At 41.5% G+C, this 288,358-nt stretch overlaps 2 protein-coding genes and 1 long non-coding RNA gene across 7 annotated transcripts in view; 1 reads left to right on the forward strand and 2 right to left on the reverse strand.

Moving 5' to 3' along the window:
* The window catches only part of usp6nl (USP6 N-terminal like), a 252,354-nt gene extending 221,207 nt beyond the window's left edge, over positions 1 to 31,147 (reverse strand). The window contains exons 1-2 of one of the 3 annotated variants that reach the window (XM_060842684.1): positions 30,892 to 31,147; positions 27,409 to 27,489 (exon numbers count right to left, since the gene is read on the reverse strand). In XM_060842684.1, the coding sequence (XP_060698667.1) occupies positions 27,409 to 27,412 (4 nt within the window). In that variant the 5' untranslated portion in view covers positions 27,413 to 27,489; positions 30,892 to 31,147. Of the gene's footprint in view, positions 1 to 27,408; positions 27,490 to 30,048; positions 30,219 to 30,484; positions 30,537 to 30,891 lie in introns of those variants that run through there. The other 2 variants (XM_060842686.1, XM_060842685.1) reach the window with 2 other exon arrangements.
* An 18,908-nt stretch (positions 31,148 to 50,055) lies between these two features.
* Positions 50,056 to 52,277, reverse strand: LOC132826850 (uncharacterized). Its single transcript, XR_009645926.1, has 2 exons — positions 52,110 to 52,277; positions 50,056 to 50,595 (listed from the first exon to the last, which is right to left on the reverse strand). It is a non-coding gene; the product is annotated as an uncharacterized LOC132826850 (long non-coding RNA).
* Positions 52,278 to 54,599: 2,322 nt separating this feature from the next.
* net1 (neuroepithelial cell transforming 1) lies at positions 54,600 to 210,747 on the forward strand. 3 transcript variants are annotated; one of them, XM_060842688.1, is made up of 12 exons: positions 54,600 to 54,841; positions 97,116 to 97,179; positions 129,121 to 129,183; positions 202,108 to 202,215; positions 203,564 to 203,734; positions 204,305 to 204,367; positions 205,112 to 205,208; positions 205,542 to 205,618; positions 206,159 to 206,416; positions 208,395 to 208,565; positions 208,742 to 208,928; positions 209,330 to 210,747. In XM_060842688.1, exons 1-12 carry the CDS (start codon positions 54,615 to 54,617, stop codon positions 209,761 to 209,763), a joined length of 1,920 nt encoding a protein of 639 aa, XP_060698671.1. In that variant the 5' UTR covers positions 54,600 to 54,614; the 3' UTR covers positions 209,764 to 210,747. The 3 variants fall into 3 exon arrangements, with proteins under 3 accessions (XP_060698671.1, XP_060698672.1, XP_060698673.1); XM_060842689.1 differs by having other exon boundaries at positions 129,124 to 129,183; XM_060842690.1 differs by lacking the exons at positions 54,600 to 54,841; positions 97,116 to 97,179; positions 129,121 to 129,183 and adding an exon at positions 192,157 to 192,379.
* The last annotated feature ends 77,611 nt before the right edge of the window (positions 210,748 to 288,358 follow it).

Below are 288,358 nucleotides of genomic sequence, written 5' to 3' on the forward strand. Positions count from 1 at the left end.
GATTAATGTGGATTTCACCAGCTTCCACATTTCTTTCTTCCACCGTATCCCAGATCCAACCTTCCAACTTGGCACATTGCATATAAAATGCAAAACAGACAGCTGCTGCATAAGTTTGATCATTTTTAAAGATTTCTTCCATATTTTGATTTCTTGCTTCATGACCAATTTAACATATGTCAGAAAGGATTTATGGCATTTCTGAAATCTTTATCCATGCTTTGGATGAAATTTAACCTATCATGGGGTCGAACACTGCCATGGTTGCAGTGCTGGAATTGCAATTTTGAAATGACAAGTTTCAATCTCTACACTGAATTGTCAAGTGTCTTGTCAAGCGAGGTTGTTCAATATATCATGCTATTTTTCTGCTGGAACTAAAAAATAAATTCATAAAACACTGCCAGGCTGCTATAAAATGTTCTCCAGATAAAAGAAATCTGCTACCTTAACCCATTTTGGCATATGCGGCGCCAATCAATGTCATGCAATTCATTCTTATTGCTCTCCAAATTATTTTGTTCAATTACTTGAAATCAAGTAAAAAGAAAGCCAATATGCAAACACAGGAATTAATTATGATAGCAAAAAGAATATTGGCCTTTACTGAAAGTGAGAAAATAGTGTAAGGGAACATTAAATTAGCAAAATCTTGCCAGATACTACAACTGTTCACAGCATAGTGAGACTGTACCCAGAATGCTGCATATAGTTTTCATCTCCTTTAGAAAGGACAGAATTGCATTAAAAGCAGTACAAAGGTGGTTTTGCAGGCTGGAGTGGAATGGCAGGCGTGTCTTATGAGGATACGTTGAGCAGCCTGGATGCATACCTAGTGGAATTCAAAAAAGTGAGGTGGTGATCTCATTGAAGCATAAAAAAGTGCTTGGCAAAATAGAATCCAAGAGAATGTTCTGCGTCATGGGAGATAACTTCGGGAAAACTGTTTCAATCCAAGCAATCTCCCATTTAAAGAGAGGCATGAGATGGAATCCTTTCTTTCAGAGGATAATTATTCTACCTGAAAAGCAGTGATTATTTTCAGGATCAGGTTCAATAGACTTTTGGTTTACAAAAAAGTGTCAAGGCTTATGGAAAGGTGAGAAAGAGAGGCCAGCAAGAATGTGAAGTTCAAGAAATAATCAAATCAGCTATGACCTTATTAAATGGCAAAGGCTCAATGACATGAATAGCCAATTGTTCTTGTTCCTTATTTTATTTTAATATTCCTTCACAGGAAGTAGGCCTCACTGGCTAGGCCAGCATTTATTGGCCATCCCTAATTTCCTAGAGGGCAATTAAGAGTCAAGTATGTTGTTGTGGATCTGGAGTCACACGTAGGCCAGGCCAGGCAAAGATGACAGGTTTTCTTCCTTGAATGGAGGTAAGTGAACCAGTTGGGTTTTCCTCACAGTCAGTCAATGGTTTCATTGTCATTGTTAGACTATTAATTTCAGATTTAACTGATTTTCATTGTCACATTTCTCTCAATTACCAATTAAATAGATTACATGTACTATTTTCCCCAGGTGTTCAAGTGAACATGGTTGCCCTAATTATAATAGGTTTAGACTATCGCTGGCGTGATAAAACAATTCCTTTTATTCAAATTAATGCAACTAACATTAGATATTTTCTGACATTTCAGAGAATTTAGCCTCTTACTACAAAAATTTAATATTCATCATCTGTGACAAAATAAATCCCAAAATGTGACAATACTCTAAGTCTGAGTGTTTCTTTGTGCTTCTATGTAATTGTCCTTTGTGCTGAAATACACAGAAAATCTTAGCAGAAGCATCAAGATCAAATGAAATTTTCATTGGTACAAATAGCATAACACTTCACCTTTACACTTAACTCATGTGTGGATTAAAATGAAATGTCATACGTTGAAGTGCCATCTTAGTGCCATTATTGAGGCACTGCCACGGATCATCAACACTCAGTCACCTAAACTTCAAAGAAGTGTCAGAGAAAATTGTTGACAGAACTAACCCGAAATGAGAGTACACCAGCAACAACTGAGCACTCAAAACATTCACCAAAAGGAAATAAGGAACCTCTATTTCCCATTATTACTACTTTATAGTTTTCAACTCAGATGTCTTCTTTGGGTAAATATGCAAAAGAAAGCTTGCATAAAAAACTACATTTAATAAACTGTATATGCATAGTGAACCATCAAATATGAAAAACTAAGTTCTTCAAAGCTAAATGTTCAAAATAGATCAGATGTTTATGAGAGACTTGCAAAGCAGTACAGGTATCTAGTTCACAGTAAATTTCAGTTATTTGTTAAACGTAGAACCCCAACTCCCAACTAGATATCATTATGGAGGTGTTAATGTCATAATGAAAGATCTGGTTGTCAACTTTTAATTTAACTAATAAATATCTGTTACTCAACTGCTGATAAAAAAAGTCACTGATAATCATGATCCGCAATGAAACATAGGTCCTGTGAACATACTTGCAATTTAGCCCTGAATTGGTGACTTATCATTCACAGTTAAATCATTAACAACTAAACTTGGAGCATTCGTACCCTTGACAGAACATCAGTATTCAAGGTACAGAAGGGAACTATGGTTTAATAGTGAATATTTTGAGGGAAAAAAAAATCACTGAAGGGTTTTAGGGGCCTCTGAATGCACGTTACTATTCAGCTGCCATCCCAACAGCATAGCAGGTTTTGTTTCTTATGAAATGTAGAACATAGAATTCTGGAGTCATAGAGTGTACAGCATGATGTACAGCAGGGAAACAGATCCTTAGGTCCAACTCGTCCATACCGACCAGATATCCTAACCTAGTCTAGTCCCATTTGCCAGCATTTGGCCTATCTTCCTCTGTATCCTTCCTATTCATGAACCCATAATAAAGTGTATACAATAGCCATTATGCAGTGAACCATAATGCATTTCAAACTTTCCCTGTATCCAAGTTCAGAACTCTCATTTTTCCGCAATGTCCTCTCCAACTTCATTATATCCATGTGATCCAACTCCTGCTCACTCAACCTTATTTCTGCAATCATTCAACTTCCCTTTCTACTCTCCATGTCAACTGATATTAATTATTCTGTCACTTCAGGTACTGCTCCCCCTCTCTTTGTTATGTGCTATCATTATTCTCCTTAAAATAACCAACCATTAGCCCTCGTAGGCTTATAATTAGCAGCCAGGAATAGTTCCCTTCATTTCTCTGAAGCCCTTGAACATGCTGTCATCTCCCAAATCCTTGCCTATGTTTTCTGGAACCACAGTATTTTTATTCATGAACAGGACGTGGACATGACTGGCTAGGCCAGTATTTTATTACCGATCCTTACTGGCCTTGACAAAAAGATATTAAGCCACCTTCCTAAACTACTGTCGTCATAAAGGTGGCGGTTTGTTTGGGTTGGAAAGAATAGGTACACCCACAGTGCTGTAACAAAGTAGATTCCAGGATTTTGACCCAACAATAATACAGGATTAGTGATAAAGAATGATAAGTAGCAGGAAGGAACTTGCAGGTGGTGTTGTTGCCATGTTTTGTGCGGCCCTTATCCTTTTAGGTGGTAGAGATTACATGTTTGGAAGGTGTTGTTGAGGTGGCCTGGCCAATTCATTTTGAATTGTGTAGGTGGTAAACCTAGCTACCACTGTGCATTGGTAATGGAGGGACGGAATGCCAAGGTGGTGGACGGGATGCCAAACTGTGTCTCAAATGACGTCAGTTGAGCGTGCGGTGTTGAAAAAGCACAGCAGGTCAGGCATCATCCAAATTGCCGTTTTGGACATAAACCTTTCATCAGGAATGAGGCTTGTGGGCTGGGGGTGCTGAGAGATAAATGGATGGGGGTGGGGAAGGTAGCTGAGAATGGGGGAAGTGAGAGTGAGAGAGTGGTGGTGGTGGTGGTGGTGGGAGGGTGGGGAGGCGCGGATCCATCATCTGGAGTACTCACTTTCTCCTGGTATCTCAAATGATGTTGAGTTTGAGTGTTGTTGAAGACGCACTCATCCAGGTAGTCTATCACTGTATTGAGTTGTGCTTTGTTGACAGTTGACATCCTTAGAGAAGTAAGGAGGCAAGCTGCTTGAAAAGTCTAACAATGATCATGAAATCACTGTCCAGTCAGGAAAACCCATTTGATTCACTAAAGTCCTAAATGGGACAGACTTTGTGCAGGAGACTACAGATGCTGGAGATCAGAGTCAAGGGGGTGGTGCTGGAAAGGCACAGCAGGTCAAACAGCATCAGAGAAGCAGGAGAATCAACGTTTTGGGCATAAGTCCATCAGACTTTGTGCAGTTCTAGTAATTCAAGTCTGAGTATCCAGGTGGTGTTGTGGGCTATCAGAATTGTACACCAACATAGTCTGCAATCTCGTCACCTGGCATCTCTCACATTCCCATTCAAGCAAAGTGATCAGCCCTGGATTAGTGAAGAGCACAGGAGGACATGCCAGGAGCAACACTTGGGATAACTTTTTACAAAAAAAAGGTGTCAACCTGTTAAAATCTATAAAACCGGACTACTCGCATGCCAAGCTGCATAAACAGCAAGTAAAAAGTTAGGGCTAAGCAATTCTTACAACCAACAGATTAGATGTAATGCTCTACAGTCCTGTCACATCCAGCTGTGAATGGTGCTGTGGAATCAAACAACTCAATGGAGGAGGCAGATCCACAAAACTCCCCATCCTCAATGATGGGACAGCTCAGACATCACTAGAAAAGATAAAGTTGAAGGATTCTCAACAGAGATACAGTATAGTTGTACCTCCTTCATCTTTATTTCAGGCCCTGGAGGGAGAGAGGACGATCTCCCATGCACACAGAGACAGGAGTTCATGGTCTTCTCTGGAAGAGCAGTTTCTTAATGAATTATACAGTCATTTTACAGGGAGGAGCATCCAGATATGGCAACATATATTGTAATGGTCACCCAATTAATATCAGCGAGCATCAGCGTTATAGATTAAGCCATCTGCTGTTACACAATGAATGTTCCTAACCATAATTGGCTTCACATAATGAATACTTTTCACCTGGTTAAACTGACCTTACACACTGAATGCTTCCAATATGGTTAAATGGCTGTACATAACAAATGCTTTTCCACCTTGTTAACCCATTACCCTTGCCTCCAGCACCCAATTGTTAACTGCATGTTCTTATCTGATCGGAGTCATGCTCAGTTGAACCACTTGTTTCACAAAACTCAAAAAAAAACACTCAACTCTTTCCCTACCTGCTCATACCCGATACACATTCTCATCCACCTGGATTCTCATCCAGCCAGCACGCCAAGGTTCGAATCCAACCTGCTCCAGAGTTTGATCAGAACAAATCTGAATAGGTTATTTAAAAAATGTCAATCTACTAAATCTCCTCTGAACTAATCCCAATGTATTTACATCTTTCCTGAAGTAAGGAGACCCATTCTGCACACAGTATTTGGGAGGTGGTCTTAACCTGTACAACTGAAGGATAATATTCTTCAGTGTTCAACTTCTTTTGTAATGCAGGATAGCATGCCATTCACCTTCTTGATTATATACTACATCTGCATATTAACGGTCTGTGAATCATGAACATCCAAATCCCTCTGCACCTCAAAATTCTAAAGTAATTTACGTTTTAAGGTAACACCGGTGATTTATTATTCTTCCTGTCAAAAATCAACAATTTCATTGACATCAACATTTCCCTAATACTATCCCACTTTCCAAATTTTGGCCTACTCACTCAAACGGTGTCTCCTTCACAGCATACTATCCTATGTTGATGTCACTGACATTTAATTACCATACTTTCATTCCTCCCATCTAAATTATTGATATAAAACTGTATAATGCTAAGGCCCCAACACAGACCTCTGCAGGATTCCACTTATCACAACCTGCCAACTAGACAGTCTTACTTATCCACAAAAAGAACAAACTGCAGATGCTGAAAAATCAAACAAAAAACAGAAATTGCTGTAAAAACTCAGCAGATCTGACAGCATCTGTGGAGGGAAATCAGAGTTAACATTTTGGGTCCAATGACCCTTCAAGATAGTTCTGAAGAAAGGTCACTGGACCTGAAACATTAACTGACTTCCCTCCACAGATGCTGTCAGACCTGCTGAATTTTCCAGCAATTTCTCTTTTCTCCCGGCCCCCACTCCATTCATCCATATTTGGTTTTCTGCCAGCAAGCCAATCATCTATCCATGTTCATGCGTTACACCCTATATCATGAACTTTTGACTCCTGCAATATCTTTATGTAGCACCTTATCAAATGTCTTACAGAAACCAAACTTCCATTCATTAAAAACCATGTAAACAGTTTAATGCAGTTGTACAAATTATACTTATTCTAAAAATCTGAGAAAAATCTATTCATTCACTGTACTCTTCAAGAGGGGGGGGAAAAATGGCAACAGCTTTGAAAAATCATAATAAATCACTTCATCCAAAATAATCGCTTTTCCTCCTCCATTCAATTTCATTCCTAAAATTCCACATACTTTTCAGCAGTCATGACGCAATTGGAGATGTGGAACTCGACCTCACCATTGTTCACAAAGCCCCTTTTTCTCTCACTGTGCGAGTTGATGACAAAAAAAGTGCTGTTTATTGCGACCCCTATAACTTTTAAAGTGGCTGTATGCTACTGTTCAAGACCAAATTTAAATCTTGAACAATTGGGTTTACAACAAATGTCTTTAAAAACATACATAGCAAACACTTAGCAAGACAATTGCACAAGATCAGCACAATATTGGGCTGGCATTAAAAATAAAATGCGCAGCAAAGGAGGAACTGGATGTGCAGTTCCCCAAATGCCAGCTCCACCTCTTTAGGTGGAACTCTGACCAATTAGGATGATTGATATCACATGGTTGCACAATAACTCAGACATCTTGGAATGCATAATAACCTCTGAATCCTGTTTCCTTGTGAAGCAACTGAAATCTGAATAGTGCTTTCCCATTGTATGTGGTGAACTTACATTTTGTGGGTTCGCTTACTGCCAATTCCTTAAGCAAAATTATATTTCTTGCAATACACAGTACTCTAGATGAACAATTCTCATTTTCAAACATCAGCTTTTTCTAAGTTTGCAGAGTGGCTATTCAGTTAATCATGAATAGTGCCAATTTGTGACTCTCACAGCACCTATTAAAGCACATATACAAATGAATAAACGTCAAGCTTTTGCAACTGGCATTACTAAAAAAAGAAATTATTGCACTGACACCTATATTCAACCTTTATAACTCCAGACTAAATAAATTCTCACCTGAAGCACTATTCTCCTAAAAAAACGATGGGCTCATTTGACACAGAGCAATGTAGAATTTACAAATTGAAGTTTACAAAAAAAGTGGAAGCATCCAAAAAAAACCTTGCAATTGCTGGCAAAGACAAACTGCACTAATGAAAACATATAGTGGGCATGTTTTCACTTTGATCAAAGCAAAGCAATGATTTACATTATTAAAATGAAAACAAATAATTGAGCTAAAATGTTATTGCTTCGCAATTCTCAAAAAATTTTCTAACATTTTCCAGAAAGCAAACTCATAAATAATCTTTTCAGACAGCATGAATGGCTAAATTAGAAGCATTTGCCCAACTTTTAGGGCAATGAATCAATCATTATTCCATATTTAGGCTTGGTTCTTCAACTTTTGATCCCAGTTGATATTACTAAGTAAATCAAATCCCAGACTGAAACACAGCCTGAGAGATTATACTTAGTTTTATTTTGTTTTTACCAAGTTGGTCTCTCACTGAAATACAAGCACACCGAGTGATGGAGTTGAACAGCATGGAAACAGTTCGGTCCAATTCATCCATGCCAACCATCCCAAAACTGATCCAGTTCCATTTGCCAGCATTTGCCTCATATCTCTCTAAACACTTCCTATTCTTGCACCCATCCAGATGCTTTTTAAATGTTGTAATTGTACCAGTTTCCACCACTTCCTGTGGCAGTTCATTCTATACACACACCACCCTTTGAATGAAAAAGTTGTCCCTTAGGATCCTTTTGAATCTTTCCCCTCCCACCTTAAAACTATGCGCTATAGTTTGGACTCCCTTACCGTAGGAAAAAGACCTTGGTTATTCACCCTATCCATGTCCCTCATCATTTTATAAACCTCTAAAAGGCCACCATGTCAGGGGAAAAAAAAAACAGCTTATTCAACCTCTCCATGTAGCTCAAATCCTCCAGTCCTGGCAACATCCTTTAAAATCTTTTCTGAACCCTTTCAAGTTTCACAACATCTTTCCTATTCTGGAAGACCAGAACTGAATGCAGTATTCCACAAATGTCCTGTACAGCCACAATACAACATCCCAACTCCTATACTCAATGCACTGATCAACAATGACAAGCATGCCAAACACTACCCTGTCTACTTGCAACTCCACTTTTAAGGAACAGTGAATCTACACCCCAAAGTCTCATTTGTTCAGCAACACACTCCAGGACCTTACCATTAACTGTACAGTAAAAGTAGTGTCCTGGTTTGCTTTACCAAAATGCTTCACCTCACGTTTATCTAAATTAAACTCCATCTCCCAACTCTCAGCCCATTAGTGCATCTGATCAAGATCCCATCATACTCAAATAACCTCCTTCACTGTCCACTGCGCCACCAATTTTGGTGCCATCTGCAAACTTACTGACCATACTTCTTATATAAATGATTCGGATGTGAATATAGATGAAAAGCAATGGATGTAGCACCAATACTAGTAGAATACCTCCAGTCCAAAAAACAAGCCTCCACCACCCGGTCTCCTACTTTCAAGCCTATTTTGTATCCAGTTAGCTAGCTCTCCCTGGATTCCATGTGATGTAACTGTGGTCACCAGTCTACCATGCAGAACCTTATCCAACACCTTGCTGAAATCCACACAGACAATGTCTACTGCTCTGCCTTCAATCTTCTTTGTCAATTCTTTAAAAATCTCAAATCAAGTTCCCGAGACACAATTCCCCATGCACAAAGTCACGTTGATTCCCCCTGATCAGCCCTTGCCTTTGAAAACACATGTAAATCCTGTCCCTCAGAACGCACCCCCCCCCCCCCCCCAAACAACTTTCCCACTACTGACCTCAAGCTCTGGTCTGAAAGTTCCTTGGCTTTTCCTTACCACCTTTCTTAAATAATGGCATCACATTAGCCATCTCCAAGCTTTCCAGCACCTCACTTGTGGGTTTAAATGATGCAAATATATCAGCAATAAACCTAGCAATTTCTTCCCTAGCTTCACACAAAGTCCCGAGATACACCTGATCAGGTACCGGGTATTTATCCACCTCTATATATCACAATGTTGCGGATTTTGTTTTAGCAATACAGAGAAGCATAATCAGCTTAAAAAGCAAGATATAAAAGGAAATAATTTAGGTTACGCTAGATGATACAATTCAACAATTTTCAAAACATAATAGAAATATGATCCCATTAATCTTAAAATTAATGGTCCCAAAATTAAGAAACAGCTTTTGGACATCACCCAAAACTCACTAGCGCTGCCTAAGTTGCTCTCGAAATAAAATCACCATGGGAATGTGTATAGGGTATAAGCAGGTAGGGAAAGAGGTATGTTTTGAGTTTTGTGAAACATGAGGTCCAGCTAAGCATGACTTTGAGCAGACAAGAACTTGCAGTTAACAATGGGGTGCTGGAGGCAAGGGTAATGGTTAACAAGGTGGAAATGCAAAGCATTCATTATTTAAGATCAGTTTAACAAAGTGGAAAACATTCAGCCAGTTATGGTTAGGAACATTCATTGCGTAATAGTAGATGGCTTAATCTTTACTATTGACACTCGCTGATTGTAATGGTCACCCAATTAATATGTAGGTTGCCTTATCTGGATGCTCCTCCCTGTAAGATGACTATATAATTCTTCAAGTCACTGCTCTTCCAGAGAAGTCTGGGAATCCATGTCCCTGCGCATACAGACGATCGTTCTCTCTCCTTCCGGAGCCCAGAATAAAGATGAAGGAGATAAAATTATACTGCCTCTGAGCATTGTGCTTCAACTGAGGGGGGAAAAAACAAATGGGATAACAACCATGGATACAGAAATACCTACTAGTTAGCTTCTGATTTCAGACAACCAGAAAGTCCACCTGTAACTACCAACCAAAAATAAATCTCCTATTTATCAACCTCTCAGAAACAGAACTAGAAATAATATCACATACCACAACAAATCAAGACACAAATAGCAAGTGAGACAAAACACCAATGCTTCACTGGAGGTTCACTGATGCCACTTAACATGAAGACAAAAAGATCGGAGAACAAACCCACTCAGTGACCAAACCGACAGTCTATTAAATCTGAGTTTATATCACAAAGACAAATTATTCAATGCAATATATTTAAAAAATGAAAAATGTCAAGTTCAAGAGTCCACATATTGTGCAGAAATATGTATAGTAATGTTTACATTGTGAAGCAAGGAGAAATAAAATTTGGATTTAATTTGATCAAAATTGAATCAGATTCACAGTGAAGAAAAACAGTAGTTAACAATGGAGCTTTAAATGTAAAAAAAAAAGTGGAAATCAATACGTTGGAGACATCAACATCATGACTATATCGTCAAGCAGGAATTATTGCTTACAAAGTATCTAAAACATTCAACTCACTGCTTTTCAATTGCACCCAATTAGATTACTTAGTGTGGAAACAGGCCCTTTAGCCCAACAAGTCCACACCAACCCACCGAAGCGCAACCCACCTAGACCCATTCCCCTACATATTACCTCTTCACCTAACACTACAGGCAATTTAGCATGGCCAATTCACCTAACCTGCACATTTTTGGACAGTGGGAGGAAACCGGAGCACCCGGAGAAAACCCACGCAGATACGGGGAGAATGTGTGAAGTTTGTACAGTTGCCTAATAGTCTATAATTCATGTAAAAATAAGTATAATTGAATTTAACAATGCATTTTTGGTGATGGAATTATAACTGGTCTATGAGCAAATAAATAAGAAGTTTAAGACTACAGCAGTGCCTCGATTTACGAACTTAATCTGTTCTTGGACCCGGTTCGCAAACCAAAAAGTTTGCGAACAGAATCAATTTTTCCCATTATTCAGATAGCGTAAGAACGCTTGGACTTAGCAACGAACGCTGTTCACAGCGCAAGAGCCAAAGACGAACCAAATGAGGTCACGCGGGGCCAGAGAGCTTTCGCGTTCAACAAGTGCATAGCAAAGCAGAACAATGAAACCACGTGGTCGCACACAGGCTTTTTTGCATTCGTACCTTCGTTCGTACCTTGAATTTCGTACGTACATTGAAGCAAACTTTTATGTACAATCCTGTTCGCAAACCGATTTGTTCGTGAACGGGGTCGTTTGTATGTCGAGGCACTACTGTAATCAATTTTAACATTTTTCAGAACAGGCAGCACAGTCCAATTGTGAACCCCAGTATACATGGAGCTCACAGCTCTCCTTTAGTCCACACCTCGTGTTTCCAGATTGATGTCCAGTCCTTTACCCAAATAAACAATGAGGACCAAGGACAGCCTCTACTATAAAATAGTCCCACATTTTTAAATATACAAACACCCAAGTCTATATAGCCCAGGTATAAAACTTTCTACTCTCTTCAATGCAGTTCTGCAATTTTCCACAAGTTTCAGCGAAAAGTTGGAATATTCTTCCAATGCAGTTGGATTAACTAAAAAATTTTACCATTGCAAATTAAATAAGATCCTAGTTGATGTCAACAGTCAAGTCAGATGACAAATTAAAGCAAGCTTATTAGATCCTAAATTTTGCTTCCTTCAAAAAGAAAATTTAGACACAAGAGCAAGCCTTATCACAAACAATAAAATACTTATTAAACAGGTTTAAAAAAAATAATTTTACATCACACACAAATATTAAGAAAAGATTCAATTCACACTCTTCCTTTTATCCTAGCATTATCCTTATAAGCACCCAAAACCTCAGGTAAGAGTTATCACTATCTCTACATTAAAGCGCAGGAGAAACTCATGAAATTAATGAAGAAAGATTATTTGCACATTTACTGAGGAAATGTAAAACTGAATTCAGTCTTAAACTCCACTAAACATGTGAATGTCAATTTGATTTCAAAGCACTATTAGTCTTAAAACATTTCAGAGTCTGGTCAGCTAAACAAAGTTTTCTTTCTCCAATTTTTTTTTAAGAACAAATTAAAATTCCTGACAATTGTTCACAAAAAAATTGTGAAATCAACAACCAAGATCCAGAGTACCAAAAGCTCATTAAATTTACTCTCTGGATTTTTTTGAACAGCTGAAATGTCATCTGCCAAAATAGATTCGAAAAGTTGCTTATACCTGAAAAACATATGGTGTATGCTTAACACTAATGCACTTTTGTTTCTCAGGGAAGACTGACTACAAATGACACAGCAAGATATGAATTATACTAAAGGCTACTGATAAAGAGAATGCTGCAACAAAAGTAATAACAGAAACATCTAGAGAAAAACTCAACAGGTCTGAGTGCATCTGTGGAAAGTGAAACAGACGGAATGTTTCAAGTCCTGTCAAGGGAAACGGTTTTGTTTGTTTCAGATTTCCAGCATCTGCAATTCTTTGCTTTATTTTAATGCAACAGAAGTGCTCCCACACAGAACCAGACAATGTTTGCATTTTTTATTAAAAGAAGTGGAGGCATTTTTGCATAATTAAGGAGTAATTAAATTTTTTCTAAGAGCAGGCTGAAAAAGAGTCTATTATTGCTTATTTCAAATGTTGAGTACAGGAGGTCAAAAGATTCCCACAACTTGAAATGAACTTGAAACTGTATAGTGTCGCGAGTGTGGTGCTGGAAAAGTTCAGCGGAGCAGGAGTCAGGCAGCATTCAATGAGCAGGATGGTTTTCTTCAACCATTAATTTCACTTTATCAAATTCATGGTCTATTTTTCTGCACTTCAATACTTTGAAAAATGGAGTATTGTCATGATCCATTTGCCACTATATCAATTAACTTAATCACTACATGGTAAGTAGAGTGACAGAGTTCCAAAGAAACCATTCAGCCCATCAAGTCTGTGCTATCTACACTAACTCCACTTTCTAACATTTGGCTCTGAACATTAGATTTGAATATTATGACATTTAAAAGTGCATGGAGAAGCACTTTAAAAGACTTCTATCTACATTGATGGAAATGTTATAAGAAAGGTGGGAACTTCGAGTAGCAGGATACCACAGAGTGACACTAATATAAGCAAAATACAACTGAAATGGAACACGTATTCCTTGAAAATATTGGATTTGAAACACAAAATGGTGATGAGAAACTATTAAATGCCTCCTGTGCAACACCTTATCAAAAGGCCTTCTGGAAGTCCAGATAGATAACATCCATTGGCTCTCCTTAGTCTAACCTGCTTGTTAACTCCTCAAAAGAATTCTAAGAGATTTGTCAGGCATGACCTTCCATGATGAAACCATGCTGACTTTGCCCTAATTTACCATTCACTTCCAAGTATTCAGAAATTTCATCCTTCACAATGGACTTCAAAATCTTGCCAATGACAGAGGTCAGACAAATTGGCCTATAATTTCCTGCCTTTTGCCTTGCTCCCTTCTTAAACAGTGGTGGTGGTGGTGATGGGCGGGGGGGGGGGGGAGCGGAGTACATTAGCAATTTTCCAGTTGTCTGGGACCCACCCTGACTCCCGCTATACCTGAAAAGATCACTAAAATTATATTAAATCATTACATGACTACCTGAGTCACAAGATGACTAGCAGAGAGTAAAGGAGATGAGATACAAGCTCAAAGATTGATGTAAGAGAAAATGGCATTTGTTTCATCAAGTACCTGGCACCAGGGAAGCTATAATTATTGGGATCTTTACTGGGACTGTGCCAGTACCAGTTACATAACCAGGGCAATAGGGAGAGCTTTAAATTAAATAGTTGGAGCAGGAGATCAAATTATCAGATCATCCCAAATTCAAGTAGAGAAGTAAGAGAACAAAGTAACACTAAGGGAAACCTTTACCAAAGTATGACTGAAAAAGGGTAGCATTCACAAATCAAAAAGTGTAACAACAGATAAGTTTTTGAACTAGAGGCCTGTGACTAACAATGTGCCCAAGGGATTGGTGCTCGGTCAACAGCTTTTTATCAGCCATATAAATGATTTGGACATGAACATAGGAGCTATGGTTAGTAAATTTACAGATGACACCAAAATTGATGGCATATTGGACATCGAAGAAGATTACCTCAGAGTACAATGTGACATTGGTCAGATGGGCAAATGGATTAGGGAGTGGCAGATGAAGTATAACCCAGATAAACGCGAGGTATTGCATCTTGGTAGAGCAAATCAGGGCAGGATTGATACAGTTAGTGGTAAAGTCCTGGGAAATGTTGCCGAACAAAGGGATCTTGGGAGTTCAGGTTCATAGTCTCTTGAAATTGGACTCGCAGGTAGACAGATTAGTGAAGCGGTTTGGTACACTTGCCTTTATTGATCATTGTCACATACAGGAGCTGGGAGCTTATGTTGCAGCTGAGCCGAACATTGTTTAGGCCATTTTTGGAACGCTGCATTCAATTCTGGTCTCCTTGCTATAGGAAGCATGTTGTGAAACTTGAAAGGGCTCAGTAAAGATTTACAAGAATGTCGCCAGAGTTGGAGGGTTTGAGATATAGGGATAGGCTGAAAGGGCTGGGGCTATTTCCTCTGGAGCATCAGACGTTGAGAGGTGACCTTATAGAGGTTTATAAAATCATAAGGGGTATGGATAGGGGGAATAGTCACGGTCTTGTTCCTAGGGTTTGGGGGGGGGGGGGGGGGGGGGGGGGGGGGAATGCATAGGTTTAAAAGGTAAGAGGGAAGGGATTTTAAAAAAGGAACTTAAGGGGCAACCTTTTCCCTCGCAGAGGGTGATGCATTTATGGAATGAACTGCCAGAGGAAGTGGCGGAGGCTGACACAATTACAACATGTAAAACATCATCTGGATGGGTATATGAATGGGAAGGGTTTGGATAAATATGGGCCAAACGTTAGAAATGGGACTAGATATAGGATACCTCATTCGTGTTGAGCAGTTGGAGTGAAAGGTCTGTTTCTGTGCTGTACATGTCCATAACTGCATAAAATTTTAAAAACAACAGACCGAAAGGCTTTGATTTTGAAAGCACATACCATCTGCAGCAGATTAATTGACAATGCAAATGAAAATAAATATGATCTGATAGCTATTAAAATAACAGCTTCAAGAAGATAAAGATAGGACATGAATATTCAAGATCATAATGACATTTTAGAAATACAATACATCAGGGCAAGGTTGAGAAACATTGAGGAGCTGCTCAGTTAATTAAGGATGACTTAATCGAGAGGTTGGAGTACAAAACTTAAGGAATTCTTCCAGGGATCATACAAATCTTTGGGAAACAACACCTGTACAGCTAGACAATTTTGGTCCCTGCACCCCGGAAGAATACATTTACCTCACGAGGAAATACTTCATCATTAGACGGATTCTTAAGATTAGAAGGACAATGGACCCAATTCCGTACAATTTTGAATAGTGAGACTGTGTATCATGAAAGTTTGTTTCCCCTAGATGGGTTGTCAAGAACAAAACGAACCAAAACATCAGGATAGAACATACACAAGAACTAGGAGCAGGAAGTGGCAAATCAACATCTTGAGCCTGCTCCACTCAATACGACCATGGCTAATCATATAGGATAGGAGGATGCTGAGTGCTAAATGATTCAGAGGACTGTGAATCTTTGGAATACTTTACGTCAGAGGATTGTTGATACTCAGTTGTAGAGTATATTCAAGCCTGTGACTGAACTTTGCAGACCAACAAAATCAAGGAATATAGGATCAGACAGGTAAATGGTGTAGAGATTAAGGATCAAACATAATCTTGTGAAATAATAGATTAGACTAGAATGGCTGTAAGGTCAACCCTTGCTCCAATTTCTTACTGTTCAGGTAATGATATGGAAAACTAAGTCACCACAAAAACCAATGGATTAGTGACCCACACAGCTTTGTGGCCGAGAACAGGTGAGGGAGGAGGAGGAGTATGACTATGACTGAGGTTGCTTTCCTGAGAGTAGAGGGGACATGATTGAGATGTGTAACATTCTGTGGGGCATAGATAGAGACTGGAAGAAACATTTCCCCTTCATCTCCCAGACCATCCAGGACCTCATCACCTCAGGGGATCTCCCATCCACCGCCTCCAACCTCATAGTCCCACAACCCCGCACCGCCCGTTTCTACCTCCTGCCCAAAATCCACAAACCTGCCTGCCCCGGCCGACCCATTGTCTCAGCCTGCTCCTGCCCCACCGAACTCATCTCCCAATACCTCGATACGGTCCTGTCCCCTTTAGTCCAAGAACTCCCCACCTACGTTCGGGACACCACCCACGCCCTCCACCTCCTCCAGGATTTTCGCTTCCCCGGTCCCCAACGCCTTATTTTCACTATGGACATCCAGTCCCTGTACACCTCCATCCCCCATCACGAAGGACTCAAAGCCCTCCGCTTCTTCCTTTCCCGCCGCACCAACCAGTACCCTTCCACTGACACCCTCCTTCGACTGACTGAACTGGTCCTCACCCTAAATAACTTCTCTTTTCAATCCTCCCACTTCCTCCAAACTAAAGGAGTTGCCATGGGCACCCGCATGGGCCCCAGCTATGCCTGCCTCTTCGTAGGATATGTGGAACAGTCCATCTTCCGCAACTACACTGGCACCACCCCCCACCTTTTCCTCCGCTACATCGATGACTGTATCGGCGCTGCCTCGTGCTCCCACGAGGAGGTTGAACAGTTCATCAACTTTACTAACACCTTCCATCCCGACCTGAAATTCACCTGGACTGTCTCAGACTCCTCCCTCCCCTTCCTAGACCTTTCCATTTCTATCTCGGGCGACCGACTCAACACAGACATCTATTATAAACCGACTGACTCCTACAGCTACCTGGACTACACCTCCTCCCACCCTGCCCCCTGTAAAAACGCCATCCCATATTCCCAATTCCTTCGTCTCCGCCACATCTGCTCCCAGGAGGACCAATTCCAACACCGCACAGCCCAGATGGCCTCCTTCAAGGACTGCAGATTCCCCCAGACGTGATCGACGATGCCCTCCACCGCATCTCCTCCACTTCCCGCTCCTCCGCCCTTGAGCCCCGCTCCTCCAACCGCCACCAAGACAGAACCCCACTGGTTCTCACCTACCACCCCACCAACCTGCGCATACAACGTATCATCCGCCGCCAATTCCGCCACCTCCAAACGGACCCCACCACCAAGGATATATTTCCCTCCCCTCCCCTATCAGCGTTCCACAAGGACCACTCCCTTCGTGACTCCCTTGTCAGATCCACACCCCCCACCAACCCAACCTCCACCCCCGGCACCTTCCCCTGCAACCGCAGGAAATGTAAAACTTGCGCCCACACCTCCACACTCACTTCCCTCCAAGGCCCCAAGGGATCCTTCCATATCCGCCACAAGTTCACCTGTACCTCCACACACATCATCTATTGCATCCGCTGCACCCGATGTGGCCTCCTCTATATTGGTGAGACAGGCCGCTTACTTGCGGAACGCTTCAGAGAACACCTCTGGGCCGCCCGAACCAACCAACCCAATCACCCCGTGGCTCAACACTTTAACTCCCCCCTCCCACTCCACCGAGGACATGCAGGTCCTTGGACTCCTCCACCGGCAGAACACAACTACACGACGGCTGGAGGAGGAGCGCCTCATCTTCCGCCTGGGAACCCTCCAACCACAAGGTATGAATTCAGATTTCTCCAGCTTCCTCATTTCCCCTCCCCCCACCTTGTCTCAGTCGGTTCCCTCAACTCAGCACCGCCCTCCTAACCTGCAATCCTCTTCCTGACCTCTCCGCCCCCACCCCACTCCGGCCTATCACCCTCACCTTGACCTCCTTCCACCTATCCCACCTCCATCGCCCCTCCCCCTAGTCCCTCCTCCCTACCTTTTATCTCAGCCTGCTTGGCTCTCTCTCTCTTATTCCTGATGAAGGGCTTATGCTCGAAACGTCGAATTCTCTATTCCTGAGATGCTGCCTAACCTGCTGTGCTTTGACCAGCAACACATTTGCAGCTTTTACCCTTGATGGATGAATCAATGACCAGGGAAATAGATTTAAGTTAAGAAACACTAAGTTTAGAGCAGACATGGAGGAAAACCTTTCCAAGAGAAAGCGATGGGAATCTGGAGCTCATTGCCTATAGGGGTGGTAGAGGCAAACACCCTCATAACATTAAACATTTAGGTATACACTTGGGGATGCTAAGGCATACAAAGCCAGTCAGTCCAATTTCTCTTAGTTAAAACTCTCAACCCATGCAACATCCTGGTAAATCTCCTCTCTAGTGTTATCACATCCCTCTGATGATGTGGATTTCAGAATTGCATACAATACTCTTGCAGTGACCCAGCAAACCTCTTTTCAAGTTCCAGTATAACCACACCGGTCTTAAACCATATGCCTTCTTAAATGGCCTTACTTAAGGGACCAGTATACATGCCCACCAAAGTCCTTCTATCCTCAGTGCTTTGCAGAATCCTCCGATTCATTATGTATTCCCTTGCCTAGTTTGTCCTGCCCAAGTGCATCACTCACAATTATCCAGACGGAATTAAATTTTATTCCTTATTTCAATTTATTTCAGATATTTCACTGCCACACTCCCAGGTGTCAGCAAATGCAGCCATAAAAAAAGCTTTTCAAACATGCCATGCACAAATCTTCACCAGTGTAAATTTTGTTCTGTTTCATTTTTTATGGGTCAGCATAAAAACAAACACAGCAGCTTTCCAAAGCACAAAGAGTTCCAGAAAAGCAAAACTGCTGACTGATGCAATGTTGCAGTACAGACACACTGCAACATTACCATATACATTATTGAACAATGCACTTCACAAATGACTTTATAGTTTCAACAGCACAACAACCAGTGTTATGTGAGGTATATAATTTATTCAAGTCTACACAAATATTCAATTCTTCTGGTGAACAAAATAAACCATCCAGCTCTTCAAGAAAGTTCATAACATTAACTGCAAATTATAGACATTATAGAATTCCAGACAGCTACTACTGTGACAAATGAAAAAATATTTTATAATTTTTAATATGGCGTGAAGTTTGTTAATTTGCTGTGGCAGTTTAGGAAGAAAGTACCAGTTCCAAACTCAATTAGCCACCATTCTGAAGTATTAAAACTGTAGATGCTCAAAACCAGAATTAAAATCTGAAGTTGCGGGAGAAACTCAGCAGGTCTGGCAGTATCTGTAGAGAGATTCTCCCCAGTTCTTTCCTGTGAACAGCAAATGCAAGACTCAAGATTTCTTTGACCACTGTCAAAAATACCATCTACGTGCATGGTGTTTCTCCAAAAATAAAGCTGACGGTGCCATCTTACTTCATTAACAGTAGCATCCGAAGCTAGTGTGAAAGGCTTATCATAATTCGGAGCTGCTGAAACCACTGTAGTTAACGGACCATGTTTATCACATGGTCTGCTTTTACACACTTCCCATTGTTAGCCACTAATAATCCCATTAGCAACCATTCATTCTCCTTGGCTGACCCATTTTCCCAATCCTTTGTCTGCCCAACTCTTCTTTCTCTTTGGGTCTTATCTCCACCTATCATTTACTCCTTACCCCCAGCTTTTTCCTAGCTACCATCAGTTCTCACAAAGGAGTCATTGGACCCAAAACGCTAACTCTGATTTCTGTCCACAGATGCTGCCAGACCTGCTGAGATTTTGCAGCAATTTCTGTTTGTTTGTTGTTGCTGTTAATGACAAAATTCTAATGCCCCAAATGAAAATTTAAATACTCACTTTTTATAATGGTGAAGTTGGAAATTGCATCTGGGTATGTTTGAATTGCAAGCATTTTGGACCTTTAAGCGCAATATTGGAGATACAAAATTTTCAATGAAAAATAAGGAGAATTTTCTCCTGATATTGAGCAAAGTCTATAGCCAGTAAATGAACTATTGCTTTAAATATTACAACATACAATCATGCAATGGTACAACTGGTACTTTTACATTTAGAAAAAAAGATTTTGTTCTGAAAAAAAAATCAGCAGACACATTTGAAAAGAAGATTGTAACAACACTTTTGTTCAGGAGATAGGGTTAAAAAGAAACAAACGTCAGAGCAGCTTTGGGTTGGTCTTGAAATATTTCTTTTCATATTGCAAAAACACCTCGTCTTCAGGTATTGTTCAAGCTGGCATCAACTAATGCACAATCTTGACACAATTTTACCAAAGCTCAGCTTACACCAGTTAATTTAAAGTCATAGAAATCTATAATACAGAAAAAGACCTTTGGTCCATCACGTCCATACACTAGTCAAACCACCACTTAACTAATTCCAATTTCCACCAATTGTCCCATAGCCTTGTATCATTGGCATCAGAACTGCACATATAATAATGAAAAGTATCTAAAAGGGTTTCTGTCTCTACCACCCTCACAGGCAGGGAGTTGCCAGATTCCCACCAAGAAAAAAGATTTTCCTCATCTCCTGTAAACCTGTTGCCTCTTAAATGTATGCCCCCGGTCATTGATCCCTCCATCAAAAAAACTTTCTTCCTGTCTACTCTAGCTATGCTCCACGGAATGTTATCCATCCCAATTATATCCCTACTCAATCTTCTCTGTTCTGAGGGAAACAATCCCAGCCTATCTAATCTCTCGTCATAACTTTCCAGCCACGGCAATATCTTGGTAAATCTCCTCTGCACCCTCTCCAGTACAATTGCATTCCCCCTATAAATGGATTTCAGAACTGCATTCAATACTCTAAATGTGGTAGAAGTAGCCTCTTTCCAGCATAAACTCTCTGCTCTTAAAGCTCTATGCTCCGACTAATAAATGGGAGTCTACCATATGCCATCTTAACCACTTTATCTGCCTGTCATTACAGCTGAAGGGACTAGACTCAAGCAATTTTCCAATGACATGTTCCTTATTATAACACCTAACAGCAGAGCATATAGGAGTACATATCATCAAGTCAAGTCAGCATGGCTTCATGTAGGGGAAATCATTTCTGACAAACATGTTATAGCTCTGAAGAGATAGAAAGCAGTTGAGATAAAGAGAAACTATTAGGTGTAACATGTTTAGATTTCAAAAAGGTATTGATAAGGTAGCATATACAAGGCTAATGAATAAGAACCCATGGTGTCAGGGGTAGTATAGTAGCAATGATAGAAAATTAGCTGACTAAAAGACAAAGAATTGGCATAATGAGACAATTTCAGGATGGCAACCTATAACTAGTGTAGTGCCAGAAAGACCAGTGCCGTGGCCTTCATTAATTACAGAATATTTTAATGACTTGGATGACAAAAGTGAATACACTATGACCAAACTGAATGACACAAATAGGTGGGAAGGCAAGTAGTGGGGAGAGAGACAGGTTACAGGAATGGGTAAAAGCTTGGCAGGTGAAATATATAGTGTGGAAAAATGAGGTCATATTTTGACAAGCAGACTAGAAGAGCTGAGTATTATTTAAATGGAGGAAAGAAAGACTACAGAAAACACACAGGGATTTATGGGTCCTGGCACATGAATTCATAGAAATTCAGCAATTAAGCAATAAGGCACACAGACTGTTGGCCTCTATTGAAGGGAACACAATATCAAAATAGGGAGGTTTTGTTAAAACCAGGTCAAAGTCAGACCACAACTGAAATACTTTGTGATGCTTTCATCCCCTTGTCCAGGAAAAGAGACACTGGCACTGGAGGTAGTTCAGAAAAACCTCATTAGAAAATTCCTACATTTCAAGAAACAAATGAGGAGTAGTAGTTTGGGCTTGTACTCATTGGAGTTTAGAAGATTGAGAGGCAAACTTATTGAAACATTCAGGATTCTTAGAAGACATGACTGGGTAGGTGTGGAGAAATTGTTTCACCCTTGTGGGAATCTAGGACCAGACATCATAATCTCATTTAAGACAGAGTTGAGAAGGAACTGTTTATTCTCAAAAGGTGGTCAGTCAATCTCTGGAATTCTTTACTGTAGAGGGCTATTGAAGCTGAGTTGTTAATACGTTCAAGGCTGAGATTTTTAATCAATAAAGGAATCAAGTGTTGTGGGGAAAGGACAGGAAAGTGGAATTCAGGACTATCGTATCAGTCGTGATCTCACTGAATAGCAGAACAGATTCAGATGGGAGGTATGGCCTACTTCAGTTCCAATCTCTGGTAGTCTTTAACCCCTTTATTTTAAAAACAACAAAACAGAGGACTTGTCTGCTCTGAAATCAAAAAAAGATCATTGTGCATGAATTAGAAGGGAAATAGAATCTCCCTAACATCCTAAGCAGTACTTATTAACCAATAACAATAATGCCAACCACTAAGTCATATAGCTTACAATTTGAGCATAAATCGGTGCACAAATCCAATCACATATTCTAAGTAGCCACTTCATTGCCAAAGTGCATCAGGATAGCCCTGCGAGCTTAAACCTGTTATGCAAGTTATTTTCTTTCCTCACCAGGCTATGGATTACTGCATTATTTGAAGTTGCATTTGAAGCTAAACAATTTATAATAATCCATAAACCAACTCACTTATGATCTTAAAGAATATTACAGATGAAATGGCTAAAGATAGTTGGATTGAGAACAACATGGAATTATTTCTCCTGGGAAAGCAATGATTGGTCTCTACCAATCACACCCAGCTTCCTTTATTAAGTCATGACAGTAGCCCCTCAACCATTTCACATCTCATCTCAATTCTGCAAGCTCATCTTATTAGCTGTCCTTAATGACTGCCTTGACCTCAAGTGCCTATGTCATAATTACAAATTGCAATTTTAAAATCACCAATTCATCTGTTTTACTGCTGTTGATTGAGGGGTAATTGTTGGCCAGAGGGCACTGATGAACAAGGGACTTTTTTCAATGATGGCATGGGAGTCTTTATGTCCAGGTCAACATTTAGTGCCTCTTCCAAAACACCACAATTCCAACAATGCATTATTCCCTGGTATTGCACAACTATAAGCAGAGATGTTGTGCTCAGGTCTTGAAAGAAGGCTCGAACCCATGACCTTGGAAAACCAGGTGGTATATATCTATAACTCAAAAAAAAACACAAAAACCAAAATCTAAATATGCATCCATGCAGTTTACTATTTTCTTTATTACATATCATGACCAAAGTTTATGTTGTGCTTCCTCTCAAAACCAATTCAAGGCGCCCTAGTGAAAATTTTCCAGCTCCCACAAAGTAATGGAACATAAACGGAGAATGGAGCAATTGACTTCAAATGAAATATTTCAAAATTGATTTATTCACAGAAAAACCAGGGAAAAAAACCTCAAAACAGAATACTAATAATGCTGACACATTGAAGTTTATATCTTAGAGTCATAGAGATGTACAGCATGGAAACACACCATTTGGTCCAACCCATCCATGCCGACCAGATATCCCAACCCAATCTAGTCCTACCTGCCAGCACCTGGGCCATATCCCTCCAAACCCTTCCTATTCATATACCCATCCAAATGCCTCTTAAATGTTGCAATTGGACCAGCCTTCACCACTTCCTTTGGCAGCTCATTCTATACACGTACCACCCTCTGCATGAAAATGTTGCCCCATAGGTCTCTTATTTATCTTTCCCATCTCACCTTAAACCTATGCCCTCTAGTTCTGGATTGTTTCTACACTAAAGTTTAATCTTCACAATTTTTTTTAAATCTGGAGTACTGAACTGATTTTCTGTACTTGCTTTCAAATGAATGTTTACAACAAAACAATGAACTGTTGTAATTACAATTCATATGGTGGTATTGAAAATATCACTACAACTCCTACACAAGAGAAACTGTTAATAACTCCTCATTCCAGCATTTTTTAAAATTCTTTTTCTCTCACTAAGAACAAACAAACATTGGACACTTATAAATGAGAGGTTACAGAGAATCTCAGCCCATTAAAAGTTCACAACATGTAGCATAAAGTTACATAAAACATTAAGTGTTGCAAGCTCCTAAAATCTGAAATGTTTAGTATCAGGATGAAACATTATTGCAAGAATCATGCACTTTGTATCCAATTTGGAGACATTACAATGGCGAAAACACGACAGAAGGATATAATAATTTGCTAACAAGTGTTTTGGTCTTCCTGAGGGCCTGAGATGTTCACGATAATTCCAAATTAATCATCATCTCGATTCTAAATTCATCTCATCTGGTACATATTCGCATCAAGTGTGTCAAATTTATTTAACTTGGTTTTCAGAAATCAACGCAGCTTAAAAGAATAATCGTAATGGCACAATCATACCGTATTTGTCTTTCAGCTGTCCAAAGCCACTGAATGGAATTCTTTATGAACACGTTTTCCCCTACCATTTGAAAAATGATCAGTAGAAGCAACTATATAATTTGATAAGGGCAAAAATTATTTTGAACAAACAGGAACGAACTACCTGTGATTACTGTAAATTCAACATGGACTTATCACTCATTTGTCATACATAAAACACAAGTAAATGCTAGAAACTAGAGCTTTACTAAGTAAAATATAGCACCAAGTGGAGTTCACAAAGTGCCCTTTGTCCAATGTACTCAAAAAAATCTTGTTGACTGGCCAACTATGGAATGAAAATAATTTAGGGGTAGAGGGAAGGGAGGCAGGCAAATCACAGCATTTCAATGGAACAGTAAGAGTTAGGTTGCCAACCAGTATAGTGAGAATATTCAGCTAAAAGGAAGTTAATTTATTACATATTTTAAATCCTAAAAAACTAAGTACATGGTGCCCAACATTACCCTTCGGAACAAACCCAAACATCCACACTAATTTTAGTATAAGTTGCATATATAATAATATATCACCAACGCACTAAAGCTTATAAAAAATCTTTATAGAAGTGATTATGATACTGATATTTAACACCAAGCCACATGAAGGATGTCAGGAGGCAGCTAAAAGCTTGGACAATTATGCGATTTTTACATGGTTCAACTTGATGCTACATCAGATACCATAAGAAAGCCTGGCTTGACAGATCATCTGTTTACTTTTTGCACTTGAGTACTGGTGGTTCATCACTGAAATATATTCACAAAAGGTTTTTGTTCTTCAACAACAAAACATAAGATCAATACACAAAGTAGGAAAAAAGCAATATATCTACGACAATTAGAGAAATCTTAACAAACTGCAAAACAAAGTTTCAACTTGTTCAGCAACAGTACCCTTTTAAATACTCACTTCCAATTTCATTCCTACCTTGACATTTTTATTTAACTAGCTCCTGAGTTTCTTTTCCTTAGACAGTAAGAGAAAATTTTAGGATTCCTTTCCCAAAATTCTGATGGTTTAAAATGTTACTAGTTCTAACAAATTGAAGAATTCTATCCAAACTCAGCTGGTTTGAGAACTTCACAATATTTAAAACATTTTGCTACAATGACAGCTGGTACAATTACAACATTTAAAAAGGACATCTGGATAGGTATATGAATGGGATGGGTTTAGAGGTATATGGGCCAAAAGCTGGCAAATGGGACAGGACTAATTTAGAATATCTCGTTGGCATGAACAAGTTGGACCAAAGTGTCTGTTCCCATGCTGTACATCTCGATGACTGATTTCTCTGCTAAGAGACATTTTTCTCCCTTGTGCACTGAACTCTTGGTTCTTCTGAACAGCGACTTTAAACCTTTGGTTCTTACGTTAAAACTAAAGGAAAAGTTTTTTTGGTCTGTTACCAACTTAGCAATATAAACATTCCTTCCAATAACATGACAGGGTTTCTACCAGACACATGAATGCAGTAACATGCTTTCTTAGAATTGATGCACTTAAGTCGCTGTTCCGAATGACTTTTGAGAGGTTTATTTTTAAAAAGTTACCTTCACAGAACTGACCCACATCCACCTGCCTCTATTTTAAATAGAAATTCCAGATTATGTAGTGAATAAAACACATTTTCTTTCACAAAAGGAACAACTATAAGGGGAAAGTAAAGGAAGTCGAATGGTGGCGTTTGCTGAGAGAAATCCAGAAATTAGAGTTTAGGAAACTCCAAGCACAATACCAATGACAAATAATTATATCAGGAATGTTCACTGTTCCAAAATTAAAGGCTTGCAGTGTTTGAATGGACTGCATTGCTAGAAAAGTTGGGGATAAAAGGACTTTAAAACAAAACCAGGAGTGTGTAGGTCAAAAGTTATGTTTGCAAAGTATCTTGGTGCAAGTGAAGGTATAGGCACCAACATTTTGGATATGGTGAACTTTATGTGCAGTGGAAAGTTGGAATCCTACCAGAAAAGCATCAGAATGGTGAACAAGTCTACAGGTTAACAAAAACATATATGAAGACTTCAGGAGATGGTGAGCAAAGAAAGGATGGAGTCATGCAATGTTTTATTCGTCTTTTAGCAGATACATGGTTGGAAGTTCATCTCAGTTCAATTACAACATAAAGGCTTTAGTAGTGTGGTTCAGTCTCAGATAGTTGCCAGGGAAAGGAAACTAGCTAGTGGCTAGGGAACAGACAACATAAATACAGAACAACCTCAATTATTTGAACGAGATGGGCAGGGTGTATTTTGTTCAGATAATTGATAACATTTTTACAAGACTTAGTTCGGATAACCAAAGTTGTTCTGTATACTGAACAGAAGGAAAAAAAAAGTGACTGCTGGAAACAGCAAGCTTCCCTCATGGTATAGCAAAAGATTACTGCAGATGCAGAAATCTGTACTAAAGACAACAAATGCTGGAGATCACAAAAGGTCAGACAGCATCCATGTGATCTCCAACATTTATTGTTTCCAACCTCCTTTATGGTTTTTAGTTTAAAGCCAGTTTTGCCACACTTGCAAACAGCAGTCAGATTTGAAATGTAACTTGAACATAGTCCTGCAGAAATACTGGTGCCTTCATTTCACATTATGCCAACATAAATACCAATGGATAAAGAAATCAAATATACCATTCTTCAAATCTGTTCCATCTCCTTTTCAAATCTTTCACTGGTCAGTTGCAGATTAATGCATACATTCAATATTAACCAAACACCGATCTCAAATAACTGGGCAATACTGATTTTGGATTGTAATGTCAGTTACTTAAACTAAATGGAAAGATCAACTGCTTTCATCCTTCATTGATATTTTACAAAAGAAAGAAAGAGTTACAGTCTTTTTAAAAGGTTCTTTATCTTGAATATTCACATCTATCTTAATTTGCAGTTTCTAGAGCTCTTAAATGACCAACTTTACATTCAGTAATACCAACTCAATTTGAAGTTTAACAAATATTTACTCACTCATAATGGCGTTTTCTTCTGCATCTGATAGATATATGGTGCTGATCTGCAATTATCTATCCCGAGAGAGGAGCTCATGCCCTATATTTTAAAAAAGTTTGGAGTCAATTATTGTAGTCCCGAAACAGTTCTAAACATCTATGCCCCAAAATTTGTATGCCCTTGGAGAGGGGTGTGAGTGGGGTTAAAACAAATCAAGATAGTCAGCAAGGTTGCAAGCCAGTTTCTGTGTTGAAACACAAGAACAAGATTATATTAGATTGTCAATAGTCGCTTATATGCAGCCATATGACAACGTCGATTTCGCTGCACTTTGGATGCTGCCTGAACTGCTGTGCTCTTCCAAGCACCACTAATCCAGAATCTGGTTTCCAGCATCTGCAGTCATTGTTTTTACCAATTTGGTCTGCTCACTGAGCATTAGGCCAAATTTATGCTTGATAACCATCTTTCCAATCCCTCCACAGAACAGCTTATAGCTTTACTGAGACTGCTAATCAGGTCAAAAACCATCATGTTATGTGCAAGCCCTGACCCGGATGAAAGGGAAACTGAATGCCCAAACATTTTGGCCAAAATCAGTGCATCATTCCTCTCTACACACAACGGCAGAGAAATAAATAAATGACAAACTTCTGACAGACACTAGCAAAAAGTTTTTCACCTTGCACTCAAGACATTCATAAGAAATACCAAAATAAAAGGAAAAACATTCATATTAAGAGAGGAGACTGCTGATTGATTGGCAAATGGATTCTGACTGGTAGAGGTATTGCCATAGAAAATGCACCAGTTAATAATGGCCAAGAGTTAACTGCCCAATTTTGGTTTAGTTTTGAACAAGGCAAGTTGACCTTGATGTCTCAGCACCTTGTTTTGACCAATAAACAAGAGAATGGCTGTCATCTCTATTTTGTCAGTTTGAAACAGGTACAGTTTATACACGAGTTTTTAATCTAAAAATAACATGGGCTCTGTGTATTACTATTTACACTGTCCAAGCATTCAATCTGGATGTTTGAAAACTTGACAGTCAGATATTAAACTTTCATCATCTTAGCAATAAACTATATATGCATGAGAAACCTTGCTCTTCTTTAAATTGTCCAAAACAATTTAAGTGGAGGTTCGGAGGTTTTAAGCTTTTCAAGTCCTTAAGTCTAACAATAACAAGACTACATCTCAATGATTTTAATAACTAAATTGTTGACAGTAGGATATTAAAATAATTCTGTAAAGTGGCAATCACATTATTTTTTTGAAAAAGGAAATCAAGTTTATTAGTGAACAAGACTGTCATCAATACTGGCATATTTCAAAGTACTGTGGTTCTGATCACATATTCTCCATCACATTGCCAGTTTCCAATACTGCCACAGCTCATTCATTGCAGAGATCTCACCCGTGCCTTTGCTCTCTCTAGACTGAAGTATTCCAATGCTCTCATAGCTAACCAGCCTATATGGACTATCCAAAATACTGTCACCCATATCCTCAGCTACTTCAAAACCTGCTCATCCATAAGGAATAGGCATGTTAAGTTACACAGATTCCAGATTCAGTAATATTTTCATAAGTCCAATTCTGAATTTTTAAATTTTAATTCCTTTGTTTTCAAATCCTTCCATGATCTTGTCCCTTGCTAGCTCTATAAATTATTCCACTATTAGCCTCCTCTCCCAAAGAAATCTCAGCAGATCTCTAATCCTGGCCTCCTGCGCATCCCCAGGGTCAGTGCTTCTAATTGGTAGTTAGACCTTCAGCTGTCTTGGCTGAGAGAATCTCTTCTGGCTCTATACACTCTCTTCCATATTGAAAGGGGTTTCTTGGTGCATCTTACATGATCAAAACATCTTCTGAGATGTACATAAAACAAAGAACTATGGATGCTGAAGACCTGAAACAAAACCAGAAATTGCTAGCAAAACTAAGCAGGTCTGCCAGCATCTGTGGGGAGGAAGCAAAATTAATGTTTCACATCTGGTGTCTCTTCATCAGAAAACTTCTGAAATTTGCCTTTTTTAAAAATTAACAATACTGTCCTATATATTGGAACATTTACTACAATAATGACATAACATAAATAAATCACTTTTGTAAACTAAAATATTACCAAAGTTAGAACTGGTTTCTTACAAAAATTCAGTACACCACTTCAAAAGATTGAATGAAGCAAAAAGAGGTATTTTAAAAAACGCAATTAAAATCAATGCACGCACACTAGAAAATTACTTATTGTCTCAAATTGAATGCCCTATATCATTTTAAGCTATTAAACACAAAATGCTTTTAAGTAGTACGAGAAAATTGTCAAAGCACAATTCAAATGTTTCTTGATGCTTCTACTTTAACCAAAAAACTTTCCAATATCTATGTTCCTTCGACTGAAGTGTGGACATATGCAAGTTACACCCTTTACTAATGTATCTGGGAAACAACAATCCTTCAAGTTAATATCAAAACAATCTTCAGTTTTACGCTATGTATCTTCCGATAACAAAATGTGCAGACTTTGTTAATTAAATTGCCGACGAAACCATTGTAATTTTTGGTCTCGTGTTAAGCTCGCAATCAGGTGAAAAACTTTCAAAAAAAAACCTCAAGAAAACGTTTAAAGAGCCATGTTTTGATTCTCCCTACTTTCTTGGGAAATCTCGCAAAGCAGGTTCCCGCCTGGCAGGAGTGGCAGAGACGGCTTCAGCCTCAGGTTCTCTTTCGAGAGAAGACGCAAAAATTCCCAACAAACAAAAATAAAACCGCTTAACTTTCAGGAGACTTCCAGAAGAGGGGAGAGATTTTATCTCGGAACCAGTTAAGAAACGACTGCTTAGAAAAAAAATCGAGCCCACGGTTTTACAAACCCACTTCCATTAATTTACATGGATTTACGAAACATAATAATTGTGTGGGGGAGGTGGGGAGAAGAACAACACAAATCAATCAACTTTTGCAGAACTTCATATCTTGATAAAGCACGCGAAGCTGTCAGCCGAGAATAAAAGTAAGTCAGTTTAGATCCTTGCGTGGCGGGGTGGAAAAGAAAATCAAATAAATAAAAGGCACAACTCTCACTGACCAATTGTTTCTCCCTCATTGGGATTAATAACGCGGGCCAACCAAACATTGCTGCAGGGGAGCGGAAATGACCACCGTCAATGATTGACATGGGTCACCGACCAATCGGACAAGCCAGAGGACGGGAGCCCGCGTCCCACGACCAATGGCTGGAGGAGAGGGTGGGGCATGGATGATTAGCAAGGTTGGTTGCAGGAGGCCGCCCTGACGGACGCTCCGCTAGGCCGCGGTAGTGAGGCGCTGCGCACCGCATTAGAAATGCGGCTCTCTTTCTTCTCATCCTTTATTCAAACGCGCAAACATCGTACTTTACTTTTTATTTAAGTAATAAAGTTAATATGATTAACTGGATGGTAACCCACTCTCTCCCAAAGAAAAGAAAACTTTTCGAAAATATAAACGATTTACCTTTTTTCCAGGTTTGAAGGAAGGATTCGACGCTGCATTGTGTTAAGTAGTAACTTCCATGTTCCTTCTTCTCGCTCGCTCTCTGGTTCGAGTTGTGAGTTTAAATCCCTCCTTCGCGGGGAATGGGACGTTTCGTTGACCGAGCCCTCGAGGCCACTTTTCAAACAGGGGGAACTATGGAAACGGCTCGCGCCTGCCAACGGATCCCGCTGCGGCAACGACTCTGAACACTGCCCGGGAATCACTTCCGGGACATTGAGCAGACCCACCTGGGTCATGGAATGGAGGAATAAGCACCTGGAGCCTGATCATCGAGCTCCATTGCCCCAACTCGTTTCATTCCTCCTGCATGCACTCCTTTTAAAAGCGAACAACGGGGGATGGATGTATAAACTAGCACCTTCTCCCACTTGCAATTTTAAGTAGCGTAGCGAAAGGATTGTCGGTGCTTTTTATTGCCTTGTTTGTGGGAACTTGCTGTGTGCAAGTTGGCTTTTAGTTACTACATTACAACCGCGATTTTATTGTACTGTAAAGCTTTTTGAGACCTCCGATGAAAGTGCAATTTTTTTTCTAGCACTTTTTTCAATCAATTTGTTCTGTTGTCTTATGTCATATCTTTTGAGAAGGTTCTTGTAGCTCAGAGCCAGATATACCATTGTACTACGAACCCTCAAATAGCTGCCATAACAGGATTTGAACCAATTTTCTTACATTATATAATTGTTATGAAGCAACTTGTTGCTGGGTTAACAGATGTAACAATTTGGATGGGAATTGACTCCTTCTGGCTCTTATTTATTCGTTTGATTTACTTTTACATTTCTTAAACATACAGTATTTCAGATACATGATGTTCTCTCCTCCTGGGTAGCCCTCCCCCCCCCCCCCCAAAATGTTACTTTTGAAGACCTGTTCTCATTAAATTCACAGCATGTTTGAACACTGCAGTGTTTCACAAACTGCAAGTGTGATGAATAATCAATGAGGCTGGTTGTCGATACTATTGATTAATGGAGGAATGCTTACTCTCACTGAGAAGTTTCATGTCGACCTGAAAGCAGACAGTGCCTCTTACAATACTGTAACGTAGTCAGGTTCAGACCTTGTGGTGAGTTCACACCTTCTGATTCAGAAGAAAGCATGCTGCCACTGGAGCCAAACTACTAGATTATTGTTTGATTGTGCAGCTGACTCATCTCAATTCTCAGTCAATGGCACATTGTTCAGCAACTCACAAAATCATTTCACAAGACAAGCAGATCGGTAATAATTTCTAAGATACACATTATCTTTGACAAAGAAAATTATATCTTCTGGTTCATTTTAAATATGAATGAGTGCTAAACCAAATGTAGCAACGTTTGCAAGTTAATGATTGTGTTCAACATGTTTACATTTGCTGGATTGTATAAAACAGACGTAGTGACTTCTGGTGAGTGTTTCAGTTCTGATTCTTCCTCAACAGTCCCTTGGGATTGAGGCTGACCTGGTTTAATAGGTTCTAGAATGGTAGATGAGTCCAATGCACAACTTGCAGGTTCCAGTAAGTGGGGTAGGTGGTGGTTTGAAGGGTTAGATGAATGAGGTGTTTAGTGATTTATGCATACCCTGTGAAGCCTGAAGTTTCCTCTGCAAGTTCCTGATGAAGTGTCGCATTGTGTTCAGTGCGTTCCAAGATGAGTCTTCTCCATTATGGTTGACTGCAGGTCAGTCTTTTAATTTTATGACTGAAGATACTTAAAGATGAACAGAGAATGAGATGGTGAAATAAAATTGGACATGCTGCTGTTTTACTTCTGATACCAGAACACGTTTATTTCCATTGCCAGAAGAAAATATAGTTTCAAATTATATTCATTTTCATAATCAACCAAATAGTTGGAGGCAGTAATACTCAAATGAACACATGAACTATATTTTACCAATAACTTCCATAAATAGTGAACCTATATATTAATCTCCAAACATAGACTGGCACGGCCATTGTGTTAAAGGTTTAGATTTGTTAAGTGAATACAAGACAATTTTCTGATTCAGTATGTGGATGTACTAACGAGAGAAGGTGCAAAACTTGACCTACTCTGGAAATAAGGCAGGGCAGGTGACTGAGGTGTCAGTGGGGGAGCACTTTGGGGACAGTGACCATAATTCTATTCGTTTTAAAATAGTGATGGAAAAGGATAGACCAAATCTAAAAGTTGAAGCTCTAAGTTGGAGAAAGGCCAATTTGATGGTGTTAGGCAAGAACTTTTAAAAACTGATTGGGGGCAGATGTTCGCAGGTAAAGGGACAGCTGGAAAATGGGAAGCCTTCAGAAATGAGATAGCAAGAATCCAGAGGGTGAAAGGAAAGGCTAGTAGGTATAGGGAATGCAGGATGACTAAAGAAATTGAAGGTTTGGTTAAGAAAAAGGAAGCAAGCATATGTAAGGTATAGACAGGATAGATTGAGCGAATCCTTAGAAGAGTATAAAGAAAGTAGGAGTATACTTAAGAGGAAATCAGGAGGGCAAAAAGGGGACATGAGATAGCTTTGACAAATAGAATTAAGGAGAATCCAGGGGGAACTAGCCATTTGGACACCGAACTGGCTCAAAGGTAGAGGGCAGTGGTGGAGGGTTGTTTTTCAGACTGGAGGCCTGTGGCTGGTGGAGTGCCGCAGGAATCAATGCTGGGACCTCTGCTTTATGTCATTTGCAAAGATGATTTGGATGCGAGCATGGGAGGTACAGTTGGTGGGTTTGCAGATGACATCAAAATTGGAGGTGTAGTGGACAACGAAGAGGGTTACCTCAGATTACAACAGGACCTCGACAAGATGGACCAGTGGGCTGGGAGATAGCAGATGGAGTTTGGTTCAGATGGATGCAGGGTGCTGCATTTTGGGAAAGCAAATCTTAGCAGGACTTATACACTTAATGGTAAGGTCCTCGGGAGTGTTGCTGAACAAAGAGACCTTGGAGTGCAGATTCATAGCTCCTTGAAAGTAGAGTCGCAGGTAGATCGATGGTGAAGAAGGCGTTTGGTATGCTTTTTTTATTGGTCAGAGTATTGAGTACAGGAGTTGGGAGGTTGTGTTGCGGCCGTACAGGACATTAGTTAGGCTGCTGTTGGAGTATTACATGCAATTCTGGTCTCCTTCCTATCAGAAAGATGTTGTGAAACTTGGGAGGGTTCAGTGGAGATTTACAGGGATGATGCCAGGGTTGGAGGATTTGAGCTGTAGGGAGAAGCTGAACAGGCTGGGGCTGTTTTCCCTGGAGCGTCAGAGGCTGAGAGGTGATCTTTATAGAGGTTTACAAAATTATGAGGGGCACGGATAGGGTAAATAGGCAAAGTCTTTTCCCTGGGGTTGGGGAGTCCAGAACTAGAGGGCATAGGCTTAGGGTGAGAGGGGAAAGATATAAAAGAGACCTAAGGGGCAATTCTTTCACACAAAGAGTGTTACGGGTATGGAATGAGCTGCCAGAGGAAGTGGTGGAGGCTGGTACAATTGCAACATTTAAGAGGCATTTGGATGGGTAATTGAATAGGAAGGGTTTGGAGGGAAATGGGCCAGGTGCTGGCAGGTGGGACTAGATTGGGTTGGGATATCTGGTCGGCATGGACTGGTTGGACCGAAGGGTCTGTTTCATGCTGTACATCTCTATGACTCTCAGGAATTAGATTTTCCCAGCTATAGCTGAGGTGAAATCATAAAAGATTATCCTGGCACCTTGACCATTTATTGCCATTTTATGTTCTTTTCATAAAGGAGATGCAGTCTTGCACTTGTAGCATCAATTGGCATGGAATAGACCCTTTGGTCCAACTTGTCCACACCAACCAGACATCCCAATCTGACCTAGTCCCTTTTGTGAGGAATTAGCCTATTTTTCTCTGAACCCTTCCTATTCATCTACCTATCCAGATGGCTTTTAAATGTTGTAATTGTACATACATCCACCACTTACTCTGACAGCTAATTCCATACATGCACCACTATCTGCATGAAAACGTAACCCCTCAGGAACTTTTAAATCTTTCCCCTCTCATCTTAAACCTATGTCCTCTAGTTTAGACTTGCCCACCCTAGAAAAAGGACCTTGGCTATTCACCATCATGATTTTATAAACCTCTAAGATCACCCCTCACTCTCCAACGCTCCAGGGTAAAAGCTCCAGCCTTTCAGCTTTTTCCTACAACTCAAACCCTCCAAAACAACAATATCCTTATAAATCATTTTTTCGTCCTTTCAAGTTTAACAACATCCTTCCTACATACAAGCAACCAGAATTGTACACAGTATTCTAAAAATAGCTCACCAATGTCCCGTTCAGCCGCAATTCCTATTCTCTATGTTCTGACCAATGAAGGCAAGCATTCCAAATGCCTTCTTCACCAACTTGTTGACCTGTGACCCTGCTTTCAAGGAACTGTGCACCTGCATCCCTCGGTCCTTTTGTTTGGCGATGTTTCCCAAGGCCCAACTATTAACTGTATATGTGTTCAGTTTTTCATGATTATGAGTCGCTCTGAATGAGGACACATTTGTATCTCTATTTTCTATATGTGGTGTGAGTAGTGTAATATTTACACTGTAGATATTTTGAGATATAGAATCACAGAAACCTTACAGTGTTGAAGCAGACTATTCAGCCCATCAAGCCCACATTCCACCCAGACCTACACCCTTTCCCTATCCCTGTAATCCTGTATTTACCACAGCTAATCCAACTAGCCTACACCGCTGGACTATAGGGTGTAATGTTTCCTCAATACCTCCTTTAACAAACTCAACTGGAAAATCAGAACCTCACAAAAGGAGGGGACCTCAGAATAATCCATTGAAGACTGGCTTTAAGATAATTATCAAAATTCTCAGTACCTTTCTTTGTTTAATATGAACTGCATAGAATAGACAGGATCCATGTATTATTCTTTTTGCTGAAATCAGCTAAGACTGCACTTGAGAGAAGCTACGAAGAGCCATGAGGTACGAATTCTTTTAAATGTGGGTTCAGTAAATGAGAGGAGAAATACATTTTAAAAAGCCTGGGATAGGGTTTCTGATCTTTATGAAATGAGTGTATAAAATTTCTCCAGACACAAACAGAATGAACATAGAGTCGCAAATTAGACTGAGACGCAGGAGCAGAAGTGGACTATTTGGCCCAAGTCAACTCTGCTGTTAAATTAGATCATGGCTGATCTGATAACCTTCCACTCCATTTTCCTGTCTTATCACCATAACCCTTGATCCCCTTACATGTCATGATGGATCAGTGGTGAACACTGCTGCCTTGGACTGGCAGGGACCTAGGTTCAATCCCACCCTTGGGTGGTTGTCAGTGTTGAGTTTGCACATTCTCCCTATGTCTGTGTGGTTTTCTTCCAGGTGTGTAACTTTCAGCCAATTCAATAATATATAGAGAGAGTACTGATCCCTGTGGTACTCCAATAGTTGTAGGTTAGCATTCTGAAAACACCCTCCTTATCCCAACTCTTTGTCTTCTACTTATTAGCCAGTTCATGTTAATACATTACCCCCAATAACATGGTCTGTTATTAAGTAGCCTTACATGTGATACCTTATTGACTTTTTTAATAATCTAAATATGTTACATCTATTGGTTTCCCCTTATCTGTCATGCCTGTTATCTGCTCAAAGTACTTGTCAGGTATAATTTCCTCTTCATGAAGCCATGCTGACTTTGCTTGATAATATGATGCTTGTCTAAATCTTCTGCTATTCTTTATAGTGGACATTTTCCCAATAATAGATATTAGGCTAAGCCTATAGATACCTCTTATTTGTCTCCCTCCATTTTTGATTCAGGGTATTACGTTAGCAGTTTTCCTATCTTCTGGGACTTCTTCAATAATATAAGGATGTGTGGAAGATTACTACCTGTTACAACACAAGAGGCAAAGAACTGTCCCAGCGATCCCTATTTAAATTAAAAATTAACAACTTTATTCTTTAAGTCCAACAGAGAATATTAAAACCAACAACTATTTACAACTTCTTTCTCTTAAACCTATCTTTTACCTCCCACTCTAAAATACTAGTCTGATAAAAAATCCCGATTAAGATTTACAAAAAAAATTCAACTTCCAAAACCAGTCAGCTGTTGAATCTTTGTGAATTCCTCTGCCATCTTTTCGATGTTCTCCTGCGCAAATGTCTTATAGACAGGTATCTTTCAGAGAGCTGTTCTGCTGGTAGTCTGTACTTGTTGGTGACTTGGCAGTTCTCCCCCTGACTGTTGAAAATGTTCGGTTTTATACCCCCAAACATCAATTGCTTCATTGGTTTTAATATTGCCAAAATACTAAATTTGATCGGATTTGGTATCTTGGGCATAATTAAACCGATTGGCTGAATTTGAATTTGTTTTTATATCATGGCAACCCAGCTGCTGCTATTTGTTTTGACTAAGTGTTACATTGTTACCTTGTTCAGAACTCTCTGTGCCTCTCTATGTCCATGCCAGCTTCCAGTCTCGTTTAAAGGTACCGTACAGCTCTACACCTTCATAACATGTCAATGCATCCACATCCATCTTTTATCGCTACTTTCTTCAATATCCTATAGTCACTGTTCCTTCAGGGAATTTTTATTCTGAGATCATTTCTTAAATCTGCCTCATTACATGTTACCAAGTCCAAAATATTCTGATTTCTGTTTGCATAGGACTGATTCAATCATGAAAAACAAGAGTTAAAAATCACACAACACCAAGTTATAGTCCAACAGGTTTATTTGAAAGCATTAGCTTTCAGACCGCTGCTCCTTCTTCAGGTTGGCTCCTCCAAATCACGAGAACAGAAAATGACAATTTATAGAAATATGAACCAATAATGTTAAGAATATAAATAGAACAAAGGTTAATACAGCACAGGAACAGGTCATTTGACCCTGCAACCCTACGCCAACACATTTTTTTCCCTTCCATACCAAAACCGTCTCCACTTACAGGATTTATACCCCGCTATTCCCTTCCTATTTGTTCAGGTGCTTCTTGAATGCTGCTATTCTCTGGCAGTGCTTTCCAGGCATTCACCATTCTTTGTGTTAAAAGTTTGCCTTGCACATCTCTTTGAAACTCTTCTTCCCCTCCATCTGCATCTTTTTACCCCTCCACTCTGTGAAGAGGTTTCATACTTTCCATTCTACCCATGCCATTCACAATCTTATAAACTTCTATTTGTTTGCATTTTGAAGATTAATTTTATTAAACATCTGTGCACGTTAACTTTACAGTCTTGTCCAAAACCATGCAAATTCCAGTATTTCTGATAGTTGAGTGGTTTTGAACGTAATTTCTTGGCCTTTGCTGATCTATGAGCTGCATGTGATCAAAAAGTTGGCAGCCTATCACATTTCTGGTAATGATTTGTAAGTGGAAAATCTACATGAAAGACTGATTTTTAGACACTACGCCTGATGCATTAAATCACTCTGAAATCAAGTGTTAAGATATAGATTTACACTTACTTTATACTCATTGAATCTTTGGTATCAGCCAAGCCAATATGGGGGAGAAGCATGTTTGAGGGAGTATTGAAAGAACAAAGAAAAGGAGATAAGAAACAACATTATCACTTCCTAGTGGTCCCTTCAAGAAGAACTTTTACATTTGGCAGAGTTCTGGGAACAGCTTGCACTCATTGGGAAATAGTGTTACAGAGTTGATGGACCTCAAATTAAACCAATGGCTTATGATTTATATTTGGTAAAAACATTGACTGCAGATACTGGAAACCAGATTCTGGATTAGTGGTGCTGGAAGAGCACAGCAATTCAGGCAGCATCCGAGGAGCAGTAAAATCGACGTTTCGGGCAAAAGTCCTTTATCAGGAATAAAGGCAGAGAGCCTGAAGGGTGGAGAGATAAGCTAGAGGAGGGTGGGGGTGGGGAGAAAGTAACATAGAGTACAATAAGTGAGTGGATAGGTGGAAAAGGAGCTAGGCAGGTCGGACAAGTCTGGACAAGTCATGGGGACAGTGCTGAGCTGGAAGTTTGGAACTAGGGTGAGGTGGGGGAAGGGGAAATGAGGAAACTGTTGAAGTCCACATTGATGTCCTGGGGTTGAAGAGTTCTGAGGCAGAAGATGAGGCGTTCTTCCTCCAGGCGTCTGGTGGTGAGGGAGCGGCAGTGAAGGAGGCCCAGGACCTCCATGTCCTCGGCAGAGTGGGAGGGGAGTTGAAATGTTGGGCCACAGGGTGGTGTGGTTGATTGGTGCTGGTGTCCCGGAGATGTTCCCTAAAGCGCTCTGCTAGGAGGCGTCCTGTCTCCCCGACGTAGGGGAGACTGCATCGGGAGCAACGGATACAATAAATGATATTGGTGGATGTGCAGGTGAAACTTTGATGGATGTGGAAGGCTCCTTTAGGGCCTTGGATGGTGGTGAGGGAGGAGGTGTGGGTGCAGGTTTTGCAAGTCCTGCGGTGGCAGGGGAAGGTGCCAGGATGGGATTTTACTGCTCCTCGGATGCTGCCTGAACTGCTGTGCTCTTCCAGCACCACTAATCCAGAATATGATTTATATTTGTTTGTGCTACATCAGACATTAACTTTTCAAAACATTATTCAGTAACTTATGCAGTATTTTTAATCTGTTGAATAAACTTTGAAATTGTGCATTATATTTTCAGTAGAAAAATGAAATTAATTAGGACAATAATGTAGCCATTCCTGTAAAAGAACTAGTCTCCTTCGAAAAAGATGACATTGTGCTTGTTTGTCAAAGTTGTTGCTCATGAGTGTTTTTGGTGTATGGAGCTGTAACCCTAATTGGACAAAAACTACTTCAACTTGGTTCAATTTAAAGCTCACACGTTAGAGGTGGAAGGCTGTGAGATCAAGCCACATCCGAAAGACTCTGGAAAATAACTTTGATTGACATTGGAGTATACCACCACTGAAGGACTGATGTATTGTCAGAGATTGAATTCTTTGGATGAGATCATAAACCAAAGCTCCATCTGTCAGTTCAGTAAACGGTGATGTGTAAAATATCTCAGAATTGTTTAGAAATTGTCAGATGATGCCTTCAACCCTACTAAAACATAATTTTTCTCACTGCTTGTGAAACCTGCCTTTGCGTTTCACTTATTCAATAACAATGGTTACATTTCAAAAGTAATTCAGCAGTTAAGTGTTTTGTGAATCTAACAGAAAAAGTGGCATCACAAGTAGACAGCGTGGTGAAGAATGTATTTGGCACACTTGCCTTCATCAGTCAGAGTACTGCATTTGAAAAGCATACTTGACCTGATCCTCACCAATCTGCCAGCTGCAGAAGCATCCGCTCATGATAGTATCAGTAAGACCAAACAGTCCTTGTGGAGACAAAGTCCCATCTTCATATTGAAAGTAACCTCCATTGTGTTCTGTGGCACTACTGCCATGCTAAACGGGACAGACTTTGGGCAACTAAAGACTGGGTATCCAGAAGGCCCTGTGGGCTATCAACAGCAGCAGAATTGTACTCCTGCACAATGTGTAGCCTCGTGGCCTGGCATAAAACCCCACTCAACAATTACCATCAAACCAGGGGATGAACGCAGGTTCAATGGAGAGTGCAGGAGGACATACTAGGAGCAGCATCAGGCATACCTGAAGATGAGGTGTCAACCTGGTGAAGCCACCAGTAGGACTACTTGCATGCCAAAAAGCAATAAGCAGCAAGTGTTAGAGCTAAGCAATCCCACAACCAACAAATCAGATCTAAGCTCTGCAGTCCTGCCATATCCAGTTGCAAATGTTAGTGGACAATTAAACAAATCTCCAGAGGAGGGGCTTTCACAAATATCCCCATCTTCAAGGATGAAAGAGCCCAGCACATCAGTGCAAAAGATAAGGCTGAAGCATTTGCAGCAATCTACAGCCAGAAGTGCTGAGTGGAAGATCCATCTCGGCTTCTTCCAGTGTTTCCCAGAAGTACAAATACAAATCTTCAGCCAATTTGATTCACTTCACATGATATCAAGAACCAGTTGGAGACACTGGATACTGCAAAGGCTACGAACCCTGAAAATATTCCAGCAATAGTACTGAAGACTTTTGCTCCAGAACTTGCCATTCCTCTAGCCAAACTGTATAATACAATTACAACACTAACATCTACCTGACAATGTCTTAAATTGCCAAGTTATGTCCTGCACATAAAAAGCAGGACAATTCTAACTGGCCATTTGCCACCCCATCACTCTCTTCTCGACCATCAGTAAAATGATGCAAAGTGTCATCAACAGTGCTGTCAAGCAACTCCCGCTCAGTGACATCCAGTTTGGGTTGCGCCAGGGCCACTCAGCTCCTGACCTCATTACAGCCCTGGTCCAAACATGGACAAAAGAGTTGAATTCCAGAGGTGAGGTGGGAGTGACAGCCCTTGACATCGAAGTTGCATCAACCAAGTGTGGCATCATGGAGCCCTAGCAAAACTAGAATCAATAAGTATCGGGGGGAACTACTCTCCAGTAGTTGGAGTCATACCTGACACAAAGGAAGATGGTCATGGTTATTGGAGGTCCATCATCCCAGCTCCAGGACATGTCTGCAAGGGTTCGTCAGGGTAGAGTCCTAGACCCAACCATCTTCAACTGCTACATCAGCGACCTTCCTTCCATAGGTGAAGGGGTAAATGTAGGGGAATGGGTCAGGGTGGGCCGCTCTTCGGAGGGTCGGTGTGGACTTGTTGGGCCGAAGGGCCTGTTTCCACACTGTAAGTAATCTAATCTAATCTAAATAAGGTCAAAAGTGGGATGTTTGCTCATGATTGCACAATGTTCAGCACCATTTATGACTCCTCAGATACCAAAGCAGTTCATGTTCAAAGGCAACAAGATCTGGACAATATCTGGGCTTGGGCAGACAAGTGGCAATTAATGTGTGCCACACAAATGTCAGGCTATGACCATTACCAAGAAGGGACAGTCTAATCACTGCCCCTTGACATTCAATGGTGTTACCATCACTCAATCGCTCACTATCAACATCCTGGTGATTATCATTGCGCTCACCACATAACACATTGGCTACAAGTGCAGTTCAGAGGCTAGGAATACTGCAGTGAGGAACTCACCTCCTGACTCCCCAAGGCCTCTCCACCTACAAGGCATAAGTCAGGAGTGTGATGGAATACTCCCTACTTGTCTGGATGATTACAACCCCAACAACACTCAAGAAGCTTGACATGACCCAGGACAAAGTAGTCTGCTTGAATGGCATTACACCCAAAAGCATCCATTCCCTCCACCACTAACACTCAATAGCAGCAATGTGTGCCATCTACAAAATGGACTGTAGAAATTCACCAAAGATCCTCAGACATCACCTTCCAAACCCATGCCCATTTCCATCTAGAAGGACAACGCAGCAGACAAAGAACACCATCACCTTCAAGTTCCTTCCAAGCTACTCACCATCTTGATTTGGAAAAATATCACTGTTCCTTCATTGTCACTGGGTCAAACTTCTGGAATTCTCTCCCTAATGGCATTGTGAGTCAACCCACAGCAGGTAGCGTGCAGCAGTTCAAGAAGGCAGCTCACCACCACCTCTTTAAGGGCAACTAGTGACAGGCAATAAATGTTGGCACAGCCAGCAATGCCCACATCCCACAAATGAATAAATTTTTTAAAAATTCTGGTCACCCTACTATAGGAAGGATATTATTAACCTGGAAAGGATGTAAAAAATATTTACAAGGATGCTGTAAGCCTTCAGGGTTTGAAATACGAGAGGTGAATAGGCTGGTACTTTTCTCCATGGAGCTTTGGAGGCTGAGGGGTGACCTTGTAGAGCTTTATAAAATCATGAATACCTAAAGTCTTTTCCCCAGGATTAGTGTTCTCCAAAACTAGAAAGCATAGGTTTACAGTGACAGGGGAAAAATTTAAAAGAGACATAAGGGTGAACTTTTTCATACAGGGAGTTGTGCATATATGGAACAAGCTCCCAGAGGAAGTAGTAGAGGCAGGTACAAGTACAACATTTAAAAGACATTTGTGCAGGTTCATGGTTGGGAAAGATTTAGAGGGATATAGATCAAACACAGGCAAATGGGACTAGTTCAGTTTAGGAAACCTGGTCAGCTGACTATAAACAGGTGACAGGTAATAAATAAATGAAACTTATTTTCTCCATAGATTGGTCCATATTTTAGGGAATATCATGGTGGTTGAATTTAGAAGCAACTAAAGATAATAAAAATGAGCCATTGTTTTGGGCACTGATCAGGATGACATGCCTCATCAACTCTACAATGAATGGATAAACACATGTTTGATTTCATAAAACACACACTGCTTTTTAAAAATTGTGAAGCTGAAATTTACTAACTTTGCCAATCTGTGGACTGATGAAAGCTTGAGAAATAGCCGGAATAAAAATCTTCACCTGAAGAAGAGATATACTGGACTCAAAATGTTAACTGTTTCTCCCTCCATAGACCTGCTGGGTTTCTCCAGCACTTTCTGTTTTTATTTCAGACTTCCAACAAATGCAGTAGTTGCTTTTATTTGGTTTGGTTGATCCTCCCAAGACCTCTTCCTTACTGTTACATACTATTACATGATGGCCAACTGTCCTATAAACCAGTCAAGTAGCAGTTTGATATTGTTATAGTCAAATAATCATCTCTATCAGTAAATATTTCCAGTTTATTCAACAAATATCCTGATCAATCCTGATAAATAGATCTATCAGAGTGAACCCTTGATGTAAAGTTGAATGGCAACATGTCTGAACATCCTTAAATTTGGTCCTGACACCCAGTCAGACCCAAAGACTTCAAGTCAAAGAAAGCCAAGGAAACTTTCTGACAATCATCACCTCTGACCCTCACAAATGAATCTATCCAGATTCATCCATTGTCAGGCATCACAAAGAAAAAGGGACTTCACGGAGACGTCAATGATTGTTACCATAAATGGATGAATAGTAATAACCACTGGTTGATTCTTGACAGACTTAGTTCCAGCATCTGCAATATGTTATGTTCAGGAAGCAATTCATCCTATGTCATGACAGCTCCCTAAAAAGGCATAACAGTTTTATTGAGCAAACACATAGAGCATGAGCTCAGAGTTGGTCATATTTCTTAATAAAGGGCAGTACATGTCAAGTCCATCCAGTTGAAAGAAACAAGTGACATTGAGAGTAGTCACTGTTCTGTCAAAGAATTTGGCTATTTCCCACTCAGAGGGCCCTATGGACAAGATTTTTGTCTTTTCATTTGTTTGAACACATGAATCGCTCATCAAAATATTGAGAGATGCGAATACGGATAAATTTAGTACTGACAGTGACTGACAAAATTGCAGTCAAGCTGGTTATTGTCATCTTATATAACTGGGAGGATGTAGCAGAATTAAAGCAAATAAATGACAATAAACTACATGAGTTGCATTTGGTACTTGCTACTCATTAACTTGAACAACTGTAACTGCATGATTGACATTTGGATAATGAGTCCGGCAGCATCCAAGGAATAGGAAATTCGACGTCTCGGGCATAAGCCCCTCATCAGGAACGTCGAATATCCTATTATGCCCGAAACGTCGAATTTCCGATTCCTTGGATGCTGCTGGACCTGCTGTGCTTTAACCAGCAACACATTTTCAACTGTGATCTCCAGCATCTGCAGACCTCATTTTCTACCCATTTGGATAATGAGTATGAGCACATTGTTTAAACAATGTTTTCAAGGTTAAATTCTCAGAGTTGGAGATTTTTGCATTCAGTTTAGTTCTGATCTAGAAGCTGTTGAAGGTTGGCATTTGCTTGACTGAAATTTGGATTCTTTCATTTTTTTTTTGGCTCTTCATATTAGCACAGGGCAGACTTATAGGTTACCTTTTAAAAATAAATTTATTAACAATTTGTACATGTTAAGGCCACACTGCAGCATGCTGAGAGCTGTAAAAGTTGCAAATTACCAGCAGAGTACGACTACATAACTACTGAGGTCACAGTTACATCACACATTACCTCAGTCTCATCAGAGTCATTAAACATTATCTTTACATCTCCTGCAAGCACTTTCTCAGTTTCAAGTATTAACACCAGAAGTAACAAGATTATTGACTGAAAAGTTATCTCTAAGACCGTAATACGTAGGAGCAGAAGCAGTCCATTCAGCCCACTGAACCTGCTCTGTCATTCAATTAGATCATGATTGTTCTGAAAATGCTTGGCACAACATTCTTGCCTTTCCCCATAATTCTTGATTTCCTTCCCATTTAAGAATCTATCTCGGCACTGCATATACTTAACGGCCCAATCTCTACAGTTCTCTGCATTGAAGAATTCCATAAAATTCACTAACTTCTAAGAAGAAATTCCTCCTCATTTCTGTCATAAAAGGCTGAGCATTTATTGTGAGATTCCCAAGGAAATGAATGTATTTACAAGTCCACCACCTTTCCTAACAAAAAAACAACCACACGGAGTCCATTGTTCATGGAATCTCACAATTCTTCTCATCTGGTCATTCAGAATGATGTTTGAGGGTAATGGCCTGATGGCTTGCTGAACTGTACTTTTAGCAGTTAAAATGAAAGTAGATTCAGTAACAGTATCCCAAAACTCATAGTACTGAAAGAACTGATTGCCAGTGGGCTGCCACAGGAAGAGTTCAAGTAAAGATTCACTTCTTTGAAAGGTTTGTGAAAGGACTGCAAGTGATTAATGAAAATCTTTTCAGAGATTTATACTTGAACTGGCTAGAAAATACATCATCAGAAACTGTGGACAAAAAGACAAAATTAGGAAATTTCAACATTGTTGTCATTTATGACAATATGTCTGGTCACTAGACAAAGAATATTCTAAGCTCTAATAAAAAAAGTGGAACATTATCCTCATGCTTTAGTATGGCTGAAGGACCTTCCTGAAAAGGTAGAGTTTATTATTCTCTGTCATCTTGTACAAAGTTATCAGACTTTGTCTGTTGCTGCTTGAAAGATCATTGTGAAGCTCAAAGTACTGGAACTTCCATCTCTGAAAATCTGCCGAGGTTTGAGGCTGGATAAGAATGTTATCAACAGTGGGATTTACCAAGTTTGGGAGGTATTGACCGAGAGTTGTTGCTGCTTCAAATGCAGATTGAAGCGATTCTGTACTGGTTGAAATATGCCATTGATAACTCCCATCATTATGCCTTGAATGTTCAACAGTATCGAAGGGGTGTGGAAATGATAGTAACTGCTTAACTGGCATGCTACTTCAGAGTGTGTTTCAATTTACCTCACTTCGAGTAAATCTTCAAATCTTAGCCTTGTAGTTCCTCAACAGTGCTTAGTGGCTGTTCAGATTTCTGAGAAAAACACCATCTATCCAAAACTGATATCTCTCTGCTGCCATGTTTTCAAGTGAGTCATATTCTTCAGTTCTAAATAATGGCTCAGGACAAGCTTGGGTTACATTTAATCAACATTTATTAACAACCTGTGCATGAAGTTAAAGCTACAGAGCAGTATGCTCTGAGTTGTACGAGTTCCAAATTCCTATCGGAGTACTATCACATAACTATTGAGTTGACAGTTACACCACAGCTTACATCAGAGGCTCACCTACAGAATTATATAATGGGATGGTGTGGGAGGAGACCATTTGATCCACCATGTCTGCACCAGTACTGTTATCTAGTGCCAATCTCTTGCCTTTTCCCCATTTCCCTGTCCACCACTTTAATGCAAATAATCATCAGATATCCTATTGAATGCCTCAACTGAACCTGCACCAGCATATTTCTAGGCACTGCATTCCATATACTAACCATTCGCTGTATGAATTCGTTTTTTTTCTCACACCATCCTTGTTTTGTTTGCATATCACCACCTACACATTAAGCCTCATCTCTACACTGCTTTTGCTTTTTTTAAAAAAAAAATGTTTCTTTTACTTTTGGCAACTCTTCACAAATATTTAAAGACTAAGAACCTGAAAGGTCAATAATTAAGCAAGATTTTCATCTGGTTTTCTGATTTTAACAATAAGACACAGTTTTTATTTTCAGACAATAATATCAGGGAGCAAAATTCAAAAGAGAGTATTTGGTCTTGTGTGGACCTTGAGAGTTAGTTTTTCTTTGGCAAATTCCTGACAGCTATTTCCTTTCTTCTGAGCATCTCCTTAAAATCTCTGCTAGCCAAAATGTTTTATATGTTATTTCTATTTTTACTTGTTTTGGATAAAATATTTACATAATTTCTCTAAGTACTGCAGAGCACCTGTCGTACATGATGTTCTTCCTTATTTTTCACTGTCAGCAGAATAAGTATCCTCAAATTATGCACCAAGTTCCAAGTCAATGCAATCTCTCTCAAGGCAGGTTTGAACAGTGATTAGTTCATGATGCTCTCTGATTTTGGTCACACTGAAATTACAACCCAGAAGCCTTTGCTCAACTGACATTTCATTATAATTGATAATGCCTCAATAAGCTACTGATGCTAAATTAGGATTCCTGTAATTTAAAATTGATCATGGTGGCTACATATCTTGGCTACATATCTTCATACGGTATTCTTACCAAATGTTCACTTTGCTAATTCACAATTTTGAGTCCATGTCTTAATCCATCTAATCCAAGTGAAAATCACCCTGATCGTTTCTATACGATAAGTTTTACCTAATTCTACTATTTAATCAGAGCAAGCACCAAAAAGTCCATATCAAAATACTCAACATTTTTCAATGATAATAACTGAGCTTTGTTATAATTTTTTCATTTCTAAAGGACTATTGTTTGTTAAACTGTATCCCTTTTTAAATGTAGATTAAGAATCATTTTACTATTTGGTGTATTAAGATTGAATAAATACAGATATGTTCTCTTTTATTAACAGTGAAATTGGAGCTTGGAAAAAAAAATTCAAGAATGTACTGCTATAAATAATGCATCACTCCTAACGCAATAGCTTGTGTCTCAAGTTAGAATTATTCAATTAAGTATTATTTGCATAAATAGAACAGAAACACAATAGGATGACACAGGCCATTCTGTTGCAGGTTAGTGAACGCATTAGTCATTGTGGGCGGCATGGTGGCACAGTGGTTAGCACTGCTGCCTCACAGCGCCTGTAGACCCGGGTTCAATTCCCGACTCAGGCGACTGACTGTGTGGAGTTTGCACGTTCTCCCTGTGTCTGCGTGGGTTTCCTCCAGTTGCTCCGGTTTCCTCCCACAGTCCCAAAGATGTGCGGGTCAGGTGAATTGGCCAAGCTAAATTGCCCGTAGTGTTAGGTAAGGGGTAAATGTAGGGGTATGGGTGGGTTGCGCTTCGGCGGGTCGGTGTGGACTTGTTGGGCCGAAGGGCCTGTTTCCACACTGTAAGTCTAATCTAATCTAATCTAATCTAATCTAATCTAAATGTTCTACGGTTTCCCTTTTCTTCAGTCATAGGCTGTGGGCATGTTGGTTAGGTCAGCAAATATTACCAATACCTAATTGCCCTTGAGATGGAAGGAACAAGCTGCCTTCCTAAACCACCGCAGTCAACGGTCTATCTACAGTGTTGTTATGGAGAAAGTTCCAGAATTATGACCCTGTGATAGTAAAAGAACAATGTATACTTCCATATAAGGATGGTGTATGACATGGAGGGCAACTTGCAGGAAACCATGTTCCTATGTATCTGATGCCCTTGTCCTTCCAGGTGGTAGAGGTCACAGATTTGGAAAGTGTTGTCAAAGGAACCTTGGTAAGTTGCTGTCATAAATCTTGTGGATGGTACACATTGTTGCTATAAAGCATCAGTCATAAAAAGAATAAATATTAAAGGGGTTATATTTGAGTGTGTTGCTTCTACCTGGATGTTGGTTGAGCTTTTTGAGTGTTGATCACGCTACAATTATCGAGGCAAGTGGAGATTATTCCATCCCACTCCCGAGCTTTGTAGTTGGTGGACAAGCTTTGGAGGAGTCATGAAGTGACTCACTGCTACAGAATTCCCAGTCTCTGACCTGCTCTTGTAGCCACAGCATCTATATTGCTGGAGCAGTTCAGTTTCTAGTCAGTGGTAACCCACAGCATGTTGGTTTCATGTTGGAGTTGGTTAATACCTTGCACATGTTTGGCATGGATGCTTTTTGCCACTTATCAACCAAAGCCTGAAAGTTACTGCATTTGGACATTGACTGCTTCATTATCCAAGGAAGTGCAAATTGATGAACATTGTACAAACATCAGCAAATGTCTGCACTTTTGATCTTATGATATAGAAAAGTCCACTGCCATTCACAACTGAATGTGGTAGGACTGAAGAAATTAGATCTGTTGGTTCCAGTACTACTAAGCTTTGTTGAGCACATACTGCTTACACTGCTTGGCACACAAGTAGACCTGTATTGTAATTTCACTCGGTTGACATCTCATTTACCTGGTGATACTTCTGGCATGCGCTCTTGCAGTCTTCATTGAGCGACGGCTGATCTGCTAGTTTGATGGTAATAGTAGATTGGGAGGTATGCCGGGCATGAGGTTACAGACTGTAGTTGAATATAATTGCCTTGTTGCTGATTGAAACATCTGTTATACTTAGTGGAATAGGAACAGCCTTGTTCAAGAGTCACTGAATATGCAGATTATAGCAAGTAATTATGACAAATGGTATGCTGGCCTTTATTACAACAGAATTTGAGAACTGAGTTAAAAATGCATAGAATCCCTACAGTGATGAAGTCGGCCAATCAGCACATCAAGTCCACATCAACCATCCAAAGAGCATCGCACTGAAACCCACCTCTCTACACTATCCCTGTACTTCCCATGGCTAATCCACCTAACCTGCACAAACCTGGCAATTTAGCATGGCCAATCCATGCAACCTGCACATCTTTGGATTGTAGGATGAAATTGGAACACCTAGAGGAAATCTACACAGGCACAGGGTGAATGTGCAAATTCCACATGGACTGTCACCTGAAGCTAGAATCAACCCTGGGTCCCTGCTTTTGTGAGGCAGTAGTGCTAACCATTGAGTTACCATGTCGCCCCATGTAATAACTCTTACTTTAATTAAATAAAGCATTTGATGAGACCACATCTGGAGTATCATGTTCAGTTTTGGTCTCCTTACATCCGGAAAAATATACTTGCCACAGGGAGAATGCAACACATATTCAGCAAACTAATTCCTGGGATGGAGGGACTGTCCTATGAAGAAAGATTGAATAAACTAGCATTTATTTTCTGGAATTTAGAAGAATAGAGGTGACCTCAATCAAGCATACAGACTTCTTATAAGAGTTGACACGATAGTTTGGGTAGAATGTTTCCACTGATGGACAAGACTATAATCAGGAGGGAAAGCCCCAGAATAAGAGATAGATTGGATAAGACTGAGATAAGGAGGAATTTCTTCACGCAGAATGTGGTGACTCTTCATAATTCTCTATACTTGAGGACTGTGGAGACTCAATTATTGGGTATGTTCAAGGTAGAGATTGATAGATTTTGGATGTCAGCTTGCTCACTGAGCTGGAAGGCTCGTTTTCAGACGTTTAGTCACCATACTAGGTAACATCTTCAGTGAGCCTCCGGATGAAGCACTGGTGGTATAGCCCATTTTCTATTTATGTATTTGGGTTTCCTTTGGTCGGTTATGTCATTTTCTGTGGTGAAATCATTTCCTGTTACTTTTCTCAGGGAGTGGTAAATGGAATCTAAGTCAATGTTTTGTTGATAGAGTTCCGGTTGGATCCACCTCCTGAGAAAAAGAACAAGAAATGATGTTCATTTTGTGTGTTTAATTAATAATAGTGTCACTCTTTATAACTTAATATTACACTCCCTTATCAGTCTAGACCTTTAGAAAATAAAATATAATTATATTTGTACAATGACATTTTCACACTGATTTTAATGTACACTATTGCTTACTGTAATATCTTCACAGACTTAAACAGAGTATGGAGACTCTAGGACAGGAGTAAACTGACTGTGTTTAACCAAGGAAGTTAAGGGTAGTACAAAATTGAAAGAAAAGATGTACAATGTGACAAAATCATGACAAAAATTTGTGGTAACCTAGAGGATTGGGAAGGTATTAAAAGCCATCAAAAGACAACTGAAAAAAAGGTGAACAATAACTATAGGGCAAACTAGCAAGTAATATGAAAGTGGAGAGGAAAATCTTCTTTAAATTAAAGGAAGCATAAGATCAAAGTGGACATCGGCCATTTAGAGATTGAGGCAAGGGAAATCGTCATGGGAAACTAGGAAGTGGCAGAAATGTTGAATACTTACAAAAAGTTCCCATGTTGCAAATGGATTCAGTTACTGAATCCATTTGTAAATCAATGTGTATGCATGTTGGAACAGAATGCAGGATAACATAAAGTCAGCATTTATAAATACAGAAAATATTCATCCATTGGATCTTTAAAATTACGCCCATGTATAGGATTGCATTCATAATCATGACTGATCATAAGTCAGATGTAGTTTCCCTGTACTTTGCATCAGTCTTCATGTTTGAAGATTCTAAAAGTCGGGAGGCAAGGAATTAAACACAATAACTGTCAAAAGAAAAAAAAAATTCAGAAAACCAGTGCTGCCAAAGGCCAAAAGGTCTCCTGGATCTGATGAGTTTCATCTGAGCAAGTAGCTTCAGTGATAGTGGATGTACTGGAAGTAATCTTCCAAGAATACTTAATAAGTTTCAGAGGACTGAAAAACTGCCAATCCAACACCCTTACAAAAAGAGCAGAAGACAAAAACTAGTAACTATAGGCTAGTTAGCTTAATAATGTTAGTGGGAAGATATTGGAGTCTATCATAAAGGATGTAAAGGAAGACCATTTTGAAGTACATAATACAATTAAGCAGAGTCAGCTTCATAAACAGGAAACCATGCCTGTCAAGTTTATTAGAATTCTTTGAGGTGGCAATAAGATAAAGAGGAAGCTTTATATAGTTGGATTCCTAAAAGGCATTCAATATGGTACTGCATATAAGGGTACCTAATAAGAACTAGTGGTGTTAGGGGTAAATATATTAGCATGGATAGAGGATTAGCTAACAAATAGAATGCAGAGAGATAAGGTAAAGGTGGTATAGCCTGCTTTCTATTTATGTGTTTGGGTTTCAACTTTAAAGAGTTACTGTGCAAATATTTTATAAAAACAGAATTTGCTAGAGAAACTCATCCACATTTTGGTTCCAGTGCTCCTTCTGATTTCCAGCTTCTATATTCTTCGTTTTTTTTGTTCTGCTACTTACCAATCACACCAGGGAGGCCAGTTGAAAGGATCAGTGATTCTGAAAAGTCCTCACTCCCCAGTTCTGCTTCAAACTTATGGACATTTCCACAGAATTTCAGTTAGGGATTTTGTTGGCCTGAAGTGGTGACAGGGCATCTCCTGAAGAACCTGGTAGAGCTTTCAGACACCAGCTAAGAAGATATCCAAGAAAATCACTACCTCAGACATTACACAAATCTGAGTTGTTCAAAAAAGAATGTGTTTTAACTGGAACAGAGAACTGTATAGTAGAGTGGGCCCATCGTCCCGCGATATTGTGCCGAACATGACACCAAATTATAGTAATCCTTTCTGCCTACCCTTGGTCCATATCCCTCATTTCCTTGCATATTCATGTGCTTTTCTAAAAGTCCCTTAAACCTTTTGACGTTTATCATACCTACCTCTGTCACCACCCCAAGCAGTGTGCTCCAGATTCTTACTATTTAAAAAGAACTTGCCCCCGCATCTCCTTTGAATTTCCCCCCACCTTAAATATATAATTGCAATATGTACAATTGAAGTTATCTATAGAAACAAATAAAATTAGTGAATCTAACAATAATGTGCAGGAAAATAATTACACATAAAATAGTATGTTCGCCGAGCTGGGAGTTTTTCTTGCAAACGTTTCGTCCCCTTTCTAGGTGACATCTTCAGTGCTTGGGAGCCTCCTGTGAAGCGCTTCTGTGCTGATTCCTCCGGCATTTATACTGGTTTGAATCTGCCGCTTCCGGTTGGCAGTAGCTGTCCGCTGCAGCGGCCGGTATATAGGGTCTAGGTCGATGTGTCTGTTGATCAAATTCGTGGATGAGTGCCATGCTTCTAGGAATTCCCTGGCTGTTCTCTGTTTGGCTTGCCCTATAATAGTGGTGTTGTCCCAATCAAATTCATGTTGTTTGTCATCTGAGTGTATGGCTACTAGGGATAGCTGGTCATGTCGTTTCGTGGCCAGTTGGTGTTCATGGATGCGGGTTGTTAGCTGTCTTCCTGCTTGTCAGATGTAGTGTTTGTGCAGTCCTTGCATGGGATTTTGTAAACCACGTTGGTTTTGCTCATGCTGAGTATCGGGTCCTTTGTCCTGGTGAGTTGTTGTCTGAGAGTGGCTGTTGGTTTGTGTGCTGTTATGAGTCCTAGTGGTCGCAGCAGTCTGGCTGTCAGTTCAGAAATGCTCCTGATGTATGGGAGTGTAGCCAGTCCTTTGGGTTGTGACAACGAAATGAGGACATGCCACAACCCAAAGGACTGGTCACACTCCCATACATCAAGAGCATTTCTGAACTGACAGCCAGACTGCTGCGACCACTAGGACTCATAACAGCACACAAACCAACAGCCACTCTCAGACAACTCACCAGGACAAAGGACCCGATACTCAGCATGAGCAAAACCAACGTGGTTTACAAAATCCCATGCAAGGACTGCACAAAACACTACATAGGACAAACAGGAAGACAGCTAACAACCCGCATCCATGAACACCAACTGGCCACGAAACGACACGACCAGCTATCCCTAATAGCCATACACTCAGATGACAAACAACATGAATTTGATTGGGACAACACCACTATTATAGGGCAAGCCAAACAGAGAACAGCCAGGGAATTCCTAGAAGCATGGCACTCATCCACGAATTTGATCAACAGACACATCGACCTAGACCCTATATACCGGCCGCTGCAGCGGACAGCTACTGCCAACCGGAAGCGGCAGATTCAAACCAGTATAAATGCCGGAGGAATCAGCACAGAAGCGCTTCACAGGAGGCTCCCAAGCACTGAAGATGTCACCTAGAAAGGGGACGAAACGTTTGCAAGAAAAACTACCAGCTCGGCGAACAGAACCACAACAACGAGCACCCGAGCTCAAATCTTCTCACAAAATTTGAACATAAAATAGTAGGAACTTAAAAGACTTTGCTACTTATAAACTTTGCGTTCAGCGTATGATAAGTTCAGGGAATATAATTCGTTGATACACGTGTTTAATAAATCAATATGTTCTTGCCTTTCTTTCACACTGGAGTAGAGTATTTTGCTGATAAGCGCCTTCTCAGCTCGAGTGAGGCTTCAGATTGGACATGGATCAGGAAGGCCCCGGCGTTGCCCCAGCGACGAGGTGGCCGCTGATTGGTGCATTCGAGCGGCGGCAGTTTCAAACGCAGGGGGCGGTTAAGGCCCAAGGCCGGAGAGACCGGGGGATCAGGGAGTGATCGGGGAGAGGAAGGGGGATCGGGGAGAGGAAGGGGGATCGGGGAGAGGAGGGGGGATCGGGGAGAGGAGGGGGGATCGGGGAGAGGAGGGGGGATCAGAGAGTGATCGGGGAGAGGAGGGGGGATCAGAGAGTGATCGGGGAGAGGAGGGGGGATCGGGGAGAGGAGGGGGGATCAGGGAGTGATCGGGGAGAGGAGGGAGTGATCGGGGGGAGGGAAGATCAGGGAGTGATCGGGGGGAGACACCGAGGGATCAAGGGGAGTGATCGGATGGAGAAACCAGGGGAATCAGAGAGTGATCGAGGGGCATTTGGGAGAGACCGGGGACAGCGAGGCCCGTGGAGTCCTGGGGCTGGTGACAGCAGCCTCACACCCAGAATCATGAGTCAGGCCCAGCCGCTGGTGAAGGAAAACAGGCGGCTCTCCAACAAGAGGAAATCCTCAGCAGCATCCAGCAGCAGCAGCAGCACCCCAGAGCCAGCGGATAGCAGCAGGCGGTGAGTGAGTGGAAGCTGGGTCAGGAGTCTGGAGCCGGGCTGTACACATTCTTCACCGATTCCCATCCCCTTTCGGTGTAATGACAATAATGCTAATCTTTCCATACAAGTACACCTTGATTGAATACAAAGCAGAAGCAATTAAATCAACAACTCAATTTGGTCATAACTTTGCTTAATATATGATTGATAACTTCCCTGTACTCGTGTGCTTTCGTACTTGAGTGCAAGAGACAATAAAATCTAAATAATATAAATTCTTAATATAAACGTTATCTTAACTTAGCTGAATAAATTTTCATTTTACACATTTATTCTTTTAAAGCCCGTTACCTGTTTGGATATTTTGACAATTTTCAAGTTAATTGGACAACCTTTATTTTTGGAAAGTGTTTTCTTCTTGTTTGAGTACGTCACGATGTGGGAGCTTAGTTACTGAAATAAATGCTTCTCAGTCAATTTTTCATTGAAGCTGAAGTTGCTTGTCCGCATGGCACTTTTTTTTATTGATTCTAATTTTTGGTTGAATTTGATTCATTGTAATGCATCAAGGACGCACTTTGTTATTGTCGAATTAATGTTCTGGGAAACGTTAGCATAAGTCTTCCAAGTTATGCCTTATTACATGCCATCGTTTGTACCACATTGCTGTTGTCCATGCCTAAAATGAATTTGTTAGTTATCATAACTTTATATTCACACTCTCCCTACAGTATATATACTCCCATAAAATTATCAGTAGTGATTGTGAAAAATCATGTACATAATAATGTGATAGCCTTGTGATTTCAATATCAATAATTTACATGGTGTCTTTAATGTCATGAAGCAATCAAAAATACTTTGTAGAAGCATTATGAGTAAACATTTGACACCAAGCCACATAAGGAGATATTAGGCCAAGTAGAGTCATGCAGATGTACAACATGCAAACAGAGCCTCCTATCCAACTTGTCCATGCCAGCCAGATACTTTAAGTTAATCTAGTCCCATTTGCCTGCATTTGGCCATATCCCTCTAATCCATTCCTATTCATATACCCACCCAGGTGTCTTTTAAATGCTGTAATTGTACCGGCGCCCAACACCTCCCTCTGGCAGCTCATTTCAATACCCACCACCCTCTGTGTGAAAAAGTTGCCCCTTCAATCCCTTTTAAATCTTTTATGTCTCAACATAAATCTGCGCCCTCTAGTTTTGGACTCCCCTACCCTGGGGAAAAGACCTTGACTATTCATCCTATCCATGTCCCTCATGATGCTACAAACTCCCTAAAAGATCACCCCTCAGCCTCTGATGCTTCAGGGAAAATAGCTCCAGTCTATTCTGCCTCTCCCGGTAGCTCAAACTCTCCAACTAAGGCAACATCCTTGTAATTCTTTTCTGAACTCTTTCAAGTTTACAACATCTTTCCTAAAGCAGGGAGACCAGAATTAAATGCAGTATTTCAAAAGTGGCCTAATAAATGTCCTGCACAGCCACAACATGACTTCTCAACTCCTATACCCAATGCACTGACCAGTAAAGGCTCACATAACAAATGCTTTCTTCGCTATCCTGTCTACTTGCAAGTTCAGCTTCAAGGAACTATGAACCTGCACCCCCGGGTCTCATTTTTCAGCAACACTCCCCAGGGCCTTACCATTAAGTGTACAAGTCCTGCACTGATTTACCTTACCAAAATGCAGCACCTCACATATACCTAAATTAAACACTATCTGTCCATCCCTGACCCATTTGTCCATCTGATCAAAGTCCCATTGTACTTTGAGGTAACCTTCTTGGCTGTCCACTGCACCACCAATTTTGGTGCCATTTGCAAACTTACTAACCATACCTCCTATATTCAAATCTAAATCATTTATTTGCATTAAGAAGGAACAGATCCAGCACTGATCCTTGCAGCACACTGCTGGTAACAGGCATCCAGTCCAAAAAGCAATCTTCCACCACCACTCTCTCTCTCTCCTACCTTCAAGCCAATTTTGTGTCCAAATGGCTGGTTCTCCCTGTAGTTCATGTGATTTAATCTTGCTAACAAGTCTACCATGCAAAACCTTGTTGAACGCCTTACTGAAAACCATATGGACAATGTCCACTGCTCTGCCTTCTTCGATCTTTTTCATCACTTCTTCCAAAAACTCAATCAAGTGAGACACAATATCCCATGCACAAAGTCATGTTAACTATCCCTAATCAGTCTCTGCCTTTCCAAATACAGTACATGTAAAATCCTGTTCCTCAGAATCCCCTCCTACAACTTACCCACCACTGACATCAGGCTGACCAATCTATGGTTCCCTAGCTTTTCCTTACCACCTTTCTTAAATATTGGAATTTCCAGGCTTCCGGCACCTCACCCGTGGCTATCCATGATACTAATATGCTGAATACTATGGCCATTTTAAGTCAGTGTTTTTTCCCTTTTGTGAAAACCCCATTGTAGTTTGTGGAATCTCCAGGTATTAAAATGAGATAAAATTTGCAAATTAGCAGTCCTTTTTTTCAGTCACTATCATTACTGTCCCGTAGGGTCAAGTGGACTCTTCAGTTTGGTTATAATTACATACTAAAAAGAATTTTACAATTTTTTAAAAGAATCTTGGAGTTTGCCATGATAGATGGTGAAATTTGAATTCAGTTTTAAAAAGTGGGAATAAGAATCTAGTGATTGAATTGAATTTATTGTCATGTGTACCAAGGCACAGTGAAAAGCTTTGTCTTGCAAGCAATACAGGCAGATCACAGAGTTAAGTAGCATAGATAGAAAATAATAGGTAAACAGCGGCAGAAACAAAAACATAGGTACAGGCGAATGTTAAGAGTTGTGAGTCCATTCAGTATTCTAACTCTTTCAAAACCAGCTGGTGAGTGTGTTCAGGCTTCTATACCTTCTCCCCAATGGGAGAGGTTGTAGAAAAGCATTGCTGGGGGGTTGGGAATAGATCTTTGAGAATGCTGGCAGCATTTCCTTGACAGCGGGCTGGTAGATGGATTCTATAGATGGGAGGTTGGCCTTTGTGATTGTCCAGGCTGAGTTCACCACTCTCTGTAACCATCTCTGATCTTGAATGCCATACTAGGTAACGATACGTCCAGACAGAATGCTTTCGATGGCACACCTATAAAAGTTGACAAGGGTATTCGCCGTCATGCCAAATTTCCTCAGCTGCCTGAGGAATTAGAAACATTGTTGTGCCTTTGTAACCAGTTCATCCACATTAAGATCCCAAGAAAGCTTGTTGTGGATGACCATTCCCAGGAACTTGACACTCTCCACTCATTCCACCTCTGTGCTGTTAATATGTAGGGGGGCATGAGTAACATCCCGCCGAAAGTCAAAAATGAGTTCCTTGGTTTTGCCAGTATTGAGAGCTAGGTTGTTCTCAATGCACCATGTTTCCAGATCTTCCACTTCCCATTTGTAGTCTGTTTCGTCGCCATCTGAGATTCGACTGACGATGGTGGTGTCATCAACGAACGTGTGAATGGCATTAGTCTGGTATTTGGCAATGCAGTCATGGGTATACAGTAGTACAGTAGGGGGTTGAGTATGCACCCCTAGGGGGTTTCAGTGTTGAGTGTTAGTGAGGATGAAATATTGTCCCCAATCTTCACTGATTGTGGCCTGTGGGTCAGGAAACTGAGGATCCATTTGCAGAGAGTGGAGCTTAGTCGGAGATCACTAAGTTTGGTAATCAGTCTCGAGGGGGTAATAGTGTTGAAGGCTGAACTGTGGTCCATGAGTAAGCTTCTTATGTAGCTGTTCTTGGTGTCAAGATGTTCTAGGGAGGAGTGAAGGGCAAGTGATTTGGCATCTGACATGGATCTGTTGGTCCGATAGGCAAATTGGAGTGGGTCAAGGGTAATGGGGAGGCTGGAGTTGATTAATGCCATGACCAGCCTTTCAAAGCACTTCTTGACCACCAAAGTTAGGGCCACTGGGCGATAGTCGTTGAAACATGCTGCATAAGCCTTCTTACTCACAGGGATCATATTGGGCCTCTTGAAACAGGCAGGGACAGTTTCAGGTAGAGGTTGAAAATGTCCGAGAAGACCTCTGCCAGTTGATCTACACGTGCTTTGAGTGCACGGACTGGTACTCCATCTGGTGCCATCGCTTTCCTTGGATTCACACGAAGGAAAGCTGATCTGACCTCTGATGAAGTGACTGTTGGGATAGGTTCATAATGATAATGAAACCATTGCTGATTGTCATGAAAAAAACCATCTGGTTCACTAAAGTCCTTTAGGAAAGGAAATCTCTATCTTTACTCAGTCTACATGTGATTCCAGATCTACAGCAATGGCATTGACTCTCATCTGTTCTCTGGGCAATTAGGGATGGGCAATGAATACTGACCTGGCCAGTGACGTTTACATCCCGTGAACAAATTTTGTATTTATTCACTCAAAGCTTGATTCTCTATTTGAATACTGTCTCCTCCTGCTGCTTGGCTTCTCTTTATTTGTATTTTAATACTCTTGGTGTAAACAAATTGAACGAAATGGAAAAGAACTCAGAGAGCCCATAGCCATATTCATTACAATACAAGCAACTAATTAATTTTTCGACACCTTTTTGCTATGTTACCTTTAAACTAAAGTTTACCAGAATTGGATATGAACAGCTACCAAGCCCCAGAAATTAAAGTTCAGTGAAATTATCAAAGAAAGCTAAATAAACAGCAATGACTTATACTTAAGTGGTGCCTTAATCATAATACTATAGAATGTCCTTCAGATGTGTTATGAAACAAAATATGATCCTTAGTCAAGTAACGATGACTCAAAAGATGTTCAAAGACATTTTAAGGAGTGTCTTAAAGGAGAAAAGTGAGGTTGAGAGCTGGAGAAGCTGATGGAAGGAATTCTAGAACTTGAGGACGAACACACTTTCAGAGGTGGTGGTGACAAAATTAAGGATGAACTGTTTCAGTGACAGTATTCTTCAATAAAAAGTTGAGGTTTTGTTACTTCAGACACAGTTGCGCAATGCTGCCTCATGTCATACATTAGCCATAAGTTGGTATGCTAATTGAGATGTATCAAAATTTGAAAAGCAGGAAAATATGGATTAAGTCATACACAGCAAAACCGGTAAACTGGGCAACAAAATTTACATTGCATATTATCAATGTCACTGTTGCAGGCAAATTTGTTTTTGGAAATCAAAAATGTTGACTGGTCTCTTGTTTATATACAAGCATTGAGCTTGCATTCTGGCCAAACGATATATTAAGCAACAGAACCTGATGTATTCACAACAAGACTGATATGCCAAACTGATGCCCTAGAGTGCTTTGGTTCACAAGGCCTCAACTCAGATAAACCTTAAGTGGTGCAAATAGATTATTTTGGAAAAAAGGCAGCTTCACAAATTATCAGAAAACAATGAACTAGGAATATAAACCTTTAAAATAAGGATAGACATGTTGCTAGCAAGATCAGCATTTGCTTCCCATCTCTAATTATTCTGAAAAAAGTTGTGGTAAGTTGTCTTTTTTTGATCTGCTACAATCCATGTGATGTAATTACATGCAAAGGGAGTGAAGAGGTGGGGATCCAGGATTGTACTCAATGAAACTGAAGAAATGGCAATATAGTTCCAGATCAAGGTGGTGAATGACATGGAGAAGAACTTGTAGGTGATAGTTGTGCCCTTTACCTTGACTACTACCTCTAGCACCTTGTATCTGCCATGGTTTCTGTATGTGGTACAGAGTATGGGTTGTTTCAGGTAGTTTGCTACCATCCTGCTGTATCCATAATCCATATATAGACCAGACTAGTTTACATATAACTGGTATAGGATAGTCATAAATGGAATCTGTTTTAATTAATATGCTGCTTGCTGGAGATCCAAGGTGGCAGTGGTCTGTGTGGTCTGCTGTGCTGGGTTCTGTGCCATACTCCCTGGCAAGGTGGACCTTTACCCGCCTTGTTAACCACCCCAGGAGAAAAAATTGCTAATGTAAACTTACTGAACATCTACTGCTGCTAAAATTGTGGTTTGACAGCTTTAAGACCAGGATGAAAGCAAATAAAGGAAAGGGGCCTAAAGGAGTGCAGCAGGCAGGGCACTCCCCTACTGCATCAGGGGTGTCTGTGGACATTGCTCAAACACCCGGGGCGGCCCCTTTGGATTTGCTGCAGCAGTAATTACTCTCAGAGTTTGGCAAGCTCCAAGAAAAGATTGAAGCAGTGGTGGAACAACTATCTGCCACGCTGAAAGAGCATGAGCAGGATATTCAAATGTCAGACCAAAGAGTAGAGGCAGTGGATCTGAGAATCGCGGCATTGGAGACCATGGCAGAGGTCTCAGGAGGAAGGACCTAAACAATGGAAGACCAGGTTCGGGTCCTTCAGGAGCTAATGAATGACCAGGAAAACACAAGTAGAAGAAAGATCTTACGGCTTGTGGGTCTTCCGGAATGCGAGGAAGGTGAAGAGCTTGTTGATTTCCTGGAGAAGTGGCTCCCAAAGTTCCTGGGGCTGGAGTTGGAGTTGGGCCTGTTGAGTGTGGAGAGGGCCCACCCGATCGCAATGCACAGGTCCAGGCCAGACCCGCGCCCCCGCGTGGTTCTAGTGCAACTCCTGCATTATAAATGATTTGGATGTGAGCATAAGAGGTATAGTTAGTGAGGTTGCAGAACAAAGAAACCTTGGACTGCAGGTTCATAGCTCCGTGAAAGTAGAGTCGCAGGTAGATAGGAAAGTGAAGAAGGCGTTTGGTATGCTTTCCTTTATTGGTCAGAGTATTGAGTACAGGAATTGGGAAGTCATGTTGCAGCTGTACAGGATATTGGCTAGGCCATGTTTGGAATATTGCATGCAATTCTGGTCTCCTTCCTTTCGGAAAGATGTTGTGAAACTTGAAAGGGTTCAGAAAAGATTTACAAGGATGCTGCCAGGTTTGGAGGATGTGAGGTACAGGTATAGGTTTAATAGGCTAGGGCTGTTTTCCCTGGAGGGCCAGAAGCTGAGGGGTGACCTTATAGAGGTTTATAAAATCATGAGGGGCATGGATAGGGTAAATAGACAAGGTCTTTTCCCTGGGGTGGGGAGTCCAGAACTAGAGGGCATGGGTTTAGGGTGAGAGGGGAAAGATATAAAAGGGACCTAAGGGGCAACCTTTTCATACAGAGGGTGGTAAGTGTATGGAATGAGCTGCCAGAGGAAGTGGTGGAGGCTAGTACAATTGCAACATTTAAAAGGCATCTGGATAGGTATATGAATAGGAAGGGTTTGGAGGGATATGGGCCAGGTGCTGGCAGGTGGGACTAGATTGAATTGGGATATCTGGTCGGCATGGACAGGTTGGACCAAAGGGTCTGTTTCTATGCTGTACATCTCTGTGACTCTAAAGAGAAACAGTTAGTGATTGAAACAGCAAGAAGACTGGAAAGAGATTCACAGGCTTTAATGCACAAAAGCTCAAAAATAATGTTTTTTCAGGTCTTTTCAGCAACCATAATTAAGAAGAGAAGGGCATTTGATGCAGTTAAGAGAAAATTAAGGGATCTGAACATTCAGTATACCTTGAGGTACCTGGCTGTGTTGCGTTTCATTCATGGAGGGACGGATTACAATTTTGATGCAGCACAAAAGGCGAAGGACTTTGTGAATTCTCTGATTAAAGGACTCAGGTCAGGGTAGGGGTCAGGGGGGAGGAGCATCATTGCAGACAATGGTACAGTCTTTAAAAAAATGTCTTTTACCCCTTATTTTCTCCTATCTCCCCGTTTTTTGTGGTTGTCAGCTTTATACGTACTGCCCTGATGTAAAACTAGAATTATTTAGTGTATCAGTCAGTTGAGTTATTATCTGGGGCCTTTTGTTTACTGCTGTCCTTTTGGTTTTGGATTGGGGGTGGCTATACCTCTGGTTAAGCTGTATGGAGGAGAGGTGTGGGTGGCGGGGTGGGAATGGGCGTACATTGTTAACTCTCAGAATGTAAATAACATGTTTTTTTTCATCTGTAAATTGCCTGGGGCTACGGCACGGCCTCAGCTGGAAGGAGACAGGATGGTAGCAAGGATTGGGAGGAGTGCCCCCTATGAGCAAGCAGGGAGATCTCTAGTGAATTGTAGGGATTTTATTTGTTTGCTTAAGTTAAATGTAGTGATTAGTTTTTGAGTTGTAGTGGTTTTTGTAGGAGTCGTTTTTAGACTTTACAGAGTTAATGTCTTTATCGCTCGTCGCACCTCAGATAAGCGTCCTCCTGGGAAACCATTGGCTGCCCTGCATGACCATGGCTAATGATTCGTTCAGGTGATGCACCTGAAATGTAAAAGGGAACCTTTCTCCTATTAAAAGAAAGATGGTGCGGTCAAGTCTTGGGAAGGAAGGGGTGAACGTTGCCCTGCTGCAAGACACATTTAACTGATAAGGAACATCTGAAATTGCGGCGGGGAGTATAATAGGGTACTCTTCTCCCCCTTTAGCTCCAAGAGCAGAGGAGTGGACTATACTGGTAAGAAGGAATCTCCCTTTCCAGATAACTGAGCAAATTAAGGACAAACATGGACAGTTCATCATTCTTAATGCTCTAATACATGGAGAAGAGTATGGCATCCTGAATGTGTATTGTCCCCTGGCGTGCTCTCTTAAATTTCTAATTGATGCAGTGACTAAACTAATGAGTCTTGGGGTGTGTCGCACAATCATAGGAGGAGATTTTAATCGCCTGATAGATCCCGAGGTAGACAGGGTGCCAAGGGGCCCAGCAGGTACGCCCGCGCAATCTAAGCAGTTGGTGGACATGTGTGAGGAGTTGGGATTAGTGGATGTGTGGAGGCATCTCCACCCTAATGGAAGAGAATTACTTTCAATTCCAACCCACACAAGTGCCACAAGGAAATTGACATGTTTCATACCATCAGATTGTTTGGACAGAACATTGGCATGCAAAATTGGGAATATAGCTCCTAGAAGCATGGCATTCCAACCGGAACTCTGTCAACAAACACATCGAGTTTGACCCTATCTACCACCCCCTGAGAAAAAGAACAGGAAATGACATCACCACAGGAGATGTCATCACCAACCCAAAAGAAACCCAAATATATAAATAGAAAGAAAGAATTATCAGCAGTGCTTTGCCCAGAGATATTACTAAAGATGTTACCTAGTAGGGTAACGAAATGTCTGGAAATGAACTTCCAGCTCAATGAGCAAACCTACACCCAGAACCTCAACCTGAGCTACAAATCTTCTCAAAACTTGCTAAGGTACATCACAGAAACAGGTCCTTCAGTTCACCGCATTTGAGCTGAACATGATGCCATTCTGGCTGCACATGCTGTATATTCCTCTATTTCCTGCATTCATATGTTTGTCTAAATGCTTTTTAAGCTTTGCTATTGTATCTGCTTCTACCACTTGGCAAAGGCAATGGCAGAGAGTATTTAACCTGATAAGTGCGAGATGATGCAATTTATAAGAAGAAACAACAAGAACATATCCTGCTGGGTTAGCTTGTAATAGTCAGAGATGGAGGCTCAAAATGTTAACCGAAAATCAAATGCTGATTTGTGTCAGTTATCAGCTTCCAATCCACATGGCTGAAAATGAAGCTTTTAATCATTGGGTTCAACTTTCTTGAATTCATGTAGTCTTTACATGACTGTGGTGTGATGATCCCAGCTGCTAGTGCTACTGGTCAAGTCAGATTCCAGAGTAAGACCTGGCTGAATTGCAAAAGCCAAACATTTGGTAACTTTGTTTATTGTCATAGTAAAATGCTGAACATATTTTTCTGTGCTTTTAACAAAGAACATAAAGATTTATTGAGGAAAAAAGAAACCATAAGCTAGTTAAAACATTCATATTACAAATATTAGAGAGAAAGATTGAAACCTTTCTTGCACTGAAAACCAATCTTATTGATGCTTGAAGTTCAGTGAAGGATGGCCGGTTTACACTTTAAAGTTCTTTGATTCACTTAGAATGGCTGTAACCAGTTTCTTCTCTGCAAATGTCTGAAGTTACTCAATTCTATTTCTTTCGCTAATGGTTCAAGACCCTTAAACAAACTGTTGACACAGTTCACACACTCCTTAACATGTGTTCCTTAACCTAATGCATTTAGTGGTTTTGAAGAATGTCTTCCTGTCTGACACCTTAAGATCTTCTGTTTCTAGAGTTTATCTCTTACTAAGTTCTAAGTCATTTAGAATTTTTCTTCTTCTCTGACTGGTTTTGGAGACTGTTAATGAATGATCTAAAACAAACATGCACCTTCTGGACAGAGAGTTATAGAGATGTACAGCATAGAAACAGACCCTTCGGTCCAACCGTCCATATTGACCAGGTATCCCAACTCAATCTAGTCCCACCTGTCAGCACCCAGCCCATATCCCTCCAAACCCTTCCTATTCATATACCCATCCAGATGCCTTTTAAATGTTGCAATTGTACTAAGATCCACAACTTCCTCTGGCAGCACATTCCATACATGTACCACCCTCTGTGTGAAAAAGCTGTCCCTTAGATCTCTTTTATATCTTTCCCTCTTACCTAAACATATGCCCTCTAGTTCTGGACTCCTCCACCCCAGGGAAAATACTTTGTCTATTGATCCTATCCGTGCCACTCATGATTTTATAAACCTCTATAAAGTCATCCCTCAGCCTCTGACACTCCAGGGAAAACAGCCCTAGCCTATTCAACCCCAGTTATTTTTGCTATCTTCGTTAAAGGAAGCTTATTTGTATATCTTCAGCATTGACCACATTGTTGCTAGGCATCAGTGTTGAAACTTTAATTTTTTCAATTATTTTTGGTTTGGAGTTGTGAACTGAGAGCTTAAGATGACCTTTGGACTATAAGCAGAAACTTTTTTTAAAAAACAGAAACACATATCAGTTTGTTTGTTATATGGTCAGGCCAGGAAGTTCAACTCAAGTTGATTCTTGTTCAAAGGAAACTAGACTTTTTGGGTTCCGAGATGCATGATGCTTAAACAGACAGCAGATATTTGAATGTTACTGGGATCTGTCAGTGAAACCAGTGTTAACCAGTCTAATAAAGAGAATGTTCAAAAAAATAAAAGAGGAGCCAAAATTTGAACTATGTTTAAGTCAAGGAATGTGTCTGCCAAAACTACAGAAAGGAGATCTACTTGCTCTCTAGTTATCCTCCCATTGTCAGTTTATTGAAAGTTTGGAGAATAGAATCTCAGTTACAAGTATTAACTTAATATTTCTCAGAGGCAATAATGAGGACTGCAGATGCTGGAAACCAAAGTTTAGATCAGAGTGGTGCTGGAAAAGCATAGCAGGTCAGGCAGTATCTGAGGAGCAGGAAAATTGACGTTTCAGGCAAAAGCCCTTCATCGGAATATTTCTCAGAGCCAACTGGAAGCTATTTGCATTGGCCGACATCTATAGAAAACAAACAACACACAATCTCATGTGCCTGTGATATTAAGGATTGTGTAAACTGCTTAAACAAACTGGCCAGTTACATATTCTTTATTTTTACTTAATTTATCCCTTAATTATATCTGTCTGTCTATGTATGAGAGGGTGTTGGAATCAAAAGAGATTGAGTTTAAATCATAAACATTAATTAATTACCTTATCTTTGCTTCTGTTAAAGCTACTGTGTTACTAATAAATTGTTCATTCTTTTGTTTAAGTTATAAACTTGGTGACTAGTCTCAGTTATTCATGAAGTCTAGATAATAATCATTGTGGTCAATTTTGAGGGTCATTGAATCTTTTAATTTTGCTGTTATGAATATGAGGATAGGGAAGCTGATTTGATTTCACAGTCTGTGTTGTAACAACAGCCCAATTTCTTTGCTCTCTTCTACCATTATTTTCTAAAGCATTGAACTATCTATCTGAAGGGTTTTTAAAGCTTTATTTAAACACTCTTGAAAACAAATTTCCAGTTAACATAAGACTACTCTCAGAACTCAAAAATGTCCTTCCCTCTTAACTGTAGAAATACAAATCAAAGCCTTAGTAGTTCTGTCAACTTTAAAACCCAAGTTTCAAGCAATAACATGTCAAGAAACAGCTTCACAGCAGCTTACTCTAAATATGTGGTTATATCCAGATTTTGGTTCATACATCATGGTTTGATTCACCACTGGGTGAGCAGATGCTGAACAGTACTGGTTCAGTGTAAACGCAGAGTTTAACTTTATTTAAAACAGAAGTCCATGTATTCTCCTGGGCATAAAGAAATAACATCAGTTTCCTTGTGAAAAAAACTTACAACACAGAAGGTGCCCACTCATCAATTACACAGGATTTATATGCATATTGAACAGCCAAAGCAGCAGATTTAGCCGTGTAATCCCACAACAAATTAATCAGATCAAAGCATTGCAGAGCTGCCGCATCCAGTTGTGAACGAGGACAATTAAACAATTAACAGGTGATAGAGCTGCAAATATTCCCTCTTCTGAAAATGGGGCTGCCCATCATGTCAGTGCAAAATAAAAAGGTTGAAACCTTTGCAACCATCTTCAGCCAGAAACACCAAATGGATGATTTATCTGGGTCCACAGCAGATGCCAGTCTTCGGCCAATTTAATTAATTCGACATGATATGAGGAAGTGGCTGACGCTAACCATGCACTTGACAACAGGTTGGTTTTAGTATTTAAGATTTATCATCTTAGAGCCATACAGCACGGAAACAGACCCTTCAGTCCGACTCGACCATGCCAACCAAACACAATCTGACCTAGTCCTATTTGACAGCATTTAGTTCATATGCCTCGAAACCCTTCTTGTTCATATACATCCAGATGCCTTTTAAATGTTGTAATTGTATCCACCTCCATCACTGCCTCTGGTGGCTCATTGTATACACATGCCACCCTGCACATGGAAAAGTTACGCCTCCGGTCCTTTTTAAATCTTTCTCCTCTCGCCTTAAACCAATACCCTCTAATTTTGGACTCTCCGACTCTTGGAAAAGGAGCTTGGCAATTCAGCCTATTCATGCACCTCGTGATTTTATGAACTTCCACAAGGTCACCCCTCAGCCTCCGACGCTCCAGAAAAAAGAGCCCGAGCCTATCAGCCTCTCCCAATAACTCTAACTCTCCAGTCCCAGTAACATCCTTGTAAAACATTTTTGCATCCTCTCAAGTTTAACAAAATCCTTCCTATAGAATTATATGTATATTCTAAAAGTGCCTAACCAACGTCCTGTTCGGCCGCAATATATCCCGATTCCTATCCTCAATGTTCTGATCAATCAAGGCAAGTGTGCCTTCTTCACCAACCTGGCAGAAGTGGGTACTACAGATGCTGGAGATTAGAGTCAAGATTAAAGTGGTGCTGGAAAAGCACAGCAGATTAGACAACATCCGAGTAGCAGGAAAATTGACGTTTTGGGCAAAAACCCTTGAGCTTTTGCCCGAAACGTTAATTTTCTTGCTCCTTGGATGCTGCCTGACTTGCTGTGCTTTTCCAGAACCACTCTAATCCTTATTCACCAACCTGTCTACCTGCAACTCCATGTTCAAGAAACTGTGCACCTGTACACCTAGGTCTCTTCGTTCAGCTACAGTCCCCATAGCCCTACCATTAACTGTATAAGCCCTACTCTGGTTTGCTTTACCAAAATGCAACATCTCATTTTTATCTAAATTAAGCACCAACAGCCATTCCTTGACCCATTGGCCCACCCGATCCAGGTCCCATTGTCCGCTGAGATAATCTTCTCCACTGTCTAGTACTCCACGTATTTTAGTGTCATCTGCAAACTTAACCATGCCTCCTATATTCGCATCCAGACCATTTATATAAATTACAAAAAGCAGCGGACCCAGTACAGATCCTTGTGGCACACTGCTGGTCACAGGCCTCCAGTCCAAAAGCAACACTCTACCAACACCTTCTGTCTCCACCCTTCAAGCCAATTTTATATCCAAATATCAAGCTCCCCCTGGATCTCAAGTGATTTAATCTTACTAACCAGAATACCATGCATTACCTTGCATCATATTTATACTTATAAATGTATTGTGGTGGTTCAGAGAAGGTTCATTTGACTGACACATCGGATGGGACGGTTACCTTATAAGGAAAGATTGGACAGGGAGGGCATATACCCTTTGGCATTTCAAAAAGTGAGATGTACTCTTATTGAAACATCTAAGATCCTGAAGGGACTTGACAGGATGAATACTGAAATGGTTTTCTACTTGTGGATGAGATTAGAACCAGAGACATAATTTAAAATTAAGGGTGCACCCATTAATGAAAAGAATGAAAGGAATGAAAATAATTTTATTTTTTGATGAGGGTCATCTGTCTTTGGAACTTTCAGCAATAACGTCTGAGTCGTTCAATATTTTTAAGATAAAAATAGATTCTTCACGAGCAAAGGGATTGAAGGTTGTCAGGGTTGGTAGAAAAATGATTTGAGGCTACCTTTGGATCTTACTAAATGGGACAGCAGGCTCAAAGGGGACAAATAATGTACTTCTGCTCTGAATTCATATGTGCAGAACATAGAACATAGCCCAGCCAAGCTATTCTTCTACAACCATAACATTGACATCTACACAACATCATGGAAAATTGCGTAGGTCTGTCACATTCACAAAAAGCAGAACAAATCCAATCTGGTCAATAAACTACCCATCAGTCTACTCTCAATCATTATCAAAGTTCTGGGAGGTGTCTACAATGATATAACAACTAATCAAATGCTTCGAGAAAACTTGCTCCTCAGTGCTCACTTTGGTTTCTACCAAGGCCACTTGACTCCAGAGCACATTCTTCTCCATGTTTTGCCCAGGACCGTTGAACAAAATTGCAGAATTGAAGTGAGAGTGCCCTTAACATCAGGACAGCATTTGAATATGTGTTGCATCAAGGCGCCCTAGCCAAATTGAAGCCAATACAAATGAGAGGAAACTCTCCACTGCTGATGCCATCACAGCCCACCACCATAATCCTCCTCAAAAAAGCCCTTTCCAGTCATTTCAAATCCTGGGAGTCACCATTGACCAGAAACTTATTGCGTCACTCATGTAAACAATGAGGCTACAAAATGTTAGAATTTTACTGTATATTGAAAGTGAGGTTGTTCATTCTGTAGCAAGAGAAATTATGAAGGCTTGATGTATATGGGTCAATTACTGCCAAATGAGATTAGATTAATTTAGGATATCTGGTCAGCATGGACAAGTTGGACCAAAGAGTCTGTTTCCATGCTGTACATTTCTATGACTCTGAGGCAAACATTAGCTGAGCTAGACTTATTTAGGCACTGGATAATCTTTAAAGAACTTTTACATGATTTAAAGCAATTATACATTCCATTAAGGTGCAAAATCTTAAAAATAGTCAGTCAACCAGAACTAACAAAGGAAGCACCAAATTGTAAAAGATTAAAAGAAAAGGCCACTAAGTTACCAGAAAAGGCATTACTCAGAGAATTGGGAGGGTTATAAGATACATCAAAGTGCCAAGAAACTGACAAGAAAGAGAAAAGTAGAATATGATTGCAATCTAGCAATAAACATAAAAGGCACTGTGAAAGTTTCGCTCTGTACGCGAAAAAAAAGTAATGTTTGGCCAAAGCCAACATGGGTCCATTACAGGTAGTCAGCAGAATCTATAACGGGAAATGTTAAAAAAGGCAGAGAGGCTAAGTATTTATTTTGGCTCTGATTTCATTGAGGAAGATACCAGACATCTTCCAGAGCTAGAAATCCAAGTAATTAGGGAGAATGAGTTGAAGGTAATTTACATTAGTTAGAAAATTGTAATGCAGAAATGAATGGGGCTGCAAGTTCATAAATCCCCAGGGCCTGATGGTCTAGAACATAGAACAACACAGTGCAGAATAGGCCCTTTGGACCTCGATGTTGCGCCGACCTGTGAACTATTCTCAGCTTGTCCCCCTACACTATCCCAAAATCATCCATGTGCTTATCTAAGGATTGTTTAAATCTCCCTAATGTGGCTGAGTTGACTACATTAGTAGGTAGGGCATTCCACGCCCTTACCACTCTCTGCGTAAACAACCTGCCTCTGACATCTGTCTTAAATCTGTCACCCCTCAATTTGTAGTTATGCCCTCTTGTACAAGCTGACGTCATCATCCTAGGAAAAGGTCTTTCTCTGTCTACCCTATTTAATCCTCTGATCATCTTGTTTGTTGCTATCAAATATCCCCTTAGCCATCTTCTTTCCACTGAGAACACACCCAAGTGTCTCAGCCTTTCCTCATAAGACCTTCCCTCCAGACCAGGCAACATCCTGGTAATTCCCTTCTACACCTTTTCCAATGCTTCCACATCCTTCCTGTAATAGGGCAACCAGAACTGTACACAATATTCCAAGTGTGGCCGCACTAGCATTTTGTATAGTTGCAGCATGATATTGCGGTTCCGGAACTCAATCCCTCTCCCAATGAAACCTAACACACTGTATGCCTTCTTAACAGCACTATCCACCTGGGTGGCAACTTTCAGGGATCTATGTACATGGACTCCAAGATCTCTCTGCACATCCACACTACCAGGAATCTTTCCATTGACCAAGTACTCTGCCATCCTGTTATTCTTCCCAAAGTGCATCACCTCACATTTAGCTGCATTGAACTCCATTTGCTACCTCTCAGCCCAATTCTGCAGTTTATCCAAGACCCCTGCAACCTGTAACATTCTTCCAAACTGTCCACTACTCCACCGACTTATAGTGTCATCTGCAAATTTACTAATTCATCCACCTATGCCTGCATCTAAGTCATTTATAAAAATGACAAACAGCAGTGGTCCCAAAACAGATCCTTCTGGCACACCACTAGTAAATGGACTCCAGACTGAATATTTTCCATCAACCACCACTCGTTGTCTTCTTCCAGAAAGCCAGTTTCTAATCTAAATTGCTAAATCACTCTCAATTCCATGCCTCTGCATTTTCTCTATCAGCCTATCATGTGGAACCTTATCAAAGGCTTTACTGAAGTCCAAGTATACCACGTCAACTGCACTACCCTCATCTACATGCTTGGTCACCTTCTCAAAAAAACTCAATGAGGTTTGTGAGACACGACCTGCCCTTGACGAAAGCATGTTGACTATCTGAAATCAAACTGTTGCTTGCGAGATGATTATAAATCTTATCTCTTATAATCCTTTCCAAAACCTTTCCCACAACAGAAGTCTATAATTACCTGGGTCATCTCTGCTGCCCTTCTTGAACAAGGGCACAACATTTGCAATCCTCCAGTTCTCAGGTACTAAACCTATAGACAATGATGACTCAAATATCAAAGACGAAAGCTCTGCTATCTCCTCCCTAGATTCCCAGAGAATCCTCGGATAAATCTCATCCGGCCCAGGGGACTTGTCTACTTTCACTCCTTCTAGAATTGATAACACCTGTGCTTAACTAACCTTGATCCTTTCTAGTCTAATATCTCATACCTCATTCTTCTCCTCCACAAAATTCTCCTTTTCCTGAGTGAACACCGATGAGAAATGTTCATTTAGCACTTCTCCGATCTCTACAGGGTCCACACTCAACTTCCCACTTCTGTCTTTGACTGGCCCTATTCCTACCCTGGTCTTCCTCTTATTCCTCACATACCTATAGAAAGCTTCAGGGTTCTCCTTTATTGTATTTGCTAAAGACTGTTCGTGTCCTCTCTTTGTTCTTCTTAACTGTCTCTTTAAATCCTTCCTAGCTAGTCTGTAACTCCATCGCCTCATCTGTACCATCTTGCCTCATCAACACATAAGCCTCCTTCTTCTGTAGTAAACCATGGTTCCCCAACCTTATCACTTCCTCCCTGCCTGATTGGGACATACCTATCTAAGACTCACAATATGAGTTCCTTAAACCAGCTCCACATTTTGTTTGTCTGCATCCCCTACATTTTGCTACCCCATTCTATGCATCTTGCCTAATCGCCTTATAATTGCCCTTGCCCCATCAATAACTCTCGACCTGTGGCATATACCTATCCCTTTCCATCGCTAAACTAAACATAACTGAATTATGGTCACTCTCTCCATAATACAACTAAATCAAATACCTGGCCTGGTTCATTACCAAGCACCAGATCCAGTGTAGCCTCTCCTCTTGTCGGCCCTTCGACATACTGTTGCAGGAAACCCTCCTGTATACATTGGACAAAAACTGATCCATCCAACGTACTTGAGCTATAACATTTCCAATCAATGTTGGGGAAGTTAGTCCCCCATAATGACCACCCTGTTCCTTTCACTCCTACCCAGAATAATGTTGCTAATCCTCTCTTCCACCTCCCTGGAACTCTGCGGAGGCCTATAAAAAACTCCAAGCTGTGTGACCTCTCCTCTCCTGTTTTTAACCTCAGCCCACACTACCTCTGTAGACGAGTCCTCGTCAAAAATTCTCTGAGCCAACGTTATACTATCTTTGACGAACAAGGGCACACCTCTCCCTCTTTTACCGCCTTGCCTGTTTTTAATGAAAGATCTAAACCCTGGAACCTGCAATATCCATTCCTCACCCTGCTCTATCCATGTCTCCAAAATGGCCACAACATCAAAGTCCCAGGTACCTGTCCATGCTGCAAGCTCACCTACCTTATTTCGGATACTTCTGGCGTTGAAGTAGACACACTTCAAACTGTCTGCCAGCACATTCCTGTGACCCTGAAATCCTGTCCCTGTCCTTCCTACTCTCATCCTCCTGTGCACTGCAGCTACACCTCTTGTTTCCATCCCCCTGCTCAGCAAGTTTAAACCCACCCGAATAGCACCAACAAATTTCCCACCCTGGAAATTAGTACCCCTCTGGTTCAAGTGAAGACTGTCCTGTTTGTACAAGTCTCACCTTCCCCAGAATGAGCCCCAATTATCCAAAAACCTGAAAGCCTCCTTGCACCATCCTTGCAGTCACGTGTTTAGCTGATATTTCTCCCTGTTCCTTGCCTCGCTATCACATGGCACAGGTAACAATCCAGAGATAACAACTCTGTTTGTTCTAGCTCTCAGCTTCCACCCTAGCTCTCTGAAATCCTGCCTTACATCTCTATCTCTCTATCTACCTATGTCGTTGGTACCTACATGGACAACGACTTGAGGCTGGTCACCTCTCCCTTCAGAACCCCAAAGATATGTTCCGAGACATCACGGACCCTGGCACCTGGGAGGCAACACACCAACTGCGAGTCTTGTTCGTTCCCAACAAACCTCCTATCTGAGCCTCTAACTATTGAATCCCCAATGACTAACACTCTCTTCCTTTCCCTCCTTCCCTTCTGTGCAACAGAGACAGGCTCTGTGCCAGATACCTGGACCCCAATACTTGCCCCTGGTAAGTCGTCCCCCTCAACAGTTTCCAAAACGGTATCCATGTTTTTCAGGGGAGCGGCCACAGAGGATCCTTCCACTGACTGTTCTTTCCCTTTCAAACAGTCACCCAGCTTCCTTCTTGCCTAGGAATAACTACTTCCCTGTAACTCCTACCTATCACAGGCCTCTGCCTCCCGAATGATCCGAAGTTCATCCAGCTCCTGCTCCAGTTCCCTAAAACGGTCTTGGAAGAGCGAGAGTTGGGTGCACTTCCTGCGTCCCAGACCTCAAACATCATGCAGGAGGAACATTGCTCTCCCTGCACTGCCATCCCTGCTAGTCTCCTAGTCACAAAGTAAAAAAGAGATGCTTACCTGATATGTCCCTGGTCTTTAAGGTTAGATCTACATCACTGACTGTTGAAGGTGCTAATCTTGGAGGCAGTCAATGCATTAGTAATTCTCTTGCAAAATTCTAGATTCTGGAATGAGTCATGTAGATTGGACAATAGTAAATGTCACCACAGTTGTAGGAGAGTGAGAAAGAAAATGCAGACCTTTTGGCCTCCATCAGTATTAGGGAAAATGCCAGAATGTATTGTGAAGGAATGGATAAATAAACACTAGATGTGGTTGGGCATAGTCAGTATGGATTTGTAAAAGGGAAACTGTTTAATGAACGTGTTTGAGTCACTTAAAGATGTTTCTAACAAAGTTGATACAGGAAAGCCAATGGAATGGTTTACTGAGATTTTTCAGAGATTTTTGATAAAGTTATCGTATAGGAGGCTGATTAGGAAAAAAAAACACGTGAGATGGGAGATAATGTGCTGGCATGAATCAATGATTGACTAAAAGATTGAAAACAGAGTTGCATTAAATGGGTCATTACTGCGTTCACAGGCTGTGACTTAATGGTTTACTACAAGGATCAGTGTTTTGGGCCCCTGCTGCTCATAATATATATCAAACATGTCCTGTATAGATACAGGATTGGCTGAATGGTAAAATACAGAGATTAGGGATAAAGGGGTGTTACTCAGGATAGCAGGCAGTACTAATGGAGTTCTGCAGGGGTCAGTGTTGGGACAACTATTATTCACATTTTATATTAATTATCCGGATAAAGGAACTGAGGGTGTTGTTGCTAAGTTTGCAGATGACACAAAGATAGGTGGAGGGATAAGTAGTGTTGAGTAAGTGGGGAGGCTAAGAAGGATTTGGACATACTAGGTGAGTGGGCAAAGATTTAGCAAATGGAATATAATGTAATAAAGCGTGAGGTTACGCACTTTGTTAAGAAGAAGAGGTGTAGACTATTTTCTAAATAGGGAAATGCTTTGGAAATCTAAAGCAGAAAGGGACTTGGGAGTTCTAGTTCATGATTCTCTGAAGGTCAACATGCAGGTTCAGTTAGCAGTTAGGAAGGCAAATGCAATGTTAGCATTCATTTCAAAAGGGATAGAATACAGGAGCAGGGATGCATTGTTGAGGCTATATGAAAAACTGGTCAAGCTGCTTTTGGGTTATTGTGAGAGTTTTGGGTTCTCTACCTAGGGAGGATGTGCTGGCATCGAAGGGGGTCCAAAGTAGGTTTACATGAATGATTCAGGGAATGAAGAGTTTGTCATATGAGGAATAGTTGAGGACTCTGGATCTGTAGTTGATGGAGTTTAGAAGGATGAAGGGGCTCTCATTGAAACTTAAAGAATATTAAGAGGTCTGGATTGAGTGGACATGGAGAAGATATTTTCACCTGTGAAAGAGACTAGAACCTGAGGGCACAGCATCAGAGTGAAGGGGTAACCTTTTAGAATTGACATGAGGAGAAATTTCTTCAGCCAGAAGACTCTGTCTTTCACATTGTTGCAGAGAACTGTGGAGGCCAAGTCATTGAGTGTATTTTAGACAGATAGGATAGGTTCTTGTTAGTAAGACAGAGGTGAGCAGGGATTTGTTTCTCAGAGGGGAGTGAATCTGGAATTCTTTGTTACAGAGGACTATTGAGGCTGAGTCATTAAGTCTACTCAAAGCTGAGATAAACAGATTTTTAAACAGTAAGACAGTTAAGGATTATGGGTAAAAGGCAGGACAGTGAAGTTGAGTTTCAGATCACCCATGTTCTCAGTGGGTTGAATGGCCTACTTCTGCTCCCATATCTTATAGTAGATGCTGGCTAGATGTTTCCCCTGACTGAGGGAGCCTTGGACCAGGGAGCGCAACATAAAAATAAGGAGGATGCCATTTTGAACTAATGAATTTGTTTTTTATTCAGAAGGTCATGAACCTTGGGAATCCTTCACCACAGGTGGCTGCAAAAATTCTGTCTTTGAGTATGTTGTACTGGGTGAAAAGAGAAATCAAGAATGTTGACTGTTGGGAACAAAGAAATTGCCTGTTCCATCTATTTTATAACTGCCATCCTGGAAGTCATGGAATACAATGATCTGAATAGACTGTGGGACAACTCTGGGAGAAATTGAATATAGATTTGGTCCCTTTCAATTCATGCATTAGTGAGCTACTTGGATTTATTTTGCAATCTGGAAGATTTTGTCATTGTGTTTCTGGTGCAAGCTCATTAATTACTAGGCAGCTTTCAGAAATTGCTACGGTATAATTCAAAATTACTTCAGGGTTGCTTGTAGAATATCATAATTATAATGTTTATTATTCGATATTTCGTGGGTTGATTCGTTTGAATAGTTTGGATAAGTTGACTTGATTGTCACAAAGTCTGTGTTTATTACATATGAGGCCACTAGGGGCCTCCACACACCCACTGAATTGTCCCCATTAATTTATCAACATGAGGTCAGATGGTGTTGCAGTTCTCTCACTCCTTACAGTCCTTCATGCATATACCGTGCACCAACCCCACCCTCACACATTCTTTCTTTCACTCATCAACCTCCAGCCCATATAGTCCCTTGAGCACTCAAGCCCAGCCCCATACATCATCTTGCCCATTCTCAACAGCCACACCCACACATATTCTGTTACACATTTGTTGTATCCTGCCCCCACACAAACTGCACACTCACTCTCACAAATTTACACAAATTCCCTTCCTCCACACTCACCTTCCCCCACTTGTGCTCCCCTATTCATCCTCCCCCACTCAACCACTCTTACCACTCATCCTTGCTCACTCACCCTTCCCTCACTCCCCCACTTTTTGTCCTGAATTCTCGATCCCCGCTCATCCTCATGCATATTCACCATCCTTCACACACCTGCCCTCTCCAATTCACCTCATATGGCCTCCCTCCGTGATTGTCCTTATGAACCCTCCCCCAATCATCTTTGTGTGCCCTCCCTCCCTCACATGTCCTCTTTCATGCATCCTTCCCTGTGTGCTCTTCCCCACCCACCTTTCTTGTTCGTCCTCACTCACCTTCCACTGCTTGCCCTTTCCCGCCCCTGTTCTTACATTTCCTATTTGGGCAGAAGAGATTACAATCTTCAACATGGAACCTTTCAGAATCATTACCCAAACAACAAAATTAAATAAAATTCTCCTTAAGTGAAATGCAGCAGCAACTCTGAAATATGTAGAGGCAGAGACACAACAATTTACCTAGGTAGTGTTAACCTGGCTGTTCTGTTTACTGACAAAATAAAGAACACTTCACCATGTTGCAGTGGGAAGTATTAAATAATCCATCTACAGGCAATGTAGACATTTGTAACTTGAGGACATTTGAGTCAGACCAATTTCAGTCCCATACTTAGCAATTTTAGTTAGATATATCTGCAGTGTATCTGCATTTATTCTCACCACAAATGTGATGAATTAGGCATCATCACTTCTATTTCATTTTATTTCACTCAGGTGAATTTGGGCTGCTTTGTATGAATTTGAATTTCATAGATTGATAAATATATCCAAGCAATTTCTTCTTTGTTTGATTCCAAGTTTTCTCGGGAGACATTGAGCAAGACAAGATACATGAACAAATAGAAAAAAATCATATAGGTAAAGTTGGGTAGGCCAGCATTTATTTTCCATCACCAACTGCCTGATGTGGAGGTGCTGGTGTTGGACTGGGGTGGACAAAGTCAGAAGTCATACGACACCAAGTCATAGTCTAACAGGTTTATTTGAAATCACAAGCTTTCAGAACACTGCTCCTTGTTCAGGTGAAGTGCCAATGGAGAAGCTAGTGTCAAACTGCCTTCTTGAACAAATACAATCTTTAGGATGCAGGGGCACCCATAGTACTGTTAGGAAGGGAGTTCCGGAATTTTGATGGTGACATTGGGGATATAGCTCTAAGTCAGAATGATCTGTGGCTTTGATAGGGAGTTACAGGTAGTGATGTTCCCATAAATCTGCTACCTTTGTTCTTTTAGGTTTTAAAAGTCGCTGGTTTAGAAGATCCTTTTGTTTGAGCCTTGATGCGATGAGCTGGACTTCTCCATCTTTTAGGATAAAGATAATTGTGAAGCATCCACCTCTTATCAGTTTTTTAAGAATAATATGTTAATACACTATATTAAGAGTGAAACATGTCTTAAAACCTGCAAGAGACATCTTTCTTCATGTTGTAAGAGGCATGCTCACAATAAAGGTAGTTTGTCTCTTCATTGATCAGCTAAGAGCCTGTGGTGAATGGTAATTAGACAAAATATAGAACTTTCACGACACTTGTTAAACATCACCAAGATCACTACCTGATAATATTCCAGGATTTCTAATGTTAAAGTAATAAAATATTGTGTCATCAACGCTTGACTTAACTTCTGTTGAAGCAAGTGATTCAGCATTCAGTCTGAAAGTAAGATTCATATGGTCTGCGTTTTGGTTTAAAATAACTTTGATTGTAACATTGGAAAAGTTTCTCTTTGTTTTTCTGTCTGGTAATTACTCAAGTATGTGTTAATCATGTGAGATGCCCATTTGGATTGTGATTACAGCTGATAATTCCATGCTTTTTCACAATTTAAGTCATTGGATATTTGTAATTGGATTGAACTGAATTTTTATATCTTCAGTTGCCTATCTCTATCAATTACCTCACTACTCAAGATAATTGTAACATCTCTTAACTTTACTCTGTTTTGTTTGCGAGAATGTTGTGTGAACTGACAAACAGATATGAGAGCTTCCAAATAGTGTATTTGTGTAGTGCCTTCAGCTTGCTTTCAGAAATTACAGACTTCTGAAATTTCATGCATGCATTAATGCTAACACAATGGTTCATTTGACAGAAATATTAATCATAAATAATTCAAGTCTACTTATTAATAGATTCATAGAACAAAATAAGACAAATAAATGTCACTGCAAACAAATAGTTATTATAAGTTATTAAAATTGTATGGATTGAGAGATGTTGCCAGTAAAAGAAGAGAGGGCGAAAGTGAGGACTGCGGGTGCTGGAGATTAGAGTTGAGAGTGTGGTGTTGGAAAAGCAGAGCAGGTCAGGCAGCATCCAAGGAGCAGAAGAATCGACATTTCAGGCAAAAGCCCTCATCAGGAATGAGGCTGTAAGCCAAGGGAGTGGTGGGATAAATGGGAGAGGGTGGGGCTGGGGGGAAGGTAGCTGAGAGTGCATTGGGTAGATGGAGGTGGGGGTAATGGTGATAGATCGGAGAGGAAGGTGGAACGGATGGGTGGGAAGGAAGATGGGTAGGTAGGACAGGTCATGAGGGTGGTGCTGAGCTGGAAGGTTAGAACTGGAGTAAGGTAGGGGGGAGGGTAAATGAGGAAACCAGTGAAATCCACATTGGTGCTGTATGGTTAGAGGGTCCCGAGCGGAAGATGAGGAGTTCTTCCTCCAGGCATCAGGTGTTGAGGGAGTGGAGATGGAGGAGGCCCAGGGGCCTGCATATCTTCAGTGGAGTGGGAGGAGGAGTTGAAGTGTTCAACCACAGGGCGGTGGGGTTGGTTGGTGCGGTTGTCTTGGACATGTTCTCTGAAGCATTCTGCAAGTAGACGTCCTGTCTCTCCAAAGTGGAGGAGACTGCATTGGGAGCAATGGATACAGTAAATGACATGGTGGACGTGCACATAAAACCCTGATGGATGTGGAAGACCTCTTTAAAGCCTTGCATAGAGGTGAGGGGGGTGTTGTGAGTGCAGGTTTTGCAATTCCTGTGGAGCAGGGGAAGGTGCCAGAAGGGGAGGTGACTTGGTAGCGGACGTGGACCTGATAAGTGAGTCACAGAGGGAACGGTCTTTACGGAAAGGGATAGTGGTGGGGAGGGAAATATATCTCTGGTGGTGGGGTCCTTTTGTAGGTGATTGAAAGGACAGAGGATGATGCGGTGTAAACGGAGATTGGTGGGGTGAAAGGTGAGGTTCAGGGGGGGTTTCTGTCCTTGTTGCTGTTGGAGGAATGGGGTTCGAGGGCAGAGGTGCAGGAAGTGGAGGAGATGCACTGAAGGGCATTGTCAAACACGTGGGAGGGGAAATTGTGGTCTTTGAAGAAGAAGGCCATCTGTGGTTGAATTGGTCTTAGTGGGAGCAGATCCGGCAGAGGCAGAGGAATTGGGAATAAGGGATAGCATCTTTACAGGAAACAGGGTTGGAGGAGATGTAGTCCAGGTAGCTGTGGGATTCGATGGGTTTGTAGAACATGTCAGTGTTGAGTCAGTCACCATTGATGGAGATAGAGAGGTCCAGGGAGGGGAGGCAGGTGTCTGAGATGGTCCAAGGGAACTTAAAGTCGGGGTGGAATACATTGGTGAATTTGATTAACAGTTCACCCTCCTCATGGAAGCATGAGGTGGCGCCGATTCAGTCATCAATGTAGCGGAGGAAAATGTGGGGAATGGTGCCGGTATAATTGTGGAAGATAGGCAGGCACAGCTGGGGTTCATGCGGGAGCCCATGGCTATCCCTTTCAATTGGAGGAAGTGGGAGCATTCAAAGGAGAAATTATTAAGGGTAGAATGAAAGAAGAGACTCTACTGATGAGAATATTGTTGACATATAAAATTAATTATAATTCACTGTGTAATAGCAAAATAAAAGCCTGTCTTAACTGAATCTTCTAAACCTGTCATAGAGATTTTTCACTCCTTTGATAAGAATAAGCAGGGAATTGCATTGTAATTCTGTGATTTGCACCACTAGAGGCTGCCAGTGGACTGTGAGAGTATTCTGGCCCATTTCAGCCTGAACAGGTTTACTGTCAGCATTAAGCCATCCTCTGAGCCAGGACACCTGGGTTCAAGTCCCACCTGCTTCATTGGTGTGTAATAACATCACTGTACAGATTGATTGGAAAATATTTTCAGTCATTATTTCTTTGGATTATAATATTCAATCATTGTGATGAATTTGCAATTGCTAAGTTTCTTTACTTTTGGAGTTACAAAGCATGACAGGTTGACATGTCAACTGAAAAAGAAGCCTGAAACTTAGTCAAAGTCAATAGTTATAAAGGAAGACAAGATTTACATTTATTTAACACATTTTATGTGCTCTCAATGTCCCAAAAGTTTTAAAATTATCAATGGAGGACTTTGGTAAGGTAGTCACTATTGGAATTTAGAAAGCACAGCAACCAATTTGCACATAGCAAACACCCACAAAGGGTAACGAAACGTCTGGAAATGAACCTTGCAGCTGGATGCTGCCTAACCTGCTGTGCTTTGACCAGCAACACATTTGCAGCTCAGCGAGCAAACCTACATCCAAAACCCACAAACTGCAGACTAAGGAATAAATTTTCACCAGGATACTGGGGGTAACTCCCCATTCTTGTTCGAAATAATGCTTTTGGATCTTTAACTTCTACCTGAGAAAGCAGAGTCTTGATTTAAATTCTCAGAAATTCTCAATATTGCTGTCAGTGCAGCACTTCCTCTGTTCTGCACTAGAGTGATGACAAGATGTAGGACAAGAAGCAACCATTCAGCCCATTGAATTAGACATTCAGTGAAATCTTAGTTGATCTGATAGTCCTCAACTTTACTTTACTTACTTTTCCCCTCAACTCTTAATTTCCTGATTAAAAGTATGTCTATCTCAGTCTTGAATATATTTCATGATCCAGTCTCCACAGATGGAGAAGGCCATTTGGCTTGTTAAATCATACCACCACTGAGAATATGCATATCTGGGAATCCTTAATTCCACTTTCCTGTCTTATTGCCAGAACCCTTGATTTCCTTCTGATGAAAAATCTATCTATCTTCGTCTTAAAAATAACTAATGACCAGCATCAACAGCCCTCTGCAGTAAACGACTTCATAGATTAACCAGCCTCTGAGAGAAGTTTAATTAGGCAACTCCTTATTCTAACATTATGCCCTTTGGTCCTAGACTCTCTCACAAGGAGAAACAACCTGTCCACACCTAACCAGTTAAGTTCCCTAAACACCTTAAATGTTTGAATAAGGCTGAGTCTTGTTCTTCAAATTCCATTGAGTACAGAGCTAGCCTACTCAACCTCTCTTCCCACTATACCCAGTATCAGCCTAGTGAACCTTCTCTGGATTGCCTTCAATGCCAGTATATCTTTGCTTAGATATGGGGATCAAAACTGTTCACACTTTTCCAGTGCCTTGTATAATCTAACAATACCTCCTTGTGTTTATCCTCCATTCCCTTTGAAATAAAGACCAATGTTCTATTGTTTTCTTTATAAGATGATGTATGTGTGTGCTAGCTTTATATAACTTATGCGTGAGGACTCCCAAAGCCCTCTGTACTGCAGCTTTCTCCAGTCTTTATCCATTTAAATAATATTCAGCTCCTCTATTCTTCCTGTCAAAGTATATAACCTCATTCATCCCCACATTATATTCTTCTGCCTGTAACCTGTCTGTATCTCTCCACAGCTGAAAAATGTATTGCTGGAAAAGCGCAGCAGGTCAGGCAGCATCCAAGGAGCAGGAGAATCGACATTTCGGGCATAAGACTTGGTGTCATCCTCAGCACTTGTCTTCCTGTCAATTGTTGTGTCATCCACAAATTTAGCTATAGTACATTCACTTTTCTAATTTAAATAATTAATAAGAGAAACTGAGTCTTCTGACTTGGAGAAAAGAGGAAAACCACTTGAACCATAGTTGTGTATACTGAGTCTTTTCCAAATGGCTCAAATGACAAACACAAGGTTCACAATGCACCTTTATTTTTCACATATATTATTTGCCTTGAAGATAAAAGTAATTTCTGTACCATCAATGCGAACCTCTTCATTCCAGCCAATAGAAAATATAAGTTTATTTATTCAGTTCTAACATATTTTTGTGACCAGAAAGAAGATATCGTCAATATGTTTCTTATTTGTTCCAGAAAGGCAATTTAATCTCTATTCACTAACTCCGTTCCTCCTTGGCAACCATCTGATGCTAAACCAGAAAGTTTAGCATCAATAACCTTGACTTTGTATTTGACCCAGCATGAAGTTCTGATTACACATCTGCATCATTATGAAGACAGCCTAGTTCCACCTCCATAACAATTCTTGGCTCTTGGTTTGGTCTGCTACTAAAACTCTTCCATGCCTTTGTATCTTGATTTGAATATTCCAATATTGGCTGGCCTTCCACAACTGTCGTCCAAAACTGTAAAGCTGTGTCCTCATTGCCCATGTTCACTGACGTACGCTGACTCCCATTGTGTATGCTTTGATTATCATTGCCTTGATTTATTTTCTTAAAATTTTCACTTTTCTTTTCAAATACTTTCATGGTCTCAGCTCTACAGTAACTGTCTCCAATCTGCAAAGTTATTTGTGCTCTTCCATTTCTGAGCATCCTCCATTTTAATCACTTCATCATTGCCATCATAATTTCAGTGATTAGGCACTAAACTCGAATTTCCTCCCTGAAGTCATTTACCTTTCTGCCTCTCTTCTGTCCTTTTATAAGCTGCCCCTTAAGACCAAACCAATGCTAAAATATTGCCACCTTTAATCTTGCACTATGAATTGCCTTTACTCTCTTAAAAAGCACTTATCATAAAAAAAGTTATATTGAATTTATTGAAGGACGAAGAAAAAGGAACTTATTTGAAGTTTGGTGGCTTTAACTTGGAGTAGTTTCTTCAAAAGAGGTAATGGAAAGTTCACTTTGAACAAGGCTTCCTAAAAACCACATGACTGGTTTCCCCACAGACCCTGAGCAAGGTTCCCTAATTTGTAACAATTTCATACAAGATACTCCAAAATGTTAAGCTCCCAGGAGTAGAGGGATGAACTGGCTGCCTGTCTATATTCACCTGCTCCCAAGGGTTGATCACAACAATATTAGTTTCGAAACAGATCTCTTTGCTTGTAGATAGCTTTTTCCCCAGATGCAAGTGAACTTATTTTTTAAAAGTCTCCAATTTGAACACGCTTCTTGAGTGAGTAAAAAGTGAGTTTGTTAATCACTAAATGCAAGAAGCTTTTGTAATGCAACAAACATAGACACGGATTTAAAGTGAGTCCAAAAGGATTAAAACATAACAAATATATGGAGTGTGGACAGTTGAACACTGCAACTGCAGTGGACGTTACTAGTTGCATTAATATCAGCAGCTGACGTATTGGTTTCATGTTCCTTAGAATCTTAACCAATCTGCAATAAACCGTTGTTTTGATTCCTTTTGTTTATGTTTTAAATTCCAGCATTCAGGGTGAGAGACCATTCGTATGGCTAATAGCTAGCTGACTTCTAGCACTGAGTGAGACAGTCTCTTTCCTCACAAGATAGGAGTGACTAGGGGATAGTTCTTCAACTATGATCATCACAGCACAATATTGCTCAAACCCAGGCTGGTGCACATGAGAAAGGTCAGTCCATTGGCAAACGCAAGTAGAGATGAAACTCCTATCAATTGTGTTTTTCAAAGGAAAAGACACAAAATGTATTTGTAGTTTGGGACGTAATCTAGAGGAGTGGCTTATTGTTGAGCAGGGCGTCATCATCCTCGCTCGTTATTTTTATAGTCATGAGATCACAGTCCAGTTGGTCATTTTGACTTTCCTCTTCCCTTTCCTTATGGGGCTGTTGTTTGAAGTTCCTGACGCAGCATAGGTGTGAAGTTTCATTGGATGGGGGAGGGGGGTGTCTCTCTCCACACAGCCATTTAATTCCCATCCATATCCATTTGTAGCTGTATCAACCCTCTCTTAGAAGACAAATTTTAGAATGATAGGTTACAAATGTCCACAGAAATGCAGATACTGATCTCATACTTTGCTCTACATCCTTTCTGGGCTGTTTTGAACAGAGCTGGCTTGGAGCAGTTTTTGTTTTATCTGGTTCAGTCGAAGAGAAACCTGCTAAGAATCAGCTGAGTATAAGGAAAACCTGCTCCAGAACAAACTAAGGTGGAGGAAAGTTTGCAATGCACAAGTTGCCCAACTGATCTTCCCCAATTTTAGAAAGAATTCCCTGCAAATCAGTTCAGGATGAAATGTATTTGTTATTGTGAATAAGTGCTTGAAAGGCTTCTGAGCCAACCATGTGTGTTTAATGAAATCTACTTGCATTCGAGAAAAATTCATAGGCCAAGGCTTTGTTTTCATTTTCTGAAGAGTGCTTGTCTGTTGCCTGTCTGTGTGTTTGGGGATATTTAGAGAGATAAGCATTTATACTTCCATATTACTGGCTATATATGGTAACCGAAAATTTAATATGTTTGTTTTGATAATAAACCCAGAATTGTGATTATTGAAAGGTCAGGTTTATTGGAACGCAGTCCAATCCAATCTTCAAACACAATGTCCTAATATTATTCATAGAGTGTTCAAACAATGAATAACTGTGACAACATTAATGGGGTTAAAAATTGTAATGTTGGTCTTGTTTTAATCTACTTTCTTGAGACCTACATTTCAGTGTAGCTTTTTATTTTCATAATCTTCCATCTAGTTCAAGGAGTAGAAGTAGTTGTTGTTTGACATGGTCTTGGCTGATCTTCTACCTCAAATCCATTTATCCACACTACCCCTGAATCCCTTTATGATTTAGATTTTAGAATACTAATTTGAATGTCTTTAACTACTGAATCTCTGCAGTTGCCTTCAATACAGGATTCCATGGATCCGCATCCCTTTGAATGAAAGAATTTTTCCTCATCTCAGCCCTTAACATAAGACTGTTATCTCTAATTCTAGACTCCCAGCAAGAAGAAACATTTTCAAAGTATCTACACTATTGAGTCCTTTAAGCAATGTACACATTTCAATGCTCTTCTATGTCACTTATGCATTTTCTGCTACTGATCAGTTAGCTTGCTTTTGGAGTGCATAGAAAAAGTATGCCTCTAAATCAAGTAAAATACTATTCTTGAAATCTTGATGTTCATGCTGAATTTTTTAACTTGCTCATAAAAAGATCAATTTAATTTATTTTATTACCAATTTAAAGCTGAGGGAAAGCTTTTTTTAAAATTTCTGACTTTTAACTTAGGAGTTAGCCAAGCATCGAGAGTGTCAAGAATATCACGATATTATGCAGTACTTTGATTTAGAAGGGCTAGAATGTATTTTCTGTAAGCATGATTCAATTGCTAACAATTCGTAATCAATACATAAAACTGAAATTATAGTAAATGGGAAGAGAGGAAGTTATAGTTGAGTAAAGAAATGCCAGCTGAGTACGTAATTAGCGTTTCCTGTAAATCATTGACTATTAGCATGTTTGCTGTAATTGGATGAAATGCTTTCACTAAGATAGTGTACCTCACCGCCCTTACATGCACTAAAGAACTTCACAGTGAACCAATTGCTTTTGGAAGTCTAGTTGTTTTAAGGTAGGAAATGTGACAGCTAATTGGTGCATAACAAATTCCTACAAATTATAATGTAATAATGAATAGATAAGAAATATTCATCAGGACAAGGAGAGCCCCTCTTTGCTCATCTTCAAAATATCACAGCCAATAAGACATAGCTGGTGCCTTTCATTAGTAATTACTGCCATTTACTCTTTTCAACCTTTCCCCTAATGCTTTCCTCCCCCAATAAATTAGTTTCCAAATTCTCTAGACGTTATGTCAATTAATAATTGCCTTGAAAGTGTTCCAAGGAAAATGTCTTCAAGTTACATAAGAGGGACGATGCTCGAAGTAAAAGGATAGCAAAGTTGCTGTACTGAAACTTGGCAATTGGGAAACCATGTTTTCTCAATAATTTATGCCACTCTGTTGCTGTGTAACACCAAATATTACCCACTGAATATAGATGATTAATATAAGGTGGATCAGTAAACAGACCTGTGGCCAAAAGTGTTGAGTTCATGTTTATGTTATTACATCATATGTAACAGTTGCTCAGACAGCTAACATGAAAGTTGAGTGTATCAAAAGTGCTGTGGACCTGTCATGGACTATAACATGTGAATGACAGCCCAATTGTTCTCCAGTGTCCATCACACTTTCAACACAATATGGAGGTGAGTGACAGTTTTTCCAAGTATGTACTGTTTGAGTTGTGAAGAGAGGTTAAGGCAGCATATTATATATTTGTTTGAAGGAAGCTATTTTTGAAAATAAAATTGATTGATAATTACCTTTTATTCATAACAACTCCATTCTGAATGTTTGCTTCAACTCTGCCATAATAAACAAGATAGATTTTGTTCCAAGTGAAGAAATTCAGGAACAACATTTTTAATTTCAGCACAAGAAAGTAAGATCACTTATTCTCAATTGAAGTAGGTACCTCCAGGTTATGTTTGAGCACTGAATGTGATCTGATTATCCAGCACAACAGAACTAATAGACTCTGTTTTCACCTGTATATCTTATCATTTATTTTGCTGCATTTAGTTGAGTTCATTTCCTCAAAGTTAATTTAGCCCAGCTAACACATTTACAAACAGATAAACTTGATCCTAATCATCTTATTGTTCAACTTCTGTTGTGGTGAAACAGGGATGATACATTTTTATTCCACCCTATTTAGAACAATAACGTAATGCCTTTTACTTAGTTATTTATACAATGAACTGTGAGAGGCCTTTTTGTCCTGTATATCAACAACAGTTTGTGATTCATTTTGATACTTCCACACTGTAAAAAATATGCTTAGCTTGCCTCAAGTTCAATGTCCAGGAATGGTATGGAACACATTTCATGATGTGTGTTAAATTACTGACTGATGTAACTATAATTTTTTAAAATTCATTCACTGGATGAGAGCGTTTCTGGCTAGGCCCATCCCTAATTGCCCAGAGGCAGTTAAGAGTCAACCACATTGCTGTAGATCTGGAGTCAAATGTAGGCCAGGTCAGGAAAGGATGACAGTTTCCTTCCCTAAAGGACATTAATGAACCAGATGAGTTTTTCCTGATAATTGACAATGGATTCATGGTCACCATTACGATTCGTAATTACAGATTTTTAAGAATTGAATTCAAATTTCACCATCTGCCGTGGCAGGATTTGTACTTGGATCTCCAGAATATTACCTGGATCTCTGGATTAATGGTGCAGTGATAATACCACTAGGTCATCACCTCTTCCCAACAGTAGTAGTGGAGTCAAAGGACATCTCCACAATAAACCACAACAGTTTATGACTTCACGCTTTGTTTTGCGATACTTGCAATCACACTCTATTGAAACTAAAATTGGAGTAAGGGTAAAGTTGCCATAGCCCAGAGGACCACCAAGTTGCTCTCACATCAGGGAATGATGACTGGTGGTAGTTCACCACGCCTCAGGTAAGAATGAGAGTTGAGAAGGAGAGTTGTTTGTGGTAACCTCAACTAGTGCAGGAATTGAACCCATGCTGTAGACATCACTCTGCATCACAAACCAGCTGTCCAGTTAACTGACTCTCAAAATTGGAGTAATAGCAACTCTGATTATGGAATTGATTTAAACTGTATTGCACACTTTGTATTGAATTAAAACTTCAAGATACTATGTAATTCCTTTCCCATTTTTCTATTTTTTTTCCATTCTCAAAAATTGGATCCTATTTCCCAAGAGTTTACGCTACAGGTTCACTTATCGTGGTTCTTAGAGATTAACAGCATCCTCATGGTCATCGGTTGAGCTGAGGTTATTTAAGCTAAGCTTTTTGTCTTTGTCAGCTGTCAATGTTTGTGCAGTAGGGCAAATATGAAAGTTACATGAGTTTTTCATTATCTCTGGACCTTCTTGATTCTTCAGCAAGCCAACATAGAGACTGGAATTAAATGGCAGTGAGTGGTGTTAAGTCATTGAATCTTTGTTGGTTTGGTTTACAATGTCTCCACTGATGTTACAGCTATAACTCCCCATGCCCTCAACATTCAAACCTGCAAATCAGAACTACAATTAAGATGAGTTTAAACTGCCAATGTTTTGCAAAGTGCAATGACATGTTGTGAGGTGATGGGTCTGTTTGACTCGTGAGCTACTGTGTGGATGGTTCTAATCTGAAGTTGCCTTTAAAAGGTAGTTTCTTGGGTGAAGTATTAGAATGTAAATGATGTCTGTGGAATAGTGATCACACTAGAATTTTGTGACCTTTGGAAAAGGTCTGAAGTACTGAGAAGTATTGCAAAGGAGCAATGTAAAAAAAGACTGAAATTAACAAGATCGATAAAGCCTAATAACTCAGTATTATTACTCTGGTGATTTAGCCTAATGGCAGTTTGTTACGATGTAATTTTAAGTCATAGTTATCCAAGAGGAACATTGTGGATTTTTTTACATACTGAAACTTGGGAAGAAGTTTACTTACTCCCTCTGAGCCCTGCAGTAACAAAGGCCTATTGTTGTCAAATGTGTTTTCATGTCGCTTCCCACCCACTTCCACCTTTTTTTATCTCTGTGCCTTGCCTTTTTCCTCATTCCAATTGCTTGGTTGCCAAAACAAATAAAATGATCTGGCCAGATCTCCTCTGCTGAGTGGAAAGAAGGGCACTGTGTTTTGTTACAGGCTGTGGTGATGTAATACTTCAGACAGGGCAGACAAAGCCAAATTTTCTAAACATCAATGTTGGATGATCAGTTTTCCCTCCCTTCAGAGACTGCTGTCTTGTGGCGCACCTGATAATTTTAATTGTTCGATACATTTGTTCTTCTGGGACTCATTAATTCTGTATGATTTTGTATTATTATAATTGGATTTGTTGGGGGGAATTTTTAAAAAATCAGCTGTAATATAATTACACTGCTTTCATTTTTATTTTTAAAAATCATTGCTGGTGCAGCATGGCTTGGAAGTAACACAAAATGTTAAATCAAAATATAACTAAACTGGACCAACCTTTAATCACCATGGTCATAGAAACAGCTCAGAGGCTGGAAATTTTATGGTGAGTAACTTGCCTTCCGAGTCTCCATAGAATGTCGACTATTTTTACTTAATTCAACCTCCTTCATTTTCCCTGCAAATCCGCATGTTGTTTCTATTTCAATAATCATTCAATGGTCTCTTGAATGCCTGAATTGAACCTGCCTCCTAAAAAACTTTGATTTAGTGCATTTCATATACCAACTATGCACCATGTGAAAAAGTTTCCTTACCTCACATTTGCTTCTTTTGCAAACACTTCAAAACTCTGCTGTCTGGTTCTCAATTCGTTTACAAGTGGACAAATTTCTCCCTCTCCATCTGTAGACCCCTTATGATTTTGAAAATATCTATCAAATCTTTTCTTAGATGTCTCATCTCCAAGGAAACAGTTCCAACATCTTGCTTCTTTCCTCATAACTGAAATGTCTCATTCAAGGGGCCATTCTTATAAATCTCTTTGCACTCTCTCCAATGTATTTCTACTGTCCCTATATTCTGGCACCCAGAACTGTACACAATACTCCAGTTGAGGTTTAACCAGTATCCTATATAAGTTCATCATTGCCCCACTGCCTTTGATCTCTATGTCCCTATTTATGAAACCTAGAACACAATTATTATCAGCTCTCTTCATTTATCTTGCCAACTTAAATGACATCTGTATACAACCAGATGGCACACTCTTAAAAGTAGTACCCTTTATTTTATACTATCTCTACATGTCCTTTTTATCAAAGTGCATCACCTCCAACTTCTCCACATGAACTTCATCTGCCAGCTGTCTGCCACTGAAGCAACTCAGCAATATCACTTTGAAGCTCTACACTGTCCTCCTCACAATCTTTCTCCTAAGTTTTGTGTCATCTGCAAACTTGGAAATTGTTTTCTGCATACCATGATTAAGATTGTTTTACAGATAGGAAAAGCAAGGGTCCCAATACTGACCCCCCTGGGGGACTCAAATACAAACCTGTCCCTTATCCAATATTGTATCCACATTGCTATTGTGCCTTTTATTCCATGAACTGCCTTTGAAATCATCACTATTTGTAATTAAAGTGCCCCCCCCCACATTATAAAGACTCTATGATGTTTACGCCACTCCATAATTTCTTTGCAGATTTGTTCTCCTTTACCTTTCCATTAGATGGTGGTCTGCATATTACAACAAGTAATGTAATTGCACCCTTCTTATTCCTTAGTTCCAGCCAAAACAATTCTGTGCTGAAATATCCCTTTTCTCCAGTGTTGCAATGTTATCCTTAACTAAAATTGCCACCCCTCCACCTGTTCCTTCCTTTCTTCTCGTGTTTCTGAACAACTTATGCTCAAGAATATTTAATATTCAAATCTTCCCTTCCTGAAGCCAGTTATTATTTTCTATATTCAGTATATTCTAATTCATGCAATGTAGCCCTGATTTGGACTTTGTTACTTTCTCCCTTACTCTAGCATCATCTGTCAACTTACTATTCTCTCTTGTAAACCTACCTGCTTCACCCAGCATTTCATAAAGGTGGGATAACGTTCAAATATTTTCTCCTGGTTCCCATCCTCCTGCTGACTTAGTTTACTGATATAAAACCAAGAGACTCACCATGGTGTTCCTCAGTATGTGATGCTACAAGATTAGATTCGATTCCTGACAGTATGGAAACAGGCCCTTCAGCTCAATAGATCCACATCGACCCTCTGAAGAGTAACCAAAACCCCTAATCTATATTTATCCCTGACTAACACACCTAACACTATGAATAATTTAGCATGGCCAATTCACCTGCACATCTTTGGATTGGGGGAGGAAACCAAAGCACCCAGAGGAAACCCACGCCAACACGGGGAGAATGTGTAAACTCCACACAGACAGTCATCCGAGGCAGGAATCGAACCCAGGTCCCTGGAGCTGTGAAGTAGCAGTGCTACTAATGAGCCAACATATTGCCCATTGCATTGGCAAGATGCATTGTAGCAACTCACCAATGGATAGCATTTTCTCTGTCCATAACCTCCGTTGCTGAAAGGAGAGAGGAGAAAGATAATGAAAACAGCATCACTTATAAAGTCTCCTTGACGTTTCATATCATTCTTACTTGGGCATGTTGATGCTGAAAAATCCTACATAGCATCATAAAGATGCAGCAATTCAATGATTGCTTCCATTCTCCTCTCATGCCAAAACCCCCAGCTAACTTCAGGCTAACTAGGGATAAGCAATTAAGACAACCATGGTACAGTCGTCACAGTTCCTGAATAGGAAATATTGATTTACAAGTTCCCTGCATAGTTTTGTCCCTCCCTTGCATTTTCAAGATGCTATTAAACTGCGAGTTTATTATTGTTTCAGCAAGTAACTCTTTTGTCTTTGTTTCTTAAGACATGACATTGAGTACTGACCAGACATGAACTAATGTGCTTTGGCCAACCTGTATTTGGGTTATAATTTATTTGATACAGGATTTCTGGTGTTTGTATTCTGCAGAGCTCATTGCCAGAATTTTGTTTTGCACCAATTTGCAGTGATTAAATTCCAACAGCCACAGAAGACGTGGTTTTATATTGATTGTGTTCCTACTTGAACAAAGAGTGAAATTCATTCTTGTTGAACCTTTAGGATTATTGACATAATTAAGTGATTTGCTTTCCAAGTGACCGTTCAGTCACCTAGCTTGAATATAGTTGCAATTTCTTTTAAACAATGAAAATATTAGCTAGCTCTAGAAATGCACTGCCAAATAAAGTTCTAGCTTTCATTCCTAAACTTCTACACCCTTCCAACCTGTGGCAGTTTTTTAATGTGAACAGTAGACAGAATAAACACTAGTTTAGTTGTGAACTTGTTGGTTTGAAAATATTTGGGACTAAGCAATGATTGAAGTGTTGTTTGTGATTATTGTTCCCATTTCAGATGTCTTACATATTTGGCTTAATGTAAAGTCTCCATTAGGAAAAAGTGAGGACTGCAGATGCCGGAAACCAGAGTTTAGATCAGAGTGGTGCTGGAAAAGCACAGCAGGCCAGGCAGTATCCGAGGAGCAGGAAAATCGACGCTTCGTGCAAAAGTCCGTCATCAGGCTAGTCTCCATTGAAGAGAGGCCATTTACGTAGTGCCTTTCTCCAGCTTGAAATCAATAGAATTCAGGAATTGATTAAGTATTACAGAATGCTGTTGTTCTTGTTCACACAAAGTTGAAAGTTGAAGGCAAACTCCCAGTTAGATCTGAAAAGGCAAATTCAATTCGTTTTTGAATGCAATGTTGTTTTAGTTTATAACCGTGCTCTAATGATCTGGGCTCCTTCACTATCAAAAGGCAATGATAGTATTTTACCTTACATTTGAAAGTGAGGTAGTTCACTCTGATGTAAGGGTGCTAAAGTTAAAGAAGAAAATTATGAAAGCATGAGGCACAGATTGGCTGATCTGGATTGAGAAAAAATATTAAAAAACATGACTATACATATGCCATGGGCAATATTCAAAGAACTATGACATGGCTTGAAACCCCTTCAAGAGACAAAAATCCAAAAGGTCAGTCGATAATGACCAACAAAAAAAGTAAACAACTGTGGAAAATTTATAAATGCTTATAAAATGCCTAGAAATAGTAATAAATCTGTGGAGGTTTCTTAGAATACAGCAAGAACCGGGTCAAGAACCTGATGAGGAAAGGAAGAATAGAATATAAACACAGTCATGCAAAACAAAATAAAATGGACTATTGTGATAAACCATTTAAGGTCCATGAGAAATCATTAATTAATCTCCTTGTAGAGTTTGTTGAGTGTGAGTTCTCTTGATAACAGGCAATGGCCTGCTCAGCTGGGACTCATTAACTGAGCCCTTGTGGGGGAGTGGTAGCATCCCTATGTCTAAGCCAGGAAGCCTGGGTTCAACTTCCACCTGCCCCATTGGCGTGTAATGAAATCCGAGAGTAGGTTGATTTGGAAAATATCTGGTGGAGTGGTAATGTCTTTTGACTTGTCACTCAAAGTCCCTGATATTTAGGGGGTCTTGTTGCATGGTGGTGGTACCCCTACCTCTAAGCCAGGAGGCCATGTTTCAAGTCCCATCTGCTTCAGAGCTGTGCAAACACATCTCTGCACAAATTGATTAGAAAATATCTACGTAACTTCTTGTGTTCTCTGAAGACTCAATGATCTCACCATAAACAAAATAAAGCAGAGCCGGACTTTGATCAACTGTGGCTCAGTTGGTAGCAGTCTTACTTGGACTTGCAAGGTTCTGGGTTCAACTCCCTCTTTATAATTTGAAAGGGCTCACTTCGCACAGCATATGCCCTACCTCGGGACTAGGTGGTGCGGGTTCAAGTTATGCTCTAGGCATAACGTGTCTGAACAGATTGATTAGGAGAGAAAATGAAATAAAGCAGACCCAGGTGGCTGAGAGCTGTACTGCAGTAGACTCAAGTTGCAAATTCTGTGAAGGCATGGGTTCAAATCTACCATTGCCAACTTTGATCGGAAGTTCTCTTTCTTAAGGACCCAGTGGTAGTGTCCCTATCTCTGAGCCAGGACATCTGAGTTCAAGCAACACCTGCTCTACAAGTGTGTAATAACATGTCCGACAGGCTGATTAGAAAAATATGTAACTAATGTAGTGGAAAAGTTACTTATAACTTTATTACACAAAAAGATAGAAACAGAAAGGCTGTTGTGGCACACCTCAACACTGGTGCCCCACAAGGCTGCATAATCAGCCCCTGATTATAGTCCTTATACACTCAAGGCTGGTGTCCAAATTCAACCCTAATCCCGTTTACAAATTTGCCAATGACATCACTATAATGGATCGGATCTCAAACAATAACAAGATAGAGTACAGGAAAGACATAAACAGCTTAGTGGCATGGTGCTGAGGTGGAGGTGGTCAGGAGCTTCACATTCCTAGGAGTAAATATTGTTATAGACGAGACCAGACCACTCAAAATGTTCTTAAGCAGGCAGCCCAGATCATAACTTTGCAATTTATTTCAGTAAGTATACAGTGAAAATTACCCAGAGTGAGGTAGCAAAGTTGACTACCAGGTTTTAAAGCAGACAAAAACTTATTCACAAAATTACACAAAGTAATACAAAGAACAGAATAAAGAACCCCTATAGAACTCAGTCCATTCAAACTAGACTTATTAAACTGTTCCGAATATACACAACAGCCCCAACAAGCAAACCTCCTTAAAAAAAACAGTAAAAATGGAACAAATGCTTACAGATTAACGTTAGAAAGGCAGAAAGAGAGAGAGAGAGAGTTTTGCAGCCTATTTCCACACAGCTGGACTCTTAACTTGTTCTGGATTGACCTGCGCAGCTAGAGAGCTGACCACTCCCCTTTCATTATACAGGTCACCTCTAAAACATGACCACTTTGGTCTGAAGTTCATCTGTTTACACATAACCAAAAAGGCCTCTCAATACCCTTTACTCTCTGTACGAAACTAGTCACCTCAAAGCCGGGAATTGTTTACAACCCCTCTGAAAGAAACCAAGGACACAGTATCTTTGAGAAAAGGCACAACTTTTAGAAAAAGGCACCAGCTTTGTGACAATATCACCAACCATCTATCCTGGTCCATCCATGTTGACGCTACAGTCAAGCAGCCTCGGCATGCTTCTACTTCCTCTGGAGGCTAAAAAGATTTAGCATGTCCACAATGACTCTTTACAATTTTTATAGATACACCATAGAAAGCAGCCTGTCCAGATGCATCACAGCTTGGTATGGCAATTGCTTTGCCCAAGACTACAGAAAATTACAGAGAGTTGTGAATACAGCCCAGTCCATCACGAAAACCAGCCTCCTTTCCGTTGATTCTGTCTATACTTCCAGCTGCCTCAGGAAAACAGCCAACATAATCAAAAACCCCTCCCACCTCTGTTATACTATCTTCCACCCTCTTCCATCAGGCAGATGATACAGAAGTTTGAAAACACTTACCAACAGATTAAAGAACAACTTCTTCCATGCTGTTATCAGACTTAAGAATGGACCTCTCATTTATTAGAGTTGATCTTTCTTTGCACCTTCTCTGTAGTTACGACACTATATTCTGCATTCTGTTCTATTACCCTGATGTAGTTATGTAGGGTATGATTTGTCAAGTTAGCATGCTAAACATTACATTTCACTGTATCTCGGCACATGTGATAATACTAAATAAAACCAAATCAAATCAAATCAAATGGAGTTATTTTGGGTAAAAGGCATTGAAAAGTTCCAGTCAGCTGAAAGGCCTATACCTGCTTCATCGGTTCCTGTCTCATATTTTAATAGATATCTAGGTCATTTTTAGGTCTTTAGGCAATTTTTTTGTTTTGTTTAAGAAAGTGTAATAATACAGAAGTCCACATGAAATCTGAATGAATTCTTTTTGATCCAGCTTTTAAAAAGATATTTCATTCCTAATTGGATCAACAAAAAAATGAAAAAGCAATGTCAGACAAATGGATATGTTGCTGCTTAAAAATTGCAAAGTGTATTTGGTCATGATGGCATTTTTAAACCAAGAAATAGTCTTGCTCAAATTTCAATTATTGTAAGCAAGGTTTTGCCTTTACCATTGGAGGGGTGGATAATGAGTTTGAAAGTCCTCTACACCACAGCATTTAGCATCTTGTTGGTTAACCTGGTACTGACCTCCAAAAAGCCACAGAGAAGATGCCATGGCTTGCATCTGCTGATATGTCTTTTTGCTCGTATTTTGAATTATTTGAACAATATTCATGTTTGTTTGATAGGCTTAGATCAGTAATAATCATAACAGATGACAAACATTCCTATAAACTGGGCTTTCTGTTTTTCAGGCCACCTCTCCGACGAGGAAATTCCTTCACCTTTCTGACTCCCAGCCCTTGGGATTTTACTTTGGTAAGTGTGTCCCCTGTGGTATACCATCACTCCTTTTATAAAAGGTTTGATTTCTTTATGTGATGGCTATTAATTTAAGAGCTCTTGCAAGTTGCAAAGATGGTGATAGTATTTGACGTCTCTATAAACAATAATACAAAATTTATTTCACAGCATTTTTGTTAGAGCATACATCTCCTCCATTCAATTGCATGTATTGCCTCAGTGAGGAGCGACCAAACTGCAAGTGCACCATTTTCAAGTGTAATTTTATTATAAACAGAATATGGAAGGAAGAAAGAAAAGATTGTTTTGATTTTGAAAAAAGATTCTTTTCTTGTTTTACACATTTTATTAGTTACATTCTTTTTGTAATTTTGCAATTGTCCAAGAGCAGTGAATACTTGCTTGTCTTTCTAACATAGATATTGGCAAATTTGATGTTTTCCCAAGTAACTAATTTTGGTGCATGAAGATGTGTCTATGTCTGTGCCCGACACTGTGTTTCAATATGAACATTATCCAGCAAGAATAATTGAATAGGAAGCAAGAGTGGAAACCTCAGAATAATGTTATCCATTTTCCCACCCCTCTCTGCAGGTTGATGATATTAGCTCAATTGAAATACCCTATCTGCTGTCTGAGCTGAGATTAAGATGCTGTCTGTCTAAAATTGGGTGATGGCATGATCTGTGCAGTTCTAATCAATTACTAAATAAATGACTGTAGATCACAGATAGCTGCTAATCCATGGATTAACTATTCTGTCCACAGAGTCAGATGAAAATGGTGGAAACAAAAGAGTGTAAAACAATAAGGCTAAATGAAAGTCAGAGCCATTGTACCAAAGTAATATAATTAGCAAAGTATTGTAAGTGAAGTAAAGTTAGCATAAAGGGAATTAAGATTAAAACCAAGTAAGTAAGACTAAGTAAATTCAAACATAGAAAATAGAAACAGGAATAGGCCATTAAGCTTTCCGGCTGACTCTGGTATTCAGTGTGATCATAGCTGATCATTCATCTCAGCACCCTGTTCCTGCTTTATCCTTGTATCCTTTGATCCTTTCAGCTTAACAACTATATCTAACTCCTTCTTGCATACATTTCAATATTTTGATCTCAATGACTTTCTGTGACAGAGAATTCCAGACTTACCACTCTCTGGGTGAAGAAATGTCTCCTCATCTCAGTCCTAAATGGCCTACTTTACTTCCTCAAACTGTGACCCCTGGTTCTGGACTCCCTAGTCGAAAGGAAATCCTTCTTAAGTTCACCCTGTATAGTTCTGTTGGAGTTTTATACGTTTCTGTGAGAGTTTAAGACGTGGCAGCACAGGTTGGTCAAGTGGTATATGTGACATGTAATATGTGGGAATCAGAGACCCTACCAGGCTCCAAGATTATGTGTGTGGGATGTACTTTCAGCTGTAAAGTTTCAGAGTTTGAATAATGATTGGAGAATCTTGTGGAACATCTCTGAGGCTGAGTTATGTGGGTAGAACTTTCAGAGGAGTGGTCACATCACAGCATAAGAGCTTGGAGGAAGGAAGGGAGTGGCTGAGTGACTACCAAACAGTCCAAGAGAATCAGCTAGGTAATACTAGAATCCCCTTTGTCCGGCTTGCAAATCGGTTTTCCATTTTGAAAGCTGATGAAGGCACTAACTTCTCAGAAGAGTGCAGTCAGTGCTATGTCTGTGACACTACAAACACTTCAACTGTAAGGAGAGGAGAAAAATGAAAGGAGAGTAATAATGAGAGGGAATTCATTAGTTAGGGGAACAGGTGGGCAATTCTGTGGATATCAACGTAACTCCAGGAAGGTATGTTGCTTCCCTGGTGCCAGGGTCCATGATGTCAATGAACATAACCTGTAGATCATTCTTCAAAGGGACGTGAGCAGCCAGAGGTTGTGGTCCATGTTGGTACTAATGACTTGTATAGGAGGGGATATGATACTGCAATCAGAATTTAGGGAGCTAGATAAAAAGTTAGCTAACCGATGTAATAATCTCAGGATTACTCTGAGTGCCATGTGCAAGTGAGTACCAAAGTAGTAGAATAAGACAAACGAATGCATTGCTGGAAAAATTGTGCATGACACTGGGAACTGGCTCTGGGGAAGATTGAACCTGTACAAGTAAGGTGGAGCACCCAGTGTATTTTGCTGGTGCTATTGGGAAGGCTTTAAGATTTGAGGTATGGGAACCAAGAGAGAATATTAGAGGAGAAGACCAGGCACTCAAAATACTCAGAGACGCAACTGGCCTTAGCATAGACAATAGCAAGTGAGTAGTTGAGTCAGAGTAAGGAAGAAAGAAATTAAGTCTCGGGATTATTATGTATGTGAATGTATGGAGCATTGTAAATAAGATTAGAAAGCCATGGTTGTGGTGATAACAGAGACCTGACTCATGGAAGGGCAAGTCCGGGTGTTACATATTCCTGAATGCAAGATATTCTGAAAAGTTAGAAGAAAGGGAAGGAGAACGAGAAGCAGTATTGGTTAAGGAAAGGCAGTGCTGGAAAAAGAGGATATCTCAGAGGGTTCAAGCACAGAATCAATTGGCTTGAACAAAAAGGTATGTTACTACATGTAAGCTATAGACCACCAACTAGTGGAAAGTATGTAGAAGAACAAATTTGCAGGAAGATCGCACAGAGATGCTACCATTGTTATAATGGAAAACTTAGATTACCCAAACATCAACTGGAATATATGTACAGAGCAGCGAAGAGCAAGTATTCCTGGATTGTGTGCAAGAGCGCTCTCTACAGCGAAAGGTTTCCAGTGCAGCAGAAAAGTATGCACTGTTGGACATGGTTCTTGGAAGTGGATCAAGTGTTGGTTGAGGAATATTTAAGAGATGGTGATCATTTTATCATTAGGTTTAGAATGATGCTGGAGAATAATATGAAAAATCTGGAATGGCTCCAGGAATGAGAAACTTCAGTTATGAGGATAGATTGAAGAAGTCAGGACTGTTCTCCTTGAAGAGAATTATGCTAAGAGGAGATTTGATAGAGGTTTTCAAAATAATGAGCAGGCTGAATAAAATAGATAGGAAGGAATTGTTCCTGATAATAATGGGAACAAGAACAAGTGGGCAAAGGTTTAAAGTGATCTGCGAAAGAAGCAAGGATGCAGTGAGGAAAATCTGTTTTCACTCTTTGAGTAGTTAGGGTATGAAACGTACTGCCGAAAAGCGTGTTGGTGGCAGGTTCATCTTAGGTATTCATGAGAGTGTTGATTTTTATCCAAATAACCATCCAATTTCCAAAGCCATGAGTAAAAAGCAGGAAAATGGCATTTGGTAATGAAACTCGTTTAGCAAGCTGGTGCAGGCACAATTGGCACAAAGTAATTTTTCTGCACTATAATGCTTCTATGATTCTGTATTATGTGTGCGAGAGAAAAAATAATAGTTGCCCATTCATGAAATAACTCCAGAGACAGGTATATCATCACCACTCACCCTTTACTTGCACATGGAAAGTCTTTTTACACTGATCCATCTCCCTCAAAGCCAGCTCTCAGAGTGAACAGGATGTGTAACACTTGTTGTTATCAGTCTGTAAGCCAGGACTTCCTGATTCGATTAGATTAATAGCTCCAAATGAGGGACTTCACATTCTTTGAAATCCACCTGGCTGACTTCATTACAATCACTACATCCCTCCACCTCTGAGTTGAAAGAGATAGGCCAGCTTTTTTTTTTGTAGCTCCTCCTGGGGCTTTTTAGCACAGGGTCAGGTTCCTCCAACTCTGCCTCTGGTATGGGTAGTGTGTAACGCACAGTAGCTCATCTCTTGCGCCCACACCATCTTGGAAGAAATTCATTCTCTTTTTCAGGTGGCAAAGGTATTGTTGCGGTGACATCGGTCATGTCCATTTCAGATTCAGAGCTCTCTTCAACACTTGACAGAGAGAGACAGAAAGAACCTATGGATTCCGGAACTATAAAAAAGGCTGTCAAGGAGCCAGAAACATTTTGCTCTTCACCAAATGCGAGTTTGCAGCTTTCATATGGTCCATATGCTTGTTCAGGACCGTCACATCTACCAGAACTTTATACGTCACTGAAACTGACCTTGTATTGACTGTCTCTCTTACCCATCCAGAGCCATTCCCATGGTTCCTACACTAAACTTGGTCCCTTGAAATAAATGACCTCTCTCACTTAGCTGAGTCTTGTGCCTGCCATTGGCGCTCCTAATGCCCGATCACCTTCATCCAAGATCAGAGACGAACAGATTTAAGTTGGTGCAGAATCTTCTTATGTTGGAGCTCTCCCTGTAGTTGCATGACAGTTGGTTCTATAATCAAATAGGAACCAGGACAGTTTGGTATCTAGTGAAGCTGCTTGCTGTTTCTTTAATCCTACCTTCAAAGTTTGGACTGCTCTTCTGCTAGACCATTGGGTGATTAGTGGTATGGAGCTGTCCTTATATGTCAAATACCATTCCACTTTAAGAAATATTCAAATTCTGTGCTTGTAAACAATGGCCTGTTATCCATGATCAACACTTTCAGAATCCCTGTATTGCAAAAAAATATGCACAGTGTTTCTATCATCATCCTTGGTGTTTGACAGATTAACTCTATTCATATTCAGCCACTTTAAGTAGACATCCAGAATGACTAAGAACATTGAACCCCTGAAAGCTTTGGGGAGTTAGAAGGTTTGATTTGATTTGATTTGATTTATTATTGTCACATGTGCTGCAATAGAGTGAAAAGTATTGCTTCACATGCAATCCAGCCAAATCAGATCTTACATAAATACATCAGGGTAATGGAATAGAATGCAGAATATTGTGTTATAGCTACAGAGAAGGTGCAGAAATAGATCAAACTCTAATACATGAAAGGTCTGTTCATGAGTCCAATGACATCTGGGAAAAAGCTGTTTTTAAATCTGTTGGTACATGTTTTCAAACATTTGTGAGTTACTTGTCACAGAATTTCTAACCTCTGATCTGCTCCTGTAGCCTCTGTATCCATATGGCTGGTACCTTTCAGTTTCTGGTCAATAGTAACCCCCTGGATTTTAAGAATTCTGTGTTGGGAGGTGGTCTAATTTCCTTTTGTTTGAGACATTTATTGCCTTGCACTTGCGTCCTGTAAAGTCAAGAGCATAGGGGCTCTGAAAGAGTGTCAAACTGAGCGTCAGTGAGCAAGTACCCCTGATAGTGTTGTTGACAACTCCTTCCATTACTTTTCTATTGATTGAGAGTAGACTCACAGAGTTTTTGTGAACATACATTTCTGGGCAATTTTGCATACTGCTTGAATTATGCCAGCATTGATACTGAGCAGCTTGGTTGGGGAGGGGCAGAGTTTGGGCATAGATTGTTTTGGAAGCCATGTCTTTGGAACTATTGCCGAAAAGTTGTCAGGGCTCATGGCCTTTGCACCATTCAGTGCATTCAGCTGTTTCTTGATATCATGAGAAGTTAATCTAATTGACTGATACTAGCATGTATGATGCTGCAGATATCTAGAGGAGGTCGCAGTGGATCATCTATTTTAATACTTCAAGCTGAAGATTGTTTCAAATGCTTCAGCCTTGTCTTTTGTATTGATGTGTTGTGATACTCCATCATTGAGGATTGGTATATTTGTAGAACTTCCTCTTCCAGTGAATTGTTTTATTGTTCATTACCGTTCAAGGCAGGACTGCAGAGCTTAGATCTGATCTGTTGTTGTGGGATTGCTTTGCTTTGTCTAACTTTCTCTCATACTCTAATTTCTCCCTCATTTCTTTTTAGGCCAGTCTTTGCTTGTTTTTATATTCTGCCAGATCTCTGACTCAGCAAAAATCTTCAAGAATTATAATTTGGAGATGCCGGTGTTGGACTAGGATGTACAAAGTTAAAGATCACACAACACCAGGTTATAGTCCAACAGGTTTATTTGGAAGCACTAGCTTTCGAAGCGCTGCTCCTTCATCAGGTGGTTGAAAGAATTATCGGCTGTGACTGTTTTCACTGCAGCATAGGAGATTGAGAGGCAATCTTATAGAAGTTTCTAAAATAATGAGGGGTATAGGCTTAATGGTAGTTGTCTTTTCCCTAGGATAGGGATTTCAAGATGAATTGGCACATTTTTAAGGTGAGAAGACAGCAACTTAAAAGAGACATAAGGGGCAAATCTTTTACACAGATGGTTCGTGGGTGGAATGAACTTCCTGAGAAAGTGATGGATGTGGGTATAATTACAACATTTAAAAGACATTTGGATAAATACATGAATAGGAAAGGTTTGGAGGTTTAGACCAGGAGAAAGCAGATAGAACTAATTTAATTTGGGATTATATTCAGCATGAACTGGTTGGACTGAAGGGTCTGCTTCCGTGCTGTATGACTCTATGACTGTTCCAGTGACAGTACCATCGGTGGTGTATCTACCAGTGGGAGGCAGCTCAATGCATCCACGCTTCCTACTTGGTCTCCCAGATGGTGTTATAATTTGCAGTTATATACACTTAGTATTAAAGCCCACTGCTGAATTAAGCCTGAAACTATGAGCGGCACGACCTGCTCCTTGGATACTGCCTGACCTGCTGCGCTTTTTCAGCAATACATTCTTCAGCTCTGATGTCCGGCATTTGCAGTCCTCACTTTCTCCTAAGCAATTTAGCATGGCCAATTCACCTGACGTGCACATTTTTGGACTGTGGGAGGAAACCGGAGCACCTGGAGGAAACCCACGCAGACATGGGGAGAATGTGCAAACTCCACATAGACAGTTGCCTGAGGCAGGAATTGAACCCAGGTCTCTGGCGCTGTGAGGCAGCAGTGTTAACCAATGTGCCACCGTGCCACCCACTTGAGGAAAGTTGATTAGATTTTCTCTTGCTGTATATGGTCATTGCTTGAAAGCAGTGTGGTATGAATGTTACTTGTAGCGCAAGGAGAAACAGTTTTGGTCCAAAAACATTTGTGTCTTCCTTATTCCAAACATTCATAACACCAATATTTGCAGATGTCTGGTGGTTATGAAGATGATTGTTTTCCTTGCAAATAATATTTTTTATGATTTTGCTTTGATGGAAGTTTTTTTCATGAGCTTTGCATGTTATGCTTTGAGACTGACTGCCTCCACTGTTAAATCTATGAAACTTGTTAAATTTCGCTTTAAAGTCCTGTTCTTTTATTGTTCAGGAATCTATTATTGTTAATGCAAAGTTACTTCCCCACCAAATATGTGACCAGTAATTGAAATTAAGTAACTATTAAAATGACGCAAGAGTTTATTTTTATACACAGCATTTGATTAATACAGCAACCTGAATTAAGCAACTCTGAATTTAACAATCTACTTGTTGGGGGTGTGGGTGCAGAGATGTCAAAAGCATCAAGGCAAGAGCTATTCCTCTTCATGCACTGATTATTTTAATTGGAAACTTCACTTTGCATTAAGAGAAAGGATCAAATTTTAAAATTGGCAAGGAAAGTGAAGAGAAAATTCAGATCTTAATCAAGTAAAAGCAATTTTTAGAAATTCTAAGCTGAATTTCTGTTCATTGATCATGTTGCATTGCTATCCCCAATTGAATGGAACAAATAAACAGGAAATCTTGGGGCATTTCACAAACTTGTCAAGTTGTTGAACAAAAGACTGGGTTGTTGTGCTGCTTTTGTTGCTGTCATTTCATTTCTGCTGGCTGCAGCTTTTGGTGCAGAGGCCTGAGTACAAGGGACTCCTGTAGTTTTGAGTTTCGAAAAACAGGGCTTTCCAGTTTGTCGATTAAATGAAAATAACCTGAGGTAGTTTCGAGTATGATTGATTTATCTCTAGTTTTGGAACACTGCTACCATTCAGTTACTGATGAGATGGTATCATTTATCAACAACTGAGATATCACAGCAGAAATATTCCCAGTCAAGTGGAGAAGTGATTTGGGTTAAACTTCTGCCTGTATTACTCAATGTCTGGTTTCATATTGCGTATCCAATTTAAGAAGGGAATGTTTGCTGTATAATGATAATTGACACACGGTATGCCTCTTTCACGCCATCCCTTCTTTCATTCATTGCTCTGCAAAGTATTCTAAGGTGCCTCTTTGTTCATAATACAGAAATCTAAGGTTTGACTGTTCTTAATTTTGTTTCTGAGAATTGCACAAATGGACAGCACTGAGATGGTGATTGAACCAATTCAAATGCTCTTTACCTCAGTTGTAGCATAGGATCCTAAACGAAGTAACTACAGAGATAGCGGTGCATTGGTTGCAATTTTGCAAAAATCCTTGGATTTTGGAGAAGTACACCTTTCTGTTCAAATGAGGATTCCCTACCATCATGATTGGCAGGGTCCTTAGCCATGTCTGACCATTTCCCACACTTCTGCCCTTTCTTTCCTCCAACAATACCGATAGTCGCACTGCTTCTCGCTTTCCACACCACATCATCTGCATCCAAAGGATCATAAGCCGCCATTTCTGCCACTCCAAAGGATGTCACCAACAGACACATATTCCTCTTCACTCCTTTGTCACCACTTTGTAGGGAGCATTCTCTCAAAGACACCCTGAATCCACTCCCAGCACCTCACCACAACCCCACAGTACCTTCCCATGCAATCGCAGAAAGTGCAACACTTGACAATTTACTTCCTCCCTCCTCACTATCCACAGCTCCGGACATACCTTCCAGGTGAATCAATGATTTACCAGCACTCACTCAATCTAATCTACTGTATTTGCTGCTCACAATGTGGTCTCCTCTGCATTTTGGAGGCAAATGCAAACTAGGAAATCACTTCATTCGACACCTACGTCAACAAAAATGACACCAAGCTTCCACTTCAAACATCGCCATGTTCCCTGGCCACAATTATTTGAGTTTTGGGAAGCCTTCAGAAATGAGGTAACAGAGTCCAGAGACAGGATATTCCTGTTAGAGTGAAAGGAAAGGTTGGTAGGTATAGGGAATTCTGGATGACTAAAAAAATTGAGGGTTTGCTTAAGAAAAAGAAGGAAGCATATGTCAGGTATAGACAGGATAGATCAAGTGAATCCTTAGAAGAGTATAAAGGAAGTAGGAGTATACTTAAGAGGGAAATCAGGAGGACAAAAAGGGGACATGAGATAGCTTTGGCAAATAGAGTTAAAGAGAATCCAAAGGATCTTTACAAATACACTAAGGGCAAAAATGTAACTAGGGGGTGAATAGGGCCCCTCAAAGACCAGCAAGGCGGCGTTTGAGTGGAGCTGCACAAAATGGAGGAGATACTAAACAAGTATTTTGCATCGTTATTTACTTTAGAAAAGGACTTGGAAGATATAGTGTGTAGGGAAATAGATGGTGACGCCTTGAAAAATGTCCATATTACAGAGAAGTGGACCTAATCAAGTGTACCCTAGAACTCTGTGGGAAGCTAGGGAAGTGATTGCTGGGCCTCTTGCTGAGATAGTTGTATCATCGATAGTCACAGGTGAGGTGCCGGAAGACTGGAGATTGGCTAACTGGTGCCACTGTTTAAGAAAGGTGATAAGGACAAGCCAGGGAACTATAGACCAATGAGCCTGACGTCAGTGGTAGGCCAGTTGTTGAAGGGAATCCTGAGGGACAGGATGTGCATGTATTTGAAAAGGCAAAGACTGATTAGGGATAGTCAACATGGCTTTGTTTGTGAGAAATCATGTCTCACAAACTTGATTGAGTTTTTTGAAGTAGCAAAGAGGATTGATGAGGGCAGAGCGGTAGATGTGATCTAGATGGACTTCAGTAAGGCGTTCGGCAAGGTTCCCCATGGGAGACTAGTGAGCAAGGTCAGACCTCACAGAATATAGGGAGAACTAGCCATTGGGATGCAGAACTGGCTCAAAGGTAGAAGACAGAGGATGGTGGTGGAGGGTTGCTTTTCAAATTGGAGGCCTGTGATCAGTGGAGTGCCACAAGGATCGGTGCTGGGTCCACATCTTTTTGTCATTTATATAAATGATTTGGACTTGAGCATAACAGGTATAGTTAGTTCAAGGTTTGTGCGAAGATTTGTAGCTCGGGTGCTCGTTGTTGTGGTTCTGTTCACCGAGCTGGAAGTTTTTGTTGCAAACGTTTCGTCCCCTGACTAGGCAACATCATCAGTGCTCTGGAGCCTCCTGCGAAGCGCTTCTTTGATGTTTCTTCCAGTATTTATAGTGGTCTATCCTTGCCGCTTCCGGGTGTCAGTTTCAGCTGTCCGCTGTAGTGGTTGGTATATTGGGTCCAGGTCGATGTGTTTGTTGATGGAGTTTGTGGATGAATGCCATGCCTCTAGGAATTCCCTGGCTGTTCTCTGTCTGGCTTGCCCTATGATAGTAGTGTTTTCCCAGTCGAATTCATGTTGCTTGTTGTCTGCGTGTGTGGCTACTAGGGATAGCTGGTCGTGTCATTTCGTGGCTAGTTGATGTTCATGTATGCGGATTGTTAGCTGTCTTCCTGTTTGTCCTATATAGTGTTTTGTGCAGTCCTTGCATGGTATTTTGTAAACTACATTAGTTTTGCTCATGTTGGATATCGGGTCCTTTGTTCTAGTGAGTTGTTGTCTGAGCGTGGCTGTTGGTTTGCGTGCCGTTATGAGTCCTAAGGGTCGCAGTAGTCTGGCTGTCAGTTCTGAAACGCTCCTGATGTATGGTAGTTTGGCTAGTCCTTTTGGTTGTGGCATGTCCTTGTTCCGTGGTCTGTCTTTTAGGCATCTGTTGATAAAGTTGCGCGGGTATCCGTTTTTGGCGAATACCTTGTATAGGTGTTCCTCTTCCTCTTTTTGCAGTTCTGGTGTACTGCAGTGTTTTGTGGCTCTTTTGAATAGTGTCCTGATGCAGCTTCGTTAGTAAGTTAGTTAGTAAGTTTGCAGATGACACCAAAATTAGAGGTGTAGTCGACAGCGAAAGTTACCTCAGATTTCAACGGGTTCTTAATCAGATGGGCCAATGGGCTAAGAAGTGGCAAATAGAGTTCAATTCAGATAAATGCAAGGTGCTGCATTTTGGGAAAGCAAACCTTTAGCAGGATTTATACACTTAATGGTAAGGTCCTCAGGAGTGTTGCTGAACAAAGAGACCTTGGAGGGTAGGTTCATAGCTCCTTGAAAGTGGAGTCGCAGGTAGATCGGCTGGTGAAGAAGGCGTTTGGTATGCTTTCCTTTATTGGTCAGAGTATTGAGTAGAGGAGTTGGGTGGTCATATTGTGGCTGGACAGGTCACTGCTGAGGTCAGTATTGGAATATTGCATGCAATTCTGGCGTCCTTCCGATCAGAAAGTTGTTGTGAAACTTGAAAGGGTTCAGAAAAGATTTACAAGGATGTTGCCAGGGTTGGAGGATTTGCGCTATAGGGAGAGGTTTAACAGGCTGGGGCTGTTTTCCCTGGAGCGTTGGAGGCTGAGGGGTGACCTTATAGAGGTTTATAAAATCATGAGGGGCATGGATAGGATAAATAGACAAAGTCTTTTCCCTGGGGTGGGGGAGTCCAGAACTAGAGGACATAGGTTTAGGGTGAGAGGGGAAAGATATAAAAGAGTCTTAAGGGGCAACTTTTTCATGCAGAGTGTGGTATGTGCATGAAATGAGCTGCCAGAAGAAGTGGTGGAGGCTAGTACAATTGCAACATTTAAAAGGCATCTGGATGGATATATGAGTAGGAAGGGTTTGGAGGGATATGGGCTAGGTGCTGGCAAGTGGGACTAGATTGGGTTGAGATATCTGGTCGGCATGGACAGGTTGGAGCGAAGAGTCTGTTTCCGTGCTGTGCATCTCTGTGACTCTAAACATATTGAGGTAGTACAGTTGATGTGGATGTCATTGACAAAGTCTGCTATGGAAGGCTGATCCAAAAGGCAAGAGCCGTGGGATCCAAGGCAAGTTGGCAAACTGGATCCTAAATTGGCTTGCAAGTAGAAAGCAAAGGGTCTTGGTGGAGCATTATTTTTGTGTTTTTTTTAAGCCTGCAGCCAGTAATGTACCACAGAGATTGGTGCTGGGATCGTTGCCATTCGTTATGTACATCAACAACTTGGATAGGAATGGAGATGGTATAGTTAATAAGTTTGCAGATGACACGAAGATTGTCGGTGTTGTCGATAGTGAGGAAGATGGTCACAGGCTGTAGTCTGATATTGATCTGCAGGTAAATTGGATAGACCAATGGCAGATGAAATTTAATCCCGATAAATTGCAAGGTGATTTTAGGAGGTCTAATAATGAAGGAAATACACATGAAAGATGGGTCTTTAGGGTGTACTGAGGAACAAAAGCACAATAAAGGTTCATCGATCCCTGAAGGTTTCAGCATACATAGATAAGGTTGTGAAGAAGGCGTATGGGATGTTTGTCTCCAATACTGGATCATAGAAAATCAGACAAGGAAGTCTTATGGCAACTTTATAAAACATTAGTTAGGCCACAAATGGAGTACTGTATGCACTTCCGGCTGTCACACTATCAGAAGGACATGATTGCAATGGAGATGGTGCAGAGGAGTTTCACCAGGGTAGGAGCAAATTACTTTCACGAGGATGTTGCCTGGATTAAAGGGTCTCACCTATGAGGAGAGACTGGTGTTATGAAGGTGAAGGCATGTACTATACCTTTAAGAGAGTGAATGCTGTTCTGCAATGAGTGATTATAAGAGCTGTCTCAGAGTGTACTGGAAAATTGAAAATATGTAACATTTGGCTGTGAAATACACAGTGGTTGCTGTTTTGACGACAATTCGAATTTAACCAATCAGTTTAAATTATGCCCCAGGATACTAAAACCCAATTGAGTTTGAATTTATTGTTTTGCCAACATCAAACCAATGAGACAATCCAATATTTGGGATGTAAACAAGGCAGGTACTTTGAAAATCAGGCAGAACAACTGGCATTAAGAGCGAAGAAATTAGGAACACTCTCTATCAAAGGTACCTTTTCATGTAAAACATCTTCACAGTAAAAGAAAAAAGATGACCCAGGGAGATTTTCAGCCGGAAAAAGAAAGACATTGAAGATGGCAGCAACTGTATAGTTTTAAAATTCACTTGATGCAATTTTAATAAGGGTTTTGTGGAACAATATAGTGTTACAGAGTTGGATGCAGGTAATAAGCAGTAAAGAGAAGGGGAGGCTTAGAGTTGTGAATAGTTGTCGTTTAATGTTCACTTTTAGAGTTAAAAAACGTGGTATTTGGGAGTTCTGTGTCACGCATATTTTAACAGATTACGAGGTGAGGTGAGCTATTCTGGGTTTTTGGTTTAATGAATAGAAGGGTTCACCACCGTGTTATAACATTGGATAGGCTGGGTTTGTTTTCCTTCGAGAAGAAGAGGCTGAGGGAGGATTTGATTAATGTACACAAAGTTGAGAGGCATAGACAGGGTAGATTGTGAGAATCCTTTCCCCTTGGCAGAAATGCCTAAGACCAAAGGGCATAAGTTTAAAGCAAGAGGCAAGTGGTTTAGAAGGGATTTTTTTTCACTCAGAGGGTGGTAGAAATGTGGAAAATGCTGCCTGAGAGAATAGTAGAGGCAGGTATTCTCTCAAAATTTCAGAGTATCTGGATGAGCACTTAAAATGCCAGGGCATAGTGGGTTATGGAGCAAGTGCAGGTAAATGAAATCAGTATCGTTTGGTGTCTGTTGTTCAGTATTCACATGGTGGGCCAAGGAGTCTGTTTCTATGCTGTATGACTCAGTGTTGCAGTGCTCCAACGAGGCTCAGCACAAGTTGAAAGAAAAGCATTTCATTTTCCATATGTGGAACCTGTAGCTTTCAGGACTCAATATCAAGGTGAACAGTTTTAGAATCTGAACACCTTTTCTGTCCCCTCAACCAGCTCCACACCCCAGGCCCTGTCATGACATGGGCTGCTTTCGTCAACTTATGGTCCCTGTTATTAGCCTTTCTTTTTGCTTGGCATTCATCCATTCTTTTGTAAGCCTGTCACTCTTTTTCTCTGGGCTCTATTTCCAATACCACCTTTTTCTAGCTACTCTCAGTTCTAAAGAAGGGTAACTAGACTCAAAATGTTAACTCTGCTTTGTCTCTACAAATTCTATTCTATTTTATTTGTCCTTTTGCCTGTATCCTGGCTAAACTTGTCGTGCTTGTCCCATTTCTTAGTTCCACATTCTAAAATTTTGCAATGGGCAGGGGGATCACTAGTCCTCTCCATGCTCTTCTACCTATTCATCTGGGCTCTCTGCACCCCATGTTACTGATTCATTGAATAACAGAAACAATAATTTACTTCAGCTCAAAGTCCATCATAATTTTAAAAATTATGTTACTAACATGGCTGGAGGTGTATGCCGTCACTCGAATGCCATTCCACATGGGTTACAACAAAACATTAAAATACAGTTTGCAATTGACAAGACGACCGGTTGGATATCACACTTATATCAAGTTTTAAAGAAACTGAAGTGTGAACCAAATTTCTTTATAAACCCATGTGTTTTTTATTATTGGAACAAAGTTTGCAGAATAACAATTCACTAATTGGTTAGCATACACAATCAGTAGAAACATAACTGCTTGTTCCTCTAGTTGTGCATGTAAAAGCATGCACTCTTGAGGAAAAAAGAGGGAAGAAACCAATTTCTCTGCAGTAATTGGCTTTCTGAAAAAAATACTTTGTCCAATGGGTTTTCTTGAATGCAGAAGAATAAAGCAGAGGATATTATGGAATCAGTTGTTCTGCTGTTTTGGCATGTGGTCCAGTCACTAATTATGTACAGTTGTCTCTGAAGTTTTGCACACCTTCTTCTGGAAATTCAATGTTCTTTTAATCGCTACTTCAAAAGAGCAAATAGGTTTCACCCTGTACTGCTATGGAGAGTTTTCTTTTTAAAAATGGGAAAGATCAACTGAGGAGGATGTTTGTAACAAGCTTTCCTCTAACTGAACCTGATAAAAGGTAAAAACAATGACTTCAGATGCTGGAAACCAGATTCCAGAATAGAGTGATGCTGGAAAAGCACAGCAGTTCAGGCAGCATCCGTGGAGCAGGAAAATCGACGTTTTGGGCAAAGCCCTTCATCAGGAATACAGGCATAGTGCCTAAAGGGTGGAGAGATAAATGAGAGGAGGGTGAGGGTGGGGAGAAAGTAGCATAGAGTACAATAGGTGAGTGGGGGATGGGGATGAAGGTGATAGGTCAGGGAGGAGGGTGGGGAAAGATAAAAAATAGTACAATGGATGGATGGGAGTGGGATGAAGGTGATAGATCAGAGAGGAGGGTGGAGTGGATAGGTGGAAAAGAAGATAGACAGGTAGAACAAGTCATGGGGACAGTGCTGAGCTGGAAGTTTGGAACTGGGGTGAGGTGGGGAAAAGGGAAATGAGGAAACTGGTGAAGTCCACATTGATGCTCTGGGGTTGAAACATTCCGAGGCGGAAGATGAGGCGTTCATCCTCCAGGCGTCGGGTGGTGAGGGAGCAGCGGTGAAGGAGGCCCAGGACCTGCATGTCCTCGGCAGAGTGGGAGGGGGAGTTGAAATGTTGGCCACAGAACGGTGTGGTTGATTGATGCAGGTGTCCCAGAGATGTTCCCTAAAGCGCTCTGCTAGGAAGCGTCCAGTCTCCCCAATGTAGGGGAGACCGCATTGGGAGCAACAGATACAATAAATAGTATTGGTGGATGTGCAGGTAAAACTTTGATGGATGTGGAAGGCTCCTTTAGGGCCTTGGATGGAGGTGAGGGAGGAGATGTGGGTGCAGGTTTCGCAATTCCTGCGGTAGCAGGGGAAGGTGTCAGGACGGAAGGGTGGGTTGTAGGGAGGCATGGACCTGACCAGGTAGTCACGGAGGGAGTGGTCTTTACGGAAGGCGGAAAGGGTGGGGAGGGGGGTGGACGGAAATATACCCCTGGTGGTGGGGTCCGTTTGGAGGTGGCGGAAATGTCATTGGATGATTTGGTTTATGCGAAGGTTGGTAGGGTGGAAGGTGAGCACCAGCGGAGTTCTGTCCTTGTTACGGTTGGAGGGGTGGGGTCTGAGGGCGAAGATGCGGGATGTGGACAAGATGCGTTTGGAGGGCATCTTTAACCACGTGGGAAGGGAAATTGCACTCTATAAAGAAGGAGGCCATCTGGTGTGTTCTGTGGTGGAACTGGTCCTCCTGGGAGCAGATACGGTGGAGGTGGAGGAATTGGGAATACAGAATAGCATTTTTGCAGGTGGTAGGGTGGGAAGAGGTGTAATCCAGGTAGCCGTGGGAGTTGGTGGGTTTGTAAAAAATTCAGTGTCAATTCGGTTGTCATTATTGGAGATGGATAGGTCAGAAAGGGGAAGGAGGTATTAGAGATGGTCCAGGTAAATTTAAGGTCAGGGTGGAATGTGTTGGTGAAGTTGATGAATTGCTCAAACTCCTCGTGGGAGCACGAGGTGGCGCCAATGCAGTCATCAATGTAGCGGAGGAAGAGGTGGGGAGTAGTGCCGGTGTAATTATGGAAGGTGGACTGTTCTACGTAGCCAACAAAGAGACAGGCATAGCTGGGGCCCATACGTGTGCCCATGGCTACGCCTTTGGTCTGGAGGAAGTGGGAGGATTCGAAGGAGAAATTGTTAAGGGTGAGGACCAGTTCGGCCAAACGAATGAGAGTGTCGGTGGAAGGGTACTGTTGGGGACGTCGGGAGAGGAAGAAGCAGAGGGTTTGGAGGCCCTGGCCATGGTGGACGGAGGTGTAGAGAGATTCGATATGCATGGTGAAGATGAGGCATTGGGGGCCGGAAGTCTTGGAGGAGGTGGAGGGCAAGGGTGGTGTCTCGAACATATTTGGGCAGTTCCTGGACTGGGGGGAATAGGACAGTGTTGAGATAAGTAGGGATGAGTTCAGTGGGGCAGGAGTATGCTGAGACAATGGGTCGGCCAGGGTGGTCAAGCTTGTGGATCTTGGGAATGAGGTAGAACCAGGCAGTGCGGGGTTCCCAGACTATGAAGTTGGAAGCTGTGGTGGGAGATCTCCTGAGGTGATGAGGTTCTGTATGGTCTGGGAGATGATGGTTGGTGATTGGGGGGGGGGGGGGTAGAATCATGGTCGAGGGGGCGGTAGGAGGAGGTGTCCTCGAGTTGGCGTCTGGCTTCAGTGGTGTAGAGGTCAGTGCACTAGACTGCCACTGCGCGAAGTATCTGCTGGCTTGATGGTGAAGTCGGTATTGTAGCAGAGGGAGTGGAGGGCAGCGCGTTGTGAGGGTGAGAGGTTAGAGTCGGGGAGCGGGGTAGACAGGTTGAGGCGGTTAATGTCCCAGCGGCAGTTGGAAATGAAGATGTCGAGGGTGGGTAATAGGCCACCACTCGGTGTCCAGGTAGATGGAGTGTGTTGGAGGCAGGCGAAGGGCTCCTGAGAAGGTGGGCGGGAGTCCTGATTGTGAAAGTAAGCTCGGAGGCGGAGGCGGCAGAAGAAGTGTTCGACGTCACGGCGTGTATTAAATTCATTGATGCGTGGGTGGACGGGGATGAAGGTGAGTCCTTTGCTGAGGACTGATTGTTCGTCCTCAGTGAGGGGGAGGTCTGGACGGATGGTGAAAACTCAGCAGGCCTGGGAGCTTGAATCTGGTGTGGGAGTAGGAGCGGAGCCTGAAACTGGAGTGGGTGTGGTGGTGGGGGGAATGGGGTTAGAGTCATGAGCAAGGGTAGTGTTCCCCTCAGAGTTCTGGGGGGCGCGGATGGTGACAGTGGGATCTGTGGGGGGCGTGTCAGCAGAATGCAGGTGAGTGGCATTGGTGGGGGCAGAAGTGGTGGCAGACACGGCAGTAGCGGGGACAGAAGTCACTGAGCGTGTGACATCAGCGGTGATGAGGGGTGAAAGTGATGTCACGTGTGGTGCATGAGGAATTGTGAGGGGCAGAAGTAGCTGTGGAAGCAGCCATGATGGGGGCAGAAGTGATGTCATCAATCAGCGTGGGGGTGGCAGCTGCACGAGCCACATGGCTAATGGCGTCCGAGCAGTTCCAGAGGCCGGGGGAATCTTCTGGGATGTTTGAGGAGCGCTGGTTGTGGAGGTAGATAGATAAAAGTTTGTTGTACTTACAGTTTTTGATGTTTGAGACGGAGTTGAAATACTGTTTGTTGAGAGTATTAATTCTCCTGAGGATATAGTAAAGGAGGGTTCCTTTGCAATCCTGAGAGAGTGTGGCTCAGCTGAGGCAGGGCAGACTGTAGAGAGGCTGGGTGCTGGCACATTGCTGCAAGCATGGAGCGGAGGATCTTGAAGGAGAACCGTTGCTGGCGTTTTTGAATCTGAACCTGATAAAACAAGAATCTTTCAGAATACGTACTATTATCAAGCAGAATTAGCATGCCTTCATGGAAGGGAAATCATGCTGAACAAGTTTAGTCAAATTCTTTAAGGAGATAATAAACAGGATAAAGGGGAGGCAATAGATGTGATATATTTGAATTTTCAGAAAGTGTTTGATAAGGCACCATAAATTAGGTGATATAATAAGATAGGAGCCTGTAGTGTTGGAGGTAGTATGGACATAGAATTGGCCAACTAATAGAGGTCAGAAAGTTGGAATGGGGAGGAGGGGGAAGGTGGGCCATCTTCAAGGTGGCAACTGTATTAGTGGAATGCGATGGGAATCCGTGCTAGAGCTGCAATTATTTACAACATATATTAATAACTTGGATAAGAAAGGTGAGTGTAATATAGCCAAGTTTGTGAATGACAAAAATAGGTTAGAAGGCAAGTGGTGTAATGAAATGTTCTATTCTATTCTACTCTATGGTGAGGATGACACCAAGTTTGCAGAGGAATACAGGCAGCTTAAGTGAGTGGGCAAAAACTTGCAGACGGAAGAGCAAGTAGGGAGATGTGAGACTATGCGATTTGGCATTAGAATAGAGGAGCTGAATATTCTTCAATTGGAGAAAGACTGCAGAAAGATATAGAACAGAGAGATTAGGAAGTCTTCGTCAATGAATCACAAAAAAAACATCCAAGTTCAGCAGATAATGAGCAGACAAATGGAATGTTGATTTTATTTGAAAGGGAATGGAGCATAGATTAAAGAAGGTTTTGCTAAAATGATACAAGGCACTAGTTACACCACAGATGGGATACTGTGAGCAGTACTCATTTAAGGAAAGATATACTGCCAGTTGTGGGAAAAGATCTGCCCCCCTGCCCACCCACAGTATGGCAACATAAAAAACACAGAAGCTGGTTTGCAAAACACAGCAATCAAGCCTGTTAACATATACAGACACTACCTAGGGTGTTCCAGTCTTGACCAAACAGGATAAATAAAAACCAGATACAACAAAGCCCCTTCCTAGACAAGAGAATAGACTCCCTAAAATAGCTTTTCACAATCAGCTCCCAGCCCGATTAGCACTGCAGTCTCAACACCATAAGGGAAGGCTCATTTCCCATTGAAACCAATACCGCATAAACAAATAGACAGACAGAGAGGGCCTGGCGGACTTCGCTTGCATGAGGAACACAATGGACACACTTGGATACCATGACAAGAGACATTTGTACATATTCGCGCAGACGGAAAATACTATGAAGAATCTTCCAGAAGACATTCTTACCCACTCACGGAGGTGGCTGGAATCTCCTGTGTCAATTATAAATGAATTGCAACTGCCATTCTCTTGTTTAATTTCCATTCTGTTTATACTTGTTTTAATCTCTACAATTTTCACCATTGTACTGGAACTATTTTACAATTATCACCTTTGTGTTGTACCCCTATAAAAATATGCCTACACTTCTGTTCGGGGAAGAGCATTTGGCCATCTGTGCAGAGAACCAATTCTGTTAATTTCTCTTCCACGATATCACTTTGTGTAATAAACCGCTTGTCAATTTCACTACTATCCTCGTTTGTGGCCTCCGGTCCATTGAGCTCAATTCTCCAACACCAAATAAGTTTCACTAGGCTGATACCAAGTATGGAGGGACTGTCTTCTGAGGATGGGTTCAGTAGACTGGGCCTGCACTTGTTTGAACACAGAAGAGAGAGAGGAAATGTAATTGAAACATTTAATATTCTTAGGCAACTTGACAGGGTTAATGCAGAAAGGTTGTTTTGAGAATGTGTATCGAGTATGAGCAGACAGGAAAAGAGGTACGTTCTGAGTTTTGTGAAACAAGAGGTTCAGCTGACCACGACACAGATCAGATAAAAACTTACAGTTAACAATGGGGTGCTGGAAGCAAGGGTAATGAGTTAACAAGGTGGAAAAGCAGCCATTATATAGAGCCGTTTGACAATATTGGAAGCGTTCAGTATGCAAAGTCAACTAACATGGGAAAATTATCCATTAGAGTCATAAAGCTGTACTGCACAGAAACAGACCCTTTGGTCCAACTTGCCCATGCCGACCAGATATCTCAACCCAGTCTAGTCCCACCTGCCAGCACCCGGCCCATATCCCTCCAAACCCTTCCCATTCATATACCCATCCAGATGACTTTTAAATGTTGTAATTGTACCAGCCTCCGTCACTTCCTCTGGCAACTCATTCCATACATGCACCAATCTCTCCATGAAAAAGTTGCCCCTTAGGTCTCCTTTATATATTTCCCCTCTCACCCTAAACCTATGCCCTCTAGTTCTGGACTCCCTCGCCCCAAAGAACAAAAAAACTTATAGCCCAGGAACAGGCCCTTTGGCCCTCCAAGCCTGAGCCGATCCAAATCCACTGTCTAAACCTCTCGCCCAATTCCTTACCATTAAGTGTATAAGTCCTGCTAAGATTTGCGTTCTCAAAATGCAGCACCTCGCATTTACTAAATTAAACTCCATCAGGCTGGTCATTAATCAAAAACAGCCCCCACAGAGTCTACAGCAAAGCAAGATGTTATCACTAGTCATGTGATTTCTAGGAATAATTACGTTATGTACACCAAACCTGAAATAAATTCCGCATTCTCAATCCTTTAAAATTTGAGTCCTCTAAGCAATATTTAATATAAACAGTCTTCATAAAACCTCCAATTAAATTTTTTTTTAGTTGAGCAAAATCTAGTGCTACTTTGTGTCAATGTTTGCAATCTGAACCTCCTTTTGCACCTTCATTGTACTCTTTTGATGGTTTTAACGGCATGTACACATCTCCCACAAGTATTCAATAGCAGACAAAGCAAAGTATTGCACAAATTCGACATTATTTCCTTTTTATATTCATTGATATAATTTATAAAACCCATTATAACAGTTTCCAAGCTGAAAAAATGTTTCTTATCATCCACCCTCATTACCTTTGAAGTAACTCCACAGAGTTTAGCATACCGTCACCAAGTCACCCTTTCTTTCCACACGGACAGTCCTTGACACTGATTCAGCTTCTTCAGAGCCAATTGTCAGAATGAAGAGGATGTCTAACACTCTTTTTATCTGTTAGCCAGGGCTCCCTGATTGGACTAGATTAACAGCCCAATGAGGCAACTCATATTCAATGAAGTCGACCTCGCTGACCTCATTACAATCAGTACATCCCTCCCCCCAAGTCAGTGGATGTAGGTGGTTCTTTTTTAACTCCTCCTGGGACATTTTAGCACCGAGTCAGGTTCCTCCAACTTTGCCTCTGATATAGGTGGTGTGTAACACATAGTAGCTCACTTTTTGTGCTGGAATGAGTCGGAAGAAACTCATTCTCTCCTTCAGGTGGCAAAGGTGTTTAGGTGGCAACATCTATCATTTCCATTTCAGATTCTGAGCTATCTTCAACACTTGATAGGAAGGGAGAGCCTATGGGTTTCAGTAGAGTTGGAAAGGCTGTCGGAAAACTGAGGAAGCTTTGTTCTCACACCATCTGCTTGTGTGCAGCTTTCATATGGTCCATGTGCTTGTTCAGGACCATCACACCTATGCAAACTTTATACATCACTGGACCAGACCTCATGTCGACAATGCCTGTTACCCGTGCAGGGCCATTCCCATGGCTCCTATACCAAACTTTATTCCCCTGAAGTAAAGTGTCTCTCTCACTTAGTGGACTCTTGAATCTGTCATTGGCATTCCTGATGGCAGCTCACAACTAGTGTCCCCACCCACCCCCCCAAAGTCTCGGAAGATTGGATCTAACCTGGTACGGAGTATCCTCCCCATTAGCAACCCTGCTGAAAATACCCCTGTAGTTGCATGAGGAGTGGTCCTATAACAAATAGGAATCACGACAGTTTGATGTCGAGTGGAGCTGTAGCCTGAATCTTTATGCCTACCGACAAAGTTTGGACTGCTCTTTCTGGCAGTCCACTGGATGATGGAGATTTAAAATAATTGGTTAAGACTTTTTGAATAATACAATGCATTCACTGAAAAGATGGTAGAAGCAGAGTTATTCCCTGTTTCATGAGGATATTTGATGGAAACTTGAAAAGGAAAAATCATTTGTGGAGTTATGGAACAGAATAATGGATTGGGAGTATTTGGATAAATTCACAAAGCCAAAACAATCTAAACTGGCAAATGACCTCCTTATGCACTATATAATTCCATGACAACAGTTTTGAGGAAAGCTACTTTTGTGTTGCTGGAAACATGATCATTATTCACAACAGTGCAGTAATATAAAAATAGGACAGTTTACCTAACCAACGTCATCTCACATAATGGATTCTGTTTATCATTGCTTCTTGATTTTACAGGTGTCACTACTCAATCCACTTCTTCGTTTAGGGCAGTGACTAAAATCTTCATTTGCACCTTATGGTGTTGTGATATTTTGGACTTGGCTAGTTCACCTTTCAATATACTTTGAGGTGCTTACCAGGTGAATATTAAATGGGGCTTTCCTGCTGTTTGGAATATTAGTAGAACTGCACTTCTGATGATTGGAGGTGCTTCTCCTGATTTAAAATTAGGAACAAGGCAGGAGGTTTACACCTTCTTTCCTATTTGAGTGAAAATGTTCCAAGCAGAGAATTGACCTTTTCCCAAAGTAACAATGAACAAATGAGGATTGTAGCGCCTTGTTGCTAATATTTAAAACTTTCCCTATCATTTCACGTGATGCAAAATCTATTTTGTGTATCCATTCGAAGTATGGCAAGTAGTGGATGCACTTTTTCATTCCAAGCAAGGGAACTTGCATTATAATTAACAAATTATGAAGGGCTTGTAATTGTTTAATGGGAATGGTTTGTGATTGTCTTGATGCTGCACTGGGCACAAGAGACTCTGGATCTTTCATTGTGCTAAGGTAACACTAATTTGACCCAAAATGGGTGGAAGACTTCAAATCACATTTCAATGTGGACATGGAGCACTTAAAAGTACTTTTAATGGAGTTTTGTTTCCTAAAACATTGCTGTCTATGTCCCTTGCTGTTTATGTCTGCACTTTGTCAATTTTCAATCCAATGAAAGGCAAGAACTTGCATAGACATCGAAGGAAGATGATTGATTTCTTGGAGAAACACAGAACAAGAATGTGAAACTCCATAAACAGTCAAGAGGAACATAGAGTCATACAGCACGGAAACAGACCCGTCAGTTCAACTCGTCTGCGCTGATCAGATAAACTAAACTGATTTAGTCCCATTAGCCAGCATTTGGCTCATATCCCTCTAAATCCTTCCTATTCATGCACCCATCCAGATGCTCCTTAAATATTGTAACTGAACCCCCTCCACTACTTCGTCTGGCAGCTTGTTCCATACATGTACCACCTTCTTTGTGAAAAAGTTGCCACTCAGGTCTATCTTCAATCTCTCCCCTCTTACCTTAAACCTTTCCCCTCTCACCTTAAACCTATGCCCTCTAGTTTTGGACTATCTTACCCTTGGGAAAAGAGCTTCACTATTCACCCTATTATCTCATTAAAATATAAGAATATGGGTGCAATGCACCCCCCATCAAACTCTTGTACTTGTTCTGATGTTTGTGTCTGGCGAATGAGTAAACTTGCTTGTAAACCAATTTGTTTCTTGTAATTTGATTCAGTTTTTCATGCATACAGAATTACGTAATGTCTGAGAAATACACGGGTTTCAGGAACTGAATACGACTTCGAAATTCTGGTGTGACACATTTACTGGTGGGCATGTCAAGATTGTGAAACTTGTACTGCCTGTGGGCATTGCTGGCGCAAGCAATTATGTGTACATTTGCTACCAACAGTGCTTTTCCTCTGGAGGCAGAGAATGAAAGAATTTTATGAGGTAGTATTCTTACATTGGAGAAATATGTAGTCCCCTTGTATAATGATTTGGAGGTGCTGGTGTTGGACTGGGGTGTACAAAGTTAAAAATCACAACGGTCCAAAAGCTAGTGCTTCCAAATAAACCTGTTGGACTATAACCTGGTGTTGTGTGATTTTTAACCCTCGTATAATGTTATGGTACCATACGGGAAAAATCATTTTAAGCAATGAAGTTGTATTTTGTTTTTTAAATATGGCTGCAGATGATAAAAAAAACAAATGAAATAACAGGGTAAAAGCCAGATTAAAAATAACATCCTTGTGTAAAAGATAATGAAATGAGTACTAAGAAAGGGAACTGAACAAGATGAAAGAAATTGGGCTAATGTCAGAAAAACAGACAGCAAGTTAATGGCCTGCAAGCTGGATAGGATCATAGAGAGGGCAGATGAATGCTATGTGGCATTTGTGGGCTAGTGAAAGAGGTTGCTGGTACACAATTGTACTTGGCAAGATTATCTTCAAATGAATGAATGATCTTATTGTCATGTGTATTTTACAGTGAGAAAAACAGTAAAATATAATGAAAAACTTTCCCACTGTTGCCATGACTCAGCGCCATTTTGAATAGGTTTAAGGAAAAACAGATAGAGAGTTGAAAGGTGTGGCGCTGGAAAAGCACAGCAGGTCAGGCAGCAGGAGAATCGACGTTTCGGGCTTAAGCCCTTCATCAGGACTCTGATTTCCAGCATCTGCAGTCCTCGCTTTCTCCTGTAGCTTAAAGAGAATCCATCAGTCTTGAGCCAGCCCATCATCAATTGCGCCTGCGCTGCCATCCTTCCTCCACTACCTCACTACCATCTACACTGGACCCAACCGACATTGAAGTCACCACTCTTCAAGCACCATCTTACACTGCTGAGCAGATTTCATTCATGATGTGTATTTTATGAAGTGTAGAAGTACAATGAGAAAGTTGAAGTTATTCTATCTCAAAGAATTAAATTTAATTTAGATTGATAAGCAAATACCCACTACAGTATGAGTCAGATCCTGGAGGCATCTAATTTGGTTGAATTCTCAAGAATCAATTGGCTTCACGAACAGAAGGCATATGCAGAAGGCAGTCGAGAAAGAGGATTCTCAATGATGACATGTATGTCTGGGGAAATCAGAAACCATCCCAGAACATCTTTGGTTCCTAGCAAAATATAGTGGGAAAGCTGTTCTGTTGTACAAGAAACCAGATCACTACTCTCTGTGATTTTGCTTACTGTAAGGTAGATTTCCTAGCACCATTTCTTTCATGATCAGGATCTACATGCTTGGTCTGACATATTAGAGGAAGGCCAATTGTAATCCAACAAGAGGCTCTTAAACAAGATGTAGTTTATTGTATGGTAGCAACAGGACACAAATAGCACTGATGTGATGGACACAATTTTAGACACTGTGAAGACGGTTGATGTTATTCCTTTGAGATTCTAAGCTGTTCACCCTTGCATCCTCAAATTATCTCCCCTGAAGCTTTTCTCATTATGAATATTTGTGTATGTAATTATTTTTACCATTACTTCATCTCCCCCAGACTTGAAAGATGGTAGATCTCTGGGTTTGAAAACTGTGTTAATTTTGATCCTGACAATGAGAGGCCTGTGAGTCATTTTTGTTATAACTTTGCTTATTGGGTTTATCCCAATTAAGCAGACAACTGTTTTTTAAGTGGGATGAGCTTCTTGCAGTTCGCTTGTACAGCTCTTTTAATTGTACAACCACAACACAATCGCTGTTGGTTTGAAGCTCATTGAAAAATTGTGCATTTCCTCTTTGGGTTCTATATGCCTTCCTGTTGCCTATGGCCCAAATGGGTCAACAGACTTGAATGATATTATCTATTATTAGTTGTGGCAAGTTGCTCCTGATAGAACAGTCCCTTTTTATATCCATTATCATAGCTCTGTGATGTAAATGTGGATTTAGACTTCCTTGATTGGAAAGGGAGCTTGATTTTCTGTTTCCTGTCCATCAGGAACTCTGTCAAGAGCCCACACTGGAATGTACTGGCCAGGTAAATTAGCAAGGAGAAAGTGAGGACTGCAGATGCTGAAGATCAGAGTCAAAGAGTGTGGTTCTGATGAAGAGCTTATACTTGAAGTTGCTCCTGCTCCTCAGATACTGCCTGACTGATTGTGCTTTTCCAGCACCACACTCTTCGACATTGGTAAATTAGCAACAGTGTTTGGGATAAAAAAGTTAGCATTTTTCAATCCTGAAGGAAAAATATGTGGTCCTCTTACAAGAAGAGATTCTTGCATTAAACTTCATCTTCTTGAAGACATGATAGCAACTATGTACAAGTTACATGAACATGAAAGACACTGTTACATCCTTTAAAGAAGATTCAGCTGGTAGGCCTTCTTCAAGATCTTAAAAATTATTCTCCCACTTAAGCCCATGTTACCGTGCTTATGGCACTCCTCAGCATAGAATCACAGAACTAGTATAGTGGAGAAGAAGGTCAATCTGTATACACTAGCTCTCTAAATGAGCATAATGAATTGGCACTATTCGTCTGCCTTTTAATATAACCTTACACACATTCCTATGCAACGTCCTCTGAATGCCTCACTTGAATCTGCCTCCACCATACTTCGGGGCAATGTATTCTAGACCTTAACTACTCCCTGTATGAAATAAACCCTTTTTACCTCACATTTGCTTCTTTTGTAAAACATTTCAGCTTTTTGCTCTCTAGTTCTTGATACTTTTTTGAACCGAAACAGTTTTTCAATTAATTTGTCCAGTCCCCTCAGGATTTTGGAAGATCCTATCAAAGCTCTTCTTCAAGTAAAGTAGTCCCAACTTTTGTAATTTATCTTCATAACTGAAGTGTCTCCTCCGTGGAATCATTCTCATAAACCTCTTTTGCATGTTTTCCAATTCATTCACATCCTTCTTAACCCAGAACTATATGCAGTACTTATACTGGAGTCTAACTGGTGTCTTATACTAGTTCAGCATAATCTCTTTGCTTTTGTATTGTATTAACCTATTTGGGGGTGGGGTTACCATGAATGACTCATCTTCTCAACTTCTCTCCTCACTGAGGCATGGCGACCCTCAGGTTAAACCACCAGCAGTTGTATCTCTCCAATAAAGAGTAGCCTATTGTAGCATTGCTATGGCTTTAAGAGGTGAAGAGAGTTTTTGAATCAGAAATGATGAGCTGTCTCTTAAAAGCCAATAAAATAAGTAGCTTACTAGGCCCTGTGATTTTTAAAGTTAGAACAATAGAAGCATCCTGAATGGGTGGAGTTAGGCTCCCACAGAACCAGGGTTTTAGTTTAGCTTTCAGTAGTTGTTGGGGTTTTGAAGTTGTCCGTGGAAGCTGTTTCATCTCTCAGTCATAACAAAAGGCTGGAGATCGCTCTCTGCTCGAATTTTCTCTTGTTGCTCATTTTTCCTGGACTAGAGAAACATCGCATGGAAGACGAACTATTTTACTGAATTTGCATTTGCCAAGGGTTGCTTATGGGATGTTATTATGTTGGAACAGTTACTGTTTAATAGTTAAATAATCTATTGTTCTGTTAAATATTCCAAAGAGTTGAAGTTATACCAATCCTCAAATCTTTTGTTTGTATTTTAACTGGAAAAAGAATAAAGTATATTTTGTTTAAAGTGGAGTACCATAGCCGATCGAATTACATCTGCAAGACAATACCTTACACTTGCCTTTAAATTAGAAAAGGTTAGGGTCTAGACAGTCTCCTTGATATATTTGAAGGGGGTTAGGTCTGGTCCATAACACTACAACGATGGCAGCTTTACCTTAACTTGAATAAAGCCTAGAATAATTAACTGCTCTCTCCACCTAACTTGCAACCTTAAATGACTCATGTACATATACACCTAGGTCTGCACATCCTTTGGAATTCGGTACTGTCTCTCCATGTTTTGTCTACTAAAATTGACCCCTTTCAGGCTGTTGGACAGGAATACCTGCCCTGCTTTAGCAATACTGGAGTTACCTCCCTTATCTTAATCGTAACATTCTAATATAGAAGAGTACAGAACAGGAATAGGCCAAACATAACACCAAATTAACTAATCCCTTCTGCCTGCCCTTGCATATTCCTCCATTCCTTGCATATTCATGTGCTGATCTTAAAACACCCCTATACTATCTGCTTCCCCACCAATGCCGGTAGCACATTCCAGACTCCTACCACACTATGTAAAAAAAGGTTTGCTCCCCTCACCTTAAATGCATGCCCCCTGGTATTAGACATTTCAGCTCTAGGAAAAAGATTCTGACCCCCAACCCTATCTATGCATCTCATAATTTTATAGACTTCTATCACGTCTCCCCTCAGTGTCCACTGCTCCAGAAAAAGCAACCAGAAGTTTTATAGCTTCTCTTTATAGTTGGTACCCTCTAATCCAGTCAGAACCCTGTTAAACTTCTTGTGCACCCTCTCCAAAACCTCCACATCCTTCCTGTAATGTGGCGACCAGAATTGAACAAAATGTGCTAAATGTGGCCTAACCAAAGTCTTATAAAACTGCAACACGACATCCTGATTCTTCTACTCAATTCCCTGACCAAAAAAGGCAAGCATTACCACCTTATCGACTTGCGGGGCCACTTTCAGGGAACTATGGACTTGATCCCTCTGGTCCTGCCATTAACTGTATACTTTTCCTTGACACTATGATCTCACAACAGTGCCGCACCTTACATTTACCTGGATTAAACTTCATCTGCCATTTCTCTACCTATATCTGCAACTGATCCATATCCTGCTATATCCTTTGACAACCGTCTACACTATCCACATCTTGGTGTCATCTGCAAACTTACTAACCCACCCATCTACATTTTCATCCAAGTCATTTATATATATTACAAACAGCTGAGATTGCAGTATGAATCCCTATGGAACACCACTAGTCACAGACCTCCAAGCTGAAAAACACCCTTCCATCACTACGTTTTTTCTTCTACAGACAAGCCAGTTCTGAATCCAAACAATCACGTAACCGTGAAGCTCATGCATCTGAATCTTCAGGATGAGCCTATCATGAGGGTTGAAAGCCTTACTAAAATCCAAGGAGACGACATCCACTGCGCTACCCTCATCAATCACCTTTGTCACCTCCTCAAAAAATTTAAATCAAGTAGACCCATTCTAGACTCATAACGTCTTTGGTCAGAGTTAAAGGGTCCATTTTTGATTTCAGTTTAGTAGAAAACAACCATGTGATGTTGGTGAACAAAGAGACCTTGGAGTGCAGGTTCATAGTTCTCTGAACGTGGAGTGGCAGGTAAATAGGATATTGAAGAAGGTGTTTTGTATGCTTTCTTTTATTGGTCAGAGCATTGAGCATAGGAGTTGGGAGGTCATGTTGCAGCTTTACAGGATATTGGTTAGGCCATGTTTGGAATATTGTGTGCAATTCTGGTCTCCTTCCTTTCGGAAAGATATTGTGAAACTTGAAAGGGTTCAGAAAGGATTTACAAAGATGTTGCCAGGGTTGGAGGATTTGAGCGATAGGGAGAGGTTGAATAGGCTAGGGCTTATAGAGGTTTATAAAATCATGAGGGGCATGGAAAATGGGGGAGATACTAACTGAGTATTTACTGTGGAAAAGGATATGGAAGATTATAGACTGTAGGGAAATAGATGGTGACATCTTGCAAAATAGATGGTGACATCCTCCATATTACAGAGAAGGAAGTACTGGATGTCTTGAAATGGGTAAAGGTGGATAAATCCCCAGGACCTGATCAAGTGTACCCTAGAACTCTATGGAAAGCTAGAGAAGTGATTGCTGGGCCTCTTGCTGAGATATTTGTATCATTGATAGTCACAGGTCAGGTGTCAGAAGACTGAAGGTTGTCTAATGTGGGGCCACTGTTTAAGAAGGGTGGTAAGGACAAATCAGGGAACTATAGACCAGTGAGCCTGACGTCGGTGATGGGCAACTTGTTGGAGGGAATCCTGTACATGTATTTGGAAAGTCAAGGATTGATTAGGGATAGTCAACATGGCTTTGTGCATGGGAAATCATGTCTCACAAACTTGATTGAGTTTTTTGAGGAAGTAACAAAGAGGATTGATGAGGGCAGAGTGGTAGATATGAGCTATATGGATTTCAGTAAGGCATTCAACAAGGTTCCCCATGGGAGACTGATTAGCAAGGTTAGATCTCATGGAATACAGGGAGAACTAGCCATTTGGATACAGGACCGGCTCAAAGGCAGAGGATGGTGGAGGGTTATTTTCCAGATTGGAGGCCTGTGACCAGTGGAGTGCCACAAGGATCGGTGCTAGGTCCTCTATTTGTTGTCATTTACATAAATGATTTGGATGCGAGCATAAGAGATACAGTTAGTAAGTTTGCAGATGACACCAAAATTGGAGGTGTAGTGATCAGCGAAGAGGATTACCTCAGATTACAACAGGATCTTGACCAGGTGGGCCAATGGGCTGAGAAGTGGCAGATGGAGTTTAATTCAGATAAATGCGAGGTACTGCATTTTGGGAAAGTAACTCTTAGCAGGACATATACTTAATGATTAGGTATAGGGAGTGTTGCTAAACAAAGAGCCCTTGGAGTGCAGGTTCATAGCTCCTTGAAAATGGAGTCGCAGGTAGATAGGATAGTGAAGAAGGTGTTTGGTATGCTTTCCTTTATTGGTCAGAGTATTGAGTACAGGAGTTGTGAGGTCATGTTGAGGCTGTACAGGACATTGGTTAGGCCATTGTTGGAATATTGCATGCAATTCTGGTCTCCTTCCTTCGAAAAGATGTTGTGAAACTTGAAAGGGTTGAGAAAAGATTTCCAAGGACGTTGTCAGCTTTGGAGGATTTGAGCTGACCAAGTTGGGGCTGTTTTCCCTGGAGTGTCGGAGGCTGAGGGGTGACCTTATAGAGGTTTACAAAATTACGAGGGACATGGATAGGGTAAACAGACAAAGTCTTTTCCCTGGGCTCAGGGAGTCCAGAACTAGAGGGCATACGTTTAGAGTGAGAGGGGAAAGATATAAAATGGACCTATGGGGCAACTTTTTCACGCAGAGGGTGGTACGTATACGGAATAAACTGCCAGAGGAACTTGTGGAGGCTGGTACAATTGCAACATTTAAAATGCAATTGGGTAGGTATATGAATAGGAAGGGTTTGGAGGAATATGGGCCAGGTGCTGGCAGGTGGGACTAGATTGGGTTGGGAATTCTGGTTGGCATGGACGGGTTGGACTGAAGGGTCTGTTTCCATGCTGTACATCCCTATGACTCTATGATAGGGTAAATAGACAAGGTCTTTTCCCTGGGGTGGGGGAGTCCAGAACTAGAGGGCATAGGTTTCGGGTGAGAGGGGAAAGATATAAAAGAGACCTAAGAAGCAATGTTTTTATGCAGCAAATGGTGCGTGTATGGAATGAGCTGCCAGATGAAGTGGTGGAGGCTGGTACAATTTCAATATTTAAAAGGCATGTGGATGAATAAATGAATAGGAAGGGTTTAGAGGGATATAGGCCAAGTGCTAGAAAGTGGGACTGGAAATTAATTAGGGTATCTGGTCAGCATGGACATGTTGGACTGATGAGTCTGTTTCCATGCTGTACATCTCCAGGATTCTATGACATCACCGCTCATTTTATAAGGACCTAATTTGTTATGGAAAAATGTTTGAATATAAACCAGATTATTGTGTAGCTGTGTGTATATTTTGTGGTTAACTGTGCTATACCTGTACTGTATATCTATCAGATATAACTCATTAGGACAACGTTTTTGTGGATGAACTTAACTCTCTCTTGTGCTGAGTCTTTCTGAGCTATTTCTACTTATAAGAAAACTTGCTGAAATTTTATTTGTTTTCCCTAGAAGAAAAGGAAAAGAAGAGCAAAAGATGATGACGTTGTCAGCCTTTGCAGCCTCGATATTAAGGTAAACATTTTATGGCTTGTCAAAATAGGGGGCTACATTTGATTTGCTTTAAAAGGATATATTTATGAAGAACATGTATTATCAAGTTGATTTGGTGTTTGAATGATGTACTTAATTTGCAATGCCAATACTTATTGTGACTCAAGTATCATGCAATGGTATACATCAACAACAAAGTATAAGCAACATCTCTCGCATCAACAGTTCAGTCCATTACAAAATTATCACGAGTGTACAGAATTAAAACAAGCTATCTAGTCCATGTTGAATACAGGCTTTTAAAATAAAAGCAAAGTCCCGCAGATTCTGGAGACTGGAAATGTAAATAAGAAATACTGGAGAAACCCGGCAGATTTCTCAGCATGTGTGGAGAGTAAAACAGAGTTTACCCTCCAAGTCTGAAAAGAAAATGTACAGAATATAATTTTTAAAATTTTGTTTTATTATGTTGCCATATATTTTCATTTTATTTCAAACAAACTTTGTTTTTTTTTAGTTTTCTTTAGCAGTGTTCCCTTGGGTTTTTTTAGTTTTCTTTAGCAGTGTTCCCATTCCTTATGTTAAGGTAACGATGAATCATGCCCAAGCAGAGTTGCACAAGTGTCAGTTTCCTTTGTAATCTTGACAGTTGGTTATTCATTCCCGAATCTAGAGAGTGAATGTTATCTTTGGAGGTGACCATCTTTTCCACCTATCAGGGAGTCAGCTGCCACAGTAATACAGAAAAGAGTATTTACAAAATAAAAGAAAGTATTGAGATGGGAATAAAAGAAAACGTTTCTAAAATAGGTTTCTATAGGTCTTTGGTATGCAGTGTTTGGTTGGTCTAGAATGGTGTGGTATCCCTAACTCATCTACTGTCATTGTACTGGCATTCAAATCCCACAGCAACATCTTGACCATGTAATCTTGGCTAACAATACTGTAACAGTAAAAGAAAGAGTATCGTTCATAGTGCCATCTTTCAGATGAAATGTTCAAGCTCGTCTACAATTAGCTTTCAAACAACATGATTCAAAGAAAGGCTCGGGTCCTAGCTAGTAACTATCCTCTAATCAAATCACTTACATATTTTTGAAAAACAGGTTATCGGGTTATTTTCTGATGTTGCTGCATTTGGACTCATGCTGTGTGCAAATTGGCAGTCACAATATCAATACTTACATTATCAGTATTTACAGTATGACAGTGATGACACTTCTCAAATGCTTTGTCTGTGAAGTGTTTTAGGACATCCTGAGGTAGTAGAAGATTCATTGGGAATGTGGGTTCCTCTTTTCCTAAAGGAAATTAAGTATTCCCCCCAGTTGGTGTATTTTTATAAAATTTATACATTTGAATGTCAACCAGTTGAAAAGGTGAAACAGATCACTTTTTCAGTGACTGTATATGTAGCCAGTAACCGTTTCTTCAGTGTAGAAGTGCTGGACAAATCTAGAAGGTTTCTTTAGTCATTTTTTGTAGCATTTCAAATTGACTAAAGATAATATTTTTAAATGTACATCTCTAAACTGTGTTCCATGTACTGTTTTCCTTGTGCCATGTAATTTATTTTAAAACTATCATATTTATGAAATCATATTATTAACTTGAAACGTACTGCAGAGTTTTTAGTTCAATCAAAACTCATCCACTGAACCAAAGTTAAAATTGGACCCCATAAATCTCAACTAAAATTCACATGCCAATAGAAGAGTTAATATTTTAGATTTGGGCTGCATATAGATGTGGGCAAACTGACAAAGGGTCAGCTAGACTCGAAACGTCAGCTCTTTTCTCTCCTTACAGATGCTGCCAGACCTGCTGAGATTTTCCAGTATTTTCTCTTTCGGTTTCAGATTCCAGCATCCACAGTAATTTGCATTTATTATAAATAAAACTGGTGGAAGCCACAGGGAATGGCAAGATGGAACACTTAGTTGCTGTTCCCATTTCCAGATTTGATAGTTTGTAGATTATCATTAAAATTGATATGATACTGACCAGACAATATGCTACTTTTCATTTTCAATCCTGTGGATCATATTGTAAATTCTTTCTATTTGAAATCCAATTTAAGAATCCCCACTCCCTCATTCCCAGAGTCGAGTTCCTATTTGATTTCAACAACTTTCAAATTTCAAAGACCATCTTATATCAGTTTAAAGAAACCTTCCATGCCAGTGGAATTATAAATAATTTCTGTCCATTGAAGCATACAGTCAAGATTAGATCTTTGTATATCCAGCAAGCTTGTGGCACGAGTGAAGTGGTCAAGAATATGCACACATATAAAGTTGATTGACTCCTAACTATCAGCTAATGCATCAAGCTGGCTCCACACATCATGGGAGCCAATTGATTCTGTCCCTGCAAATTCTGTCACTTTTGGGAAGCAGGTAAGTGAAGAAGCAAAAAGTTAATACTGCAAGTTAATCCAGAAGTGATTAAGAACAGAAGCTGAGAAATTTGGAAAGTTAATCCTTTCTGTATTTAGCATTGTTGCACCATTTCTTCAGTCTGGCTTCAGTAAGCTCCCTTGTCCTAAAAAGTATTGATACATGCACTTCATATGGATGCCTCCCCCTATATGACCAGAAATTTCCTGACAAGCTTGTGGGATTAGTCAGATAGAGTTTCATAGTTTATTTATGGGCTTTCCACTCACAGCAGGCATTTTGATGCTCTACCAGTAGTACAATTTGTTAATGGCTTCATGTTTTGGTTTTATTAGATGTTTACTCAACTCTGAATCAGATGCTCATAGCTGAATTATGCTCTAATCTAAGTATGCAGTCTCAGCTGACATCTCAATGAGTGCTATTACCATCGCCAATGCAGCAATAGTCCTATCTTTGAAATGATACCTTAGTCCAAGTTCCTGTCTGCACTCTTATTGGAATGTAAAAATCACTTTCGAAGAAGAGGGAAATGTTCTGTCTTCTGACCAACCTGCATTCCTCAACTTACACCAAGGGAGCACAAAAACAGAAACGTTGCAGCTTATGGTACCTTGTCATAAATTATTGCAGAATTTCCTATCTAAGACTTGTACTTTTAAAGCACTATATTGACTGTAAAACATTTGAGATATCCTGGTCTACTGGCAGGTCCTTCCCATTTTGAAGTTCCTTCCTGCTGTTCTTCACTGTTCCTCAGACTTGCCTCTGTACTGCTGTCATGTAGTTTCCATTAATATGTAAACTAATGTGCAAGAATAATAGATAGTTGCTAAAACTTTTTACAGTCAATTTAGACAAAAGCTTATTCCAACCCTATAGTTTGCTTCAGGACCAGTTTTGTTTCGTGGAAGGAGTTTACAGATCTGTTGTGGGAAGTGGAACAAGCTGGCTGTTTTGAAGACCCGGCTCAGGCCACGAGCTCCAATTAGAATCACACAGCACATAAGGGACTGTGAATTCCTGTAGCTTTGAGCAATGACAGCTGTATAGTACTCTCATGCTCATTTTAATTTATTATTAAATTAATTAATTTTAGCGGTATATTTCAAAACACTCATCCTAGTCTTTTTGGTCTCATTGCTGCTTCCTTCAGTAGGGAAATGTTTGGAGGTCCCCTCTAATTTAAGTTACAATGCACTGAGACTGTGTAGGGTTTTGTGGTGGTGATGGTCGGGAGGCAAGTATGTTCATGGTGGCACATAAGTGTGTGTTTTTTTTAACTTTTATGTAAAGAAAATAGAGACATAGATAGATAGGATAGTGAAGAAGGTGTTCGGTATGCTTTCCTTTATTGGTCAGAGTATTGAGTACAGGAGTTGGGAGGTCATGTTGCAGCTGTACAGGACATTGGTTAGGCCACTGTTGGAATATTGCATGCAATTCTGATCTCCTTCCTATCGGAAAGATGTTGTGAAACTTGAAAGGGTTCAGAAAAGATTTACAAGGATGTTGCCAGGGTTGGAAGATTTGAGCTATAGGGAGAGGTTGAACAGGCCGGGACTGTTTCCCTTGGAGCATCAGAGGCTGAGGGGTGACCTTATAGACGTTTATAAAATCACGAGGGGCATGGATAAGGTAAATAGACAAGGTCCGTGTTTGTGTCCGTGTTAGTGGGCAGCACGGTGGCACAGTGGTTAGCACTGCTGCCTCACAGAGCCTGAGACCCGGGTTCAATTCCTGACTCAGGCGACTGACTGTGTGGAGTTTGCACGTTCTCCCCTTGTCTGCGTGGGTTTCCCCGGGTGCTCCGGTTTTCTCCCACAGTCCAAAGATGTGAGGGTCAGGTGAATTGGCCATGCTAAATTGCCCATAGTGTTAGTTAAGGGGTAAATGTAGGGGTACGGGTGGATTGCGCTTCGGCGGGTCGGTGTGGACTTGTTGGGCCGAAGGGCCTGTTTCCACACTGTAAGTAATCTAATTTGCATGTGCGCGCCTCTTGGAGGCATGTTTGTGTATGTGTCTGAGAGAGAGCGTGTGTATGAGAGAGGGTCTGTGCGAGTGTATAGTCTGGGGGACTCCAGACCTAGACGGCATAGGTTTAGGGTGAGAGGGGACCTAAAGGGCAACTTTTTCATTCAGAGGGTGGTGCATGTATGGAATGGGCTGCCAGAGGAAGTGGTGGAGGCTGGTACAATTGCAACATTTACAAGGCATCTGGATGGGTATATGAACAGGAAGGGTTTAGAGGGATATGGGCTGTGTGCTGGCAAGTGGGACTAGATTGGGTTGTGATATCTGGTCAGCACGGACAAGTTGGACAAAGGGTCTGTTTCCGTGCTATACATCTCTGACTCTGAGTGAAAGTTGAAACACAGACTTCAAGATAACTTAGACCCCCAATTTTTTAACTATCCTTACTGATGGCATTAATTTAATAGTCAAACCGAGGAAAGCCTAATTTTCTCACCTCTCCTGATTCCAAAACTCTGTTGTCTATCCTACTTGTTTCTATGTATCAGTCTTGCAACATTTTGAGTGCCAAAATTGGCAGTACAGAATCTTCTACAGACAGCTAAATTGCTTCATCTTTAAAAATTTCCTCATTTGTTATGCTGCCTGTTTACTAGCAACCATTATACCTGCGTAAGCTGTTGACTCAGCATACCTTTGGTGTAGCTATTATTTGGCTTGGATTCATTACAAGAGTCTAACACCTTCTTAATGCATTTAGCTGTTCTTACTATGCCTCTTTAGATTATTTCCAGAATCTGAATTACGAGTTCGGCTACTTTTGGAATATTGCGTGCAATTCTAGTCTCATTACTATCGGAAGTATGTTGTGAAACTTGAAAAGGTTCAGAAAAGATTTACAAGCAATGTTGCCAGGGTTGGAGGGTTTGAGCTATAGGAAGAGGCTGAATAGGCTGGGGCCGTTTTCCTTGGATAGGATAAATAGACAAGGTCTTTTCTCTGGGGTGTGGGAATCCAGAACTAGCGAGCATAGGTTTAGGGTGAGAGGGGAAAGATATTAAAGAGACCTAAGGGGCAACCTTTTCATGCAGAGGTGGTGCGTGTATGGAATGAGCTGCCAGACGAGGTGGTGGAGGCTGATACAATTACAGCATTTAAAAGGCATCTGCATGCGTATATGAATAGCAAGGGTTTAGAGGGATATAGGCCAAGTGCTGGCAAATGGGACTAGATTGGGTTAGGATATTTCGTCGGCATGGATGAGTTGGATCGAAGGGTCTGTTTCTGTGCTGTACATCTCTATGACTCTAAGTGTATAAAAGCACATGAATAAAATTACCGTTGTTTTACACATGCATTTTTTCCATTTTCATTTCGCAGCATATAATCCTATACGAGTTCCACAGATATTCTTCAATTCTTTGTCTAGATGGCTGTAGCATCTATGGAACTCTTAGCAGTGAAAAACAGGAGACTTTTGTATTGTGAAAAGCATTGCAGGTGAACTGATCCTGCTCCTCTTCATATTATTCATACTATGGCCATTCCAGTAGGAATGCCACACCTGTAGTGTAACATGAACCCAAGATCCCAGTTGAGGCCATTCTCATGGGTACTGAACTTGGCTATCAGTCTTTCCTCAGCCACTGTGGTTTGTTGCATATCCTGAAGTCCACCTTGGTAGATAGTCATCCAAAGATCTGAGGTCAAATGTCCCTGACTGCTGATGTTACCCAACTGGGAAGCCGAGCAGAGATTGATAACAAAGTTTGATACTAATGAGGATGGCCTCAACTGGATCTTTGGGTTCATGTCACGCTGCAGGTGACCCCACTACACTATATAGTCTCTCACACACACATACACATACACTCGCACAGACCCTCTCTCATACACACGCTCTCTCTCAGACACATACACATACATGCCTCCAAGAGGCATGCACATGCAAACACACACACACAGTCTTTCTCTCTCATCTCCCTCACATGCATATATACGCACATGTATAAGTATGAGATGAATTTGTAATTGCAGATACATTCTATTTTATTCAAAAGCACACAATCTGCAGGCAGTCAAACCATGTAACATTTTATAAACTCCTACTTTGGAAATAGAATCAGTCTGACTCGAGATTGGGATACAGACAGACTCTAACCTCACACTTTTAATCCATTGTCTGAGCTGAGATGTCACTTTTTTAAATAAATCTGTAAGTTATCTCGATAATGTGATTGGAAAGAGTTCTGGGATTTGCATAGTAATGAACCGAATCCTGCAACCCTCATCTAAAAGATGAAAGACCGAACAGCAATCTAGGTTTGTTGAGTATATTATGTCTTATGTTCCTGCCCCACAGCTACCTGATGAAGGAGTAGTGCTCCAGAAATTAGTACTTCCAAGCAAACCTGTTGGACTATAACCTGAGGTTGTGTGATTTTTAACTTTGTACACAGGAAATGGGAGCTGGAGTAGACCTTGAAGCCCATTGAGCCTGCAGTACCATTTAATACATCATGGCTGATCTTGTTTTCTACTCTGCTTTCTTTTCTGTTTTCCATCTTCTTCTCTGAAGGATTGATAATGTGTCTTTAGCATCCTTCAATTAGCCTGCTGGATTATGGAATTCCATCGATTCACATCTATTTGAACAAAGTAATTTCTTCTCATCTCAGTCCTAAATGGCCCCATCAGACCCTACCCTTGTGTTTCAGGTTGCCTGGCCAGCAGAAACAAACAAACAACACCTCAGCATCTACTCTAGCCATTGTGAGTCAAGAGCTCAAGGTGGAATATACTCCAATTGTAATCTTGTCCTCTGTAGATCCATCAGTATGGATATTTTTTCTACACTTTTTGCCCTAAAGGTATTTTTCTTGAAAGAAAAACGTTTTTTTAACATTTTTACAACATGACAAAGAAATATAAACACTAATATACAATTAAATATATATATAAAAGAAATAAGTAATAACCAAAACACAACAAAAGAAAAAAAGAGAGAAAAAAACTCAGCTAACTACTAATCTATCCTACAAACAACCAAAGCATAAAATAAGATATCTTACATTACTAGTAAGAAATACCGTAATAATTAAATATGTACTCAAAATAGATTAACATCATGTCATAATGAAACCCGTATTTATACAGGATTCCTCCCCCGAAGGGGCTCCTGGAACAGCCAGAACTGTTACCACAGCTAGACAAAAGCCCTTGACAATATAGCTGAAATATCTGTGTCAAAAAATTCAGAAAGGGCTGCCATATTTTATAGAATAATTCAGTTTTTTGGTGCACCACATTTGTGAGGAAGTCAAGGGGGATATATTCCATGATTAACCTATGCCAATTTGAAAGTCCTGGAGGGCCCTCAGCTACCCAATTAACTAAGATATTTTTCCTTGCACAGAAAGAGAGAATGGAGAATAATTTCCTCCCCTGCACATCCAGGAAGGGCAGATTTGAAAAGCCCAGGAGAAGAGACACTGGATCCAATCCAATCTCCATTCCCAAGATTTCTGTCAGACCATTTGCTACTCTGTCACAGTATTTACGGATCTTGTGATATGTCCATAAACTGTGCATGAGAGTGCCCACTTCTTATGTTACATTTAGGACACATTGGAGATGTTCCTACCCTAAATTTTGCCAATTGTTCCGGTGCTATATGAGCCCTGTAGAGTATCTTTAATTGAATGGCTTGAGTTCTATTACAAATAGAGATCTTTCTGACATTTTCTCAGATGTTCTCCCACATTTCTAAAGGGATTTCTAACCCCAATTCCTGGTTCCATATTTTAAACAGTCGTTCCATGTCTTTCGATACCTCGTTATGTAATGAGTGATAAAGAGTACTGACCGAGGGTGGACGCATTGGCCATAGCACTCTTCTCTCCCTATCCAATCTGTAATGACTGTCCAATAATGTGGTCTTCTTCTGTATATTATCTCATATTTGGAAATACCGAAAAAGTACCGCAAACTTCCGGTGCAGCTACTCAAAAGACATCATAACCTTCCCATCGAACAGGTCCCCTAAGCAAGAGACACCTCTGGACCTCCAGGTTTTAAATGTAGCATCTGTCTGCCGTGGTTGGAAGCTGCATGCTCCCACTATAGGAGTATGAGGAGTGGTTTTTTTGTAAGTTACCCTCATCTTGCCACATTATCCTCCAGGCTTTAATTGTATTTAATCCAATAAGGTTTTTACAATAGTCCATAATATCTCTCATCTTATCTAAACATAAAAGGTTGATGACGGGACACTTGGGATGTCACGATGTCTAACCAAATTAATTGTGGGTCACAAGTGACCCAATCAGCTACATAGCCTAATAGAGAGCTCAACTGTTACCTCCTAAAGTCTGGAAAATCCAGTCCTCCCCTTGCTTGTGGAAGCTACAGCTTCTCTAATTTGATCAGGGGCCATCCATGATTCCAAATAAAAGAACCAAGCCAGCCGTATAGTTTATGTAATGTCAGTCTCGGCAACATCAAAGGGAGCATTCTCATAGGATATAAGAGACGAGGCAGAATATTCATTTTAACTCGAGCTACTCTGCCTAACCAGGATATAGGGAAATCTCCCCAGCGTTGAAGGTCCTGCCTTATTTTCTCTAGTAGGTGTATAAAATTGGCTTTATACAGCTGACCAAATACTGGGGTGATAAAAATACCTAAGTATAGAAAGCCCTCCAGTGACCACTGCAAGGGAAAACAAGATCCGTCCAATTGGATGTACTAGCGAGACCCCCCAACGGCATGGGCTCCAATTTCATAATGTTGATTTTGTAGCCTGAGAACATACTAAATAGATTAATTACTTGAATTAAGCAGGTACGGATATCAAAGGATTACTTAAGAACAGGAGGACATCATCTGCATAGAAAGTGATTTTATGTTTACCCTTGGAGCCACTATGTTAGAGTCAGCTCATATAGCTTCCGCTAGTAGTTCAATTATTAGCGTGAATAATAACGGTGAGAGAGAAAATCCCTGACAACAGCCCCTACCCACACTGAAGCTATCTGAACCTAAACCATTGGTAATCACGGCTGCTTTGGGGTCACTGTATTATATTGAGACCCATTTAGAAAATACCTCTCCAACACCAAAACTTTCCAGCGTGTAAAAAAGATACAACCATTCAACCCGGTCAAATGCCTTCTCTGCATCCAAGGAGACAACTATCTCTGGTATTCTTTCCTGTTGATGGGCATGTATCATATTTAAGACCTTTCTAATGTTGTTAGATGATCCACGGCCCTTGATAAACCCCGTCTGGTCCTCTTTTATGATATATGGTAAGACCCTCTCCAATCTTAATGCTAAAGTTTTAGAAAGGATTTTAAAATCTACATTTAGCAAGGATATTGGTCTATATGATGAGCAATCTTCTGGGGCCTTTCCTTTTTTAAGAATGAGATAAATATTTGCTTCTCTCAACAAAGGCGTGAGGCAGCCTTGAATGCGTGAGTAATTATACATGTCTGTAAGTGGACCAGCCAGTTCCCCTATGAATTCTTTATAAAATTCAACCTGGAATCCCTCTGGTCCAGGTGCTTTGCCCCTCTGAAGCTGTCTAATTGCGTCCAGTACTTCCTGGGTTACTTGGGGCGCATTCAGGATTGACACTTGCTCCGAGGTTAAATCTCGGAGGCCAGGTTTTTAAAGAAGGACTCCATCTTCTTACTTCTATCCTCACAGTCCTGCGATTTATACAGTTCAAAATAGAACTTTCTAAAGGCTGTATTGATCCTTTTACGATCACAAGTCAGAGCACCAGCACTTTCCCTAATGGACGTAATAGCGTGAGGAGCCTTTTTTATCCGAGCAAGATACGCTAGGTATCTGCCTGGCTTGTCGCCATACTCGTATAGTCTTTGCTTTGCAAATAATATTTCTCTCCCCCACCATACCAACACCTAGATGCGTTTAGCAAACATAAGACAAAATATGAATGTATAAAACTACAAAGTTACAATCCTAGCAATTATTAGAAAACTAAATAAGATGACAGAAGAAGAGAACCCCGCTGTTAAACAAAAGGTAGGACAAAACAAACCCCCCTCCCACATAAATCAAATAAGCCACACAGCCTATAAAAAGAGAAATTACATAGTGAATAACAAATAAGCCCTCCTCCCTGCCTCCTGGAAAAGGTAATGAACAAAAAAGGGATGGAGAAGGAAAGAAGGGGTAAACTGGGGGGAGCGCAAAGCAAAATCATTATCTATACGATTTGAACTTTACAGTCTATTTAAGATAGTCCAAAAATTGTTTAGCCTTCTCCAGTGATCCAAAGTTGTATACAGATCCTTCATGGCTGAAGCGCAGCATTGCTGAGTAGTGCAAGGAATATTGGATATTTAGCTCTCTTAGGCATTTCTTCGCCTCATCGAATGCCCTCCTCTTGCGGACCACGACTGGAGAAAAATTCAGGAATAACATTATTCTGGAACCTTTGTGCATCATGGCCTGGGGATCCTTCCCCAGGACTCTGGAGACTTCCAGGAGCTTCTGCTTCTCTTTAGAGCATTGGAGCCGGAACAGAATTGGGCTGGTCTGACCAAGGCCTGCGTACAGCAACCCGGTACGTCCACTCCACCCGCACCTGGCCTGATCCTGTCTCCAACTTTAATATTTCAGGGACCCATTGCTCCAAAAAAACTGCAATCTGGCCTTCCTCTTCCCGTTCGGGAAGGCCCAGCAATTGAATTTTTTTTTGGCGACCCCGATTATCGAGGTCATCGATGTGCTCCTCCAAGGTCCGGACTCTCTGTTCGAGAGCCCGGACCCGGCCCACGGTTGATTCGGCAGCAGTTTCCGAAGTCGTGGCCTTTTGCTCCGCCCTTCCAACATGTTGTTCAAGTTTTTCAATTTCTTGGTTGTGCCTGTTGCGAACTTCGGGAATTTTTTGCCCTTAGTCATTTGAAGAACAACACCAAACTGTTCAAGTTTGATGCAAAATGACTAAGTATGCTGGGCAAAAGTTATTTTAAATGAATTAAAAGGTGTGGTGAAGGCGGGTGCCCCACTTTGCCCAAGTCTTAGGCAGAGTACTACAGACTCAAACTTGCTGGGTCGCCGCCATCTTGAATCTCACCGTATTCATTATTTTTAATTACCTTATGCATGTGAGGTGTTTCTTCTTTAATGTCTTCTGAACTTGAACCCTAAAATCCTCTATTTTTTTCACATCACTCAACAGTTCCTATTTCCGTGAATAATAATTGCTTTCTTTTCATCCAAATGTTCCATCTGGTTTAATGCCATGGAACTCCATCTGCTAGTTTTAATCAACCCAATATCATCTTCCTTTTGAGCCTCATAACAACTTACTGATTCCTGATTTAATATTGTTTGCAAGTTTGGATACCTTACCTTAGTGCTACACTAAGCCATTCATACTAATCAGTGTAGTGATTGTAATGAGGTTAGCTAGGTGGACCTTATAGAATAAGTGTTCTCTGATTGGATCAGATTAACAGCCACAATCAGGAATCCCTGGCTGACAGATATAAACAGGAGTATCCGAGATTCTGTTCATTCAAAGTTGGCTCTGAGGAAGCTGGATCATTGTCAAGGACTCTCCACTTATAAATTAAGGGTGATTTTGTGCCATGGGATAACTGACCTCTCCGGCGTTATTTCATTCAGCATAAACATCAATTCCCCCCACCCCCAGTATACGATGATTGCGGTATTTATTTTGTACACAGGGTGCACTGTAACAGTTCTGAGGCATCTTTGGCTGGATTTCTCTAACTAGTGATCTACACTATCTCAAAAGGACGTGGGTCCTAGTTTTTTCAGGTAAAGCAGCAGATGCATGACAAGACCATCACTTTCATACCATCTTGACTTTGATATTTGCCGCTGTTCCTTTTGCCACATTAACATTCTATTTGATTCAACACCTTTTTGAAAACGAATTTGAAATGGTCTTGTTTGCGATGCTTGTTTTCAACAAAAACATACATTTCTGCAATAAACATTTAGATATACCTAATTATTTGAACAACGTGGTAAAACTTGTCATACCAATCTTAAATGGTTTGTCATCATTTTCTTGATCTTTCCATAATTTCTTCATAATTCTCTGTGTAGTACCTTGTTGTATACTTTCTGCAACTCAATATACCCTGTTATCCTCCCGTCTCCACTCAACTTTTCACCATCCACTACATTTCCTCCACACACTATTTCTGTCACAATTTTAAATAATACTTATTAGGTTTGTTATACATGACCTTCATTTCTGAAATCATTGTTCACGGTTTCTGATTATTTCCCCATCATTGAGATGTGCAGCTGTTCTTTCTGTCTAAAAGCTGCAAACCAAGGTAATCAGAGTTGTATTTGAAAGCAAGTTACTTTTCGATCACCCCCAGTTCTTTGGCCACAAATATCTAGATTACAATTCACCTCAGGTACTCTGTTCTTTGACTCTGCTTTCGCCAAATTTAGCTTGCAAACAAACTAACACTGTCCTGAGTTTGATAGCTCCTATTGCATTCGGCTATATCAAGCAAGTACTGTTTATCAAATAAAAACAAAGTGCTGGAGAAACTCAGCAAGTCTAGCAGCATCTGTGCAGAAGAGATAGAGTTAATGTTTTGGAGCCTGTATGACTGTTCTCTAGATCAAAGGGAGAAGTGTCATGCAGGACTAAAAACATTATAACTCTGTTTCTTTCTCCACAAATGCTGCCAGAGCTGATGAGTGTCTCCAGCATTTTACTTTTATTTCAGATTTCCAACATCCACAGTAGTTTACTTTTATTTTACTTCCAGACTTCCTTTCCACTCCCCACCCAACTCTTAACCTCACTGAATTACTAATAGCTCGTGCACTTCTCTCAAGCCCCAGTGGCTCCCAGGGCTTTTCCTGACTCCCTGCCCCAACACATAGCTGCACATACTGATTCCCAGCTGCTCGGAACTTGCTCCCGCAGCATTCTTTATTGAGATTGAATGTCTTCTCCCTGCAGCTGGCCACCTAATTCTGCTCCCTATGAAATCTAACTGCAGGGAACAATTAAATTGCACCTGGGATGACTTCCCAACTGTACAGGAGCAGTGATTTTAAGGTCAGAAAATCATTTCAATATAGACTTCCTGGAAATGCTGTCTTGAACATTTCGATTAGATTAGATTCCCTACAGTGTGGAAACAGGCCGTTTGGCCCAACCAGTCCACACCGACCCTCCAAAGAGTAACCCACCCAGACTCATTTCCCTCTGACTAATGTGCCAAACACTATTGACAATTTAGCATGGCCAATTCACCTAACCTGCACATCTTTGGACTGTGGGAGGAAACCGGAGCACCCGAAAGAAACCCACGCAGACACAGGGAGAATGTGTAAACTCCACACAGTCGCCCGAGGCTGGAATCAATCTTGGAACCCTGACGCTGTGAGGCAGCAGTGCTAACCACTGAGCCACTGTGTCACCATTTAAATGGCCAGCAAACTATCTGAGTTTGTAAAGCAGTTTGCTGGCTTGAGTTTCATGACCTACAGAAACAGAATACTCTGAAGCAGTGTGATGCAGAGAGAAGACTCCCATAACAGAAAATATTATGCTAATAGCAGTTTCCAAGCAGTCATGCTGAGGAAAAGTTCTGAAATGGTTAGAAGTCAGTGAGAAGAAAAATCTAGAAGCAGAAGTCTGTGCAAGGTTCAGTGAGGAAGATATCCTGCAAGGCTGTTGGAGACAAGAGTTTAGGAATCTTTTATAAATTAATAAGTGTGCTGAATTAGCAGTTTATTTTAAGGGTCTTGGAAAGAGACTTAAACTGAAGAATGTGTGGTAATTTGCTGCAAACAACACAATAATAGCCATTTCAACTGTGTAAAACGTTTATGTGGTGATGGGTGGCTCTTCACTTGGGTTCAAGTGTCTGTAAGAGTATTTCTGGGATAAAATGGTTTATCTTTCTGTTCTTTGCAATAACATCTTTCTAATAGTTGTATGGAGCAGGATCATTTTTATTTTCTTTTTGTGTAAGAAACTCGAATATTCTTTTGTCAAGGATACTTAGCAACCTTTTGTCAATATGTTCAGTGACTGATCACCATGTTTTACAAAAAAATCGAATTCAAGTTGGCAGTTAGGAAGACAAATACAATGTTAGCATTCATTTCAAGAGGGTCGGATACAAGAGCAGGGGCATTCTGCTGACGCTGTATAAGGCTCTAGGCAGACCATATTTGGAATATTGTGAGCCGTTTTAACCTAGTTTTCTAATCAACCTGTTTAGAAATGTTGTTATATACCTCTGGAGTAAGTGAGCCTTGAACCTGGGCCTCCCAGTCCAGGGGTAGGGAGACTATCTCTGCACCACAAGATGGCCCCTTCAGCCCCATATCCAAGGAAAGATGTGCTAGCTGTAGAGAGCATCCAGAGAAGGTTTCAGGAATGATGCCGGGAATTAGGAGTTTGTCAAATGAGGAGCAGTTAAGGACTCGGGGTTTGTACTTTGAGCTTAGAAGAAAAGGGGTGTGGGGGAAACCAAAAGGCCAGGACAGTGTGGATGTGGACAAAATGTTTCCAATAGTAGGAGAGGCTAGAACCCAAGGGCACAACCTCAGTGTGAACGGAGGATCCTTTAGAACTGAGATGAGAAGGAATTTCTTCAGCCAGAGAGTGGTGAATCAATGGAGCTCATTGCTGCAGAAGACTACAGAGGCAAAAGTCATCAAGGCTGTTTAAGACCAGGAAAGATAGGTTTTTGATTACTAAGGGGATCAATGGTTATGGGGAGAAGTCAGGAGAATGGGCTTTAGAAACATCTGATCAAAAGGCGATCGACATATTTTATGGACTTTACTTTTAGCTTATTAGCTATGCAAAATTTCATAAACTTAGTTGATATTCCACAGGACTTTACAGAGTTTCAAAAACAAAGAAAAAAATACTACTTCAACTTGAGAAATTTTCCAACTGAATGGAAAAAAAATGCTTCATTGGCACAAATAATGGAAAGTACTAGAAGGATATCCCTTAAAGATTAAGTCTATAATGCTAATTAGTTGTGAAATAAAACAGCACAGACAGACAGAGACCACTTGACATTGACAGTGAAATATACAGTAGGTTGTTTGGATACATTGTCATAGTAAACGTTATTCTGTTTTATGTTTGGAGTGTTCAGTATCGTCATTGTGTAGGCTTGTCATGGTGAATTGAAAACCAGATCACTTAGGGCTATGTTTAGTATCCTGTATGTACACTAACCTAGCCTGTGATGAAACAGCAAGGTTTATTTGTTTTATTTTTTGCAGAGGGATGTGCTTGCCTTTTTAAGGCACTGTATTTGTTTTTTTGGATATGGAAATATTGAGTCACGTTTGGAGTGATTTAAGTCATTTCATGGTCTGCCAACCAAGAGGCTGAGAGTTCAAATTTAATATTAAAAATGAAATTTTAAAGAATTGTAACGTGGCATCATATAAAATGACAGAGAAAGATGCTGGGCTGTCACTAAAAACAAACTGGATCAAAGTGTTTCTTTAGGAATTGTAAGTGCTACACCAGGCTTGACAAATAGATTACCATTGTCTCAAAGTATGGTTATCCTCTGAGGTGACTTTACAAGCCACTCTAAAATTGATCATTACGTATGCAGCCATTCAAGGGGTTAACATATTATCACAAAATTTTGGGCCAGAATTACATGTAGGCCAGGTTGGTTAAAGATATTAGATTTTCTTCCCTGAAGGACATTAGTGAACCAGATGGGTTTTTACAACATTGAATCATGGTTAGACCAATTAGACATAAATTAAAAGTTCTGGATTTATTGAAATGAAATTTCACCATTGGCAATGGTGAGATTCAAACCCATATCCTCAGAACATTAGCCTTATGTTCTAGATTACTGTCTAGTGACATCACTGTTACACCATCATCTCCCCTCCGTCATACCTAACACAAAAGGAAGATGATTGTGCTATTTGTTTGACTCTTGGATCTCCCTGAAGGAGTTCCTCAACATAGTGTCCGAAGCTCAAACATTTTCAGCTGACCTCCCTCTGTAATAAATGTCAGAACTGGGGATGTGTATTTATTGTTGTACAACATTCAGCACCATTTGCAACACTTCAGATATTGAAGTCATCTGTATCCATATGTAGCAAGATCTGGACAATGTTCAGGTTTGGGCTGTGTTACAGTCAGACTCTGGGTGACGTTTTCCAAGTTGTTATTGGTTCCAGATGAATACTCCAAGTCATTAAGCTTGTGCATGAGGAAGAATGAACTAACTCCCCTTTATTCACCAGGCCCTTCAGTTGGTTGTAACAAGGTTAAATTTTAAAAGGATACTTGTCTTGTGGACAAGACCAAGTGAGTTTGTTTTAAAATAAACCACTTTATCTAGGCTTTCCTGAGTTAACAAAAGGTTTTTTTAGATATTAAATATAAAACTTTGTAATAAAACACACACGCACACCAATTAGGAACAAAAACTGAGCATTTAAGTTAAAAAAACTTAAAAGTTAAAACATCAGCCTCTCTATGTGGTTCTAGAAGAATAGATATTGATTGTTGTACAGTTAATTTTGGAATTATTATTGGTTTTTACAGTTATCTGAAATTCTTTGGACCTAGTTTCTTGACTGTGGTTGGTTAGCTGACTGTGGTTGGTTAGCAGCACTCCGAACAAGGCAGTACACTCCTTTTCTTCTGTTTTCTGTGTTTGGCTTGTTAGCTAGCTCGCTTTTAGTACTCTGAAAGAAAGAATCCTTTTCTCTGAAATGCAGGGATGACTAGTGGATGATTCTTCACCGAGACCTTCACCTCACAGCAAAGCTCAAACTGAGGATAATTTGCAGCTCATAAGGTGATGATGTGGTGATGTTCACCGATGATTGCGCAATGTTCAGCAGCATTCGCAATTCCTCAGATACTGAAGTATTCCATGTTCAAATGCAACAAGCTCTGTACAAGGTGCAGGTTTGAGCTGATAAACTGTAAGTAATGTTTGCACCATACAAATGCCACACAATGACCATCTCGAATAAAAGGCAACCTAACCATGACTGCTTGACACTTAATGGTGTTACCATCATTGACAAGAAACTCAACTGGACTCGCTACATAAATACAGTAGCTACAAGAGCAGATCATAGGGTAGAAATACTGCAGCAAGTAACTCACATTCCTGACTCCCCAAAGCATGTCCGTCATCTATAAAGGTATAAGTCAGGAGTGTGATGGAATAGTCCCCACTTGTCCGGATGGGGAAAGATCCAACAACACTCAAGAAGCTTGACACTATCCAGGACAAAGCAGCCCATTTGATTGGCACCACATTCCACAAACATCCACACCCTGCACCACCAATGGTTAGTAGCAGCAGTATGTACGATTTACAAGATGCACTGCAGAAATTCACCAAACATCCTTAGACAGCACCTTCCAAATCTACAACCATTTTCACTTAGGAGAACACGGGCAGTAGATATATGGGACACTACCATCTGCAACTTTCCCTCCAAGCTAGTCACCATCCTGACTTGGAAATATATTGCCATTCCTTCATTAATCCCTGGATCAAAATTCTGGACTTTCATTCCTAACGGTGTTATGGGTCAACCTACAGCACATGGACTGCAGCAGTTCAAGAAGGCAATTCACCACCATCTTAAGAGTAACCAGGGACAGACAATAAATGCTAGCCAGCCAGTGACACCCATGTCCCATAAGTGAATTGAAAAACGACCACTGACACAGCTGTGAAATCCTAATAGACATAGCCACAAAATTGGGTTTGCAGCAAGCGGTGAAGGAACCAAGAGGGGAAAAGATACTTCGAATCATAGCATCCCTACAGCACAAAAAGACGCTATTCAGCCTATTCCTGTAACCCTGCATTCCCCATAGCTAATCTACCTAGCGTGCACATCCTCGAACAATATGGGGAATTTAGCGTGGCCAGTTCACCTAATCTGCACATCTTTGGATTGTGGAAGGAAACTGCAACACTCAGCAGAAGCCCAAGCCAGACATGGGGAGAATGTACAAACTCACAAGGCTAGAATTGAACCCTGTTCCCTGATGCTGTAAGGCTGCAGTGCTAACCAATGTGCCATTATGCCATCCAACCTCATCCTCCACAGTCTGCTTGCCACAGATACATTTGTCCATGATAGTATCTGTTAGAATGACAATCATGCAGTCCGCGTCGAGATGAAGTTATGTGGGATGTGCAGGCTAGGTGGGTTAGCCATGATAAATGCAGGGTTAGAGGGTTGTGCCAAATAGCATCTATCTGTGATGTAGGGATTTGATGATTCTGTGTGTGTTTTTCCCTCTTCTTGGTTTCTTTCATTGTGTTGTGTTGGATTATTACCATTATAAATGGGAATGATTTCAAACAGATCTAGCAACTTGACTGGGAATCCATGAGACATTGTGGGCTATCAGCCACAGCAAAAGTGTACACTAACACAATTTGCATCCTCATGGTCCAGTATATACCCCGCTGTACCAGTACTTTCAAGTCAGAGGCTCAACTGTGGTTCAGTGAAGAGTGCAGGAGGGGATGCCAGAATAGCATCAGGCATACCTAAAAATGGTGTCAATCTGGTGAAGCACAAGGCACTTGCATGCCAAACAGCTCAGTGATTCCACAACTTAACAGATTAGTTAGAAGCTGTGTTGTCGTATCCAGCCACGAATGGTCGTGGGCAATTAAAGAACTCACTGGAGGAGGAGTGTCCACAAATATCCCAATTCTCACTGATGAGGGAGCCCAACATCTGGATAATAAGGATACCTATGTCAGGTTTCTACTTATTGACTACACTTTGCCTTCAACACTGTAGGGATAATATGATTCTATGTATATTTTTCCTTCTTTTTGGTTTCTTACGTTCTGTTGTGTAGGCTCTTGCCATTTTCAATGGGAGAGATTTAAAACAGATCTAGCAACTTGACTGGGCACCCATAATCTCGAAACGCCAAGAAAAACCGAGAAAATGCTGTATATCAGAAAGAAAAACAGAAATTGCTGGTAAAGCTTAGCAGGTCTGGCAACATCTGTGGAGAGAAATCAGAATTAACATTTCTGAGGAAGGATCACTCAACCCGAAACGTTACCTCTGATTTCTGTCCACAGATGCTGCCAGACCTCTGAGCTTTTCCAGCAATTTCTGTTTTTGTTTCCAAACTCTAATACCTGGGTCTCTGGTCTGCACTCTGCAACTAGAACCTCGATTTCCTGCTCCACAGATTACAATCAGTGAAGATAGGTAACAACAGATAATCCTCAACACCGGGACCCACAAGGCTGTTTATCCTGCCCCCAACTGTATTCCCTGTGTGCTCATGACTACATGGCCAAATTTCATTCAAACTCCATCTACAAATTCACTGATGACACCACTGTTGTAGGCCCGATATCAAACAATGACAATATAGAATACTGTAAAGAGATAAAGTGTTAAGTGAAGGGGTGCAAAGATAACAAACTCTCCCTCAATGTCAGCAAAACTAAAGATCTAATCATTGACTTCAGAAAGCAAGGAGGAGGGTATACCCCTATCTACATCAATTGAACAGAGGTGGAGATGGTCAAGAATGTCAAATTCCTAGGAATGACGTTCACCAATAATCTGTCCTGGACCATCCACATTGATGTAACAGTTAAGGCCATATAACAATGCCACTTCTTCCTCAGGAGGCTAAGGAAATTTGGCATGTCCATAAGGATACTCACCAACTTTTACAGACGCACAATAGAAAGCATTCTCTTTGGATTCAGCACAGCTTGGTATAGCAATTGCTGTGCCCAGTACCATAAGAAACAATAGAAAGTTGTGAGCCCAGGCCAGTCCATCACGCACACCATCCATTGACTCCATCTGCACTTCTCATTGCCACAGAAAGGCAGCCAAAGACCCCTCCCACCTCGTCAGGAAGAAGATACAAAAACTTAAACACGCATGCCAACAGGTTCAAGAACAGCTTCTGCTCTGTTGTTATTAGACTTCTGAATGGATCTCCTAAATTTCAAATCTAATGTTGATCTTGCTTTATGTACATCTTTTCTGCAGCTGTACTTGTGTACTCCTTGCTCTGTTCAATCACCCTATGCTCTTTGTCTGTTATGATCTGCCTGTAGTGCACGCAAAGCAAAACTTCTCACTGTACCTAAGTACATGTGATAGTAATAAATAAATCCGGATCCAAGATGGCGGCGACTCAGCAAGTCTGAGTTTACAGTGCTCTTCCCAAAACCTGGGTAAAGTGAGCTACTCACCCCCACCACACTTACCAAACCACCCAAAAAAAATTTCTAACCTTAATTAGCTGCTTACTATTATATTTAAGCAGTTTAATATTAAGTGGATAATGAGTAAACCAAAGGGATCCCGCAGCTCTCAGAAAACAAAGACCCCTCCCCCACCCTCCTCTCCTCCTCCGGCTGCAGCTGATGTAAAAACAGGCCTTGAAGAGATGATTGCCAGGCTGGAAACGACACTCGTCAATTTCATCGCAGAATCCAGACAGAGATGGAACTCATTCAAAGAAAAGTTACAAAAGCACAGCCAGGCTCTCGAGGAATTACAGGGCCGAGTGAAGGGTGCGGAGCTAAAGGCCACGACCTCCGAGGCTGCAGCACAAACAGCTGCAGAACAGGTGCGAGCTCTGGAGCAGAGAGTCCGGGCCTTTGAAATCTACATGGATGACCTGGATAATAGAAATCGGAGAAAGAATATCCGTCTTCTGGGCCTCCCTGAACAAGAAGGGAAAGGACAGTTAGCAGTATTTCTGGAGCGATGGCTGCCCCAGCTTTTAAACCTGGGGGCTGAAATTGACCGGGTACGGGTGGAGTGGGCCTACCGGGTCGCAGTACGCGGATCTGGCCCAAACCAGCGCCCACGCCCGGTCCTGTTCCGGCTGCAGAGTTATAGGGAGAGGCAGATACTCCTGGATGCCTCCAGAAATCTTGGAAAGGATCCTAAAGCCATGATCCATGAAGGATCCAAGATTATGTTATTTCAGGACTTCTCCCCGGCTTTGGCACGAAGGAGGAAGGCGTTTGATGAGGTGAAGAAATGTCTAAGGAACTTAAATATTCAATACACCTTACGCTACCCAGCGACGTTATGCTTTACCCACGAAGGATCCGAGTATAATTTTAGATCACCAGAAGAGGCTAAGGAACTTTTAGACTCGTTTAAATAAATCGTAAGAGACAATTTATGTTGGCTTGCCTCTTCCACACTCCGTGGGGAGAAGTGGATACTTTACTCTACTTTACTTTTGCTTCTGGGAGCAGGGTTGTCTTCCCTTGCTATTTTATGTTATTATACTTAACTGTAATCTGTTGGAGTTGTAATTTTATAGTTGTGTGTGTTTGTACGTGGCATTGATGCTATCAGATATACTCAGGTATGGGTGGGGAGGGGTGGGGGTGGGGCGCTCACTGTTAACTCTAGCTCGGTATTATATCTAAATCCTATTAAGGAGCGCCCGGGTCAAGGGTGGGACACTGTTTGGGAGAGGATATGGTGGACCTTTAGAAAGGAAGTAACGCCCCCTGAGAATAAGGGGGAGGATCTCCATTCAAACATGTTTTTTTTTGTTCTTATTGTTTGGAAATAGTTTCCTTTTTATTATACTGTTATGAGTGTATTAGAGAACATTTTCTCTTGTTTGAAGGATGTAAGTGACTCAACTATACACTCTGGATAATTGTGGATTAGATTAATAGTTAACTGAGTTTCATTGTTTTTCTTTCTTCTTTAGTATCATTCCTTTGAATTTTGATGATTATATATTTAAGATCTATTTTTATATTAATGTTTGTGCTTGAAAGTTCTGTTTATTTTTGTAAATCTGTCAAAATATTAAATTTCTAATAAAAATATCTTTAAAAAAAAGTAATAAATAAATCCAACCAACCATCCAAAAGATAAGATTGAAGTATTTGCAATAACCAGTAAAATGATCAAAAGGAATCATCATGTGCTAGCAAAAGCATTTCCTCATCAACCTGCTCACTGATGCTCAGTTTAAGTTCTCCTGGAACCACCCAGCTCATGATATCATTCCAACCTTGATTCAAACAAGGTGTAAGGGCTGAAATTCAGAAGTAAGGTGAAATTGTGAAATGCAGGCTTAATGTCAAGTGCATTCAGAGTGTGGCATCAATGTTCACTTGTAAAATTGTAGTCATTCAGGATTGGGGAGAAAAGTTTGCTGATTGGAGTCATATCGAGCGCACGTGATTCTTGAAGGTCACTCACCTTAGCTCACAGCCATCTCCTCAGGGGTTCCTCAGGATAATGTTCTGGTCAAGCCATCTTCAACAACTTCATTGATAATCTTCCCTCTATCATTAAGGTCAGAAATGGGTATTTTCATTCATGATTGTGCAACTTTCAGCACCATTTACAACACCTCAGATACTTAAGCATTCATGGTCAAATCATGATCTGGATAATATCCAGGTTTGGGCTGGCAAGTAGTATGTAACATTTGAACCCCAAAAATGCCAGGCATTTACCATCTCCTAACAAGAGAGAATGTAACCATCACTGCTTGACTTTCAAATGCAATGCAGTCACTGAATTCTCCACGATCAACATCCTGAAGGTTACACTGGATGAAAAACAGAACTGGACTAGCTGTATAAATAATGTAGCTACAGGAAGAGATCAGAGGCTAGGAATATTGCAGTGAGTAACTTAGTCATTACTCCCTAAAGCATGTCCACCATCTACAAACCACAATACAAGCATGATGGAATCCTCTCCATTTGCCTGTACAAGTGCAGCTCCAAAAAAACTTGAGCTTGATGTCATCCATGCAAAGCAGAGCACTTGATTGGTTTCACATCGATCAACATTCAGTCCCTCCACTACTGCACAGTTGCAGCTGTGTGCACCAGCTACAGGATACATTGTAGAAATTCACTAAGACTTATTAGACAACATTTTCCAGAACCACGACTTCTTCCATTTAGAAGGATAGGAACAGCAAATACATGGAAACACAACCACCTGCAAGATCCCCTCCAAGACACTCATCATCCTGACTTGGAGATTTATCATTGTTCCTTCAGTCTCACTGGACTGAAGTCTTGTAATTACCTCCATTTTTGGGGGGATACCTATACCAAATGGGCTACAGTGGTTCAAGGAGGTAGCTCACCACCACAACAGCAACCAGGGATGGGCAACTAATGATAGTCCAGCCAGTGATGCCCACATCCCCTGACCTAATACAAATAAAACCAGGTTATTCATTAGGAAATCATCTGCATGAATTGTTGCATTCTCCCTTTAATTCTATGAGACATCAATGCTTTGGTCACAGCTGATTTGAAGGAAGACAGTTAGAAAGTTGAGCAAATAAAAGCTAAGGGCTGCAGAAACTCAGCAGGTCTAGTAGCATCTGTAAGAAAGAAAGCCCGAATGTTTTGAGTCCAACGACTGTTGCTGGAGATGAGTTCTTGGGCTTGAAGCATTAACTCTATTTCTCTCACTCAGATGCTGCCAGACATGCTGAGTTTCTCCAGAATATTCTACCTTTATTTCAGGTTTCCAGCATTTGCAGTATTTTACTTTTATGGAAAGCTGAACTACTAGGTGCAAATAAATACAAAATGCAATTGTATACCATGTCAAACTGGTAGAAAGGTGAAATAGTATAATTTAGAATTGTGAATTTAGAATAATTTTGCAGACAGAAGAATTTTTTCTCTCATTTAAGCTTTAACGGAGCCTTATTGCCACTTATGAGCACAACAAGCTGTATACTAATTGCTTGGAGCAATAAGGAAACATGCAAATCCAATCTTTGAGCAACACGGGGGTGGAATCTATTAACAGTAATGTGATTGTCCAATCTAATGAATGTATTTTAAACATTTTGCTAACTTTAAAATTTGTATCATAATATGGACTCCAATATCCAAGGGTCTACCATTGAGTAAAACCTGAACAGGACCAGCCGTAAAAATACTGTGGCCATGAAAACTGGTCAGGGATTGGAAATTCAGCACTGTGTAGTTCATCTCCTGATTCCCCATTACATGTTCACTGTCAAAAAGGCCAAGTCAGTTCTATGATGAAATATTATTTACTTCCAAGATGGATTCAGCTTCAATAACACTCCAGAAGCTCACACCTTTAGGACAAAAGCTGCTGGATTCCTACATTTTTTTTCAGGCACTCAGAGGACAAAATCAGAGATGTAAGAGAATAGCATTATCTGCAAGTGCCCCTCCATCCTAACTTGGAAATAGATTCCTGTTTGTTTATTGTTGCCAAGACTATCTTTGGAAGATTCATCCTAGTAGCTCCAACAGTGCATGTCCACCTCTTCAACTATAGTAGTTCATTATTAGTTTGGAATTAAGTTCTTGCATTAGGATGCAACTCTGTATTTCTATGCTTGCTTCTCTGTGAAAGGTCCTATTTGTATTTCCGAAGTGTTAGGCTTGAAAAGTGCTCTCTAACATTATATTTAACTAATAAGATATACAATGACATAATCAGAAAACTATGTGCAGCAAGCAGTCAAGTACAGGTACAGTACTTTGGTAACAAAGCATTTGAGACAGCCAGCTCTCTGGGAGTGCACTCCTAATAATTACAATGTATGGGAGCAAAAAGGTTTCACTTAAATGGACGTAGGTGAACAAAGGATATTTGTGATATGAGAAACTTGTACATGTCTAACAGGTTTCAGGTTTCTGTCAACACCTCCAAGTACTTGGCTTTGAGATGAATCCGTGTGAATGCAGGGAGTTGCCTGGTGCCTGACACTTGAACTCAATGGTGAAATAGCTATCTGTGTTACCTATATTTCACCACATCGAGGAATTGTATGTTGGTTCTTAAATAAACAATGGTCAGTGTGACACTATATTGTTTTAAAATGTTTTTATTCCTTGATGATCACAGGGCTTTCTCCGCCTTTTGATTGTTTTCCTCCATAACCAAATTCCTTAACAAGGAGAAATGTATTGGAGGACTGTTCCTTGGTTCCCACCACAGTTAATGCACATTATCTAATATGACTGTTCTTCACATGAGAAGAGATGAAGATGTAGTGTTACACATTGTGCTCAGTGCAATTTCTTTTTCCCACTCCCTCACCCAAAAGATCAACCGTGATATTCAACTGTAGAATGGGTTCAACGAAATCAAATGGCCTGGTGCTGTTCCTGATTTGGATATTCATGTTCATGTAATTCCCAGGACATTACTGGATAGTTAAGAGCAAGAACTCTGGTCTTTTTTGTTTTTCAACCACACTAACTGGAAAGAATAAGTCAAAAGTAAAATCATGCAGATGCTGAAAATGTGAAATTAAAATGAAATTTTCAAGTGGTTGGGCAGCAAAAGCAGAGAGAGAAACAATTAACATTTTAGGTTGTGACCATTCATTGAAACTAGCAATTCCCATTATACCCGGAAAATGTTTAACCAGTCTGAGTGTCAGTATTGATTTTTAAAAGGGCAGCCATAGCTAGTTCTAAAGAAGGGTCACATCAGACTTGAAACATTAACTTGTTCTCGCTCCACACATATTGCCAGACTCGAGTGTCTCTTACACTTCGTTTTTCTTGCATACTTGGTGAACCTGATTTAATTCATGGACAGAAATTTTGTGGATGTTACTCAGACCTTCCCAAAGGCCTTTCATGCTGCCAGCTAATGTTGAATCTCACGGAATCAAAGATATATAACCTGTTACGACATAGAGATTGAACCCCTCTGCTAATTAAAACCAAACACCAAGAAAAACTCGCCTCACCTTGTAATCTGCTAAAAGCGTGTGAGTGAAAGACAACTCCTAATTTCCACTATTTAAAGAAAAATAACAATCTTATCTAATTACTATCTGACCCCCAACTCTATAAAAATGCTACTCCAATCATTATACGTTACATTAACTTAATCTCAAGTCCACACTGTCTCTTCTCTTCCTTCAGCCTTCCTTCCTCTTATTCCTGACCCTGCTGTCTTCTCTGGTGTCTTCTTTCTTTTTACTGCAAGTATTTTTACAGGAAAAAGGTACCTTTTGATAGATAGCGCCCTCTGAGATTTCTTTGAAAACAGTTTTTTAAACTGGGCGGCGTAGTGACACAGTGGTTAGCACTGCTGCCTCACAGTGCCAGGGACCCAGGTTCAATTCCTGCATCAGGCAACTGTCAGTGTGGAGTTTGCACATTCTTCCTGTGTCTGCGTGGGTTTCCTTCCACAGTCCAAAAATGTGCAGGTTAGGTGAATTGCCATGTTAAATTTACCATAGTGTTTGGTGAAGGGGTAAATGTAGGGGAATGGGTCTGGGTGGGTTGCCCTTTGGAGGGTCGGTATGGACTTGTTGGGTTGAAGGGCCTGTTTCCACACTGTAAGTAATCTAATCTAACAAGATATTTATTTCTTTGGATGGCATTTGCTTTCCAGTTCTCCAGCAGTTGCTCTGACCAATTTTCAAAATGCCTTCACATTTTATATCCCCCAATACTTTACCCTTTCATGGTCTGATGTCAATACAATAAATTGAAACACAATTGGATTTTGGTATCCTGGGCTTAAGTTAAATTAATTAATTAAATCTGAATTGCTGTCAAAACAGCAACCAAAACTCGGGTATCCATATAACAGCCAATTGTCACATGTATCTTATTTTGGAACAGTCTGTCTCTTAGCTGTTCTGTGTTCTGGCAGCTGTAGCTGTGCTTTAAATTCAGAGAACATTTTCTATATTAAAGTGACCATACACTCTTCTAACTTCGTAACAAACCTGACTAGGAAATAAGCTGAGTTACAGGAGACATAGTGACAATGATGGAAAATTGCTGTAAACATTAGATTGCGCATGGTGATTTTATGATTTGATGTCTGCCTCTGTTATTGACTGCACATATGAATGATACAGATGTGATAGAAAGCCTTGTATCCAAATTTGCTGATAATAAAGATGGCCAGCATAAGAAGCAGCATCGACAGAAGCATAATAGTTTAAGCACATGGGCAAATCTGTGGCAGATAAAGTTATTAATTCTGAACAACAGTATATTATAAACGAGAAGAACCTTGCTGGGTGAGGGAATGGTTCCTTACACAATACATAGGTAATGTATAATGCCATGAACAGATACAGAAATTATAATTTGCATCTGGAAGAGAACAAGTGAGTATTAAATTACACAACAGCTATGCAAAATTCTGGTTAGACTACAACTTCAATACTACAAGATACAAGTCAAAACCCACCACTCCCACAAAGGACTCTTGACTTTCTTGTTAATTTAATTGGTAATTTATTTAATATTTTTCTAGCTAAAAGTTTCACCCATTGCTCTTCCCTCCCACCTTTCTTTCTCAGACTAATAATATTTGATTTTCCATTTTTAATATTTTTGGTGTTTCAGAAATTTCTCAACAAGGAATAAATACTGCAAAACCATTGCCACCAGTGTTAGGTATTATCCATTCTGAGCCACGTAGATTGTCTGCACAAAAAAACAACTACTTAGGACTTCATAGAAAAAAAGCCTATACCATTACAAATAAGCATTGTGAATTAAATTTGTTTACAATCTATTTGGGACTGAACATCTTTTTCAATTTTGTATGTGCTGCAATCACTGCTCATTTGTGTTAGACATTTTTTGCAGAAGATATCAAGTCAATCTGCCTCAACACTTGAGTGTAGTTATTTACTTTCATGCTGCTGCCGCTATTGGATAGACAAATGTGCTGGCTTTGGTTTACTCTGCTAATCCTTAGGTTTCATTATGTTGCACCATTACTGAACTGTACATCAAGTAGATGATATATTTTCAAGCTTAACAATGAAGGGATAGACATTGACTCCTCCTTCTATGCAATGTCAGACATGATAGGCGTTTTGCAGGAGCTCCTGAAAAATGATAAATTGCACTGGCATTTATAATTTTAGTCCTAACTGAAGTTTCTCCTCCAACCCTTCAAGAAGTGGTGAAATTAGACTAATAATGAAACTGACTTTTTTTTTGCAGCATTGCCTCTCCTTATCTTCCCATTGCTATGTTTGCATGGATCTAACAATTCATAGAGGAGGGCCTTTATGACTCAGAAGTGAAATGATCACAATTTTCAAATTATTAGAAATGATAAAGGCTGTGCAACCGCAGCTGGCATTTATAAGAAAATATCATCAGGCTTTGTAAAATCTAAAACATTATATTGTTGATTTTTCCTTGTATTGTAGTACAGTAGTGTTATTCTGTTCTTATTGAGTGAGGAAGTAAGTCTACTTTAGAGTAAAGCCATAGAATCTCTGAACTAAAGTTCACCTAAAAACTATGGTCAATTTACATGTGTAGTCACACAAGCCGTGAAGGAATTGAATTATGAGTATCCCATTGCAGTGTTACCTACATTTTTAGAAGTTGTAATTACTGAGGACAAGCTGCTTCCCCTGAATCTCAGAAAGCATCTGGGTATGCATATTTTTACTTGAGCTTTCTGTGGATTGAGAAATGGTAGTTTCACTTACTGGAACAAAATGATTTATATGAATTGTCAAGTTAAGACACTAGTTACTAAACATGTTGATGAAGAACAAGCTCCAATGGATTGATAAGTTTGTATAATCGTTGAATACAGGAGTGTGTTGTATTATTAAATGGTGAGAGAAATATTCAGAAAGTGACAGTTTGTACAGATATCTTGAATTTATTAAAAGATCTGATCAAACTGCATGTCAAGTTCAGAACTGAGATCCCAGACTATTTCTGTCCTGAGTGCAGTTGTAAGGATTGCTACTTATATTTTCTTATGCACGAAGTACATAAAATAGTATTTAAGCTACAACCTGGAATTACAAGAATCTTAGATCTAGGAAATAATCAAAACATTGCATCTTAAAATACTAAAAATACATTTCCAAGAGTTTTGGAATCTAACCAACAGTATAGAACAGGTAAATTTCACAGCGTTAAAAATATTCCTTTACAAATATTAATATAGCTCTGCAATACAAATGTTAGCTACATTGAACTTTGTTGAGTGCAAATTAGCTACATTGTCAATGTAACAACTGTATTTCAAAACAATTTATTATTCGTGAAGTGCAGCAAGATGTCCTGGAGAGATGAAGAGTTTTGTATCAGAGCATGTCCTTCCTTTAAATCATGAAAAATCAGTTTAGTGACTTGTTGTAGGCACAAAGATATGCAACATTTTCAATCTCTTCTGTCCATACGTATGGCAGGAGCTGGTTGATTTTGGGGATTCCCTTGGAGTAGATTTTACCTTTTTGTATCTTGATGTTTCAATACTATTTCCAGAGCTCAAATGGATTATAGCAACTTGATACAACAATTGTTTCAGTTTTGTTTTTGCAGCTATGAATGTGAAATACAATACATGGGATATTTAATGCTTCACATGGAAGCAGAAAGAGAAGTAGTTCTGACTGAAGTAGTCCCCAAATTGGAATGAAGACAGTGAAACTATTACCAAGGTTTTGACTTGTGTTGAGAAATTCCATTCTTTGATCCTTGTTTTGAAAACTTTCTTCTTTTGCAACCTAGAGGATCTATCACACACGGTTCTATTTTATCTTCAGTATTTGTTGAAATATTGTATTCTTATTCCTTCCATACTTATTTTCCTACCTCTTAATCAGCCTTTATTTTTAAGGCTGGTATTTAGTTAAAGTTGATCAACAGACTTTGTTCCATTCCAGACATACAGTGCCTTCTATCAAAAGGCTAGTAGACTGAATATGTCAAAAGTGAAACATTTCAAATTAGCCACAAACTATAAAATGGATTTATGTTGAAAGTGTGAAGCAAATATTAGTGACAAATTTTTAATTTCTTCGTCATTTGTAATAATTACTAAAGCTTCAATGTTACCAAATAGCTGTCAATTGGGCTTTTAAAGGTTTGCTTTTTCATTTTCAAATTTCTTATTTTTGGTCTTAAATTTTTTAAATGTGGGGTTATCTACAGGGCATCCACATGTCAGTCAATGAGTCATGTTTGAAGTAGAATTGACATTATGTGCAAAAAAGATTTTTTTTAGCTTGAAGATTCTAATAAAGGCAAATAAGCGAGCTAGCTAATATGCCTTGCTAGTGTTAAGGGAGGACTTTCATCTTTTCTTACAATGCTGCTGTGGGATCTTTTGCACTGGTCAGAAAACTAAATATCACATTCAATATCTAATCTGAGAAAGGGTTGCACTGAAGCATCAGTCAAAATTATCTGTTCTAATCCTGTGCTTTTTTAAAAAGATTTCTAGCATCAGCAGTATTTTACATTTGCTTATGAGTTTTCAAATCTTGAACTGGAGCTTGAACTTTACCTGTGATTTTGAAGGACAGAATACGACCACAGAGCTAAGATACACCAAATTATTAACTGGAAACTAAAATAACATGAAATCAAAAATATTTTAAGTATGCAGTTGTGTAAAATAATTCACCACTTCGCAAAACCCAACTTTTTCCACAAGGTTTTGACTCTTGATACCAGCTAGTTTCAGAGATCCTGTCATCTCCAAATACTTTGTTTCTCTTGTGAGTCCAGACAGTGAGTCAAAGCAGTTTCTTTACCCAAGAGAAGCACCATAGCTGAAGCTGAAATTTGTTTCCAGGAGTTTTCCCAAGCCCAGACTATACTACCTAACTGCCTAATAACTGAAAAGGTAGTCTGAAGTTCTAGCAGCATACCCGATATCTAACTGTTTTAGAACTTATTACCCCCTACAAAGAACACTTCAGTTGACTTCCCTGTAAGCCTCTTAATAGCAAAACTAGTATTTCTAATAAAGCCTATTCTGTCTCCTTCCCATACTAACCTTCAGTCCTTATCTGTAATCTACTGAACTGCTCATTAGTGACCCCTAAACTTTCTTGAGTAATCATTTCAAACTTGCATGAGGCCTTTCCCTTTTGCTGGACAGAAATGAATGTTGTTTCCTAGTAACTTTTATAATTCTGATGCACAAAAATATTAAATTGTTTGCATCACATTAATAACTATTTTCTGCTCTGCCATTGAAGTCACCAAAAAACATACAATAACTTTCTACAAGTCTAACTCCACAAGCCAATTTTGTAGCCTTCAGAGCATTTAGGATGTAGGGAGGATGTAGGGAGGCTGTGGAAAAGATAGCACTGACAGGGAATACTTGCGGACACAGAGATGGACTCAAGTGTGTATACTTCAATGCAAGGAGTTTCAGAAATAAGATGGGTAAACTTAGGGCCTGAATCGGTACTTGGGACTACGATGTTGTGGCCATCACAGAAACGTGGATAGAAGAGGGACAGGAATGGTTGTTGGAGGTTCCTGGTTACAGATGTTTCAGTAAGATTAGGGGGGTGGTAAAAAAGGAGGGAAGTGGCGTTGCTAATTAGAAATGGTATAACGGCTGCAGAAAGGCAGTTCGAGAGGAATCTGCCTTTGGAGGTAGTATGGGCTGAAGTCAGAAATAGGAAAGGAGCAGTCACCTTGTTGGGTGTTTACTATAGGGCCCCCAATAGCAGCAGAGATGTGGAGAAACAGATTGGGAAACAGATTTTGGAAAGATGCAGAAGCCACAGGTTAGTAGTCATGGGCGATTTCAACTTCCCAAATATTGATTGGAAGCTCTTTAGATCAAGTAGATTGGACAGGGCGGTTTTTATGCAGTGTGTCCAGGAAGCTTTTCTAACTCAGTATGTAGATTGTCCGACCAGAGGGGAGGCCATATTGGATTTGGTACTTGGTAACGAACCGGGACAAGTGATGGGCTTGTTAGTGGGTGAGCACTTTGGTGATGGTGACCACAATTATGTAACTTTCACCTTGGTTATGGAGGGAGATAGGTGCATGCAACAGGGCAGGTTTTACAACTGGGGGAAGGGTAAATACGATGCTGCAAGACAGGATCTGAGGAGCATAAATTGGGAGCACAGGCTGTCAGGGAAGGATGTCGTTGAAATGTGGAACTTTTACAAGGAACAGATACGACGTGTCCTTGATATGTATGTACCTGTCAGGCAGGAAAGAGATGGTCATGTGAGGGAACCTTGGTTGACAAGGGAGGTTGAATGTCTTGCAAGGAGGAAGAAGGAGGCTTATGTAAGGTTGAGGAAACAAGGTTCAGACAGAGCGTTGGATGGATACAAGATAGCCAGGAGGGAGCTGAAGAAAGGGATTAGGAGAGCTAAGAGAGGGCATGAAAAATCTTTGACGGGTAGGTTCAAGGATAACCCCAAGGCCTTTTATGCGTATGTGAGAAACAGGAGAATGACGAGAACGAGACTAGGTCCGATCAAGGACAGTAGTGGGAGACGGTGTTTTGAGTCGGAAGAAATAGGAGAGGTCTTGAATAAGTACTTTTCTTCAATATTTACAAATGAGAGGGACCGTATTGTTGAAGAGGAGAGTATGAAACGGACTGGTAAGCTAGAGGAGATACTTGTTAGGAAGGAGGATGTGTTGGGCATTTTGAAAAACTTGAGGATAGACAAGTCCCCCGGGCCTGACGGGATATATCCTAGGATTATGTGGGAAGCAAGAGAGGAAATTGCAGAACTGTTGGCAATGATCTTTTCGTCTTCACTGTCAATGGGGGTGGTGCCAGGGGGACTGGAGAGTGGCAAATGTTGCGCCCCTGTTCAAAAAAGGGAATAGGGATATTCCCGGGAATTACAGGCCAGTTAGTCTTACTTCAGTGGTAGGCAAAGTAATGGAAAGGGTACTGAGGGATAGGATTTATGAGTATCTGGAAAGACACTGCTTGATGAGGGACAGCCAGCACAGATTTGTGAGGGGTAGGTCTTGGCTTACAAGTCTTATTGAATTCTTTGAGGACGTGACCAAGCATGTGGATGAGGGTAGAGCAGTGGATGTAGTGTACATGGATTTTAATAAGGCATTTGATAAAGTTCCCCATGGTAGGTTTATGCTGAAAGTCAGGAGGCATGGGATAGTGGGAAGTTTGGCCAGTTGGATAGAGAACTGGCTAACCGGTCGAAGTCAGAGAGTGGTGGTAGATGGTAAACATTCAGCCTGGAGCCCAGTTAAAGTGGAGTTCCGCAGGGATCAGTTCAAGGTCCTCTGCTGTTTGTAATTTTTATTAATGACTTGGAAGAGGGAGTCGAAGGGTGGGTCAATAAATTTACAGACGATACGAAGATTGGTGGAGTTGTGGATAGTGAGGAGGGCTATTGTCATCTGCAAAGGGACTTAGATATGATGCAGAGCTGGGCTGAGGAGTGGCAGATGGAGTTCAACCCTGTCAAGTGTGAGGTTGTCCATTTTGGAAGGACAAATAAGAATGCGGAATACAGGGTTAACGGTAGGGTTCTTAATAAGGTGGAGGAGCAGAGGGATCTTGGGGTCTATGTTCATAGATCTTTAAAAGTTGCCACTCAGGTGGATAGAGCTTGCAAGAAGGCCTATGGTGTATTAACGTTCATTAGCAGAGGAATTGAATTCAAGAGTCGTGAGGTGATGTTGCAGTTGTATAGGACCTTGGTAAGGCCACATTTGGAGTACTGTGTGCAGATCTGGTCGCCTCATTTTGGGAAAGATATGGAAGCTTTGGAGAGGGTGCAGAGGAGATTTACCAGGATGTTGCCTGGAATGGAGAATAGGTCGTACGAGGATAGGTTGAGAATGCTAGGCCTTTTCTCATTGGAACGGCGAAGGATGAGGGGTAACTTGACAGAGGTTTATAAGATGATCAGGGGAATAGATAGAGTAGAAAGTCAGAGACTTTTTCACTGGGTACAACAGAGTGTTACAAGGGGACATAAATTTAAGGTGAAGGGTGGAAGGTATAGGGGAATGTCAGGGGTAGGTTCTTTACCCAGAGAGTGGTGAGGGCATGGAATGCGCTGTCTGTGGGAGTGGCAGAGTCAGAATCATTGGTGACCTTTAAGCGGCAATTGGATAGGTACATGGATAGGTGCTTAAGCTAGGACAAATGTTCGGCACAACATCGTGGGCTGAAGGGCCTGTTCTGTGCTGGATTGTTCTATGTTCTATGATGTACATACTCGTGTTCACAAATTGCTCTCTATCTAACTATACATAAAGAATATTTATCTTTACTTCAGTCCCAGTACTGTACTACGCTTACCCTGTGTCGAATTCACAGAGTGCTTACTGCTATATCCTCAACTCTATTCCATCTGAGAGATCATGGGTGTTATTCCTGTTTGGTGACAAAAAGGGCACACTTGTAAGCAGCTTGTGGTGTAGTCAAAAAGGTACGTTACAGCACTCTGACCAACAACGAAACAAGAACACTCAGCTATATTTGGAGCGCTTGTAAAATTGTGAAAGGCTTTTATTTAGGAATTGGGCAATCATCTGTATTAGTGTGAATTTTGAAAAGTAGTGATGAAATGTCTTAAAGTCCTACCTACTCTTCTTTGTGATTCATTTGTAATCATCAATGAAACATTGCAACGTTTGACTTTGTTCCACAGTGTTAAGTCATAGTTTTGAGCACAGTTTTTATGTGGAATCTTCCTGTTTTCTTGTAGAAGTAATGATTTATATCATTCTACAATTACCACTTGTCTGATGTGACCAGTAGTCCTCAATGAGCCTAGATAATGCCTTGAGTGTGTTCATCACTGGAGGACGTGGCAGTCATCACAGATGAACTTAATTTGCTTGTAATTAACAACTGAATTTGATTGGAATTACAGGTCATTCTGCTAAAACACATTTCATTAATGTGAATTCGCTGTAATGCACTTGACAAATTGAGGACACTTTTTAAAACATGTGTTGGCAACGTAACTGCATCGCCAATACTTTAAGCACTGTTTCTAAAGCGTGGTTTTTCAATAATGTGGGGTTGCACTAGAACACAACCATCAGGTTAGAGAAGAACTACCTGTATTGAAATAAGGAGCAATCTCAGCAATGGAAACAGGTGACCTCATTGTACTGTAGTTGATGTTTACCATCAAACCAGGGCTCATAGTTTCCCTTGTGTCTATTGCAAAATATAATGCTCTCCATTCATCTAACATCACACTTTAAAACTGCACTACAGAATCAATTTGTCTTACAGCACAGATGCCTGGAATTCTATAGCCCTTCTTAAATTACTGCAGCATGCTCAACTAAAATCTGTGACTACATTACAGTTTGAGTGGCCAGACAATCTGATTTCTGTAGCACTACACTAAGTGTTTTAAACCTTTAAATTGCAAATTCAAAGATTGTCCATGCTATACCTCAATATTGGATTCTCACTAGTTTTAAATCCAACTTTGTTGCCATTGCCTAGCTAGAGCCCTAGTTATCCTGTACATGTTAGAACACTAGGATCCACAAAATTATATCCTAATTAAGATGAACTCAGATGCTTGTCAGGCATGTTCAAGGACGTGTTGCTTTCTAACTAATCAAAGGTTATGTAAATTTATGAAATGTCATTATGGTCTGAATGATCAACTAAACATTTGACAAATCACGTGACACATTATGGATTATATATTAATTAAGCATTACAAGGCTACTTCCAGCAAGATTTTCTCACCCCCAGTGCACAGTTTCACAGAGCTCTGACACTGGAATTTGCTTTGTTGCTATTCTGAAGTTAATAATAGTGAAGTTTAGGGTAATTTAAAGGATTCATGTAACATGTTTAACTGTCTGATAGTAAACTTAGGTGGTTTAATTGTTAGAGATAAAAGGAAGGTTTGATTATTTTGATAAGAAAATGGTGCAAGTTTACCATGAGTAAACCTTGAGATTTCCAAAGTCCCAGAAAGGTATTGGTATTAGGTTATAAAAAGTGCTACAAAGTATCTATTTAGTTTTAGGAAGGGTTCAGAGGGATATAGACCAAATGCTAGCAAATAGACTAGATTAATTTAGGATATCTGGTAAGCATGGATGAGTTGGACCACTGGATCAGTTTCTATGCTGTACATGTCTATAACTGTAAAAGGGAGTTCAGGTCAAAGATAACTAATTAATATTTCAACCTAAATACTACGTTAATATCTTTCACATTGCCATAGGGGAGAAGGTTACAGGCTTTCCTACAAATCAGTGAATATCACAGCAGTTTGGTGTAGCTGAAGCCAAAGAAGAAAGCAGGAGAAGGAAACAAGTGGTCCTGCATCTCAATCGGAGCAGTAAGCCACAGTGAATACATTTACACATTCATATTATATTATTTATTATTTCTCTTTGACTTCCTATCATCGTGTCATCTTGAAAGTATTACCTACCATTTCTTCAGTTTTGTTTAAACTTGTCATTCTTATTTTTCTAGTATCTGTGCGTGATATCGATAAGCAAATCCTAACTTTAAAATTGTCTACTCTTTGGGATTTTTTTTGTTGTCTACATATATAATGATTGATTACCTTATAAAAGAGACAGCCTTACCCAATACAGTTGTGCCATTTTTCTTTTTTTAGAACTAATTCAGAAAGGAATGAGGTCTTAGCTGATCTTCTGTGATATAACCAGCAATTAATTAGTATTAGATTTGGATAAACAAAGCTAGAAATACATCCATTTTCAGTTAAATGATCGTAACACAGATTGTTAATTATTGGTTAGATAAACGGTGCCTGCAACTCATTCGACTTTGAAATGTCAGTGGAGCAGTGGTAATGTCTCTACCTTTGGACTAAGGGGTGCAGGGTTTAAGTCCCACCTGCTCCAGAGGTGTGTAATAATATCTCTGAACAGGTTGATTAGAAAAATAGGTCAAAGAATGTCAGGGTGCACAAGAGGTTGATTAAAATATCAAAGACACGTTAGAGGGCTGTTGTGGCACAGTATTAGTTTCCCTAGCTCTGAGCCCAGAGGCCCAACTTCAAGATCCATCTGCTGTAGAGGTATGTTGTTACACTTCTGAACAGGTTGATTACAATGTATCTCAAAGAAATGTCAGTCTAGCAATCCTACTAATGTTGTGGTTGGAAGATTATGTATAAATCTATAAAGTCAATTTGTCACCATTAACATCTTCATCAAACAATAGCTCCTCTTTTGAAACAAACATGTTCAGAATTGTCCAGATGCTGTGTTAGCACATCAGAGGTCCACATCCCTATTTTAATTGTACTCAGAGATTCAGAGGAACTTGCAAGTTTGTTTCTCCTGGTCTATAATCTTCTGCAAGCAAGTGAAATACTATCTTCCTTATTTTCTTCACTTTCTTGCGGTCATGAATGAGTTGATGGTCACACTTTATCATCCAATCAGCTAATGTAAATAAAAGTTCTATTAATGTGGATAACAATACAATGAATCTTCAAAAATATATCACTTTTCACATTTTTCACAATATCTCAACGCTTTTTTTCTAAGATATCAGGTAGCATTGATGCATTGGGCTGGGCCCTTCAGAGAATAGAATATTGAATGCTCCAAACCAACATTCCCCCCATTGTTCACAAAAGATCAGTGTGTCATGAAATAAAATAATATAAAAGATCAAGAATGAGAAGCACAAACATAATGTAGTTTGCAAAAGAAGCAAATGTGATTAAAGAAAATAAATTTCAAAGTTTAGATTTAGAACACACTTTCTGAAAGTGTAGTGGAGGTAGGTTCAACTAAGAAATTCATAAGGAATTATATGATTTGTTATTTAATGTTGTGGAGAAAAGGAAAGAGAATGGCATTAATTGTGTCATAACGATCTATAGCACGGAAAAATACCCTTCAGCCCATTACATCCATGCTGGTCAAATACAACTACCTAAATATTCTAATCCCATTTCCAGCATTTGGCCTATAGCCTGGTATGCCTTGGCATTACAAGCGCACATCTAAATACTTCTTAAATGTTATGAGGGTTTCTGCTTCTACCAACTTACAAGCAGTGACTTCTAGGTTCCCACCACCTTCTGAGTGAACACAGAACAGTACAGCATAGAAACAGGCCCTTTGCCACACCATTCTGAATCAAGCATGTTGCCATTCTGAATTAATCCTATCCACCTGCACATGGCCCATATCTCTCTACTCTCTGCCCATTCATGTCACAGAGTCATAGAATGTACAGTATGGAAACAGACCCTTCGGTCCAACTCATGCATGCCAACCAAATATCCTGATTAGGCACACTTTCCTCATTCCTGAAGAAGGGCTCATGCCTGAAACGTCGATTGTCATGCTCTTTGGCTGCTGCTGACCTGCTGTGCTTTTCCAGCAACACATTTTCAGCTCAGATATCCTGATTAGGTTAGATTAAATTAGATTAGATTAGATTCAGCCCAACAAATCCACACCGATCCTCTGAAGAGAAACCCATCCAGACCCACTTCCCTCTGACTAATGCACCTAACACTATGGGCAATTTATCATGGCCAATTCACCTGACCTGCACATCTTGAACTGTAGGAGGAAACCGGAGCACCCGCAGGAAACCCACGCAGACACAAGGAGAATGTGCAAACTCCACACAGACAGTTGTCCAAGTCTAGAATCGAACCTGGGCCCCTGGTGCTGTGAGGCAGCAGTGCTAACGTCTGAGCCACTGTGCCGCCTCCTAACCTATCCTAACCTAACTTAGTTCCATTTGCCAGCACTTGGCCTATATCCCTCTAAAGTGATTCAGTTGTTAGCACTTAGATTCGATTCCAGCCTCAGGCGACTGTGTGGAGTTGCACATTATCCTCTTGCCTGCATGGATTTCCTCCCACAATCCAAAGATATGCAGGTTAGGTGAATTGACCATGTTAAATTTCCCATTGTGTTCAGGGGTATGTAGGTGAGGTGCATTAGTCAGGGGTAAGTGTAGAGTAACAGGGTAGGAGAATTGATCTGGGTGGGTTACTCTTTGGAGGGTCAGTGTGGACTTGTTGGGCAGAAGGGCCTGTATCCACACTGTAAGGATTCTATGAAGTAAGCCTTTCCTATTCATATACCCATCCAGATGCCTTTTCAATATTGTAATTGTACCAGCCTCCACCACTTCTTCTGGCAGCTCATTCCATACACAGAATACCCTCTGCATAAAAAAGTTGCCCCTTAGGTCTCTTTTATATCTTTCCCCTCTCACCCTAAACCTATGTCCTCTTGATCTGGACTCCCTCAACCCAGGGAAAGTACTTGTCTATTTACCCTATCATTACCTCTCATGATTTTATAAACCTCTATAAAATCACCCCTCAGCCTCTGATGCTACTGGGAAAATATCCCCAGCTTATTCAACATCTCCCTGTAACTCCAATCCTCCAACCCTGGCAACATCCTTGTAAATCCTTTCTGAAATCTTTCAAGTTTCACAACATCCTTCTGTTAGGAGGGATACCAGAATTGTACACAATATTCCAAAAGGGCCCTCACCAATGTCCGATACAGCCACAACATGACCTCAATGCTCTGTCCAATAAAGGAAAGCATACAAAATGCCTTCTTCAATATCCTATCTACCTGCGACTCCACTTTCAAGGAACTATGAACCTAATTGTACCAGCCTCCACCACTTCTTCTGGCAGCTCATTCCATACACAGACTACCCTCTGCGTAAAAAAGTTGCTCCTTAGGTCTCTTTTATATCTTTCCCCTCTCATCCTACACATATGTCCTCTTGATCTGGACTCCCCCAACCCAGGGAAAATACTTGTCTATTTACCCTATCCATACCCCTCATGATTTTATAAACCTGCATAAAATCTGTTTATAGGTCTCTGTTCAGCAACACTCCCTAGAACTTTATCAATAAGTGTATAAGTCCACCTCTGATTTGCCTTTCCAAAGTGTAGCACCTCACATTTATCTAAACTCCATCTGCCACTCCTAGGCCTATTGGCCCATCTGATCAAGATCCCATTGTACTCTGAGGTAACCTTCTTCTCTGTACACTACACCTCCAAATCTGCAAACTTGCTACCTATACTTCTTATGCACACATCCAAATCACTTATTTAAATGATGAAAAGCAGTGGACCAAGCGCCGATCCTTGTGGCAAATGTCTCTTAAATGTTGCCATCAAATCAGCATCTACCAGCTCCCCTGGCACCTATCACTAATGTTGGTAAGGTTAAAGTACATTAATTTTCACTCCATGTGGATCCTTTGCACTTTTGTATACCTCAATTATATCTGTTCCCAGCCTGACTTATTTTATTTTATAATTGAAATCCTTGATTCTTAGCATCATCCTTGTAAATCTCTAGTGTGATTGCATCTGTATTATGTAGATCAAACTGTATGCAATAGTCTCACTGTGGCCTAGCTACATGACATACCTTGTCTAACAAAGGAAAGTATGGTATTTGCCTTCTTAACAATTTTTTGTATCCTTCCTGCTGCCTGCATGGACTGTTCCCATAAACATGGGCTTCAAATTTTGTTTCTTTTCAGTGGCCATTCCTATTAATGTACTTCAAACTCTCCAAGATTGCCTTGAACTAGCCTTATATTATGTGAAAATAAAGCTAATTCAATTCCTTTATTTGACTGGACTTCTTTTCCCGAAAAGCAAGTTTCTCAAAATCCTGCCTTGTGCCTCCTTTTCTGAATTAAACCCTAGATACCTTAATGATAGTCCTATGTCTCAACCAATCAAATTTTAAAATTTTGACCTCATCTATAAAAAAACAGACAAGACTAATGGACATGAAAAGTAACTGATGGACATGAGGACTAACCGATCTCACTAGACACCCAGTTAGTGGCTGAAGTACCATGTTTGAAACACTTATTCTCTGGAAAAAGCAAAAACTCTCTATCTCTGACCTAGCCTTTTGTCTCCCCTCTTCTCCCTTTTGTTCAACTGTCTTTGCCAGTGTTCAGCTATTTTATTGTTCCTGTGAAAGAACTCCATGAATATGCGCCCTGGACAGAAGTCTCTCTCTCTCTCTTCCCCTCCACCTCCCCTCACTCCTCCACACACACATACATATCTTTAACTTTCAAACCAACTCTTTTAGATTTTACTTACATCTTATAAATCTTGCACAACTTTGAGGTGTTACCCTGAATTTCAACTCACCACACAAATGAAAATTGTTAAATACCAGCGCAGAGTAAACAGTTGCTTTGACTTGTATTGAGAATAATGACAGTCTTAAGCTTTTCCACAGCCTGAGGATCCATTTCATAAAACAATGCATATAGTTGTCTGGTGCGATTAGCTCATTATTTAAAGGGAAACTGATATTTTCCCAGTATTTTCCAAGCATTTAGTGCCTCCAGATCAGGAGTGAAGAATGTTCCTCTTTGGATTGAGGAGTCAGTAGCTGGGAATGTAACTTGGGAACAGAAGCCAACTTTCAAACAATCATCTCCTAGAATCTACTTTTATGCTCGAAACGTCGAATTCCCTATTCCTGAGATGCTGCCTGACCTGCTGTGCTTTAACCAGCAACACATTTTCATCTGGAATAGAAGAATCTGCATTGATTTTGAGAGATTCCAAACAAATCTACCCATACACTATGAATTCAAAAATCTTGCAATTTGCTTATAGTGATAAAGATATTAGCCCAGAAATATGCATTTTAAAATTTCTCAACTTTTGCAGTCAGTTAACAAGGTAACTAGTTGCATTTTAATTAAGATTAATCATTAAAATCAGAAGTTCTGTTTTTTGTGTTCCCTGCAGTGTACTGTGCCTTTTCAGGCATAAAAACAAGCAAGTTTTGTCTGCTACATTCACTTGATTTAACAGTGTAATTAAAAGGAAGTATTAAGAAAAAGCTAGGCCAAACACATGCATATCTAGTGGTTAGCCACCAACATGGTTTGTGCTCCTTTTGGCATCTTACTCTGACTAAAGTTGCAGTAAACACAGTCCTCAAACCAATCCACAGGGTAAAAAAAAATCAGTCAAGAAGACAATTCACTCCTTTCACCCACCCCATGGAGAAGCACGAGGACTCCACAAGCTATTTCATCTAGGTTAGGGAACTCAAGTTACTGAATTGCCAAGACTTAGCCTTGACTGATGTTAGAAAAGGAAAACGTAGGTTGTTAGATAAATTGTTTTGAGGATAAATTTGCAAAGTGAAGAACCTGAGCAAAAGGACTAACACAAAGAAAGTGAATAGAAAGCAAGTTAAATCAAAATTGAAAAGGTAGCAAAATAGCAGCACCAAAATCAAAAATGTAGCGACAGGAGATATCAATTCTGAAATTGATATTAGTCGAGCTCAACATTGGATTGAGTATTGTTTGTCAGTAGTCTTCCTGTACTGTAGGGCGCTGGAAATTAAGTATGTTATAAACAAACTAATTTGTTAGCCTGAATCTTCTTAGTATCAAACAGTAGTGCAGCTGCCTGTTGCTATGCCACTAATCTCCACCACTGACATCTGCACAACACACAGCAGGATCAGACATCCTGTCTCCAGTGATGGTCATGCATAAGCCCTGGGGGAAAAGAACAGGCGTGGTTACATTAAACTGGAGTAAACTTTATGATATCACTGCCTGTGCACTGTATTTCACAGCAGATTGTGGAGTACATTTGAAACAGGGTTGATTTTGCATCCAGTATTTCCAGAATCTGGTTTCCAGCATCTACAGTCATTGTTTTACCTTTCCAAATAAACTGTCCATATTGTGTGTTGAGGGACTAACAGGAAAAGACATCTATATCAGACTTTTTTTATAAAAGGCTCAGTGTTATTTAAATTTGAAGAACAGGTTGACTATTTGTTGCGTAAGAAATAAAGCTGTTAGGCCTTGTTTCCATTTTTTTAAGCCTATTACTGTTAATATATGATTTTCATATGGTTTCAATATACCTACTGACCTTTTATTATTTTTTATATTTTAGTTACATTACTTTATCATCTTTTATTAACTTTTCAATAATCTAAACATCCAACTAAAAGCTGTTTGGTTGTTTGTGTTCACTGTTCACATAGTCCTTTTTCAATATTCAAGAATTGCCAAAATGCTGCGTAAACACGATTTGGTATTTGTATAATTTTCTATTTTTAAAACTTAGTTCAGATATTGATCAAAGTTCAATATCTTGGTGTCCATTAACCAGCATTTTTAAAACACATTATTTGGTTTTTATTGTTGTTTGTGGGTCATTTCTGTACAAACATCAACTCAATGTTTCCCATATTTACAACAGTGGGAATACTTCAAAATAACTGAATTGATTAAATGTTTAGGGCTGTCCTGTCTTCCAAAAGTGTAAGCTTTTTAATAATCATTTGAGTTATATTTTACTTCATGATCATATCACATAGATTGTTCGCCATTTCTTTCTTGTTGAGCAATTAAGAATGGGAGGATGGGAAGCACAGTTTAATCTGAACAATCAAGGTCTACTCTTAACTGGTTAAAAATCACACAGCACCAGGTTATAGTCATACATGTTTATTTGGAAGCACTAGCTTTTGGAGTGCTGCTCCTTCATCAGATGGTTGTGGAGTATAAGATCGAAGGACACAGAATTTATCGCAAATGTTTACAGTATGATGCAATGAATTATGTATTTAAAAAGACATGGATTATTTGTTAAGTCTCTCATATTTTAGAATGGGCATGTTGGTTTAATAAGAAAGTTCCAGAAATTTCTCACTGGGATTTGTACACCCCAGTCCAACACCAGCACCTCCAAATTATCCTTAACTAGTTTGCTGTTTTTAAAATATGATTGAAAGGACTGGTGAAAGTTGTTGGGAAAAAAATGTGCTCAATCCTTTCTGCCTTAGAGAAAGATGGAACCTAAGAATTTCTATTGGTATGGATGAGCAGTAGTTGCCAAATGTGTAGGGAATTACTGCTTAGAAATTTAGAATTTCTATTTCCAAACAAAATATTCTATATTTTAATCAATTCTTTATGAGAGCCCATACATTGGTAATACTGTGACCAGTTTAAGCATCTCCTTTCACTTTCTGGAAGTCTGTTTCTGTAATGACTAATCTTTAAAGTATTTGTGTCTGACGCTGACCAGGTGAATTACTTAACAAGTGTTGCAAACCAATTATTTTCATAATTTGGAGATGCCGGTGTTGGACTGGGGTGTACAACGTTAAAAATCACACAATACCAGGTTATAGTCCAACAGGTTTAATTGGAAGCACACTAGCTTTCGGAGCGACGCTCCTTCATCAGGTGGTGGTGGAGGGCTCAATCCTAACGCACAGAATTTACAGCAAAAATTTACAGTGTAATGTAACTGAAATTATACATTGAAAAATTGATTGTCTGTTAAGCCTTTCATCTGTTAGAATACAGTGATAATTTCACTTCTTTCATGTGTAAATCACAAAACCTTTTTTAAAAACGTTGCATTCTCAGGTTAGCTGTTAACAATGGTGATAGCTAGACAATATGTTGAAGGTGTTGGCCCCCTGTGTTCTCCGTTACGCCATGATGTTTAGATTGATTCTAATCAAAAAAGTGAGATAATGTAGTTTTACATAAATTCATGCAGATTTTTGAGCTCAGAGTTCTACATGAATGCATGCACTCTTTGAGCAAAGTACAATGTAACCCTGCAAGTACAAATTCACCCCACAAAATATATGTGTGCATGTGGGTCTTTGTCTGTCTATGTGTGTCTGTCTGTCTGGGTTGGGGTTGTGAGTGTGAGAAAGTATATGTATGTGTGTGTAGTGAGTGCAGAGTGTCTTAAGTCTGTGAGGGGGTGCATGTGAGAGTGTGGGAGTGTGTGTGTCTATAAGGGTGTGTGTGGGGGTCTGTGTGCGCGTCTGTGTGTACCTGTGTCCGTGTGTATGTGAGAGTGTGCGTGTGTAGGAATACCTGTGTGTGTGTAGTGCAATGGTGATCACCTGAAATGTGACATGAACCCAAGGTCCCGGTTGAGGTCCTCCCTATGGGTACCAAACTTAGCTATCAGCCTCTACTTGGCCACTTTTCTCTGCTGCCTGTCCCGAAGTCCACCTTGGAGGATGGTCACCTGAAGGTCCGAGGCTGAATGTCCTGGACCACTGAAGTGTTCCCCAACTGGGAGGGTATCCTCCTGTCTGTTGATTGTTGTGCAGTGCCCATTTCATCCGTTGTTGTAACCTTTGCTCAGTTTCCTCAATGTACCATGCCTCCGGGCATCCTTGCCTGCAACGTATAAAATGACAACGTTGGCTGAGTCACATGAGTACCTGCCATGTACAAGGTGATTCCAATTAAACCTGTTGGACTATAACCTGGTGTTGTGTGATTTTTAGCAATTTTAACAATTATTTTCAGTACTTGCGCAGCCCATTGGATGGAGGTGTGAAGTGAAGGCTATTGCACTTCCTCAGGTTCTTTGTTTCATATGTGTAAATGCTTTATGTTTATAAGGCTAAGATAGCATTGTGTTTTGACACTGGACTAATTATCAAGTGCATAACTAACGATTCAGAGATACAAATTAAAATCTCACCAGCTCAGCTGGGAATTTAAATTTAGCTAATTAAAGGTACCTTAAATAAAATTTTAGTTTTTTGATGGCAATGGTGAAACAGACAGATATATCAGAAAAATCATGTGATTCACAAATGTCTTTTAAGGAATAATTTGATTGCCTTACCTTGTCTGGTATGCGCATGATTTCAGAGTCACTGCAATGTAGTTGGCTCTTAATTACATTCTGAAAGGGTACCTTGCTTCCTTGTAACATTTACCACCAAGAGGAGCAAGAACAACATCCAATGCCATTCCTCACCGTCTCTTATTCAGTTTCCTGTCCAACTTGCTCGTTATGTTGATGTGAAAATATATTGTCACTGGATTAGCATCTTGGAAGTGCCCACATAATATCAATGTGAGAATCCACATACTAGCAACAAGAAGTAAAGGTGAAGGTCAGCACCACTAAGTAAATCGGGATGGATATATGCAGATTTGTCTGCAATGCCCAAATCCCAATAAACAAATTGCAATTTAAATTCTGTCGTATGCTCAGTCAAGTGTTGTCAGACAGGATAGCATTTATGGTTCTTAAGGTCTCTGAACTGTTGGTCTAGGTAAGAAAAAGCAAGACTTCCCAATGATCCCTGTTGACAAATGAGCTTGTGGACTTTTAAGTGGTGATTCTTTTATATTGTGATCATTATAGTACTGCTGGCTTACTTTTTCAACCCATTGTATTGTTCCCCTTTCGTTGCATTGTCAGATACTTTAAATTCATTATGGCAAAGTGACTTATGTTTAGCAATTTGATATCAGTTCACTGCTACATTTTTGATTTCAATGGCAACAATCAATCAAATAAGAAATTTCCAGTCAGCTCCAATTAATGCTGTTACGTTTATTATGCTCAAATTACAGTTGAAACCCTCCAACCCTGGCAACATCCCCACAAATGTTTTCTGAACTCTTTCAAGTTTCACAACATTTTTCCAATAGGAAGGAGACCAGAATTGCATGCAATATTCCAAAAGTGGCATAATCAATGTCCTGTACAGCTGTAACATGACCTCCTAACTCCTGTACTCAATACTCTGACCAATAAAGGAAAGCATACCAAACGCCTTCTTCACTGTTGTGGTTCTGCTCGCCGAGCTGGAAGTTTTTGCTGCAAACGTTTCGTTCCCTGGCTAGGGAACATCATCAGTGCTGTTGGAGCCTCGTGTGAAGCGCTGCTTTGATGTTTCTTCCGGTATTTATAGTGGTTTGTTCTTGCCGCTTCCGGGTGTCAGTTTCAGCTGCAGTGATTTGTATGTGGGGTCTAGGTCGATGTGTCTGTTGATGGATGTTCTTGCCGTTTCCGGGTGTCAGTTTCAGCTGTAGTGGTTTGTATATGGTGTCCAGGTCAATGTGTCTGTTGATGGAGTTTGGGGATGAATGCCATGCTTCTAGGAATTCTCTGGCTGTTCTCTGTCTGGCTTGTCCTATGATAGTGGTGTTTTCCCAGTCAAATTCATGTTGCTGGTTGTCTGAGTGTATGGCTACTAGAGATAGCTGGTCGTGTCGTTTTGTGGCTAGCTGATGTTCACTAGAAAGCACACTCAGGAACAATGGACTGACAGAAGAGACACAACAAACAGTGAGACAAACGGTAGTACCCATGATGATAAGAAAACGACAAACACATAACCTCAACACCAAGGAGAGGGAAGCACTGAAAGCACTGAAAAATGACATACCATGCAAGGACTGCACAAAACACTATATAGGACAAACAGGAAGACAGCTAACAATCGCATCCATGAACATCAGCTAGCCACAAAACGACACGACCAGCTATCTCTAGTAGCCATACACTCAGACAACCAGCAACATGAATTTGACTGGTAAAACACCACTATCATAGGACAAGCCAGACAGAGAACAGCCAGAGAATTCCTAGAAGCATGGCATTCATCCCCAAACTCCATCAACAGACACATTGACCTGGATCCATATACAAACCACTACAGCTGAAACTAACACCCGGAAACGGCAAGAACATCCATCAACAGACACATCGACCTAGACCTCACATACAAATCACTGCAGCTGAAACTGACACCCGGAAGCGGCAAGAACAAACCACTATAAATACCGGAAGAAACATCAAAGCAGCGCTTCACACGAGGCTCCAACAGCACTGATGATGTTCCCTAGCCAGGGAACGAAACGTTTGCAGCAAAAACTTCCAGCTCGGCGAGCAGAACCACAACAACGGATACCCGAGCTACAAATCTTCAACCAGATTTTAAAGCCTTCTTCACTATCTGATCTACCTGCGACTCTACTTTCAAGGAGCTATGAACCTGCACACCAAGATCTCTTTGTTCAGCAACACTCCCTAGGACCTTACCATTAAGAGAATACATCCTGCTAAGATTTTCTTTCCCAAAATGCAGCACCTCGCACCTCTAAATTTGACTCCATCTGCCACTCCTCAGCCCATTGGGCCTTCTGATCAAGATCCCATTGAAATCTAAGGTAACCTTCTTCGCTGTCCACTACCCCTCCAATTTTGGTGTCATCTGCAAACTTACTAACTATACCTCTTAAGCTTATATCCAAATCATTTATATAAATGACAAAAAGTAGTGGATCCTTGTGGCACTCCACTGGTCACAGGCCTCCAATCTGGAAAACAACCCTTCACCATCACCCTCTGTTTTCTATCTTTGAGACAGATCTGTTTCCAATTCGCTAGTTCTCCCAGTTTTCCATGATATCTAACCTTGCTAACCAGTCGCCCATGGGGAACCTTGTTGAATGCCTGACTGAAGTCCATATAGATCATGTCTACTGCTGTGCCCTCATAAATCCTCTTTTTTAGTTCAAAAAATTCAATCAGGTTGTGAGACATAATTTCCCAGGCATAAAGCCATGTTGACTAGCCCTAATCAGTCCTTACTGCTGCAAATGTGTTGCTGGTCAAAGCACAGCAGGCCAGGCAGCATCTCAGGAATAGAGAATTCGACGTTTCGAGCATAAGCCCTTCATCAGGAATAAGGGAGAGAGAGCCAAGCAGGCTAAGATAAAAGGTAGGGAGGAGGGACTTGGGGGAGGGGCGATGGAGGTGGGATAGGTGGAAGGAGGTCAAGGTGAGAGTGATAGGCCGGAGTGGGGTGGGGGCGGAGAGGTCAGGAAGAGGATTGCAGGTTAGGAGGGCGGTGCTGAGTTGAGGGAACCGACTGAGACAAGGTGGGGGGAGGGGAAATGAGGAAACTGGAGAAATCTGAATTCATACCTTGTGGTTGGAGGGTTCCCAGGCGGAAGATGAGGCGCTCCTCCTCCAGCCGTCGTGTTGTTATGTTCTGCCAGTGGAGGAGTCCAAGGACCTGCATGTCCTCGGTGGAGTGGGAGGGAGAGTTAAAGTGTTGAGCCACAGGGTGATTGGGTTGGTTGGTTCGGGCGGCCTGGAGGAGTTCTCTGAAGCGTTCCGCAAGTAAGCGGCCTGTCTCACCAATATAGAGGAGGCCACATCGGGTGCAGCGGATGCAATAGATGATGTGTGTGGAGGTACAGGTGAACTTGTGGCGGATATGGAAGGATCCCTTGGGGCCTTGGAGGGAAGTGAGTGTGGAGGTGTGGGCGCAAGTTTTACATTTCCTGCGGTTGCAGGGGAAGGTGCCGGGGGTGGAGGTTGGGTTGGTGGGGGGTGTGGATCTGACGAGGGAGTCACGAAGGGAGTGGTCCTTGTGGAATGCTGATAGGGGAGGGGAGGGAAATATATCCTTGGTGGTGGGGTCCGTTTGGAGGTGGCGGAAATGGCGGCGGATGATACGTTGTATGCGGAGGTTGGTGGGGTGGTAGGTGAGAACCAGTGGGGTTCTGTCTTGGTGGCGGTTGGAGGAGCGGGGCTCAAGGGCGGAGGAGCGGGAAGTGGAGGAGATGCGGTGGAGGGCATCATCGATCACGTCTCCTTACCTTTCCAAATACATGTACATCCTGTCCCTCAGGATTCCCTTCAACAACTTGCCCACCAACGACATCATGCTCACTGGTCTATAGTTTCCTGGCTTGTCCTTACAACCTTTCTTAAATAGTGTCACCACATTAGCCAACCTCTAGTCTTCTGGAAAGCATCGGAGGAATGATTTTGAGATTTATAAAATTATGAGGGGCATGGATAGGGTAAATAGACAAGGTCTTTTCCCTGGGGTAGGAGAATCCTGAACTAGAGGGCATTGGTTTAGGGTGAGAGGAAAAAGATATAAAAGAAACCTAAGGAGCAACTTTTTCATACAGAGGATGGTGGTGGAATGGGCTGCCAAAGGATGTGGTGGGGGCTAGTACAATTGCAACATTTAAAAGGCATTTGGACATGTATATGAATGGGAAGGGTTTGGAGCGTTATGGGCCAGCTGCTAGCAGGTGGGACTAGATTGAGTTGTGATATCTGGTCGGCATAGATGAGTTGGACAGAAGGGTCTGTTTCCGTGCTGTACATCTCTATGACTATATGTACTCAAATATGTGCAGTGAAAAGTTTGCAGTCGCCTCATTATAGCGCCATCTTGGTTACAAAGGTATCTAGGTTCAGACATCTAGATCAAATTCTTAGGAAACAAAGGGAAAGAAAACTAAAGAAATAAATAGTCCAGCATTATATGTCTTAGGAATGAATTAGAAAAATCAAGAAGTAAAAACCTCAGAATATCAGTTTTCCCACCCAGTCTATGCCAGTACCTGCAACAGACTCACCAATGGCAGAGAGGCGGTGGCAATGGCAGAGAGGCAGTGGAGGTGGGAGACCTCCACCGCCTCTCTGCCATTGGTGAGTCTGGTGCAGTGGTAAGTATGCATGTTCAATGTAGACTTGCTTAATTCACAAAGTCTAATTGCTGGAAATCCCTGGGAGAGGTTGGGGAGTCTTTCCAGACAATGAATCCAGTAGGTTTACATTAGAGTTACCACAGGCTGTGTAAAACCCTTCTTCTGAGATGTTTTTGATTCAAATATGTCTGAAACTAACAGAAAAAATACTTAAATCTTTGAAGAAAATGCTGACCTTAATGTGAGTGGTACAGTGGTTCACATTGTTGCCTCACAGTGTTAAGGACCCGGGTTTGATGGGTGACTGTCTGTTTGGAGTTTGCATGTACTTCCCATCTTTGTGTGATCTTTCTCTGGGTGCTCCAGTTTCCTCCAACAGTCCAAAGATGTGCAAGTTGGGTGGATTGGTGATGCTAAATATTGTGCCTTCCTCCTCCCCGTCGTCTCCAGAGATGTGCAGATTAGGTAATGTAATTAGTATGGTAAACCTTCCATGTGGGGTTATGGGGTGAGAGAGCTTTTGGATGGGATACTCTTTGGAGGGTCAGGGGTCAGTGTAGACTTGATGAGCATAATAGGGATTCCATGTGCTAGTATTCACATTCTCAGAATATCTGAAAAATATTTTATAGCTCATTATGTTCTTTTGAAATGAGTTTCTGTTTTGCTATTGACACATTTTGCCAGCCAATATAATTTATTTCAATTGTTGATGTTTGCTGACATAGCAGAGGAATTCCATTTCTCCCCATCTTTGAATAAAGTAATTTGAGCTTTTTACGTCCATTTGCATGGGCAGGAGTAGTTTTAAATTCTCATTTGAAAGTCAATGCAGAATAGTTGGTGCTTTCAGAATCGCGTGCAAACATCTAACAATGCTATACCTTTCAAGGCCTGGAGTGAGTTTTGATTGATAGTTTCTTACTGAGGTTGGAATGTCACCACTAGATTAGATTAGATTACTTACAGTGTGGAAACAGGCCCTTCGGCCCAACAAGTCCGCACCGACCTGCCGAAGCACAACCCACCCGTGCCCCTACATTTACCCCTTACCTAACACTACGGGCAATTTAGCATGGCCAATTTACCTGACCCGCACATCTTTGGGGTGTGGGAGGAAACCGGAGCACCCGGAGGAAACCCACGCAGACACGGGGGGAACGTGCAAACTCCACACAGTCAGTCGCCTGAGTCGGGAATTGAACCCGGGTCTCTGGCGCTGTGAGGCAGCAGTGCTAACCACTGTGCCACCCACTAAAATAATACCTAACGATAAAATCGCTACAGTGTGGAAGCAGGCCATTTGGCTCATCGAATCTATACCAACCCACCAAAGAGCATCCCACCCAGACCCGACCCCCTATTCTATCCCTGCATTTCCCATGGCCAATCCACTGGACCTGCACATCTTTGGACAGTGAGAGGAAATGGGAGCACCCAGAGGAAACCATGCAGACACAGGGAGAATGTGTATACTCCACAGACAACTGCCTGAAGGTGGAATTGAACCCAGGTCCCTGATGCTGTGAGGCAGCAGTGCTAACCACTGAGCCACCACCCTGCCTTCAGTTAACTGAACATTAAAATTGGGAGCCTTTTGCTGAGTTAGCTCACCTCAAACAAATAAACAATTTGGTGCTCTGTCATTGATGTCTGAGGCCTTGTCTCGAAAGCAGGATGGCACCACGGAAACTTTCCAATGCTGCCAATGCATCTGATGATTGTATAACATTAAAAACTCAGTAGTAATACTGTCCAAGATAAACATGAGGGAGAAAATCATGAAGGTTACAATTTTCAATTTAGATGAGAAAGGATGGAATGAGCTTGAGTTGACCTTAAACAGAACATGGACTAGTTAGGCCAAATGGCCTTTTTTTGGTTTTTTATATCCTTGGTTTGGTATCTGAATCTGGATTCCAAAGAAGATTGCACATCTTGAAATGCGGAGAGAAAAGCTGATGCAAAAAAATGAGACCACTCCAAATTCCACAGTTTACCTTGAGGGCAGAAAGATTGTGCGAGGATGATTTTCACTACAGAGTTGAGACTGTGGTGCTGGAAAAGCACAGCAGGTCAGGCAATGTCCGAGGAGCAGGAAAGGCTTTGTGATGAAGGCCTTATGCCCAAAATGTTGATTCTCCTGCTGCTCGGATATTGATTGACATGCTGTGCTTTTCCAGCACCACACTCTCAAATCTGATCTCCAGCATCTGCAGTCCTCATTTTCTCTTAGTTGATTTTCACTCCAGGGAGTTTACAGCGCAGTACAAGCCCTTCAGCCCTCGGTACTGTGCCAACCTGTGGAACAAATCTGAAGCCTATCTATCCTATATGGTTCCATTTTTATTCATATATTTATCAAATGACCAGTTACATGCCCTTAAATATGGCAAGTCTACTACTATTGCTGGAAGGACAGTCCAAGCCCCTACAACTCTCTGACATCTGTCCTATATCTTATCAACTCTCAATTTAAAGCTAAGTCCTTTCATGCTAGCCAGCACCATCTGAGGAAAAAGGCTCTAACTGTCCACCCTATCTAACCACCTGATTATCTTATATGTCTCAATTAAATCATCTCTCAACCTTCTTCTCTCAAATGAAAACAGCTTCAAGTTCCTCAGCCGTTCCTCATAAGACCTTCCCTCCATACCAAGCAACATCCTAGTAAATTGCCTCTGAACCCTTTCCAAAGCCTCCATGTCCTTCCTATAATGCAGTGACCAAAACTATACACAGTACTCCAAGTACAGCCACACCAGAGTTTGGTACAGCTGCAATATGATCTCGTGGCTCTTAAAGTCAAACCTTTTATCAATAAAAGGTAACACGCTTTCTTATCAACCCTATCAACCTGGGTGTACATGGACAACAAGATCTCTCTGCTCATCTGCATTGCCAAGATTCTTAACACTAGTCCAGTATTCTTTACTCCTGTTGTTCCTTCCAAAGTGAATCACTTCACACTTTTCCACATTGAACTCCATTTGCCACCTCTCAGCCCAGCTCTGCAGCTTATCCATGTCCTTCTGTAACCTGCAGTATACTTCAGCACTGTCCACAACCGCACCAACCTTAGTGTCATCCACTAATTTACTAACCTATTCTTCTACTCCCTCTTCCAGGTAATTTTTAAAAATGACAAACAGCAGTGGAGCCAAAACAGATCCTTGCAGTACACCACTAGTAACTGAACTCCAAGGTTAACATTTCCCATCAATCTCTGTCTTCTCTCAGTGAGCCAATTTTTGATTGAAACTGCTAAATCACCCTCATCCTGTGCCTCTATATTTTGTGCAATAGATTGCCACGGGGAACCTCATGAAATGCCTTATGAAATCCATATACACCACATCAACCACTTTACCCTCATCTACCTGTTTGGTCAACTTCTCAAAGAACTCAACAAGTTTTGTGAGGCATGACATAGCCTTCACAAAACTGTGTTGACTATCCCTAATCAACTTATTGTTTTCTAGCATATAGCAACAGATACAATGTGGAGGACAAAGTGAGGACTGCAGATGCTGGAGATCAGAGTCAAAAAGTGGGGTCCTGGAAAAGCACAGCAGGTCAGGCTTCATCTGAGGAGCAGGAGAGTTGACATTTCAGGTATAAACCCTTCATCAGATACAATTGATCTGTGAATAAAGAACAAAGATTTCTTAATACATTGCATGCACTACAACACAGGATTCAAAACATTAATTCTACTTTCTTCCCACAGATGCGGGCAGACCTGCTGAGTTTCTCCAGCAAGTTCTGTTTTTGCTAAACACCTATTTGCCCTTTTCATTCAACCTGTTTGAAACACTCAACTAAAATATTACTTTGATGATATTGCTATGTCTCCATTATAGTTGACAATACATGAATAGTAAAGCTAAATCCTTAGTTTTGTAATTCATATATCTTTAAACTTGTACCTCGGTATTCTTGGGAAGGAGGTCAGTTGGCTGGTTTGCAACGCAGATTAATGCCAACAGCGCGAGTTCGATTCCAATACCAACTGAGTCATCAGGACGATCCCATCTTCTCAATCACCAGTTATCTGTCTCTCATGAGAGAGTGGTCCTCTGGGACGATGGTGACTTTACCTGTACCTAGTCTTGAAACATAGAAAAAAGGTGCAGGAGTAGGACAATCTGCCCTTAGAGTCTCTATCACCATTCAATATGGTCATAGCTGATCATGCAGTCTCAGTACCCCATTTCTGCTTTCTCTCTATACCCCTTGACCTCTTTAATCGCAAAGACCAAATCCAGCTCCTTCTTGAATATATCTAATGAATTGGCCCCGACAAATTCCTGTGGGAGAGAATTCCATAGGTTCACAGCTCTGAGTGAAGAAATTCTTCCTCATCTCAGTCCTTAATGGTTTACCACTTATTCTTAGATTATGACCCCTAGTTGTGGACATCGGGAACATTCTTCCCACATCTAGCCTGTCCAGTCCCATCATGATTTTACATGTTTCTGTGAGATCCCCCCTCATTTTTATAAATTCCGGTGAGTACAAGCCCAATCGATCTAGTCCTGTCATCTCAGGAATCAGTCTGGTGAACCTTAGGTGGACTTCCTCAGTAATAGGAATGTTTTTCCTAAGATTAGGAGACCAAAGCTGCTCACAATACTCAAAGTATGGCCTCACCAAGGCCCTGTGTAACTGCAGCAAGACATCAATTACTCCGATACTTAAATCCTCTCATTATGAAGGCCAGCATGCCATTAGCTTTCCTCACCATCTGTTGCACCTGCATGCCAAACTTCAGCAACTGCTCCACTATGACACCCAGGTCTCGTTCCACCTCACCTTTTTCTAAACTGCCATCATTCAGATAATAATCTGCCCTCCTGTTTTTGCGACCATTATATGGCAAGTATTGCCCATTCAACCAGTCTCTCCGGGTCATCCTGCAGTCTCTTGGTATCCTCCTCACAGCACACACTGCCACCCAGCTTAGTGTCACCTATAAATTTGGAGACATTGCATTCAATTCCTTTGTCCAAATCATTAACGTATATTGTGAACAGCTGAGGTACTAGCACTGAGCCCTGCAGCACCCCACAGGTCACTGCCTGCCACTCTGTAAAGGACCTGTTTATTCCAATTCTGCTTCCTCTCTGCCAACCTGTTCTCCATACACATCAATACATTTCATCCAATACCATGAGCTTTAATTTTCCTTTCCAATCTCTTGCATGGAACTTTGTCAAAAGCCTTTCAAAGTCCAGATACACGATATCTACTGATTCACCCTTGTCCACTCAACTGTTCACATCCTCAAATAATTCCAGAAGACTTGTCAAGTATGATTTCCCTTTAGTGAATCCATGCTAACGAGGGCCAATTCTGTCATTGCTTTGCAAACATTCAGTTACTACATCCTTAAAAATTGACTCCAGTATTTTACCCACCACACCACTGATGTCTGGATAACCAGCGTATAATTCCCTGTTTTCTCTTCCCCTCTTTTTTTAAAGAGTGGGGTTACATCAGCTACCCTCCAATCAACTGGGACCCTTCCAGAGTCTACAGAATTTTGGAAAATGCTGGAACCATCCAAAGTTCTACATGAAATTGTATTTAATCAATTACATTCCTGTGTACCAGTCAGTAGAATAAATATCTAATGCCTATAATTGAGTTACATTTGGAGCAACATCTAACATAATCATGAAATAAAATGGCATTTTAGTCCAGCAAAAATAACAAACAGAAGATAGAAACAGTAAATTACAATTTTCTGAAATAAAATTTAAATGCACCCACCCACCCCTCCCCAAAAAGTAACTCTGATTAAACCAGGTGCTACGTAGTCATCATCATGAAATATACTTTATTGAAAATGTAATATGACTTGAATCTGTGAAAGCCATGCATTGTGACTAATCAAATCAAGTCCCAGTCATGATTTTATACCTGGCAGTGGGGTACTAGAACTTGATTCACAAAAGGCAGTGTAAGGGAATTATTTTGTTGTTCTGAAGTAACGTAATCTGATTATTTAAGGTACATTAGAGAATGTTTAAAAGTAGTTTTATTTCTCCATCTTTGTGGAACAATTATTGTGAATCCTATTATTTTGTTTTGCCTCTCTGATCCTGACTCAGTACTAAACTTAAAGTTCTGTCAGGTTTTCCTGTATGTACAAATTCTTTAAAAAATATTATTTACTTCACAAACTTTACAGCAAGTTTGCGATTTTTCACCCAGGAAATTTCATTTTCTTGACACATAAAAGATTGTTTCAGTTGAAATAATTGACTTCAAAACTCGATGGACATTTATGTGCTTGCTTGTAAAACTAAATGGATGGTCCTTATGATCTGGCTACCACATGAAGTCTGTTCCTATTCTCCATTTGGCGCTGCAGAAGCTGTATGCTATAGATAATAAACATAATGCAAGGTAAGACCTGCAACACTTCCTGTTCATGCAGAATTGTGACACAATGTTGCTAATGGTATGGACTGGGGATGAAAGTTAGTTTAATTCTTGCTTTGTTCCCATTCTGAGTCCTGGAAAGAAAAACATTTACATGAACCTACATGTCTGAAAAATCACAAGCACACTAGTGCCCAGAAACAAAGGTTAACTTCCGTCATCTTTCTTGGTATCCTTAGTATTCAAAGCCATGTGCTTTCTCCTATTCTTGCCAAAATTGCAGTTCGTTATACGTATGACAGAATCAGCACTACGCAAAGCTGTTGCATACTTCTGAATTTCTTCAACTGGAAGCAATTCTGTAATACAGTCCAGTTCCTTGCTGCCAAATTTCCTAATTTATGCTGTACAGAGATTTAATAATCACAGATTTAATGTTCGTATGAAACTTAATTGTTCTGAAATTGTAAACATAATTTTTTAACAATCATTTGGAGGAAATAATTTTTTGCTCATATACAGTTGTTGTAAAGTTATTTTGTAATATTTCCCTATTTGGATTAGCTTCCTGACATATTAGAAGAAAATATATTAAGGATATGGAAGCACCGAATGTTGGTTGTTGCCTTTGGATTCAGCTTCCAAACCTTGTTTTAAGTTGAGCCATGATGCTTTTGATGTGGTAGTATTAGTTCCATTTTACTTATTTTGCAGTTCTTTCTCCAAAGGCAAGCTTGCTGTGCCAGTATATCAATAGTATGAAATTTTACAAAGCAGTACGGTGAAGCTATGATGATTTGCTAATTAATTTGCCAACAGTTATAAGATGAGCAAACCAACAATAATTTAAGCCTATACTTAAGCTTTTGGTTGCAAAAGACAAGAACAATTTGTGTTACTTAAATATGTTTCATTGTAATAGAAGCAGGAGTAGGCCATTTGGCCCATCGAGCCTGCTCCACCATTTATTAAGATCATGGCTGATCTATCCATCGTCCCTCAGCTCCTCCTACCTGGATTATCCCCATAACCCTTAATTCCCCTACCATACAAAAACCCAGCCTACTGTGTCTTGAATATATTTAATGAAGCAGCTTCTGCTGCTTTCTTGGACAGAGAATTCCATAGATTCACTGCTCTCTGGGGAAATCATCTACTCCCCCTCATCCTGAGGCATGTTCCCTAGTCCTAGTCTCACCCACCAGTGAAAACAACTTGCCTGCCTCTATTTTATCTATGCCTTTCATAATTTTATATGTTTCTAAAAGATCCCGCTCATTCTTCTAAATTCTAACGAGTACAGTCCCAGGCAGCTCAACTTCTCCTCAGAGGGTAACCCCCTCATCTCCAGAATCAACCTTGTGAACCTCCTCTGCACCGCCTCCAAATCCATAATATTCTTTCTCAAATAAGGAGACCAAAACTGCATACAACACTCAAGGTGCAGTCTCACCAACACCTTGTAGAAATGCAGCAGAGCCTGCCTATTCTTAAATTCAATCCCTCTAGCAATGAAAGCTAATATCCCGTTTGCCTTCCTGATTATCTGTTGCACCTGGAAATCAATGTTTAGCAATTAATGTACAAGCACTCCTAAATCCCTCAACGCAACAGCATGTTGCAATCTTCCACCATTTAAATAATATTCTGACCTACTATTTTTACTTCCAAAGTGGATAACCTCACACTTACTAACATTGTACTCCATCTGCCAGACCCTTGCCCACTCACTTAACCTATCTAAATGTCTCTGCAGACTATCCACATCCTCTATTCATTTGCCTTTCCATTCAGTTTAGTGTCATCAGCAAACCTTACACCTTACACTCTGCCTCCTCTTCCAAATCATTTATATTTATCACGAACAGTTATGGCCCCAACACTGACCCCTGTAGCACCCTGCTTACCACTAATCTCCAACCAGAGGAACACCCATTTATCCCAACTCTCTGCTTTCTATTGGTTAACCAGTCCTCTATCCATGCCAGTACATTTCCTGCACCTCCATGCATTCTTTTCTTATGGATGAGTCTTTTATGTGGCACCTTATCGAATGCCTCCTGGAAATCCAAGTATACAACATCCACCTGTTCCCCTCCATCTACCATGTTTGTTACATCCTCAAAGAACTCCAGTAAATTTGTCAAACATGACCTTCCCTTTCTGAATCATGCTGTGTCTCCCTGCTGGAACCCTTTCCATCCAGATGTCTCGCTATTTCTTGTTTAATAATAGCCTGCAACATTTTCTGTCCACTGGTAACTGCCTGGAGTCTAGTGAATTTTGGTTAGTGCCCATTAATGCATCTACTATAACGTCCACTATTTCGTTAAGCACCCTGGGATGCATTCCATCAGGACCAGGGGACTTATCTGCCTTTAGACCCTCAGGTTTGCTCAATACTACCCTTTCGGGATAACAATTGAATTTAGGTTCTCACCTCCCATCATTTCTTTCACATCATTCTGTGGCATGTTAGACATGTCTTCCACTGTGAAGACTGACACAAAATCATCTTCAAGGCCTTGGCCTGTTTCAGCATTACCCAATATTAATTCCCCTTTCTCTTCTTCTGTTTTGAGTTGAGTTGTATTATGAAGCTTCATCTACTTTTTGCTGATGTGATGTGCAGTGGATGGAGATTTTTAAAGAGATTTTGACTCAAGCAAGTAACAAGTTCAAGTTAAAAGCTTAGATTTAGAGTCATAAAGATGTACAGCATGGAAATATTCCCTTCAGTCCAACTCGTCCATGCCGACCACATATCTTAACCTAATCTAGTCTCATTTGCCAGCGCTTGGCCCATATCCCTCTAAACTATTCCTATTCATATGCACATCCACATGCCTTTTAAATGCTGTAATTGTACCAGCCTCCACCACTTCTCCTGACAGCTCATTCCATACATGCACCACCCTCTGTATGAAAAAACTGCCCCTTAGTTCTCTTTTATATCTTTCCCTTCTCGCCCTAAACCTATGCCCTTTAGTTCTGGACTCCAACCCAGGGAAAAGACCGTGTTTATTTATCCTAAACATGCCCCTCATGATTTTATAAACCTCTATAAGATACCCCTCAGCCTCTGATGCTTCAGGGAAAACAGCCCCAGCCTGTTCAGCCTCTCCCTATAGCTCAAATCCTTCAACCCTGGCAACATCCTTGTAAATCTTTTCGGAATCCTTTTAAATTTCACAATATCCTTCCGATAGGAAAGAGACCAGAATTCCACGCAATATTCCGAAAGTGGTCTAGCCATTGTCCTGTACAGCTACATCATGATCTCCCAACTCCTATACTCAATGCTCTGACCAATAAAGAAAAGCATATCAAATGCCTTCTTCACTATCCTATCTACTTTCAAGGAACTATGAACCTGCACTCCAGGTTTGTGGTGTGTTTTGGTGTGAAATAGAGTTCTGATTTGAAATACGTTGCAAATCTGGTTTTAAGTTCCAGATATCACTTTACTCTGTTATCTTTGTAAATTTTTCCTTCACTGACCTGATCTCATGATTTTTGTAGAGATGTACTGTACAAAAACAACCCAACGGTCCAACTCATCCATACCGACTAGATATCCTAAATTAATCTAGTCACAACTGCCTGCACTTCACCCATGTACCTCAAAACTCTTCCTATTCATATACCCATCCAGATGCCTTTTAAATGTTGTAATTGTCCCAGCCTCCACCACTTCCTCTGGCAGCTCATTCCATAGATGCACCATCCTGTGCAGGAAAAAGTTGCCCCTTAGGTCCCTTTTAAATCTTTCCACTCTCACCTTAAACCTCTGCCCTTTAGCTCTGGAATCCCCCACCTCAGGGAAAAGACCTTGTCTATTTACCCTATCCATGCCCCTCATGATTTTATAAACCTCTATAAGGTCACCCCTCAGCCTTCTGTTTCTGTGCCTCACCACTCAGGATTCTCTTTCATGTAATATTGAAACATGTTGGCACATAAGTTGCTGTCAAAAATAATACAAAGCTAACTGCACAAATTTGACCACAACTTCAAGCAAGATGGAAGCATGCAGTTAAATGTGGAAATTCACAGATTGCTCGTCTGAGATTAGCTACTCCACCAACTGTTTCACAAAAATGGTGTCTCATTGTCTGTCTTGCCAGTGAATTGCGTTGAAGAATGTCTGTTTACTACATTTCCTTACCTGTTGCAAGATAAATTCACCATCTAAGTACTCTTTTAATAGAAGTGTTAATTATGGCCGGTTAACGTCTTCCGGCTCTGAAAATTAACTATGCCAACTCATGAATCTCAACTCACGTTTTAATTGTTGAAGATTGTTAAATTACCTTTTCTGTCTCATTTCCCGCAATGCAACCTTTGCTTCTCTCTGATACTGCTTTAACATTAAATTTACCCTAATTTAAATCATAAGTTGCACAAGTTATTTTCCAGTCCTTGATATTGATTAGATTAAAAATTAGGTAATTATTTTGTTCAGTCAAGTCCCAGATGCCCCATCTCCCCTCATCAAAAGTTCACATTTTGGGAACTTGCCTAACAAAATTTTGAAAACCAACGTGGGCAAGTCTAATACAGTTGAATATGGAAAAAGACTTGTCACTAATTTCTAGTCATGATTTGGAGGTGCCAGTGTTGGACTGGGGTGGACAAAGTTAAAAATCACACAACACCAGGTTATAGTCCAACAGGTTTATTTGGAAGCACTTGCTTGGAAGCACATCGAAAGCTAGTGCTTCCAAATAAACATGTTGGACTGTAACCTGGTGTTGTGTGATATTTAACTTTGTCCACTAATTTCTAATTGGTGTAAACTCTCTCTGTAAACTCTTTGTATCATTCTCACAACCTGCCTTTTCATCTAGGTTTTATTGTCATGTACTGTATACTTTTGAGTACAGTGTAAAGTATACAAAGTTTCCATTTGACAGTGCCATTTTAAAATACAAATACAAAACCAGAATTTAAAAACAAAAGGGGTGGCACGGTGGCACAGTGGTTAGCACTACTGTCTCACAGCTGCAAATGTGTTGCTGGTCAAAGCACAGCAGGCCAGGCAGCATTTCAGGAATAGAGAATTCTACTGTCTCACAGCACCAGAGAGCAAGGTTCAATTCCTGCCTCAGGCAACTGTCTGTGTGGAGTTTGTGCATTCTCTGTGCGGGTTTGCTCCGGGTGCTCAGGTTTCCTCCTTCAGTTTAAAAATGTGCAGGTGAGGTGAATTGGCTGTGCTAAATTGCCTGTAGTGTTATAGGTAGGGGAATGGGTCTGGTTGGGTTGTTCTTCAGAGGATTGGTGTGGACTTGTTGGGCTGAAGGGCCTGTTTCCACACTGTAAGTAATCTAAGATATAAAAAAAGTCCAATTCTTAAAGTTTGTGTTGTCTGCAAATGTGGCTATGATATATTCATTTCCTTCCTGCAAGTCAGTAATATAGTGAGGACAACAATTTGATATTTATGAACTATGGCACTGGCAGCAATTGGATGATTGGTACTTGGGGACCAGAGACATGGAGTTTTACATTAGCTGAAATCTGAAGGGTTGGAGAGGTCTGTGAAGTTCATTTTTGAGATATTAAGGGTGGAAATGGGGTTTGTCCCAAAGGTTTAACACTGACTGAATTTGGAGCTGAAAGCTCGACTCCCTATTAACTAGAATGCTATTGTTGAGCATAACAGCTTCAAATTGAAGACATTTACACTTGGAAAAAAAATGATGTTAACCTTTCCACCAAATTTAACTGAGCCAAGCTTATCGACCTCTTCCGTGATGTTACAACCTAATTGTCGAAGACTGGTGTGGTAGATCTGTCTAAGAATAATAGGATTTGTAACTTTGTTTCAGTTGTTACATTTTTAATTAGAAAATACGAGTGTGTTGAACGAAATGTATTTGCCTTCGAAATGTAGGCGAGAGGGATCTGTTAAATCCTTCCCCATCGATCTATTTGTGCTGAATTATTTTGAGTTCAGCTCGTAAGTCTTCATTTCCCCGTCTGTTCAGGGTTTATTGAACTTTTCAACGATTTGTAGATGGAGCAGAGGGTGTGGTCCACCTACAGAGTCAGTAGATGATTGATTATCTAAGTGTGGGCAGCTGCACTTCAGCCTGAGCTCCTCCCAGTTGTCTGAAGTTGCGTGAGAGTTCGTCCACGGTAATAGTGTTAGAGAAGTTAGCGCAGAGATTGGAGTGGTGTTTGCGCTCTCCGAACACCAGTTTTTTTTTCCCCCTCCAAGAAGTAGGATTTAAATAAGAATTTTAGTAGGTATGGTTGCTTTTGATGAGATACAAAACCTTTTGCCCACTAAAAGGGCTATTACTGTGGTGGATGTTCAGTCACAAGCTACCTCCACAAAGGAATTGGAGGTAAGGTTTTCTTGATTTCTTTTAAGTACTTCGTGAAGCTTAATTTTAATGCTAATGGAAATGTTATAAACAGTGAAGTTAGCTTATATATTATTATGATCCGTAAGGTTTCAAAGTATTTTTGTTATGAAAAGTTGTTTTAACACTACGTTAGTTGCCTGGGTTCGCCCTTTATCTAAGTTACTAAGTAATTCGGCTCTGACCTTGGGCTACAGCTTGTACTCAGTGTAATCAGATACTGTTACTCGTGTGTGTGTGTGCTGAGAGAAAAGGCTCAGTGTGAGGACAGTTGTGCAGGACAATCATCACTGATATACTTTGCTCGCCCTTGAAAAGATTCTGGGTGCTTGATAGCATGTCGAAATGGCAAATGGATCAGATCTCCGGTCAGTTTAAATTCTTGCACAGTAAGAACTTTTTCTTATCTTAATGGATAATATATTGCATAACTCTTTGGTTTGCAAAATGCTTTGTAATCTTTTGATTGCAAGCAGAATGTCAGTGATTGTATTTTGCACTTTAATATAATTTAGATTAGAGTGACCAATCTGGTTTATGCCTCACTGCGGCACAAAAATATTTCTCTTTAAAATAGCTGAAGTTTTAGAAATTAAGACTAACATTTTAAGAGAAAACTAATTATCTTAGTATTTGTCTCGCCCTTTCTCCTCTGTCCCTGTCCAAAGGAAAGCATTTTCTAGCAATTGTGATCTCTGCTAAGCTGGTGTGAGTGAAGTTGCAGGTTTTTGTCATTTTGGTGTCCAACACTCAATATGAAGTATTTATTAGTAGAATGAAAGACTGTTCTGCATCTCAACTATTATATTGCTATCTCTTTAAAAATGTATTTTGCATATTTTGTGGGCATTTTGTGGAGACTTTTGAAGATTTAGTTGGAAGTTCATGCCATTTGTGTACTTTGAGCATGTTAATTTGCTTTTTGTTGAGAATCAGCTGGAAGTGGCTGGATGATTGTCTCAGCTGTTGTTCAAATGGTTTGTTTTTATAGTGGTTATATTCAGATGGTTGCTTCACTTCAGGGTTAACAGGCGATCACTACTCTTTTCAAGCGGTGTTTTGTGACCCTTATTCTGTTCCTGTTGTTATCAATTTGTCTTTATTATGACTAAAATTTGGCTTAGTTCATGGATTTTGTTTTCCTATAAATACTCAGCAACTTTTTTTATCCTCTGCTTTTATAAGCACTTGTATTTTAATAAACCAAACTCAGTTAAAATGCCTGCTATTCATGGCATGAAAGTAAGCACTTTTTTTTCCAAGTAATATTGGATATCTCAGCGGTGGCGATACCCCAATTGACCTGTTTCCACTGATACAATGCTACCGATTCAACAATCCCTGCTAGGCAAAATGTGAGTTACATGTATATATCCCAACTGAGATATTGTCTTCAGAATATTATGCAAGTGATGCAATGTCAACAAAATGTATTGAAATTTAATGTGTAATAAAGTAACAATTGGGAAAACTGAAACAAAACAAATCCAGTATTCAGCTTCGTATTTGAAATATTATGTCTTTAAAATAAGATTACAAATTCAATATTTAACTATTGAAGTATTGTATCCACACTCTTGAATTAAAATAGAAATGATGCATTCTGTATTGAAATAATCAGCAGTGTTCCTTTGTTCAAGGGAGGTCTCGCTAAACATATAGCAAGATGTTTCCTTTGGCCATGAAGAGGTTATCAGTGAAACCTGAAACAATGGGGCTTGACCTTTTTTTTGTCTGGAGACTGTAAAACTACTGTCTTGCTGTTTCATCTCTTATTCTTTTGCACAACTCCAACAGACATTCTCAGCTTTTATATAATGCGCAAATAACTTCTCTGTAAAGAGTTGAAGGTATGGATTGCAAGTTTCTAGTTTGGCAGCTTGGAATGACCTGGTCACAATTGGGAGCGATTCCAACTCGGAATTAAAGTTGGAAGGAGACAACATTTGGAGCTAGAAGAAAAAGACTTTTTAATACAAATTTAAATTTTCAATCAAACATAATCAACTTAAAATAACTTTCAACAATGTGAAAAATGTGAGCATGATAATGTAATTGTTACTAATAATCTGAGACTTCAAAATCACTGAATAGAATTTTTCTAAAATCTGGAGTTAAATACAATTACTGAACTTCTGTCAAACACAACCTAATTAGTTCACTGTCCTCTAGCTGGTGTATCCCACTGTACTTTTGTTTTCCCTACATGTGACTCCATTTCCAGACCAATATTGATTAACTGCTCTGAAGGTGCTGAACACATCATTCAAAAGAATTGACCTGCTACAAAGAATTGCAGCAAATGGGTCCCTATCATTGCCTTGTGGAAGGGCAAAAGGATGAATATTTAATGCTGGTCTCATCTGATATGCCCACACTTATATTCATGAATCCTGAATAAAGGCAACAAGCAAATAGAATGCTGAGCTATAAAACTGATTAATAGGGTACAAATATTGGCAGTCATGCGAATGTTTTTTAATTTGCTCATTCTGTATGGGGTCCAGTCATGCATCTGGAAGATAGCTTTTCCAACCCTGGAAATATTGTGGTGAAGAGTTTCTGGTCTGAGCTAGCAGTTAATGTTAAGAAAGTGGGAAGTGTGAAAATTGGGTTGTCACATTTTTGGGGGGGGGGGGGAACTTTAGACTTCATTGAATCTAATGATATGAAAATGTGTATCCAGAATTTTGGCTAAGTTGCTCAGAAAAATTGTTCAAATTTCAAACTTGAAGATTTCAGTCCTAACTCTCTTGGCATTTGGTGCAATGCAGGGAGCAGAGTTAAGGTAGTGGAGGAACCTTCCAGATGGCCTGGATTTTTACGTAAAGTCTCATCCTATAGAATGGTGATGGAGCTTTATAAATTCAGAACACCATACCGCCTGCAAACATTTTCCCACACATCTAAATGCGTGAAGTGATTTAAAAATTGGCTGAATTTGATAAATCCATTTTGAGGTGTCCATTCCTTTGCCAAAATCAGAAGATTGATGTTTGAAGGGATTTTCTTGCTACAGGATGCACATGTTGGAAATTTTTTGATTGTCCTAAAGACTATTCTTCTTCCCTAACATCCTTTTTTTTTTTTGAAAAGTTTATAGCTTGTGATTTATATAATTTCCTGTCCAACCAATCCAGTTTCGTTTCAGATGTGAAATTTTACTTTTGTGCAGATTTTGGGAAACGAAATGGTTGTACAGAACAGCATTTATGTAAGAGAGCCTGACACGACACTTGAGTATAATTAATATTAACATTTTGTAATGTTAAAATTTTTTCACCAAGTCACTTTTTTTATATAAAACAAAATGCTGTGACTGAGCTGATTACCACCTACAGATTCTGCATTTTTCCATAAATTATGTAAATGTTGAGTATTAAAAAAATCATCCTCCTACAGCAATAACTGGATAGCAATTGGCCTCATTATTTTGTTTGCATTATACCCTATCTCTGAGCTTGACCTTAGTTTATGGCCCACTTGCTCTGGAGATGTCATATTGCATCAGGACAGATTGACAGTCCACACTGTACAGATTAACAATGACTTTGTTTTACATGTATAATATTGTAAAAAAATGAGGTCTGCAGATGCTGGAGATCACAGCTGAAAATGTGTTGCTGGTCAAAGCACAGCAGGCCAGGCAGCATCTCAGGAACAGGGAATTCGACGTTTCGAGCATAAGCCCTTCATGTATAATATTGTCCCTAAGTGCTGAGCCAATTATGGTCACAAAACAACATACTTCATCTGGTACTCGGAACTAATAGTTTTCCACTGGCCATAGAGTACTTTAAACATGTTCTAGGAAGTAACAAGAAAAAGTTTAATTTCAGTCAAAAAAAATCGCATTTTGCCATTTGCTTACTGCCACAAGCAAATTTGCACGCATGCAGATATTTGAATATAGATTTATTAATATACAGCTGTCATTGCAGAGTTGGTTTTTCAGCATTATCTTAACAAGCATCTTCTTGATGATCATGGCTGAAATGAAAAGAACCTTTTTCTACCTGTGGAAGTTGAGAATCAAGAATCTGGGTGGTTTGGTGTCACTTTGACAGCTGCTCTACATGCCAAGTGTGAAGAATTCACACTTAATCATGGGACAAAAGGAACAGATCTATCTTGATTCCTGAATTCTTCCTGCTCTAAGGCCATTTGATACGATCTGTCACCCCATTGTCAGAATAATTCCTATTTCTTGTCTTTAGCCAACAGCTTGAATTAGAAATTGCTGCTAATTTGAATTTCAGTGGGTGGTTTCAACTGTTGGAATTAAAAATTACAAAGAATTTGTGTAGCTGACTTGAGAAGTTAGCATTCCATACTAATTGCATCATTTCCTACTTAATCGATTTAACAATTTTCCCCAACTGCTAGCTTTAAACAAATTATTCTTGTTGCAAAACAGTTCTTGTAGCAATTCTAAATTCCAGCATACCTTTGGTTCTATTTTAGTCTGTAAACCCTAACCCAGCATCAATGCCCAGAGTGAAAGAACAATACTTTTCTCAAAGAAGTCTGGCATGTTTAATGTGGTGGTCCCATTTACAGTATTACAATATAGAATCAGTCACCTTTGTAAAATAAAACAATTTCAGATGTGAGAAATCTGAAACAAAACTAATTAATGGCAGATCCAAAGGTCAGTGGATTCAAACGTTAACTTGTTTCTCCACAGATGCTAAGTTTTTTTTTTAAACTTTGCTTACTTAGTGTGGAAACAGGCCCTTCGGCCCAACAAGTCCACACCAACCCACCGAAGCGCAACCCACCCAGACCCATTCCCCTACATCTACCCCTTCACTTAACACTATAGGCAATTTAGCATGGTCAATTCACCTAACCTGCACATTTTTGGACTGTGGGAGGAAACTGGAGCACCATGCAGGCATGGAGAGAATGTGCAAACTCCACACAGTCAGTCTCCTGAGGAGGGAATTGAACCTGGGTGTCTGGTGCTGTGAGGCAGCAGTGCTAACCACTGCCACTGTGCCACCCAACTGTAAGACAGCAACATTCATAATTGAGAGCTGATACTAACAGCTGCAAGCTCCTGTTAGTTGTTTAAAAAGGTTATAGGGGTAAGGCAGTGTTACGTGATTGAGGAATAAGTCAGAGCATGGCAACATTTGAGATTTGCAAAAAGTCAAAGCAAGAGTATTTTTAAAATACAGCAATTGGGGATTGTTAACAGTCCAGAGTGCCTTTCCACTGAAGTTGTGCCATCTAAGGTTTTTTTTGCTTATACAAGAAACCGTTTTTAAAAATGCCAGTATATGGAGCAGCATAGTAATATCAATAAATTTAGATCAGTGTCTCCATGTATGTAGTCAACTATTCATCTGTCAAGTAAGTGTCACTCCCAAGGATCAAATAACCTTGGGTTATCTATAGCATCCATCCATAGCTAGGTGTCAACTTAGTGCCTACAATAAGAGGCTGCAGCTGTTTAACACATGAATTTGCACAACAAAAACTTTTAAGTCTCCCTTATGGAAGGTCCTATAGTTTAACATTCTAATACCCTCTAATTATCAATGTTGAAAATTGGATACATCAAACAAGATCTTGCTGCTCATGGCACTCTGAGAATTTGCTTTGCAGAACTGCAACTTTTTAAAATGTTGAATCGAAAAGGAATTGTGTGAAAGATCATTATTTCTTAATGACCCATATCCGCCAGTATAACCCAAAAATCATCTCAATTAGGAAGAGGTATTTTCAACTTCTCTAGATTTTAGCTGTATGTAAGGAATTGGGAAGTGTGCTAATGCGGCTAGTGGAGTGTTGACTCAGAACCAGAGTTAGTCAATGCAATGGGAAGAAAGATTTATTACATGTGCAGGATCAGTTTCGTGATTTTGAAATTCATAAGATGCCCATTTCTTCCATCCAGACTTAGACTAATGAATGAGAGAAATGGTGGAATGAAAATGGCTTTTCACATATTGGTGAAAGGTGTGCAAGATGACCATTGTGTTGGAACTTGTATAAAAACTGGGAATTGTGATTTATAGGCAGAAAATAATGTTTAAATATGAACTGGAAGTTTCAACCAGAAAATCTAGACTGTTGAGCATTCTTATTGACAGATATGCTGGTTGCTTCTGACACTCACTCTTTGAAAGCTTACCAGTTAATTTGGGAAGGGGCATGGGAGGTTCAAGCAGCATAGCCACATGTTGATTCTGTCTCCGCTTCAGGTCAACAAGGGAGAGGACAGTGATTTTACATGCAAGAACACCTCTTAAAACAAAGTCACAAGTTTTTCACTTCATGCAAAGCAAGATTGCAGAGGAGCTAAAATCATCAATGTCTGACTTTTCTGCCCCAAGGGAAATGTTGTTTTCAATTGAACATTGCTTGAAATATAAGCTATTTGAATGAATTCTGGCTGCTTATCCAAGCTGTAACACAATTTGTACAAGTGTGCCTGGCAAGTATGGGCAGAACACATGTATTGGGCAATGTATTTTGGTTATTCCTTGCATTCACCATTGAATGCAAATGTTATGGAAAGTAAACAGCGGAAGTACTGAAGTTTATTGTGCAGGTGCAGTTACTCATTAAACTAAAGAGACAATGGAGAAAATGATAGAAGTAAGCAGGTGCTGGAAAATGGGATTAAAGTGCCATTCATGATTCAAATCCTGAAGCAACCCATGTCCATTTGCAGCAAGACCTCCCAGGCTCTGGCTGATAAGGGGCAAGTAGAATTCTTGCCACAAATGTGAGGCAATGACTGTCTTCCATGAGAGTGTGTAAACATCACACACGCTGAATCCTCCACTGTCAACATCCTGGGGACTGCCATGTGACAAGACATTGAACTGGGCTAACCGTATAAATACGAATGTTACAAGAGCAAGTCACATGCAAGGAGGTCTGTGGTGAATAATTAAGCTCAACACCATTTAAGAATGCAGCAGTCTGTTGATTGATTAGCATCCCATCCATTACATCCACACTCTTTCCCTTTGTGGCCAGCACAAATGTGGTGGACTAAAGGGCCTGTCCCTCTAGCATACAGTTCTATGATGAGCAGTGATTGTTTATGACACTGTGCTGAAGGGCCTTATTTCTCTGCTCCAAGAAGTTGACAAATGGCAGCTGTTTGTTCTTGCTTAAGTTTTGTTCAAGTTAGATCAAAATTTATTGACAGCATTTTAGTCAGTCACACAGCATAGCAAAAGACCTTTTGGCTCATGTCTGTGTTAAACAACAAACTCCAAACTACACTGCTCCCATTTACCTACACTTGGTCCATAGCCTCTTATGGCCTGATATGAAAAGTAATCAAAGTGATGCTTAAATGTTGCAAGAATACCTGCCTCCACTTGTGGGCTACATGTACCTATTGTCCTCCGGGTGAAAAAAATTCTGATCTGCTCTAAAGTACTTATTCATCTTAAACTTACGCTCTGGTCTGAGTCATGTCTGCTATGGGGAAGAGATTCTTACAACATTGAGGCATAGAGTAGATTGTATACCTGACTCTTTCTTTTTTTCCCATGACTTTCCAAATCTATTTCCTTAGGTTTTTTTTCCTCTTGCATTACAATACAGTAATACAAAATTGATCTAAATCTACATTGGGTTAATTTGGGGTGGCAATACTGCTAGCTAAAGGAATATTGTCTTCCATCAGTAGAATAGCTACACTGGGCAGTGTCTAAGTCGGTGAACTGTATACAAGGAGTATTCACTGTATACTGTCTGGCATCCAGTACTGCATTTCAGTGTTGAAGAACTGTGCAGGAGCACAACATTCAGATGTTGTGTGAAGTGCCTTTGTGCCCATTAGTGTTAGTGATGACTGACAGGAAGTGAAGGAATGTAAGGTTGATGTCAATCTAATGCGCTAATCTGTTTTGTAGCTGTTCTGTTGCTATTTGTGCCAATTGTTTGCCATCCTCTGAGCAGACATTGTCATTGTCCTGTCATTGGAAACATAGATTTTCTTCAGTTATCATTTTGAACTTCTACTTCTAACTTCTCTAGAGTAGGTACCTGCTAAACATGTCCAACCTGGATTGCTGACCTAATTGGGCTGCCTTTAAGAATAAAGATAAGCAGGACAGTGCTGTAGAGGAGTTGGAGACCAGAGGTTACTTTAAAATGTTGTGGGACCACAATTTAAATGCAATAACCCCTATCAATAACAAGGTGACATTGTGCAGGTGAACACTGGAGGCAACTGAACTTGCCTTGTAACTCTCCAGTTCACACCTAGTAATGTGCTGTTTCAGCATTCCTGTTGGAACACGAGCTATATGATGGGACCTACTGATCACTTCAGGCATGCTTTCACCTTATCTCTATCGTTTGTTTTTTTTTACCTTGAGCAAAATACTCAATTCATGCCAACCCTCAAATCACTGGCATACAGTTGATGCAACCATTGCATGCAAGAAATGCTACCTGGAAAAACCTTTTCACATGCTCAAACTTTTTTCCACTGTCTTTTAAGCTTCTGTGTCTTATTTGAATTCCAGAAGCCAAGAACTGGCCTGTTTTTTTTTCTCTCTGGTGTGAAACTCTCCAGATCCAAGTAAAATCAGATCTGTGCATTGAAGAAAAATTGATGCAATACAATGTCATCTCATGTACCATGAGAATTTAACTACTGGGTGGGAGACCCCCTGAGCTGAATTAAGAATAATGCAGTAGTCTACTTAATTTATGATAGAATCTTTTAAAATTGCTTCCTTTCCTTTCTTTCTGTATTTCTCTTGCATTTAAAACTTCTAGTCTCTATATTTCCTGATTTTTTTTTTCCTCTGGTCTTCTAATACTTTTTGATAGGGTATTTTACCTGCCAGCTCACAACACTGTCATCTCCTGCATCAGATGGCAAGCTTCAAATTTAATGTCTTGTGATTCTTATTTAGTAGTTGGACAAGACCTTTAAGATTACCCTTGGCTGCCTGATGCCCATGCCAAGACATTGGTTGCCCCAACATATTGCTAAATCACTTGAAAAGCATTCAGGTAGTGGTTATCATGAGTTGCTGGCCTTTAGCTGTGTAAAAGGAGTGAATAAATAAACTGAGGGACGTTCTCTTTTTCTAATTAAACATGATCCATTACTGAAAATTAATACTTGTAGTATAAATGTCCTTTTGTGTTCAAATGAGGGCAAAGGAGAGGTGGGAAATAAAACCAGATACAGGTGGTCGTCTTGGAGTTGAGCTTATAGGCATTTTCAATAAAAATCCAGGTCGGCACATGTCAATCTAATGTCCAAACTGCTGCTGTTCTGCACTGTTCTCAGATTTTTGTACAGTTAGCAATTTTATACATTTCTATGTAACTGTTCAGTTTGTTCATCCAAAGTGCTGATCCTGAAGCCTGATATTGCATAAGGCAGACTAATGCTGTACAGAGCTAGGGTTGTATATTAATGCAAGGTTAGGGTATTCTCAATTTGACACAGCAGTCTTTTATTCACCAGAGGACAAATGTTTCTCCACCTCTTGCCGCTCAATTAAAAATAGTCACTGTTCCTGCCTTAGTCGAGTCTGGCCAAATTCTACTCAAGTCAGTAACGAGACACTGCTTTTGTCTGCCTTGAACATTGAAAGTGTTTGTATATTTGGTGTGTGAACAGATACCTACCTTATTGCTAATCCTGATGTAGTCAAAATTCTTTGGGGCTCCTTTAAAATCATGTTCACAAACTGCTTTTTCCTCTCTTCTAGGAGCCAAGCAACAAGCGGGTTCGGCCCTTGTCACGTGTATCATCTCTGGCAAATTTAATATCCCCGTCAAAAAATGGTGCAGTCAGACGCTTTGGTCAAACATTACAGGTAATATTTCTTGGGTTTTCTTTTTGCTTAAGACCTTATTAGAATAGCTTAGGATTTTGTGAGCATCTTTGAAACATTTTGATCTCTCAAGCATTTAATAAAGCCTGTCCCCTCTTCCACAAGTGTTATCAGCAGTTTAATACTGTCTGACATTGTCAAAACAGTTCTGTCAAAAGCACCATTTGAGAAATGTTTTGATTTGATTAACAGCAAGGTCATCTTTGTCAACCTTGTTCTCCTCTTTTCCTTCCCCCTTGGAAGGATATTTACTGATGAGGAAATTTCTCAGTACAAACTTGGCTTTGGTCACCTTGAGGCTGCTAAAATATTTTAACTACAGTTCAGGTTTAAAGATCATTGTGTTGAGTTTTTGTTCAGCTTTATAGTATGTACGTGAAATCCTAAATAACTTTTCAGTTAATTTATCCTTGTATCAAAACAAACTTGGTACACTCTTGTCTATATTGTATAGACTTCAATTTCGCTGCTCGTTGGATGCTGCCTGAACTGCTGTGCTCTTCTAGCACCACTGATCCAGAATCTGGTTTCCAGCATCTGTAATCATTGTTTTTACCTTCAATGAAGTTTGACCTGTTTTGCTGGCTAAAAGTCAAAGTTGACTTTTATGATCAGCTGCAATTTAACCAAAATAAGCTATAGGAATCAGCATGCTAGTGCAGTGTGGTTGAGCCATAGTGAAGTCTGACACGTTTGATTTGGAGAAAGTCTTGATCACTGTGTAAATCTTGTTGGTTTGGAGGGAGCTCCTGAACATCTACCTAGTTTAGATGAAAAAGAAAATATAATAAGCAACTAGTCCACATGAGTATGTGCCATCTTATCAGCTTTTCTGTATATTACTGGGTGTTAGTGTTAGATTCCCCTTGCGTGAAACCAAAGATACACCATTTCAAAGTAAACCGTCCACAAAGACATTTTTCTTTTTAAGACCAACGTTAGTGTTTTAAAGCTATCTTAAATCTGATTTGGCACGGTGGCACAGTGGTTAGCACTGCTGCCTCACAGCGCCAGGGGCCTGGGTTCAATTCCTGCCTCAGGCGACTGTCTGTGTGGAGTTTGCACATTCTCCCCGTGTCTGCGTGGGTTTCCTCCGGGTGCTCCGGTTTCCTCCCACAGTCACAAAGATGTGTGGGTCAGGTGAATTGGCCATGCTAAATTGCCCGTAGTGTTAAGTAAGGGGTAAATGTAGGGGTATGGGTGGGTGGCGCTTCGGGTCAGTGTGGACTTGTTGGGCCGAAGGGCCTGTTTCCACACTGTAAGTAATCTAAAAAAAATGCTTTATTGCCTTGTTTTTGGAATGCTAACAGCCCTGATTTTCTATCTACAGAGATCCATAACGTTCCGCAGTGACAACAAATCACCAGGTTGCTCTCAAAAGCTATGCAGTAAAACCTCAGCCCCAACTCCACCTAAAAGGCACAATAGCAAATTGTGGTCTGAGACTCTTGATATGAGTACAAAGAAGAATTTTTCTTCAAAGGAAATTAAGCGGCAAGAGGTATAAAATACATGAAGTAGAAAGTTTTCAGGGCATTTTATATATAAGGGCAAAATATATCAAGAAAACATCAAAGCTGTTTTGAAGAAAAATATTTTTGGGAGAAAAATATTTTAAATTGTGGACTTCTTGAAGAAAGCTGAAATGTTAGTGTATTCATTTTTCCATGTTGGCATTATTTTAAGAATTGTAGAGGCTATATTTAGCCATGTAGATCCATCATTTATTTAATTTGGCCTACCAGTGATATTACTACTTCCAAAATCCACAATTGTTTGTTCTCAGGGCAGTTAATTTACATTGATATCCAGTTAGACTTAACATCAAACACAACTGTTTCCACATGTTAATCCTGCACTCTAGTGCAGATTAAATTCTGACCAGCTGCACCCTGTAATGAGCATTGGATTTCAAGACTAAAATAATACAAAAATGGGCACAGTTAAATTTAAAAGAGAAATAATCTTGGGCCAATAAACTTATTTTTTAAAATGATCATGGTAACATACTATTTTTTGCATTTGCTTCATGCCAAGTATATGTCATCAAGATTTGCTTTTTGTTTTCCAGGCTATATTTGAACTGGTTCGAGGGGAACAGGACCTAATTGAAGACCTAAAATTAGCAAGAAAGGTCAGTATTCTAGTGAAGGCATGCAATACTTAAAAATAACAATCATTATTTGGCAGTATTTTAAACTATTCCTTGTAGGAGTTAACTCCTGAAGTCCTCTTTTGGATAAATGTATAATCCTGAGAGGCATGCCAGCTGAAGACGCTGGTATAATGAAATGATTAATAAACAGTAAGTTTTGTTTCTTATTTCATGGGATGTTAGCGTCAGTAACCAGACCAGCACTTGTGCTCATTCCAAATTGTCTTTGGCTTACTGGGTGATGTGAGGGTAATTAAAAATCAGCAACATCGCCGTGGATCTAGAGTCTTGCGTAGGCTAGATTTAAGGAACACAGATTTCCTTCCCAAGGAACATTAGTGTGCCAAATGGGGTTTTAAAATTGATAGTTTCATGGTCAGAACTAATGCTAGTTTTTTCCATTTTGGAATTATCAATGGAATTTTAAATTCCACCAACTGCTGTGGTGGGTTTAGAACCTTGTGCCCATAGCTTGGATTTGGATTACTAGGTTATTGCATGACCACCCTCTGCCTCGAAGACTTCATAACTGCTTTTTGTAGCAAAGTTTTAAAATCAGTGTAGCAGTGCTAATTTTGGGTCATTTTAAGAATGCCAGTCTTATTTTCTTTTAAAATTGATCAATCCAGTGGTATGAGCATTGGGATTCATGCTGCTTTTGTAGTTTAAAACCTACTTAAGAAATGATTATAAAAATTGTCATTTATATCTGTTTGTATTCAGGCTTATCATGATCCTATGCTGAAGTTGTCAATTATGACTGAAGAAGAATTGACCAAGATATTTGGAGCTCTTGATTCTTATATCCCTTTGCATGAAGGTGAATATTGCTTTTATGAAGGAATTGTTATAATTCATAATGTTAAATAGAATTGCATGTCTTAAGTCCAATCTTTCAATGAGCATCGTATTTGTATGCTAAGTATGCAAATCATAACTAATTTGCAATTATTAACTCTTGCTACCAAATCTTGTACTGCCTCAGTTATTCAAATATTAAATGCTATTGTGATGTATTGACTTTGAATCTTGTGTTTTGAAGTTAGTTACATGTAATGCATACATTTTCCTTTTTTTTACTTGAGATTTTTTAAATCTCCAAGTTGATTATGATCGAAGCTGCTGACAATCAAATGTATTTGTTTTCTTCCAGATCTGCTGACCAAGCTTACAAAAACTACAAAACAAGATGGGACAGTGGAACAAGTTGGTCAAATTCTTGTTAGCTGGGTGAGTTGCTTTATATCAGAAAAAAAACTGCTTTTTCTGGAATTATCAAAGGCTTTACACTTGACTTTAATAATCATTATCAAACTTACCTGATGTTGCTTCTGTAGCAAAAGCTGACCTTGGTTAATGATACAGGATGGCACTGAAACAAGCAGCTGTTGCTGAAAGCCTTTGTTTAAAAAAAATGAAAATCCGTTACCAGGTACTATGCATTCAAGTCAATGCTAGTACTGTCTAAATATGTAATTCTGAATTCACTTGAAAATGACCAAGTTTAGTTAAAAGGAAAGGCCTCCACTTGGATTTCATATCCATATCAGAACAATTTTTCTGAATCTTATGGGGTGGCAAACGTTCCATTGCCTGAAATAGCTTGTGAATACCTAGGGCTACTTTTTCCTGCATGTTGATTTCCCTCGTTCAGTTATCCAGAACATTACAGCTTGTGATTTAATTGATATTTGTTTCTAGAATTTTTTAATAAAATAACTTGACTCTTCAAATGAAATGAAATAACTTTGCATTACACTTTCTATCCAGTTACCACGGCTAGATGAATACAAGGAGTACTGCAGTAATCAACTGGCAGCAAAAGCACTCTTGGATCAAAAGAAGCAGGACAAGAGAGTACAGGATTTCCTTCAGCGTTGTCTAGAGTCACCCTTTAGCAGGAAACTGGACCTTTGGAGTTTCCTGGACATTCCTCGCAGCCGGTTGGTCAAGTACCCCCTGCTGTTAAAGGAGATCTTGCGACATACACCTACTGATCACTTGGATCAAAAGAGCCTGGAAGATGCGGTGAGTGCCTATACTGGATAAAAGCTATATTGTCACTGAGGATTACAGTAGAACCTTGATTATCTGAATGAGACAGGCAGGGAGTATTTTGTTTGGATAACTGATTGTTCACATAATTGATCTGATCGAAAACAAGTGGTAATTTGAGTGCTGGTTATCCAGCAATGCACGCCATAATGTAGTTTAGCTGATAACTGATCTGTTGTAAACAAGTGGTAATTTGAGTGCCGATGATTTCTTGGTTATCTGGCAATACACTCCATAGTGCCGTTTGACCAATAACTGAATGCTGAGTTGCCTAATCGTTTTCCCGGGACCTTGATCTTGTTCGGATAATCAAAGATTTGGATAATTGACATCTGGATAATCGAGGTTGTACTGTATTTACTTTAAATGGAAATCATGCTTTGACATTCTGTAGATCAGATTATTAAAATTACAGCACTATAGGATCTGTTGACTTCAAAAATATTAAAATTACAGAGGATGAATGAAAATGTACCCGCTTTGCATTTTGAAGAATATATTAGCGACTTGATTTTAAAACCCCCTTGTGAATGTTCCATTGACCGTCTAACAAATTATTACTTAATTCTATCTTTTTTTCTTACTCCTGGAACCTCTTGTTTAGAAAATGATTTAGGCCCTCTGCTGAAAAATAATCCTTTTTCTTTTGAGCAATCAATGATGTGTCGTCAGCTTACCCTCTGTATAATATAATTCCTTTTTATAATGTGGGTTAAAAGTACACTTGATATTCCATCACCAAAACAATGAACTGCAGAAGTTGCAAGTCCAAAAACAAAAACCAAAGTTACTGGCAAAAGTCAGCAGATCTGGCAGCATCTGTGGAGTCAAAGCAGAGTTAATGTCCAGTGACCCTCCTTCAGATCTCAAGAAGGGTCCCTGCATCTGAAAAGTTAACTGTTTCTCTCTCCTCATGCTACCAGACTAGCTGAGTTTCTCCAGTTTTTAATATTCTACCACCTTTGCATTCAGCACAGTGTTTATAAATTTTAGATTCCTATTTTTAGCTTTCCAATGGCTTTTCTCCTGAAAGCATTTCCGTAAGTGTTTGTACGTATGTTACACTCTGCAGCTATGATCTACTAAAGAGTAGAGAGCTTCTCTTGTGTGCGTGCATGTGCAATATCTTAAATGAACCACTTTTGAGACTTTCATGGATCACTTTGCACAGTCTTCACGTTTTGGGTGCTGTGCATCCATGTGCCTACAGACAACATTTTGGTTGCAAGTTCATGTGGAAATGCTAGGAGTGAATGACCGGTGTAAGAGCTTTACACTAAATACAGGGTTGAATGTTTTTCACTTTGCATGCATATAGCGTCATAGTTTGTTAAATTCCTCCACTAAAGAGTAATCCAAATAGTTGTAAATCATTTCAGTAAATGCAATTGCAGAAGATGTAACATTTGCCTATTCAACACCTCCTTCACCACCATCCATGGTCCCAAACATACCCTGTTGTTGAAGCAGTGTTTTATTTGTACTAATCAATCTAGTTTACCGTAGTGATTGTTTGGTGTAGTTTTCTTTAGACTGGTGCGATCAAATGCAGATTACCTCCATTCTGTCAGTCAGAATTGCCTTGGGCATGCAACGTGTTCAAATGAAACCAGACGCAACCTTGAGGAACCACTAATTCTCAATTTACAGCCTTGGTCTCTATTGAATTCCAGAAACTTGACTGCATGTTTTGTTCTTGTTGTCCCATGCACCTTTTCAATTTAAACCCATTTTACATTTTCTGTCACCACTAGTTTTTTTTCCCCTTGGGCCTGTACACCATCTGCCCCCTTGTTTGTCCTCTGCCTCGAGTCAAAAGCAAATGTTTTCCAACATCTTTCTGCTCTGAAGAGTCAATCAGCCAGACCTAGCTTTCTCTAGCGTTATTTGTTTATTAATAACTGGTTGTTCATTTTAATGCATTTGCTGATCTTCAGAAATTGTTTTCCAGATTTCCATTATTCAGGGAGTTTTATCAGACATCAATGTGAGAAAAGGAGAGTCTGACTGTCAATACTACATTGACAAACTGGACTATCTGGAGGATCGACAGAAAGATGCTCGAATTGAAAGCAGCAAAGTACTACTTTGCCACGGAGAGTTGCGAAACAATCGAGGAACAGTAAGTTTACCTCAGTTTGTTTTATTATTTTATATTTATATCTATACAACAGAACAGAAACTGATCAATATGTCCAAGTGTATCATCTTTTTAGTATGATTTTATTAACTAAATATTCTAATGAAGGATCTCTTATTCAAAATGTGTAATCACTTTGCCGTTTTTTACCTTTCTAGAAACTATACGTCTTTCTGTTCCAAGAAATCCTAGTCCTGACTCGTCCAGTGTCTCGGAATGACCGCCAGTGTTACCAAGTGTACCGTCAGCCAATCCCAATTCAAGATCTTCTACTGGAAGATCTTCAAGATGGAGATACCAAAATGGGAGGTTCTTTCAGAGGAGCCTTTGGCAATTCTGACAAAGGTGAGGCCAAGCTTAATTGGAATGGAGGGTGTTAGCAGCTGCATGAATTGCTGATTTAGAGCTGCAGGGTAATTTTGTTTAATTTAATGCCAGAAATTTTGGCAAATAACTTGTCAATTAATTGCAATTCAAGATAGTTTTGTTTACTGGCTTTGTTGAAACACTTGGTTTGCATTGGTAATATTGTTTTTTTTTAAAGAGTATCTTGCTATTGTCTAGTATTGCTGCTGTAGATTTCTATTAAATGAATGCATTTGGGTCAATTTGTCTATACTGTCTACTTGTGAAGTAGAGATAGATATCTGGTTTGCTCAATTTCTTATGTAAAGAAGATATTAATGAATATCATTAAGCTGGCCTTTTATCTACGAACTGTTCTCATCCAATATTTTTGCTTACAGCTAAAAACATCTTCAAAGTTCGTTTCCGACATTCTGTGCAAGGACAGTCGTCTCACACGCTCCAGGCCAATGATATTTACAACAAACAACAGTGGATGAATTGCCTACGAAATGCCATGTCCCTCTACCAGATGTCACCTTGTCCGGTAGACCACAAGGAGCTTTTCGAGTTGAATGAAGAATCTGAGCAGATCTCACCCCAACCAACTGATCACACAGAAGTGCAGTCACCCACCTTTTCCGAAGTTACAGAAATGGCAGATAGTGGATCAGAAACCGGCTCCAACATGGACACAAGTGATTCTGAGCCGAACAACCTGCGCAATAGCATAGAGAAAGAAGTGGTCGAGCATTGTGATTGTTTATCGAAACAAAGCATTGAAACAGTTGAACAGCAAGAAAAAATGACAAAGAGAACAGAAACATTAGTGTAAACATGTTTCTCGTTCAGGAAAAGACTTTATTTATACTTCTGTACAGTGTACTGTGGTGTAGCAGCAGGATTAAATTGCTAATCTTGTTTTGTTTTTGTATGTTTTATGGCAGCTATTAAACAAAGTCAGCTTTGCTGAACAACTGATCCTTTTACAAAGTGGCAATAATTCAGTAGTGATTTTTAAATTACTGGGTTATTCACTGCAGCAGAATTAGGTTAAAGCCTCATTTGTTGCCGTTTTGTCAATGGCATCTATGGTCTTAATATTTTTGTATAGTACATTCCCTTCTGTCGTCCGTATTTCTTGTAGGCATTTAAGTTTATTTCTATGTAGTTTATAAGATTTTTTATTTTGTAATTAACCAGGGAAATTTGAGATCTGACATATACTTGGGGAAAAATTACTTAACAATTCAGACATAAAATACTTAAATTGTATGCAATTTTTAAGATCAGCAAAAATTTTGTCAAGTCAATTTCTAGGTGTTGTGCAATTCAGTCTGAGCCATTCCTGTGATTGTGTTGACTACTCACCTACTGTATGATCTTGCACAAGATCTTTGTTAATGTAAGTGTGTAAAGTGTTTTGTGCTCCTGACTACTGAGAATTACCAAAGAAGCAGATGTTGATGGATAATGGAAAGTTGCAGGAAGGTAGAGAAGAACGAGCATTTAATGGAATTTTAAGGAAAGAAAAGCTGATTTAGCTAGACTAATCAGTAATTTAACGAGGAGAGAGTGCACAAGTGGCTACGGCTTAAACAGCCTTGGTATTGTGTATGGGAGAGAAATATATTGCAACCTAAAGTGGCACAAGTATGTTGTGGAAGTGAGTGCTGAAGGAGGAGTCTGATATGTGGTTATAACTGTGTATAATACACAAGGAAAGGTGGTACATGTGAAAAGTATTAAAGATGGGCATTTCTCTGTACAAATTTTGCCTCCAATGTACAATAAAAACTGGAAAATTCTAACCTAATAATTGTTTGACCAGTGTGATTTTTGCAGTTTACACTCCCTGGTAATAGCTGGTGTTTTTGATTTTTGTGGGAGAACACTTCAAACTGGAAATCACCAGTTTTAAACAAGACTGGAAATATTTGACACATCTGGCAGCATATGAGGGAATGCTGTACCTAAAGGTAAATGACAGTTCGGTGAGAATGTTTTACACCTCAGTTTTTATCATGAAGCAAAACAAAAACACTGCAGACTCCAAGTGAAATAGATCTGACAATGCTGTAAAAACTGGGTCAAATAGCACCTGTGGGGAGGACAGTAAATGGTCTGGATCTTGTTTTCTGGCAGGATGAAGGTGGTGACATGGAAAATGAGTAAGCTGCTTGCTCGCTTCCCCCTCGACTGTCTATGAATTAGAAGAAGAAATTCTGCTTGGTGGAAAAGCCCACAGGAGGGGCTTCATGCCTATTCTGCAGTCTGGAACAGGAACAATGCTGTGAATAAGAACTTGGCCAAGGCTACAAAGTTAAAGGCCCCACCGATCTCTGAATTTTTATTCACAATGTTCAAAAAAATTGTCAAGTTGTCAATTGACCACTTTCAGAAAGTAAACCTTCATCTGATGGAAGAAATCCAGGTGGCAGGCTCTTCCACCTTTTTTTCAGGTCAGTTTTTCTTAGCTGTCATAACACACCCAGAGCTTTTCCTGTCGGTCCAGAGTGCTGCAGGCAACAATAACTTTCATTCAGGAGAGTCAGACTACTGAGCATGTTAAACTGATTTTTTTTTCAGAAAGAAGGCTTCAATTTCTAAGCCCACTCATTTGAAACTAGTAGTGGTTTCATTGCTAACACGAAGTTTTGTCTGCATGTTTTGTGTGGGGTAGATTTGGGGTTACGAAATCCAATCCATGTGATTGGATCGATTTGATTTGATATTGATTTGCCATGCAAAGCCTTTTTTTTAATACAGTTTTTGGAACTTATCTGCATCCACCTTCTGTGCTCTGAAACTCAACAATCCCAGTTTCTTTCACCTCCGAGACTAGTCCAAATACTAGTACCTTCCCAATAAGGTGCCTCAGCATACCTCTAGCAGGTGGGACCTGAACCCCCGTCTTCGGGTCTAAATATAGGAACACTGCCACAAGTACAAATTCTCCCTTGAACTTAATTTGGCAGCATTGGGTGCTGTTCTACCATTTGAAGCTTCATAATGTTTTTGTGGCTTCTTGTCTATCTTATCCTGCTGTATTTGCAAAATATTATAAATGTACAAATAAAAGTTACTGTTTGCAATGAAAATTTGATTGCAAATAGGGTAAGGGTATAAATGTATTGCTGGAAAAGCGCAGCAGGTCAGGCAGCATCCAAAGAGCAGAAGAATCAATATTTCGGGCAGGAGCCCTTCCGGAATAAGGAGTGTGTGCCAAGCAGGTGAAGATAAAAGGGGGGGAGGGGCATTGGGAATGCGATAGGTGGAAGGAAGTTAAGGTGAGGGTAATAGGCCAGAGTGGGGGTTGGGGGCAGAGGGGTCAGGAAGAAGATTGCAGGTTATGAAGGTGGTGCTGAGTTAGAGGGTTGGGACTGAGACAAGTTGGGGGGAGGGGAAATGAGGAAACTGGAGAAATGAGTTCATCCCTTGTGGTTGGAGGGTTCCTTGGCAGAAGATGAGGCGCTCTTCCTCCAGTTGCCATGGTCTGGCAATGGAGGAGTCAAAAGGACCTGCATGTCCTTGGTGGAGGGGGAGTTAAAGTATTGAGCCACTGGGTGGTTGGATTGGTTGGTCTGGGTGTCCCAGAGGTGTTCTCTGAAATGTTCCGCAAGTAGGTGGCCAGCCTCCCCAGTATAGAAGCCACATCGGGTGCAGCGGATGCAGTCAACGACGTGTGTGGAAGTGCAGGTGAATTTGTGGTGGATATGGAAAGATCCCTTGGGGCCTTGCGGGGAAATAAGGGGGGAGGTGTGGGCACAAGTTTTGCATTTCTTGTGGTTGCAGGGGAAGGTGCCGGGAGTGGAGGTTGGGTTCGTGGAGGTTATGGACCTGAAGAGGGAGTCACAGAGGGAGTGGTCTTTTCAAAACGCTGATAGGGGAGGGAAATATATTCCTGGTGGTGGGGTCAGTTTGAAGGTGGCGGAAATGACGACAGATAATACGATGTATCTGGAGGTTGGTGGGGTGGTAGGTGAGGACCAGTGGGGTTCTGACCTGGTGGCGATTGGAGGGGCGGGGCTCAAGGGCAGCAGAGCAGGCAGTGGAGATGATGTGGTGGAGAGCATCGTCGATCACGTCTGAGGGGGGGGGGGGAATTGCGGTCTTTGAAGAAGGAGGCCATCTGGGTTGTTTGGTATTGGAACTGGTCCTCCTGGAAGTAGATGCGGCAGAGATGAAGGAATTGGGAATATGGGATGGCGTTTTTACAGGGGGCAGGGTGGGAGGTGGTGTAGTCTAGGTAGCTGTGGGAGTCGGTCGGTTTATAGTAAATGTCCGTGTTGATTCTGTCATCCGAGATAGAAATGGAGAGGTCTTGGAAGGGGAGGGAGGAGTCTGAGACGGTCCAGGTAAATTTGAGGTCGGGGTGGAAGGTGTTAGTAAAGTGGATGTACTGTTCAACCCCCTCGTGGGAGCATGAGCAGCGCTGATACAGTCATCGATGTAGCGGAAGAGCGCCTCATCTTCTGCCTAGGGATGATCTCAGATTTCTCCAGTTTCTTCATTTCCTTTCCCCTCCCCCACCCACCTGATCTCAATCCCAACTCTCGAACTCAGCACCACCTTCCTAACCTGCAATCTTCTTCCTGACCTCTCCGCCCCCACCCCACTCCGGCCTATCACCCTCACCTTAACCTCCTTCCACCTATTGCTTTCCCAATGCCCCTTCCCCAAATCCCTCCTTACCTTTTATCTTAGCCTGCTTGGCACACTTTCCTCATTCCTGAAGAAGGGCTAATGCCTGAAACATCGATTCTCCTGCTCCTTGGATGCTGCCTGACCTGCTGAACTTTTCCAGCAACACATTTTCAGCTCTGATCTCCAGCATCTGCAGTCCTCACTTTGTCCTATTTGCAATCCAACTAACTTATCCATGTTCCTTCACAGTATAATAAATCATGAGCTATGGCAGTCTGCAGTGCAAAAAAAAACCCTTCAGTATGTTAATGAAATTAACACCTAATTACACTTCTTCAATTTTCTAGTAATTCTCACCCCATGTTCTTTCCGATTTGGTGCACTTATTTAAATAGTATCCAATGTCGGACTTCTAAGTAGCTCGTTAGGTCTCTTCTCAGTTGATGTTACATACTGGGATTCAGTCTCATTATAAAAATGTCTTCACATACTAACAAAGGTGTGTTACTTTTATTTTGAGTTTGATGCCTTTTAATTGTCTGAAATTTCTACAACCTTAAACCTACTGTTCTTTCATCTCACTTGTTGGGAGATGAAAGAGGCTGCATTGCTTGGCTTCCATTATTCTGTAACCTGAGTTGGGAAGCACTTGATGCTGACACTTCAGTACTAGAACTGAACGTGTGACTTCCCTTGTATTTAAAATACTACTTGGGGCAAATATGAGGGACTGCATTTATAAGAACATTTATAGGCAATTCAAAGATTTTATCCAATAAAAGTATCTTCATTTATGTCAGGAACCTAGTTGGGGAATAGTTGAAATTTAACTTTTCGTAAAGTTGCAGTATGGATTTGAACCTGGCAAAAGACTGTTTTTGAACTGAAGGCTAGTAAGTCAGTTTTAAGAGATGAATGATTGCAAAAAGTTGTTTTTAAAATAAATATAACTGGGAACAATTGAATAACAAAGACAGCAGAGCTGCAGATGCCAGAAATTTGAAACAAAAAAGTTATTGCAAAAGCTCAGGTCTGGCAGCATCTGTGGAGAGAAAGTGGAGTTAACATTTCTGGTCTAGTAATGTTGCAATTGATTAGGAAAAGGTTGGCGTATATACCGAAATAGATGGGAGAGGGATCATTAGCTGTCATTTCTGCTTCTTGTATCAGTGGTGTGAAAGTTGTTTTGGAGGGAGTCTGAATGGACAAGATTTACATGTATTTGGAAAGGCAAGGACTGATCAGGAATAGTCAACGTGGCTTTGTGTGGGAAATTGTCTCACGAACTTGATTTTGTTTTGAAGTAGTAGCAAAGAGGATTGAGAGCAGGGTAGTGAACATGATCTACGCACATCAGTAAGGTATTTGACAAGGTTCCTCATGATAGACTGGTTAGCAATCTTAGATCACATGCAATACAGGGAGAACTAGCCATTTGGAGACAGAACTAGCCCAAAAATAGACCAGGTTGGTGTTGGCGGAGGGATGCTTTTCAGGCTAGAGGCCAGTGACCAGTGGTGTGCTACAAGGATCGGTGCTGAGTCAGTTTGTGTTTTTTTGTCATTTTTATATAAATGATTTTAGATGTGAGTGTAGCAAGTATAGTTGATAAATTTGCTGATGGCACCAAAATTGGAGGTGTAGTGGATGGCAAAGAAGGTTACCTCAGTACAATGGGAGTCAAGATTAGAGTGGAGCTGGAAAAGCACAGCAGGTCAGACGGCATCCTAGAAGCAGGAAAAATTGACATTTTGGGCAAAAGCCTTTCATCAGGAACGGATGAAAGCTTTTGCCTGAAACGTCATTTTATTTCCCCTGTTCCTCAGATGCTGACTGACTTGCGCTCTTCCAGCACCACTAATCTTGACTCTGATCTCCGACATTGGCAGTACCCACTTCCGTTCAGTACAATGGGATCTTGATCTTATCTATGCTATTTAACTGTGATCTGCCTGTATTGCCCACAAGACAATGTGCCTTGGTACATGTGACAATAAATTCAATTCAATTGATCAATGGGCCAGTGGGTTGAGCTGTGGCAGATGGAGTTTAACTGAGGTAAAAGTTACTGCATTTTGAAAAGGCAAATCAGGGCAGGATTTATACAGTTAATGGTAGTTCAGCAACACTCCCCACGACACTAAGAGACCTTGGAGTGCAAGTTCACACTTTCCTTAAATGGAGTCGCAGGTAGATAGAATAATTTAAGGTATTTGGTATGTTTGTTCAGTCCACTTAGTATAGGAATTGAGAGGCCATGTGGCTGCAGAGGACATTGGCAGGCCACTATTGAAATACTGCATGCTGTTCTAGTCTCCCTGCTTAAGGAACGATGTTGTAAATCTTTACTGAACCCTTTCAACTTTTACAAGAGTGTTGCCAGGTTTGGAGGATTTGAGCTACAGGAAGATGCTGAACAGGCTGGGGCTATTTTTCCCTTCGTGTCGGAGGCTGAGGGGTGACCTTAGAGGTTTACAAAATCATGAGGGGCATGGATAGGGTAGATAAAAAGGCATTTTCCCCGGGATGGGGGAGTCCAGAACTAGAGGGCATCAGTTTAGGATGAGAGAGGAAAGATACAGAAGGCACCTAAGGGGCAATTTTGTCCTCACTGGCTAATGCATGTATGGAATGAGCTGCCAGAGGAAATGACTGGTACAATGACAACATTGAAAAGCCATCTGGATGAGTATATGAATAGGAAGCGTTTGGAGGGATATGGGTCAATGCTGGTTCATGGGACTAGTTCAGATTCGGATATTTGGATCAAAGTGTCTGTTTCTATGCTGTACATCTCTATGACCTCCAGCAGGATGGTACCACCAGAGTCACTCCCTCCCTTGTTGGCCTTCTGGGACAATTTGATCCACTCTCACTACTTTCCCACAGCCTTGCTTCACCTTTTCCTGCAAATGCAGAAAGTGTAATGCCTATCTGCTTACTTCCTCTAATCCATCCAAGGTCCCAGGCAAACCTTCCAGGAGAAGCAGCCATTTCATTTCACCTAGACCATTTTATTTGTTGCTCTGTGTGAACTGCTTTGCAGGGGGAGACAAAATGCAAACTGGGGGACTGCTTTGCAGCATGCCTATTTTGTGTGTCAAAATGACCCAAACCTTCCATCTGCTTGTCACTTCAACACACCAGTGTTCCCTGGTCAACATTTCTGTTTCAGGCTTGCTGCGGTGCTCCAGGGAATCTCAGCAGAAGCTGGAAAAACAACATCTCAATTTCTACCTGGAAACCCTGCAGCCTTCAGGGCTCTATGTCAAGTTTAATAACCTTAGGGGCCTGAGCACCTTCTTCCCATGTCCTTACCCAACCCCCCACACGCCTGAGCTGCAACCACAACCAATCCATTGTCTATAGCAATGGGCCCTATTACGCAGCTATTAATTCTCCCAAGCTGAGCTTTACCCATTTCTTTGTTTGCTGAACTGTTGCTCACTCTCTCTCCATCTCCACTGATCATTTACTCCGTAAACCCACCCCACCCCCCAAACCTTCAGCATATACTGTATATCAGCCTTTTCCTAGCTTCAATGAATTCTGAAGGATTTCATGTCACATCAAGCTGAACTCTGTTAACTCTGCTTTCTCTCCACAGATGCTACCAGACCAGCTGAGTCTTCCCAGCAATTTCTGATTTTGTTCCTGAGCAATTGAATTGCTTCAGTGACTCTTACCTTATCCTAATTGTTATGTATTGCTGAAGTTCCTTTTATCACCAATATTGTTTACATGACCATGGTATTATCTGGAAAGGTTGCCACAAGTAACGATAAAATGCTTGGATCATATATTATGAGAAAATAACTGACCTTGTGTTACATTAGAACTGCAGATTTTTGCAAACAAGTTCTGTTCTAACCACTCATGTATGATGTAAGCCAGCTGTTATCAATTGTAATGCATGCAATTTGTATTCTTTGAAATGTTAGACAAAGTTAGTCGCATTCTGGGGGGCTTGTAACAGTTCAAAGTGATTTACCCAAGAACTGGATTTGTCCACAAAGTGTTTTTTTCTCTCTGTAGAGTTAGGGTTACAGTCCATGAATGCTAAAGCACCATCTGTTTTACTGAAATCCTTCCTCTGTGTGGTCTCAAATGATATGAGGGGTAGAGAAAAAGACTTGTACTTTCGCTGCTAATCAATTTTAAAGTTTTCATTGTTTCCATTCTAAACCTACACTCTGTTCAGAATTGTTTGAGTTCATCTCAATATAACTCAGTTACTTTTAAAAATTGGTCACCTTGATTTCTTGCAGCTAAGCACAGTGAACAGCCATATTCCGACTAAAAAAATGATTTGAGGATCCCATCAGATCCTGTTTCCCAAGTTGCAACTGGGCCAATATGATCGTGGGCTAAAGAGGGTTAAAATCTTCCAGAGTTTGAAGGAGGGCTGGGAGGAAAGGAAAATTCTTAAGCACAAATCAGCAAACGATGGCTCTGCTCACTTATTGAATAACTATCCATTTGTAGGCCATCAAGTAAAATCAGTTTGTTGCGCTGGGCAGTTTTAAAAGAACTGAGCATGTAAGTTCTACAGCTACGCAAAACATTAAGATACTAAGCTACCTCTTAGATCAGCCAACAGTAAATAAGCTGACAAAAATGATTAATTATGCAGTCCTTCCCAATGGTGCCTGTGACTTGGCAGTGTTATTTTCAAATGTTAAAAGGTCCATAAAACTCTGAGTGCCTCCTTTTTCCTGAGCAGTTTTTAAAAAAACATTCACTCCCTCAGAATAAATACAGACTAAGTACTGTGTCTGAGATGTCAGCACAAACTTGTTGTTTTAACTGATGAAAACCAATCTGCTGGAGGAGCAAAAGATTTCATATTTTTTAGAGGGGCGACATGAGATTTTATTGGTAGATATTCCTTCTAAAAATGGATATGAGCTTGCCACAAGTGTCCCACTTAAATGTTCACAAGAATTTGGATTTAAACACCTTTAATAACAGCCCATGACAGTTGAGTTCACATCGAACTTTAGCTGCTGCGACGACAGACCCAAACCGAATTGGAATAAAATATATCCACTGAGGTATTATGGAACTTCATATGACAATGTAGCTAATACAAACAATAAACGCATGAAGGAGAGAAGGGATATGTTGATTAGATAATGTAGGCAGTTATGTGTGTACGTGATGGGATGGAGGGAGACGAGGGGTGATGACTGTGGTGTATAACCATCAGTATTGATCAATAGGGCTGAATTACCCACTTCTGAGCTGTAAGTTTTGTTATTCACGTACCTGGTAGGGCCACCTATTCTGCTCTGGACATTATATTAGATGTTGTTGCACTCTCTTTGTTACATCATTATCTATGGAAATCTCTTACTCCTTCATAAATGTATTCATTGAAAAGGGATAGTTAATTTTCTTCTCATAAAGTTGCTTATGTTTAATTTTGGAATTAAATTTGTTCAGAGCAGTCCAACACTAATGCATCTATCAGTATGTGTTTTTCCAGGTTGCAGAATAAAGGATTTTATGATGTTTTTACACCTGTAGTGAGGAAATTGACTGGGACGGTTGAAATGAAGAGAACAGTTCCCTCCCAGAATAGGAAGTAGTGCATGTTTTTCTTGTCTAAAACGAATGAGGCCTCTGGGTTCAAGTTTAGTGACAACTGCCATGCTTCCCAATTTTGGTGAAAACTTTAAACCTAATTCAGAAATTCAGAGTCACCTGTTCAGAAGCTGCATCACAGGATACAACATTCAGCACTTTTTCCACATCTTCCAAGTTACCTCAGGCATTGATTGTGCAGTACAATTCCGCAGGAAGGAACCTCTTGAAGACTGTCCAATTAATATTCTTAATCTACAGGTTTGGGCAGTTTGTTTGTCATCTATTTTACTAGAGAACATTGCAGGCAAGCTGAATCCTGTCTTTGCCGTGTATACTTGCATTTAAAATGAATGTTTAGTTTTTGGAATTAAGAACCTGGCTGGCTACCTTTCCTTCCCTCAGGATACCATAATCAATCTGAATTCCTCCACTGTTTCTCCCTAACCCTTCTGCCACTGTCACTCCAGCCTTGCTGCCTTAGGCAATCACGAGTGGAGATTAGTACAGTACACAGCTCTTCCTTCATAGGCTCTCGACGGTATGACCAACTAACAACTGTGGAATAATCTTGTGTGTGAGGAAGTTGGGTTAGCTCAGTTAGTTGGATGGCTGGTTTATGATGTAGAGTAACGTGAACCGCATAGGTTCAATTCCTGCACTGGCTGAGTTCAGGAAGAACTTTCCATAACTGCAACCCTTACCTGAGGCATGGTGACCCTCAGGTTAAACCACCACCAGGTCCCTGTCCCTGATGGTCGGGTCGGACCATGGCAACTCTACCCTCACCTTAACGGGAATGTGATGACTGCCTGATAGTGAACCTTTGAACATATTTAGAACTCTTAAATTGCATTAGCATTGTGTAATATGCATTTTTTTCCATAAGACTTCCTCCAGTGATGTTTCATAAATATTGCAACTTTGTTCAACATTGTGGATAGTGTTCTGTCCATGAATAGCTTAGGTGTATCTATAAATTAAAACAACTAATACCTGTTTTCCATCCCATCAATGCTGAAAATAGGATTCAAACTTTACAGTGAGCATGATGTTACTCAATCACTTATAGTTCTGGAAGTATAAATATCAAGCCACACTTATCCCACAGGCATACTTTTCTCCAAGTCACAAGAACTTGTTGGAAAGGTCCAGGGAAGCCTGGCTGTACACCCTACAGTGTCCTGTGAATATAAATTTGTTAATGGATTTGGGTGTAACCAGACTGGCTAGCATTTATGGCTCATCCCGGATTGCCCTTGAGAAGCTGACAATATGTTCAAAGTTAACCGGGAGCAAATACCTTAGGGATGAATATTTCTGGAGGAAATGAAGGTTGATGATTGGATATATTTTGCAATTTAACTCATTTGTTTTTACAGGCATAAAGGGCATAGCCATTAACTTTAACACAGTATTAATTTATGAGCATTGTGAAGGAAAGCAATTCATGAAACAGGAGCAGTAAGAGTTAGAACTACAGCGCCTTTAACTGAGCCCTTTTTTAATGGTTTGAAACTGATCTGTCTCTTGATTGAAAATGATAACTGTGCGGTGACTTTTTTTTTACTTATCTATAAATGAAATATTTAAAATGTGGAGACCCATCACTTTTTAAAGTAAATTATACTAATTATGATCCATTTGCTATAATAACAAGCACGGTTGATGTGTAGACTGTAGATTGTGTAAAAGGTACAATTTACCATTATACCCAATTCAGGCCAAAGAAGCTGCCTGGGGATGTACAATTATGACGGTTCACGGTGAAAAAGGGGACTATTGTGACTGTGCAGATTCCTTCTTAGTTCAATCCAAATTTAATCCCACTGGCCTGTTCTTTCTCACAGCCTCTGTTTCAGATGGTTTTTTTACTGTTCTCTTGAAGGATGTATCAAACTGAATGGACTTCCAGGCCACTTCAGAAGGAAGTTAAAATTTAATTGTGTGGAGAAAAAGTCACAGGTAGATTAGAAATTGCTAAACAAGTTCTGAAGAAGGATCACTGGACCTGAAACGTTAATTCTGATTTCTCTCCACAGATGTTGCCAGACATGCTGAGTTTTTTCAGCAATTTCTCTTTTTGTTTCTGATTTCCAGCACCTGTAGTTCTTTGGATTTTTTTTTGTTTCACCCATAGATGTTACCAGGAATAGGCATCAAGTTTCAAAATTGGAGTTCAGAGAAGCCTGGCGATTCGCAAACTTCTTTCCAAAGGTCCATAAGGTTATGTGAATGTGATGTGGGGCTGGAAGCAGAGGTTCAAGTGTGCTAACTGTCTGACCCAGGATAGGAATGAATGTAGAACAGCACCAAGATTGCCAGATAGACCTGCTGTTACCAAGGCTTACGATGGCAGGCTGGTTCAGCTATAGAGTCATAGAAATGTACAGCACGAAACAGACCCTTCAGTCCAACTCGTCTATGCCGACCAGATATCCCAACCAATCTAGTCCCACCCACCAGCACTTGGCCCATATCCCTCCAAACCCTTCCTATTCATATACCCATCCAGATGCCTTTTAAATGTTGCAATTGTATCAGCCTCCACCACTTCCTCTGGCAGCTCATTCCATACATGTACCACCCTCTGCATGAAAAAGTTGCACCTTAGGTCGCTGTTACATCTTTCCCCTCTCACCCTTTACCTATGCCCTTTAGTTCTGGACTCCCCCACCTCAGGCAAGAAACCTTGTCTATTTATCATATCCTTGCCCCTCATGATTTTGTAAACCTCTATAAGGTCACCCCTCAGCCTCTGAAGCTCCAAGTGAAACAGCCCCGGCCTATTCAACCTCTCCCTATAGCTCAAATCCTCCAACCCTGGCAACATACTTGTAATCTTTTCTGAATTTTTTCAAGTTTCACAACATCTTTCCAATAGGAAGGAGACCAGAATTGCAAATAATATTCCAAAGGTGGCCTAACCAATGTCCTGGACAGCCACAACATGACCTCCCAACTCCTGTAACTCAATACTCTGACCAGGAAAGGAAAGCATACCAAATGCCTTCTTCACTATCCTATCTATCTACGACTCCACTTTCAAGGAGCTATGAACTAGCACTCCAAGGTCTCTTTTTTTCAGCAACACTTCCTAAGATCTTACCATTAAGTGGCTACGTCCTGCTAAGATTTGTCTTCCCAAAAAGCAGCACCTCGCGTTTGTCTAAATTAACTCCATCTGCCATTTCTCAGCCCATTGGCCATATTCAAGTCTGGAGATATTCTTAAAATATCTAAATTGTACATAGAATCAAAGAATGGTGCCCAGACCAAAATTTTCCCAGTGACATTTGCCCTAATGTAGATGGATTGGTCCACGATCACTAATTGGTTTGAAAAGAAGTCCTTCCAGTGAAGGGGGTTGAGAAGTACCAGTTTAAAGAACCAACTGAGTTCATCCCACACTCAGCAGCCTTCAGGGTTTTTTTTAAAAAAATGAATATTGGTTTTATATTTCTTGTGAGAAAGTTTTCCTGTTTTTGTAGTTCTTTCTAATGATGTAACTTAAGGAAAGCACTGTACTGGAATATTCACCTCATTGTCGTGTATGCAGCTGAGTGATTGGCAACTGACGACTGACATTCACACAGCTGGACTCACACCAGATGAATAGCCTCTTGATGTGTTGGCCTGTCTATGCCTCAGGAATGAGGACAATGACACTGAGAGTACCAGGGATTCTAGAAAGGACGAGAGAGGGTCAAGGAATTGGAAGACCAGCCATAAGAACCTCAAACATTTTCCCATATACTAAAATACAGAGATTACTCACTAAATGCTTCACCACATTCAGGGACATAACCTTTCATTATCTCTGGATCAAAATCCTGGAATTCGCGCCCTAATTGCATTGGGGCGGTCTACCTATAGCACATGGACTGCAATAGTTCACCATCATCTTCTCCAAGGCAACAAAAATTGACAATTAACACTGGCCCGCCCAGCAGAGCCCACGTCCCATGAGTGAATAAAAAGTCTCGCCTACTTTTGCTGGTGCCTTACGACAAGTTGAATCCAGTTTATGCCCTGAGGAACTTTATGCTTTATGATTAGGTAAGAATGTAATACTGGGCTCACCATATGTTGCTGCCAATGCTAATTATACGTTGAGACTCAATGTACACGGAGGCGCGAAACCTTTCCTGATTGAATCATTGGGGCACGGTCTGCTTTGGCAGGCATTATGAAGTGTAGGAGTGCTAGCTATAAAGTGTAATTATTTACTCTGGCACTGGCTTCTCCAAGAATAAATTAAAAACGTCGTTTTTTAAAGATTAAGAAGTTTAATGAGCTTCACTAAATCTCAATTGCAGCTGAGCATTGACTGACACAAAGCCTCTGTGCTGCTCTCCTGCTTTCATGTTTCTCATTGCCTTTTCTTTACAAAGCCTTCATCCTGAGTCACTTTCAAGTTTTCCTTCAAAAGACCAGGGCCCATGGATAATGTAGATAATGTTTTGCAATTTGTAATCAAATGCCATGAGTCAAGCAATACACCCTGAGTCACAGGCATGCATCATGTGGAGTGTAGGAACACATTTTATGAAGGTGGTAAATCTGTGGAACGCATTGCCACAGATGGCTGTGGAGGCCAAGTGTATTTAGGACAGAGATGAATAAGCAGGAGCAGGGTCACTATAGATGCTGGAATCTGAACTGATAACAAAAAATGTTGGCGATCACAGCAGATCAGGCAGGATCGATGGCGAGAAAGCAAGCTATTGGTTCGAGTTGAGATGACTCTTCATCAGAGCTGAAGCTGGTGACCCGCTGTAACCCCCAGCATTTTTTTGTTCTCAGAGATAGGTGCTTAATTAGTAAGGGGATCAAGGGTTACTGGAAGAAGGCAAGAGAATGAGTGTGGAGCAGATTTGATGGGCTGAATGGCCTTATTCTGTTCCTGTATCTTATAGTCTTCTGGTTTTTGTATTATGATGAAAGGCTGATTGATTTTATCAAATTAATTTCTAGAGTAGAGCGAACGTGTTCCGTATACACTTCGTATGATCTTTGGTTGTAAAGGATGTGGGATGTCTTATGAAGTAATTTTGAAGAACAATCATTATTTTTATGTAAGGAAGAACACGTGTAGCAAGCAAAGTGAACCAGATGGAGTTTTATGGCAATCAACAGTAGGTATACAGCCACCATTAGAATAGCTTTCTACAGAGCAACAGTTGCTGCATTTTAACATTTTTTTGTTGGTTGTCAGGAACTTGAGGACATCTCGAGAATAAGCTGCTGAGAGGTAACCAAATGAAAGCAGTGCAGTCACTTCGTCATTGATTTCATTTGCTGGAATATTTAATGCAACGCAGGTGATCAAGTTGATCTTTGACACAGCCTGAAATCTCTAAGATTCTACAACTGTGAAAGTCACTAAGGAACTTACTCATCCCTTTGGAAGTTCCAAGGCAAAGGCAATGAGTTGGTGACAGATTTAGAGATCAAGTTTGTTCATTTGAGGTTATTAATGGTTACATTAAACAATACTGTTAACTGTACAAGATTTGTGCTTCAGAAATCACAATGAAAAGTAAACAAATCTTGATAAACAACACAGAAATGTTTCTGTGTGATGATAGATGAGTTGAGCCATTGTACTGTGTTTGATGTATACATACTTCCCAAACATTTCAATTACTTTGGCCCTTTAACAAGCCATTCACTTCCAAGATCAATTTTTCCTCATTTGCTTTGATTATTTGAGCTTGGCTAAAATATTTGCTAAAATGAAAGATGAAGGAATAATGCACCATGGACACACACACACACTTAACTTTAAAACACACTCAGTTAAAAATCACGCAACACCAGATTATAGTCCAACAGGTTTATTTGAAAGGTGAAAGTTAGTACTGCAGATGCTGGAGATTAGAGTCAAGAGTGTGGTGCTGGAAAAGCACAGCAGGTCAGGCAGCATCCGACAAGCAGGAAAATTGACGATTCGGGCAAAAAGTCCTTCATCCTCATTCCTGATGAAGGGCTTTTGCCCGAAATGTCGATTCTCCTGCTCCTCAGATGCTTCCTGACCTGCTGTGCTTTTCCAGCACCACACTCTTGAGGTTTATTTGGAAGCACTAGCTTTCAGAGCGCTGCTCCTTCATTAGGTGGTTCATCCACCACCCAACGAAGGACCGACACTGAAAACTAGTGCTTCCAATTAAACCTGTTGGATTACAACCTGATATTGTGTGATTTTTAACTTTGTCCAACCCAGTCAAACACCGGCACTTCCAAATCATTAAAGCGCACTCTCATCTTTGTGCCTGCAATGTTCTTTCACAATCTAGTTGTGAAAATGAAAGTCTGCAGGACTCAGCTGAATAGCTACAATTCCAGTGGCTGCAAGTACAGAGACAAAGTCAGAATGATTCATGCGTGACTATCAAATGTTTCTGTAACGCCCAAAAAGGCTTGGTCTTCTGACACAGTGCCTGTGTAGTTAAATCTTGACAGCACCAGGATTGTTGAAGTAAGGAGGCTGAGACCATCTGCCCTGTACGTCATCTGTCTGACCTTGTAGATCCAGTTCAGTTTAATCAAAGGTGCAAATGTATTAATTAGTCACTTGGGCTGTGATCTGCTTTGTTAAGAGGTATCCATAGATACCATTCCGACCAGCAATTGAGAAAGTGAATGGCAGGATTCTTTTTGAACTGTGATTCTCGGTGCAGAAGGGGAAATCCAGCAGGAATTGAAAGCTTCAGGGGTTTTCCTGATGTCATGGTCAGCCCACATCGTGCAATCGAAATCAAAGTTACAAAATTACCAAATTCATTTGGCTGTTTGTGGAGCTACCTGTGATCAAACCGAGCTGGGATTTCCTCCATAACAATCATTGTCCTTTCAAAAATGGTTCTTTGACTGTAAGAAACTTCAGGAAACCCTGAGAAGGCCCTGCTGAGGACAGAGCCAAAGGAAAGGAACATGCTATCATCTAATCATTGCATAAAACATTCCAGCAAAATAAATCATTGATTTAATACACTGAAGGTGATCTTTGGTATAGCCTATAAAGATCCAATGTTCTATAATTGTAAAACGTCACAGAGGAATTTACTGTTAGCTATTGAAGTGTCTTGTTTTTACACAGGCCAAATCACTCGAGTTCTTGGTTTCAATGTGTCCCCAATAAACCGTTGCACTTTCAGGATTAGCCTTTGAATCCTCACTGTCTTGTGAAATATTGGGTTTCTCCTTGGCAGTTAGGCCTCTGTAATCTCATAAATACACTCCACATTATTTACCCCACCCAACCCAGGATCACAGACTGAAGAAGAGTCCTACCGGACTTGAAACACTGACTCTGTTTCTCTCTCCACAGATGCTGCCGGACCTGCTAAGTTTCTCCAGTCTGATAATAAATATTGAATTGCTAAGTTTTTGCATTGGAAGCAATATCAGCATTGGTTACCTATCTCTAGCTGAGTGTTCCTCCTGAGGGGAAGAATGGGTCATGGTTGTGTGATTGGAGCCTTGGAAGGACATTAGTGAACCAGCTGGGTTTTTTGAACAATCCCACATCTAATGACTGAGGCAGATGTTTGTAAACTCAGAGTTCCATTGTGGAACTTGTCATCAGTCACAGATTAATAGTCCAAACCACTATGGTAAAAACTCCGTCTGTCTGTCTCTCTTTCTCTAGGTTATCGACAGAATAAGCACCTGAAAGTTACACAGCTCCATAAACCTGTTTACAAAACTTGATTAGAATGAAAATCACTCATCTTGGAGAGTCCCAGTTTTTCAGACAAAGGAGCTGTTTCTGCTGGGAGTGACGACACGTGCAGTGCTGATGGATCCTCAAGATATATGTCAGCCCAGTTATTACATCAGGAAGCAATTTATGACCTGGTGGGCATAGTATGCAATGTGCTAAAGTTGACCTCAGTGCCATTGAGTTGTAGAGGGGATTGAAGATAACTGAACCCCTGTGTTAAAAGCGGCTGGGCCTTGCAATAGGCCTCAGACCCTTCTGGAATAGAGCATTACTGCTTTTGATTAGATTACTTACAGTGTGGAAACAGGCCCTTCGGCCCAACAAGTCCACACCAACCTGCCGAAGCGCAACCCACCCATTCCCCTACATATACCCCTTACCTAACACTACGGGCAATTTAGCATGGCCAATTCACCTAACCCGCACATCTTTGGACTGTGGGAGGAAACCGGAGCACCCGGAGGAAACCCACGCAGACACGGGGAGAACGTGCAAACTCCATACAGTCAGTCGCCTGAGGCGGGAATTGAACCCAGGTCCCTGGCGCTGTGAGGCAGCAGTGCTAACCACTGTGCCACGCTTGACTGAGGTGCTGGCAGTCCTCTGCCCCCCTCAGGATTAACCTTCATCCTTGCAGCTCATCGAATCAGTGAGTCTTGTAGAAATAGACCATTCAGCCCATTGCTGTGCTGGCCATTAGAAAGAACCATTCATTTAGTCCCACTCCCTTGCCAAGGGCGAATACCGTTGCCAACTTTGATAGGTGTGCCATCAAGAGCGTTCTGTCTGGATGTATCACTACCTGATATGGTAACTGTACCATTCAGGATCGGAGACGGTTACAGAGAGTGGGGAACTCGGCCCAGACAATCACAAAAGCCAACCTCCCAGCTATAGAATTCATCTACCAGGCCCGCTGTCAAGGAAAGGCCACCAGCATTCTCAAAGATCCATCCCACCCTGGCAATGTTTTTCTACAATCTCTACCATCGGGGAGAAGGTACAAAAGCCTGAACACACACACCAGCCAGTTTCATAACAGTTTGTACCCTACTGTTGTTAGAATACTGAATGAACTTACAAACTCTTAACATTCGCCTGTACCTGTGTTTTGGTTTTTGCTGCTGTTTATCTATTATTTACTATCTATGCTACTTAACTCTGTGACCTGCCTGTATTGCTCACAAGACAAAGCTTTTCACTGTGTCTTGGTACACGTGACAATAAATTCAATTCAATTCAATTCCCCTGCTACACCATATCAACTTCCGCTAAGATGGCAGTGGGGTAGGGCTTCAAGCCCATCGTTCGTGCACTCCTCTTTTCATTTCTTTCCCTCCAATTTTATTTTATTTGCCTCTTGCTGAAGAGCTACGTCACTGTGACAGCATCGGTGGTGGTGAGTAGGCCCAGCAGTGCGGACATGTAGCGATGGGCGGCATTGGAGGGGACAGCAGCGTTTGCATTGACGAGGCGGTCCTAGTGCTGACTCACAGCTGCAGTGACGGAGGTGGGTTTGGGTTCCTGGCAGTGTCTGCATCCCGTGCAGATTCATGGAGGCAGCAGAGGAGGTGAGCTTGGGCCCAGTATGAGAACCGGGAGGAGAGGCTGCATCAGTGAGGTGGGCTCAAAGCAGATTCCTGATGGCAGTGTTGGGTTTGGGCTGGTTGGTCCCGGGAACATTGGTGGCGTTTGCTTTGGCAAGCTCCAGTGAAGATTCATTGTGACAAGGGCATCGATGGAGGCAAGATAGTGCCAAAGATTGGCAACTTTCATTCCAGCCGATGGGGCAAAGGGATTTCATGCCCAGCTACCAGGCTCATGGCCAATGGTGGAGCACTTAACAACAACAACTGTAAAACTGAACATCTTTTCTTTATTTCTTCATTTATCTGCCTTTATATTCTATGTTTTGGTTTGCATTTTCTGGGTTTCAAGGTAGCATTAGAGAGCAGTGACCCCATACAACACACTTCACTGAATTTTGTAACAAGATACAAGATAAGCAAACCACATCAAATCAAATATTTCTGTTTCAACTCCATTTCCTTTTCTAAACAGCTATTAAATCTGCTTCCTGCATCCTTTCCGGAATTCCATTCCTCTCATAACACCCTGAGTGAAAAAAAAGGGGCATGTTATCTCTCTGTGGTTCTTTGCCTATGATCTTATGCCGGTGTATTCTGGTTCCTGAAGAACTTTATGTGCCTTTAACTGCAGCTGTGCAGATTTTGCTACCCCCAATCCAATTTTTATCACAATTTTTATCTTCAACAATGGTTAAAGTTCATACAGATAATCTGTACAAAGATAAAAAAAAATTGCTTGTTCAAAATTGACCTAAACCCAATGTCATTGTGCATATGCAAGTGTCTTAGAGTTCCAAAATCTGCAGCCAAATCTTCCTTTGCAAAAAATTAATTTCCTTATTTTATGCATCATTTTATTTGCAACCTTGTCTCTTCCCAACGGTTTTACATGTTGTTGGCCCCACATTAAGTTGTAGTTCCACCAGCATCATTGACCGAAATGAAGAAGGAATGAAGAAGTGCTTATGCCCGAAACGTCGAATCTCCTGTTCCCTGGATGCTGCCTGACCTGCTGCGCTTTTTCAGCAACACATTTTCTGCCATTCAGTAACACTCTGCTCAAGGATACGGTGGGACTCAAAAGCTTACACAGGAGGCTTGGAGATAAATAAGGATCTCAGGAGGTATACGGAGGCTTTAGAAAGGTTGAATTTGTTTTTCAATGCACCCATTTAAAGAACTTGAATTTGTTTTTATTCGTTGCACCAATTTTGAGGAGAGGTATAAAGTTAACCTGCCACATCTAGCTTCCCCATTTCAGAGGGTGGTGGTGGTGGTGGGGGGGAGGGGTTGGCAGTGGCAGAAATGTTGGTGGTGTGGGGGGGGAGCGGTGGAGGGCAGGGTTTGATTAGATTCCCTACTGTGTGGAAACAGGCCCTTTGGCCCAACCAGTCCACACCAGCCCTCTGAGGAGTAACCCACCCAGACCCATTTCCCTCTGACTAATGCACCTAACACTACGGGCAATTTAGTATGGCCAATTCACCTAACCTGCACACCTTTGGACTGTGGGAGGAAACCCACGCAGACATTGGGAGATTATGGAAACTCCACGCAGACAGTCACCCAAGGCTGGAATCCCAAACGTGGGACTCTGGTGCTGTGAGCCAACATTGCTAACCACTGAGCCACCGTGCTGCCCAACCCCAGCAATGCCCATCATATGGAAGGACTGAGGTGTGATGACAGACAATGCATGTTCCCTGCTTGTGCAGATGTACAAGAGAATTCTCAATTTATGGACATCCATCTTGCAGACCTTCATACATACAAACATGATCTCATTAAATATCTGAATTGAAAGAAACAAACATTTCCTGTACTTACAAACAGCTTTCTGACTTGCGCGCAAATTGATTTGTGAACAAACTCCAGAAACTTTCTTTGCATCCCCTAGACTGCTCAAAACGTCAAATGAGGTTGGGTTGCCTGTGACCGTAAATGTAATGGCAGAATCACCGAATGACTATGGCACTTGAAGAGGTCATTCAGCCGTCATGTACTGAGCAGTCAGGCTGGAGAAGCAAGGGTCACATGAAGAAGATCTGTTCTCACATAAATGTGGAGATAGTGAGGACTGCAGATGCCGGAGAAGTCAGGGTCAATGATGTGTGACACTGGAAAAACAGAGCAAGTCAGGCGGCATCCAAGGAGCAGGAGAGTCGATGTTTCGGGCATAACCCTTCATCAGGACTCATCTTGCTCCTCAGATGCTGCCTGACCTGCTGTGCTTTTACCAGCACCACACCTTATCGACTTATCACATAAATATGGTCAGAAATGGAAAATACATTGTTTAATATGCAATGGGAGAGCGTTGTTTAATACGCGATGGGAGATGCATTGTCTAATATGGTGGTTAGCAGATTCACTAGAGGAATAAAACGTCTGCAAGCAGATTTTAGGGAATTAAGTAAGGTATTGAAAAGCAGAAATTCAAAAGATTACATGCTGTGCCATGCACTAGTGAGTATAGGAATAGAATGACGGCACAGATGGTCAAGAGTGCGGTGCTAGAAAAGCACAACAGGTCAGGCAACATCCGACAAGCAGGAAAATCAATGTTTTGGGCATGAACCCTTCATCAGAAATGGCACAGATGACTATGTGACTGAGAGCTGGTGCAGGCAGCTTGAGGATTTCTGTGCAAGGTGGGATTTGTACAAGTTGGATGGGTTACATCTGAACAGAAATGGGACCACCATCTTTGCACTGAGAGTTGTCACTGGGGTTAATTTAATCATTGCAAGGTGTTGGCATCCTGACAAGGAGTTCAGAGGGGAGAAAAGCTGGATTAGAATTAGAAATTAAAGTGAGTGTAAGTGACTATGGAAGGCAGAAGGAAGGAAGTTTAGAAAGAAAAGAATTGAGATTAGCAATGCTAAATAGAATATATTTTAATGGGAGGAGCCTGAGGAGTAAAATAAGTGAGTTGAGGGTAAGGATGTCACCAAACCAAGCTGAAAGACAGGCAGAATTGATAGCTCAACCTTCCTACTGATAGGGTATTCATATGTGATAGAGAGGAAAAATAAAATAGAAGGGAGTTTATAATATCGATCAAGGGATCAATCCCATCACACACCATGGCCAATGTGTCCAGTTATTGAAACTATATAAATACTCAGCTTCCTGTGGAAATTGCAAATAAAACCATCAAACCTTCTTAGATGTATTCCGATAAAGGTTATGATATGAAGGTGTTGGACTGGGATGTACAAAGTTAAATGTCACACAACACCAGGTTATAGTCCAACAAGTTTATTTGGAAGCACTAGCTTTTGGAGCGCTGCTCTTTCATCAGGTGGTTGTGGAGTGTAAGATAGTAGGACACAGAATTTATAGCAAAAGTTTACAGTCAAATTTAACTGAAATTGTATATTGAAAAAGATCTAGGTTGTTTGTTAAGTCTCTCATCTTTCAGAATGGACATGTTGGTTTCAATTCTTTCATATGTAAATCCCAGAACTTTCTTCAAGTTCTATTCTCAAGTGAACTTTAACAATTGGTGTCATGTCAGCCCAGACAATGCATTGAAGGTGTGATGTGCCCTGTGTGAAGCTGTCTGTGCGCCAATGTTCAGACTGATTCTATTTCTAAAAATGTGATTTACCTAATCTCATATGGATTCATACAGTTTTTGAGCAAAATAAAATGTAACTCTGCAAGTACAAATTCACCCCACAAACTTATATGTGTGTGTGTGTGCATGTGGGTATGTGTGTGTGTGTGTGTGTGTGTGTGGTGGGGGGGGTCATGGGTGCATATGAGTGTTTTGTGAGAGAAAGTGTGTATGTATGTGTGTGGAGTGTGAGTGTAAAGGGGTATAAGTTTTCGAGAAGGTGTGTGTGTGTGTGTGTGTGTGTGTGTGTGTGTGTGTGTGTGTGTGTGTGTGTGTGTGTGTGTGTGTGTGTGTGTGTGTCCTCGGGGTGCTCTTTATTGGTACGATATAGATGCGAAACTGTATGTGCAGACAGTATAGACTACAGCGAACAAATGTTCTTGCAGTAACGTGTCCCCTTGGTGCCCAGAGCAGGAATAATCAGGGAAAGGTCAGATGTAGGTCTGGGGGGAAGGGGTGGTAATAAACCCCTAGGTGTCAGCATAATTGTTAAAGTCAATGTGTAAATGGGCTGTGAGGGAAAAGAGAAAAAAATTGTTGGAAGGACCAAGTCTGTCAATGTCTGGTTGTCAAAAGGTAGATTAACACTTTCAGGATTTATTCTTTAGTGCAAGATTATTTAACTTTAAAAGTTCAGCCAGACTTTCAGTTTCTAATCGTTATTTTGTTGAACTGCAATGGAAACTGCATTTGGTGGGATATTAGGTAAAAATGCGATTGGGTTCCTACCTAATACTCAACTATCCAGGATCACACATGAGGAATGGTCACTTAGACATGTACATGATGGCTATTCATTGCCTGTAGAAGTAAATTCTAACTCAATTCAGAGCCTTCAGGAGAGAAGGTGAAAAACCGAATGGAAAAGAAATGAAAGTTAACCAAACAGCAACTGAGATACCTGACCAAACACCAAACTGAGCAATCATTTGGTATTTCCAACAAAAAAGAGTCTTATCAATCAATAAACTCATTCAGTCAATTTCCCCATTTTGTTTTTTAATTATAACTTGAGGGGTATGAGCATCAACAGTAAGACCAGCATTTCTCACACTCTCACATGGGTCTTATAATGTAAGGGCTTATGCTCGAAACGTCGAATTCTCTATTCCTGAGATGCTGCCTAACCTGCTGTGCTTTGACCAGCAACACATTTGCAGCTGTGATCTCCAGCATCTGCAGACCTCATTTTTTACTCTTATAATGTAAGCTGCATTCTTGAACTGCTGCAGTCTGTGCCGTGTAGGTACACAGCCCAGTGCTTGTTGGGTAGGAAGTTGAAGAATTTTGACCCAGGCACGATGAAGAGGGCAGGATGATGTGTGAACAGGAGGAATTCTTACATGTGGCGATATCTCCATGCTCCCATTGCTGTTGTCATTCTTTATGGGTTTGTGAGGTGACACTTGAAGGATCCTTGGAACATTATTACAGTGCATGTGTCGGTGATACAGCTGGTGGCTAGAGGCAAAACACTGAGGGTATTGGAAATATAACACAGAACACTGGAGAAATGTCTGGCAGCATTAGTAGAACAAATCAGAGTTAACGTTTTGTGGTGGCTATGACTCTCCCTCAGACCTATACAGACAATAGTCAATAACTATATAGAACTAAAGTCGATGAAGATACATGTGCATACCAGAAAACCAGTCATTGAGAAACCCTAACATAATAATTAGATATTCAGTTTGTGATCATTGCTACTTAACATGAGTTTTGATAAGTGAGCTGGATGTGAATATAGGAGGTCTGGTTAGTAAGTTTGCGAATGACACCAAAATAGGTGGTGTGGTAGACAGTGAAGAAGATTATCTCAGAGCACAATGGGACCTTGGTGATTTTATTCTCTCTTCATAGAAATTGCCGTGTCTACTGAGTTTCTCCAGTACTCAGTGGCGGCACGGTGGCACAGTGGTTAGCACTGCTGCCTCACAGCGCCAGCGACCTGGGTTCAATTCCCACCTCAAGCGACTGACTGTGTAGAGTTTGCACATTCTCCCCGTGTCTGCGTGGGTTTCCTCTGGGTGCTCCGGTTTCCTCCCACACTCCAAAGATGCGCAGGTCAGGTGAATTGGCCATGCTAAATTGTCCGTAGTGTTAAATAAGGGGTAAATGTAGGGGTGTGGGTGGGTTGCGCTTCGGCGGGCTGGTGTGGACTTGTTGGGCTGAAGGGCCTGTTTCCACACTGTAAGTAATCTAATCTAGTATTCTCTGCATTTGTTTCAGCTGTTGGGAGGGTGGCTGATCAAAATTGCTCAGTCCTGGATCATGTTGAACTTCTTGGAGCTGTTCTCAATTGACTCATGAGAAAGTATGACATGCTGAGGAATTCGAGGGAGTGGAAAGATTTTGGAAGGTCAAAAGGCGAGTTGTTTGGTCCAGAGTTCGCAGGTTCTGACCTGTGACTCCAGCATTTTTGGTGCTGGATAGGTTTGGACATCTTCCACCTGCTTTGTCTATGTAAATACTGGGTGTCACTTGGAGAGAGAACACCACTAATGAAGAACTGCTGATGGGATTGCATAGAGGGGCCTGCAAGACATTGTGACACTGAGACTGACAGGACACACCTGCAAATGTGTTGCTGGTCAAAGCACAGCAGGCCAGGCAGCATCTCAGGAATAGAGAATTCGACGTTTCGAGCATAAGCCCTTCATCAGGAATAAGGCATCTCACTTCTATGTCAGAGTGGAGGTAGAGTGTTCACTGTCAAATGGGGCAAGAAAATGAGACTGACCGCTGACCAGTGAAGACCTGGCGCGGTACATCCTAGGCCAGGCACTATCTGGGTTGGGATAACAGAGACCGTGACAGACTGAGGCCAATGGCAGAGTTTTACTGCCATTGGCTCATGCAGGACTGAAGGAACTAAGTCTATGTCTAAGCAAATCTTGATGTGAGCTGAAAATGTGTTGCTGGAAAAGCGCAGCAGGTCAGGCAGCATCTAAAGAGCAGGAAAATCGACGTTTCGGGCATGAACCCTTCTTCAGGAAAGGAGCCGTTCCTGAAAAAGGGCTCATGCCCGAAACGTCGATTCTCCTGCTCTTTGGATGCTGCCTGACCTGTTGCGCTTTTCCAGGAACACATTTTCAGCTCTGATCTCTAACATCTGCAGTCCTCACTTTCTCCTCGAAAATCTTGATGTGAGCCTTTACAATACAATGAACACACTATTGATAACTGACACAGGTTTCCCAGGGAGAGAATCTCAATTTGCATTTTGGAATGAAAGAAATAGCCTGTCTAATATTCTTTATTCAGTTTTATTTTATTACCGGTTATGATCAACATTTCCATTTGGAGGTATTGGATGGAAACTTGGCAGCTTTAAACAAAGGCTAAGTTTATATAATTGCTGTACAGAATGTTCTGAAATGCTGTCTTGTGGTTAAATGTGTTTTATTGCTTGTAAAAATAGAAGGCATCACCTGCACACAATGGTACTGTTATAGATGTAAACCTGGAGTTTATTAAATGTATTTATAACTGGGAGTAAAAGAAAAAAGAAGCTTTGGCGGCGATAAAATCAATTTCAGATGAATGTGCTTAATTGTATTTTGTAATCTCAATGAATGGTTGGTATAACTGGTTACCACCACAGTTGTTAAGCTATTAATTACACTTCTAATTACAGGGTGGAGCAGCTTGAAATCTGTCAAGTTTCTATGTGTGTTCCCGCATTCCAGAGTTAAACACAAGAGGTACTGGGAACTCTCGAACTAGATTCAAGTACCACCTGTCGTTAAAATCAGCCTTTGTTCAGGTTGCAGAGGGAGCATTCATCATCCTGGTGGCAGAAGCAGCTGTACTATAACAAGCAGGAAGTAAGGGGGGGGGGGGTGTGGTTTCAGCGAGATGTTGGGACAACTGTTTGCACTGCCATGGCCACCTCCAAGAAATGAAACCACCACTAACCAGAGGGAGAAAACCGGTACGATTTGCGAATGAGACACACTGGCCTGATTTATCTTGTATATCTCAAAGCAGTGCTCCAGTATGACCAGTACATCAATCTCCAAGTATTACTGACTTTTTAAAAAATGACTTTTCTCTCTGGCTAATGAGAATAGAATTACTTATATAAACATTGGACTGATTGGTTTAGATTTAGATTTTGTTGTCATGTGTACTCAAGTACAGTGAAACGTGTATATCGTGCCACACGAGGTTAGATTCCTTACAGTATGGAAATAGGCTATTTGGCCAGACAAATCCACACCAACCCTCTGAAGAGTAACCCACGCAGACACATTCCCCTAACACTACGGGCAATTTAGTATGACCAATTCAGCTGACCGTCACATCTTTGGATTGTGGGAGGGAACCAGAGCACCCGGAGGAAACCCACGCAGACATTGGGAGAATGTGCAAACTTCACACAGACAGTTGCCCAAGGCAGGAATTGAACCTGGGTCCCTAACGCTTTGAGGCAGCAGTGCTAACCACTGAGCCACCGTGTCGCCCAAGATGCCATTTTAGGTACAAGTACCTAGTTACAGAATCTTGAGAACAATGTAGAAAAAAAGAACAAAGTTAAAACTTAAACATTACAGTAATTCTTCGTGTAGAGTCAAAAAATAAAGAAATAAAGCTCAGAGTTAAATGTTACAGTGTTGGAAAGATGTTTAGCCATGCTGGGACCAATCTCCTCCCTTTTGCCATGCTTTCCCCATACAGTCTGATCCTGGAGTCCCCACACAGGCTAACCATACCGCCATTGAAGCAACCGCCATTCCTGTCAATCCCCTGGTAACCCAGAGAAGGGGGAAGGCCGTATCTCACTGCTGGATCTGAAGTTTGGGTTGTCCAGTTTATGACTGAGATAAAACAAAGAACTGTGGATGCTGGAAATCTATAACAAAATTTCTGGAGAAACTCAACAGATCTGGCAGCATCTGCAGAGAGAAAACGGCATTAATGGTTCGAGTCAAGTTTTGAAGAAAAGTGACTGGACTCAAAACATTAAGTCTGCTTTCTCTCTATACAGATGATGCCGGATCTGCTGAGTTTCTCCAGCAAGTTTTGTTTATGTCTCATTTATGGCTATCCAGTCGTGGGAAAGAGTACAGTATCCATCACTAAATGTTAGTCACCAGAGGGAAATTAGAACAAATTTCAAGAAGTGGTGAGATTATGGAACTGGCAACGACAAGGAATGGTTGAGAAGTGCAGAGTACCGATACACTTATGGGGAGGCCAGACATGCAGATGAGAGAGAAAAACGAGAAGAAGATTATGATGATTGATTTAGATGAGGAAAGATGGGATTTCCAATTGGAAAAATAGCCAATTGATTTGGCCAAATGATTTGCTTCTGTTTGCTTATGTATTTGAAATGCAGTGTCTATAGAGATTCACGTACATGCCAAAAAACACTGGTCATTGAGAAATCCAGATGTAATGATTAGATATTCAGTTTGTGATCATGACTGTTTACCAAACATCTGTAAAATGAATAGCACTGATCAAGATTATTTTATCAACTTTAGCTCTATTTATGCTGCAAGCAAGTTTAATGCCTGGTGTTTTGAGTATACAGCATAGCAGTATTAATGACTTTATTGCAGTGTCATTTAAGTTATCTGTGTGTGTTGTGGTAGAGGACATATGATTCCAAGAGATTAGTGCATGTCTGTATTTTAATCCAAACATGTACCTACTTCCACGTTATTGTTATGGTCGATATTCCCTCAAAGCTGCAGGGCTTCCTGGGAGGATCTGCGCACACCAATTGTGTGCCAACGCATTGGTTTCCCCTTCCAAAGGCCAGTACCACGCACAGATCACTGGGATATACATAATGAGAGAAAAAAAATTAGAGGGAATGTTGATCATGGTTAAACTAACTCGTCCTTCAGTTAAGCCCAACTTGACGTGTTAATACGATTGAACGAGCTGTGTCTATGAGTACAGCCATCATTACTGACCGGTCAGGCAATTGCTTGAAGTAAAATTGGGACGTGTGGTTGTTATTTATCCAATCAAATGCTGATGTTTTTCACAGGATAGAGGGTGGGTCCCAGGAAATTTAGAACAAAAAAACAAGAAACTATTTCAAGAAGATAAGTTGAAGATATGTTTTATTTGGCTTTGAAAATTTGACCTTCAGTTCCTTGCTACTCAGTGGAAAATTACATGCCTATATAAGTGGAAACTGTATCTTTGTTATGGAAAGGAGGGACTGTCTGCCTCAGAATATCAAAGCACTGACAGGGGTGGGAAGTTTTGAGTTGAGCTTTTTTTACCCATTTTCCATTGTCAGTGAAGTATGCTCCCAGGGAAATGCTGGCAAGAGGACCATTGGCAGATTGCCAATGACCAGTATTAAAGCACCATTTGCAGGCAGTTTGTACCTGTCCACTGTCAGGACAATGACAGAGAGGCCCTATCATAACATCATAGCCAGCTTCACTTAGCTCTCTGAGGGCAGGCTGTCCGTGACAGGGTAAAAAATGAGGTCTGCAGATGCTGGAGATCACAGTTGAAAATGTGTTGCTGGTTAAAGCACAGCAGGTTAGGCAGCATCCAAGGAATAGGAAATTCGACATTTCGGGCATAAGCCCTTCATCAGGAATGGAGGGCTGATGAAGGGCTTATGCCCGAAACGTCGAATTTCCTATTCCTTGGATGCTGCCTAATCTGCTGTGCTTTAACCAGCAACACATTTTCAACTGTCTGTGACAGGGTCAGTGCTGGTGGGGTGAGGTGTCGGGGGAATGAGGTGGGAATGGGATTTCATCGGAGACTTTGTGCCTCCTGGAAAGGCAGATTATTATAGACAAACACAGTTGCAGCGGAGACAGATCCCCATGAGGTTTCCCTTTCACCTAACATAGAGTCATAGAGATGTACAGCATGGAAACTGATCCTTCAGTCCAACTCGTCCATGCCGACCAGATATGCCAACCCAATCTAGTGCCCTTGCCAGCATCTGGTCCATATCCCTCCAAACCCTTCCTATTCATATACCCATCCAGACGCCTTTTTAATGTTGCAAATGATTTATCTTCCACCACTTCCTCTGGCAACTCATTCCATACCCGTACCACCTTCTGCATGAAAAATCTGCCCCTTAGGCCTCTTTCATATCTTTCCCCTCTCACCCTAAACCTATGCCCTCTAGTTCTGGACTCCCCCAGCGCAGGGAAAGATTGCATCTATTTATCCTATCCATGCCCCTCATGATCTTATAGACCTCTAGAAGGTCACCCCTCAACCTCCGACGCTCCAGGGAAAATAGCCCCAGCCTATTCAACCTCTCCCTATAGCTCCAATCCTCCAACCCTGGCAACATCCTTGTAAATCTTTTCTGAACCCTTTCTAGAGCCTGGATGTTGATTATCTGTTGATTGGTGTGTTGACCAACTTGCCATATTGAGATGTCGCTGGCCTCTCTTGGCAGTGTCTGCCCCTCCTAGTGGAGCAGTAGCTGCCAGCCCCCTGGCTGGGCCAGCTTCATTAACGGCCTGTCTGCTCTTTTGAATGGAACAACAGATCCAAAGGCAGCCAATGGAGAGGAACCCTCTAGGAAGGTCCCAGGATCCCCTTGCTCACGGTCAGGAGCCTCTGACGGGGTCCCAAAGCCCATGCGTCCAGCCCTTTATCTATCAAATTGAAATTGGAATAGAATGGAACCCAATGGGGCTGCACTGCTGCAAATTACTAAATGAAACCAAGTACCTAAAGGCTGAAACACACCTTCCAAGTGAAGCAGCACATTACCTGAACTTCACACAATCTAGGCGACGGCATTCTCTGCTCACACTGTGGTCTCCTCTACATTGGGGAAATGAATCACTGTCTGGGTGACTGCTGTGCAGAACACCTGCTATCAGTCCACAATAAAAGCCCCTGAACTTCCAGTTGCCTGCTACTTCAACACCCTAGCCTGTCCCCCAGCCAACGTCTCTGTCTCAGGCTTGCTGCATTGCTCCAGGGAACCTCAGAGCGAGCGGGAAGGACATTTTCCACATGGGGACCCTGCAACCTTCTGGACTCAATATCGAGTTCAATACCTTTAGGGCATGAGCTCTACCAAGTCCTTACCCCAACCCCCACACACCAGGCCTTGTTATCACATAATCTGCCATTACAAGCCAACTATTGTTAGCCACTAAAGGTCTCCATTAACAGTCGTTATCCATTTCTTTGTCCATCCAACTGTTCTCTCCACTGTTTTAGGGCTCTATTCCCATCATTTACTCCTTAATCCCTCTCCGGACCCTATCTTCTGCATATCAATTGACATTTTCCTAGCTGTCATCGCTTCTGAGGAAGGGTCAAGAGACCTGAAACCTTAACTCTGATTTCTCTGCACAAATGCTGCCAAACCCACTGAGCTTTTCCAGCAACTTTTGTTTCTGTTCCTTCAAATTGCTTATTAGCTGAAAAGGGTTAATCTTACACGGAATCCACCGCTAACCCAGCAGTATTTGTATTACTGTTTGTCATGGTACAATATCAGGAGAGCAGTTTGAAAAGCTAACTAGTCCCAGGCAGGTCAGGACCCTGTGCCATGTTACTGGCCTGTGCACTTACCTTCTGAAAGAAAGCCTCAGGCCACTGGATACATAAACAAAGGACTAAATGTAATTACCTTAACATTTCCACTTCTTTCAAAATTAAACCGTGATGCCAGATTCAAGTCGTAACAACTTGAAACTGGGCACTAGAGTTCTCCCGGCCCTCTGTCAAATACTACTCACTGAATCAATGTCACTGATAGCTGTTTTCACTCATTTGTTTATCTCGTAGAATCATACAATCCCTGCAGCGTGGAAGCAGGCCATTCTGCCCATCAAATTGAGAATGTGATGCTGGAAAAGCACGCCAGTATCCAAGGAGCAGGAGAATCGACATTTCAAATATAAGTACTTCATCAGGGCTCTGATCTCCAGCCCTCACTTTCTCCCATTTCGCTCACCAAGTCCACACCAGCCCTCCAAAGTGCATCCCCCTCACCCTCTTCCAGTAACTCTGCCTTTCCCCTTTGCTAATCCACCTAACCTACACATTCCTGAACACTTTGGGCAATTTAGCATGGCCAATCCACCCTAACCTGCACACGGTGGGAGGAAAGTGGATCACCCAGAGGACACCCATGCATACACAGGGCGAATGTACGTAATCCGCATAGTCACCCAAGGGTGGAATCAAACCCCAGGTCCCTAGTGTTGTGAGGCAACAGTGCTAACCCTTGAGCCACCATACCATGTCATTGTGGGATCTTTCTCTGTACTGCCATGTTTCCAATACTATTAACATCACTTCTAAAATATATCAATGGGTTAAAAGTTCATGAAGGGCATGAAAAAAATCACAAAGTATTTCCAATTTATTTCTTTAATACAAAAATCTTTTTTGGGGAACTATATTTTAAATTGGAGTGTCCTTTTGCAGTTTATATAGAATTTGAACTCCTTAGGGTACATGCTAATCTTGGTAGCCGTAGTAATGTTTCTCCTGGCTTTGGGTTTCTGTTCTTTGACAATCTGCACTGTTTCACTTCCGCGCTCTCTTGTAATGCAGTAGTTCTCGAAAACAGAGTATTTCCTTATTTTGTAAAATAGGACTCATTACTCACGCACTTCAATGTAACCAAAGTTAGAATATTTCTCCGTTATTGCAAAATCTCACATGTGTAGAGAAATTGCTTGCATCTATTAAATAATTTAGCAATATAAATGCTAAATAGACACAAAGTCTGAGGCTGAAAGTGGAACAAACAGCGTGAATCAAATAGACACCTCTCTTTATACATTAGTAACAGCAGGTGTCCATGGAAAAATTACCACCTTTGCAGACAGACTGGAATTAAGTCATTCTTCCCACTGTATAACAATTTCAACATTGTTACATATTAGGTGGAAAATGCTTTGAATCCATGTGCTTTTAAGACTAACCTATTAAGCACAAAACAATAATTTCACTATTACTGTTCAACAAAGCATATCTTTTGAGACTATATATTCCACATAACCCACAGAAAATGATTAATGAGGAAGTGGTGGAAATGGTTGGAAAAAAAAGAGGATATGAGTGCATAACATGAAAGAGAGAATTAAACTGTATTTTGGTCAAAGAGTCAGATGGGAGACAGAGACACTTATTGGAGGGTGACAATTGGGGGAAAGCATAGGAGAGGAAAACAGAGGGGAACATAGATGGTGGTTATATGGACAGGATGCAGTTGACTAGTGTGGAGTGTGTGAAGGCAGCACAGAGGGGAGATTGATCATAGTCGGCCTTCTGGGAAGAAGATGACACTGCCTAATAAGTGAACCTAACCAGACAGCTGCTGGATGCATTCCTGGGGAAAGCATCTGAACAGACGATCAATTGAAACAAAACGTTTAAAGCATTGTCTTCTCCCTGGCCTGTCCATGTTCATATGTTCTGAGGTAATGCCCATCTCCTGTACATGTTTGTATATTCGGAGGTTAGCTGATTGAGCTCTGAGCAACAGGAGCTGTTCAAGATTGAGAGACTTCAGTTACCAACTAAAAACAGGAAAGAAAGGCGATGCATAGCTACAGCTCCCTTGATGACAAAGAAACAAAGGTTTAAATCAAACAAGATTACAGGAGATTTATGGCAAATGTCAAATAGATACAGAGTATATTTGAGAATTCAGCAAATTCAGAAAGTGCAAAGGACACTGAAAAAGTATCATTGTCAGCAATCGCTCACTAACAAGTATGATTGTCCATCTTGGAAATTCCGTGTCACTGATCCTGGGTCCTGTGGGTCCATGTGTGGCGGAAGAGCCATGTCTCCCACCATACACTGTGTAGGTGTTTCTGGGAACTGAGAGCAGTCCTTGGCCTCCTCTTGGTCGACAGCTTCTGTGGGACACTTTTTACCGTGGGAATACTGTTGCACATCAGCAGAAACATGGTCCTTGACGGGACGTGGATCCAGTTCCAGTGGCAAGCAAACCTCAACAACTGGGGATTCTTCCTACTACTGCAGCCTGCATCCACTGTCTTAGCCACTGATATCACATGAATATTTTCAGCTTGGATCGCCAGTGAGGACTTGTTTTGGATTGTGCTTTGTGTGGTCCCTCCTCTCTGACCTTACTGTTATGGGTGGCTTTGCCAGGAGTTGATTACTTCTGATGGCTTAGCTCTTGAGATCAATGGGAGACTCCAGTCTCTCCAACACAGCATGGTGGCAATCCACAGAAGGGACTGAAAAAAAGGAAGCCAAAGAATGAATATGAGGAAATATTTACAGTGAGTGTAAAATGGAGCCCAAATCTATTTTACCAAAATATAAGAAGTCAAAGAAGAATTAAATACTTGAATTTAAAGTGCCTTGGGATGCCCTGATGATGTAAATGTGTTGTTTAACGGCAAGACTTAACTTCCTTGTTCCAGCCAAAGTTGGAGGAGTCAGTTTCCTTTTCTAGTTCCACCTCTCTGCTAGTCACAGCAGATTTTAATATTAATTCAGATTGGAGGGATGGCCTGTTGTATACATCTCAGGCTGAGTCAGGTTCAGTGTTAAGAACAAATCAGCTAGGTTTAGAACTGGATTGTAACCAAAAATAAATTTGTTCAGACAAAGAAGCAAAAGGTTGTTGATGAGTGCCTTGAGTTATGAAAATGTGCACAGTATATGTATATACATAACAGCTACCCTTTATACTAACCCACACTCACACGCACGCACACACAAGTCTGAGGATAAACAAAGGAAACGAAACTCTGCAGACTGCTAACTTTAAAATACTTTGGCAAAGTAATAGTCAAACTCGAGAAGACAGGAAATGTCACTGATTGTCCCAGCTGATGATTTCAGAGTTATCCTGCACACCAACTTCTGGTACTGAGATGTCTTCCAGGAACTGGTATTGCTGACTGAGTTCCCTTTGCATTAGATGATCGTGTAGATTCCAAGAAAATCCGCTTCAGAAATTCTCCCTGAATGGTCAAGGTGACTATTTGGTGGGTTTTCAGCTCATACATGTTTCTACAAAGAGTTGCAAAAAGAGAAAGAGAGAGGGAACAATGTGCTATTATCTTTCGGCCAGATCTCCAATTCTCCATCACTCAGTGCAAAAACGTAATGACCTTATCCCACTCACAAACTGGGCTTGTGACCTCTCTGTGGAAGCCTTCCAGACTGTGTAACTCCATCCAAGCTTAATGCTCCTTGTTGTTGCTGTTGTACCTGGTGCCTTTCCCTTTGCAAAGCATCCTTTGCTTAAAATTTGAAGGTATATTTATATGCATCCACATCACCTTTTAAAGACTTTTTTTTAGATTAGATTCCCTACAGTATGGAAACAGGTCTTTCGGCCCAACAAGTCCAAACTGACTCTCCAAAGAGTAACCCATTAAAACTGATTCCCCTACATTTACCCCTGACCAATGCATCTAACACCATGGGCCAATTCATTTGACATGCACATCTTTGGATTGTGGGAGGAAACCCAAGCTCTCAGACAGAACCCACACAGACAATGTGCAAACACCACAACCAGTTGCCCAAGGCAGGAATCAAACCCAGGTTCCTGGCACTGTGCAGCAGCAGAGCTAACCACTGAGCCATTTGAATCATCAGGAAGGGCTTGTATCCAAAACATCAATTCTTCTGCTCCTTAAATGCTGCCTGACCTGCTAAGCTTTTCCAATACTACATCCTCATGTTCGATTACCCTGCCAGAGTTGCTATTGTACACCTCGATAAGTTAATAGGGGAATCAAGTGAATGATTGTTATTTCTTGCAAAAACAGTAAGAGCTAGTTTTGTCACTGCAAAGTGTCAAACTCATTCTTTCAACACAGAAGGAGGCCATTTGGCCCATCGTATCTGTGCTCAATTTAGTTCTACAGCCCAAGTGGTTCATTTAGTTCTCTTCAAGTCCAATGACCCTTCAAACGTTCCTTCCACCATCCTTTCAGGTAATGCATTCAAAACATTAACAGCCCTCTGTGTGAGAAACAATACTCCTCATTTCCCTTCTGTTTTTTTTGTCAACCGTTTTAAATATATGATGTTTTGTTCCTGACTCATTTACGAAGGGAACAATTTCCCCTAACTTGCTCTAGCAAAATGCCTCAGAGTCTTGAACACCTCTGACAACTCCCCTTTTAATTTTCTCTGCTCTTTGAAAAACAGTCATAGCTTCCTTACTCTCTTCACCAGAAATCCTTCATCCCTGGTGTAATTTTATTATAATCTCTGCCATTCAAAAGAAGCAGTTAGAGCCACACAGATGTACAGCACTGAAACAAACTCTTTGGTCCAACTCGTCCATGACAATGAGATATCCTAATTTTATCGAGTCCCATTTGTCAGCATTTGGCCCATATCCCTCTAAACCCTTCCTATTCATATGCCCATCCAGATACCCTTTTAGTGCTGTTATTGTACCAGCCTCCACCACTTCCTTTGGCAGCTTATTCCATACACACACCACTGTCTGCATGAAAAATTTGCCTCTTAGGTCCTATGAAAATGTTTAAGAATAAACACGAGCTTACTATTAAGTATCTGCCACTTACTAGCTCTGCTGGGCAGGCTTTTTGTTCATCTGCCTGACTGCTGATTTTGTTTGGAATTCAATTGCTGCAGAAGAGTCTCGGGAGTATAGTGAAAATGTGTTTGGGATGTCCTTAAAACCTCCATGAGGAGATGAAATATCTCGATTGACTTGTGGGAGTTCCTGTTTTGTTATTGACTGCAATGATGAAGGCGGAAGTGGGTACTGCAGATGCTGGAGATCAGAGTCAACATTAGAGTGGTGCTGGAAAAGCACAGCAGGTCAGGCAGCATCCAAGGAGCAGGAAAATCAACATTTCAGGCAAAAACACTTTATCAGGAATGGTCAAGGTTCAGTCAGGAAGGTTCTGAACACATCAAAAGACTTTGTCAGGAACGTGAAGTCAAGGTGCTGCAGTGAGTTCCCATACTCCAACTAACTCATCACTTCAACTCTTCAAGCACTAACCACCTCTCTATATGGTAGAGGCTGCAGATCTATTTGCCATCTCTTAATCCATCAAACTAGAATGGAATCCCATCTGGCATCAATCCTGAGGATCTGTCTAAGAAGAGACTCTCATGTTGAATGCAGTGTAACATATGAAGCAGCTGATTGCTAGAGTAGATCACTGGAAATGTTTCATTACATTTATTCAGAAATACACTTAACCACAACTGGTATCAACTGGTTCACATTTCAAATAAAAAAGTGATCTGGAAGAGCCTCTTACAGTAAAACTTCCTGCAGCCATCAACAAAGAGTCATCCGAATCAGGATGGACTTTGAGCCTCAGGTGAATGTGTGTTCTTTGTTCACCTGCAAAAAACCAGGAGAATTTATGACCCCATTTGGAATTAATCACCCAGTAGAGGAAATGGATTAAAAACCGTAAGAATTGCAGATGCTGTAAATCAGAAACAAAAACAGAAATGACTAGGAAAGCTCAGCAGATCTGGCAGCGTCTGTGGAGTGAAATCAGAGTTAATGTTTCAGGTTGAGTGACCCTTCCTCAGAACAGACAGTAGAGTCCAAGAGTTCCTTTAATGTGAATACTGCTTTGATATCGGAATTTTTTGTTTTAAGTAACCAATTTCGCACCAAGCTTCTGATTGCCACGTTGACAGTTGAGATCATGGTTCAAGGTCTCAGTCTATGAGTTCACACCTGCAATGGAACGTGTGCCCACTTAATTATCTAATGATTTACTTTGAGGAGCAGTACACTGAAATATGTAGCATGATGCCGTGGTGGGCCAAGAGAAGGAATTTGTGATTATGATTCCTTCTCGGATGGTGAATTGTGAAACTCCTAGTGATACTGTTCAGTAGAAAGCATAGGGAGAACCAAACATTTCCTTACAATGAATGCAGGCAGGTCACCAGAGGTCAGTCAAACTCCTACTGCATGTCAGAGTGTGGGAATGATTGAGACTTCTCAGCTGTGTGAAGTGGGGAGTTTCCAAAAAAAAGAGGAGGGAATATGGGAAAAAATAGCTTCATTTAACAAATATTCTGCTCAAGGGCAGACATCTGACAGCAGGAAATATGGGATTGAACTCTCTGGTGATGATAGAAACATTCAAGCAGAGATTATTTCCCAATAACATTACCCGATTTATATTGTTTTTGGTTAACACTTCATGGAAAATCCTTTCGATGTAAAAGACTGAGTTCTATGTTTTAGTGTTTGTTAAAAAAATAGTATTGATGATAAGAAAAGTAGTTAATTGCTATTCTCGTGCATAAATCTATAACGCTTGACCCATAAGAGAGGAACGAGTTATGATGGCTCAGTGGTTAGCACTGCTGCCTCACAGTGCCAGGGACCCAGGTTTGATTCCAGCCTCAGGTGACTGTGTGGAGTTTGCACATTCTCTATACCGGTTCCCTCCATGTTTCCAGCTTCCTCCTGCAATCCAAAGATATGCAGGTTGGATGAATTGGCCATGTTAATTTGCTGGTAGTGTTTAAGGATGTGTAGATTAGGTGCATTGGTCTGGAGTAAATGTAGGGGAATGGGTTTGGGTGGGATACTCTTCAAAGGGTCAGTGTGGACTTGTTGAGTCGAAGGGCCTGTTTCCATACTGTAGGGATTCTATGATACCAGATAAAAACCTTATATTTTCATGACATCAGCTATTAGTTTTTAGATCAGAGTGGTGCTGGAAAAGCACAGCTAGGCCAGGCACCATCCTCATGACCTGTCCTACCTGCCAATCTCCCTTCCCACATATCCTCTCCACCCTCCTCTCTGACCTATTACCTCCATCCCCACCCCTATTCACCCATTGTACTCTTTGCTACCTTCCCCCAACCTCCCCTCTGACTTACCACCTCCATCCCCACCCCTATTCACCCATTGTACTCTTTGCTACCTTCCCCCAACCTCCCCTCTGACCTACCACCTCCATCCCCACCCCTATTCACCCATTGTACTCTTTGCTACCTTCCCCCAACCTCCCCTCTGACTTACCACCTCCATCCCCATCCCCATTCACCTATTGTATTCTTTGCTACCTTCTCTCCTGCCCCACAACCTCCCCCTCCCCCACACACCCATTTATCTCTCCACCCTGGAGGCTTCCTGCCTCTATTCCTGACGAAAGGCTTTTGCCCGAAATGTCGATTTTCCTGCTCCTTGGATGCTGCCTGACCTGCTGTGCTTTTCCAGCAACACTCTGATCTAAACTCTGGTTTCCAGCATCTGCAGTCCTCACATTTGCCTAGTTGATTTTAACCATGACATCGGTTATAGACTGAGAAAGGAAAATAATTCAGAACCTGCATATAAATTCTATTCTGCAGTTAAACCTCAGATTGAATAATTATTTAAACTCAGCCCATTGTATTCAGATAAGGCAAGCCAATTTTTAGTTAGTTGTTCTTGGGATAGGAGCATTGTTGTCTAGTCCAGCATTTATTGCCCATCTGCAATTGCCCTGCCAAAGATGTTAGGGCTCTGCCTTTTACTTTTACAGCATTCTTGGGGTGTAGTACTCTCTCAGCGCTGTTAGGGAGAGAGTTCCAGGATTTAGACCAGTGACAGTGAAGGAATGATGACATATTTCCAAGTCAGGATGGTGTGTGGCTTGGAAGGGACATTACATGCGGTGGTGTTCCCATGTACCTGTTGCCTCTGTCCTCTAGGTAGTACGGATCACAGGTTTGGAAGATTGATATCGGCAGTTTGTTCAGCTGTCACAGTCCATCTTGTAGATGATGTACACGCTGCTGCTGCTGTGTGTTGGTGGTAGACAGTGTAACCAGCCTGTCCTCTTTAACCTGGCCTGTCCTGTAATTTGGTCTTACATTCTGAGTCTTGAGCCTTGTGAGTGGGTTCATTTAAACTCCAAGTGGTGTAGGTTTTCCACCTTTCTGTGTCGAGAGTGTGACACTGGAAAAGCACAGGCAGCATCCGAGGAACAGGAGAATCAATGTTTCGAGCATACGCTCTTCAGCAGGAATAATGCAGCCTCATTCCTGATGAAGGATTTATGCTCAAAACGTCGATTCCCCAGCACCTGACCCGCTGTGCTTTTCCAGCAGCACACTTCTCAACTCTGACCTCCACCATCTGCAGCCCTCACTTTCTCCTTTCCATATCTCTGGTCAAACTCGGAGAATCTTGTTGAATAAACAACATGATGTTTATTGCATTCTTGAAATGAATTACAGATGACTTGAATGTGACCTCTGTTGCCACAGAGACTGTTGGAAGCAAACCAACCTAAGCAACATTCACTTTAATCTCTCCTACCTCCAAGGTGTGTGTGTGGCTGCAAACTCCTGAAGTAAAAGCTATGATTTGTTCCTATAAGGAGTTCCTATCCATGTGTCAGATGTGGCAGGTTTGTGGGGCTGATTTGTGGTTATTCCAATGAGTTGTATCCCACCTCGTAGCCTTGGAATTGAAGCAGGGTGTTCAAGTATAGATTCCCCCCTCCCCCTCGCTCCAGCATTGCCTTTCATGCAAGTTTGTGATCATCCAGGAACTCCCCAACCTCCCCTTCAATACTGTCAGGTCTCAGAGCAACCTCAACCCCCATCCTATCCACATGTCTGGATCCTAAGAGTTCCTCCCCTGCTGGTAACAGGGGTGAATTTGAAGGTGGTAGATGTGGTGCCTGTCAAGTGCGCTGCTTTGTCCTGGATGATGTTGGAGTTGCACCCATCCAGGCCAGTGGGAATTATTCCATGACACTCCTGATTTAAGCCTTGTAGATGGTGGAAGAGGGTGAGAACTACAGACGCTGGAGATCAGAGTTGAGAGCATGGTGCTGGAAAAGCACAGCCAGTCAGGCAGCATCTGAGAGCAGGAAACTCGACGTTTGTGCCCGAAATGTAGATTCTCCTGCTCCTCGAATGCTGCCTGACCTGCTGTGCTTTTTCAGTGCCACACTCTCGGCCCTTGTAGATGGTGGACAGACTTTTGGGAATAAGGAAATGAGTTACACCCTTCAGTATCCCCAGTTTCTGACCTGCTGTACAATATTTGCATGGTTGGTTCAGTTCAGTTTCAAATGAACTAAAGATGGTTATCAGAATTAATACTGACAATATTTGCATTTATACCTAATGTCTTACCACACTGAAAAGCCTCAAAGAACGCCACATGATGACTTGTAGTGTCAATTCTACTGCAGGAACATGCCGTAAGTAGCAGTCAGATTGACTTTAGTTTTAGGTAGCAAAGTTATCATAGTCCCAGAGGTCCCCTCTCCCATTAAGAAAGAGTCAATTGATGGTGAGTTTAGCCAGAGGCTCTTCACACCTCAGGCAAGGGACGTTAGAACTTGATGACATTGACTCCATCCCTCTGAACATTGCTCTGTATCACAGACCAGCTATCCAGCCAACTGACCTAAGCAATCACCATCTCAGTACTAGAGACTGTGCTGCTGTTTGAATGTGGCAATGGGCTCTTTAACTTTCATAATCAGTCAAGGCCATTATTTTCCTGTCTAATCATATCTGACAGAGCAGCAATGCTGTCTCAGTCCGGCTCCAAAGCATCTGTGTAACATCAGCTCAAAACCTATTATGAAGCTCAAACCTATTCTTTCTAATGCAGGGACAAGACCATAACAAACTGAACCAAGCTTTCAAACAAAAAAAATTTATGTTTATTAGTTGCTTGTTAATGAAGATAATTCTGTCAAGGGCTCAGTGCAAGATACTGTCAAGATTACGAGATGTTGGAAAAAGAACAAGTTAAATATATTTTGCAGCCAGTTTCTCCTGTTCCCTTTTATAAAGGGTTTAATTTTCTCAGTCCTAAATTCTTTTCTTGGAAATTTGAGATGCACGCCCTCAAATCTGTTTTGTTAACAGACTTTATTTAAATGGAAGACACCCATGAAACTGGCCTGATCAACACAAAGACAGACTTTGATTACCTGGGAAAAGTTATGCTGATTTCATCTCTCGTCACATTTTTGTGCTGTGAACGTTTTGTCATTGAAAGCAGACAGATTTGCATTTATTTAGTACGTTTTCACATCTTTCACAACCATACAATTAGTTACTTTGACATGTAATAATTAGTAATTACTGCAATACAATACTGAATATTGTTGACAACTTCTACACAACAAGATTTCTTTGTCATGTTAATGTAAGGATCAATTGTTGACCCAGCTTCTGATCCTAAAGCAAAAACACTGTCGTAAGAACTTACAATCAGACCCCACACCCACACCCACACCCACAACCATAACCACCTCCAAACACGTCCTCACACATCCACATGGTCCCATACACTCAGTGACACATATCCACACACACCCACATGTGCCCATACTCACACAGTCAACAACACTCAGCCAACACTCATCAACACGTACTCATACTCACACTCGCACACGCACTCACACTCACACTCTCTCACACACATACACACACATCCACACAAATGCACATACACACAATCACACACACATTTATATACATACGCAATCTCTCATACACACATCCACACATAAATGCACACACTCACAGATAGACACACCACATGCATACAGACGCTTCTGCACACTCTCATACACTCTCACGTGCTCTCATCCACATTCACAACCACACACACTCAGGCATGCTCAAACTCTCACACACACACACTCTTGTCACACGCATAAACTATCACACATATGGCACATACACATACACATTCAAACACACACACACACACACACACACACACACACACACAAAAGGTGACTAGTATAAAGACAGTAAGGGATTTGTATTGGCTCTATATTCTATGTAATTTCCATTTGTGCTTCTTCACTATGATTTTTCTTGAATATATTATGGCTAGAATAATGGTTTAATCAATCCAGAGGTATTCATGTCCAATATTTTCACTCAGTGTCACTTTCTTTATTATTCCTTTTGCTAAAACTCTCCTTTCTTAAGTCATGTCACTAATTGCATCAAAATGCTTATGCCCTTAATGTGTGACTGTGCTAACTTGATGCCATCTTGCATGATAGAATACCATCCTCTTAAGATCTTGGTTAAGTACTGCCCTCACTTATTAAACCTAGATTTGGTCCTAATTAATCGCTTTAATGGAATTTGCCTCATTGTCTTCCATTCTATTTAAATCTGGCAGGGTACTCCACTGTGGACTGCAATTTGTTTTGAGATCTCACGCTGATTAAAAACAAAATGGACTGTTATAATAATGTGAAAATAGCAATAGCATAAAATGTCCAACAGTCCACAAAAATGGCCCCCAGGGGAAGGAGGGAGAAAGAAAAAGAAGCTGAATGTGTCTAATGCTCTCGCTATGTGTAAGATGGAAGGACAATGCTTGTCATGTCTCTTCTCTATTAGACTTCTCCTTAAAACACATGGCCTATTTGGCCATGCTATTGGTTTGTCTTCTTCTGTTGTTGTATATAGTTTGGTGTCAAATGTGCTCTTGTGAAGTGCCGTGGGACATTTCATCATGATATATAAATATAAAATTTAGATTAGACTTAGACTTACAGTGTGGAAACAGGCCCTTCGGCCCAACAAGTCCACACCGACCCGCCGAAGCGCAATCCACCCATACCCCTACATTTACCCCTTACCTAACACTACGGGCAATTTAGCATGGCCAATTCACCTGACACGCACATCTTTGTGACTGTGGGAGGAAACCGGAGCACCCGGAGGAAACCCACGCAGACACGGGGAGAACGTGCAAACTCCACACAGTCAGTCGCCTGAGTCGGGAATTGAACCCGGGTCTACAGGCGCTGTGAGGCAGCAGTGCTAACCACTGTGCCACCGTGCCGCCCCACGGTGGTCACGTTTTGCGATGGTGTCCAATTTTGACCAGAATACATGAAATGACTAACTGTGACTACAGTACTCACGGTGGCACAGTGGTTAGCACTGCTGCCTCACAGCGCCAGAGACCCGGGTTCAATTCCCGCCTCAGGCGACTGACTGTGTGGAGTTTGCACGTTCTCCCCATGTCTGCGTGGGTTTCCTCCAGGTGCTCCGGTTTCCTCCCACAGTCCAAAGATGTGCACATCAGGTGAATTGGCCATGCTAAATTGCCCATAGTGTTAGGTAAAACGGGTAAATGTAGGGGTGGATTGCGGGTCGGTGTGGACTTGTTGAGCCGAAGGGCCTGTTTCCACACTGTAAGTAATCTAATCTAATCTAGTTGCCATGCTGTACCATTAACGTGCACCATTCAATGGACCAGAATCATACACAAATTTTCAGTACTTTGGTAGGATGAAGAGAGGAAAGTACCCATGAATTAATAGCCAACAGCTTTCAGTGGGAACTTCCCTTTCGTTTTCCGTAGTGAGAGCATCCACAGGATCTGCAACTATTCAAGAAGAAAACTTACCACCACCTTCATTAGGGCATCTGGAAATGTGCAATTAATACTGTCCCCCATAGAGACCCTAAAACCCAATCTGTATTTTCAAAAGACGTTAAATACCAATCCAATTGTCCTTATTGTATGACCTGCATGAAAAACACGCCTTTGGATCAGTGCTAACCAGACCATAAAACAAAGAAATAAATTCACTTTTCCTTCCCTGACTTGTATTAAATCCTTGTTGAGATGCTAAGTTTTGAAGTTGTAAATTAGATTGTAAAATCAAGAATGAGAGCTGATACAGTTCTTTGCTTGCCGAGACATCATAATCTCATTTACAAGAAACATTTAAAAATCACGACTGCTGGAATGGTGTTTTGGCCTGGACGGCAGCAGCCTGGTAGATGAAAGCTGTTGATCATGTTCTCGAATGGCTGAACCAAGACTACACTTTATGATGTGAAGTTGGCGCCAATCATTATTATTGCTCCCACAACTCCTGTCTGCTGCAAATGTGCCATTCCAAGGCCTGAAACCAGTCAAAGTGTAGCTGGAAGGACAATGCAGGTGAGGGAACTTTTTCCCTGTCAATCCCTCAGTGGGAACCAGTCCGTACAGAATTAAGATTAAACCCTTCGTTTTGTTCTGTGTCAGTCTTCCAGCTGTGGCCTTCTCAGCATGTTTATTTGCTAAACTGTTGACAGCTGTACCTCTCATTGCCTTGACCCCAGACTCTGAAAGGCAGTAACCTCTTGCTTAAAGTTTATATTTCTGAAAAGCGCAACTTCAAGTGAAACAGCTTTCAAATGTATCAGATTTACCAATTCCAACCTTGGAATACTGCGTGCAATTCTGGTCTTCTTTCTATTGGAAAGATGTTGTGAAACCTGAAATGGTTGAGAAACAATTTACAAGGATGTTGCCAGGGTTGGGATATTTGAGCTGTAGGGAGAGGTTGAATAGGCTGGGACTGTTTCCCCTGGAGCGTCAGAGGCTGAGGGGTGACCTTATAGAGGTTTTTAAAATCATGAGGGGCATGGATAGGGTACATAAACAAAGTCTCTTCCCTTGGGTGGGATAGTCCAGAACTAGAGGGCATAGGTTTAGGGTGAGAGGAGAAAGATATAAAAGAAACCTAAGGGCAACTTTTTCATGCAGAGGGTGGTATGTGTATGAATGGGCTGCCAAAGAAAGTGGTGGAGACTAGTGCAACATTTAAAAGGCATCAGGAAGGGTAGGTGAATAGGAAGAATTTGAAGGGATATGGGCCGGGTGCTGGCAGGTGGGACTAGGTTAGGTTGGATATCTGGTCGGCATGGACGAGTCGGACCGAAGGGTCTGTTTCTGTGCTGTACTTCTCCATGACTATGATTCTATAACCAATATAAAAGCTATAGTTATGTCCTGTAGAAGCTGTCCTGCTAAAATAAAGATTATTTCAACATTGTACATTATAATTTGAATTTCTGTATATTGCTAAATTCCTATATTCATAAATGCAAAAGTCTTAAATATATAACAAATGCGTGTATTGACTTTCCACCAGTGCCATTTATACTTGATGTCTTGCACATGCAGGCAGTAACTGAGAAGAATCACAATATGTGCGCACAGTTTTTGGCTGCAAAGTTTAGCCATTGACCTAAATCTTTGTTGCAATGAGCTGCAAGATTATCAATCTGCAGAATGGTTAATTGTCTGTCTTCATTTCAGGTCATTTCAGCCACAATCTCCTTTTCTACTGCAGCCTTTTTGTGAACCTTTAGTCTGTTCGGTCAGTTCTGAGACAGGAGGAGGAGTCGGTTAAGTCTCAACGTAAGATATTTTTACTCATTCAGAAATCATTCCTGGGATTGATTGTAGATATGATATGCAATGCCAAGAAAATACTCCAAAACAGAACTTGTTCAATTAAAAACATGAGTTATGGTACAAGAGGGCTAAGTGGTAAGTTGAGAAGCTGGTAATGTCTATAATATGGAAAGATGGGACCAAATAGCTGGAAGGATGGCCACATTGGAATTCTTCTTATGAATCAGTCATCTCTTCTCAGAGATGCTGTTTAATCGGCTCTTTCAGTGACATGCACTGAATGATTTAATTTTGTCAAGAAAAGTCAAACTAAATGTTTCTCCATTTCTAACTGCAAATCCAAGAAAGGCCCAGAGTGCTTATCTAACTGAGAAATATATTTGTGTTAGACAAGTTTCAACAGTTCAATTGGCAGTTAGGAATGCAAATGTAATGCTGGTATTTATTCTGGATGGCAACAATACAAGAATACAGAATAGTAGAATACATGAGCAGGGATGTGCTGCTGAGGCTGTATAAGAGTCTGGTCAGACCACGTTTGGAATATTGTGAGCAGTTTTGAGTCCCATATCTAAGGAAAGATGTGCTGGCTTTGGAAGTGGTTGAAAGGTATGATCCGAGGTATGAAGGACTTGAAGGTATGAGGAGTGGTTGAGGATTCTGGGTCTGTAGTGGATGGAGTTTAGAAGGACGAGGGGGTGGGTATTAAGATTAAAACTTACAGAATACTGAGAGGTCTGGGTAGAGTGGATGTGGAGGTGATGTTACCAGTAGTAGGAGAGACTAGGACTTGAGGGCACAGCTTCAGAGTGAAGGGATGGCCCTTTAAAGTTGAGATGAAGAAGAATTTCTTCAGCCAGAGGGTGGGTGAACCTGTGGAACTCATTGTTGCAGAAGGTTGTGGAGGTCAATGAATGTATATAAGGCAGAGATAGGTAGGTTCATGATTGATAATCGAATCAAAGGTTTTGGGGAGAAGACAGGAGAATGGGGCTAAGAAACATATCAGCCAGAATATTGGACTTTGCTGGGCTGAATGGCCTAATTCTGTCCTTATATCTTATGATCTTAGAGTCTAAGAAATGTAGAACATAACTGAGATTCAATTAAGCATGCTATTATAATTAGACACTAAGTTAAGAACAATGGTGCAAGATTTGTTTTGAATGAGGTTAAACATAGAGTAGGGGAGTTAGTAACCGAATACATATAGTCTACATAATTTGCATACACTCTGAATAACATTTTCTTATTCCCCAGGTCATTGTTTAACTTTTCTTTCTTGGTGCATTATTTTCCTTGTTCTTATAACAAACAATCGCAACAATCCAGAAATTCTTGTGTCCCATTTAACAGCGAGAACTGAGACTAAAAGTTCACTTGCAGCAGCATCGAGATAACATCCAGATTCAGGCTGATGTGATGGATAAAATAATGTGGTAAGTGACATAGACCACAGAAGGACCAGGCAATGATATTTCCAACCAGGGAAGTTAACCATCTGGCCTTGATCTTCAGAGGCATTGCTATAGCTGAATCCTCCAATGTGGATTAATGTGAGGCACTGAATTTGCATTTTGGCAAAATAAATAAGGGCAGGACTTATACAATTAAAAGTAGAACCTTGGGTAGTGTTGTACAACAGAGACGCTGAGGGGTTCAGGGATATAATTCTTTGAAGTTTGCATCATAGGTAGACAGAATGGTTAAGAACTTCGAGTAAAAAATGAGGTCTGCAGATGCTGGAGATCACAGCTGCAAATGTGTTGCTGGTCAAAGCACAGCAGGCCAGGCAGCATCTCAGGAATAGAGAATTCGACGTTTCGAGCATAAGCCCTTCATCAGGAATAAGAGAGAGAGAGAGAGCCAAGCAGGCTAAGATAAAGGGTAGGGAGGAGGGACTAGGGGGAGGGGCGATGGAGGTGGGATAGGTGGAAGGAGGTCAAGGTGAGGGTGATAGGCCGGAGTGGGGTGGGGGCGGAGAGGTCAGGAAGAGGATTGCAGGTTAGGAGGGCGGTGCTGAGTTGAGGGAACCGACTGAGACAAGGTGGGGGGAGAGGAAATGAGGAAACTGGAGAAATCTGAATTCATACCTTGTGGTTGGAGGGTTCCCAGGCGGAAGATGAGGCGCTCCTCCTCCAGCCGTCAAAGACATTTAGCATGGTTGTCTCCATTGCTCAGGGCTTTGAGGATAGGAGTTGTGACATTATGTTGAGGTTGTACAGGACATCAGTGAGGCCCCTTCTGGAATACTGTGTCCAGTTTTGGTTGTCCCATTATAGGAAGGATATTATTAAGTTGAAGTGGGTTCAGAAGAGATTTACCAGGATGTTGCCAGGAATAGAGGGTTTGAGTTATAAGGAAGGGGCTGGATAGTTTGGGACTTTTTTTTTACTGGAGTGTGGAAGGTTGAAAGGTGATCTTATCGAGGTTTATAAAATCTTATCGAGGTTTATAAAATGAGGGCTATAGGTAAGTGAATGGTGGGTGTCTTTTCCTGAGGGTGAGGGATTTCAAGATTAGGGGGTATAGTTTTAAAAGAAGAGGAGAAAGAGTTAAGAAAAGACATGAGGGTCAATTTCTTTACACTGAGAGTGGTCCTTTTGTGGAATGAACTTCCAGAGAAAGTGGTGGATGTGGGGCCAGTGGTGTTTAAAAGACATTTGTATAAGTACATGAATAAGAAATGTTTGGAGGGATGTGGACCAATTGCAGGCAGGTGGCATTAGTTTAGTTTGGGATTATAATCAGCTTTGACTGGTTAGACCGAAGGGTCTGTTTCTGTGCTATAGGACGCTATACCTGTATGAACATTCTGGAGGCTACCGTTGAGCAGAAATTTAACTGGAATAACCAAATAAATATCCTGACTGCAAGAACAGTGCATAGTCTGGGAACGATGTGGCAAATAACTCAACCTAGGATTTCATGAAGTTTTTTCACCACTTACATGACACATTTTAGGAGTTTGATGGAAGAATCGTCATGGAGTTCCAACAAGTCAGGACTGTGATGGAACACTCCTCACTCGCCTGAATGAGTTCTCCTCTAATAAATCTCAAAGTTTTTGCCACAAACCCAGCCGCTTGATTTGCACCCCATCCATCATATTTAACATTCACTTCCTTCAGCATTAACGCACACTGACAGCCAAGTTGCAGCAACTCACCAAGACTCCTTTGACAGCATCATTGAAACTCCTGAACTCCACTACCCAGAAGAACAGGGGCAACAGATGCGTGGGAACACCACTATTCACAGTCATCCCTCAACACCACACACCATCCTGACTGGATATGCATTTTACCTTCACTGTCACTTGTTCGAACTCCTGGAACAGCATCGTGGGTGTAACTACACCATATACTGTAAACTGCAGAGGTTCAAGATGGCAGCTCACCACCACCATCTTCCCAAGGGCATTACGGTTGGGAAATAAATGCCAGCTTTTCCAATGGTATTCACTATCCATGAAAAAAGTAAAAGGAAATTTTAAGAATGAACCCATGGGGAAACTACGACTACCTGAGATAATTGACGTGACGAGCTAGTTGTGTGTATTGTTATGGACGGGAGCCTGTGTCCTATCAGTCTGCTGCAATAACACACCAGCTGGAGTATGTCTCGTGCAGCGTGCATCAGAAAAGGCTAGGAATGTCCCCGGTTCAATCCTTGCTCAATGCTAACTTGGATGTCTCAGAAGTTCATCAATTTGATACAATAATCAGTTTTGACATCCTGAGGCTAAGTTCTCGTTCCTATAGGAACACTTGATGGAAATGGGCTTTGCTGCATTAGCACAGACTGAATTTTCATGGAGAGGCGACAACCCTTTGGCAGGCAGCAGGACCCAGGGAGGTCCCTTCCAGTTGAGAAAGCTGCAGACCCTCACCAATCTCCAATCTCTGTGCCACAAAACACCCCATTGTCTACCTTCCCCAACACCACCCATCCCATCCCAATAGCTGACCCAATCAAGTGTGGTCAGCTCTGCAGGCCTAGCAATGCCCATTGCTAATACTATAGCCACAGGAAGAGAATATCTCAATGACTAAATGCCCTGCAGAGGGGTAAATATGGTAGGGAGAAGGAAAGAGGGTTTCACTGCATATGGGTGATTCGTCTGAGGGCCATGACATTCCCAAAAGAGGCACACTGTCCCGTTTCTGCAGGGAGTTGGGAGGACCTCTGGTTTCAGTGGGGGGCAGGGGAGCTACCATGATGGTATCTGACCCCACAATGAAGAACCAATGCCTCCAGGGTGGGAAATGGCCCGTAATTGATCATTTCAATACCTCATTTGGCCTCCTTGCTAACTTCCCCACTTGTGGAACTGTGGTACATGCCATTTCTTCAACCATCCCACCAAGTCTCTGATTCATATTACAGTTGAGTAGCCTGTTAATTTCCAGAGGCTCATACCTGAAGCATATCAACTTGAGGGAATTGCTTGAGGATGTTTGGTAGCGGTGGAACTGTCACCTTTTAGAAAAGAATAGTTTTGGTAATGTCTGATACAGAGTAACCTCAACTACCAAAGGACACAGGTGAGGAGAATTTTGTTCGGTTAATTGAAGCCAGATAATTGATGCCAGATAATATGGTGAGGCATACATCGGGACCTTGTGATCTTGTTTGGATCATCCAAAATTCGGTTAATCGAATGCTGGATAATCGAAGTTTCTCTGTACATGACTCTGTGTCGCACAGACGATGATGAGTGTATGGAATGAGCTGCCAGAGGAAATGGTGGAGGCCAGTACAATTGTAGTATCTAAAAGGCATCAGGATTGGTATATGAATAGGAAGGGTTGAGAGGGTTATGGGCCAAATGCTGGCAAATGGGACTAGGTCAGATTGGGATGTCTGGTCAGTATGATTGAATTGGACTTGAAGGGTTGGTTTCCATGCTGTATGACTCTATGACTCTATGACTCTATGAATGGGACAAGGGAAAATATTCGTGAAGGAATCCTATACGGACACAATGGGCTGAACAATCATCATTTGTGCTGTAACAACTCTATAACTCTAACAGTAATGATCAAGTTTTTTGGCTTAACTTATTCATAGTTTTTACAGATACGATCAAGCTTTTATGCTCTCCAGCATTGTATTTTTTTAAAGTCTGTGGTTGACTCCTTATTGACTTTCCTTTGGAATTTGACCTTTACAATGTCTCTGTGTACCACTCTGAAGGAGTTTATTGCTTGAAACAGCTAACACCTGTTGCCACACGTCAAAATGAAGCAAAATTGAAAATATCTTTCCCTGATCTCATCCGCCAGCTATTCTGTCAAACTGCCCCAGCAATAGGGTTCATCTGCAATTGCCTGGTTTGACGCTGCACATTTCGTTTGAGCTTTGTTTATCCTCGTTCTCTTCTCCTGAAGAGATTGCTTCATGCTTGGGTGCTGTTCAATATCTTACCCACTCCTTTATGGAGGAGGATGGTCAGCAGAGATGGGGGAGATGTGAGGGATGAATTGGGAATGATAAAGCATCATAACCACAGCTCATCCTGCCCCACCTTGCGTTGACATGGATACTGGGCTCAACAAATAGAGTTTGGGATTGTGGGGGAGTGCTGACTTCTTGCTGCCCTCCTCATCACCTCTCCTGAGCTCATTGAACTGAGTCATGGGAAGCGAACCACTCACCAGCTGATGTTGACAGATTCAGTAAGGAGCCAAAGCATTGAATGTGGAAGCATCCCTTTCTGTATGGTTACGTACCACATTCCATTTCGGCTCATTCTAATATCACTATTGACTGTTCTTGCAGTCTAATTTCCGACTTTCCAGATGGTATGTTCACAGAGTCTCTGTGGCACAGGAGAAGGCCATTCAGCCCATTGTATTTGCACCAATTCTTCAAATAAGCATCATTACCCAGTGCCAATCTCCTGTCTTTTCCCCATACCCTTACACACCATTTCCATCTAATCATCCAATGCCTTCTTGAATGCCCAAGTGTATCTACTTCCAAATAGTGCATTCCACACCCTCACTATTTGAGTGAAAGAAAAACATTTCCTTACATCATCTTTGTTTCTTTGGTGCATCACTTTAAATTTATGTTGTGTTGTTGTTGTTCCTTTTCCGAGCAGCAACAGTTTCTCCCTATCTACTTTATCCAGACCCCGCTCTTGACGCTGAAAACTTCTAATAAATCTCCTCTCAGCCTTCTACTTTCTAAGAACAGACCCACCTTCTCTAATTTGTCGTCAGAAACGAAGTTTCTCATTCCTGGATCCTTACTTGTGAATCGCTTCTGCACTCAAATGTGGAATCTCCAGATGAAGAGCTTTTGCCCGAAACGTCGATTTTCCTGCTCCTCAGATGCTGCCTGACTGACTGTGCTTTTCCAGCCCCCTCACCTTCGACTCTCTCCAATGCATTCACATCTTTCCTATTATGTATAGTCGTGCCAAGACTGTACATAATATTCCAACTGAGGTCTAACAAGTATCTTATACATATTCAATTATCTCCTTGTTCTTGTTCTCTATGCATCTATTAATAAATCCAAGCACACTGTATGCTTCATTAACTGCTCTCCCCACTTGTCCTGCCACATTCAATGATCTGAGTGCATATACACCCAGTTCCCTCTGCTCCAGCAATTGTATAACCAATTTAATATTGTCTTTCAAAGTTCTTCCTGCCAGAATGCTTGTTGTTATCATCTTGGTTGAAGCTACAACCATTTAACTGAGAAGATGGTTGTGTGAAATGTTTGTGAATTGCATTGCCATGTGAAATGAAGTGAGCAGATGCCTGTTCACGCTCTCAACTCTCCTTATCATGTTGCGCTTGAGGTCAGTACAGCTGGGGGTAGATGCTAAGGCCAGGTCAGCTGTTTCTCCCCAGGGTGCAATATTTGGAATGAGGGGCACATTGAACAACTGTCAATTCCCAGGGGCCAGCTAGTGCATGAAGTTAGTAAAGGCATCAGCTAAATATCTCAAGCTTGGCTTCAGTGTGCTATGAAGGGAAAAGTATAATAAAATTGAAATAAAAACAAAACCAAATGTTTGACTTTCTGCGAACTGTCTGTACATTTGCTTATCCAGTACAAATAGTTAAGTCCAAAACTACTTTTTCATCATTTTTACTGATTCCTGCTAAATTAGTGGAGTACGACATTGCAGTAAGATAACATTAACCTCGTCTATCTAGGTCGTTGCATGCTAAGTTCCCAGTCTTGGCCGGGTTGGATTTGGGGAGGAGGAGCCACTGAGCAAACATCAAACACAGCATCCTACAGTATACTTGCATGGTGTGCCGCGGCTGCTTTGAGAATTGGGCCTTCTTGTCTCGTGAGGTAATGTAAGCTCTTACAAAGCCCTGGCTCAGTGGCTGGTGTCAGCTCTGCGTTGTACAATAACAAGGTAAAAACAATGACTGCAGATGCTGGAAACCGGATTCTGGATTAGTGGTGCTGGAAGAGCACAGCAGTTCAGGCAGCATAACACGCTGATTTAGGCTGGCTCTTTTAGTCTCGCAAAGACGGAACCCTGCATTTTTTGTTGGTGCTATTTTTTGTGTGAGATATATTAAATCCAGGAACTGTCTGACCTGTCAGGTGAATGCAAAAGATCATGTGGCCTGATTTGGAGAACTGCAGGGAGTTCTGTCTAGCATCCTGGCCAACATTCACCCCTCAACTAACAACTTTGCATCATTTACCTCATTGTGGGATCTTGCTGTGTGCAAATTTACTGATGTACACTTCAATGGAATGAAATACTTTGGTACTTTCTGAGGTGGAGAAAAAAATGCAATTGAGATATGGCATATTTCTCTCTTTAAATTTACATGGAGATAAACATTCCAGCTAAGTGATTGTTTCCCAGATAATTGCTCCGATATGGTTAAAGAATGTTCAAATGGAGAGTAAGGCCATGCAGACATAGAACTGCTAACAGTGTTGGGACTTCACAATTGAGACATGCTATACCTCATCCTTATCTCAGCTGTGGAGTAGTAGTTAGCAGAGGGAGTTCATTCCCTATAGAAATGGTGGGAAGTCAGAGAAGACTCATTCAGGAATGCACCAGGAGACAATGTCTGGATTGTACAGAGCGGCATTGAGACACCACAGGTACAGCACAAACCTCCAAACAATCCATTTACCCAACCCCCTCAGGCACCACCTGCTCCACATGTTGGCAGAGTCTGCAGATCGCACATTGAACTTGTCAACCAGCTACTTACCTGCTAAACTGGAGTGGAAACAAGTCATTCTCAAACCTGAGGGACCCTCTTTCCCAGGAAGCAGAATCATCAGCCTGAGAAATTGGGCTGAGATATACTTGAAATTCCAACTTATATGGAGGGTTTCTGACTGCAAAATTTCTCCCACAACCTTCTCAAATGTGCCTCATTACCAATGTACACACTCTATTGCACCCTGTTCATCCCACTCACCACAGGCAGAGGTACTTGCCTGTCTTCACATTCCCAGCATTCCTGGTACCAATGCCATCTTCGAGCCCCAGCCATTCACCACATCAATTCACATCTGCCCTTCTCTATCCACATAGCGCGAGTGCAATCAAAAGCAAACAGGAATCCCTACAGTGTGGAAACAAGCCATTAGGTCCAACAAGTCCACACTGACCCTCCAGGGAGCAACCCACCCAAACCCATTCCCCTATCCTGTTACTCTACATTTACCCCAGACTAATGCACCTAACCAACACATCCCTGAACACTAGGGGCAATTTAGCACGGCCAATCCACCTAATCTGCACAGCTTTGCATTGTGGGAGGAAACTGGAACACCCACTGGAATCAAGCCTGAGTTCCTAGCACTGTGAGGAAGCAGTGCTAGCCATTGAGACACCGTTCCACCCCAGATCTCAGGGAACAGCAGTGGCACGGCTGACACTTCATTGCACGTATTAAGTGCATTTATTTCAATTTCAGAACAAAGCAACACAACCTACTCAACCTCAGCCTCGTCCCATCTTACTAGCCTGTCGAAGGGAGTGTGACTTTCTCCCCAGTCTCCAGTGTAGCTCAATATTGTTCATTATAGGACCATCAAATAGTGGAAAGCCTTCAAACTGTGCAAAACATTCCCTTTTATTCAGTAACCATCTAAGGCAAACATTCACCAAACAAAGAGAAGCTGCTTTTGCCTTTGGGAAGGGATGGTAGACTGCTTGCCTTTTGACCAGCAATACATTTCCAGTCAGTGAGTGATCTCTGCACCCAGCTCCCATCCACTGGAACTGAGGGTCAATTTAGTTCTGTTTGGCTCATTGTGCCTGATGCTTCAATGTTCTGACATGCAGAATGGAGTGTTCCTCCTGCTCAGTACCCTCTTCTTCCTCCTTGGAATACTGCTCCTGCTCTTCCAACTCCTCAGCATCCAAAATATCCTGGCTATGTCTGCTTCAGTGATGCAGAGTACAGAATGCGAGGATTATGTGGCACACTTTGCGTCGTGTGCACTGCACTTCCCACCCCCTCCCTCTGGCTGGACTGATCTATGTGTCAGAACCTTACCTTCAGGGGACGTCACTCATCTGTTTGACAGTGGCCTGGTGGAAGAATGGGCTGCATTGTATCACTGCATGGCCTCAGTCAGCAAGGTGTACAATGGAATCATTAATGTTTGTGGCAATAGTCCTTTACCCGAGTAACCATCCTGGCAAGGCATCCAGGTGAAGAAAGGAAGCAGGAACCTGAGAGTTCTCAAGGAAATGGCAGCTCCTAAGGTACTTTTCACAATATCTGAAGATCGTGATGATCACAGATGACTTGCATACTGATGCACTGGAGCACTTTTCTGTTGATCAACCTGCTGCGTTGTAATATATTGCTTTCAATGCAATGTATGCACAGTCAATAGCTCCCTGCATTTGGAGACAGCCAGCTCTGGTTCTGAATCATATTGCCTTGGCTACAGAACTGACCACATCATGGGGAAATGGGCTGATGCACTGACCCCATCATGGGGAAATGGGCTGATGCACTGACCCCATCATGGGGAAATGGGCTGATGCACTGAGCACATCATGGGGAAATGGGCTGATGCACTGAGCACATCATGGGGAAATGGGCTGATGCACTGACCCCATCATGGGGTAATGGGCTGATGCACTGACCCCATCATGGGGAAATGGGCTGATGCACTGAGCACATCATGGGGAAATGGGCTGATGCACTGAGCACATCATGGGGAAATGGGCTGATGCACTGACCCCATAATGGGGAAAAGGGCTGATGCACTGACCCCAACATGGGGAAATGGGCTGATGCACTGATCCCATCGTGGGGAAATGGGCTGATGCACTGAGCACATCATGGGGTAATGGGCTGATGCACTGACCCCATCATGGGGAAATGGGCTGATGCACTAATCCCATCATGGGGAAATGGGCTGATGCACTAATCCCATCATGGGGAAATGGGATGATGCACTAATCCCATCGTGGGGAAATGGGCTGATGCACTGACCCCATCATGGGGAAATGGGCTGATGCACTGACCACATCATGGGGAAATGGGCTGATGCACTGACCCCATCATGGGGAAATGGGCTGATGCACTGACCACATCATGGGGAAATGGGCTGATGCACTGACCACATCATGGGGTAATGGGCTGATGCACTGACCCCATCGTGGGGAAATGTGCTGATGCACTGACCCCATCATGGGGAAATGGGCTGATGCACTGACCACATCATGGGGAAATGGGCTGATGCACTGACCCTATCATGGGGAAATGGGATGATGCACTGACCCCATCATGGGGAAATGGGATGATGCACTGACCCCATCATGGGGAAATGGGATGATGCACTAATCCCATCATGGGGAAATGGGCTGATGCACTGACCCCATCATGGGGAAATGGGCTGATGCACTAATCCCATCATGGGGAAATGGGCTGATGCACTAATCCCATCATGGGGAAATGGGATGATGCACTAATCCCATCGTGGGGAAATGGGCTGATGCACTGACCCCATCATGGGGAAAAGGGCTGATGCACTGACCCCATCATGGGGAAATGGGATGATGCACTAATCCCATCATGGGGAAATGGGCTGATGCACTGACCCCATCATGGGGAAAAGGGCTGATGCACTGACCCCATCATGGGGAAATGGGATGATGCACTTATCCCATCATGGGGAAATGGGCTGATGCACTGACCCCATAATGGGGAAAAGGGCTGATGCACTGACCCCATCGTGGGGAAATGGGCTGATGCATGGACCCTATCTTTGGGAAATGTGGTGATGCACTGTCCCCATTATGGGGAAATGGGCTGATGCACTGACCCCATCATGGGATAATGGCTGATGCACTGACCCCATCGTGCACAAATGGGCTGATGCACTGACTCCATCGTGGGGAAATGGGCTGATGCTCTGAACCCATCATGGGGAAAAAGGCTGATGCACTGACTCCATCATGGGGAGGTGGGCTGAAGCACTGACCCCATCATGGGGAAATGGGATGATACAATGACCCCATCATGGGGAAATGGGGTGATGCACTGACCCCATCATGGGGTAATGGGTTGATGCTCTGACCCTATCGTAGGGAAATGGGCTGATGCACTGACCCTGTCATATGGGAATGGGCTGATGCTCTGACCCCATCATGGGGTAATAGAGTTTTGCACTGACGCCATCATGGGGAAATGGGCTGATGCACTGACCCCATCGTGAGGTAATGTGGTGATGCACTGACCCCATCATGGGCAAGTGGGCTGATGCACTGAGCCCATCAAGGGGTAATCGGCTGGTGCTCTGACCCCATCATGGGGAAATGGGCTGATGGACTGACCCCATCATGGGGTAATGAGGTGATGCACTGACCACATCATGGGGAAATAGGGTGATGCACTGACCGCATGATGGGGAAATGGGCTGATCGACTGACCCCATCATGTGGAAGTGGGCTCATGCACTGACCCCATCATGGGGTAATGGGCTGATGCTCTGACCCCATCGTGGGGAAATGGGCCGATGCACTGAGCCCATCAAGGGGTAATGGGCTGGTGCTCTGACCCCATCATGGGGAAATGGGCTGATGCAATGACCCTATCATGGGGAAATGGGGTGATGCATTGACCACATCATGGGGAAATAGGCTGATGCACTGACTCCATCGAGGGGAAGTGGGCTGATGCACTGATCCCATCATGAGGGAAATGGGCTGATGCACTGACCCCATCATGGGGAAATTGGGTGATGCATTGACCCCATCATGGGGAAATGGGTTGATGCTCTGACTCCATCGTGGGGAAGTGGGCTGTTGCACTGACCCCGTCTTTGGGAAATGGGCTGTTGCACTGACCCCATCATGAGGGAGTGGAATGAAGCACTGACCCCATCATGGGGAAATGGGATGATACAATGACCCCATCATGGGGAATTGGGGTGATGCACTGACCCCATCATGGGGAATTGGGGTGTTGCACTGACCCCATCATGTGGGAATGGGCTGATGCTCTGACCCCATCATGGGGTAATAGAGTTTTGCACTGACCCCATCATGGTGTAATGGGCTGATCCGCTGACCCCGTTGTGAGGTAATGTGGTGATACACTGTCCCCATCATGGGGAAGTGGGCTGATGGACTGATCCCATCATGGGGAAATGGGATGATGTAAAGACCCCATAATGGGGAAATGGGCTGATGCAATGTCCCCATCATGGGGAAATGGGGTGTTGCACTGACCCCATCATGGGGAAATGGGGTGAAGCACTGTCCCCATCATGGGGAAATGGGGTGATGCCCTGACCCCATCATGGGGAAATAGGCTGATGCACTGATCCCATTATTGGGAAAGGAGCTGATGCACTGTCACCATCGTGGGGAAGTGGGCTGATGCACTGACCCTATCATCGGGAAATTGGCTGATGCACTGACCCCATCTTTGGGAAATGGGATGATACAATGACCCCATCATTGGGAAATAGGCTGATGCCCTGACCCCATCATGGGGAAATAGGCTGATGTACTGACTCCATCGTGGGGAAGTGGGCTGATGCACTGACCCCATCATGGGGAAATGGGCTGATGCACTGACCACATCATGCGTAAATTGGGCTGATGCACTGACCCCATTGTGTGCAAATGGGGTGATGCACTGACCCCATCATGGGGTAATGGGCTGATGCTCTGACCCTATTGTAGGGAAATGGGCCGATGCACTGACCCTGGCATGTGGGAATGGGCTGATGCTCTGACCCCATCATGGGGTAATAGAGTTTTACACTGACGCCATCATGGTGTAATGGGCTGATGCACTGACCCCATCGTGAGGTAATGTGGCGATGCACTGACCCCATCATGGGGACGTGGGCTGATGCACTGAGCCCATCAAGGGGTAATGGGCTGGTGCTCTGACGATAACTTGGGGAAATGGGCTGATGGACTGATCCCATCATGGGGAAAAGGGGTGATGCACTGACCCCATCATGGGGAAATGGGCTGATGTACTGACCCCATCCTGGGGAAATTGGGTGATGCACTGATCCCATCATGGGGAAATTGGGTGATACACTGACCCCTTCATTGGGAATTGGGCCGATCCAATGACCCCATCATGGGGAAGTGGGCTGATGGACTGATCCCATCATGGGGAAATGGGCTGATGCAATGTCCCCATCATGGGGAAATGGGCCGAAGCACTCACTCCATCATGGGGAAATGGGGTGTTGCACTGACCCCATCATGGGGAAATAGGCTGATGCACTGATCCCATTATTGGGAAAGGAGCTGATGCACTGTCACCATCGTGGGGAAGTGGGCTGATGCACTGACCCCATCATGGGGAAATTGGCTGATGCACTGACCCCATCTTTGGGAAATGGGATGATACAATGACCCCATCATTGGGAAATAGGCTGATGCCCTGACCCCATCATGGGGAAATAGGCTGATGTACTGACTCCATCGTGGGGAAGTGGGCTGATGCACTGACCCCATCATGAGGGAGTGGAATGAAGCACTGACCTCATCCTGGGAAAATGGGATGATACAATGACCCCATCATGCGTAAATTGGGCTGATGCACTGACCCCATTGTGTGCAAATGGGGTGATGCACTGACCCCATCATGGGGTAATGGGCTGATGCTCTGACCCTATTGTAGGGAAATGGGCCGATGCACTGACCCCGTCATGTGGGAATGGGCTGATGCTCTGACCCCATCATGGGGTAATAGAGTTTTGCACTGACGCCATCATGGTGTAATGGGCTGATGCACTGACCCCATCGTGAGGTAATGTGGTGATGCACTGACCCCATCATGGGGACGTGGGCTGATGCACTGAGCCCATCAAGGGGTAATGGGCTGGTGCTCTGACGATAACATGGGGAAATGGGCTGATGGACTGATCCCATCATGGGGAAAAGGGGTGATGCACTGACCCCATCATGGGGTAATGGGGTGATGTACTGACCACATCCTGGGGAAATTGTGTGATGCACTGATCCCATCATGGGGAAATTGGGTGATACACTGACCCCTTCATGGGGAATTGGGCCCATCCAGTGACCCCATCATGGGGAAGCGGGCTCATGCACTGACCCCATCAAGGGGTAATGGGCTGGTGCTCTGACCCCATCATTGGGAAATGGGCTGATGCAATGACCCTATCATAGGGAAATGGGGTTAAGCACTGACCCCATCATGGGGTAATGGGGTGATGCACTGACCCCATCATGGGATAATGGGGTGATGCACTGACCACATCATGGGGAAATAGGGTGATGCACTGACCCCATCATGGGGAAATGGGCTGATTGACTGACCCCATCATGTGGAAGTGGGCTCATGCACTGACCCCATCATGGGGTAATGGGCTGATGCTCTGACCCCATCATGGGGAAATGGGCTGATGCAATGACCCCATCATGGGGAAATGGGGTTAAGCACTGACCTCATCATGGGGTAATGGGGTGATGCACTGACCACATCATGGGGAAATAGGGTGATGCACTGACCCCATCATGGGGAAATGGGCTGATCGACTGACCCCATCATGTGATAGTGGGCTCAGGCACTCACCCCATCATGGGGTAATGGGCTGATGCTCTGACCCCATCGTGGGGAAGTGGGCCGATGCAATGAGCCCATCAAGGGTAAATGGGCTGGTGCTCTGACCGCATCATGGGGAAATGGGCTGATGGACTGATCCCATCATGGGGAAAAGGGATGATGCACTGATCCCATCATGGGGAAATGGGGTGTTGCACTGACCCCATCACGGGGAAATGGGATGATGCACTGACCCCATCATAAGGAAATGGGGTTAAGCACTGACCCCATTCATGGGGTAATGGGGTGATGCACTGACCCCATCATGGGGTAATGGGGTGATGCACTGACCACATCATGGGGAAATAGGGTGATGCACTGACCCCATCATGGGGAAATGGGCAGATCGACTGACCCCATCATGTGGAAGTGGGCTCATGCACTGACCCCATCATGGGGTAATGGGCTGATGCTCTGACCCCATCGTGGGGAAGTGGGCCGATGCACTGACCCCATCAAGGGGTAATGGGCTGGTGCTCTGACCCCATCATGGGGAAATGGGCTGATGCAATGACCCCATCATGGGGAAATGGGGTGAAGCACTGACCCCATCGTGGGGAAATGGGCTGATGCACTGACCCCATCATGGGGAAGTGGGCTTATATACTGTCCCCATCATGCGTAAATGGGCTGATGCACTGACCCCATCATGGGGAAATTGGGTGATGCCCTGACCCCATCATGGGGAAATAGGCTGATGCACTGACTCCATCATGGGGAGGTGGACTGAAGCACTGACCCCATCATGGGGAAATGGGCTGATGCACTGACCCCATCGTGGGGAAATGGGCCGATGCACTGACCCCATCTTGGGGTAATGGGCTGGTGCTCTGACCCCATCGTGGGGTAAATGGGGTGAAGCACTGACCCCATCATGGGGCAATGGGCTGATGCACTGACCCCATCATGGGGACATGTGGTGAAGCACTGACCCCATCATGAGGAAATGGGCTGATGCACTGACCCCATCATGGGGAAATGGGCTGATGCACTGAGCCCATCATGGGGAAGTGGGCTGAAGCACTGACCCCATCATGGGGAAATAGGCTGATGCACTGACTCCATCGTGGGGAAGTGGGCTGATGCACTGAGCCCATCATGAGGGAGTGGAATGAAGCACTGACCACATCCTGGGGAAATGGGATGATACAATGACCCCATCATGCATAAATGCACATAAATGCTGATGCACTGACCCCATTGTGGGGAAATGCTGTTAAGCACTGACCCCATCATGGGTTAATGGGCTGATGCTCTGACCCTATCGTAGGGAAATGGGCCGATGCACTGGCCCTATCTTGTGGGAATGGGCTGATGCTCTGACCCCATCATGGGGTAGTAGAGTTTTGCACTGACGCCATCATGGTGTCATGGGCTGATGCACTGACCCCATCGTGAGGTAATGTGGCGATGCACTGACTCCATCATGGGGACGTGGGCTTATGCACTGAGCCCATCATGGGGTAATGGGCTGATGCTCTGACCCCATCGTGGGGAAGTGGGCCGATGCACTGACCCCATCAAGGGGTAATGGGCTGGTGCTCTGACCCCATCATGGGGAAATGGGCTGATGCAATGACCCCATCATGGGGAAATAGGGTGATGCACTGATCCCATCATGGGGAAATGGGCTGATCAACTGACCCCATCATGTGGAAGTGGGCTCATGCACTGACCCCATCATGGGGTAATGGGCTGATGCTCTGACCCCATCGTGGGGAAATGGGTCGATGCACTGACCCCATCAAGGGGTAATGGGCTGGTGCTTTGACCCCAATCATGGGGAAATGGGCTGATGCAATGACCCCATCAAGGGGGAATGGGCTGATGCACTGACCCCATCGTGGGGAAATGGGCTGATGCACTGACCCCATCGTGGGGAAATGGGGTGATGCACTGACCCCATCATGGGGAAGTGGGCTTATATACTGTCCCCATCATGCGTAAATGGGCAGATGCACTGACCCCATCATGTGGAAATTGGGTGATGCCCTGACCCCATCATGGGGAAATAGTGTTAAGCACTGACTCCATCATGGGGAGGTGGGCTGAAGCACTGACCCCATCATGGGGAAATGGGCTGATGCTCTGACTCCATCGTGGGGAAGTGGGCTGATGCACTGACCCCATCATGGGGAAAATGGGCTGATGCACTGACTCCATCATGAGGGAGTGGAATGAAGCACTGACCTCATCCTGGGGAAATGGGATGATACAATGACCCCATCATGCATAAATTGGGCTGATGCACTGACCCCATCGTGAGGTAATGGGCTGATGCTCTGACCCTATCGTAGGGAAATGGGCTGATGCACTGACCCTGTCATGTGGGAATGGGCTGATGCTCTGACCCCATCATGGGGTAATAGAGTTTTGCACTGATGCCATCATGGTGTAATGGGCTGATGCACTGACCCCATCGTGAGGTAATGTGGCGATGCACTGACCCCATCATAGGGAAGTGGGCTGATGCACTGAGCCCATCAAGGGGTAATGGGCTGGTATTCTGACCCCATCATGAGGAAATGGGCTGATGGACTGATCCCATCATGGGGAAAAGGGGTGATGCACTGACACCATCATGGGGTAATGGGGTGATGCACTGACCGCATGATGGGGAAATGGGCTGATCGACTGACCCCATCGTGGTGAAATGGGCCGATGCACTGAGCCCATCATGGGGAAATGGGGTTAAGCACTGACCCCATCATGGGGTAATGGGTTGATGCTCTGACCCTATCGTAGGGAAATGGGCTGATGCACTGACCCCGTCATGTGGGAATGGGCTGATGCTCTGACCCCATCATGGGGTAATAGAGTTTTGCACTGACGCCATCATGGTGTAATGGGCTGATGCACTGACCCCATCGTGAGGTAATGTGGTGATGCACTGACCCCATCATGGGGACGTGGGCTTATGCACTGAGCCCATCCTGGGGTAATGGGCTGGTGCTCTCACCCCATCATGGGGAAATGGGCTGATGCACTGACGCCATCATGGGGAAATGGGTTGATGCTCTGACCCCATCATGGGGAAATGGGCTGATGCTCTGACCCCATCATGGGGTAATGGGGTGATGCACTGACCCCATCATGGGGAAGTAGGATGATATACTGACTCCATCATGGGGAAATGGGCTGATGCCCTGACCCCATCATGGGGAAAAGGGCTGATTCACTGACTCCATCATGGTGAAATGGGCTGATGCCCTGACCCCATTATGGGGAAATGGGCTGATGCCCTGACCCCATTATGGGGAAATGGGGTGATGCACTGACTCCATCATGGGAATGGGGGTGATGCGGTGTGATCTGAAACAAATTGTTTTAGTACCAGAGTTAATATATTTGACCATTGAGGTTTGAGAGATCCCAGGCAGGTCCCCAATGGATCCTTTGAAGTAGCTGGTTGCATTTTACATCAAAACCTCAGTGCAGTTATCAGGATAGGTTGAAGTCCCACTCTGGCAAGTCAAAGTTTATGGTCTAGCAGATGAGACAGTTCTATGACACTGTCCCAGGACATCATGTGAAACTCAACAGAATGAACATTGCCAGCAAGGCTATGAAAATGAATGATATATCATGGAAAGGAAGGAGATAAGCAATGCTTTGATTAACCAAAGAATGTAAGTTTTTTAATTGGAGGCACATGAAAGATCCTTTCAAGTTGAAATTTAAACGCTGTCGAAACTTCAGCCAATATCCCAAAAACATCCTGAATTATTCATGTTTCAAATTTGCTACAAAGTCCACAGAAACATTTGAACTGTGTTTGTATTGGACAATGGCCCAGCCAGCACTGAGGAACACAAACACATCTCTACAGAACACAAGTACATCTCTCCTACTGCCTCAGGTTACATCTTTGTACTGTCCTGTCATTGCTGGCCTTGAATCTGTATTCCAGCCAGTCTTTGGGACAGGAGTGTATGTTCAATTTTTTGTTGTACTGCAACTTACATCTTTGGCTCAGTGGTTAGCACTGCTACCTCACACCACCACAGTCCCAGGTTCAATTCCAGCCTTGGGTGACTACTTATGGGCGGCACGGTGGCACAGTGGTTAGCACTGCTGTCTCCCAGCGCCTGAGACCCGAGTTCAATTCCCGACTCAGGCGACTGACTGTGTGGAGTTTGCACGTTCTCCCCGTGTCGGCGTGGGTTTCCTCTGGGTACTCCAGTTTCCTCCCACAGTCCAAAGATGTGCGGGCCAGGTGAATTGGCCATGCTAAATTGCCCGTAGTGTTAGGTAAGGGGTAAATGTAGGGGTACGGGTGGGTGGCGGGTCGGTGTGGACTTGTTGGGCCGAAGGGCCTGTTTCCACACTGTAAGTAATCTAATCTAATCTATTTGTATAGAGTTTGCACATTCTCCCTGTGTCTGCATAGGTTTCCTCCCCATAGTCCAAAGATGTCCGGGTCAGGGGAATTGGCCATGCTAAATTGCCCGTAGTGTTATGTGTACCATTTGGGGTGAAATGGGTCTGGGTGGGTTGCTCTTCAGAGGGTCGGTGTGGACTGGTTGGGCCGAAGGGCGTGTTTCCACACTGTAGGGAATCTAATCTAACGTCTGTACCATTCTATTGGCAAAGGATTCTGGGTAATCCAAGATGGAGGACAGGAAACATTTCTGGCTGTAAGAGCTGCTCCTTTTTTTGAGGTACTTTCGGTGCTGGAGGTGATTTCCTCGAATTCCAGGAACAGCAATTACTGTTTTATATGCTATTACACTATTTTGGAACTTTGGAAACAAAAGTCAAAACAACAGCAGTTCTAAAAGGGAGAAGAACAGACAAAGGAAGCACATGGTGAGGACAGTGCAGGGGAGAGGGAGAGAGAGAGAGAGAGAATGAACCTGCACAGTTACTGCCTTTGCTGTTTTCGAATTCATGTGTCGCTGGACATCGGAGTGCATCTGGGAAAATTAACAAACAGTGAATTTCACAACTGATCTTGCAGGAACCGGTTTGGGCGAAGTTCACAACACAGAAACATTGGTTAGGCCACTGTTGGAATATTACGTGCAATTCTGGTCTCCTTCCTATCGGAAAGATGTTGTGAAACTTGAAAGGGTTCAGAAAAGATTTACAAGGATGTTGCCAGGGTTGGAGGATTTGAGCTATAAGGAGAGGCTGAATAGGCTGGGGCTATTTTCCCTGGAGCATCAGAGGCTGAGGGGTGACCTTATAGAGGTTTACAAAATTATGAGAGGCATGGATAGGATAAATAGACAAACTCTTTTCCCTGGGATTGGGGAGTCCAGAACTAGAGGGCATAGGTTTAGGGTGAGAGGGGAAAGATATAAAGGAGACCTAAGGGTCAACCTTTTCACGCAGAGGGTGGTACGTGTATGGAATGAACTGCCAGAGGAAGTGGTGGAGGCTGGTACAATTGCAACATTTAAAAGGCATTTGGATGGATATATGAATAGGAAGGGTTTGGAGGGATATGGGCCAGGTGCTGGCAGGTGGGACTAGATTGGGTTGGGCTATCTGGTCAGCATGGATGGGTTGAACCAAAGGCTCTGTTTCTGTGCTGTACATCTCCATGACTCTATGACTCTACATAGTGCTTTTAACAAAATAAAACATGCCAAAACACTTCACACATCAGTCAAAATTAGGGCACTAACTTACGCAAGGAGACATTAGGGCAGATAACCAAAAGCTTGAGACATTTCAAGAATAAGGGAGAGAAGTAGCAAGTGGAAGAGTTGAAGAGGGAGTTCAAGATCTTAGAGCTGAGATAGGCTGAAGACATAGCTGCCATTGGTGGAATCACGACAGTTGGGGATGTGCAAATGGCCAGTGTTGAAGGAGAATAAAGATCATGGAGGACTCTAACACTGGTTACAGAAACAGGGAGGGAAAAGTCCTCGGGGGGGAATTTGGAAATTAGATTAGATTACTTACAGTGTGGAAACAGGCCCTTCGGCCCAACAAGTCCACACCGACCCGCCGAAGCGCAACCCACCCATACCCCTACCCCTACATTTACCCCTTACCTAACACTCCGGGCAATTTAGCATGGCCAATTCACCTGACCCGCACATCTTTGGATTGTTGGAGGAAATCGGAGCACCCGGAGGAAACCCACACAGACACGGGGAGAACGTGCAAACTCCACACAGTCAGTCGAGGATAAGAATTTGAAAAACAATATGTTCCTTATAGAGGCTGATATATGTCACTAAGGACAGGGCTAATGGATGAATGTGACTTGTGCAGTTGGATGAGATGCATTTGGATTTGAAGGGTAGAGGGTAGAAGACCAGCCACTAGTGCCTTAGGATAGTCACATTTTGAGGTAACAACTCGAACAGATCAGTCAAGGCCACCCTAATGTCTTAGTTTGGTAACTTGGATGGATGTGCTGCTTTGATTAGTGTCACTTATAATGTTGAAAATCTCAATTTAAATGTTTGAGTTGTGATACAGTTGAATTAAAGATAAGTCCCATTTGTACAGCACCTCTCAAAGATTCAACAATGAATTAGAATTGGAGTTCAGTGTCTGCTTATGTGGGAGAACAAGGTTGCATCTGACTGAGTGTGGCATCAAGGAGCCCTGAAAAAACTTGAATCGATGGGAATCAGGGAAAGGTCTCTGCTGGTTGGAGTCATACCTGGCACATAGGAAGATGGTTGTGTTTGTTGGAGGTCAGTTATCTCAGCTCCAGGATGTTTCTACAAGGGTTTCTCAGGGTAGTGTCCTAGGCTCAACCACCTTCAGCTGTTTCATCAATTATGTTTCCTCCATCATAAGGTCAGGAGTGGCGATATTCGTCAAGATTGTGTAATATTTACCAGCATTCACAACTCCTCAGATCTAAAGCAGTCCATATCCAAATGCAACAAGATCTGGACAATATCAACAAACCTGGCCTGAAAGTAACAAGCTTAAAAATGTGTTGCTGGAAAAGCGCAGCAGGTCAGGCAGCATCAAAGGAGCAGGAGAATCGACGTTTCGGGCAAAAGCCCTTCTTCAAGAATGAGGAGAGTGTGACAAGCAAGCTAAGATAAAAGGTAGGGAGGAGGGAATTGGGGGAGGGGGTTGGGAATGCGATAGGTGGAAGGAGGTCAAGGTGAGGGTGATAGGCCGGAGAGGGGATGGGGGCGGAGAGGTCGGGAAGAAGATTGCAAGTCAAGAAGGCGGTGCTGAGCCTGAGGGTTGCGACTGAGACAAGGTGGGGGGAGGGGAAATGAGGAAGCTGGAGAAATCTGCAGAGGTGTTCTCTGAAACGTTCCGCAAGTAGGCGGTCTGTCTCCCCAATGTATAGGAGGCCACATCGGGTGCAGCGAATGCAGTAAATGATGTGTGTGGAGGTACAGGTGAATTTCTGATGGATATAGAAGGATCCCTTGGGGCCTTGGAGGGAAGTGTGGGCGCAAGTTTTGCATTTCTTGCGGTTGCAGGGGAAGGTTCTGGGAGTGGCGGTTGGGTTGGTGGGGGGTGTGGATCTGATGAGGGAGACGCGGAGGGAATGGTCTTTCCGGAACGTTGATAGGGGTGGGGAGGGAAATATATTCTTGGTGGTGGGGTCTGTTTGGAGGTGGTGGAAATGATGAAGGATGATCCAATGTATCTGGAGGTTTGTGGGGTGGTAGGTGAGAACCAGTGGGGTTCTGTCCTGGTGGCGATTGGAGGGGCGGGGCTCAAGGGCGGAGGAGTGGGAAGTGGAGGAGAGCATCGTCAATCACGTCTGAGGGGAAGTTGCGGTCTTTGAAGAAGGAGGCCATCTGGATTGTTCGGTGTTGGAATTGGTCCTCCTGGGAGCAGATGCAGCGAAGGCGAAGGAATTGGGAATATGGAATGGCGTTTTTACAGGGGGCAGGGTGGGAGGAGGTGTAATCTAGGTAGCTGTGGGAGTCAGTTGGTTTATAGTAAACGTCTGTATTGAGTCGGTTGTCCAAGATAGAAATGGAGAGGTCTAGGAAGGGAGGGAGGAGTCTGAGATGGCCCAGGTAAATTTGAGGTCGGGTGGAAGGTGTTGATAAAAGTGGATGAACTGTTCAATCTCTTTGTGGGAGCATGAGGTAGCGCCGTTACAGTCATCAGTGTAGCAGAGGAAAAGGTGGGGGGTGGTGCCAGTGTAGTTGCGGAAGATGGACTGTTCCACATATCCACCGAAGAGGCAGGCATAGCTGGGGCCCATGCGGGAGCCCATGGCTACTCCTTTGGTTTGGAGGAAGTGGGAAGATTGGAAAGAGAAGTTGTTCAGAGTGAGGACCAGTTCAGTCAGTCGAAGGAAGGTGTCAGTGGAAGGGTACTGGTTGGTTCGGTAGGAAAGGAAGAAGTGGAGGGCTTTGAGGCCTTCGTGATGGGGGATGGAGGTGTACAGGGACTGGATGTCCATGGTGAAGATAAGATGTTGCGGACCGGGGAAGCGAAAATCATGGAGGAGGTGCAGGGCGTGGATGGTGTCCCGAATGTAGGCAGAGAGTTCTTGGAGTAAGGGGGACAGGACCCTGTCAAGGTATGCAGAAATGAGTTCGGTGGGGCAGGAGCAGACTGAGACAATGAGTCGGCCGGGGCAGTCAGGGTTGTAGATTTTGGGCAGGAGGTAGAAACGGGCGGTGCGGGGTTGTGGGACTATGAGGTTGGAGGCGGTGGATGGGAGATCCCCTGAGGTGATGAGGTTATGGATGGTCTGGGAGATGATGATTTGGTGGTGGGAGGTGGGGTCATGGTCAAGAGGGCAGCAGGAGGAGGTTTCTGCGAGCTGGCGTTGAGCCTCAGCAATATAAAGATCGGTGGGCCAAACAAGCAACATTCAAACCACACAAATGCTAGTCAATGACTATCTCCAACATGAATGAATCTATCCATCATCTATTGGTATTCAATGGCATTACCTTCACTGAATCCCCCACCCTCAACATCCCAGGAAGTTACTATTGATCAGAAACTGAACTGGATCACATTTGGAATATTGTGTGCAGTTCTGGTCACCATACTAACAGAAGGATGTGGCTACTTTGGAGAAGGTGCAGAGAAGTCTTACCAGGATATTGCCTGGTCTGGAGGGTTTTAGGTATAAGGAGAGGTTGGATAAACTTGGATTGCTTTCACTGGAATGACGGAGGTTGAGGGGCGACCAGATAGGTAGCGACAGAATTCTGCGAGGCATAGATAGGGTGGATCGTTGGAGGCTTTTCCCCCAGGGTGGAAAGGTCAAGTACAAGAGGACACAGGTTCAAGGTGAGAGGAAGAAACTTTAAGGAGATGTATGAGGAAAAATATTCATACAGAGGGAAGTGGTTGCCTGGAACACAATACCACAGAGGGAGGTGGTGGAAGCAGGCATGTTTGCAATGTTTAAGGTATATCTTGATAGGCACATGAATGTGATAGGAATAGAGGAAAAGATACCTCACATGGACAATAAGTAGTTGGTCTAAATAAGGATCAGGAATCAGGTGCAGACTTGGGAGCCAAAATGCCTGTTCCTGTGCTGTATTGTACTGTACTGTATTGTATATGAATACAATGGCTACAATAGCAGGTCAGAGGCTAGAAACTCCGCAGTGAGTAACTCTTCTCCTGACTTCTATCCACTATCCACTATCCACTATCTGCAAAGTACAAGTCCAGAGTGTGATAAAATATTCCACATTTGTCTGGATGAGTGCAGCTCCAACAACACTCAAGAAGCTTGTCACTATCCAGGACAAAGTAGTCTGCTTGATTGGCATTGTATCCTCAAGCACTCACTCCCTCCACCACCGACGCTCAGTAGCAGCAGTGTGTACTATCTACAAGACGCTCTGCAGAAATTTACCGAGGTTCCTTAGACAGCACCTTCCAAACCCACAACCACTTCCATCTTGAAGAACAAGGATAGCAGATACATGAGAACATTACCACCTGCAAGTTCCCCTCCATGCCACTCACCATCACCATGTTGTTGGGTCAAAATCTTGGAAGTCCCTCTCTAATGGCATTGTGGATCTACTTATGGCATGTGGCCTGCAGTAGTTCAAGAATACTGCTCACTGGCACCTTCCCAAGGGCAACTAGGGACGGGCAATAAATACTGGCCCAGCCAGTGTCACCAACATCCCATGAGTGAATAAAAAACCCAGCAAATATAATTCTGTGCCAGAAATACCCCTGGACTGTGATAGTCTGGACATCACTTTTTGATGGTGTTGTTTGAGGGAGGAATAATGGATGAAGTCACTTGGAAAACCTTAATGTTTTCTTTGAATAATTCCGTGGTAATGAATGAAAGAATGCATGTGGCTCATTGCACAATGTCAAGGTGCCTACAAGTGCCTTATAGGCAATTGAATACTTTCAGGGTGGTGTTTCTGTTGCCACAAAACATTAGTTTATATGGATAACTTATTTACCAAATCCAAGAAGGGAAAAATAAATTGTCAGAATACTGGGAAGAATTCTCCGATTCTGCTTTGAATACAACCTTTTGAGAAGGCACTGAAGTGGTAGAAGTGGATACAACTGCAATCTTTAAAAGATGTTTGGACACGTACATAGATAGGAAAGGATTAGAGGAACATGGGCAAAATCCAGGCAAATGGGACGGGTTCAGTTTAGGAAACCTGGTCAGCATGGAGGCATTAGGCCGAAGAGCCTGTTTCCCTGCTGTATGACTGTATGACACTTTGACTCTATTTTAGCTTAACATCTATTTAAGTTGAACATCTCTTCCAAAATACAACACCTCTGTCAGTGTAGCACGGCTTCAGTATCACATTGAAACCTCAGTCTACACTATATCCTCAAGTCACTGGTGTGGGACTTGAATCTCCACGACCATTTGACTCCAAGGTGCTCAAACAATTAAGTAAAAACCTCTTTCCAATTACTTCCACCTTCCTGCATCTTTATCTTCTTAGTCTTTACTGTCATTCAAAATGGAATTTGCAGCCCTTCCTTCGCACTGCACTGGAGTCAGGGTAATCTGTGTACTGTGATCCTAGAGAGCAATTAAAGTATTTACTGTAATGTGATCGTTTGAACCAGTTCTTTGTCACGAGATGATTATGTGTGGTAGAGCACAGAAATTAAATTGGACTAGTGCCCTCTTAATAAAATTATGGCAGCAAACCAATAAATAATGCAATAAATAACGTGAGTGCAAACGTCTGGTTTCAAATCCCACCTCCTTCAGAGGTGTGTTATATAATCTCTGAACAGGTTGATTAGAAAATACTGCATCTAACTTTGACACCTTGAAGGTTATGCTATAACATATTTTACAAACCCACCGACTCCCACAGCTACCTGGATTACACCTCTTCCCACCCTACCTCCTGCGAAAATGCCATCCCGTATTTCCAATTCCTCTGCCTCCGCTGTATCTGCTCCCAGGAGGCCCATTTCCACCACAGAACACACCAGATGGCATCCTTCTTTTGAGACCGCAATTTCCCATCCCACGTGGTTAAAGATGCCCTTCAACGCATCTCGTCCACATCCCGCGCCTCCGCCCTCAGACCCCACCACTCCAACCATAACAAGGACAGAACCCCCGGGTGCTCACCTTCCACCCTACCAACCTTCGCATAAACCAAATCATCCAACGACATTTCCGCCACCTCCAAACGGACCCCATAACCAGGGATATATTTCCCTCCCTAACCCTTTCCGCCTTCTGTAAAGACCGTTCCCTCTGTGACTACCTGGTCAGGTCCACGCCCCCCCCTACGACCCACCCTCCCATCCTGGCACCTTCCCCTACCACCACAAGAATTGCAAAACCACACCTCCTCCCTCACCTCCATCCAAGGCCCTAAAGTAGCCTTCCATATCCATCAAAATTTTACCTGCACGTCCACCAATACCATTTATTGTATCCGTTGCTCCCAGTGCGGTCGCCTCTACATTGGGGAGACTGGACGCCTCCTTGCAGAGCGCTTTAGGGAACATCTCCGAGATACCCGCATCAATCAACCACACTGCCCCGTGGCCCAACATTTCAATTCCCCCTCCCACTCTGCCGAGGACATGGAGGTCCTGGGCCTCCTTCACCGCCGCTCCCCCACCACCAGACGCCTGGAGGAAGAACGCCTCATCTTCTGCCTCGGAACACTTCAACCCCAGGGCATCAATGTGGGCTTCAACACTTTCCTCATTTCCCCTTCCCCCACCTCACCCCAGGTCCAACCTTCCAGCTCAGCACTGTCCCCATGACTTGTCCTACCTGCCTATCTTCCTTTCCACCTATCCACTCCACCCTCCTCCCTGACCTATCACCTTCATCCCCACCCCCACTCACCTATTATACTCTGTGCTACTTTCTCCCCACCCCCACCCTCCTCTCATTTATCTCTCCACCCTGCAGGCACTCTGTCTGTAATCCTGATGAAGGACTTTTGCTCGAAACATCAATTTTTCTGCTCCTCGGATGCTGCCTGAACTGCTGTGCTTTTCCAGCACCACTCTACTCGAGAATCTGGTTTGCAGCATCTGCAGTCATTGTTTTTACCTGTAACATTAGGGTGCAAATGTTTTAGAAATTTCCAGGAAGCATTCTAAGACCCCAGTTAACAATCATTCATGAATTTGTTAATAAATTGCATGGAGTCATTTTATTCAGAAGCGCTACTATCACAAAGCGTAACCTATTTTTGTTCAGAGTTAGTGTACCTGTGCATTGAGGTAGTGTTAGACACAATGTGGGATTATTAATCAGAAACACATTTCTCAGCCTTTCTCAAGGAGGAGTGTTTCAGCAAAAGGCTGTACAAAGGTCGCTATCAATCTAGCAATAAATGAACACAAACTAAAACTCACGTTGTGCGTTAATGTAAATTTGTACAAAGAAAGGTAATCCATTTTATTAGTCATGTTCTAACGATGCCTGGGGGAGGTGGAATGGTTCCAGAAATGTCTAAACCTGACTAGATCTAGTGTGGCATTCCACCTCTGTGAGTCAAGTAATTTATCCTGTCTTTTTTTGCTTACACCAAACTATATATCACACCCATGTAATCCACACCCAGAGACAGACTAATAAACACAGACATATACACACATAGACATAATACACACTGACGCAGGTATATACCAGAACAACTTGAGCACTCACATGTCTATGTCTGTTTCCATCTCAGTTTTCATAGTTAGAGCTCAGACGTTTTGGATGTGAAATTTGACTCCATAGTAAAACTGGTATCAGCCTTAGAGAGGGTCTGGATATTTTATAGTCACAGAGTGCAGCCCACGCAACATACCCTGAGTGGTGTGATGCTAGCAAGGACCTTCCTTGTATTGATTTTCAAAAAGAAAACTTCTCATCGGACACACGTGTTATTGTCTGGGCCAGCATCTATTGCCCAGAGGGCAGTTAAGAGTCAAACATATCACTGTGGTTCTGACGTTGCTTCACACTTTCCCATTCTTCAATCCTCTGCTCCTGTCCATGTTCTTTCCTTTTTTTCTTTCTACCTATCAGAATAATTGGGTGGTTATGGTAGGGGATTTTAAATTTCCAAACATAGACTGGGATGCCATAGTGTTAAGGGTTTAGGTGGAGAAGAGTTTGTTAAGCATGTATAAGGAACTTGTCTGATTCAGTATGTGGATGTATCTACTACAGAAGGTGCAAAACTTGACTTATTCTTGGGAAATAAGGCAGGACAGGTGACTGAGGTGTCAGTGGGGGAGCACTTTGGGGCCAGCGACTATAAATTTATTAGTTTCAGAATAGTGATGGAAAAAGATAGACCAGATCTAAAAGGACAAAGAAAATTTACAGCCCAGGAACAGGCCCTTCAGCCCTCCAAGCCTGAGCCGATCCAAATCCACTGTCTAAACCTGTCACCCAATTCCTAAGCATCTGTGTCCCTCTGCTCCCCACCTACTCATACATCTGTCCAGACGCATCTTAAATGAATCTACCGTGCCTGCCTCTACCACTTCTGCTGGCAATGCGTTCCAGATGCCCACCACCCTCTGTGTGAAGTTCTTGTTGCGTGTCACCCCCTTAACCTTTTCACCTCTCATCTTGAAAGCGTGACCTGTCGTTATTGATTCCTTCACCCTGCGAAAAAGCTTATCTCTATCTACCCCGTCTACATTCTTCACGATTTTGTAAACCCCTCTCAATCTTATATTTTCTATTGAAAACAATCCTAACCTACTCAACCTCTCTTCATAGCTAGTACCTTCCATACCAGGGAACATCTTCGTAAACCTTCTTTGCACCCTCTCTGAAGCGTCTACATCATTTTTGTAATAAGGCGACCAGAACTGTACACAGTATTCTAAATGAGACCGAACCAACGTCGTGTACAATTTTAACATGACCTGACAGCTCTTATACTCAATACCCCAGTAAAGGCAAGCATACTATATGCCTTCTTGACCACTCTATCCACCTGTGCAGTAACCTTCAGGGTACAATGGACCTACACTCCCAGATCTTTCAGCTCATCAACTTTTTCCAAGGCTCTTCCTTTCACTGTATAATTTACTCTTAAATTAGACTTGCCTAAATGAATCACCTCACATTTGCCTGGATTGAACTCCATCTGCCACTTTTCCGCCCAACTCTCCAGTCTATCTATATTCTCCTGTGTACTTTGATAATCCCTTTTGCTTTCTGCTACTCCACCAATCTTCATGTCATCTGCAAACTTGCTGGTCATACCAACAGTGCCCTCTTCCTGATCATTTATGTATATTACAAACAACAGTGGTCCCAGTACCGATCCCTGTGGGACACCACTGGTCACCTTCCTCCATTTCAAGAAACCCTCTTCAACTACTGCTCTCTGTCTCCTGTTGCTCAATCAGTTCTTTATCCACCCTAGCTAGAACACCCTGCACACCATGTGACTTCATTAGTTTACCATGGGGAACCTTATCAAATGCCTTACTAAAGTCCATGTATATGACATTTACAGCCCTTCCTTCGCCTATCAACTTGGTCACTTCCTCAAAGAACTCTATTAAGTTGGTAAGGCATGATGTCCCCCGCACAAAACCATGTTGCCTATCACTGATAAGTCCATTCTTTTCTAAATATAAATAGATCCTATCCCTCAGTATCTTCTCCAGCAACTTGCCCACCACTGACGTCATGCTCACTGGTCTGTAGTTATCCGGAATATTCCTACTACCCTTCTTGTACAGGGGGACAACATGAGCAACCTTCCAGTCCTCTGGCACCTCACCAGTATTTAAGGATGCCACAAAGATATCTGTCAGGGCCCCAGCTATTTCCTCTCTCAACTCCCTCAGCAAATTGGAATTCATCCCATCCAGTCCTGGGGATTTGTCCACCTTAATAACCTTTAGCCTACACAACGTATCTTCCCTATTTATGTCAACGTGATCCACACTAATCAAACTTCTATCTCTAATCTCAACATTCATCATGTTCCTCTCCTCAGTGAACACTAATGCAAAGTAATCATTCAGAATCTCACCCATTCTCTCAGGTTCAACCCATAGCCTTTCTTCATTAGTGGACCAATCCTTTCTCGAGTTACCCACTTGCTTCTTATATAAGAATAAAATGCTTTGGGATTCTCCTTAATTCTGTTCGCTAAAGCTATTTCATGACCCCTTTTAGCCCACTTGATTCCTCGTTTAAGACTGGTCCTACTCTTTCGATATTCCTCCAGGGCCCGTTCTGTTCTTAGCTGCCAAGACCTTATGCCCTTTTCCTCTTGGCCAGTTGTGCGTTTTCCCCTGTCATCCACAGTTCACGAATCTTGCCTTTCTTATCCTTTGCCTTCAAAGGGACACACCTATCCTGCACTATCTTTAACCGATCTTTGAAAGCCTTCCCCATATCAAATGTGAACTTCCCTTCAAATAGCTGTGTCCAATCCACATTTTCCAGCTCCTGCCTAATTTTGATATAATTGGCCTTGACCCAGTTTAGTATTCTTTCCTTAGGAGCACTCTCATCTTTGTCTACAAGTATTCTAAAACTTACAGAATTGTGGTCACTGTTCCCAAAGAAATCCCCCACCTCAACTTCTACCACCTGGCCTGGCCTGGCTCATTCCCCAACACCAAATCCAATATGGCCCCTTCCCTCATCGGACTGTTGACATACTGCTCTAGAAAACTCTCCTGGATGCTTCTTACAAATTCTATCACATCTAGACTTCTGACGCTAAGTGTATCCCAGTCAATGTTGGGAAAATTAAAATCTCCCATAACCACTACCCTATAGCCTCCACATCTTTCTATAATCTGTTTATCTATTTGTTCTTCTACCTCATGCTCACTGTTGGGAGGTCTGCAATACAGCCCCAACAATGTAACTGCACCCTTCTCATTTCTAAGCTCCACCCATAATGTCTCACTACTCAAGCCCTCCATTGTGTCCTCCTTTAGCATAGCCATGATATCATCACTGACCAGCTGTGCAACTCCACCCCTACCCATTCCCCCCCCCTTTTAATTCCCTCCCTGTTCTGTCTGAAGTGTCTATATCCTAAACCATTTTGTTGTCAATCATTATGCCCTTCCTTCAACCAAGTCTCTGTGATTGCAATAACGTCATACTCCCAGGCACCAATCCAAGCCCTAAGTTCATCTGCCTTACCCACTATACTCCTTGCATTAAAGTAATGTACTTCAGGCCACCAGTTCAACTGCTCTCTGCCTACTCTTCCCCTTATTAATGCTATCTTCATGATTCTTACAGTCTCCAGTTTCCACCTCGCTGCCTGCTACTCTTCTCTTCTGATTCTCAGTCCCCTGCCACATTAGTTTAAAACCTGCCCAACAGCAAGAGCAAAAACTCTCCCAAGGACATTGGTTCTGGTCTGGTTCAGATGTAGACTGTCTATTTTGTAATAGTCCCACCTTCCCCAGAACTGGTTCCAATGTCCAACAAATCTGAACCCCTCCCTCCTACACAATCCCTCAACCCACATGTTCATCCTGCTTATTTTTTCATTTCTACCCTGGCTAGCATGTGGCACTGATAGTAATCCCAAGATCACTACCTTTGAGGTCCTCCTCTTTAACTTCACTCCTAGCTCCCTGAATTCTGCTTTCAGGACCACATCTTGTTTTTTACTTATATCGTTGGTGCGTATATGCACTAAGACAACTGGCTGTTCACCTTCCCCTTTTAGCATGCTCTGCAGCTGATCTGTGATATCCCTGACCCGAGCACCTGGGAGGCAACATACCATCCGGGAGTCCCGTTTTCAGTCACAGAACCATCTATCTAGTCCCCTCACAATTGAATCCCCTATGATTATGGCCCTACGAATCTTTTTCCCGCCCTTCTGAACAGCAGTGCCCACCACGGTGCCATGATCTTGGCAACTGCTGCCCTCCCCTGGTGAGCCATCTCCCCCAACAGTATCCAAAACGGTACGCCTGTTTTGGAGGGAGATGACTGCAGGGGACACCTGCACTGCTTTCCTACTATTTTTCTGCCTTTTGGTCACCCATTCCCTCAGCAACTCTAACCTGCAGTGTGACTAGTTCACTAAACGTGCTATCCACGACCTCCTCAGCATTGGGGATGCTCCACAGTGAGTCCATCTGCAGCTCCAGAGCTGTCACGCGGTCAAACAACAGCTGCAGCTGGACACACTTCATGCAAGTGGAAGACTCAGGATCGTCAGGCATGTTCCTAAGCTCCACATCAAGCAAGAGGTAAGTGCCACAGGTCTGAGGTCTCCTGCTATTGTAAGCCTTAGCTTTATATCAAGTAGCTAAAACCAAACAATGCAGTTAAAGATATGAAAAAGAAAGAAAAAGAAATAAAAACCTTGCCTTACAGAGTCCTTTTCTTCTGGTTAGAGGAAGGGATGCGGGAGGGAGATACTACACGTGTGGTAGCTCGGGTTTAGCCGCTTCCCAAATATAGACTAAGTCCTTACCTTCCCAGCATCCTCCTTGTCTCCACATCACCTCCTCTATCTCCCGCTGCTCCTGGACAGGAAAAAAGTTGAAATTCTAAATTGGAGGAAGGCCAATTTTGACGGTATTAGGCAAGAACTTTCAAAAGCTGATTGGGGGACAGGTGTTTGCAGGTAAAGGGATGGCTGGAAAATGGGAAGCCTTCAGAAATGAGATAACGAGAGTGCAG

This window comes from Hemiscyllium ocellatum, chromosome 23 (genome assembly GCF_020745735.1).
Source record: "Hemiscyllium ocellatum isolate sHemOce1 chromosome 23, sHemOce1.pat.X.cur, whole genome shotgun sequence".
Taxonomy (NCBI): Eukaryota; Metazoa; Chordata; class Chondrichthyes; order Orectolobiformes; family Hemiscylliidae; genus Hemiscyllium; species Hemiscyllium ocellatum.

Bases quoted from the DNA above. Each gene is read 5' to 3' on its own strand.
- net1 (XM_060842688.1), top strand. From the start codon at position 54,615: ATGGAGAAACCAGGGGAATCAGAGAGTGATCGAGGGGCATTTGGGAGA. The intron at 54,842-97,115 runs GTGAGTGAGTGG...TCTGTTTTTCAG, and splicing joins CCAGCGGATAGCAGCAGGCG to GCCACCTCTCCGACGAGGAA. The intron at 203,735-204,304 runs GTATAAAATACA...TTTGTTTTCCAG, and splicing joins AGGAAATTAAGCGGCAAGAG to GCTATATTTGAACTGGTTCG.